This window comes from Ovis aries, chromosome 10, assembly GCF_016772045.2.
Source record: "Ovis aries strain OAR_USU_Benz2616 breed Rambouillet chromosome 10, ARS-UI_Ramb_v3.0, whole genome shotgun sequence".
Lineage (NCBI taxonomy): Eukaryota > Metazoa > Chordata > Mammalia > Artiodactyla > Bovidae > Ovis > Ovis aries.
In genome coordinates, this window is record NC_056063.1 from 60,355,855 (window position 1) to 60,644,212 (window position 288,358).

Consider the following 288,358-nt stretch of genomic DNA (forward strand, 5'->3'; position numbering starts at 1 on the left):
TTTCCCTGGCATCTTATTTTTAAATTAGTGGGCAAATGAAATTAAAATTCTGGACTGATTCTAAAATATAAAATCAGTATACTGTTTGAATATCTTTTTACTGGATCAAGAAATGATTTTAATTGACCCATTCTTTCTAGGACTATTTTTGCATGATTCAGGATATTAAAAAATTTACCATCAACTAATTTTTTGCCAGAGCTCTCAGGGAATGTAAACTCATTGGTCCTGAATTATTAATTGATAATAACTTCAGTTTGGACTTCAGTGGTAATAGTTTGGTCTGGAAATTATCTGCAAAACATAATCTCCTTAGGGATTTGTGCTAGATTCACTGGGCATAAACTACACATTACATTTGCAACTAGCTCAGTTATTCATTCAATCACACCCAGATATATTTATTGAAAGGTTGAATCAGGTAATGTGTTTCTGGTAAACTTTTCTAAACTAAATTTCACTTAAGGTTTATTGTCCTCCTTGTCATTTCAGTGATGCCTCTCTGCTTTTATGTTTTAATGATGTACAATGTGAATAAATTCATGAGACCTTTTAATGTTCAGATTGTTTGAAAGCTGCTCAAAGTTCTTTTATATAAAATGCCTTTCCCATTCTTAGCAAAGCACAGAAATAGCACACACATTTTTAAAAAATTTAAACTACTGAACAGAAGTTTATATTGCCAATTGAATTGCAGAAAAAGTTAAATTTGTATTGAAATAATTCTGATTCAGAGACAAAACTTGCAGTTACAAAATAAATTAGTCATGGGGATGAAATATACAGAATGGGAAATGTAGTCTATAATAACGTAATATTTTTGTATGATAACAGATGGTAACTAGATTTTGGTAATCATTTTTGTGATATATAAAAAACATCTTGTCACTATGTCATGAGGAGTAACTAACACAGTATTGTAGGTCAATTGTACTTCAACAAACAAACACATAGAAAATGAGATCAGATTTGTGATTTCCAGAGGTGGGAGTCAGGGGAGGGGGAATTGGATGCAGGGAGTATAAAGATATCTGCTTTCAGTTATAAGACAAATATATACTAGATATGTAAGGTACAACAACTATTTATATAATTAACATAGCTATATGTTATACACGAAAACTGTTGAGACTTAATCCTAAATTCCCATCACAAGGAAAAAATATTCACTGTTGAATTATTTAACACTTGCTTACACAAATTGTATTTCCTATAAATTTTCAATATACTGAGGACAACACAGCTTTTAATATGTTCTCATATCTTTAAAAGTATATATGGAAGTGAAAGTGTTAGTCACTCAGTTGTGTCTGACTCTTTGTGACCCCATGGACTGTAGCCCACCAGGCTCTTCTGTCCATGGGATTTCCCATGCAAGAATACTGGGCTCGGTTGTCATTTCCTTCCTTCTCCAGTACATCTTCCCAACCCAGGGACTGAATCCAGGTCTTCCACATTGTAGGCAGATTCTTTAGCATTGAGTCATCGGGAAGCCTCACCCTCACACCCAATAAGCTAATTAAATGAATAGAAAAATGTTACTAATAATTGTTTGGAAAAATTATTTCAAACTTAAGTAACCTGTTAAGTATGAGTATGTTGACTTAGAAATTTGTTTATGTTCATGCAAACACTGAATTTTAATTCCCCTTTTTTACATTGCACCAGTTAATATTCTTTATGCAGTGTTAGTCAAAGGGATAAAAATGTTACTTTCTATGAATCTTAAAATTATTTATAGATGATTATCTCAATGTATTTTTACTAGAAGATATCTCTGAGATTAAATTATACTTAATTTTGAGAATATATTGTCTTTAGTGTGACTCAACCAAATAGCCACATAGGGGAGCTCTAACCTAACAAAAGAATAAATCACCTGCTAAACAGGACATCCTAAGAGTACTTTTGCTTTTTCACAGTAAAATCCAAGATTTTAACCATTTGTATAATTTTCCAAAAATATTTTCTTTGCTTCTCATAAATATGTTTGTCTGAATATTATGTGACATTCAAAACAAATTACAGCAAAAAGTAAAGATTTTTTTTGGCTGACTAACCAGTTTTACATTCTGTATTAGCATGGAATTATATTACAATAGCTAGAGAGTCTACTTCAAAGCAATTACAGTTAATGAAAATGAACAAATTCTAGCAGCTGCTTTGATAGGTTTCAGTAACTGATGAAAGGAAGTGTCTTTAAATTATGTAAAGATGAAAGAAACAGAGCATATCTTTAATAGTTAAATATTTAATTGCCTTGGTGAGAATGATTAAAAAAAAACTGTCTTATATGGAGTATATATTTTAACATTTTCTTCTGGTGTGGTAATTTTAAGCAAATTGTAACATTTGACTTTATATTATAAAACGAAATGCAAAGCTAGAGACAACATCATTACATAATTTATTTTAAATGATTAAAACCACCTTTTGCACAAAACTCTGAACAATTTAAAGTTTCTTTGAAGTCATTTCATTTCATAAGCATTTCTAAATGCTAAATGATTTCAGCAAAAAGTATGTAAAGATATACTATTGGGGATTACTTTCTGATTGATAGTGTGAGAAACTCCATAGATCCCACAATCAATGAAATCAAATATAAACTGGTGGAAACTATTAAAACAAATCTCTTAAAAATATATTTTAAGCTTTTGAGATTATCTTAAGAAGATGCACAAAGGAAGACATGCTTACTCAACACAAATAAAATAAATTTTGATAAGAACAATGAGAGTCTGTGGCTCTTAGGCTATAGTTCAACTCCTGCTTCAGGACCAGCATGAATGAAACCTCACTCTGGTTGAATGGAGTAAGAAAATGTGGCTTCTTCTCCCTACCTCAGATCCTATTCAAGAGCTACAGTATCCCAATGGACAGGGGAGTGGCCATCCTGATTTCTTATAACCCCAACACTATATTTCTGAGGCATAGTGAGTGCAGCCAAAGTGCTGATGATTTCCTTCTTTTACCCAGCTCCCATTTGAAGGACTGAGGCTTTAACCTAAGGTGCGGCAAATTTAAAATATCAGGGCCCCAATTCTAACTGCCTCAGCTCACTTACATGATGGCAGTTCAATGTGGAAAGAGACAAGTCAAGAAGAACAAAAGGTACAAACAAACAAGCAAACAACAACAGCAAGAAAAAGCCCTAGAGAGAGGGGGAGATTAGTATATGTTTGATTATTTTCTAACTCATCCAGTTTTCAACAAAAATATTATGAGACTTGCAAAGATAAGGGAAAGTGAATATGCGCAGAGAAAAGCAGGCTAAAGAAACTCTAAGAGGGCTGCCATATAGGACTTGAAAGCAATTATTATAAATATGTTCAAAGAACTAAAGGAAGTCATGCATAAAGAAGTAGATAAAGTTGTGGTAACAATATAATACCTAATATTTAATATCAATAAAGGAAAATCATTTTAAAACAAAAGGTCTGATGTTTAACAGTACAACAAATGAAAAACTATTAGAAGGTGTCAAAAGCAGATTTGAAAGAGAAAAAAGAGTCTGTAAATTTGATGATTGATTATTAATGATTATGCAATCTGAATAACAAATAGGCAAAAAAAAAAAAGACAAAAATGAACAGACCTTCACAGTAATGAAGGGCATTGTTAATTACACCAACATGTGAATAAAGTGAGTACCAGAAGGAGAAAGAATATTTTAAAAATTGCAGAGTACTTCTTAATCTGGATGAATGACATTAATATTTCAAGAAGCTCAGTAATCTAAAAGTTAGATAAATGCACAGAGATCCACAGCCAACATATTATATTAAAAATTATCAAGGACAAAGACAACGAAAGAGAAAGAGGAAGAGCAAAAGAAACATGACTCATCAAATACAATGTAACCCTAATAAGATAAACAGGTGACTTATTGTCAGAAACAAATGAGGCCTGAAAACAGTGGGATGACATATTCAAAGTGCTAAAAGGAGAAAAGAAACACAAAAAAGCTGTCAACCTAGAATCTTATATCTAGCAATATATCTTTCACAAAAGAAGATAAAAAGATAAAGGCATTCACAAACAGACTACTGCTGGCAGAAATAAGTTCATCCAATGAAAATAAGTGAATCAAGATAGAAATTTGAAAACACAATGTAATCCAGAAGAAAAATATTTACCAGTAAAAGATAATACAAATGCATATTTTCTTCTGACTTCTGTTATCCAAGGCAAAAAATAATTTTATAAACAATATTAATACAGTTGAATTTTTCATTCATTAACATATAGAGACATAATATCTTTGAATAAAAGAGGCACAAAGAAGACAAGTGAGTGCAAAGCTTATGTTGAGTATGTAATTAATATTAGATAGCAACTCAAATCACACAGTATCAAATGTTGAGAAATAGAAATGTAAACAAGAAAATTAACATACATGTCAAATTCTATAAAATACATATCTTCCATTTCTTCTTTCACTTTAGCTAAAACATAGAAAATTATATGAAGTAATAATTATAACAAAGTACTGGTGGGCATATTATATTCAGATATTTTAAAATGTTCATTAAAAGAACAGAATTTAGCAATATAAGTAATATTTATCTATCTACTAAAATACAGTTAGTATATATTTGAAGTGGATTATAGTGAAGTTAAGAGGTTTGTTGGGACCTAGAACAATGATTTAAAAAAATAACTTACAAATATAGTAAAAATATTTAAGAGAAATAAAATGTTAAGGTAGAAAATACTCATGCAAAAGAAAGCAGTGAAGTGAGTAGAAGATTAAAAGACAAGTATATATAAAATCAAAAGTAAACTGACAGATATAAATTCAAATATATTAATGATGACATGCAATGTGAATGTATAAAAGAATTTGAATGAATAATGGAATTAGTGTCAGAATATTTTTTATGTAATAGTAATATGTTCTCTACTGGTGATATGTCTTAAATTCAAAGAAACAAATAGTTTGAAAGCAAAAGGATGGAAAATATGTGTCATGCAATAGTAACCATAATAAAGCTGGAGTAGCTATATTAATATTAGACCAAAAAAGATTTAGAACAAAAAATTTTCTAGAGGTAAAGAAACATAATAGTAAAAGAGTAAATACATAAAATCATTCCAGCAATTTTTGCCAACAAAATTGGCAATTGAAAAGTAACATTTGGGAAAATGAGGCAAAAAGTGACACCAAAATAGAGATCAAAACAACACGGAACACCAGTGAGAACTAACAAACATGTCTAAAATATGTTATTTGACAACACTGAAGGCAGATTTTTATCACTGAGTCATCTGGGAAGTCCCACTTTGTACACTAAACAGAGAAAATTCTGTCAATTTACTTCAGTAAAGCTGGTGGGTGGGGGAAGATCTCAAATCAATAACCAATCTTCCACTAGAAACAACTAGAAACAGCAGAGCAAAATAAACTCAACATAGGCCGAGGAACAAAGTAATAAATAGAAGAGTAGAAATTTAAATAATAGAAAACAAAGCCAATAAAATCGAGTTGGTTCTATGAAAAAATAGGAGAAAAATGATAAAATTTAAGTTATTCATATTTAAAAAAGCAAGAAGATTCAAATTATTGTAATCATACAAGACCATTTATAGGAAATATCCCCAAAAGGTAAACTGTTGTCAAATATATAAAGCTGATTATTTTGTGTGTATGTATATATATTTGTATATATAGATAAACTATGTATATATATTTATAGATATAGACCATAGACTGAATGACTAACACTACCACTAATTAACATAATGAATATATGTTTATGTATATATATACACATATGTGTATATATATATATATGATATGAAGGTGTTTTTAATGGGAAATTGTGTTAGATTTTGAAATTAAATCTCTTTCAGAGATATAAATACTCTTCCTAAAAACAGAAACAAGCCTCTGCAGCCAAGAGAAAGATATTCCTATGTTATTCTTCATGAAGTCAAACCATGTTTGTTAAAGATCTTTGTTCATTTTAGGGAGCACTAAAAACCCTATTCTCTTCACATTAAGTAACTGAACATTGGGTTTGCTAAGGTACTTAGTGAATTAGGAAAACCTTTTATCTACAACGTTGTTTTATGAGTCACGGGCTCCATCACTCTCACGTAATGACAGAAAATAATTGAAACAAATATGCTTACTATCCTACAATAGTGATAGAAAGCACATTTTCCCTAACCAATACATCCATTATCTTGTAACCTTAGTAAGTGAAGTCACTCAGTTGTGTCCGACTCTTTGCAACTTCATGGACTGTAGCCCACCAGGCTCCTCCATCCATAGAATTTTCTAAGCAAGAGTACTAGAGTGGGTTGCCATTTCCTTCTCCAGGGGATCTTCCCGACCCAGGGATCGAACCCAGGTGTCCTGCATTGCGGGTAGACACTTAACCGTCTGAGCCACTAGGGAATCCCTAAGGGATGTAAAGTGAAGTTACTCAGTCATGTCCGACTCTTTGCGATCCCGTGGACTGTAGCCCTCCAGGCTCCTCCATCCATGGGATTCTCCAGGCAAGAATACTGGAGTGGGTTACCATTTTCTTCTCCGGAGGATCTTCCCGACAGAGGGATCGAACCCAGGTCTCCCGCATTGCAGTCAGACGCTTTAACCTCTGAGCCACCAGGGAAGCCCATTGAGACTACAAGATTCCTTAGTCAAAATTATTGGTTTAATATTTTCCATTGGCATAATTTCAAATAAGCAAAAGACAAAATGGGATTTAAACTTTGTTATTCAAAATTCCAGTATAGTTTTTCAAAATTTACCTTGCTGCTGCTACTGCTGCTAAGTCACTTCAGTCATGTCTAACTCTGTGTGACCCCATAGATGGCAGCCCACCAGGCTCCCCCGTCCCTGGGATTCTCCAGGCAAGAACACTGGAGTGGTTTGCCATTTCCTTCTCCAATGCAGGAAAGTGAAAAGTGAAAGGGAAGTTGCTCAGCCATGTCTGACTCTTAGTGACCCCATGGACTGCAGCCTACTAGGAAAAACATATGTGACATAGTACATGCCACATGCTAGACATATATCATAATCTACCATCTAGTCAAGGCTATGGTTTTTCCAGTAGTCATGTATGGATGTGAGAGTTGGACTGTAAAGAAGGCTAAGTGCTGAAGAATTGATGCTTTTGAACTGCGGTGTTGGAGAAGACTCTTGAGAGTCCCTTTGACTGCAAGGAGATCCAACCAGTCCATTCTGAAAGAGATCAGCCCTGGGATTTCTTTGGAAGGAATGATGCTAAAGCTGAAACTCCAGTACTTTGGCCACCTCATGTGAAGAGTTGACTCATTGGGAAAGACTTTGATGCTGGGAGGGATTGGGGGCAGGAGAAGGGGATGACAGAGGATGAGATGGCTGGATGGCATCACGGACTTGATGAACGCGAGTCTGAGTGAACTCTGGGAGTTGGTGATGGACAGGGAGGATTGGCGTGCTGCGATTCATGGGGTTGCAAAGAGTCAGACACGACTGAGCGACTGAACTGAAACATGAAAATGATTTTTAAAGTATTTCTTCAACCTGAAGAGAAAATACAAATGTTTATTCAAAGATCACTCAGTTCAATTCAGTTCATTCACTCAGTCACATCCGACTCTTTATGACCCAATGAATCACAGCAGGCCAGGCCTCCCCGTCCATCAGCAACTCTCGGAGTTTACCTTAAGTCATGTCCATCGAGTTGGTAATGCCATCCAGCCATCTCATCTTCTGTCGTCCTCTTCTCCTCCTGCCCCCAATCCCTCCCAGCATCAGGGTCTTTTCCAATGAGTCAACTCTTCACATGAGTTGGCCAAAGTATTGGAGTTTCAGCTTCAGCATCAGTACTTCCAATGAACAGCCAGGACTGATCTCCTTTAGGATGGACTGGTTGGACCTCCTTGCAGTCCAAGGGACTCTCAAGAGTCTTCTCCAGCACCACAGTTCAAAAGCATCAATTTATCGGCACTCAGCTTTCTTCACAGTCCAACTTTCACATCCATACATGACCATTGGAAAAACCATAGCCTTGACTAGACAGACCTTTGTTGGCAAAGTAATATCTCTGCTTTAGAATATGCTATCTAGGTTGGTCATAACTTTCCTTCCAAGGTCACTAACATTGGTATAATACATGACAATAACAGAGGCATAAAAATAATGTTGTCTTCACAGTAAGTTTAATATTTGCTAATCGAGGTTTAAATTTTAAGTCAGAGCATCACCATCAGTTCAGTTCAGTTCAGTCACTCAGTCGTGTCTGACTTTTTGCAACCCCATGGATTACAGCACACCAAGTTTCCCTCCATCACCGACTTGTGGAGCTTACTCAAACTGATGTCCATTGAATCGGTGATGCTATCCAACTATTTCATCTTCTGGTTTTCCCTTCTCCTCACAACTTTAAACTTTTCCATCATCAGAGCCTTTTCTATTGAGTCAGTTCTTTGCATCAGGTGGCTAAAGTATTGGAGTTTCAGGTTCAGCATCAGTCCTTCCAAAAAATATTCAGGGCCAATTTCCTTTAGGATTGGCTGGTTGGATCTCCTTTCAGTCCAGGGACTCTCAAAAGGCTTCTTCAACATCACAGTTCAAAGTATCAATTTTTCAGTGCTCAGGTTTCTTTATAGTCCAACTCTCACATCCATACATGACCACTGGGGGAAAAAAAAAAAAAAAAAAAACCATAGCCTTGACTAGATGGACCTTTGTTGGCAAAGTAATGTCTCTGCTTTTGAATATGCTATCTAGGTTGGTCATAACTTTCCTTCCAAGGAGTAAGCATTTTTTAATTCCATGGCTGCAGTTACCATCTGCAGTGATTTTTGAGTCCCCTAAAATGAAGTCAGTCACTGGTTTCACTGTTTCCCCATCTATTTGCCATGAATTGATGGGACCGGATGCCATGATCTTCATTTTCTGAATGTTCAGCTTTAAGCCAACTTTTCCACTCTCCTTTTTCACTTTTTTTCAAGAGGCTCTTTAGTTCTTCTTCACTTTCTGCCATATGGGTGGTGTCTGCATGTTTGAGGTTATTGATATTTCTGCCAGCAATCTTGATTCCAGCTTGTGCTTCATCCAGCCCAGTGTTTCTCATGATGTACTCTACATATAAGTTAAAAAATCATGGTGACAATATACAGACTTGACCTACTCCTTTCCCTATTTAGAACCAGTCAGTTCCATGTCCAGTTCTAACTGTTGCTTCCTGACCTGCATACAGATTTCTCAGGAAGCAGGTCAGGTGGTCTGGTATTCCCATCTCATTAAGAATTTTCCAGAGTTTGTTGTGATCCACATAGTCAAAGGCTTTGGCGTAGTCAATAAAGCAGAACTGGAATTTTTTCTGGAACTCTCTTGCTTTTTCAATGATCCAACAGATGTTGGCAATTTGATCTCTGGTTCCTCTGCCTTTTCTAAATCCAGCTTGAACATCTGGAATTTCATGGTTCATGTACTGTTGAAGCCTGGCTTGGAGAATTTTGACCATCATCATAGTGTGTTCATAAACCAAGAATAGATTGAACTTGGCTTAGGGTGAAATTCTGCTTTCAATTCAGCTCTTACTGAAATCTGAGAACAAAATCTAGTTTATATTGAACATTTTAGAATGTTATCAATTGGCATATAAATATGTATCTATTTTTGCAATGAGAAATTTGTAATAGTTAATGACTAAGAAAACATGTTATGATTAAATATGTATGATTAACATTAAGAACTTTTAAAATAGCTAAGTAAATAAGAAAATAGATTGCTACTCCAGGGCTTCCCTGCTGACTCAGACAGTAAAGAAACTGCCTGCAATGCAGGAAACCTGGGTTCAATACACGGGTCAGGAAAAACCCCTGGAGAAAGGAATGGCAACCCACTCCAATAAGTATTCTTGCCTGGAGAAGTCCATGGAAAGAGGAACCTGGAGGGCTACAGTCCATAAGATTGCAAACAGTTGGACACAACTAAGTGACTAACATAATTACTAACAGTATACTCAGCAAATTATCTCTAAAAAGGAAGTACCCTTTTATAGTCTTTCTTCCCTGAAAACAGAAAGGAGGCCAGGATTGGGTGCTGGTACTTTATATGGATCATGATCTCAGGAAGCAAGATGGAGGATGCAGGAAGAAAGAGGTAGGTAGATGAAAAAATAATTCAAAAGCTGTTATTAAAGCTGCTGCTTTATTAATGGCAGCTCATTTGTGAGGACATCACTCAAAAATTGTGCCACTCCAAATTGTGTACCTGAGATACTGTAGCCAAAGCATTAATCCTAACTCAATTTGTTGGATATTTTCCACCTCCACTGATGTCAATTGGCTTTTAGTTCAGGTAAAGCATATTTAGTGAGTTTTTTGTTATGGTTTCAATTAGAAAGATATATTGTGGGATATTGCTGGTTGACTCCAAACTGGAAATTGTATAGAAATGAGCACTGAAACTGAGGTTGAAGTCAGAAATATCGTGGGGTACTGTTGGTTGAATCAAACTGTAAATTGCATAGCAATGCCCACTAGAGCTGAGGGCGAAGTTAGAGGGAACCTCATATAATACCATATAATCACCAAAAGTACCCACTACATTTTTGTTTCTTTGAACTAATAGATATTTATAACATTTAAATGGTAGCTATTTTTATTAATGTTTCTATGTATTGATCTTTGTACTTTCAACCTACCTTATATGTATATTTGTAGTAAACTTTTTGGTAGATAATATAGAGTTGGATCTTTTTTTAAAATCCACTTTTTCAATCTCTTTCAATAGCTTAAGTCATACATATTTAGAATAATTATTGATAGGCTATGGCAAAGTTTGTTATTTTGTTTTGTATTTTGTATTATCTCTGGTTTTCATATTTTTGTTTTATTTATTCTACATTAATGTGGGCTACTTTAACATTTAAATAATTTCCCTTTGAATATGCTTATTGGTATTTTGCATGTATTGTTTTACAGTGTTTAGTGGTTGCTCCAGAGATTACATTATACATACAAAACTTACCACCATCTGCTGGTGTTCATATTTTACCAGTTTGAAAAAAACTACAAAATTCTTAGCAAATTTGTCTCTTTGATTCTCCTATTTATAATTGACTTTAAAATTTTTCTCTCCATATATTTGAATCCAGCATTTTAATTTCGGTTTCAATGCTCAACCATAATCAAGAAAACTTATCAGAAGAAAGAAAATGGATTGTGTTCAGTCACATTTCACTGTTTACATTATTCTTTCTTCTTTACCAATGCTCTCAACTTTCTTCTTTTATCGTTTCCTTTATTTTCACAGAACTTGCTTTTGGCCACTATTTTTGGGTAGGTTGACTGTTGAAAAATTCCTAGGTTTTTTTCATGTGTGACTGTAATGAGTTTCTCTTCATACCTGATGGGTATTTTCACTCGGTATAAAATTATTGTGTCCTTTTCTCCAGCTGTTTAAAATATTTTACACTTCCCTTTGGTTTCCATTGTGTTGGATAAGAAATTGACCATTATTCAAATTGTTCACGCCACCACCACTAAAGTTCCATTTCTATCTGTATGCTTTCAATATTTTTTATCTGTTTAGTTTTCAGAAGTTTGATTATGATCTAGATAGGTATAGATTTAAGTATATCCTATATGAGATTGGTTCAGTTATTTGGGTCTATAGGGTTATGGCTTGTGTCAAATTTAGGGAGAAGAATCAGTCATTATTCCAGTACTTTGCAGCAAAACTATTTTTATCCTCTGTCCTCAGGACTCTAAAAACAATGACATTAGATTTTTGGTTTATAGTCCAACAGTTTCCAGGATCCTGCCCATATTTTCTTCACTTTCTTTTTTCTATGGTGTTCATATTTTATTTTTGTTTTGTCTTCAAGTACATTGATTCTTTTATCTGTTTCCACCATTGGTTGTTGAGCTCATTTGTTGAGATTGTATGTTATTATAATTTTTTTTTACTTAAAAATTTCCATTCAGTTCTTCAGTGGGTTTATTCCAGATGTAACATGAAGGATCCTTGTGGGGTTAAAATGGTCTTTATATTAATGTTGCATTATAGTTTTAAAATATAATTACTGAGCAAAACTAGGTAGAAGGTTTATGGGAGTTCTCTGTATTTTTTAAACTATATGTGCATCTACAGCCATCTCAAAAATAAAAATGATAATAAAAAATAAGTAAAAAAGAAAAAAATCTGCCCTTACTCTAAAAATTTCAACATAACAATACTCAAAAACAGATTTTACATTTTCATGAAGCTGATTAATATTTGTTCTAATTAGTAATACCACATTACATTTAACACTGAATTTAATAACTTTTCAAATTAATGGTTTATTGCATCTCATGCACTTTTGGGTCCATGGTAAGTGTTCAGCTTCAAATATCTTACTGGGAATCTTTCATGAATTTGTAATCAGATGACAGCTGGGACCATAGTCATTTGAGGACCTGAATGGAGACTGGAGGTTCAGTCACATAGTTGGCAAACTGGTATTGATTGTTAACTAAGGATATTAGTTTTTCTCTATTTGTACCTTTCCTTTGGTGTTTTTATTTTTTTATTTGTTTTAATTGCATGGTGGTGAGAAGGAAATGGCAACCCACCCCAGTACTCTTGCCTGGAGAATTTGATGGAGGGTGGAGCCTGGTAGGCTACAGTCCATGGGGTCGCAAAGAGTCGGACATGACTGAGCGAATTCACTCACTTTAAACTTTCTTCAGAGCAAGTCATCCAAGAGAACAGCTTGGAAATGAGGATGCCTTTTATGACATAGACTAAGAAGTTATAGATAGTCACTTCTTCAGCACATTTTTACCATATGAAGACAGGCCTGTATTGTTTATGAGAAGACTACATAAGTTCATGGATATTAGGAGCCTAGAACCATTATGGCCAATATGATCCCTGGCTAAGTGGAAAATACGGTAATTTTATTAAAATATAAAATAATTATATATCTGTAACAATATATGCTTTAAAGCTCTAGCTCTGGTATAACTCTAGAGGATACAGGTTATAAAATCATACTTCTGATGCTAAAATAATTTGAGCAGATATATACACTATAAAGGTCATTAGCTCACTCAACAAGTCTCCTAGGTTTCTTAGTTTACATTTAGGAAATCCACTAACAGTAGTGAATCTACATATATTCCAAATTTCAAAAACATATTTTTGAGTACCTAACCTCTCCACAGTGGAAACAGTGTTCAGACTTTATTTTGGGGGGCTCAAAAATCACTGCAGATGGTGATTGCAGCCATGAAATTAAAAGAGGTTTATTCCTTGGAAGGAAAGTTATGACCAACCTAGATAGCATATTCAAAAGCAGAGACATTACTTAGCCAACAAAGGTCCATCTAGTCAAGGCTATGGTTTTTCCAGTGGTCATGTATGGATGTGAGAGTTGGACTGTGAAGAAAGCTGAGTGCCAAAGAATTGATGTTTTTGAACTGTGGTGTTGGAGAAGACTCTTGAGAATCCCTTGGACTGCAAGGAGATCCAACCAGTCCATCCTAAAGGAGATCAGTCCTGGGTGTTCATTGGAAGGACTGATGCTGAAGCTGAAACTCCAATACTTTGGCCACTTCATGCGAAGAGTTGACTCATTGGAAAAGACCTTGATGCTGGGAGGGATTGGGGGCAGGAGGAGAAGGGGATGACAGAGGATGAGATGGCTGGATGGCATCACCGACTCAATGGACATGAGTCTGAGTTAACTCCGGGAGTTGGTGATGGACAGGGAAGCCTGGTGTGCTGTGATTCATGTGGTCGCAAAGAATCGGACACTACTGAGCGACTGAAATGAACTGAACTGAACTGAACCTCTCTACTGGCTGAGTTACATTTTTAAGGGAAAAAAATAAATGTCTTTACTTGTTAAAATTACTAATTATGTGCAAGTGTGCCAAATTGAAGATAGAGTACCCATACTACATCATTATTAACCCCATCTAAAATTTTATGCTGCTTATTAAAGAGTAAAAGGACATAATTTCCCTGAAATTACCATATATTCATATGTACAAAGATAAAAAGTAAATAGAGGTTATGTTTTATCAGAAAATTTGGTCCTTGATGTCCAAAAATTCCTTTGGGATATGGTTATGAATCAGTAATTCAGATCTTTATACAGTGTCCACTATATTAAAATATTTATTTAAAATAAGTGTGGCCAAATATTATAATAGCATCTTGTTTAGAATTCTGAAAACTAGATGCAAGACAGTGTTGACGATAAAATACAAATATTATTTATTAAGTATATAGAAATGTGTATTTAAAGTTACAGGTGCACATATATAGCACATTTAAATAGTAATGACTGTAGCAAAGAATCATAATTATGTAACTGTTGTATGAAGAAAATTTCAGTAAGTTCTTTCTTTAGCCATAATCTATGTAGAGTCCCCTCTAGGGAGGATCAGCTTCTGTTCTGAAAGTTTAATTGTTAATTATCATATACAATCCTCTGTAATAATACTAATTAGTTTCTAAGTGGCTGTACAACTATTCTCAGAGCTATCATCTTGCCAGTTGACAAGAAATATTGTGATATTTTAATGTTCTATGAGTGCAATACGGTAGAAGACATAGTGAAGACAAAAACTGTTGAACGGCAATTGGCAATTCTGAACCAGTCTCTTGTCTACTGTTCCATTAAAATCCTCAATGTTATTTGAGGAAGACTATAATAAGAACTTTGGAAATGCCTCCATAGAAAACCATTCAGTACTCTATGAAAATTTTACACTTGATTTTTTAAACTGCTTTCTTTTCCTAATATTAGGAAGAGTTGCACTTATTTTTAAGAAGCTTATTTAGAAAACAACTTAGCCTATATATTTTCATATTCTAATGTGCCTAACTACTTTCCAATTAAAACATTATGCATATAATTATAAATATTCTGTAATTAATATTAGATTAGATCACAGGCATCATTTAAAAGCAAGTAATATAATCAATGAAAGTGATATAATTTTCGGACTTACATATTATTAGCAGTTTTATGCATTTAATAGCTATAATTTATAAACATGATTATGGTGATGATAAAGAATGGAATAAATATCTAAATGCCAGACTCTACAGTAAGGATTAAGTTGAAATCTAATTTATTTTGTCTTTGTTGATAGCCCCTTCCATCTCTAACATTACATTTTTCAATGTATCATAATGTGCATGCTATTTATTTTTAATATATGTGTGTAAGTTAAAATCGCTCAGTCATGTGAGACTCTGCAGACCCATGAACTTATCTAGGCCAGAAAACTGGAGTGGGTAGCCTTTCCTGTCTCCAAGGGATCTTCCTAACCCAGGTCTTCCACATTGCAGGTGGATTCTTTACCAGCTGAGCCATCAGGGAAGCCCAAGAATAATGGAGTGAGTAGCTTTTCTCTTCTCCATAGGATCTTCCTGACCTAGATATGGAACCAGGGTCTCCTGCATTGCAGGCAGATTCTTTACCAACTGAGCTATAAGGGAATCCCCAATATATGTGTCAGTATATTTCTTTGGTATATTCACACATGTAATATCCAATCTGAATTTTAATATTTTATATTAAGACAGAAATAAAAAGCCGTGATCATCAGAATAATACCTGTGTGTGTGTGTTAGTTGCTTAGTCTTGTCTGACTCTTTGCAACCCAGTTGACTGTAGCCCACCAGGCCCCTCTGTCCATGGGAATCTCCAGGCAAGAGTACTGGAGTGGGTTGCCATTTCCTTCTCTGGAATAATACTTAGATATGCCTAACCTGCTAAATGGACTACAGATTGCAAAATTACAGGTTTTTCTTTAAATGATGAAAGATATGGTTTATTTTTATTTCCAAATTAATTGCTTTTAAAATATTCACCAAATAAATGTATCTTGAATTATTTTTAACAATAATAGTTTTCTGATTTCATATGTATGACATCTATCTTCTATTTTCCATTTATTTTGTTAAATATAAAACAACTAGTTTATGTAAAAGATAATTCTAGTTTTCTTACAAAATTTCTATAAATGAATAACAGTTTTTATTTTGTTATATACATACTTCAAAATATCAAAGAATCTGTTAGCAAACATGATATTTTAACGTACAAAATAGCATGTTTGTATATACAAATGTGTATATACCATAAAATCCTACTATGGATTCCCATAACCCTGGAAAGTTCTCTCATGCCCTACTGACAATTTTCTTTTGCCACCCTCCAGCCTAGGGCATCCATTGATCTTCTAACTATCACAATATTTCTATCATTTCTAGAATTTAATGTAGACTTTACGGTATATAATCTCTTTTGTCTAGTTTTTCATTTTACATAATAAATTCGAGATTTATTCATGCTGAAATTATTATATCTATTGGCTTATTGGTTTTTATTACTTCTGGAAGTCTTTTAGCCATGATTTTCCTGTTTAATTTTTTGCCTCCTCCTCTTGCTTCAATTTAAACATACGAGAGCCTGTATGATATTGTCCCACAAGTCACTGAAGTTCAATTTTCTTTTTGTTTTTACTCTTAGATCTGTGCCTATTTTCTATAATTATTTTCCTTCTGTAATATCTAATCTGACATTCATTTCATCTATCGTATTTTTACTTTGGATACTTTCTCATCCCCAGAACTTCTATTTGTGTGTGTTTTATATATTTCTTCTTGGTAAGCCTATTTTTCTAAATTATTCAACAAATGTATATTTACAATATCTGTTATAGTACATTTGAGAATTCCACGGACAGAGGAGCCTGGCAGGCTACATTCTATGGGGTTCCAAAGAGTTCGACACAGATAAGTCTAACACTTTCACTTTTCAATCTCTCCATTTTTTATCTTTTTAAGCAAATACTTAAAACTAATTGGATAGTGTGCCAATCTTACTTACAATTATGTTCATTATATAGTAGGACAATTACCAACTATATGCAATGGAAGAAGTCCATACGTATGTAACAGTCATGCATTTTATTTAATCTTGCTACCTCCTTTGCAACAGAATTATTTCATAATATTACTCATTTTACCATATTCAGATTAATTATCATTCTTCTTAGAACAAAGATATAATCAACATAAACAATGCATAATTCCCTATTCTTAATGTTGCCTACTAATATAATAGGACTTCCCTGGTAGCTCAGACGGTAAAGCGTCTGTCTACAATTCGGGAGACCTGGGTTCGATCCCTGGGTCGGGAAGATCCGCTGGAGAAGGAAATGGCAATCCACTCCAGTGCTAGTGCCTGGAAAATCCCATGGACAGAGGAGCCTGATAGGTCGCAAAGAGTCGGACACAACTGACCGACTTCACTTTCACTTTTCACTTTCACTAATATAACTGCTCAAAGAAGGTGATTCCTTTTTTAAACAAAATATTTTTCTCTAAAAATACATTTTTAACTAAAATTTTAGACATCTGATGTAAAGTTTAATTAACCTTACTATTAAGAACATAGTGATGCCAAAGATTCATGGAAAATCCTTTATGATTTTAATTTTTCATTGAAAACTGATTTCCCACTCATTTTCCTCTCATCGTTCCAGCACTGCTATATAAACATACTCTGATATTTTTGAACGGAAACCCTTAAGTGTTCATGAGTGTGCAAAAAATGCACACTTGTGGTTTTGTTTTGTAGTTTTGCTTTCACATAACTGAAATTGTGCTATGAAATTTAAACATGTTTCCATGTTTTTGTAGGGAAGTAATTGATATTTTCCTAGATGTTGATTATTTCTTCCTGATGGTCACTAAGTTATGACTTTGCTTACATAAATAACATGGACATCTCCATAATAACTTTATCCATATTTATACTAAGTTTGGCTCATCAGGACAAAAGGCATATCCATATTTAATGTTCAGTTCAGTAGCTCAGTCCTGTCTGACCCTTTGCGACCTCATGAATCGCAGCACACCAGGCCTCCCTGTTCATCACCAACTCCTGGAGTTCACTCAGACTCGCGTCCATCGAGTCAGTGATGCCATCCAGCCATCTCATCCTCTGTCATCCCCTTCTCCTCCTGCCCCCAATCCCTCCCAGCATAAGAGTCTTTTCCAATGAGTCAACTCCTTGCATGAAGTGGCCAAAGTACTGGAGTTTCAGCTTTAGCATCATTCCCTCCAAAGAACTCCCAGGGCTGATCTCCTTCAGAATGGACTGGTTGGATCTCCTTGCAGTCCAAGGGATTCTCAAGAGTCTTCTCCAACACCACAGTTCAAAAGCATCAATTCTTTGGTGCTCAGCTTTCTTCACAGTCCAACTCTCACATCCATACATGACTACTGGAAAAACTATAGCCTTGACTAGATGGACCTTTGTTGGCAAAGTAATGTCTCTGCTTTTGAATATGCTATCTAGGTTGGTCATAATTTTTCTTCCAAGGAGGAAGCGTCTTTTAATTTCATGGCTGCAATCACCATCTGCAGTGATTTTGGAGCCCCAAAAAATAAAGTCTGACACTGTTTCATGGTTTCCCCATCTATTTCCCATTAAGTGATGGGACCAGATGCCATGATCTTCGTTTTCTGAATGTTGAGCTTTAAGCCAACTTTTCACTCTCCATTTTCACTTTCATCAAGAGGCTTTTAGCTCCTCTTCACTTTCTGCCATAAGGGTGGTGGTCATCGGCATATGTGAGGTTATTGATATTTCTCCTGGCAATCTTGATTCCACCTTGTGCTTCTTCCAGCCCAGCGTTTCTCATGATGTACTCTGCATATAAGTTAAATAAGCAGGGTGACAATATACAGCCTTGACCTACTCCTTTTCCTATTTGTTGTTCCATGTCCAGTTCTAACTGCTGCTTCCTGACTTGCATATAGGTTTCTCAAGAGGCAGGTCAGGTGGTCTGGTATTCTAAACTCTTTCAGAATTTTCCACAGTTTATTGTGATCCACACAGTCAAAGTCTTTGGCATAGTCAATAAAGCAGAAATAGATGTTTTTCTGGAACTCTCTTGCTTTTTCCATGATCCAGCAGATGTTGGCAATTTGATCTCTGGTTGCTCTGCCTTTTCTAAAACCAGCTTGAGCATCTGGAATTTCACGGTTCACATATTGCTGAAGCCTGCTTGGAGAATTTTGAACATTACTTTACTAGCGTGTGAGATGAGTACCATTGTGTGGTAGTTTGAACATTCTTTGGCATTGCCTTTCTTTGGGATTGGAATGAAAATTGACCTTTTCCAGTCCTGTGGCCACTGCTGAGTTTTCCAAATTTGCTGGCATATTGAGTGCAGCACTTTCACAGCATCATCTTTCAGGATTTGAAATAGCTCAACTGGAATTCCATCCCCTCCACTTTGTTCGTAGTGATGCTTTCTAAGGCCCACTTGACTTTAATGTAAATATTGCAAAATTCCCTTTCAGAATGACTATTTCAACTTACTAACTTCAAAACAATGCTCTCTTTCCAAAAAATACTGTATTTCCAAATTGTCCATATCTAAAACAATGCTTTGATAATCTAGGTGTGTGATTATCTTTATTTGGATGGATACAATTTTGTATGTCATCACTAATTAAATTTTTATTCTGTATTACTGTGACTTGGACTATTTCTTGCAGTCTTTCAGACTTCACATTCTGTGACATGAATCTACATATATTCAAATATATACATATGTGTGTGTGTGTGTGTGTGTGTGTGTGTGTGTTTATGGGGCTTCCTAGGTGACTCAAGTGGTAAACAATCCTGCCAATGCAGGAGATGCAAGTTTAATCTCTGGGTAGGGAAGATACAATGGAGAGGAAATGGCAACCCACTCATGTATTCTTGCTTGGATAATCCCATGGACAGAGGAGACTGACAGGCTACAGTCCATGGGATTGCAAAGAATTGGACATGACTTAGCAACTGAATATACACTCACAGTCTGTGTATATATATTTAAGATATATATTAGATATTGGAGATATATATATATATATATATATATATATATATATCCTGTGGGGTTTCCTGAATTATCCAATTTGATTTATATTTTATATTCAGTTTATACACTGGATTATCATTTCCATGGTCAATACTATTGTTCTCCCTTCTTGTTCCCATTTTAAATATCTTTTTAGATTTTAATTTTTATTTCTTAATTTTAATTATTTTAATTTTTCCCATGTGAATACATTTTGATTTCCTTTATATTCTCCATTCCTAGGCTAGTTATATCTCCTTGTAGCCAAAAATCTAAATTATTTTCTACAATGAGTTCATCACATGAGTGGAGGAGGGGTGTACATTTAAGATTGCTATGTAAACCTCATCATTCCATGTGAACTCTGCCTCAAGTTATGTCCAAATCATAGTATTATAGACTTTACCCTTGCTTTTAAGTGTAGCTTTCCTTTTCATTGTTCCCTATTCCAAGGATTATGTAAAAGAGTGTTCAGAGGTCTACAGTCCAGTCATCTTCAAGGTTTTGGCTCCTTAAACTAGTAATAAAAGTCTATCATCTTCTTAATATTACTCTACCTATTGGTTTGATTGCTGTGCCACCTTTTTGGTATGAGTGGGTCTGGCAGGAATCTAGGATTACAAGGTCTGAACACTCGGTGCATAATAATGAAATCATTTCTTATGTTTTGTGTTATTTTAGAGAGTTTGCAGCATCACGAACATCCCAGTCCATTCTGAAGGAGATCAGCCCTGGGATTTCTTTGGAAGGAATGATGCTAAAGCTGAAACTCCAATACTTTGGCCAACTCATGCGAAGAACTGACTCATTGGAAAAGACTTTGATGCTGGGAGGGATTGGGGGCAGGAGGAGAAGGGGACGACAGAGGATGAGATGGCTGGATGGCATCATTGACTCGATGAATGTGAGTCTGAGTGAACTCTGGGAGTTGGTGATGGGCAGGGAGGCCTGGTGTGCTGCGATTCATGGGGTCGCAAAGAGTTGGACACGACTGAGCGACTGAACTGAGCTGAACTGAACTGAACATCCCTACTGCCTCAAAAGTATGAATTGATATTTGTGAGTACAACCTTGGTCAGGTTTTCAACTTTGACCTCAATATCACGTTATGTTACCTCTAGTTTCAAGCCCTCTGACTTACAATATGAAGGTAAAGGGGAAAACTCTAGCCTTTTCTCCTCTGGAATATTCCTACAATTTGATTCCTTAGTCCTCTCCAACCAAAAGCTTCCATTTCTCACAATAATTGTAACCTGGCTACTACCTAATTCTTCAGGTTTCTTTCCTTTTCTTTTTTTTCCCCATTAGCTTCTCATTATTGGGGTTTGAATTTTATCAGTGCTGAAATTTAAAAATATATATATATATATATATTAGAGGGTAACTGCTTAACAATATTCTGCCAGTTTCTGTCATACATAAACATGAATCAGCCACAGGCATACGTAGGTTCCCCTCCTTCCTGAACCTCTCTCCTATCCCTCACCCCTCCCACCCATCTAGTTTGTCACAGAGCAGTGGGCTGAACTGATACAACCACTATGGAGAACTGTAAAGAGATTCTTTAAGAAACTAGGAATAGAACTATCATATGACCCAACAATCTCACTACTGGGTACATACACTGAGAAAACCATAGTTGAGAAAGATACATGTGCTCCAATGTTTGTTGCAGCACTTTTTACAATAGCTAGGACATGGAGGCAACTTAGATGTCCACTGATAGAAGAATGGATACAAAATTTTTATTTTATTTTATTTATTCAACAATTAGAGCCACTCGCTGATTCTTATTTGTCTTCTTACTCCACTAAACATTTCAATTCTGAGTCAATCAAGAAATAACTAAAAAATTCTGCCTTTGTCAGGCTTCCCTGGAATACAGGAGACCTGGGTTTGTTCCCTGGGCTGGGAAGATCCTCTGAAGAATGGAATGACAACCCCTTCCAATTAGCTCATGTTAAGTCACAGTCTAAAAACTACATCAAATGACTTATGGCCATTACATTTCTCATAAATTTTAATTTCTTCCACTCAAATTCAGAAACTGAGTTGTGGCATTTGAAGCTGTTATGCAGTATCAGGACATACTTAAATTTTCTCAAAGACAAATTTCTCATATTTTCCTTCTCTCTTGACTAAATGAATAGGACTGAATGTTTTGTCCTGACTTTCAATTTCTCTCTTGTTATCACTTCTTGAAAACAGTAGTTCACTCAGCACAAAGCTTCTTTTCCTCAAGTTAACAAAACTGATTCTTAGAGAATATCTTTACATTCTCCACCATGTGAAAGTTAAAAAAAAAATACATGTTTTACAGTTTACTTGATTTAAATTTATTTTTAACTTTTCTCAACATCCTTGTCTTATTTTTGATCAAAGTTTGGATTCCCTTCTGGCTTTCCTGTCCTAGTAGCTCAGACGGTAAAGCGGCTGCCTACAATGCAGGAGAACCGGGTTCGTTTCCCTGGGTCAGAAAGGTCCTCTGGAGAAGGAAATGTCAACCCACTCCAGTATTCTTGCCTGGAAAATCCCATGGACCGAGGAACCTGGTAGGCTACAGTCCATGGGGTCGCAAAGAGTTGGACACGACTAAGCGACTTCACTTTCACTTCACTCTGGCTTTCCAGAATTCAGTTCTTTGAAAAAGAGACGTAAGGGAAGTAACAGGAGGCTGAAAACTTGTACTGATTTTAAGGCTATTATTAAAAACACACCATAAAATTTCTATATCTTTTTGAAACAGTAATCAGATGATTCTACCACACTCATGGCTGCTCTTCTAAATTAGTTTAGGTTCCTGAATGATACTCATTCTGATCAACTAACCTGCCACCATCCTTCATGATGTCAAGAGCTATTAAACCTGGCCTTAAACCCATCCACTGAAGCAATTTTCATTTCATTCCACTTTAACTTTATATCCCACTGCCACACCAATACATCATAATCAGAAATACACAGTCTCTGAACTCTTAAAATGAAATATTCTACTTGGCATAATATTAATTCTTTCTCATCTAAGTCTCCTAAACTCACTCTTGCACTGCACTACACTTACTCTTTTAATGCTCTTAGTGAACTATACCATTTATAAAAATATGTGTAATATAAATAAACAATATAAACAGTAATAACAAGAGAACTCAAACACACAAGAAATAGTGTATGTGTGTAGACTTGTATGTATCTCTAGTTTTCTATATATAGAAATATGCATATTTCTTTTATATAAATAAATGTATTTCATACTTTTATTGTATACTGACATATAATGTATGTATATGAACTCCAAAGTATGTATGTATGTATATTATATACATGCACACACATACACACATTTATGTGTATCTCCAGTGTTTGGGAAATAAGCATTACACCTGCCTTATCAAATACCCGCCCAGTGACAACTGTTAATTTACACAGTATTTTATATATTCCAAGCACTATTTTAGACCTAAAGGAAAGAATAAATATCAGTTGAAAAATTGAAGAAATATATTACCTTTGTTGATCTCACATTCAAATATTTACCTTTCAGAGTATGGGAAAGCATGCAACAATTATAACTTTGTTTTCTAAATGGTAATAAATACTATGCAGAAAACAAAGCCAACAGTATCATAAGGGTTGTTGATTGTGAGAACTTGCAACTTTTAAGCCTGTCCTTCAGTCTTCACTAAGAAGGTACAACATGCACTTTCACTCACATTTCACGGCCAAAGCAAAATCTTGGCTACACCTAACTTCATAATGATCCTCTCCTATGCAAAAAATTGGAAGAGAACTGTTCACTGGTGACTAATGATACTTTCACATCGAGTTATTATTGTTGGAAGGCATGGTAATGAATTTAGCATTGCAGAGTACCTACTGCTGCTGCTGCTAAGTCACTTCAGTCGTGTCCAACTCTGTGTGACCCCATAGATGGCAGCCCACCAGGCTCCCCCGTCCCTGGGATTCTCCAGGCAAGAACAGTGCAGTGGGTTGCCATTTCTTTCTCCAATGCATGAAAGTGAAAAATAAAAGTGAAGTCGCTCAGTTGTGTCCGACTCTTCACGACCTGATGGACTTGCAGCCTACCAGGCTCCTCCGCCCATGGGATTTTCCAGGCAAGAGTACTGGAGTGGGGTGCCATCGCCTTCTCCGCAGAGTAACTACAGGCATATAGAAAAAATAAAATAGCATTAGTACTATGAATTATGCTGTATATAGTAAGAAATTATCAATTAACAAGATTAGGAAGAAAATTCTTTGCAATATTGGATGCTAGGCACTAGATAAATACACTCTGAAGAGATTCCTTCTCTATAAGAGATTAAAATTTAGATTGACATACTTACAAAACAAAAGCACTTGTACATGGAACTTTAACCCAACCAAACTTTGATGTTTTAGCATACCATATTCAACTGTCTGTTTACCAGTTTCTCTTATTTAGGAGATTATAAATTTATTTTAGGCACAGAATCTAGCATCATTCCTGAAATGTAGCAAGCAATAAATAATAACTTATAAAGAGAGTAACAAATTTACATTGATGAGATCATAAAACTCAGGTTTTAAAGTAGCATCTTTTTCACATTTTATTTTGAAATGATGAAACAAAGAAAAGTTATTCATTTTCAGTTATGAGTATGTGTGAGAAGGAGATAATGTCAAAACTATTTTTATTTTTTTCTCTAGACTTCAATTCAGGAAAAATTTTACTTCTTAGGTATGTGTTATGTGAATTCTTAAATGAATTTTTCCAGTAGTAGAGTAATAATCTTTGTTTGGAATTCAAGCTTTCTTCAGCTATAATCAAACACCTTTCAGTATTCTGGGGTTAAGGTTTTAAGATAAAAGTATTTGCCACAATTCACTATTTTTAAAAAAGTGAAGAAAAAATTGAAAATTAAAAAAAGAGAATAATTGCCTAGTTTTGACTTGTGAGTGAAAATTGCTCTGAGCACTCAGTGACACAGAATGCAACTGCTGAAACATTAACAATAAAAAAGGTAGCCAAGAAAATTACTAGAGTGGACAAAATGCCTTTCCAGTCCATTAGATCACAGCATATCCAGCTATATTTTTAACATATGTTCTGAGATTCCTATAAAATATGAAAATGATCTCTAATTCAATCATAGGGTTTCAGCTAAAGAAACAGCCCAATTTATCGAACCTTTGTCAGCTAATACCAAAGGTCCATTGAAGGAGCAGTGAAAGCACAAGGAAGTCCAGGGCAGCCTGCTTCTCTGGCTCCAGGTCAGGGCTCTCTAGCTTGCCACTGGGTGTTATTGCGATGCAAATGACTGGAAGCCAGGCGTCCACTGCATATGAATTGATAGAGAAGGAAACAAAAATAACAAAAAACAAAACAAGCAGAATCACAGTTTAGAAAACAAATCTTGGCATGTTCGGTGGCATTTTGAGCCTCTAAATAAGACATTTAAATCGATTCTTTCAGCAGGATTAAGGAAAAACAACAGAGAATATCGAATTTACCTGCAGGGTTTTATGAGGTGGTAATGGTTGACATGGATGTGAGAGTTGGACTGTGAAGAAAGCTGAGCACCAAAGAATTGATGCTTTTGAACTGTGGTGTTGGAGAAGACTCTTGAGAATCCCTTGGACTGCAAGGAGATCCAACCAGTCCATTCTGAAGGAGATCAGCCCTGGGATTTCTTTGGAAGGAATGATGCTAAATCTGAAACTCCAGTACTTTGGCCACCTCATGGGAAGAGTTGACTCATTGGAAAAGACTCTGATGCTGGGAGGGATTGGGGGCAGGACGAGAAGGGGACGACCGAGGATGAGATGGCTGGATGGCATCACGGACTCGATGGACATGAGTCTGAGTGAACTCCAGGAAATGGTGATGGACAGGGAGGCTTGGCGTGCTGCGATTCATGGGCTCGCAAAGAGTTGGACATGACTGAGTGACTGAACTGAACTGAACTGAATGGTTGACAAAATTTATAAGAATAAAAAGAATGTTCATCTTCCTCTAATCAATTAGCTTACCATACAGACATTAAAAAGCAATTTTAAACTTCTTTTTTAAATTAAAAGTTTGAAAAAGTATATTGGTGTAATGCATTTCAAGAAGAAAAAAAGATACACAAATGAAAATCAGAATATATCGTTATTCCAAAAAAAAGTGCAATCACTACATTCTAGACAAAACAGATGATATTATTATAAAATGATACAATTAATCAGAATTAACTCTATATCTCAAGAGAACATATAATTAATTATTCATTATTTTTTGTTCTAAGGATATGGGTTCTGAGCTCTATGATCTGTGAGCAAAACAAAACCCCTATTGAAGTGTAATTCCTATATCTTCAACTGTTTGCTAAATGTTCAAAATCATAAAATTAAATTAAAAAAAGATCTATTCCAACATTTGCAATGAAAGAGAATATTTATTATTAAAAAATGATGCTGGGTAAGTTCTAAACTTCCCTTCACTCTCTGTATAGATCTTTTTTACTTCCCTTTGTGTCATTGGTATACAGACATTGTGTTAGATTTCAGGGCTATTCTCCAAAGACTTCTGGGCTGTTTTGATAAAGAAGCATATGATAGTGTTAGGGAAAGCACACTGATTGAAACCACCCACCCTGGCCAGGCACCATAGTAATCATTTGCATGAGTTGTTTTATGACAGGAGATCCTGATAAGGAATATGGAACTAATAAGCCACCACCAACAGGAAGAGTTCGGGAAAGGTTAAAAGGAGACGCCACGTGTCCATCCACTTCCCAGAATCCCTCTTGCTAGCATCCATCCTGGCTGAACCATGCATGCGCCACCAGGAAAGACTCTGAATTAGAATGATGGCCAAAGACCACCCGGAAACTAATCCCATCACCATGAAACCCAAGACTGCGAGCCATGCAGCAGAGCACTTCTCCTGGGTTCCCTTACCCTACTGCTGTCCACCCGGGTGCCCTTTCCCAAAAAAATCTCTTGCCTTGTCAGCACATGTGTCTCCTGGGACAATTCATTTCCGAGTGTTAGACAAGAGCCCAGTTTCTAGCCCTGGAAGGGGTCCCCCTTCCTGCAACAATAGGAGTGTGTTTCTCTTACCTGTTAAAATTAGAAATGGACCTATGACTTGATTTGGCCAGTGGAGTAGTAATTTAAGTGACAGGAGACATTTCTGGCAGAAGTATTGCAAGTCACAATGCTATTTATATTGTTTGTTTCTACTGCATCTTGAAAGCAAAGTCTAAATGAAATGAAAATGATCTGTGTTTTCTAGAAGGGCTAATATTAAGCTAACCAACTTATGTTGGGAAAAGTAGAATAAAATTTTGTTCTACTAAGCCACTGGAAAGCCACTATAAAGAAAAATTTATTGATGAACTGATGCTTTTGAATTGCGGTATTGGAGAAGACTCTTGAGAGTCCCTTGGACTGCAAGGAGATCAAACCAGTCAATCCTAAAGGAAATCAGCACTGAATAATCATTGGAAGGACTGATGCTGAAGATGCGAAGAAATGATTAATTGGAAAAGACCTCGATGCTGGGAAAGATTGCAGGCAGAAAGAGAAGGGGATGACAGGATGAGATGATTGGATGGTATCACGTAGTTCTGGGAGTCGGTGATGGACAGGGAAGCCTGGTGTGCTGTAATCCATGGGGTCATAAAGAGTTGGACATGACTGAGTGACTGAACTGAAGCCACTGGACTTTAAAATAGTTTGCTATTACCTTAGTGTAGATGACCCCATTTTGCTATAAACAGAAATAGGCAGTCACAGAGAAGATGCTGCTTTAACAAATAACTGCAATATGTGGCACATTTCATAAGTCCTGTAGAGAGCAGAAAAAGGGAGAAATTCTTATTGCAGCACGGGAAAAATAATGATTCAGGTAATAGAGTGATAAAAAGAACTGGTGAACTGGATACTTTTGTTAATGAGAAGACATCATGGATGTAATGACCTTATAACTCTTGGACAAAAAGTTGGAAAAAATATTAGAAGCATGTGTGATTGGCTATTGACAGAAAAAACAAATCAGGTATCATATATAAATTTTCATGTTTGGTAAAAGGAATGAAAAGATATAAAGAGTACAAATTATTGGCCATTTTAAGAAACAGCTGCTTCTCACACACAATTTCTAGTTCTACACTCTCATTAATTCATTAATCAGATAACAAAATTGCATTAGCTAGCTTGCTTTCTCTTGGACTTTTACTTTAGATCAGGAAGAAAAGGAATGCAAAACACAGTTAACAAATAGCAAGAATGTACCATGATAAAGGTCTACAGAAAAGCTGTTGTGATGAGGAGGGGCTCTACTCCTGTTTTTAACAACGTAACAAATTAACTAATCTGAATTTTTTCTTGCTATAAAACACCTCCTCCAGTTAAAAGGATACATGAAACAACAACATGTTAATTTCAAAATAGAGATAAAGTTTAGCATTGGTAGACCCTCATTTAAGAACTAGTGAAAGGTGTGCATGCAAAAAAATAAAAGACTGCCTTTATGACTACTACATAATAAATGCTTCCCTCATGTAGTAAGAGTTGAGGAATGTATGAATAAAAGATAAGGTTAGCCAAGTGGAAAGAAAATGAGGAATAGAGTAGGCATGAAAAGAAATGCATTGCAGATATATGAGAGGTCATCCTGAGGTACAGGAATGGGATCAGAGGACAGACCCAGAGGATATATGTAGATTTCAGTATCAAAAGCTAGTAATTTCCATTTTACAATGTCTTACTATATCAGGAAGATGTTGTATTAACCAGGCAATGGGGAGATAGGGAAAGGTCTTAAGTAGCTGGTTGATATTCAGATTGTATTTCCAAAACACAGATATTATAACAGTTTTGGGGATAGATTGTAATCAGAGGCAAATAAGCATGTTAAAAAAAGAATGAATCCTAAAGAATAATATGGGACATGTGAATGAAAATTTTATGAAGCTAGAAGAGCTTCTGAGAATGAATGTGTGAGAAAGGAGAGAAGGAAGAATTTACTTTTTTTCCTAAGTGTCTGGGAAGATATTGATCCCATTTATTGAGGTAAGAATTAACCAGAAGGGAAAAATATGGGGTGATAAGTAGGAATGAGAAAAATGTTTACCTGTTTTCAGTAGGGAGTGACTTAGAAGGTATGAATGGTGCAATCCTAGTGTTTTTGATAATAACTGAGGGCTCAAGGCTTCCTTTACTGCCATACATACAATCTTGGCCAAATATAAAAATAGTTATGTTATTTTCATGATTTATTATTGAGCTTAACATGTTAACTATAGCAAAATATTACACAGAATAATATTCATATGTGCAGGATACAATCAAATAATAAAAAATAGCATTTTCCTCTATATAGTTGAGCCATGGGAACAATAGATTAAAAAAAAAACAACTGTTATATTTAAGAGTAGTCCAAAGAATTCAAACACACAGAAGCTACCAAGAGAGAATAACTTAGTGTTTTGGTGACTGTGTATGTACCTTGGTTACCATTTCTTAGTGATTCAAAGTGCTAAATCCATGTCCTAGTTAGTGACAGCAGAAATCAAACATTAAATCTGACATCTTCCTAAGATGCAATCTGTATTTGATATGCATTGAGATATGCTCAAGTGTTTCCAAATTTCATGTGATGCAGGACTCCAGACCTTGTGGACTCAGTTTTACTGGATTCACTCTTACTAAGGAGTACTGACTGCTAAGCAAAAGATGGTCTGATGGGGGCGGGGGTGGGGGGAGTGGGGGGGGTGTATCCAAAGTGAAAAAGCTCAGAAGCATCTCTCTGTAGGGAATCTTGGTCTAAAAGAAGCTGTTTTAGTATCAGTTCTAAGAGTAGATGCTGCTATGTTCAATCCCCAGCCCTTTCCTGGCCTGCTTTCCATCCTCCAGCTCTGTTATTGTTGCCTCCCTCTTTTCTTAAGAATTGAGCATGGCCAAATGGGTTACTTGGGGCTTCCCTTGTGGCTCAGCTGATAAAGAATCTGCCTGGAATGCAGGAGACCTGATTTCGATCCCTGGGTTGGGAAGATATTTTGGAGAAGGGAAAAGCTACCCACTCCAGTCTTCTGGCCTGGAGAATTCCATGGAATATACAGTCCATGGGCTGCAAAGAAGACACGAGGTTGCCTAATGCCTGACTGGCATGGGGATACAAAGACAAGCCTGTTATCTCAAGGTGAAAAAAAAAAAAAAAAAAGTTCTAAGATGTGCTCCAGGACTTGTCTGAGTTTCTAAAAGCTAAGGATATATTCTTGCTTAACTTTCTTTTTATATCCCTTCTTGCTTTCTCAATTCCCCTCCATCTGAAAGCATTCCCCAAATAATACTTGAACAAGAAACCCCACTTCAGGATTTACTTCTAGAGAATAACTGACCTAAGTCACCTATTATTTTTCCAAAGTGAGTAGTTCCATTAACATTATTGCATTACATTAAAAGTCCTTTCAGCTGACTACACCAGAGTTAAAGCTCTTGAATTTTCTCACTCATTCCTTTATATTTAGATCTCTCCAGATTGCTATTACTCTCTCTCTGTGTGTATAGATATGAGGCTAAAGAACTCTTCTGGTATAGCTAGTGCAATGGAGGACTGAGTAGGACCATCATATTTTTTTTTTCTGTTGCAGAAAGAAAATTCTCTTAAGTAAATTTTATGATAGAAATAAAATCCATTATGGATAACAAACCTAAAAGTTAATCATTGATGCAGAAAATGCATTTGAAAAACTCTAACACTTATTCATGACAAAAACTCTCAGTAAACTCTTTCTTGAAGTTGAAAAATGATACCTACAAATAATTTACAGCTAATATCAAACTTAGAAACTCAAAGTGAGAAACTCTAAGTTATCTTACTAAAATCAGGAATAAAGCAAGGATGTACCCTCTCACCATTGTTTTTTAATATCTTACTAGAAGTCTTAACTAATACATTAAGAAAAGGAAGGAAAAATAGGAAGGAGGAAATAATAACTGTGTTGGTTCTCAAATAACATGATCAGTTCAGTTCAGTTCAGTCACTCAGCTGTGTCTGACTCTTTGCGACTCCATGAATCGCAGGACGCCAGGCCTCCCTGTCCATCAGCAACTCCAGGAGTTCTCTCAAATTCACGTACGTTGAGTCCGTGATGCCATCTAGCCATCTCATCCTCTGTCGTCCCCTTCTCCTCCTGCCCCCAATCCCTCCCAGCATCAGAGTCTTTTCCAATGAGTCAACTCTTCGCATGAGGTGGCCAAAGTACTGGAGTTTCAGCTTCAGCATCATTCCTTCCATGGAACACCCAGGACTTTAAATGATTTCCTTTAAATGGACTGGTTGGATCTCCTTGCAGTCCAAGGGACTCTCAAGAGTCTTCTCCAACACCACAGTTCAAAAGCATCAATTCTTCAGCACTCAGCTTTCTTCACAGTCCAACACTCACATCCATACATGACCACTGGAAAAATCATAGCCTTGACTACACAGACCTTTGTTGGCAAAGTAATGTTTCTGCTTTTGAATATGCTATCTAGGTTGGTAATAACTTTCCTTCCAAGGAGTAAGCGTATTTTTATTTCAAGGCTGCAATCACCATCTGTAGTGATCTTGGAGCCCCCAAAAATAAAGTCTGACACTGTTTCTACTGTTTCCCATCTATTTCCCATGAAGTGATGGTACCAGATGCCATGATCTTCGTTTTCTAAATGTTGAGCTTTAAGCCAACTTTTTCACTCTCCTCTTTCATTTTCATCAAGAGGCTTTTTAGCTCATTTTCACTTTCTGCCATAAGGGTGGTGTCATCTGCATATCTGAGGTTACTGATATTTCTCCCGGCAATCTTGATTCCAGCTTGTGCTTCTTCCAGTCCAGCATTTCTCATGATGTACTCTGCATATAAGTTAAATAAGCAGGATGACAATATACAGCCTTGACCTACTCCTTTTCTTATTTGGAACCAGTCTGTTGTTCCATTTCCAGTTCTAACTGTTGCTTCCTGACCTGCATATAGGTTTCTCAAGAGGCAGGTCAGGTGGTCTGGTATTCCCATCTCTCTCAGGATTTTCCACAGTTTATTGTGCTCCACACAGTAAAAGGCATAGTCAATAAAGCAGAAATAGATGTTTTCTGGAACTCTCTTGCTTTTTCCATGATCCAGCAGATGTTGGCAATTTGATCTCTGGTTCCTCTGCCTTTTCTAAAACCAGCTTGAACATCTGGGAGTTCATGGCTCATGTACTGCTGAAGCCTTGTTTGGAGAATTTGAGCATTACTTTACTAGCATGTGAGATGTGTGCAATTGTATGGTAGTTTGAGCACTCTTTGGCATTGCCTTTCTTTGCGATTGGAATGAAAACTGAGCTTTTCCAGTCCTGTGGCCACTGCTGAGTTTTCCAAATTTGCTGACATATTGAGTGCAGCACTTTCACAGCATCATCTTTCAGGATTTGAAATAGCTCTACTGGAATTCCATCACCTCCACTAGCTTTGTTCAGAGTGATGTTTTCTAAGGCCCACTTGACTTCACATTCCAGGATGTCTGGCTCTAGGTGAGTGATCATACCATCGTGATTATCAGGGTCATGAAGATATTTTTTGTACAGTTCTTCTGTGTATTCTTGCCACCTCGTCTTAATATCTTCTGCTTCTGTTAGGTCCATACCATCTCTGCTTTATTGAGCCCATCTTTGCGTGAAATGTTCCCTTGGTATCTCTAATTTTCTTGAAGAGATCTCTAGTATTTCCCATTCTGTTGTTTTCCTCTAATTCTTTGCATTGATCACTGAGGAAGGCTTTCTTATCTCTTCTTGCCATTCTTTGGAACTCTGTATTCAGATGCTTATATCTTTTCTTTTCTCCTTTGCATTTCACTTCTCTTCTTTTCACAGCTATTTGTAAGGCCTCCCCAGACAGCCATTTTGCTTTTTTGCATTTTTTTTTTCCATGGGGATGGTCTTGATCCCTGTCTCCTGTACAATGTCATGAACCTCAGTTCATAGTTCATCAGAGACTCTATCTATCTGATCTAGTCCCTTAAATCAATTTCTCATGATAGTCTATTGGAAAATCCAAAAGAATCTATGAATCCTGGAACTAACATTTTATAAGGAAGTCACAGGATATAAGGTTCATATAAAAAAGTCAATTTTCTCCTATAGGCGATCAGTAAATGAGTCAAATTAGAAATTAAGAACAAAATATTATTTATATTCACACCCCCAAAATTGAGTACTTAAATATAAATCTAGCAAAATTTGGACAGGTTCTATATGTGAAAAACTGTAAAACTTTAATAGATCTTAGAAAATATATATAAGTGGAGATACATTCCACGTTCACATATAGAAAGAGTCAATATTGTCAATATGTCAATAGATTCAATGCACTCCTGATCAAAGTCCTAGCAATTTGTTTTGAAGATATAAAAAGAAATTCTAACCTTTATATAGGAGAGGCAAACTCCCAGAGTACCCACACAAAACTTGAAGAAGAGTTGAAGAAGCAATACTGCCAGAATCCAAAACTTTATTATAAAGGTAAGTAATCAGGACTGTGTGATGTTGGCAAGATAATAGATGTATAGGTAAATGGAACATAGTAGACAGCTCAGAAATAAACTCACAAAAATATGGTCAACTGATCTTCAACAAAGGAATGAAGGTAATAGAAGAAAGATAGTCTTTCAACAAATGTCACTGGAACTGTAAGGCATCCACATGCAAAAATCGAAACAGGATATAGACTTTATACCCTTTACAAAACTTAACTCCAAATGGCTCACAGATCTAAATTAAAAACACAAAACTACACAATTTCTAAGAGTATGATGACTGAGTATACTGAATATACTGAGTATGATGATGAGCCTTTAGATACTAATTTAAAGACATGATCCATAAAAGAAAGAAATGAAAACCTGGACTTTCTTAAAATTAAAACCTCTCCTCTGTGAAACACAATGTCAAGAGAATGAGAAGACAAGTCACTGACTGGAAGAAAATGTTTTCAAGAGACATATCTGATAAATGATTGTTATTCAAAATATACAAATAAATCTTAAAATTCAACAGACATAAAACAACCTGATTAAAATGGCCAAGATCTTAAAAGTCACCTTACCAAAGAAGATATACATATGGTAAGTAAGCACATGCAAAGATGTTCCACATCATACACTGTCACAGAAATAGTAATTAAAGTAAGATACTGCTACCTGACTACTAGAATAGGAGAAATCTGTAACACCAATAACACCAAATGCTGTCAAGGATGTGCAGCCATGTGAATGCTTTTATTTCTAGTGGGAATGCAAAATAATAAAACAACTTTGGAAGACTGTTTGGTGGTTTCTTACAGAACTAAATATACTCTTACTATACAATCCACCAATTCAACTTATTAAACATAGTTACCCAAAGATGTTGAAAACTTATATTCATGCAATTACTTGCACATGGATATTTTAGAGCAGTTTGATCTATTAATGCCAAAATTTGGAAGTAACCCATAGGTGAATGGCTAAATTGTAGTATTCTAGACATTGGAATACAATCCAGAACTAAAAATAAATGAGCTATCAAGTCATGAAAGAGGTGGAAGAACTTTAAATGCATATTAATAAGTGGGAGAAACCAATCTGAAAAGGCTAATGCTATGATTCCAACTATGTGACATTCTGGAAAAAACAAAATTATAGAAATAATAAAATGATCACTGAGTTCTAGGTATTGGGTAGGGATGAGTGGTGAATAGTTGGAACACAGAGGATTTTTACAGATGTGAATAAACTCTATATGATATTAAAATAAAGAATATATATCATCTCCATACAAATCAAATGTACAAAAGCAAGAGTGGATTTTAGGTGATATTGATGTCTCAATATATGTTCAGCAATTATAACAAATGTTCCACTCTGGTGAACACTGGTAATAGAGGAGTTGATGTATGTGTGAAGACAGGATGTTTATGGAAAATCTCTGTGCCTTCCTCTTAATTTTGCTGTGAATCTAAAACTGCTGTAAAAAATATCTATTAAACAAATATGTCAGTGGAGAATCACTTACAAAGAAGAGGCTCAGACTTTTTGAGTTATTATAGAGTACAGATTTTGGAAAGACACAAAAGAAAAATATGCAATCATATCTATCAATCTAGCTACCAATCTACCTAGAGAAAAAGTTTTTAAATGATCATAGTGGTAAGTTGATATCCAAAATAAACTGGTTGTCATAGAAAACCAATCTATGTCAAATGCAGTTAATATATTGAATTAGTTGTAGAATGATAATTGCCATTATATTGGCATAGTGGTGATCACTGGGCTTTTCTTTTGTGTAGTGGGGACAAAGATCTGACTGACCTGGATTCCAGAGAATTTAATAGGTGAGAATGGAGAATAATGAAAATAGAGCACTCCTTGATGATTTGAACACTCCTCAAAACAGGAGCATGCAAGATATTGGTAACTGGAGGAGGATATTGGATTAAGGATGCTGTTTTTTGTTGTTGTTGTTGTTGTTTTACTTGTTTTGCAGCAAAAAAATATTAAAGAATTTCCTTATTTTAATAAGAATTATTCTTGAGGAGGCTTTAAAATAGAAATTCTTTGTAGAGATGCACCAGTGGGATTCAATACACACATGGAGATTTTGGCCTTGGATGGGAATATTTCTAATTCATTCATTTTAAAAGGAAAACAAAGGAAAAATTTGATAATTTTAACAGTGAGTTAAAATGAGAGATCTCTTCTGATTGTGTACATTAGCTCAGTGACTTTAGAAGCAAAACTGACTGAGGACTGAAAAGAAGGCTTAGAAAATTAGTTGCATAGAAAAATAGGAAAAATGAATTGATATAAATATAGGAGAACTTCCTTGAGGGTTATATTGATTACTGAGAGGTGAGAATGTGCACCTTGTGTATATGTGTCCCTAGATATATTCACAAGCTGCCTTACAGGCAGAATGTAAAATTCGGATGTGGTTTTAAACCACACACCTCCACCAATCTCAGAAATTTAATCAAGGGAGAGAGCAAGTTTGAAGATATATGCAAGGAGATGAATGTTGACAACTGGTTCTGTATGCAGAAAAGTCAGGCAGTGAGGGGCTGATGAAAAGTAAAAGTTTCAGTAACTTGTAGGTTATGGAAATGTCTATAAAAATTTTAGAATTAGGGTATTTGTGTGATTGCATTATGAACATAGAAGGAGGTAGTTATTAACAGAAAGACAGAAGATATCGAAATTCAGCAGGTGGTTCAATTATTTCTCACTGAAAATCTAAGTGTGACAGTTAGTATGTCTGAGGTCTGATGGAAGAAAAATTAGAGGAGAAAACATCAAGAAACTATGGAGAATAGACCATACATTTACATTGAATGAAATAACTGGTAAAATACAAGGAAGCACACTAAAATTTTTGCTGAATGAGATTACAGAAGGATAGATGACTGCAAAACAGGTTAGATCATATTATAATACATAAACACAAGCAAATCAAAGTAGTGGTCTTTTGAGAGTGTAGATATTAAAGAATTTGGGGGAGGTTGACTAACTACTGGGAACTGAGATAACCTAGAATAAAGGGCACGATGAGTCTAACTCTCATCTAAATTAAGGAGTTAGTCATGATGATCATGGAAATGTAGTTAGCTATGCTAATTATAGTCTCTCTCTTTTTTTAATTGGGATATAGCTGCTTTACCATGTTGTTTTAGTTTCTGCAGTGCAATGAAGTGAATCAGCTATATGAATGCATATAGCCCCGCCCTCCCCATCATCCCACTCTGGGTCAACACAGAGCACTGGATTGAGCTCTCTGTGCTATACAGCATGTTCCCACTACATGCCAATACTACATGTGTGTGTGTATATATATATACATATATATATATATACACACACGTATATGCCAATGCTAATCCAATTCATTCCCTCCCTCCCCAGCCTGGTGTCCACATGCCCATTCTCTATGTCTTTGTCTCTATCTCTACCCTGTAAATAGGTTCATCAGTACCATTTTTCTAGATTCCACATATAAGTGTTAATGTACAGTGTTTGCTTTTCTCTTTCTGACTTCAGTTCAGCTCAGTTCAGTAGCTCAGTTGTGTCCGACTCTTTGGGACCCCATGAATCGCAGCACCCCAGACCTCCCTGTCCACCACTAACTCCCGGAGTTTATCCAAACTCATGTCCATCGAGTCGGTGATGCCATCCAGCCATCACATCCTCTGTCGTCCCCTTTTCCTCCTGCCCCCAATCCCTCTCAGCATCAGGGTCTTTACCAATGAGTCAGCTCTTCACATGAGGTGGCCAAAGTACTGGAGTTTCAGCTTTAGCATCAGTCCTCCCAATGAACACCTAGGACTGATCTCCTTTAGGATGGACTGGTTGGATCTCCTTGCAGTCCAAGGGACTCTCAAGAGTTTTCTCCAACACCACAGTTCAAAAGCATCAATTCTTCGGCACTCAGCTTTCTTCACAGTCCAACTCTCACATCCATACACACACTTTCTGACCTACTTCACTCTGATTGATAGACTAGGTCATCCACATCTCTTTTTTAATAGGACTGGATACTTAAGATATTTGTGAATGGAAGTAAAGAAAAATGGCAGGCTCAGAGAGAACATAAGGAGCTGTCTAGGTCTTTCTTCAACCCTGCTATTTTGCTATGTGTGGGGAAATATATAGTCTTACAGTTAGTGCTAGAACCTGGATGACAGCAGTATTAAAGTTAAGGGACCACTCTTGGCTTATTCTGACAATTACTTAACAGAGCAAAGCCAAATCTTGTATAAGACAGCATAGTATAAGGCATGGTATCGGACAGTGTATTACCTTATTAATATCTTTGACTATTATAATAACTGAATATTTACCAATGTATTATTTAAAGAATAATCTGATGGTATAAATGTGTCCTCAGTGAGGGGAATCAAGAAATTAAAATGCAAAAAAAATTCAAAATTATTGAATATGCATAAATGAAGAACTGAAACTATCAAATAGCTTTCAATATTTTAGAAATCATTTTTTACAGTAACTTTTACTTTTAATTTTTCTCAATCACTTGGACAATTTTTAAAATAAGCATAGATATGTTTTATTTGTTTTCAGAGGAACCCAAATAATTGTAAAGATTATTGTTTTCTAGTGGAAATAAAAAGGAATTTTATTTATCAAATAGAAGTCAGTTATTTTTTTTAATTCATGGGACTATTGTATAATTTAGTAAAAGAGAGATAGATATGAAAGAATGAAAAAGAAAAAGTGATAGAAATTTGACCAAATCATGATTTACCTGAGAGCCATTCAGATACTTTGCTGTATAAATAATTGAGTTGGAAATCCTACAACAGACTGTTCTCACCACAAGAAAAGTTACTTTGACCTACTTTGATCATGCTAGGAATGTGACATTTTCATCTATTTTCACATATTAGAGCTCTTCCATTCCCAGTTTTCTTTTAGAAATAGAAGAGAAGAGATGTGTAAAAAATTTACAAGGTGAAAAAATATAAAATAGAACTTCAAAGACATATGAGTCAAAATGAACTTTCAATGTAATATTAATTCAAGTAATATTAAAATCATCCTTTATTGCATTAGCATCATTGCTATTGCTACTTAAAAATTAAGTATAAAACAGGAAGATTTTAACATGACTAGCAAAAGATCATGTACCAAGGGTCAAATAAATATGATTCAATATGATAAGAATAATGAAAATCATGTTTACCAAAATTAAAATATTTTTGATTATATACTTTTTCACAGACATTGTAATTTTAAGGTAGAAAAAACAAAATATACTCATCTTAAATCAATTTGGTGTGTGTGCATGTGTGTGGGGGGTCAATTCAGGTATTTTGAGTATAGGCAAGTTTATTGATCAAGAAGAAAAGTTGATTTTCAATATATATATATTATTTTTCAATATACATATAGTTGTTTTTCTATATATATATTTGTTTACAATATATATTTCATATATATATGCTTACACTATGATAAGCATACAAAATAATATTATTTTATTCTACTATTAGAATAGTAAAGCGCTCTTGAAAAGATAAAATCTTTGGTTACTGCAGTTTAATAAAATTTGGGTTATTAGGTTGCTTAAAAAATCATTTCATGGGCTGACTTCAAATTTTAAAGTCAATTTACTGGGAATTTCAGGGACTCATGAAGCTGTTAAACACACACATGCATATTCAAACACACATACACACATCACAGACACACACATGCAGACTCTTGGGTAGGTTTTTACTGTAAACTCTGAGTTCTCATGCTTTCAGAAAGTTGTTTGTAAGGTTCTATTTGTATAAAACATACAGTACCAGATTGCAACGTGGAGACTTGGGTCCTGTTTTTTGCTCTGCTAGTTATCAAGTTGATCACCTTAGACAGATCATCACCCTCAGAATATCCTTTTCTATAGCAGGGATAATGCCATTTCCTTCTCCAGGGGATCTTCCCAACCCAAGAATCAAACCCAGGTCTCCCGCATTGCAGGCAGACGCTTTACCGTCTGAGCCAGAGGGAAGCCCCTAACAAGTCCTACATCACATGCATATTGTGCATGCATAATTTAAAAAGAGCTTGGGAAAGGCCTACAGTATAAAAACAGGATCAAATATCTTAATAATTATGAAAAGCAAGAGAAGTTCCCAAAATAGGATTTTTCACCTTCTCCTGAATTTCCTGGATGCCTCTTGAAAGCTTTATTAAATGCCCACAAGACTTAGGCATTTAAGTTTTATGTAAGCTCTGAGGAAACCACAAAACAATAAACTATAAGAGATATACGCAGGGTCCCCATTAAGTTTCTCTGGATTCCCATACTAAATTAAAGGGAAGGTTTACGACGTCCAACCCACTCCAATACTCTTGCCTGGAGAATCCCGTGGATGGAGGAGCATGGTAGGCTGAAGTTCATGGGGTCGCTAAGAGTCGGATATGACTGAGCGACTTCACTTTCACTTTTCACTTTCATGCACTGGAGGAGGAAATGGCAACCCATTTCCAATGGAGCCTGTTGGGTGCCGTCTATGGGGTCACACGGAGTCGGACACGACTGACGTGATTTAGCAGCAGCAGCAGCAGTACGTCCAAGGAAATTAATATCCTGTAAATAAAGGATAAGGATGTTCTCAAATTCTGTGGGGGCAGGAATCTGCTTAGGACACACCAACCTTGGCTTCCCAGTGGAACAGTACATCCACTAAAGAGAAAATGATGGCGTCTAATTCATAAACCTGAGAAAAACACCAGAGACGCTATTGCCAGCAGTTTGCGCCACTGTTGTCATTGACAACCTGGATGACGTGAGTCATATCCTCCAGGATTACTGACCAGGGAGCTGTGCTGACGTTTGCTGGGGCCACTGGAGCCACTGGTATTGCTGCGGCTTGGCTTCTGAACTGCACTCCTCTCCCGGGCCTCCATTCACCAGATCCAGGCAGCCTTCCAGGAGCCGCAACTTTGGTTACTGATCCCAGGGCTTCCCACTATCTCTCACAGAGGTGTCTGGTGTCAGTCTGTCTACCACTGGTCCGAGTATCAGGCTCTCTTCTCTGCTAAGCTGACACTGCCATCTGAGCTACAAGGGAGCTAGCCCTCTCAGTCCTTCTAACCGGAAGCAGTCCGGCTCTGGAGTTATGTGCTTGCCAGGCACTTTTTGGCGGGAAAACTTAAAAGGCTTTCGCTCCTGTTCTCCACAGATCCTGCAGAGATTGAAAACGAGGGCTGGGGGCTGCCATAAAGGCCATAAATGGAAAGGAATTTCAAAGTGAATAGCCTGCTTTTTTCCCCAAGGTTCAGTTCAGTTCAGTTGCTCAGTCGTGTCCGACTCTTTGCGACCCCATGAATCGCAGCACGCCAGGCTTCCCTGTCCGTCACCAACTCCCGGAGTTCACTCAGACTCATGTCCATCGAGTACTGTTCTTGAACCAGCTGTTGCGGAAGGCACTGAAACTACTGAGGACTGACTGGGCCTCAGGCCACTGCTGGAGTCACTGCTGCCGCTCTCACTGCTCAGGCCTCTGAATGGTGAGAAGGACCGCTGAGTGGTTTTACTTTTTCTTCCAGAGGTTTATACAGGAAATTGAAATAAGATTGACAGAAAATACATCGTTTCTAAGTTTCTATGGGGCGGCGGGGGTGCGCAAAAAAACCTGCTTCTTTGTTTGTGGGACTCTTCCTTGTTCTGGGCCCGTCCACTCATGGTAGTCTCACAAATCTGGGCACTAAATGTGAAGTACAAGCCCTTCGCTCCAAAGGGAGAAGCCCCTCAGGGTGCCTACCTGATTGGAGGGTACTGTGTGGGCCTGGGGTTTATAGCGGGAGTGTGACTCAGCATTTCCTACCTGTTTTGATGCGGCAATTTTCTCATTGGTTCAACCTGTAGGGTTCACTCAGCCAATTTCTGCATTTCTCTCAGGGGTAAATGGCTCTATGTGTGGCCGTACATTCCATACACCTATGTGAGGAGGGACGTTCAGGGCGTTTTATGTCATTATCTCTCTGTCTCTAAGAGAGAATTCTCCTGCTTTTTGAGAAATAATTCACCAATCTTGATTTTTATTTCCAAAATGTTAGATGTTCACTTATTAAAAAAAAAAGTTATGCTGGTTAATCAGGATATCTGACAAACAGTTTAAATATTCTTAAAACTCCTAGAATAAACTGTTTGGAAAAGTAATAGCAAGTCTAAAGGTTACGTGAATATTATAAATTGTGTTAAGTCCGTGGCTGTAACTTTTCCCTAGGACTATAATTGCATTTTGGTTTTGCTCTCCATCCTTGATAAAGGATTCCCTGATAGTTCATAACTGTCTGTTTAGCAATGTCTTATCCACAAGTTGGAGAAGGAAATGGCAATCCACTCCAGGACTATTGCCTGGAAAATCCCATGGACAGAGGAGCCTGGTAGGCTACAGCCCATGGGGTGGCAACGAGTCGGACACGACTGAGCGACTTCACTTTCACTTTATCCACAAATAAAATTATTTTAGACTACTCTGCTTTCACATGTTTTCCGAGAGTAAAAGAGCAAAGAGAAAACCTAGGTAAGTGTTTGATCTACAAAGATAACTTAAGTTTTTAGCTATAATTAAAAAAATATTACATGTAAATTAATTAATCAAGTACCAAATCACCTACAAAGTGATATTGTCAAACTCAAATGCCTCACTGAGCCCCAGAAATTCAAGGCTGCACATTTATTTTTACATTTCTTCCAATTTTCAAAACTACTTTTTTTAAAATTTTTATTTTTACTTTATTTTACTTTACAGTACTGTATTTGTTTTGTCATACATCGACATGAATCCACCACAGATGTACATGAGTTCCCAATCCTGAACCCCCCTTCTACCTCCCACACCATATCATCTCTCTGGATCATCCCTGTGCACCAGCCCCAAGCATCCTGTATCCTATATTGAACATAGACTGGCTATTCATTTCTTATATGATAGTATACATGTTTCAGTGCCATTTTCCCAAATCATCCCACCCTCTTCTTCTCCCTCAGAGTCCAAAAGTCCGTTCTACACATCTGTGTCTCTTTTGCTGTCTTGCATACAGGGTTATTGTTGCCATCTTTCTAAATTCCATATATATGTGTTAGTATACTATATTGGTGTTTTTCTTTCTGGCTTACTTCACTCTGTATAATCGGCTCCAGTTTCATCCATCTCATTAGAACTGATTCAAATGTATTCTTTTTAACGGCTGAGTAATACTCCTTATACATTCATCTGCTGATGGACATCTACGTTGTTCCCATGTCCTGGCTATTATAAACAGTGCTGCGATGAACATTGGGGTACATGTGTCTCTTTCAATTCTGGTTTCCTCGGTGTGTATGCCCAGCAGTGGGATTGCTGAGTCATAAGGCAGTTCTATTTGCAATTTTTTAAGGAATCTCCACACTGTTCTTCATAGTGGCTGTACTAGTTTGCATTCCCACCAACAGTGTAAGAGGGTTCCCTTTTTTCCACACCCTCTCCAGCATTTATTGCTTGCAGATTTTTGGATTGCAGCCATTCTGACTGGTGTGAAATGGTATCTCATTGTGGTCTTGATTTGCATTTCTCTGATAATGAGTGATGTTGAGCATCTTTTCATGCGTTTGTTAGCCATCCGTATGTCTTCTTTGGAGAAATATCTATTTAGTTCTTTGGCCCGTTTTTTGATTGGGTCGTTTATTTTTCTGGAATTGAGCTGCATAAGTTGCTTGTATATTTTTGAGATCACAGACTGTTGGAACTTCCTATTTCAAGCTTCCACAGAGGGCCCTGGGTGATGAGGGAATACAGAAGACTCTGGTAATTTAAAAATTCCTTTAAATAACCTTGTATATCTTAAATGCGCTTAAAAGATAATCTGAATATGCATCAAATTATTTATTATACTGAAAAGAAGAACATAGAACTCTGTGAGAAAGTAAGTAAACTTCCAAGACTTGCCAAGAACACTAAAATCTTAAGAAAAAAAATTGAAGACTGGGATGGTCTACTAGAAATCAAAATATACATATGTGGATTTTAGAGCTAAGAAAACCCGTATTCAGATATCAGCTTTGACATTAGATAGGTGTATGGGCTTCTCAAGTAGCTCAGACAGTAAGGAATCTGCCTGCAGTGCAGGAGACCAGGATTCAGTCCCTGAGTTGGGAGGATCTCCTGGAGAAGGAAATGGCAACCCACTCCAGTATTCTTGCCTGGAGATATAGGTGTATACTTAACTTCATTTTTTGAATGTTTATTTTTTTAGTAGTGAATTGAGTAAAGTAGAAACCAAATCAAAGAATTATTACTTTAATTTATATTAAATTTTATTGTTCTTTTACATTATAGAAGGAATCATAGCTCTTTAGGATTATTTATTTATAAAACTCTATTGCCTAACAAATAAAACTTGACTAAGATCAGTTCATCACTTGACCTAATATTACTGGTTTTTAGAGCCTACTGAGGTAAGCAAATTGAAAGATTTTCTTTTTTAAAGCGGTTTACCAGTTTTTCATTTAACTACAAATTTGCAACTTAACTTTGTTTATTTACTATATAAATAAATTGGATTGTTTTATAATATATATCATTTGTCTTAAAAACAATTCTATTACTACCAGCCTAAGTATCATCTTCACTTTATAGAGGAGAAGCTTAATATCCTGCTTTTTATAAAGTCAAGATATTGCCAAAACAAAACTCAAAGAACACTGGATTCCAAAATAAAACAAAGGACACTTCTCAACTATCATTTGTTAATGTTGTTCAGTTGCTAAGTTGTGTCCAGCTCTGTGCAAGCCTGTGAATTGTAGCCTGCCAGGCTCCTCTGTCCATGGGATTTCCCAGGCAAGAATATTTAAGCAGGTTGCCATTTCCTTCTGCAGGGGATCTTCCCAGATCAGGGACTGAACCAGAGTCTCCTGCAGGTGAATTCTTTACCACTGAGCCACCAAGGAAGCCCCAGTCATGACCATTACCTATTCACAATTTAGATTTGATAAGAAAAGAAACAATGTGCCATCAAATCTCCTTCATTTATCTGAGTATATGATAATTATTTCAGATTTAAAAAGAAAATAAGAAAATACAATTATTTTATTATTTCAAAACCTTACTTGTTCACAGTGCCTTTGTTTAAATATGATGTGAATTCTTGCCTTTCATTAACTGAGGCATTTCCTATTAGCATTCTAATTACATCAACCACACATACTGGGTCTGTTATTTTGTACTTATTATTTCTATGTAGACTTCTTTGAAAATTAGGATCTAACTTACATTATCTCAAAGGAGTTCCAGACATGACAAGTAGTACTTTAGAAATCAAAGTTGCTTGCTTTCTTATGCTGTAACCATATCGGATATATGCATGCCTCTTGTCTTTCAAGCCTGAAATTAATTTCCTGAAATGTGCATTTTAACTATAAGATAAGCATTGAGTCCCCAAAAAGAGTTTGCTTCAGTGAAGAATAACTAAGCCATAGGCATTGCTTTCAATCTTTAATAGAATGCAGATTATCCATTAAAAAGCAAAGCCTTCATTTAATAAATTGAATAGAAAGATGATTGGAAGTAATTACAACTGCTTAAAAAGTAGGTCACTTGGAAAAGTCAAATCTAAGAATCTCTCCTGAGGGACTGTAGTGTTTTTATTTAATTTTAAATAGAAATATTTTCATTTATTTTAAGCAGCTAATGTTTTCTTTTATTCTCTTAAAACTAGAATTGTTTGGTATGAATAAGTAAGTATTATTAGTAGTAAGTATCAGCAGTAAGTATTCTTTTATTTAGAAATAAATCCTGAAATCTGTATTAATGTTAGGTAAAGAGGCACATTTTCAATGTTCATTGAAATTAAAACTCATACATGAAACATTTATTCTTCTACTTTGCTATCAAGTCAACCTTATTATAAGTGGTATGGTCTATTATAAGCTCACTCAAAGTAAGAATGTAGTAAAATACTTGAAATGTTCAAAGAAAAAAGACACACAGTTAAAATTATGTATCTAGTGAAATTATCCTTCAAAAATGAAGAAGATATACTAAGGCAACAGTTGAAGAAATTTTTGCCAGTGAGCCTGTCTTGAAGTAACTGTTATAAGAAATTCTTCACAGAAAACAAAAATGCTATAATTCAAAAATTTTAATACATATAAAGAAAGCAAGAACATTAGATAAGGAATATCTACTGGTAAAAAAAAATATTTTCTAACTTAACTTATCTAACAGATAAGGTTTTGTTTCAAACAATAATAGCAGCAATGTATCAGATGATTATAGCATGTGAATAAATGAAGTAAATTATGGCAATGTTATAAGAGAGAGGTGGGGAAAATTATGAATCATTCGTTGTGAGGTGTGTGCACTATGATTGAAATGGTATAGTTCTATTGGAAAATAAATTTATATTAGTTATAAATTATATTACAGACTAGGCAACCACTAGTAAGTGAAAAAAGGGAAATATAATTAATATGCTGAGAGAATATAAATTGGAATGATCAATTAATTTCAGAGAAAGAAAGCAATAAATGAATGGAGTTGAAGGAACGAAGAGCAAGGACACTGATAGAAAAAGATTACAAATATGGTACGTATTAATCCAAATACATAAATAACACAAATTATATTGGATTATTTTAGTAATCTTCATTTTAGCTTAATTGCCTTTTCAAAAACTTTAAATCCAAATATAGTTACATTATAATGTACTAGGGCCTATGACTTAAACATGAGTTTGAGGGGAACACAATTTGTGTCATAAGAGGTAGCCATATTAATTTTGGACAAACTAGACTTTAGAGCTGGAGAAGGCAACGGCACCCCACTCCAGTACTCTTGCCTTTTGGGCTGCAGTCCATGGGGTGGCTAAGAGTTGGACACGACTGAGTGACTTCACTTTCACTTTTCACTTTCACGCATTGGAGAAGGAAATGGCAACCCACTCCAGTGTTCTTGCCTGGAGAATCCCAGGGATGGGAGAACCTGGTGGGCTGCCATTTATGGGGTCTCACAGAGTCAGACATGACTGAAGCGACTTAGCAGCAGCAGCAGCAGACTTTAGAGCAAAGAAAATTATCAGAGATATAGAGATACATTATACGAATAAAAAGGGGTCAGTTCTCCAAGATGATATATTAATCCTTAATGGGTATGTGTAAGGCAAAAACTGATAGAACTGTGCAAGGATATAGACAAAGCTACTATTATAGTTGGAGACATCAATGTTTCCCTATCATATCTGACAGATCCAGCAGGCAGAAAATCGACGAGGATAACACTGACTGAACAACACTGTCTATCAAGTGGACGTACTTGACATTTAAGGAATATTTTATCCAGCAACAGCAGAATATACATTTTTCTCAAGCTAGCATGGAATATTTGATTGTTAGGGCAATGAATGTTTTCTGTATGAGACTGTAATGCTGGAAAGTGACATCATGCACCTGTCAGAACAGAACTGTACAACATGAATGAACACTAATGAAAACTATGAATTTTAGTTAATAATAAAATAGCAATATTGGTTCATCAGTTATAATAAATATAGGCAAAAAAGGTAGGGAACACTATATGCCACCACCAGAGAGCTTCAGTCACGTCTGATTCTCGGTGACCCCGTGGACTATAGCCCCCTAGGCTCCTTTGTCCATGGGATTCTCCAGGCAAGAATACTGGAGTGGGTTGCCATTTCCTTCTCCAACTATGTGCCGAGGGTTGTGATAAAGAGGGGTAGATAAGAAATTTCTGCACTTTCAGCTGCTCTTAATTTTTGGTTACTTGTTGACTTATTTTAATATTGCTAAATCCATTTTGAGGTTTTCGCTAAAAAAAAAAAAAAATCTGTTCCATCTACAAATAAGGAAAATAAGGAAAGTTTATCCCTTCTTTTCCCCATCTGCATAAATTTTCCTTTTATGGTCTTATTTGACTGGTTCAACTCAACCTCCAGTGTATTTGTTTATTGTGGCTCAGTTGGTAAAGAATCTGCCTGCAATGCAGGAGATCTGGGTTTGATCCATGGGTCAAGAAGATCCCCTGGAGAAGGAAATGACAGCTCATTCCAGTACTCTTGCCTGGAGAATTCAATGGACAGAGGAGCTGGGCAGGTTTCAGTCTGCAAAGAGTTGGACATGACTGTGCTACTTTCACTTTTTCTTTCAAGGAAAAAGCAGTCTTTATATTATTTTCTGTTTTGGGTGGAAAGCTTTTACTCCACTAACTATGATGTTAGCTGTAGGTTTTCCATAGTAGTCTTTTAGCTGTTTGAGGAAGTTCAATTCTATTAGTTTCCAGAAACTACTACTTTTTACAGATACAGATGTTGCATTTTTTCAGGTGCTTTTTCGGCACTTGCACAGATATGTGAGTGTTTAACTCCTTTGCTTGTATTGTCATTGTCATTTGTCTTTTAATTTACAATTGTGTATATTCATTGATTTTTGTATTTAAATTGCCAAACTTTCCTTGGACAAAACTTCACTTGATCATGATGTACATAGATTTTTATATGTTGCCAGATTCACTTGTTCATGTTTTTAAGGAATTTCATGTGTATATTCATAATGTAAATGAATGTGTGGCTTTGATTTCTTTTGATGCCCTTATCTTGCATCCATGTTGAGGTAATCCTGGCCCAGTGAAATGAGTTATAAACCTGGTGTAGAACTGGGATATCTTTTCTACCTTAAAAATTTGATAGAATTAATTCAGCTTCTTTTGTGAGAAATTCTTAATTATTAATTCAATGTTATTACCTCATATGTTTACTTACACATTCTATTGTTCTTGCTTTAATTTTGGCAAATTCTAGCTTTCTAGAAATTTTTCAGTTTTACCAAATTTCTCTTATTTGTTAGCATAAAGTTGTTCATAATATTTTCTTATAATTCTTTTAATATCTGTAGGGTCTATAGAGATGTTTCTCCTTAATTCTCATAAGCTGAATTTTGATACTCATATAGATTGACTGGGGTTTAATTCCTGGGTTGGGAAGATCTCCTGGAGAAGGAAATTGCAACCCACTACAGTGTTCTTGCCTGGAAAAAATCCATGGACAGAAGAGCCTGGTGGGCTACAGTGCATGGGGTTTCAAAATAGTCAGATACAACTTAGCAACTAAACAACAACAAATTGAATATATGCTATTACAAAAACTTGGCTATTAGAAAACTCAGCATGAAATGAAAATAAACTTCTAATACCATGGCTGCAGTCCATCGGGTCACAAAGAGTCAGACATGACTGAGTGACTAAGCACAGCACAGCAATACCATGCATGCAAATTCTTTATTTTCAAATAATTCAAGTAAGATTTCCTCTCTTTTTAAAAATTCTATTTACTTTTCTTTATTTATGAAGGAATATGAGTAACCTGTTTACTCATTCAGTTGCATTCATACTTTTATTCCATTGAAAGTAAGCTAGTTGAATAATTAGAAAAATAAGAAAAAAAACATTTTCTCACTACAGAAATGATTCTCAAAAATTTTAATGGCATCATCATGATTTTAATGACAATTCTCACTCCATTTTTAACATCCTTCTACTCTCCCATATGATATATGGATAGAATATGACATACTAACACGTGACATAACAAGTATTTCTCAAGCTGCAGATTCTTGAGGACCCCAGGCTCCACACAGATTTGGAGTCAATCCTTGCTTAGTATTTTCTGGTAATGCTGACGTAGGAAGTCCTGAATACATTTACAGAACACTGATCTAAAAGGGCCATGTCTATGCAAATCAGCTCTGTGTTTCCTTTTATTATTTCCCAAAAGGAAAATCTGTCTATATAACCCTTACTTTGCACCATCAAGCAAATGTTTGATAAACACTGTTTGACATAATATGAAAATTAGGTTGGATTTAATTTTTGTCTTCATATGGTATACATTTTATTGTTGTATAATTCTTAAAAATAACATTAAAAAAGAAGCACAGAGAAGTTTCCAATGTAATCTGACCTTTAAAACTAGTAGTATAGTATAATTTTCAAGATAAAACACCATTTTGGCTTGATATATTTATTTTTTTTTATGTTTAATCTTTATTAACTGCCAGATGCACCTCATACACCTCAAAGCAGACTTTGTTTCATTCAGTCTTTGGACTGTATAATACACAAATATATGTTTCAATTTAAGATTATCATTTCTGTAAATTGATGTTCAAACATGATGCTTCCTTTTTGTGTATTTTTGTTTGGTCTCGGACCAGAAAATATAAACACATTTTTCATCACATTTCTAGCCAAAAATTAATTATAGAAGTAATAATGAAAACTCTCGTGTGATTTCTATGGAAACAGTAATGACTCAACATTTCAAGGTTGTGAAATATATATCAAAACAAAGCTACTTTTTAAAAAAAACTGCTAAGGCACTTGATCCCATTTGAAAAATGTGGTAGTCAGAATAATGTCCCCAAATATGCCCATGTCCTAACTCCCAGAATTTGTGAACAGCACCTTACATAGTACAAGGGACTTTACAGGTGTGATTAACCTAAAGGGATAATCTAGGGTACCCAATGCAATCACAAGAATCCTAAGAGGTGGAAGTTTAAAGCAGAGTAATAAAAGTGACCTTTCAGAAGGATGATTGGTCAGAAAGATGCAGTGCCCTTGGCTCTGAAGATAGCAAGGCCACAAATAAGAAATCAAAAAGCCTGTGGAAGCTGTAAAAAACTAAGAAAGGGAGCTCTCTTCTCTAAGCCTCCTGAGATGAACACAGTCCTGCAAACACCTTGATTTAACTCAGAAAGATTTATATTGAACTTCTGGCTTATAAATGGAGAGGGAAATGGCAACCCACTCCAGTACTCTTGCCTGGAAAATTCCATGGATAGAGGAGCCTGGTAAGCTACAGTCCATGGGGTCGCAAAGATTCAGACATGACTGAGCGACTTCACTTCACTTCACTTCTGGCTTATAAAATTGCAAGACAGTATGTTTGTGTTGTATTAACAACTAAGTTTGAGATAATCTATTCATCAGCAACCACAAGCTAATGTAATATAAGTAAATATGATACAAATGAACCACTAGTGAACTATAGGCCAAATTTTGTGAAACATTTGGACAGATTTTAACTTTTGTTAGCAATCAGAACCATTAGAAATGGCAATTTTCTGCTGGTCAAATGAAATAGAAGTGGAAAAATTACTAAAATTCAAAAGTATTTGAATAATCTACTCAGTTCTATAAATTCAAGCATATATTTACTTATCACCATTATTGAAGTCAGGCAAATGTAAGCACTACTTAAAAACAGTTTGTTTTTTTTAATTTTAATTTTTGCTAGTGACACATTCTAGTTAGAATACTAAAAGGTTATTGATCTCTGATATAAATATGTCAATCAAAAAAATCTATAATTAATTGTGTTATTTATTTTATATTTTAGAAGTACTATTAAACATGTTACAGTGCTTTTACTATCCAAGATATCTTACTCTTAGATTTTTTTTATGCTTTTCATATCATATGCAAGACTAATGTGGAAATACTTGTTGGATACCTCATATAATGTTCTCGAAAGCCTGGTGTTATAATTTATGATTCCCATTTTTAAGTACAAAGAATCTGAGATAGAATGCTTTAGTGATTTTCACAAATTAATATTTTTTCAGCCTCCTAACTGCAATAAAATCTAAGTGAATTCTGCACGTATGTCCTAAATCAATGTATTGTGATTTTGTTGTTTAGTCTCTAAGTCTGGTCTGACTCTTTTGTGACCCCATGGACTGTAGCCCTCCATGGTCCTCTGTCTATGGGATTTCCCAGGTTGGAGTGGTTTGCCATTTCCTTCTCCAGTACGCCTCAATTCCACTTTTTCGTATTGAATTACTTTATTTCTCCTCCTGAAAACTATTTTTTTGGTCTCCATTTACGTACTCAGGTGTGTTTAAAGATTATCTTTTGATTTACTACATTAACTATTTAAGACCTTTTGTATTACTTTTTAGTTAAAATCAAATTGTAATTACCCACATAAATGTTTTTTTAAAAATGAAATTAAACAGGTCATGGATAGGATAGTGGATAAGAATGCATAAATCAGATTTACTCACAATTAAAGAGAACATCACCATACATTGGCACATAGCTTTGCATGTTGTGATACCCTTTTAATAGAAAAATATCCTAAACATCACGAGTTTTCTTATTTAGTGCAGTGCACATCACCATCAGTCCATTATTTAAAACAGATAGTTTTCCATACCTTCCAGAAGGTGGCAGCACAATGTTACTATTTGAATCTCAGTTTGCACTTTTTAACAGGCAAAACTAAATGATAAAACCGCAAGAACGCAAAGAATTTTCGAAACATTTTTAGGGAGTGTAAAACATAATTTTTCATGAAAAAATATGTATTAACTATAGCAAAAATTTGTATTCATTTATGATTCTAAGTTATTTTTAAGTGTAGGAAAAGTAAAATTCAAAATAGTTGTTAGTTTCTGTCCAAATTATTTTTTCTCAGAATCATTTCCAGTACATTAAGTGATGTTATCTTTGAGAGAATATTACAGTTTAACGAATTTAAATAAAATGAGACATTCTTTAAAAATCTGTTTGCCATTAGTGGGATACATTATTTGTTGCCTACAATCTTAAAACTATATACTTAATGAAGTTAAAAACAAAACAAAGCATTAGAACTCTTTTTAGAATGCTTAATTCTGTGCAGCATAGGGCAGAAAAAATTTTTCCCATTATCCAAGCTAACTTTGTCCTCTGTTCTCTATCTCAATGACATCACTGTCCAACTGATTTTATCAATCCAGTAACTCAATTTTTTCAAGCTGGCCATCTCCCTTTACCTTATTCTACACATCAACTCTTGTTCTGTCTTATCAATTTTACCACTTAAATATTTATGGGATCTGTCTAGTCCTTTCCATTCCCCTGTCACTTCACTGGTTGGAGCTACCATATCACCTAGCTAACCTCACCAGCCTCATAAAATATCTACTAGCCTCAAGATTCTCACTGTTAGTTTGTGTCAATGTGAGAGAAAGTTCTAAAATACAAATTGTGTCCTACCAATTTATTTTTAAAAATTCATTTAAAAGTTTCTCCTTGCTTTTGGTATATATTTAACATTTACACAAAAATTAAGAAAATTTTGTTAGGTGTTTTATAAGTAATTAATAAATGAGAAATTGGATCCAACTATAGAATTTAAATATTTGAGAAAAGAAAAAAAAAACTAAATATAACAGTATTATGATTTGATAGTACTGGAAAAATTCAGGATATTATAGGAGCATAACATAAAAGGAGATGTTCACAAAAATTTTCCCTGAGAAACAACATTTATGTTGAGGAAGATGATGAGACTGGGGAGAGAGAATAAAGCATGGGGTATAATAGTTGCAGGCAATAGTACTGGCTAGGGGTTCTATATCCTCCCATGCAATTCCAGTGGAATACTCAAGTCTCAAGAGTGTATTTGAAATTTGTAGTCATGAGGAATTGATGCAGTTCCTGATCAGATTTGTGTTTTAGAAACTCAAATTGCATGAGAAAAATTATTTGTGGTGCAGCCTGAGGAAAATGAAAGATAAAGCAAGGAAATGAATGAATAGTATGAGAATGTAGTTTTTAAAACTTAATAGCTTTATTTAATCTTCATATTCATTATTGATCTATACAGATTTTTGTTGTGATCCTGTACTTACAGGTTGTTTGTTTCTAGGAATTTGTCCATTTCTTCTAGATTATACAGTTTATTGGCATATAATTGTTCATATTAATCTTCTATGATCCTTTATATTTCTGCAATATCAGTAGTAATATATTCTCTTTATTTATTTTTAATATAAATTTTCTCTATGCTTCATATAACAAAATGTAAAAATTTCTGATACTTGCTATTTCAGCCTCCTTTCAATAAATATCTCGGTCCATGATCTAGGCCTCACCCACACACCTATCATAGACTCAAATTAATGTCTAATTAAAGTGAGGAATCAAGGGCCACTGTGGAGTAGCTGCAGCTATTAATATATCTACTATCTAAGGCTACAGTTTTGGGGCTTCCCAGGTAGCCCTAGTAGTGGTTAAGAACTTGCTTGCCAGTGCAGCAGACTTAAGAGATGTGGGTTCCATCCCTGGGTTGGGAAGACCTCCTGGAGGAGGAAATGGCAACCCACTTCAGTATTCTTGCCTGGAAAATCCCATTGACAGAGGATTCTGGTGGGCTACAGTCCATGGGATCGCAGAGTTGTATACCACTGAGCACACACAGCACAGATAAAGCTATAGCTGTAGCTGTTTGAATGATAGCATCAACACCTTATGTTCATGGAGTCAGTAATGTAATTTTTGTTGTCTGTTCCTGTGGAAAGAAAAAGGGAAGTAATTTAAACCCAGGAGAAACCCTGGAAATGTAGGAGAGTTTAGCATACACTGGCCTGTTCTACCCATATCTCTTGGACTTTTTATGTGCTACAGGTGATTTCCAACAGCCAATATCTGCATCTCTTTTACCTTGGATTTTTGCAAAGGCTAGCCACCTACACAGCTTTGGCAGCAGACTGAGCATGCCACAGATTTATAGTGTCCAGGAGCAGCTCTCAATCAATGATGTTTATCCCATGGGTATAGTAAAATGGAAATGTGCATTTTCACTGTTTCCACAATTTCCCCAGTAGATTCATCTGATTAATACTTTATGGTAGCTTTGCTAATATCATGCCCATTATTAAAAATTACTGCTTCATATATTAATTATTTAATAATATCATTTTATAACTAAAGAATTTCTCGTGAATTCTGAACTTGGTTTTTGTACATTAAGACACTAAATTTATATTTATGATGCTAAGTAATACATATTAAGACACTAGATTTATATTTGTGATGCTAAGTCAAATGATATAAGTTGAAAAATGCTACCACTTTATATAGGTAAAACCAATAAGGACCCAGGTCCTTTAAGAATAAAGATATGTTTTATCTCAAAGCAGGGAAAAAAACTCTTTTAACAGCAGAGCTCCTGGCTAAAAACGGGTAAGTGATATAATTAATGAAGTAGAAAAGTAATGAAAACCAGTTATCACCTATTGACAAGCTGGGAAATGAATACTATAGTAGCTATTCATATTTTTTTTGTTGTTCTGAAATATACATGTGCATATAGTATAAATAATTTTCCTCTTCTGCGCATCTCTTTTACCATAGATTCTTTTTTATTTCCTATTATTTCATGAAGGGTATAAGTTGTTGGTAATATCAAAATAAAAAATTTGACTAAATAATATTATTCATTACTGAATGACTATAGTACTAAATTTGTATTTAGTGATTCATATTAAGCTTTTCAATGGGAAGGTTAAGTGTATGTATCTGTGTAATTTACAATTATATTATTTTGGAAAATAGTTAATTTTTTATGTTTATTTTAGAGTTAAAATAAGGAGCATATAATGATACTGATATTATACAGACAAGGGTAGTGATGTTAAATATTTATTATTATTAATTTTTGTTCTTCAGCAAATTAATCTTTAGAGAATCTTTACTGCTATGAGAAAGGTCCTGCTTCAAGCAAGTGAATTAGAAAGTTTCAGAATATTGCTTTCCAAGTCTTTTTGGCAGATAGGGTGTTTTGGGAAACTAGACTCTATTAATCACATGCATTTACCCCAGACATTGACCTAGAACAAAATAAAATAAATGGGAATGGACACGTGGAATTTATGGTGGGTTTGGTGGACTCAGCAGTATCCATGTTCAGTTTACAGGATTAGCAGTGGCAATAGTTCTCATGAGGGCATTCTGAGTCAATACACAAACAGGTCAGTATAGCCCAGGGTCTGGGCTGTTTGATGATAGCAGCAGAGCTTTCATTAATGAGTCCTGTACTTGACTGTGGTCACTTTTTCTGGCTATAAAAGGAGTGTCTAAACCAGCTTCTTCAGCCTTCTTGGAGATTCTGCGAGCTAAACAATAAACTAACTAATATCATTACTCATTTATATTTTACCAGACAGAATTGTGTTTATTTTAACAGATATTCTATGCCAATGGGGCAGTGTTTCATTGTCATGAACTTAGTCTACATCACTCAAAGATAGATCTATTTTAAAAGAAAGTAACTAAAAAATGTGATTACATATAATAGTGACAATTTATCCTGATTTCTAATGGAATCTTAACATTTGCTAATGTGACAGATGTGAGAAATATTTTCACCAGAGTTTTATTTTTAGTTTCATTAAGCTATATTATGAAGATGGTGGTCTCTGGCTACTTATAAATAAGTGGGTTTATGTGTACTCAAATTTTTTTAACATATATAAATGATTTTTTCTAACAGTAAAGCCTTATCAAAAGTATTTGCAGTTTTAGAGTATGAATTCTTACCATCTATCAGATAGCAATACAAATTTAAGAAGTAAGTAGGCCTTCATTATGATAATAATGTTTTTTACTTCACGAAGAGTCTATCTTTCCCTGGCTCCTTCCCTTTGTCCCAACAATTCCATGTCAGAATTGTCTGTCTAAAGTCAAAACAAGAGAAACTATATGAAACTAACATACCTATTAATGAGCATTTTTTATCCATAATGAAAATGAATGCTATCATTCATTATTTAGGACATTGATTAATAATAATGACATTGATTAAATAATGACATTGATTAAAAACTATTCTGCTATTTAATCTTTAAAGATTCTTCTACTTTCTCTGACTGGAAAATGTGTGAAAATGGGTCAAGAATAATCTAGATGAGAATAGATATTTTCACTCAACACTGATATCCTTTAGACTCAGAGGCAGATTCTTGCCAACAATATAATGGCATTACAATAGTAAAAATAAAAACAAATTATATTAATAATACAGCATTTCTACAGTCAGTGTCAAAAAAAAGAAGTCAGTGTCCCCAAACCTATTCCACTGACTTCCATAAAAATTGCTTTCATTATTACTGGAGTATTTATCTTTTCTCAGAAGAGAAGGGTCTCTGAGATATTTCTTAGTAATAATTATATTTTTATGTTTATTAGCATTATTATATGTATATATTATACAGGATATTAATGTATTTTTTATTTTTATTAGTTTCCAGTTCTGCCGTTGAAAATTTCTCTATCATTCTGATATTTGACCATGTATAGCTGTTTTTGCCTACTTTTCTCTGTTGTTTTAGAAACTTCTCTTTATCTTGGATAGACAAAATTTTGTGGTGATATTTGTTGATGGGAGTATTTTTTATTCATTTTTATTTGGCATTTAGTTTGAAAACTAAGAAGGAATAAAATCCATGTTAGTAGATGACCATAATCAAGATATATATTGTATAGTATAAAATCTGAAGACATGAGATTCAAATTCTTGAGCATTTATGGAAGAAGAGTTGAATTTATTTTGAATTCAGGACAGAAGTATTTTTGCCATATTTTTGGGCCTTGTGTGAAGGCTCAGCAAAAAAAGCTGCCACAGTACAATTTAGAAATATCATTGTCCTTGGGGCAGACTCAGGAATGTTCAGAGAAGGGGTTTATGATTTAGGAATTTTGTTTTTTTATTTTTATTTTTATTTTTTTGTCTGTACTATGCAGCATATGAGATCTTAGTTCCCTGGGTCAGGGATTGAACTCATGCCTCCTGCAGTGGAAGCACAAGTCTCACCCACTGGACTGCCAGGGAAGTCCCTAGGAATTTTCTTGATGATGGATGTTGTATTCTTTATTTGAATTCTTATAACAATTTAAGAATTTTAAGAGTTAATAAACATAAGCTATGAGGAAATTAAATATGTGCAGAGAAATATTAAACATGTATAAAATTATGAGGAATAACTGTAAAAGTAAGAGAGAGAACCTAGAATTCTGAGATCTTTCAGAGTGATTTGCATTAACAGAGATAAAGAGCATAGTGATATGAGTTCTGGTGTCCTTAAGAATTATAATAGTGATAACATTTACTGCTAGTGTTGTTTTCTTCTATTTTATAATTTTGTTTCCATCAACCAAAATTTAATTCATTATGATGGAGGAAAAGTAACTTTATTAAATTATTAACTGTAATACATAAAAAATATACTTTCTTCATACATTTCCCTGCAAGATAAATGACTGTGCTAGGTACTACTTTAGGTAAACATTCAGGTTTAAAAGTGGGTACAATAATCTCTGCCTGTTTTCAATAGGCTTAGAATTGTATAAGGGAGACTGGAAATAAATAACTTTAAAGCAAGTGTGAAATTTGTCAGAAAATGAGTAATGTGTCTTATTTAATATCACAGGCTGCATCAATTTACTGTAGGAAAAAATATATATATAAAGCTTCCTAATTCAAGGATATGATGAGCTTCCCAGGTGGCTCACTGCTGAAGAATCTGCCTGCCAATGCAGGAGATGTGGGTTCAACTTCTGTGATGGGAAGATCCCCTGAAGAAGGAAATGACAACCCACTCTAGTATTCTGCCTGGAGAAATACCATGGACAGAAGAGATGGGGGACTATAGTCTATTGGAATGTAAAAGAGTGGAACATGATTTAACAACTAAACAAACAGCAAAAACAAAATCAAAGATATATTTAGTTAATATATAACGTCCAGAAATATATATGCACAACATTTTATTTTGCATTCATTTGCTAAGAAACAGACTCATAATTCAAAATACTCATGGTATGGATGCCCCAGGTTTCTTCTTTTGTATTCCAACGAAAGGCCACCCATTTAACCTTTCTAGGGTAGTATATCTTGCCCTACATTCCTAGGTGTGGTGCTAGGCTAAGAAAATGGCTGTTTCATTATGGGAGACACAGATTTCTTCTTTAGCTCACCTATGAGAACAACAAAATATACATTCATAAGGTCCAAATATCTAAATTACCATACAAATTAAAGGATTTTGATCTGTGGTTCTTGGCAAACTCTCTAGTGATGAAAGTGGCATACAATAGATATGGAAATCATGATTTCTCTTGTCTGAGACAATACTTTAGTAGTGCCCTCTATTAAAGTTTATGTTTATCTTCCAGAAGTTGCTAAGAAAATAGAATCAGCACTCTGAACATAAGTCAAATCAAAAAGATCCAATATGCTAGCTTGTGCAATAGAGGCTGTCTAGATGTATGGTTTTATCCACATCAATTTTCAGTGCAGGAAAATTGTTTCTACTTCATTATTCCCCAAAGTATAAAATCCCCAACCTCACCATAGAGGACACACTTTGGCAGTACCAACAAATGCCTTTAGGTCGTTTAAATATTTCCCCAAAGTTTGTCTGTCTGAGTCAACCACTGCTCTACATCCTTGCTACCCTCCTTTGCACATTACTTTCAGAAGTGTCAGATATGACTTCATGTTTCTAACGACAGTAAATGGAGACACATTCTTCTCTCTTAAGTTCCTAAATTATATTGGCTTTTAAGCCATGCATGCATGCTAAGTCATGTTAGTCATGTCTGACTCTTTGCTATCCTGTGGATTGTAGCCCGCCAGGCTCCTCTGTCCATTGGATTATCCAGGCAAGAATACTGGAGTGGGTTGCCATGCCCTTCTCCAGGGGATATTCCTGACCTAGCAATGGAATCTGTCTCTTACATTTCCTTCATTGACAGGCAGGCTAAAACCACCTGGGAAGCCATAGTGTTTAATAAAACAACGAAAGGAATACTGATTATGGTCTTCCCTGTCTTCTGAAGCCTATCACTCTGTAGCAGAAAGCAGGCACAATACCTTCTGTCCGTCATAGGTTTGCCTTAACCAGGCCTCATCTTGTGCAGGCCAGATGCCACGCATCTAGATAGAACTTCCTGTTCCTAGTATCCTTATATACTTTAAAGTGTATACATTTTAGCTAATTGTTTTATATTTTCCCAATTTTATTAGATAGGGGCTTGCCTTGTATATTTAAACTGTTCACGAAAATGTACCATACCAGAGAAAGTGCCATGAGTATGAACTGTAATTTCTACACTATGAAATTTATTACCCAGACTTTTATGAAAATTTACTTTCACTTGTAAATATTTTTCAAACAAAAGAGGACAATCTGTGTTTCAAAAAAAAAAAGCTGTCCAGATGATATTTCAAATTTATGCCCAGTACATAATATCCCCTTTATTTACAAGTATATAATTTACTTTCTGTGACCATAAGCACTTTCTGAGCAGGTCTCCTAATTTAAACTTTTTTGGGGCTTCTTTCCATGTTTCTTTGAGCTGTAACTTGGGAAACTAATTTTCTTTTCTGTTTGGCCTATCCTATAAAGATCAGAGACATTACTTTGCCAACAAAGGTCCATCTAGTCAAGGCTATGGTTTTTCCAATGGTCATGTATGGATGTGAGAGTTGGACTGTGAAGAAAGATGGGCACCGAAGAGTTGATGCTTTTGAGCTGTGGTGTTGGAGAAGACTCTTGAGAGTCCCTTGAACTTCAAGGAGATCCAACCAGTCCATCCTAAAGGAGATCAGTCCTGAATGTTAATTGGAAGGACTGATGCTAAAGCTGAAACTCCAGTACTTTGGCCACCTCATGTGAAGAGTTGACTCATTAGAAAAGACCCTGATGCTGGGAGGGATTGGAGGTGGGAGGAGAAGGGGATGACAGGATGAGATGGCTGGATAGCATCACCGACTCATTGGACGTGAGTTTGGGTTAACTCTGGGAGTTGGTGACGGACAGGGAGGCCTGGCATGCTGTGATTCATGGGGTCACAAAGAGTTGGACATAACAGCAACTGAACCAAACTGAACTGATGCCCTGTAAACAAAAGCACTCAGTTTGTCTCTTTTGTGTTATACCTTATAGGATAAGTTTTTGTTTTTGTTTCTCTCTCTCTCTCTCTCTCTCTCTCTCTCTCTCTCTCTCTCTCTCTCTCTCTTTTTAATTTTAGTCTTTTTAAAGGCAGGGAGAGTTTTGATTCAGAGATAGAAGGGATTTCTTCCTACAAAGTTACTGGTTGTAGATCAGCAAAAACAACTAATTTAGTATACTTATTAATCCCTAACCTATTGCAATCTAAATGTCTTGAGCTATTTCACTTTATAGTGTCAGAATTAAACATTTAAGGATTTTATGAGAGAAAAGGTCATACTGCACCTGAGAGGAACTAGACAGGAGACTGCTAAAGTGGGAAGATCCATCATGTTGCCATGCAAGTTTGATTCTAAGTCAAGGAGAGAAAAAAGGAGTTTATATGTAAGAGTCCTAGACTCTTTAAGAAAAGTTCAACAGGGAGACCAGAGAATTCTGGAACCAAGGGCAGCTCTAATCTCCTTGCCACTCTTAGTCATTAGCCAAGAACATTTAGTAAGAAACTTATCATTATAAGTGTGGCTGATGGATTTCAGCACAGCAGCTTGAGCCCTTGGTCAATTATACTCCTATTCCCAAGGCTACTAGTTCTAGTACTTGTGTTGTACAGACAAGCTCCTCCACGGCCCATTTTCTTGAGAAAAACTTTGAAAAGTATTATTACTTTGAACTTTAGTTCTAACTGATGGAATTGATCTTGAAGTTACAGCTGATACACTGTCCCAGCACTACTGTCCATTCTAAATCACTCCCAGTCTCAGTTATCTCTTCAGAGGTCATGCTGGCCTACTTAGTAGTGTGACCAAAACTTCATTCCTGATATCTCTGACCCTAATAGTCACACCTTGTTTCTCAGTCCAGGGTAGGTACGTGTATCTGGTCACAGTTTAAATAGAGCAATGAAGGACTAATGAGGCAGAGGCAAGCCAAGTGGATCATCTGGATTCTATATTTACTTGCCCCATTTTCTAAGTACAGTTATTCTTTCCCCTACTGATCAAGGTTAATTATCTCTGACATTAAATGAGACGTTAAATATCTCTTTGCTTATCTTCTGATCCCTGGGCATATTAATTCTAAGGCCACCTGTTGGTGGCCATAACTTACATCTGAACGGGACCCTTGTTGTCCCCTACTCAGATCCTATTCTGTGTGGGATTCCAAGCTTTGGATCAAGTTCTCTATAAGCTACCATGTGGGAATGTTGGCTAAGCATATCACAAATATTGGTTTGCTTTCATTGTACACAAAGTTTAGCCAACACTACTACATGGAAGCTTATAGAGAACTTGATCCATCTATTATTCTGGGGCTTCCCTGATAGCTCAGTTGGTAAAGAATCCACCTGCAATGCAGGAAACCCTGGTTGGATTCCTGGGTGGGGGAGATCCGTTGGAGAAGGGATAGGATACCAACTGCAGTATTCTGGCCTAGAAAATTCCATGGGCTATATGGTCCATGGACTCTCGAAGAGTCGGACATGACTGAGCAACTTTCACTTTCTATTACTCTGAGGTAATTCTGGAGCTTCTAGACCTCATTTTGAAATTCTCCAAGAAGTAGATGCTAAGTGGGGTTAAATGTGTGGGCATTTTATTAGGAAAAATGCCCATGAGGGAAGAAAAAAGGAGTGAGGTTGGGAAGCTAAAAGAATTTGGGAGAATCTTCAAATTGCAATCCAAGTCAGACCCTGGCAAAGGAAAGAGGGAAAGAAAGCTGGTGGACACTGTCTAGATAGCAGCACAATCTAAGAAAAGTTCATCTGAGCTACAGAGTAGTTCTTGAGTCAGAGATGGCTGTCGAAAGACTATCATGCAGCTCAGGGATGGGCCTGACTTTGTATCCATACCATACTTAGTCATTGATTGGGAAGAAATCGTGGAAATCATGGCTGTGAAGTAAACATGGACATGGATTTCATGGATAGCAACTAGAGCTTCTGGTCAATTATGCCGTCATAGTTGGGAAGTCAGCCAGTGTATTCTTATCACTGACACACTTTTTGTGTGACCTGGGTTAGATCCCTGGGTTGGGAAGGTCCCCTGGAGAAAGGAATGGCTCACCACTCCAGTATTCTTGCCCAGATAATTCTATAATATTTAATTTATCTTTTGAAAAATTTCCAGGAGAAATTTAAATGATACATTAATGCATAAGAACTAATCTCCAATTATTTCCAAAGTTGTCTGCATCATATTCAGTATATTACACATTTCCCTAAAATTTCACTAGATGGTGCTATGTATTAAATATAGTAAATTTAGTAATGGATACTTCATCTTAATGGACTATCTCTTTTATTATCATTTTATTTTATTTATGACTATCAAACAGGAAACTGGCATTAGATGACTCTGTTTTTAACAACATTTATGGACCTCATTTATGGAAGGACATAATTGGCACAAGTTATAAGAAGGCAAAATGAGAAAGTGCAAAAGCCTTCCACTTAACATGACTGCTGAGGCTGTTTAATGATGTGTGAGAGTTTATCTGATTTGTCATGGTTCATACTCACCTTCTGTGTTATCACATCTCTTCTGAGATGGCTAATTGAGTTATAATTTATAAATTCTATAGAATCGTCTTTTCTAGAATGTGCAGTAATTATTGATACACATTAATTGACCATTCAAGATGGATCTGATGAACCATAAAAAACACAGGCACTTACTTTGAAATTACATATCACAGGTGTTATCAGGCAGAGTTTATTGAGCTCTCTGTCAAAGAAGGTCAATGAAAACTCTTGGAAAATGATATAAGCATAATCATTACACCCTGAGAATAATTGTCTATTTTAGGCCTATATCAGCAAACCATTCTTTTCTGATAAATCCAAATTAGAAACTCTTTAGGATTCTGGCTAATATGTTATTATATAGTAACAAGTTTATTTTACTCAGTATTTAAAAACCATTAGTAACTGAACTGCTATATCTCCTGAAAAATAAAGACCTATGGTTATAGAAGAAAAGCAGGCCACTTGTTTCTTTCTCTTTTTTTCCTCTTAAGGATTTAGCTGTGGAAGCTATTTTTTAAAATAATGTATGAAGAAAGCTGGCTTTACCCTTCATAATATATAGTATTTTATTATGATTCAGTGACCATAAATCTTTCCCACAAGGCCCTATTCTCCCTGGACTTGCCAACCACTCTTAACTAACCTGCAAGCACATCTGTATGCTCCACGGCACAGTGTCCCAATTGTGTACAGTTCTAGAACCACACAGTGTCATATATGTTTTTTCTCATTTGTACCAGCTCTTCTCTCTCCCAGGAAACTTTTCCCTCAGATGATGCCATAACTGTTCTATTCATTTGTTTTTTATTGTCCGTCACATCCTACTGGGATTTAAGCTCCAAAGAGGAGGAGCCTTATATGTCTTATACAAGGACATGTTTCCTGAACTTGGGATATAGGAAAAATGGAATGGTTGTTTGTGGTTGAAGGAATCATCATATTAGCTGAAAAGAAGGAATCTTGACACACAAAGTATGTTTTAATTAGAGTAAGCACATCCAAATGAAAAAATAGTGTTGAAAAGTACATTTTTGTATGTTTATATAGAGTGCTGTTTTTCCCAAGCAGGTTTTTGAAAATCATTTTTTTTCCTACGATGGAGCCAGGATATTTCAATATCTATGCTTTCATACTCAACTGAGTTTCAATAGCAGCCTTACTTTAATATCCTTTTTTCTAGTTTTACCTGTGTGTATATTTCTGTGTGCGTGTGTGTGTGTGTGTGTGTGTGTGTGTGAGAGAGAGAGAGAGAGAGAAGAAAGTAAAAAAAAAGATAAAAGCTTTCATTTCATGTTTTAAACGTGAAATTATATCACATTTTTTGTTGTTTTTTTGAGCCTGTTTTATTCATTATTATCCCTAATTTTTCCAGCATATTTATTTTAAACCATGGTACATACAAAAATATATCATTTTTTATTTAAATTATTTGAGCACCAGTACTGCTAGTAATGATAGGGTAAAATGTGGCTTTTACAAAGTATAAGTAAAGAATTGGTAAAATGCCAGGGCAAAATATGGCTTCTGAAAATACAAACAGACAAAGGATTATGAGAATGCCAGTATCTGAATAGATAATATCAAATTTCTTGGTCTACTGATTCAGATGTGATTATAATTATGAATATAAATGCAGTCTAATTCAACTCTAACCTGATTAGGTCTGCATAAACTTTCAAAAGTTAATCAACCAAGTAGGTCATCACATGTGTAGGTCATTGCTCTTAGTAGCCTTTGATATAAAGTATGGTTGCACTTCTTTTTTTTTTTTTTTCTTCCTAAAGCAAAATTGTTAATGTGTGAGCCCTTATACCACTTACAGTACATAGTTAGTTCCACTCCAACTGCCTGCTATGTTATTCTGCAAATGACATTGGTAAAGTTAACCTCTGATTGGATTGTTTATTGTATCCTGGTGACTTTGCTAAATGATAACTTCCGACATTGGGAAGGTGCTCATTCCTCTTCATGCTTGCTGATGAGAGAAGATTTTGATATAACTCTTTACAATTATTATTTATAATTTCTGCCTGGGGATTCACTTCTGAAATTTGTGTTGATAGTAATGAGAATGTTGCTGATTTACTTTTGCAAATGTGAAGTGATTTGACATTGCTATTTATTTACAGTATTTTGCCATGAGAATTTATAGCACCTCCACTATTGTCGGTATTAAAATAATTTTTCAAAACTCCTTACTTATCAGGATCTGGTTTCCAAAGAAAGGAGGAAATTCTTTCTTATCAACAATATTTTCAGATTAGCTTTTTACTTTGATATTTGAAAGTAGGAAAATCCATATATGCTTGAGGAATCACAAGGTCATGAGGAAGGAAGCTGACATACATTTCAGGACTCTGGAAAATTCCTATGTACTGATGGCTTTCTAGCCTGCCTGCAGGACTCGTACAGCTGCTCGTGTGATTGTTTGAGGCCTCCTGACTATTTCCAAATTTTCACATCCTTTAGTTGTAGATATAGTTAGAAAACAAGTAGTAGACCTTGTGTTAGCAACATTAGATCTTTGAGTTAAGTACCTTCTATATCTTTGCAAGACAGTAGAAGATAATGTAAAATCACCTGAGACCTGTATACCAAATGATGTATAGAACCTGCCGCTACAATCTTGTGTTTTCTCCTGGTACTCTGGCTCTTTACTTTAATTTTGGGTTGAATTTCCACCTGGTCACCAGGTTTACTTGGTGGCCCAACGTAGATGGTGCAAATTCCTTGTCTGAATTTTATTGGCCTTCATATATATATCCATTATATAATACATGGATTCATTATATATAATAGGTTTAAGATACATTATGTAATATATAAAGATTAATCAAATATGAAAAATTTACTGTAATTCAATCTAATTACAAAATATAGAAGTTCAGTAAAGTTTCTGGACACATGGTCAGTGTACAGATATCGAGCATATTCTAATGACTGGCAATGAATAATACTAAAATTTATGTAAATACAATGCAATATTATTCAGCTATGAAAAATTAAAATTTACCACTTATGAGAACATGGGAGGATCTAGAGGACATTACGCTCAGTGAAATAAATCAGGCAGAGAAAGACAATCACCTTATGTTTTCAACTTACATTCGGAATCAAAAAAATAAAACAAATGGATGATTATAACAAAAGGGAACATATTCACAGGTATGGGGAACAAACTAGTTGTTTCAAGTGGGACGATGGCTGGGAGAGAAGGAAGAAGGAAAAGGTGCTTAAGAGATGCAAGCTATTAAGTATTAAATAAATAAGATAATAGGATGTAATATACATTTCAGGGTATATATTCAATATTTATAGTAACTTTTATATAGTCTGTAAATATTGAATCATTATATTGTATACTTGAAACTAATATGTCAACTATACATCAAAAGAAATTTAAAAAGATAAATTTGTGTAAAAATTCAAAGGAACTAGAATATCCAAAATGGTTTTGAATAAGAGGAACAAAGTTCTCATTCTACCTGATTTTTAGACTTACTATGCATGAGAAAAGAAGAAAAGCTAAAGACAAAAGAGAAAAGGAAAGATATACCCATTTGAATGCAGAGGTCCAAAGAATAGCAAGGTGAGATAAGAAAGCCTTCCTCAGTGATCAGTGCAAAGAAATAGAGGAAAACAATAAAATGGGAAAAGACTAGAGATCTCTTCATGAAACTTAGAGATACCAAGGGAACTTTTCATGCAAAGATGGGCACAATAAAGGAGAGAAATTTCAGATTAGCTTTTTACTTTGATATTTGAAAGTAGGAAAATCCACATATATACATCCATTATATAATACATGGATTATACAGACCTAACAGAAGCAGAAGATATAAAGAAGAGGTGGCAATAATATATAGAAGAACTATACAAAAAAGATCTTAATAACCCAGAAAACCGCTATGGTGTGATCACTCACCTAGAGCCAGACATGCTGGAATGTGAAATCAAGTGGGCCTTAGAAAACATCACTATGAACAAAGCTAGTGTAAGTGATGGAATTCCAGTTGAACTATGTCAAATCCTAAAAGATGATACTGTGAAAGTGCTGCACTCAATATGCCAGCAAATTTGGAAAACTCAGCAGTGGCCATAGGACTGGAAAAGGTTAGTTTTCATTCCAATCCCAAAGAAAGGAAATGCCAAAGAATTTTCAAACTACCACTCAATTGCACTCATCTCACACTCTTATCAAGATAATGCTCAAAAATCTCCAAGCAAGCCTTCAACAGTATGTGAACTAAGAACTTCCAGATGTTTAAGCTTAGAAAATACAAAGGAACTGGAGATCAAATTGCCAATATCCATTGAATCATAGAAAAAGCAAGAGAGTTCAGGAAAAAAAAAAAAAAAAAAAAAAACAACCTACTTTTGTTTTATTGATTACACCAAAGTCTTTGACTATGTGGATCACAACAGACTGTGGAAAATTCTTCAAGATATTGAAATACCGGACCACCTTACCTGCCTCCTGAGAAATCTGTATGCAGGTCAAGAAGCAACAGTTGGGACCAGGCATGGAACTGACTGGTTCCAAATTGGGAAATGAGTACATAAGGCTGCTTATTGTCACCTTGCTGATTTAACTTTTATGCAGAGTACATCATGTGAAACGCTGGGCTGTATGAAGCACAAGCTGGAATCAAGATTGCTGAAAGAAATATCAATAATCTCAGATATGCAGATGATACTACCCTTACGGCAGAAAGCGCACAGGAACTAAAGAGCCTCTTGGTTAAAGTGAAAGGGGAGAATGAAAATGATGGCTTAAAACTCAGTATTAAAAACAAAAACAAAAACTAAGATTATTGTATCCAGTCCTATCACTTCATGCAATAGATGTGGAAACAATGGAAAAGGTGAGAGCCTTTATCTTCTTGAGACCCAAAAGAAGTGCAGATGGCGACTGCAGCCATGAAATTAAAAGGCTCTTGCTCCTTGGAAGAAAATATATGACAAACCTAGACAGCATATTAAAAAGTAGAGCCATCACTTTGCCAACAAAGTTCCATCTAGTCAAAGCTATGGTTCTTCTAGTCATCATGTATGGATGTGAGAGTTGGACTGTAAAGAAAACTGAGCACCAAAGGATTGATGCTTTTGAACTGTGTTGTTGGAAAAGACTCTTGAGAGTTTCCTGTACTGCATTAGATCAAACCAGTCAATCCTAAAGAAAATCAGTCCTGAATATCTGTTGGAAGAACTGATGGTAAAGCTGAAACTCCAATACTTTGACCACCTGATGGGAAGAACTGACTCATTGGAAAAGACCCTGATACTGGGAAAGATTGAAGGCAGAAGGAGAAGGGGAAGACAGGGGATGAGATGGTTGGATGACATCACCAACTCAATGGACATGAGTTTGAGCAAGCTCCGGGAGTTGACAGTGGACAGGGAAGCCTGATGTGCTGCAGTCCATGGGGTCGCAAAGAGTCAGACATGACTGAGTGACTGAACTGATGCATGCATGCATGCTGTCACTTCAGTTATTTCTGACTCTTTGCGACCTTATGAACTGTAACCTGCCAGGTTCTTGTGTCCATGGAATTCTCCAGGGAAGAATATTGGATTGGGTTGCCATGCCATTCTCCAAGGGATCTTCCCAACTCAAGGATCAAACCCATGTCTCCTGAGGCTCCTCCATTGCAGGCAGATTCTTTGCTGCTAAGCCATCAGGTCATCCCCTCAGATTTACTATAAAGTTATGATAATCAAGACAGTGTAATATTAGTGAACAAAATAGACAAAGAGATCTGTACATTTTGAAAAAAAAAAAAAAAAAGTCCTGAAATCAATACAAACAAATGTGATCAACTGATCTTTTTGAAAAAAGGGCTAAGGCAGTTCAGTAAAGATAGGTTGCCAGGGTCCAGCCTCAGCAGAGTCCAGGGATACCCTCAGGATGCACGATGTTGGCAAATGAATGAATGAATGACATGGGGTGACCACACTTCAGTGAGCAAGGCCCATCACTTTATTTTCAGAGAGGGCTTTTATACCTTAGTTGCACATTGAGCAAAGTGAAAAATGCAGAGTCAACTCAACATTCCATCAGTATTAACTTTTATTGATACCAGGTTTTTTCCTGCAAGAGTCTTATTTTTTGTACATTATCTTCTGTCCCAGAGGCTTGTTGATATTTTATGACCTCTTTTTGATAAAGGTTGGTCAGCCAGAACAATAATTTTATCTTGAAGTGTTTCTTCTTAAATTCCTAGCCTGCATCACCCTTAAAGTACAGAGTTACATTTTTATGGAGCAAAGATTTAGTGGGTTATACCAAAGAAAGAAGTTATTAACTCAAAGTCTAACGTTGCTAATGCTAAGGCTACTGCTTGTTTCTTCTACACCTTAACTATATGCACTCCCAGGAGCACAATGGATAAGGGATGTGGGAACTTGGCAGCAAGCATTGGCTCAACAATGTTGCAAGAGTCTGGATAAACCTGCCAAGTAAGCTTGAATGCTAACTGCTGCTGCTGCTAAGTTCCTTCAGTTGTGTCCGACTCTGTGCGACCCCATAGACGGCAGCCCACTAGGCTCCCCCGTCTCTGGGATTCTCTAGGCAAGAACACTGGAGTGGGTTGCCAAACAGGGGGTTTGAAATACTACTTTCATGCCCTGGAGATTTATCAACTAGAGCCCTAAGTTGATTTTTTTCCAGAGAAAGGTGGTCAGGGATAGCCCCCTGTTAATGTCAGAAGAGTTGGTGAAAGGCATAAAAATAGTAAGACAGAGGGATTCTGGTTTTGGGGTAGATGCCCGAGCAGGTCCAGGGGGTCTCCCAAGTCCTGAAGCCTTGCTTATCAAGTCTCTTCCACATGGCCTTGTCATGGGTGGGATCTCCTGTGCTGGCTCCTGGCAATAGGTATTTTAATAAATAGCACTGGAAAAGTGACCTTATATTTTAGAAAATACCTGAACTCATACTTGATTGTTCTTCATTCAGTGGCTAAATCATGTCCAACTCTTTGTGACTCCATGGACTCTATCCTGCCAATCTCTTCTGTTTTACACTATCTCCTGGAGCTTGCTCAAATTCACGTTCACTGAGTCGGTGATGCTATCTGATCATCTCATCCTCTGCCACCCCCTTCTCCTTTTGCCTTCAATGTTTCCCAGCATCAGGGTCTTTTCAAATGAGTTGACTTTTTGCATCAAAATATTAGAGCTTATAAGCTTCAGCATCAGTTCTTTCAATGAAAATTCAGAGTTGATTTATTTAGGACTGACCGGTTTGATCACTTTGCTGTACTTGATACCTTTTATGAAAATTATATCAAAATGGTTAACAGATCTAAATGTAAACCTTAGAATAATTTAAAAACAGAAAAAAATTTAGAGGACTTTTTGTTAAAACATTTATTGGGTTGTAATATTAAGTTTATTTCTTTACATGTGGCAAGACATTCTGGTTTTTTTTTTGTTGTTGTTGCTTTTTAAATCAGTGCTATTTCATAAAATGCTGCTTTTGAATATTTCTGTACAAATTTTGGTGTGAAGTTAGTTTCCTTTCTTTAGGATAAATGCCCAGGAGTATAGTTACCCTGTAATTAGAGAAGTGGAGTTTAATTTTATATATCCAACTTTTTTTTTCCCCTCTAAAATGGCTTTATTATTTTGCTTTTCCGCCAGCAAAGTATGACAATTTAAGTTGAGGGCTTCCCTGGTGGCTCAGATGGTAAAGCGTCTGCCTACAATGTTGGAGACCCGGGTTCAATCCCTGGTCGGGAAGATCCCCTGGAGAAGGAAATGGCAATCCACTCTAGTATTCTTGTCTGGTAAATCCCATGGACAGAGCAGTCTGGTAGGCTACAGTCCATGGGGTCACAAAGAGTCAGTCACAATGACAATTTAAGTTGGCTTGCAATAACTCCAGGATTTCACATTTTAATTTTTTTTTTAACTTAGCTGTTTAAACAGGTACATCAGTTCAGTTCAGTTCAGTTGCTCAGTCATGTCCGACTCTTTGCGACCCCATGAATCGCAGCACGCCAGGCCTCCCTGTCCATCACCAGCTCCCAGAGTTCACTCAAACTCATGTCCATCGAGTTGGTGATGCCATCCAGCCATCTCATCCTCGGTCGTCCCCTTCTCCTCCTGCCCGCAATCCTTCCCAGCATCAGAGTCTTTTCCAATGAATCAACTTTTTGCATGAGGTGGCCAAAGTATTGGAGTTTCAGCTTTAGCATCAGTCCTTCCAATGAACACCCAGGACTGATCTTTACATAGTGGTAACTTATTGTGGTTTTATTTTATCAAAAAGGTAACTATATTGAACATCTTTTGAAGTACTCATTTGCCATCTTTATAACTTCTGTAATCAATGTCTATTCATATCCTGATCATCTTATAATTATGTTGCTTTTGACTGTTTATTTTGACTATCAAGGTCCATCTAATTACAGCTAAGATTTTTCCAGTAATCATGTATGGATATGAGAGTTGGGTCAAAAAGAAAGCTGAACACCAAAGGATTGATGGTTTTGAACTTGGTGTTGGAGAAGACTCTTGAGAGTCCCTCTCAAGATCAAACCAGTTGATCCTAATGGAAATCTGTCCTGAATATTCACTGGAAGGACTGATGCTAAAACTGAAGCTCCAATACTTTGGCCAGCTGATGAGAAGAGCTGACTTATTTTTAGAAAAGACCCTGATGCTGAGAAAGACTGAAGGCAGGAGGAGAAGGGGACAACAGAGGATGAGGTGGCTGGATGGCATCACCGACTCAATGGACATGAGTTTGAGCAAGCTCCAGGAGATGGTGAAAGTATGGAAGCCAGGCATGCTCCCATCCATGGTGTTGCAAAGTGTTGGATATGATTGAGTGACTGAACAGCAACAACTATTGATTCTATAATTTATATAATAAGGACACATGACAAATATGAGATGCTAAAAATATTGTCTACAAGCCTATTCCTTGCATTTTGTCTCCATCGTAGAAACTTTCCCTGAGCAAGTTTTAATATTGATAAATTTAAATTTATCAACTTTTTTTTTTTTGGTGGACTATTGCTTTTCCTTTTGTATCATGTTAACAAAATCTTTGTTAATCTTTGTTAAAGTTCATGAAGTACTTTTCATATTTTCTGTTTTTAAATGTGCTATGTATTTGAATATCATAGGCATCTGTATTTTTTTTAATTTATTTTTGTCAGAACTTTATAGTTTTCAGCATACAAAGCCTCTGCATTTTTGCAGAGTATGTTAAATTTTTTTTTAATTTTTATTTTTACTTTATTTTACTTTTACAATACTGTATTGGTTTTGCCATACATTGACATGAATCCACCACGAGTGTACATGCGATCCCAAACATGAACCCCCCTCCCACCTCCCTCCCCACAACATCCCTCTGGGTCACCCCCGTGAACCAGCCCCAGGCATGCTGTATCCTGCATCGGACATAGACTGGTGATTCGATTCTTACATGATAGTATACATGTTTCAATGCCATTCTCCCAAATCATCCCACCCTCTCCCTCTCCCTCTGAGTCCAAAAGTCCGCTATACACATCTGTGTCTTTTTTGCTGTCTTGCATACAGGGTCATCATTGCCATCTTTCTAAATTCCATATATATGTGTTAATATATTGTATTGGTATTTTTCTTTCTGGCTTACTTCACTCTGTATAATCGGCTCCAGTTTCATCCATCTCATCAGAACTGATTCAAATGTATTCTTTTTAATGGCTGAGTAATACTCCATTGTGTATATGCACCACAGCTTTCTTATACATTCATCTGCTGATGGACATCTAGGTTGTTTCCATGTCCTGGCTATTATAAACAGTGCTGCGATGAACATTGGGGTACATGTGTCTCTTTCAATTCTGGTTTCCTCGGTGTGTATGCCCAGCAGTGGGATTGCTGGGTCATATGGCAGTTCTATTTGCAAATTTTTAAGGAATCTCCACACTGTTTTCCATAGTGGTTGTACTAGTTTGCATTCCCACCAACAGTGTAGGAGGGTTCCCTCTTCTCCACACCCTCTCCAGCATTTATTGCTTGAAGATTTTTGGATCACAGCCATTCTGACTGGTGTGAAGTGGTACCTCATTGTGGTTTTGATCTGCATTTCTCTAATAATGAGTGTCTGCGATCCAAAGTATGTTAAATTTTTAGAGCCATTATTAATGGTATTTTACTGGTTGTTATTAAAAAATTGACCCTCAGTTTTACATTGCCCTTATCAATAAATATAATTATTTGCATGCTGGCTTTTTATCCTATAACTATATTAAACTCACTTATTTGAAAAGACCTTGATGCTGGGAAAGATTGGGTCAGGAGGAGAAGGGGACAAAAGAGGATAAGATAGTTGGATGGCATCACTGACTCAATGGACATGGGTTTAGGTGGACTCCCGCAGTTGGTGATGGACAGGGAGGCCTGGCATGCTGAGGTTCATAGGGTCGCAAAGAGTCAGACACGACTGAGCAACTGAACTGAACTGAACTGAACCATAAAATTAAGGAAGTTTGACTCTTAATAACAAAAGTAAAGTTGAGTGATACTTTCAATCATAAAGTGGATAGTAGATTTAGTTTGGAATCAGTGGCTTCCCTCATATCTCATTATTGACTTTTGTTAAAAATGGTGGTATGCATTACTTCAGTCTTTAAAACAAAAGAATAAAATCACACTGAATGATTGAGAAATCAGTTAATGTAATATTGATTGCTTATTTTTAAAATTCTTGTTTGATTTCTGTACCTTGTAATTATACATATTTAATCTCATAAGTTAGTTGAGGATATCAATTAACTTAAGCCTAGTGATAAAGGTTTTTCCTGACCTTTGGCTAGTAATTGCTGCTGCTGCTGCTGCTGCTAAGTTGCTTCAGTCGTGTCCAACTCTGTGTGACCCCATAGATGGCAGCTCACCAGGTTCCCCTGTCCCTGGGATTCTCCAGGCAAGAACACAGGAGTGGGTTGCCATTTCCGTCTCCAATGCATGAAAGTGAAAAGTGAAAGTGAAGTCGCTCAGTTGTGTCTGACTGTTAGTGCCCAGTGTAAAAGCAATTGTTTCCCTTTGTATTTTTTTTTACTGTTATGACTTATTTTGAGGATGAACTTAAAATCCAAATTCAATTTTATAAAAAGTAACAAAGTACACAGGATATATTTATCAAGGGAAAAAACATAATGTGAAGATAAGAAGTGCATACTTTTTAAAGAGTTTGGAACTTTCATCTCAATGAAGATCAAGTAACACAGGAAAAGAAGATATCTAGTCACTTATCACTGTTGTCCCTTAGATTTCTTTTACAATGATTATATGGTGTGAAATAGCAGGTTGTTGAAGAAAGAAATGGCCACCCACCCCAGTGTTCTTGCCTGGAGAGTCTCAGGTATGGGGGAGCCTGGTGGGCTGCCGTCTATGTGGTCGTTCAGAGTCGGACACGACTGGAGCGACTTGGCAGCAGCAGCAGCAGCAGGTTATTTCAAAGTTATTTTATGGATTTTGAGTAATTCTTAGAAACAGAGGAATTTTCAGAGATCTGAGCAATTCTTTCAATTTTAATGCATTTTCATGAACCCTACTCCTACTCATCAACACACAGCACAACATTACATATCACAGAACCCCAGAGTCTAATAGTATCCTAGCCTCCAGCCTATACACGGTAAATTTAAGTTGAACCTTTAAAAGGGACAAGCAAAATAGTCAATATATATCACAAACTCCATAGATTTAGTATTTCCTGATTTCTTTTTGTATGACACTGAGCTAATGCATTGTTTATGAACATCTTACAAATCTCTGAAACATGCTGTTCTGTTTTCTATGGAAAAGCTACAAAACCTGAGATTTTTCTTAATATTCTAGACATAAGACTAATAGACTCTAGCAGAATTATTTTCAGAGAGTTCACAAAATTCTAGGGACTGTGGTAAAAATTAAAGATTTATTCATTTGAGAATGAATAATAATTGCTGTATAAGAATTTATTAATAATACTAGTTTCTAATATTCATGTCAAAGCAAAATTCCCAGTTGTCAATCAAAGGAGCACTGTGGGTTAATGGTATACTATGAAATGTTCCATAATCTCATACATACATTATGATAATATTTGATCCTGGAAAGCAACAATTGTTAATTTATGCATATATTTCCCATTTTGGTTAAAAGCTTCTTGGAACAAGGACTGTGACTTTACATATTTGCATATTTGGGTCTCTAGCAGGTATCATGTATATTGCATATAACATATTTAATACATAACATAACAAGAGTCATATTAGGTAAACAATAACTACTTCAATTGGGAGCTAATAACTTAAAGAAAATGTAACTGTCACATTGTACCTAATTTTACTGAGTACTTTAACATAGACTTGATGAATTAAAGTTCTTGTAGTTGCTCATATCTGAATATTTGACATTTTTCATGCTTATTTTCTTATTTGAATTATAGATTACCAAACACAAATATATCAATTCTGTATTAATAATATTGGGTTTATTTTACCAGAGAAAAAAATGACCATTCTAAAAAGAGTAAAAATGAACCTGATAATGCACGGAGGTTAAGGAGAATTGTCTATTACTGACAAAAATGTACTTGCCTCATTTTTTTTCTTCTAAAGTTTAAGGAGATTTATGAAGATTGGTATAAAGCAATTTCTGACCTCTTATAGATCACAGAACTCTTGTTTTTCTTCCTCATCCTATTATTGCTGTTGCTGCTGCTGTTTAGTTGCTAAGTTGTATCAGACTCTTTGCAAGCCCATAGACTATAGCCTGTCAGGCTCCTTTCTACATAGGATTTTCCAGGCGAGAAGACTGGAGTGGGTTGTCACTTCCTTCTCCAGGGGATCTTCCTGACTGAGGGATCAAACCTGGGTCTCCTGTATTGGCAGGTGGATTCTTTTTACCACTGAGCCACTTAGAACACCTGATGGCTAAACTAGTTCTATGTATGTGTTAACTTATGATTAAAATATATTTAATGGTTTATACATTGTTATTAAGTTGCAATGTATTTTAAAAATTTATCACTCTTATCAGTCAAGATAATCATTCAGTTCAGTTCAGTTCAGTCACTCAGTCGTGTCCGACTCTTTGCTACCCCATGAATCGCAGCACGCCAGGCCTTCCTGTCCATCACCAACTCCCAGAGTTCACCCAAACTCATGTCCACCGAGTTGGTGATGCCATCCAGCCATCTCATCCTCTGCTGTCCCCTTCTCCTCCTGCCCCCAATCCCTCCCAGCATCAGAGTCTTTTCCAATGAGTCAACTCTTTGCATGAGGTGGCCAAAGTATTGTAGTTTCAGCTTTAGCATCAGTCCTTCCAATGAACACCCAGGACTTATCTCCTTTAGGATGGACTGGTTGGATCTCCTTGAAGTCCAAGGGACTCTCAAGAGCCTTCTCCAACACCACAGTTCAAAAGCATCAGTTCTTCGGTGTTCAGGTTCTTCACATTCCAACTTTCACATCCATACATGACCACTGGAAAAACCATAGCCTTGACTAGATGGACAGTTGTTGGCAAAGTAGTGTCTCTGCTTTTGAATATTAAAAATATCTATTTGGCATTAGTAAAATTAAAATATTATCATTTTGATGATTTTTTTTCCCCTCCGAAGTACCCATCTTTAATAGACAGTAACAATCTAATGAAATTTAAAATTTAATTTGTGTATATAAGCACAGGGCTTCCCAGGTGTCAATAGTGGTAAAGAACAGCCAGTTTGGGAGACAGAAAAGACAGGGATTCGATCCTTGGGTCAGGAAGATCCCCTGAACATGGGTATGGCAACCCAATCCAGTATTCTTAACTGGAGAATCCATGGACAGAGGAGCCTGGTGGGCTGCAGTCCATAGAATCATAGAGTTGGACATGAGTGAAACAACTTAAGACACAGGGACACACACATGTAAACAAAAGTAACTGAATCTATGTGAGTTATTTAATGCCATATTATTAAAGTATAGTTTCTTCTAAATGGGAATTAATTCTACCTTCAAATGGATTATAAGATCTAGTATTTTCTGCAAAAAAAAAAAAAAAAATGCTCAGTCTGCTTTAGTTTGCATTAATAGAGAATTGACCTATAGTATTGAAACCTTAAGTTAAAATCTTCTCAATTCTAAAAAGGCTAGAATTAATCAATGATTATTGTTGTGGATCAGTTGGTAAAGAATCCATCTGCAATGCGGGAAACCTGGGTTTGAGCCCTAGGTTGAGAAGATCCGCTGGAGAAGGAAAAGGCCACCCATCCCAAGATTCTGGTCTGGAGAATCCCAATCATGGGATCACAAACAGTTGGGCACAACTGAGCTACTTTCACTTCACTACTGTACTTTTTAATCAACGGATTTATGTAGTTCTGAATTTTGTTGTTTCAGTTCAGCTCAGTCTCAGTCATGTCCGACTCTTTGTGACCCCATGAGCTGTCCATCTCCAACTCCCAGGGCTTACTCAGACTCATGTCAGTTGAATCAGTGATGCCATCCAACCATCTCATCCTCTGTCGTCCCTTGTCCTCCTGCCTTCAATCTTTCCCAGCATTGGGGTCTTTTCAAATGAGTCAGTTCTTTGAATCAGGTTTTGTTTACTATCATGAAAAAATAAAATTATAGAGATATCTGAAAAGATTTATTATGGTAACAAAAATGTGAACAGAAATGACGAAAAGGACAAACTATCTGGGAATAGAATCATAATATTAATCAGCTGTTGATCCCACCCATTCAAATGGCAGGAACATGAATGTCTGATGAACAGCTAAAGAGTAACTCAGAAAATTGCTTTCTTCTGTTAAAATGTCAGTTACAAAACAAACATAAGATCCACTTGTAACTGGTGAATTATAATGTTAAAAGTCTGATTTGTTTTAAAGTTTTTTGAAAATCTGGCATCTGAGTCACCACTTACATGATTTTTTGTATACAACAGCCTGAAAGCATGTTTATTCAATGAATTATCAGTGGAGACTAGAAATGGCTTATAAATCTGTTCCATTCACATTGCAGAAAGATAAATAACATGGAAGTTTTTAAGGCTGTAAAATGTTACATTGTTTACTTTTTATTCTAAAAGCTTTTTGTTGACATCACTGTTAGGAAATATGCCATGTCAGCTATTTTATCAGTTAGAACACGCCCATTACTTTTCTATGGAATTTACTGTCAATAGAAATACCTGAAATACCTTACCTCTGATTACAATAGCAGTAACTATTTTTTTGTTGTTAAAGAAACAATTGGTTTGTTCTTAAAATTGTGACAAAATAATACACTGCCACTGATGAGCTGGCAGCTTACTTTTTAATTATTTACCATTTAAACTGCACACTTTCACCTAAATCTGGGTTAGTTTTGTGGTAAAAGGTAAGTAAAAGAAAGACAAAGGTTAGTTGATGGGCAGTAATGGCAGGGTATAAAATGAGTAACAAAGCTCTTTAGAGATCAACTTGACAGACTTCAAAGATATTGTATTCCTAAGTACTTATTATTTAGATGACTGTAATTTGTGTGGAATTAAGTTTAAAGAAATTGAAAGTTACTGACATCATGTTTATAGAATTTTCCAACATTTGGGAAAGTGTTTAAGAAATTAAAAATTTCTCTTTCTCATGCTTGCTTTGACTTGTTTATTGGAGGAAAAAAAAAAAGAAAGAAAGACAAAGAAAGCTGAGGTCACTTTCTCCTTGTATATCCATCCCTTTATTTCATTCGTGTACATTGCTTAATTGCTTGCCTGAAACGGAAAGTGTCATCTAGTAATTAAAATAATCTTGGACTGAAAGAAATAATATATTTATATCCTCTTGATATAAGTAATAAAAGGAAAGGAACAAAAGTATCTGCTGATTCTCCAAAAGTAAATTCAATGGTTTAAGAAACTACTATAAGATCCATAGCCTAGGGTGAATAAGATAACTGGGAAATTATGTTGAATATAAATAAGCAAGATATGACTAAAAGATATATGCAAAGTGTATATTTTAATAAATATTAAAACCATGATTATCTGAAGTCAACATAAAAATTGAAAATATTTATTATCAATAAAACTTCAGTGAAAATCTATATAGTTAGTACTGTCTTAATGAGGCATAACAAAGGCAAAGTCTCTTAATGTAGACATATAGTCATATAAAAAACATGGGAAGAAATGATTAAAAATTATAAATTGTATCATTAGCATCTTCAGAATAATAGAAGTATTAATATATTTATGTTTGATCTTTGTAAAACCTTCATTATTGAGATAACTCTCATGTCATAAAATTCACCCTTTAAAAATAATTTAGTGATATTTAGTATATTCTCAGAGTTGTGCAGTTATCACCACTGTCTAATTTTAAGATATTTCATCATACCAAAAAACAAACAAACAAACACACAAGAAACACCTGCACACATTAGCAGGCAATCTCCATTCATTAACCCTTCCCTCCCAGCACTGAGTAACCATTAATCTACTTTACATCTTTACAAATTTGATATGTATATTTCATATAACTGGAATTATAAGGTTTGTGGCCTTATATCTAGCTTCTGTCACTTAGTATAAGGTTTTCAGTGTCCATGTTGTAACTGCAGCAGGACATCATTCTTGGTATTAACAAACAATATCTCATTATATGAATGAAAAACATTTTATTTATTTATTTATCCAATGAACAACTGTGGGGCCCTAAATAGGAAACCTTGAAAAAGAAGGGCTAGCTTTGCAGTTTAGAGCTAAGATGGTGCCTGGCGGAAGAGATGAGGGCGTGGCCTAAGTTGTCTGTTAAAACTTTTGATTGGCTTTCTTGATTTCCATGCACGTGGACAGGGCGTGATCACCATAGACTCTTGTTACAATGAAGGGCATGATGACTTGACCTTTAACGTGATTGGTGCAACTATGGTATATTAAGATTTGACCTTTAACGTGATTGGTACAACTATGGCATATTACAATTTGACCTTTAACGTGATTGGTCCAACCCTCGCAAAACCCCCTTGCTTGCCTATATAAACCAAGAGTTTGTGGCAATAAAGTGGAACTGCTTAGATGGAACCCCTGTCACGTCTGGTTGTCTCTCGCTCACGGAGGGGCTGGGTTGGCGGACAGCAGACTCACCTCTCTTTGGGACCCCTCAGCTTTGCTGAGGGAAGTTCCACTGCCTCTCTCTTTCTGCGGAGCGCCCCAGCAAACAACATGTGAATTATTTCCAATTTTTGGCTATAAGGAATAAAACTACTATGATTGTTTATGTACGTGTTCTCATTGAGACATACATTTGCACTTCTCTTGGGTATATAACAAGGATAAAATTACTTGATCATAAGAGACTTCTGTTTAATATTTGAGGGAACTGCCTAACAGTATTTTTAAAGTAGCTACAATTACGTAGAGTTCTGATAAAAGACCAAAGCAAGTTTGGTCTTTTCTTTATCTCAAGATTTATTTTGGCTAATCTGGATACCTTACATTTCCATAGTAATTTTAGAAATCTGATTTCAATTTCTGCTAAAATATTATGCAGCTAAGTTTTTCATAGGGATTGTGTTGCACTTGTAAGTCAGTTTGTGGAACACTGACATTGTCAGGAGCAGCGTTAGGCATTACTGACAAAATGGAGGCATGGCCTCCAGCCCCCTCTCCTCATTCCGCAGGCACAGACCCGGGATGAAGGAGTTAGGCCTTGTAATTCTGACTTGTCTTTTCCTCTCCTCAGCTGAGTTGACTGAAAAAGAATATTAAGGTGCTTATTGTTCTTGAGAGGAGCATGAGAAGTCACAAAGCCCTCTGCAGCTGTGCTCAGAAAATAATTCATAAAGTTAATCATTGACATTTGTTCAAGGACTTTTACAAAAGAGTGCTCCAGGATGAGCACATAGGCCGTAGCTTGAGGCCATGGGAGGGATTGATATCTGAAGCCTATTTGTGAGGAGAATGTTTATGGCAAATGAGTTTACTGACTTTAGGGCTTAGAAATAATTAAAATAATTAGAAGTTAAAGATTTAAGGAATGTTGTAAAGTTAGCATATTTTATATGCTATAACTTATAGAAGTTAGGAATTTTTAGAGACACTATAGCTAGAAGCCTTTTTAAGAGATAGTGAGCTCAGGATGTTAGGGACAAACAGGGTTTAGGAAGATAAGTAGTAAACTGAGGAATGTAGCATGAGTTACAATGTAATCACAAGTTAACTATAGGACACATTAGAAGAGGTTGATAATAGATGATAAGGCTGATTCAGAGAGAATCACTGAAGCAGGAACTCTGTTTGAAGAGCAACAATGATTTATGGAGATAATAAATCTGGGAGAGGGGGAACTGAAAATGTCAAACCTCTGGCCTAATGTTTTTGTAAAAGTATAAAAGAGAATCTTAAACTTGAAATAAACAGGCAGTCTAAAAGAAAACTGAGAGGCTGCCTCATTGCTGACACCGTTCATCTCTTCATGTTGAATCCCTGGCTGCTGGAGCTGAACTCCAGCAGACATCTTGATGTTGTCTTCTGTTCCATGAAGACAGATGTCTTTCCATTCATGTAGCTTTTCTTTATTTTCATTCAACAATGTTTTATAGCTTTCAGTGTACAAGTCTTGCACTTCTTCCTAGTTAATTTTTTCCTGAATAGTCCATTGTTTCTGTTATTGCAAGTGGAATTTTTACTTAATTTCATTGCTAGTGTACAGAAATAGTGTTGTTATATTGATTTTATGTTTTGTAAACTTGCTGAGTATTTGTTAATTCAGATAGTTTTAGTGGATTCTTAAGATTATCTACATACAAGATTATATAATCCTTGAATAGATGTAATTCTACTTTTTGTTTTCCAACCTATGCGCTTTACATTTATGAATATTTATAGCTAAACTGACTCGGGTGGAACATCTAGTACAATGCTGAATAGAAGTGTATATAGTAAGAGTCTTTTCTTAATCATAAAGTGTTTTCTTGATCTTTATACTTAGCAATGATCCTTAGCAAAATTAACACGCACTTTCAGAATCAAACATAATTATTTACCTAACTTTCTCAAAAAATATAAACATTACTAAATAAAATGATTTGAACAACTATAAGTTCTTAATTTTACTTGTTCACACATCATTACTTAAAGAAATTGCAAGTGTACATTATGTTAATTATTTCTGTGAAAAGAATATGTGACAGAAAAAAAAGTAATGAAGTTTGCAACCTATTATTTTTAGTGATTTTAACTGTTTGCAACTAATCTCATTGATTGTTTTGGAAATCACTATTAACTATATAGGAAAGGAGTATGTCAAGGCTGTATATTGTCACCCTGCTTGTTTAACTTCTATGTAGAGTACATCATGTAAAATCCTGGACTGGGGCTGGATGAAGCACAAGCTGGAATCAAGATTGCTCGGAGAAATATCAATAACCTCAGATATGCAGATGACACCACCCTCATGGCGGAAAATGAAGAGGAACTAAGAGCTTCTTGATGAAAGTGAAAGAGGTGAGTGAAAATGCTGGCTTAAAAATCAACATTCAAAAACAAACAAACAAAAAAAGATCATGGCAGCTGGTCCCATTACTTCATGGCAAATAGATGGGAAAACAATGGAAACAGTGAGAGACTTTATTTTCTTGGGTTCCAAAATCACTGTGTACAATGACTACATCCATGAAATTAAAAAGCTCTTGCTCCTTGGAAGAAAAGCTATGATGAACCTAGCCAGTGTATTAAAAAGCAGGGGTATCACTTTGCCAACAAAGGTCCATCTACTCAAAGCTTTTTCCAGTAGTCAAGTATGGATGTGAGAGTTGGACCATAAAAGCACCAAAGAATTGTTGCTTTTGAACAGTGGTGCTGGAAAATATTCTTGAGAGTCCCTTGGACAGCAAGGAGATCAAACTAGTCAATCCTAAAGGAAATCAACTCTGAATATTCATTGTAAGGCCTGATCCTACAGCTGAAACTCCAATAGTTTGGCCGCCTGATGCCAAGAACAAACTTATTAGGAAAGACCCTGATGCTAGAAAAGATTGAGGGCAGGAGGTAAAGGGGATGACAGAAGATGAGATGGTTGGATTGGGTGCCATCACCAATTTGATGGACATGAGTTTGAGCAAGCTCCAGGAGATGGTGAAGGACAGGGAAGCCTGGCATGCTGCAGTTCATGAGGTCACAAGTGAGTAAGCACGCGCACACACACACACACACACACACACACACACACATGCATGTCAGTTGTAGGTCAGCCTGCATACAAATACTTCAGTTTGCCTATGGTAGACAAGAGTGTTTAGAGTTATTTTCAGACTAATCAAAATATATGTTGAAAAGGAAAAAAAAAAATGTAACTGTAATGTTTGTCTATATTTAGAAACATACCAAAAGTTATTAAATAACTCACTGAAACTTTGCATTGGTTTTAACCATACAAGAGGAAAATGGTTAAAATATTCTTGTATATAAAATTTAGGAAATATATTAAATGTTCTTTGAATTGATTTTTACCACTGAAGTATCTGGGTCCCAATGTATGAAGGACAGCTAAATTGTCAAAAAGTTTTAAATAATGTTACTTTTCAAGGCACCTATCATCACATTCTGGCTAAAATTTGATTAGTTTAAAGCATGTGTGACTTTATTATAACATTTTACTGTTACCATTATATACTAATGAGAGGGTAACAGGCAGGAAGGGCAGGGGTCTCCAAATGGGGGAAATAGCCTGCAAGTGTCAGACATTTTTATCTCCCTTAAGCAGCAGGAAGAAACAAACTAGGGATATATATATTTTTTTCCTTCTCTATACAAATTTAAAAGGAGGTTTCTCTTAAAATTCTGTGTTGCCATAACACCTGGTTTCACCTGAAGTTAACTAATGCCTTTTTCTTATGGAAATGTTTATCTTAAGCTATGCTAATGTACTATGCATTTACCCCATGCTCTGTCTTCAAGTCCCTTCAAGTCCCTTCAAGTCTGAGCCTTTTGGCTCAGAACCTACTTGATAAACCAGTGATTGTTCCTCTAATCTATGTAAATAACATTGTTTGTATGGTGCTCTGCCCTTCTTCAAGATTCAAGTTAATCCTTTTATGGCCCAAGATGAACCATTTGGAGCCAAGATTATCCCAAAATACATCCTATGGGTGAGGGGCCTGGTGCCATTCTAAGTTTTGAGACATTCCTTTCTTTCATTAACAGACTGCTGATGACTATATACTTTGCAGCCAAAGATGGAGAAGCTCTATACAGTCAACAAAAACCAGACCAGGAGCTGACTGTGGCTCAGATCATGAACTCCTTATTGCCAAATTCAGACTTAAATTGAAGAAAGTAGGGAAAACCGCTAGACCATTCAGGTATGACCTAAATCAAATCCCTTATGATTATACAGTGGAAGTGAGAAATAGACTGAAGGGCCTAGATCTGATAGAGTGCCTGATGAACTATGGAATGAGGTTCGTGACATTGTACAGGAGACAGGGATCAAGACCATCCCCATGGAAAAGAAATGCAAAAAAGCAAAATGGCTGTCTGGGGAGGCCTTACAAATAGCTGTGAAAAGAAGAGAAGCGAAAAACAAAGAAGAAAAGGAAAGATATAAGCATCTGAATGCAGAGTTCCAAAGAATAGCAAGAAGAGATAAGAAAGCCTTCTTCAGTGATCAATGCAAAGAAATAGAGGAAAACAACAGAATGGGAAAGACTAGAGATTGAAGGCCCTAAGCTACTCCATTTTGTTAAAGAAGACTCAATTTTGTAAAAATTCCCAGAAAAGAGCTTTTTGGAAGTCCCTTAACCTCACCCCACCACCCTGGGACCAATCAGAACCCGTGGCAAGCCCCGGAAATGAAAACCAATCAGAACCCAACACCTAACCCTTCCACAGAAGGTAACGAATTAGACATCTCCCAACCTGGAAACTCCCGTTTTTCAAATTTTTCATGCGAGAATACCCTATATAAGCAATGAAAACCAGAGCTCAGGGCTCCTCCCTATAGTCGCTGCATCAATATCGGTGGGAGCCCCAGCTCAAGCTTGGTAATAAAAACTCTCTTGCTTTTGCATCGGATATCGGCTCCCTGATGGTCATTGGGAGATTTCCTGACTTGGGCATAACAAGATCTCTTCAAGAAAATTAGAGATACCAAGGGAACATTTCATGCAAAGATGGTCTCGACAAAGGACAGAATTAGTCTGGACTTAACAGAAGCAGAAGATAGTAAGAAGAGGTGGCAAGAATACATGGAAGAACTGTACAGAAAAGATCTTCACGACCGAGATAATCATGATGATGTGATCACTAATCTAAAGCCAGACATCTTGGAATGTGAAGTTAAGTGGGCCTTATAAAACATCACTACAAACAAAGCTAGTGGAGGTGATGGAATTCCAGTAGAGCTATTTCAAATCCTGAAAGATGATGCTGTGAAAGTGCTGCACTCAATATGACAGCAAATTTGGAAAACTCAGCAGTGGCCACAGGACTGGAAAAGGTCCGTTTTCATTCCAATCCCAAAGAAGGGCAATGCCAAAGAATGCTCAAACTACCGCACAATTGCCCTCATCTCACACACTAGTAAAGTAATGCTCAAAATTCTCCAAGCCAGGCTTCAGCAATACGTGAACCGTGAACTCCCTGATGTTCAAGCTGGTTTTAGAAAAGGCAGAGGAACCAGAGATCAAATTGCCAACATCGCTGGATCATCAAAAAAGCAAGAAAGTTCCAGAAAAACATCTATTTCTGCTTTATTGACTATGCCAAAGCCTTTGACTGTGTGGATCACAATAAACTGTGGAAAATTCTGAGAGAGATGGGAATACCAGACCACCTAACCTGCCTCTTGAGCAATCTGTATGCAGGTCAGGAAGCAACAGTTAGAATTGGACATGGAAGCACAGACTGGTTCCAAATAGGAAAAGGAGTACGTCAAGGCTGTATATTGTCACCCTGCTTATTTAACTTCTATGCAGAGTACATCATGAGAAATGCTGGGCTGGAAGAAACACAAGCTGGAATCAAGATTGCTGGGAGAAATATCAATAATCTCAGATATGCAGATGACACCACCCTTATGGCAGAAAGTGAAGAGGAACTAAAAAACCTCTTGATGAAAGTGAAAGAGGAGAGTGAAAAAAGTTGGCTGGAAGCTCAACATTCAGACAACGAAGATCATGGCATCTGATCCCATCACTTCATGGGAAATAGATGGGGAAACAGTAGAAACAGTGTCAGACTTTATTTTGGGGGGCTCCAAAATCACTGCAGATGGTGACTGCAGCCATGAAATTAAAAGACACTCCTTGGAAGAAAAGTTATGACCAACCTAAATAGTATATTCAAAATCAGAGACATTACTTTGCTGACTAAGGTCTGTCTAGTCAAGGCTATGGTTTTTCCTGTGGTCATGTATGGATGTGAGAATTGGACTGTGAAGAAGGCTGAGCACCGAAGAATTGATGCTTTTGAACTGTGGTGTTGCAGAAGACTCTTGAGAGTTCCTTGGACTGCAAGAAAATCCAACCTTTCTGAAGGAGATCCATTCTGAAGGAGATTTCTTTGGAAGGAATGATGCTAAAGCTGAAACTCCAGTACTTTGGCCACCTCATGCGAAGAGTTGACTCATTGGAAAAGACTCTGATGCTGGGAGGGGTTGGGGGCAGGAGGAGAAGGGGACGACAGAGGATGAAATGGCTGGATGGCATCACCGACTTGATGGACGTGAGTCTGAGTGAAGTACAGGAGTTGGTGATGGACAGGGAGGCCTGGCATGCTGTGATTCATAGAGTCGCAAAGAGTCAGACACGACTGAGCGACTGAACTGAACTGGTGACTATATAACATCCAGCTAAAGACTAGCAGGGGGTACTCTTTCTGCCCTCTTCTGATGCCTATGTCAGAAGCTTTCTCTATCTCCTTTATTCTTTAATAAAACTTTGTTACACAAAAGCTCTGAGCGATCAAGCCTCGTCTCTGGCCCCGGATTGAATTCTTCTCCTCAGGGGGCCAAGAATCCCGGCGTCATAATTCAACAACAACCTTTCATTAATATTTAATTTTTATTTGTTTATTGTCACATTTTCTTCTGTGATCCATCTTTTCTTCTCTTTGTATTTTCTCCATCTACATTCTATTAGTTTCTCATGTCTACATATCTTAGATTTTTATTGCCTATATGAAGAATTTATATTCTTCATCACTTCCAGTGTAGATTTTATTGTGGTGAGTTTCAGAATAGTTTTTCAAAATTGTATACCTCTGCTTCTTCTTAACTGCATTCAATAATGTCTTCTATCCCAGGTCCTTAGAAACACTTTTGTGTCCTGTTGAAGAAGGCAACTTATTTCATGTCATTATACAGTGTAATATTCAGTGTGATGGTTTTTCTGTCATTATGCAAGATGAGTATACATTTGCTCTTTTAAGAATTACATTTTTATGATCAACTAAGTCTCTACTTTCATTATCCTTATAATGATATATGAACCCAGCTGTTTAAATATCCTTTATGTCATGACTTATTACATATGCATCTCTAACTGTGATTTTTCTTTTGACTTGGCTGTTAGTTCAGATTCTGTAAAAGTGAGTCTGAGAAGTGAATTTACATTTAATAAATTTATTTTAAAAGGGAATACTACTGTGGATAATTAAAAATAACTTTAAACAAGTCTAGCCTTTAGAGAAGGCAATGGCACCCCACTCCAGTACTCTTGCCTGGAAAATCCCATGTACGGAGGAGCCTGGAAGGCTGCAGTCCATGGGGTCGCTGAGGGTCGGACACGACTAAGTGACTTCACTTTCACTTTTCACTTTCACGCATTGGAGAAGTAAATGGCAACCCACTCCAGTGTTCTTGCCTGGAGAATCCCAGTGATCTGGGAGCCTGGTGGGCTGCCGTCTGTGAAGTGACTGAACAGCAGCAGCAACAGCAGCCCTTGGATAATGGTGTATATTGAGCCATAGAGTTTATTCCCCATGGAGGAAAAACACTTGAGCATACCTCTGAGATATCACAACTTTTATTCCAGACCACCACAGTAGAGTGAATATTTCAGTAAAACAAATCACGTGCACTTTTTGTTTCCCAGTGAATATAAAAGTTATGTTTGTAATATACTGTAGCCTATGTAAGTGTTTAATAATGTATCTATTAAAATTTTGTACACAATTTTAAAGAGCTTTATTGGTATAAAAAGTGCTACTCTCTGAGACTTCAGCAAGTCATAATAATTTTGAAATTGTAACATCAAAGATAACTAATCACAGGCCATCATAACAAATATAACAGTGATGAAAAACTTTAAAATATTGTGAGGATTACCAAAATTAAGCCAGAGACGTGAAGTGAGCAAATCTTGTTGGGAAAATGGTGCCAATAGACTTGTTTCACACATTGTTGCCACAAACATTCAATTTGTAAAAAATGCAATCTTTACAAAGCTCCGTGAAGTGAAGCACAATAAGAGGTGTGTCTCTATTGGTTTTTGCTCTCCATTCACTATTGCCTTGCAATAAATTGGTTAATGCAAGGTGATGCTAATAGTGCAAGAGCAATATTTGAGCAGGTATGGCAGAAGTGAAGGCAGTGCCTGTGTTTGGTGGGTAAATGGTGGCCCCAAAGTGATAAATGAGACCTAGGGTGCACCCACTGTGTATGCTCCAGTATCAAACTCCCTACTTGGTATCTTCACTATAATCTCCAAGAGTCACCTAACTCAAACAGTTTTAAAACAGAATCTTATTCTTTCTAATTCAGTCTTCTAGTCTCTTGATTGCTCAGTTTTTCCCAACTCATAACTGGCACAACCTTTCAGTCCATCACCCAGACCAAAAACCTAGAAGACCTCTTTTGTTCATTTGCTTTGATCATATTCTATATTCTAGGTTATTGAAAACCTGCCATTCCATATTCAAAACTTTTCATGGTTGTCATAGTACTTTATAACCTTAAGGGGTAGTGGGGCTAAAAATATATATTTTCTGTCATTCCAGGAAACTATATTGTCACCTAATTTTTATAATTATGCATTGCAAAAGTAATTAATCATGGGAAATAGAGACATTTCAAAACAGAGTGCTAAGTTGAGAATAAATGTTTACTAGGTAGGCTAACTTGTTAACTATGTCTATTCTATCTAGTCATTGTCTTGTTCCTGCTTTAAAAAATAGAATTCTCATTTGCATATCAAAGAAAAGCACCAACAGGAAAGTCCAGGCACTTAGTGGATCAATTTAGCTCTTATGATAAATTAGCTTGCTTGTATTTTATGGTCTCTGTTGCCTCTTTTTCCTAATTGCTTCATCATATTCAGACAAATCTGATAAAGAGGAAAGGAAAGGTTTCCAATCAAAATCTATAGTTTTGGTTAATTTAGACCCTATGATTACACTATAATCAATGAATTAAATTGCTACAAGTGAAAGGTTGCTTTTCAATCTTTAAAATGCTTAAATGAATTTTCATTGTTCTTCCTACATTTGAGTGAAATGTTGTAGCTCCCCTGACTTGTTCCAGTTCTTTATATGACCGTCATTGCTGGAACACCAAATTAATCCAAACATTATTCAGTGAACCAAACACTACATAATAAAATAATGGGGTGTGTGCTTACACATGTGTACGGAAATGTGAGAGAATCGTAAACACATCACAAATTTGAACAATCATAAATTCTGACATGCAATTCAGGTAACATATTATATCCTAAACATGCATTTTTATTCAAAGAGGGAAAAAGATAGACATTCAGTCAATCTTATTCTTGGCTGAGTCATAACTTTCTTTGGAAGTAGGACATCATAACAGTTTTTCCTTCCTAGGACTTTTTCTCAGTTGGATATTTCAAAGTAGCCTATTTATTTTTAATGATTTGATAGTCTGTCTTCAGTGCTTTTTACAAGATTAAGTTACATTTACTTTTATAATACTAAAAATACTGTTCAACCTAAAGTACTAAAGTCTCAAAAGCTGCACATATAGGCAGAATTAATGACTAGCTGACTGTGTTCTTCATTTGGTCATCCAAAATGCAGAGTGCTACTTTAGCTTTTAACTGTCTTAACTACTGTTGCTATCATAGGGTCTTTGCATGTATCTGTCACTTACTAGATCTCAGCAGGATGATAAAATACATGCTCTTTGTTAGGAATCAAGGTTTTTAAAACCTTTAAAACCAAGGCCTATTGATGAACAATTTTTTCCAGTATCTGTGGTTGGTGAAATTCTGTTTTTTAGAAAATATATAAAAAGAGCAATATTTTACAAGTAGAAAACCTACTTCCAAGCTACATTTTGTCAAATAAACATAGTAAAGAATTAGCTAGTCATGCTATTGTTTCCACAGGAGACATCAACAATTGTACAAAACTAGTATCCTGACTTGCCTCATTTTATACATAAGGATCAAGTTGAAAATTTAACTGAAAAATCAAATTGTCATTAAAATTTACTTTTCTCTCTTTTCAGAAGCATAAAGAAATGTGTTAGAGATTATTGAAGGCAACATATTTCCAAAAATAAAATGAATAATGCTGATTGATTTTACTTTTGATAGTGTTAGAAATCAATAATGTAGGTATGGCTATGGCTAATCTTAGCTTTATTCACGATTATAAATCCATTTCCCTGGCTAAGTTCTAAAGACTATGTGTCTGACCCTAGTCCTTTAATTTAATTTGATATACATGTCAAATACCCATTTACCATTTAGAGCATTGTGTGTGAGTTATTTCATGTGAATATTTAACAACAAAATGTACAATCCACATCTTCACTTTATTGTCTACTTGTAACTACATTTTATGATCTAGTTTTATTTTCATGTAAGTTTCAACTGCAAAGTTTTCAGCTGCTGACAATTGCTCTCAAAATAGTAGTAACAATTCACTCCCTCAGAATCATTTAAGAAGAATAATTGTATCTATATTCTTGTCAATATCTGAATCTATATACTTCTTTATTTTTTCCTAGAATTGTGGTTTGAAATAATAGCTTTTAATTGCTTTAGTTCATATTTTGCTGGTAGCTTGTAAGCTTGAGCTCCCTTTCAGATCTTCAGTTTCTCTAAAGACATTTAATTCTGGGAATCCTTCATTCTATTTGTGAACTTTGTTCTAAATCCTATAGATTTTTAATCTTTTTCTTTATATACTTTGAATGCTAAATATCTTCTATTATATTGAATTATATTTTCTGTCAGTTGTTTGCATCTGTTGCTTGTAAAAGATTATTATCAGAATCCAATAGTCTAAAATCAGTCATGGGAAATATTAATTACTTTAAAATAAATTAACTATACAGAAAAAAATGGATGGTTTGTTGCTTTGGTATGGAAAAATATGTGACTTGGTTGATCATTTCTGTATTTATTATTTCTTAGGGTAGTTTGCTCAAATGCATTTTTAGAAAAAGTAATGGTTTACATTTATTAGTTTTATAGATACCAAGGATAAGTATTGTTTTGATAAAGTAAACTGTTTTTTATTTTACTTGCTCAAAGATTTTAAGTTTTTTTTCTGTTCTTTATTAAAACTATTTTTGTCTAATGCATGGATAAGGAGAAAGAACATATTTTAAGAAATAGAAAACAATTATAGAGAAAAGGATTTATTATGAGGTAGAGTTTTCCAAATTATAATTTTAAAGCAAGACATACTTCATTTTACCACTGTCCCTGTCTTTTCAGAGAGGTATATAACTTTAGTTATAATTTGATTTAGACCTAAATTGTCTACAACAAAATTTGTGATTTTTAATGTATAGGTGTGGGAGATTTTTAACAATACGTGGAATTGTGTATCTACAGCCAGAGTCAAGATAAAATACTACATGCTTCAGATTCCCTCGTACATTTCTTGTAAATGACCTTTGCCTTCACTTGATCTCCTGGAAACCAATGCCCTGACTTCTCTCAGTGTAACGTTTGCTTAACTCCGAAATTCATTAAAATGAACTCTAACAGTACATAGACTTTTGGCTCTGTCTTTGTTCACTTAGCATTATGAATGTGACATTATTCCACATTGAGCCTGTGTCAGTAATTTGTTGTTTCCTTTAGTTCAGTAGTGCCTCAATTGTACTGATGTACTTTTGAGTTTTTATCGTTTCATCAGCTGAAGGACATTTTGGCTGTTTTCAGATTTTGGTAGTTTTGAATAAAGTTGAATACAATACTCGTACCTTTGAGTAAATACCTTAAATTTCTGGTTCTTATGTTAAGTTTACACTAGCTTTGTAGGGAACAATTTGTTCTCCAAATTGACTATACAGAATCTTCTAACAGAAATGTATGTGACTTCCACTTCCTTCATACCCTCAGCAGCACTTAGTACAAATAAGATTGGGATCTTAGCCATTCTAAGAAGTGTTTAGTGGTATCTCACTGTGGTTTCAAATTGATTTTTACTAAGTAATAATCTATTGAACTATATTTTTAAATGTTTAAATGTTTGCTGTCTCCAATGAGAAGAAAATTGAAAGTACAAGTATAAAATAGAAGTTATTTATCACATTTAAAATGTTGACTAAATAAATTTTCATTTCCTAAGTATGACTTCATGCTCTTTATTCATTTTCCCATTTATATTTTTCCCTAATGTCATTATATTTAAACAATAGGAAGTATACTTGTCATTCTTTAGAAGTAACAAGAATTATGAATATAGTTAAGGTCTTGATATAATTTATTTTAGTCTTGCTAAAAAAGTGATCATACTAGGACTTCTACTTCTAAAGCAGGTATAAGGATGTATCCAAAGTAAACTTTTAGTGGTCATCTATTTATTTATGATTTACATTTTCTTCATAGGCTTGTTAAAACTGGGGATTGTAAATAATGCAAACTATGACACATTGTGGATAATACTCTTAAAATAAGGGAAAGATTGTCAAGGTTGAGTACATGGAATTAAAAGCAGGGTCACTTTTCAACAGTCAGTGAGATAAAAAGAAAAAAAATCTTGTGGAAATATGTTCCAATATATCATCCTAGCTGTAAGTGCCCTATTTCCTATTAAAGTGAAAGGAAAAGCTCAGTACTTTCAGTGCTTTTGTCTGTAAGAGCAATGATACCTGAATGTTAAAAATTGCACTTGTTATTTCCAACCTAAGAAAAAATACGAAATATCAAGAAATAAAAATGTTTTTTAAAGTTCCAATGCATGATAAAAATAGATGCTGACTTAGAATTAGCCCATAGTCCTACCCATGTGAATAACCTAGCTCTTTCATTTATATGACATATGATGACCTAACTACATGTTTAATTTCTTTTCCAATTTACTGGTTACCAGGAACATTATAATAAATAGTAATTTTATTAGTTATCTTAGATTCAGCTGTCTGCACCTGTGTTAGTAATTATAAACAAATGATTAATGTGATAGAAGCAGCTCATTTCATCAGAGAATGGCATTTTCCCTTGCTCTGACACTTCATTGTGCCAGTCATCTCCAAACATAAGGTCACAGCTGTTCTGTGACATTTTTACACAATGGAAAATCAGCCTGTTCCACAGAGAAATAAAAAAGAAATTTAATAACCTGACATTTGATAGTAGAAAAAATTATTTCAAATACAAGTAATTTTACATGCATCTTATGTGAAAACAACATCAGTGTTAAAGAAATAGAAAGAAATATTTTGAGATTTAATATGTGGACATAACAAGGCCATCATCCTGAGTCATTTACCCAATGAGCAAGACTGACAATCTCATGAAAACTTTCCAGCAACCTACATGCATGCAATGCAAAAAACTCCCAAGTTTTTACTATTTATGAAAAAAAAATCACTGTTCACTTATATTCATACATGTTTATTTTGATGTAGAGCTACCAGAAGTAGATGCGTCACTTTCTTAAAGTGACATGCTATAATTACAATGAAATTTAAGGTCTATTTAAGACAATAATAGAATATTCTGTCCTTTCTTTTCAGTCCATGAATTTGTCTATTCTGCTGCCAATGCCATGCTATTTTTGTTATTTTTAATTAAATAATAATGCTTTAAAATATTGTATTGGTTTCTGCCATACATCAACATGATTCATCCACAGGTATGCATATGTGCCCTTCCTCTTGAATCTTCCGAACTCCCACCCCAGCGCATCCCTCTAGGTTGTTACAGAGCCCTGGTTTGAGTTTCCTGAGTCACACAGCAAATTCCCACTGCTATTTTACATATGGTAGTGTATGTTTCCATGTTGTTCTCTCCATTTGTCCTACCCTCCCCTTCCAGCCCCCAACCCCATGTCCAAAATTCTTTTCTCTATGTCTGTATCTCCCTTTCTGCCCTGCAAATAGGTTCATCAGTACCATCTTTCTAGATTCCATATTTGTGCATTAATATTTAAATATTTGTTTTTCTTTTCCTGACTTCACTCTGTATGATAGGCTCTAGGTTCATCCACCTCATTATAACTGACTCAAATGCATTCCTTTTTGTGGTTGAGTAACATTCCATTGTATATATGTACCACAGCTTCTTTATCCATTCGTCAATGGACATCTAGGTTGCTTCCATGTCCTAGCTATTGTAAATAGTGCTGCAAAGAACATTAGGTTACATGTATCATTTTCATTTATGGTTTCCTTAAGGCATAAGCCCAGTGGTGGGATTTTTGGGTCACATAGTATTTTTATTCTTAGTTTTATAGGGAATCTCTATACTGTCTTCCATAGTGATGTTATGCTGCAATTATTTGAATTAGCATACTTGTTATATTTATGTTTGTTTTTACTGACATTTTAAGAATTGCTTACTAAACTGTATGTCTGTATATTTAGACACTTTATATAGAATATTGACATTGTTCTTCCTTTGAGAAATATTAATTTATCTAACTTAAAAACTATAGTTCTTATTATAGTAATGAAGTATTTGGGCTAGTACCTTTGATAGAACTTGAACATCATAATTCATCTGTCAAGTATGACTTTCAATAAAGGAAATGTTAATGACCTTTATTAATAATTAGAGTTTTGATATTTTAAATGTTTATGCATATTTCACTACCTGTCCTATAAAACAATTGAAAAAAGTGAATATTTCTATGATTTTAATGTTTTTTTCTTGCTCTTTGGTCATTCCCCAAATTTCAAAGTGTATTTATCTACTAACATATGTATTCTTTTCCATGATTTCACTCAACTCACCATCTTTAAAATGTTTATATATACTGATGATTTGAATTTGTAGACTTACCCTTCACCACAATAGACTATTATATATGATTGCAGACATGAAATTAAAAGACACTTACTTGTTAGAAGGAAACCTAGCCAGCCTATTAAACAACTTTATGAACAACCTAGACAGCCTATTAAATAGCAGAGACATTACTTTGTCAACAAAGGTCAGTCTAGTCAAGGCTATGGTTTTTCCAGTGGTCATGTATGGATGACTATAAAGAAAGCTGAGCGCAGAAGAATTGATGCTTTTGAACTGTGGTGTTGGAGAAGACTCTTGAGAGTCCCTTGGACTGCAAGGAGATCCAGCCAGTCCATCCTAAAAGAGATCAGTCCTGGGTGTTCATTGGAAAGACTGGTGTTGAAGCTGAAACTCCAATACTTTGGCCACCTGGTGCAAAGAGCTGACTCATTTGAAAAGACCCTGATGCTGGGAAAGATTGAGGGCAGGAGGAGAAGGGGACGTTAGAGGATGAGATGGTTGGATGGCTTCACCGACACAATGGACATGGGTTTGGGTGAACTCCGGGAGTTGATGATGGACAGGGAGGCCTGGCGTGCTGTGGTTCATGGGGTTGCAAAGAGTCGGACATGACTGAATGACTGAACTGAAGTGAACTATATATTTATGTCTTGTGTTTGGATTTGTATTGTGTATCTAAGCCTATAAAATTGAAATACATGTTTTTAACCACACAAAATCTATGCCCTGCCATCAAGCACCTTCCTTCTCTACATCACCCAGCAGATACTTGTTCAGAGATATAGGAGTCATTCTTGATTCTTTGTATTTCCTTCCATGCCCCCACAACCAATCACCAGCAAGCTGTTTATCTGTACATGGGACATTCTGTTCATCTTTCCTAATCTCCCCTACTTTAAGCTATTTGTTCAGACTGCTATAATGTTCTGAATTGATTGGTTCTTTATTGATTGGTCTTTATTTTGTTCTTTCATATAGTTCATTTTAGATAGCAGCCTGGGGCCATTTCTAGAGTATCAAACAAATTACATAATTCCTCTCAGTAAGAGAACCCAATAACTTCCCATTTCAACCAGATTAAAATTCTAACTTCTTACAATGACTTAGATTCTACCTGATCTGGCTCAAAAATACGCCACTCTAATTTCATCTCTCACAGAAGATGACATATATCCATAACTGCAATTCAGAATTCCCTAGTCTTCTTTCATTCCTTTGAACATATCAAGCTTCTTTCCATTTCAGAGCCTTTGGAAAAGTTTTGGCATCCAGTTAGAATTATAATACTCCATATCTTCAAGTAGCTATTTACTTTTTTTTGTACAGTTTTGAATTCAAATGTCACTTTATCAGAGAACCCAAGAGATACTTGTCATTAAAGTCAAACATCAATTTATTTCTATGATAATACCAAGTTTATTTTATTTATATTATTGACTATAATCTAAAAAATATTTTAATTGCTTCTTTACCTGTCTTTTAAATAACATAGTATTTTATTTGAGGTCAAGGATTCAAATTATTCAGTATAATGTATCCTTAGAAACCAATATAATTCCAGGATTATAGCAGTCATTCAATAAATGTTGTTGACTTAACAAAAGAGGCTTCCCAAGTGATGCTGGTAGTAAAGAACCCGCCTGCCAAGGCAGGTAAACTTAAGAGACGCGGCTTTGATCCCTGGGTCGGGAAGATCCCCTGGAGAAGGAAATGGCAACCCACTCCAGTATTCTTGCATAGAGAATCCCATGGACAGAGGAGCCTTGCATGTTGCAGTTCATAGGATCACAAAGAGTCGGACATGACTGAAGCAACTTAGTACACACATGCATGACTTACCCATATGTCTGAATGTTTGTATCCCCACAGAATTCATATGTTGATAACATAATCTCCATTTGATTGTATTTGAAGATGAGGCCTTCCAGATGTAATTAGATCATGAATGTGATGGAATTAGTGCTCTTTTTGTATCAGACTGAAGAGAGCTTGCTCTCTCTCAGACATTTAAAGAAGTCAAGAATAGGGTCCTCATTATACCCAGCCATGCTGGCACCCTCATTTACGACTTCCAGCCTTCAGAGCTGTGAGACATAAATATTCATCGTTTAGGCAACCCAGTCTATGGTATTTGTTGCGGCAGTCTAAGGAGACTAAGACATTTACCAAGTTCTGTTGTTATTAGAGCCAAGAATACTTTTTAAAACATATTTCAGAAGACTTGTAAGTATTGTGGCATTTAACAATTGTGGATTCAATTTATCAAGTGTTATATATTTTTTTCTGATATATTTGTCTTCTTACTTATTTTTATTTCCATGGAACTTTTCTTAATATATTTAATAGGTATCATTATTTTCTGTGGACTAGCAGAATTAGCAGATGAAAGAACCACTTATTTGTCCATCTATTCATTTAGCATTGTTTATGAGATGCCCACTGTGAGCTAGGTATCAGGGTATCCAGAGTGCTACTTCCTGAATCTACTATTCTAATCAGGAGAGAATTTCAATAAATAAATAAATAAACATATTAATACAGCAAAGAAGGTAAAGTGCTATGAGGGTAATTAAGTAAGGTAAACAATATGTTGTGTTCTAAGGAAATGTTTACATAGTGCATTTAGGGAAGTATTTGCTAATAAGATGAAAGTTTGGTAGTGATATCAGTGAACCATGAATCAGGATATCTACAGAGGAAGCATTCATGGCATAGAGAAAAGCAAAGAACTGAAGAGAAAAGATAGTTGTTCCCCATCAGAAGAGCAAAGAGTCCAGTGTTGCTGTGGCTGACTGAGTAAACAGAAGAGCTAGTAGAGGTGAAGAAGATCTAACTCAAGCTGAGTTTTATGATCCAAAGAAAGGACTTTGTTGTTGTTGTTAGTAAGATGGGCAATTATTTAGAGGAGTTCATGCAGAGAACTGATAAAATCTGACATGTTCTTCGAGTGGCCCATTTTCACTGCTTTTTATACAGAACAGAAGCAGAAGGATCAATTGGATGACTGTTGTGATTATTTAGGTGGGGGATATTGTGTGGGTTTGACAAAGGACGGATGGTAATAGTGAAAGTGGCTAGTTTTGAGTTTTTTTGCTTTGCTGTGTTTTACTTTGTCAGAGGTGATTAGGAAACACTGGATTTCTAATGTTAATTTTTATGTTTATTAGCTAGTCCACAGAAATCAATAGGTCCATAGGTTTATATACAAGCCTGAGATTTAGAGTTCTGGACAGTTGGTATATGAATACAAATTGATGAAATTAGTGAGACACTAAATGATTTTATATTTAGAGCTAATAGAAAATATTACAGTGGTGAGCCCTGGGGCATGTTGTAATTTAGAAGTGGTCAGCTGTCAAGGAACCATAGAGAGAAACTCATATAAGAAAAAAAAAAAAAAAAAACAAGGCCAGGAGCTGGGACTGTTTAAGCAGGCTGGTTGAAGTATTTCATGACTTAAGGGTGTAGAAATGACTTTTGCTAACAACATTTCAAAGAGTCCCTGGAAGCCATTTTCATGAATGTTGCATTACATGAGTTGTTGTATCATGAGTAATGATGCAGCCAGCAATATACAGTAAAAGGTGTTTTGAAGCAGAAGAGGCAATATCTCTATTAGTCAATGCATATTTGTCTATAGGACTAAAGCATTGGGTAAAAACAGAGTCAGTACCCCATTCTTTTATATTGGAAGACAATATGAGCCAGGGGTAACATTTTTGACAAAAAAGGTGAAGCAATGTTTCCTAGACCTGACCAGGAAGAGATGGTATTTTGACACTATAAAAAATCTCCACATGCACATTTTGGACAGTAGTAAATAAATACTCGTCTCTCCCTATGATTCCAAGTCACCATTAAATCATCACGTGCTAAGTCCCTTCAGTCATGTCTGACTCTTTGCAACCCTCTGGACTGTAGCCCTCCAGGCTCCTCTGTCTATGGGATCCTCCGGACAAGAATATGAGCCCATATTTTTTAAATACATTTTAAAATAAATTGTATGTATAGGAAGGGGTATCATAAAAATATTTCCCTTGGGTCGTAATGCGACTTAAGGATAGCTCTGGTTTTAATTTTGTGTTCTGATTTTGAAACTGTATTGTTATATAAGAAAATTCTCTAATCTAAGGAACATATACAGGAAACATTTAGAAATAAATGGCTCAGTGTCTGAAATTTACTTTTAAATGATTCAGAAAAATATTATACAAGTGAATATTTGCTTTGTAAATTAAAAAATATTTTAGCTCTTTATTTGAATTTTTAAAGATATAAGGTAAATTAAAGAGCTACTTATTGAAATTGTTACAGTTATTTTGAATCTTAGATATGTGTACTATTCTATCTTATGTTATTCTGTTTTACTTTAGTATACTTGATTGTAAATTAACTTTATTTCCCAAAATATAATGCTATTAATCAGGAAAATGTAGCAAATCCTGGCTATGTGAAACTATAAATAGGTCCTGTGCCAATCAGAATAATATATATTCTAAATGTTCATGAATCAAATAAACAAAGATGAGTTGCTATCTTTTTGATATATTTTGTCATTTTTATGCTCTATTTTTTCAACTACATTTTTAAAGAAATTTATTTATATCATATAAAAAGGAACCAATTTATAGGCACACTGCTAAAAAACTTGACTATTGGTGTAAAAGAATATAATGATTGTACATAACTTAAACAGGTCTCTTATTTTATTATTTTAACATACTCTGATTTGAAAAAATACTAATATAATGTTATATCTTAATTTTATTTATAGTTATAGACTAATGATCATTCAATCACTAAGAGGCCCTTTGGTACTTGGGAAGAGATGGCACTGAAAATAATTTGCAAGATAGAAATTTTATAATGAGATGAATCTGAAGCAAAGCAGGCTAAAAGGCTGAGAGGAAGTGACCCTACTTCTGATCTCACTTTTCTGCAAATATAATATGATCATTGACATGAACAAAATAAGTATTGAACTACTCAGAAGTAAGTAATTCAAATCCAATAGGATTTTTGCTTCTAAATTTCTAAAAAAAAGAAATCGTGTTTCTGATGATCTTGGCAAATGCTAGTTAATCATACTGGTAATAAGGATGTTTACAGTGGATGCTATTCATCACAATGTCAGGACTTAATAGACTTATGGATGGACCTACAGGGCCTTATGCTGAGTGAGTTAAATCAGAGAGAGAAAGACAAATACTGTGTTATCATTTATATGTGGAATATAAAAAATAAAACAATCGCATGTATACGACAAAACAGAAACAGACTCATAGATACAGAAAACAACCTAATGGTTAGCAGTGGGAAGAGGGAAGGAGGGAGGGGTGAAATAGTGCCATGGGATTAAGAAAAAAAACCTACTGTGAATAAAATAGGTAAGCAAAATGGTATTGTACAGTGCAGAGAAATATAGTCACTTTTATGATAACTTTAGATAGAGTTAATCTTTTAAAATATTGAATCAAGGACTTCCCTGAAAGTTCAGTGGTTAGGACTTTGCTGTCCAGGGCAGGTGGTGGGGATTTGATCCCTGATTAGGGAGCTAAGATCTCACTTGCCTTGTGGCCAAAAAAAAAAATGAAAGTATTAAAAAAAAAGTGATACTGTAACAAATTCAATAAAGACTTTTAAAATGGTCCAAAAATATTGAATCACTGTTGTATATCTGAAACTAATATAATATTGTAAATCAGCTTTATTTCAATATATACATATATATAGAGAAAGAAACATTTTCAAAAGGACAACAGACTAATTAGTAACAAATTGGTTCATTGCAGTATCTTCAGTATTTCTTTATGGGCTTCTTAAATTTCCATGTCAGTAACTACAAAACAAGCCTAGAAAATGGGAAATTAAAATGTACATACATTTTGCATTTGGAGTTTATCCTTTTGCTCTTTTCTTTCTTTTTTTTTTCATTTTTATTGGACAGAAAATATTCCCTAAGGTAAAAAGGGACAGTTTAAGCATACTGCGGTTTTTTTCCTTATAGTCAAAAGGAAAATCAGAGTTTTGATAAAGCCTAGTAATTTAAATTTTCTTTGGTCTCTGAAACTTTCTGCATGGTCAGTTTTCAGGCAAGGCATACTGTGAATCTGTCACATTTGTATTTCAGGAAAAAAACAGAGTAAAAGTGAATACCATTTGTCCACAATGCAACTATTTTGTTCTTAAATATTTTGAGATATTTGAATTTGGATCTTTCTTCCATTTCCTTTCTTATAATATGTATTTTTGAATTTATGAAAATTGTAGTAGGACTTTTATTTTTCTGTGTTCCAGCTATTCAGTCATTTTGGTGTTATCAGAGGCAAAGGATTTCAGACTATGATCTCTGAACTCCAGTATACTACCTATTCTTCCTCTGATGGTCCCACTGTCTAGGTTCAGGGTTCAGTTCTTACTGATTGAATGAAACCTCAATATACACATTATATTTCTTCAGTTTTAATGATGAAATGTATATTGTGTCTTTAAAATAACTCTCTGATAGTCTTATGGAGATCTTACACATTTTAAAACTAATACAGCTTTTGTAATTTTTGTTTTATGTCTTTCTATTTATTTAAAAGATCTAAGCTATATCTTGAAAAATGAAGTGAGAACAAACCTGATTCATGTTCACAAATGTTTTTTCTTCTTTCTACTGTGCCCTTCTCTTAGGCTTTTGTCCTGTTTCTGGCCTTTTCAGAATCCAACTTTTATAAAAGCTCTTTAGCTTTGCTTATAAGTTGCAGTGATTTTACTCAAGCTTAGCTTTTCAATTGCCATAGGTAGAATTTTAGTAAAAGTTAAACTTTGTTTTTTTTTATTTGGTATCAATATCTGTGTACCTTTGTGCTATAATTTTGAATAATTCATTTGAAGTAAAACTAGCTATCAGGTATAAAAGTGATTAAGCCTTAAATGAACATTCTTGCTCAAAGAGCACTTTTCCTCACCACAGTTATTTGGATTAGAGAGATCTGGTAGACCTCCTCTAAACCCCAGCTTACACATAAGAGCACATACATATTTTGTTATATTGAAAACTACAATGCAAAAAAAGAAAAAAAAATCAAAAGTATCTATTTGAATTTGTCATGTTGTCAGTTTTACATATTGGCTTATATTTCTGGAGAGATGCCACATTTACAGAAAGAAATAAGGGACTCATCAGCATGTGTTTGAGTTGGTATTTAAAGAATAAATTCTGGATGAGGTTGAATAGGAAAAACATAGATAATTAGTAAAATGGACCTTAGGATGATACCTATTATCAGGCCAATAGTTAGATTTTAGAAGAGGAATAGAAGTAGAAAGGAGAAAAATGAACAGCCAGTAATGGAAGAGAATTATTTCAGCAAACCAAGAGCAGTTGTGTCAAAGATGTGTCGTGTAAATGACAAATCAGAGGAAGGGTGACTAGATACTGAGAAATGTTCACTGGAGGTGGCAACACAAAGGAAATAGTGACATTGATAAACAGCAGTTACAATGAATGTTGGAAGGAAAATGTTATTGTGAAGGGATACAGTTTTGTAAGCAAGTGGAGACAGAGCTGATACAAATGAAGTATTCCTAGACAGAAAGTAGAGAAATTAAATATAGCTCTGGGACAGTGATATTTTTAAGTGGCTCATTTTATGAATTTATTGTAGTCAATCAGTGTGTAATAACTATATTTTTGTCTATTTATTGAGATGGTCTAAAGACTATCTCAGTTCAGTTCAGTGGCCCAGTTTTGTCCATCCGTTTGCGACCCCATGGATTGCAGCACGCCAGGCATCCCTGTCCATCCCCAACTCCCAGAGTTACTCAAACTCAAGTCCATTGAGTCAGTGATCTCATCAAACCATCTCATCCTCTAACGTCCACTCCTCCTACTGCCTTCAATCATTCCAAGCATCAGGGTCTTTTCAAATGAGTCAGTTCTTCACATCAGGAGGCCAAAGTATTGGAATTTCAGCTTCAGCATCAGTCCTTCTATTGAATATTCAGGACTTATTTCCCTTAGGATGGACTGGTTGGATCTTCTTGCAGTCCAAGGGACTCTCAAGAGTCTTCTCCAACACCACAGTTCAAAAGCATCAATTCTTCGGTGCTCAGTTTTCTTTATAGTCCCTCTCACGTCAATACATGACCACTGGAAAAACCATAGGCTTTGACTAGATGGACCTTTGTTGGCAAAGTAATGTCTCTGCTATTAATATGCTGTCTACGTTGGTCATAACTTTTCTTCCAAGGAGCAAGCATCTTTTAATTTCATGGGTCCAGTCACCATCTGCAGTGATTTTGGAGCCCCCCAAAATAAAGTCTCTCACTGTTTCCACTGTTTCCCCATCTCTTTGCCATGAAGTGATGGGACCGGATGCCATGATCTTAGTTTTCTGGATGTTGAGTTTTAAGCCAACTTTTTCACTCTCCTCTTTCACTTTCATCAAGAGGCTTCTTAGTTCTTCTTTTTCTGCCATAAGGGTGGTGTCATCTGTGTATCTGAAGTTATTGATATTTCTCCCGGCAATCTTGATTCCAGCTTGTGCTTCTTCCAGCCCAGTGTTTTTCATGATGTACTCTGCATAGAAGTTAAATAAGCAGGGTGACAATATACAGCCTTGATGTAACCCTTTCCCTATTTGGAACCAGTCTGTTGTTCCATGTCCAGTTCTAACTGTTGCTTCCTGACCTGCATACAGATTTCTCAGGAGGCAGGTCAGGTCGTCTGGTATTCCCATCTCTTTAAGAATTTTCTACAGTTTGTTATAGTCCACATAGTCAAAGGATTTGGTATAGTCAATAGAGCAGAAGTTGATATTTTTCTGGAACTCTCACTTTTTTGATGATCCAATGGATGTTGGCAATTTGATCTCTGGTTTCTCTGCCTTTTTAAAATGCAGCTTGAACATCTGGAATTTCTGGTTCATGTACTGCTGAAGCCTGGCTTGGAGAATTTTGAGCATTACTCTAATAACATGTGATATGAGTGCAATTGTATGGTAGTTTGAGCATTCTTTGACATTGCCTTTCTTTGGGATTGGAGTGAAAACTGACCTTTTCCAGTCCTGTGGCCACTTCTGAGTTTTCCAATTTTGCTGGCATATTGAGTGCAGCACTTTCATAGCATCATCTATTAGGATTTGAAATAGCTCAACTAGAATTCCATCACCTTACTAGCTTTGTTTGTAGTGATGCTTCCTAGGGTCTGCTTGTCTTTGCATTCCAGAATGTCTGTTTCTAGGTGAGTGATCACATCATCATGTTATCTGGGTCGTAGAGATCTATTTTGTATGTTTTGTATATATTTTCTGTCTATTCTTGCACCTCTTCTTAATATCTCCTGCTTCTGTTAAATCCATACCATTTCTGTCCTTTAATTGTGCTCATCTTTGCATGAAATGTTCCCTCAAATTTATCTAATAAGTTCTAAGGGATTTCTTTGGAAGGAATGATGCTAAAGCTGAAACTCCAGTACTTTGGCCACCTCATGAGAAGAGTTGACTCGTCGGAAAAGACTCTGATGCTGGGAGGGGTTGGGGGCAGGAGGAGAAGGGAACGACAGAGGATGAGATGGCTGGATGGCATCACTGACTCGTTGGACACGAGTCTGAGTGAACTCTGGGAGTTGGTGATGGACAGGGAGCCCTGGTGTGCTGCGATTCATGGGGTCACAAAGAGTCAGACACGACTGAGCGATTGAACTGAACTGAACTGAATCATGTCAAAACTTTTTGTCAATATATTTACAAACTATATAAATATATGTTTTCTTACTGAGTTATGTTATCTTTCTGTATTTATTTGTAGTGTCATATTTTCTGTAATATATTATTTTCAATAACTCAACTTAATTTATTTCAATGTTATTTTTTGTCTTTTTTCTGAGGTATTACTTGAACAGCTTTCTAAGTAATTTTCTTTCAGTTATTCATTTTAAAAGAGCTTATCAATTCTTCATTTTACAAAAGATGATTTTTTTGTGTATTTTTCATCCTTTATAGGGTGTAAATATTTGGTTCTTTTTAGCCTTTTATCTGGTGCAGTAAGAGGTTGGGGATTATAGAACTGGGAACAGTTAAAATTACTGGATATCATTTGACTAACTTATGGTTGGGTCACTGTCAAACATTTAATTCTTCTGATCATGCATACATCTCTTTATGTTTCTTTCTATGGAGCAAAACATGCCTATGTTTATTCTTTATGGCTGCTCTTGGGTCACCTTCATCTCAACCTTTTCTTTCTAGCATCCTTTTCTTCCTAGCTTCCTTTTCTTCCACCTTCTTTGGTTTTATTGGTATTTCTGTTCACAAATATTGCTTAGTTATCTATAGAGCTCTGGATTAGGGAAGGAAAAACCAAGGCTTGATATTTTTTCCAGCTTTTGTTGAGCCTGTATGTATTCAATGTAACAGAAATATATTAGCTTTGGTTTTCAAACTTTAGCAACATCAAAATCATCTGGAGACTCTGACAAACACAAGTTTCCAGGACTCATTAACAACATATCTTCTGATTCAGTTGATTTGAGGAGAGACTTGATAATTTACTTCTCTAACAAGTTCCCCAGTGATACTGATGCTGCTTTTCCAGGGATCATAGCTTGAGAAACACTGGTCTAGATTGAAAGACTGTCTCACATCACCATTATTAACTAGAAATATTGCTTCTTTTCCGTCATAAGCATAAAAGAGCTAGTGAAAGATCTTTGTCCTCTGGTATTGATGTACCTTGCCTCAAAAATTTTGGATCAAGGCTTCTAATCATTAGTTATGCAAAATCTAATTTAAAAACTGGGAAAGTTTGGCCCTAACAACAGTATTACTGTCCATTCCATGAGCTATCTTGTAGCTAACTTTAGACTCCTGAACTACTTCTGTACTTTCTCTTTTTTTACATTAGATCTACAGCTTTTGATATCTCCTCAGGGAATCCTTCCTATCGAATACCTGAGTGATACACCTCTCCTTACCAGGCAAGCAATGATGTCAGCTTTTTCTAGAAACATATTTGTTGTTTTTATTTTAGACCAACTATGTTAGTTTTACTTACTGAAAATCTTAGTAACTTAAAACAATTCACATTCATTATTTCACAGTTACTACAGTAATGAATCCAAGGGTGGATGAGATGGGTCAGTGTGACTCTCACAAGGCTGAAATCAAGGTGCTTTTGAGGGTTGGGTTATGATATGGTGATTCAATCAGGAAAGAATCTATATCTCCATTCTCTTAGAGAAAGGAAATGGAAGAATTCATATTTTTATGGGTGTAGGAATCCTGGCCGGAGAAGGCAATGGCACACCACTCCAGTACTCTTGACTGGAAAATCCCATGAACGGAGGAGCCTGGTGGGCTGCAGTCCATGGGGTTGCTAAGAGTCGGACACGATTGAAGCGACTTAGCAGCAGCAGCAGGAATCCTGGCAGCGTGCTTCTTTAAACCCACCCATGCAAAGTAGAAATTAGAACGAGTCAGCTAGAAAACAGAGTCATGTATAAGGCAATCACATAGGTGGCCTACCTTTGCCATATTCTTTTGGTTAGAAGTAAGTCACAGATCTTTCTCACAGTGGAGGGAAAGGGATTACATAAAAGCCTAAAAGCAAAAGGCTGGTAATATGAGGGCCTTTGAAGTCTGTCCACCACACCATTGAATATCTTATAGTGCTAAGTAACAATAGAATTTCTTTGTTGATTTTTGGAAACTTCTTTTAATTTTTCCCTCTAAATAATGTTAAATCTTAAAGTATAATGATGAGGTCACACTTCATAGAATAGCTATAGCTGAAGTATAATGATAATACTAATCACTGCTATTGGTATTTTTTGTTTAATAAATATTTATTTTTATTATGATAAATCTATCTACTTCTGCTTTGTAAAAGAATGCATTTGGCTGTTCTTTGCTATGCTACAAATTATTGACATTCTTAACATGAAGACATTTGGTTTTAAGTATAAAAATGAAATTAATAGTTAATGGTGAAAAGTTCAAAACAGGTATCATGTCATTTATTTTTTTAAAATGCCAGTACAGAATTCTTCCTGCCTCATAGAAAGTTAGCTTAGTAATGGAACTTGTTACAAACAAAATCTTTAATCTATATCCTAAAAATGTACATTCATTTTAGAATAATATATCTCATAGGCCATTAAATATGAAGTGTTTTGAATATTTTCTAATCTCTAACTGATATTCCACAATACATTCTAATTTCAGTATTCAGTGTAGTCTTTGAGCAATATGTCTCTATAAATCATAAAGAGTTGTATAAAGGTTTATACAGCTATTTTCTTTTAAAAATATAACTGTTCATTGATTTCCCGTATATCTTCTGTATTTTTCATAAATAATTCATTTTTATAATAGCTAGATATATAATAGTTAAATTAAAATTCTCACCCAAGATCATAATTTTGAGAAGGTATTTCTATAGTTTTACTCTCTGCAAAGCTCATAAATGTTGATACAATTATTAGTACTCTTTTATGTGTTTATTTGATGAAAGTGAAAACATTGGGTTAAAACTCAGCATTCAGAAAACTTAGATCATGGCATCTGGTCCAATCACTTCACGGCAAATAGATAAGGAAACAGTGATGGACTTTATCTTTTTGGGCTCCAAAATCACTGCAGATGGTGATTACACTCATGAAATTAAAAGACACTTGCTCCTTGGAAGAAAAGTTATGACCAAACTAGACAGCATATTAAAAAGCAGAGACATTACTTTGCCAACAAAGGTCCATCTAGTCAAAGCTATGGTTTTCCCAGTAGTCATGTGTGGATGTAAGAGTTGGACTATAAAGAAAGCTGAGCACTGAATAATTAATGCTTTTGAACTGTGGTGTTGGACAAGCCTCTTGAAAGTCCCTTGGACAGCAAGGAGATCCAATAAGTCCATTGTAAATGAAATCAGTCCTGAGTTTTCATTGGAAGGACTGATGCTGAAGCTGAAATTCCAATACTTTGGCCACCTGATGTGAAGAACTGACTCATTTTAAAAGACTCTGATTCTGGGAAAAATTGAAGGCAAGAGGAGAAGACGACAACAGTAGATGAGATGGTTGGATGGCATCACTGACTCAGTGGACATGAGTTTAGGTAAACTCTAGGGGTTTTAAATAAATAGTTTTTGAAATAAATATTCAGAAATCAAAAATGTTGCAAATATTTAAAAATTGAAAGGGTTTTTTTTTACTATTTTCACTACAAAATATGTTAACTCACACTTATGCATGTATTACAGAGAAGGCAATGACACCCGGCTCCAGTACTCTTGCCTAGAAAATCCCATGGACGGAGGAGCCTGGTAGGCTGCAGTCCATGGGATCGCTAAGAGTCGGCCACGACTGAGCAACTTCACTTTCACGCATTGGAGAAGGAAATGGCAACCCACTCCAGTGTTCTTGCCTGGAGAATCCCAGGGATGGGGGAGCCTGGTGGGCTGCCGTCTATGGGGTCGCACAGAGTCAGACACAACTGAAGCTACTTAGCAGCAGCAGCAGCAGCATGCATGTATTAGGAATTAGGGAATCAATCATTCAGTGTCTTGCAAGGATTGCTGTTCCCATTTTTAGCAACATGGGTTCTTTATTTATTTGGTTAAGTTGAATTTTGGCAATTTTATATTTTTAGTATTTTTCAAATAGTATTTCAGCACAAACTTTTTCATTTTGTTTGTTTGATAGGAACAAATTTCATCTTCCAACTTGCACCTAATTGTGGATTTTGCTTTAATATTATCTTGAAAATAAATTAAAGTGACCTTATTTCACTCTTTAAAAGATGTTCATTAAGGTGGCCAAATAATATATCATGTATATTACTGTAGTTGTCTTAAAGACTACTACTTAAATTTAATATTACTAGGTTGCAAGTTATAGCTCTCTAGAATTATTCGGCAGAGCAATTAATACTTGGCTTCTTTTTTTCTATAAAGATCTGGTAATGAATTTTGCCTGTAAAAGAAAAACAATGCAGATTTTATGTATAGATATTTGTATAGATGTGTATATGTTACTTACTTAAATACGTAAGTGAGATTATGTAGTATTTGTCTTTATGCACCTTGCTTATTTTAATTAAGCTAAGATCCTTCAAGTTCATCCATGTATCACAAATGGTGGAATTCCCTTATTTAAAGGTTAATGATATTTTATTATAAATGTAATGAAATATTATATCTATTATTATATATATATATATGTATATATCAATATAAAGGATTTCCTGGTGGCTCAGTGGTAAATAACCTGCCTGTCAATGCAGGAGATGGGTGTTTGACCCCTCAGTCAGGAAGATAACCTAGAGAAGGAAATAGCAACTCATGCCAGTATTGTTGCCTGGGAATCCCCATGGACAGAAGAGCCTGCAGGGCTACAGTCCATGGGGTTGCAAAATAGTATGAACATGACTTAGTGTTTAAAGATTAAACAACAACAATATATTATTATATATATATATTATATATAATATAATATATATATAATAATATAATATATATACACACACATATATACCATTCATCTGTTGAGATATTTAGGTTAAAAAAATGACCTTGTTGATATTGCTTTGAAAGTAAAATTTAGCTCATAAATTAAAGTTTATGATATGAAAATACTTCCACATTTTGGAAGGAGTATCCCCTAATGCTAATCACTGTGCAGTTTAAACATTTTTAAAGATCTACCTTTCAGGGCACCATGGAATATATTTTATTTTTATTTGACAAGAAATTTTAGTACTGTAATTAAAATGGTAAATTACATGTAAAAGTCTTTATTTAAACTTTAAAAGTTATAGTAATGTAGGCTGCAATATTAATTCACTGTAAAACATAGTTGGGCATAGTTTTCAAATTCGTATTCTTGTTTAAGAAAACAAAAAAACAACCTGGAGTAGTTTACTTAATTAAAATAGAAGTATTTCATTTGAAACAATGTTACTACATTCTCAAACTATTCTGGGAAATAACTAAAATATCTCATCAAAAGAAAGAAAACATCTCATCAAAAGTTAGTTGAACGAATTTTTTAAATTCCTTGTTTACAGAGATTTTTATTCACTTGAATTTCTTATGACAAAAGTAGAAAAGGATTTAATTTCCAGAGGGATGCTCATGGAAAGCAGCATCAGTTTAAAAGTGTGTACTTCCTTTGAACGCAGCTTGTACCCAGAACAGAAGAAAGAGGATAAGAGAAGAGTGACGTTAAAAGTGCCCTGTGGAATAAAAGAGGAGAACATATTTGTATCAACTCATGGCTATGATACTCTAAGAAAAAAAAAGAAGAGGTTCAGGAGGAATGTTATGAAAGGGAACTAGATGATGACCTGTTTCTCTCTGTGCCTGCCATCATTACAAAACTCAGCACTAATAATCTGCAATAGTTATCTAGACTTTACCGACAGGATTTTCTATTTAATTTCATGCAATGCTGAGGAAAGTCAGCTTCAAAGGAGTAACAGTTGGAGTAACATCATCTTGAACATTAAAATGAATGTGTTGTAATCACTTAGAGTTTTATCATATTTAGGATCTGTAGTGAGTGATATGTCAATCACTAGTCACATGCTTTTCAGGCATTTGAAATGTGAGTATTCTAAATTGAGATGTACTTAAATATAAATCTCACATTGGATTTTGAAGACAGGACAAAAAATTAGCAATGTAAATGCTCATGAATAAAATTAATTATTTTATATTGATTACATTTTGAAAAGATAGTATTTTGAATAATGAGTTTAAATAAAATATATACCTAAAATAAATTTCATTTATTTCTCTTTAGCTTTTTAACATCACTACTAGCAAATTTAAAATTACATATTTGAATCTGTTATATTTCTATTTGATTGCACTGATCAGTATTTTAGCCAGAAGTAGCTTCCCCAACGTGCTCTGATTACTGGGTATATAAAATACAAATAATAGTTTATAATGAGACAAGATACTATCATTTATACAGTAATTGAGTTCTCAAACAAAAACAACAAAAAAGATAAAGCTTATTCTGAAACTGAGTGTAATTTAGTAAACATAGGAAGTTGGATTCTGAATACAACAAACTGAGAAACCAATAAATGCACTTTAAGAGCATACACTAAAAAGAGGAAGACTAAGAAACAGTCAAATCAAACTGCTAATGGGAAAGTAATTAGTAAGTTCAGCTTCCTTAGATAACTTCTTAAAAAAGTAAATTCATTTATTATAAAGAGGCCTGTTCAATAGTATCTGTCCCTACTCAATAATTAATTAGATAACCTAGACTTGATAACTGTTATTGTGGAATAAACAATCCTGATGCTTTTGAAACAGTCATTTATGACTAATTGTTACCATAAACATGTGATACAGGTAAGACTGAGTCAAGAAATGTTGTATTTTTCTTACTATATGCCACTAACATGTTGCAAGACTAGTGATTTGAGACACATTACTTGTATGAGATTGTCAATGGCATCCTTCATACAAACTTAGAACCACCAGAACTTTTACTATCCTGCCTTCGTAACTGTTAAGGAAGTTTGAGAATCTAATTCTTTGCACTCAAGATTTAAGGCTTAATTGTCAAATATTGTGTTCTATAACTTTTGTAAAACATTTCTCTCTTTTTTCTCTCACCAGTTTCTTTCCTTCCTTAAGAAGACAGAAGCAAAAATATAATTTTTTGTTATAATGTTCTTTGGGATAGAAAAATTTGCTCAATATTGTAAAAGTGCTTTTTCACTCATTGTTTAAAAGCAAACTCAAATGAAAATACTGTACAGCATAAAAATCATGAAGCTAAAAATCCAGTGACTTCATTTATGTCCTTGGCTTGACCACAGGCCAGCATGTGATGTTTTTGATACCAAACATATCTCCACAAAACACTAAAAACAAAAGGGAAATACTATAAGTATAAATTTATTCTACTTTTATAGTAAAGGAGGAGAGATATTTAGAAAAATATACAGTTCTTTCAAGCCAAAATAACACAATCTGTAAAGAATTGACCATTGAACCAATTATTCAGGAGGAAATTTTAAAAAAATACAAGATTGTTTATCTTTATAACTTATCATAATATTTTAGTAACATGAAATATAAAACCCAAAGATGTAGTTGTTGAATCAACTTGACTTTCATATTGAAAATATCTGTAAAAATATAAAACGGAAAATAAACAAAAATAAACAATGGCAAAAGTGATAAAAATAAACCAAAGCAAAAGCAAATTATTAAGAACTAGACTGTATTAATCAATAGCTTTTCTTGAAGTGTCTGGGCTAAAACAAGATACCAAATCCATATTTCCAAGGATATATCAATCTAATTTCCTAAAGCTTTAGGTAACAAGTCAATTTAAAATGTGTGTGTAACTTTCCCCATCAGATCATCATATTCAAAAATCCTTTGCATCATACATATATTTTATTTGTATAATTTTAAAATTGGTATGGAAAAGGAAATAATGCATAATAGGAAATGATTTTTTAAGTAAGGTAATTAATTCAAGTTAAATTTTAGAGGACAAACTTGAATTCTATTGCTGTGCTAATTGGTTATTTATCAGATGTTAGTGTGCGTTAGTGGCTGAGTCACATCTGACTCTTTGCAATCCCATGAATGGTAGCCCACAAGTCTCCTCTGTCCATAGAATTCTCCAGGCAAGAATACTGGAGTGGGTAGTTATTTCATTTTCCAGGGGATCTTCCTGACCCTGGGATTGAACCCTGGTATTCTGCATTACAGACAGATTCTTTACTCTCTGAGCCACCATTTATCAGATAGTATTCATTAAATGATATTTTAAAAACATAGGGACATTTTCAGATGAAAAGTCGTTTAGTATAAATTATGTATATTAAAGTTTTAGGGATAAGGACACTAATGACCATAAGGATGAATATTTTGCCTGAGGTTTTACACTATATTGTTGTTACAAAATATTAACATAATGCATTCCATATATGGGATAATTTCCTCTACATTAAATCTTAAAAATTTATATGGAGGCAAAAAAGAACCCAAATAGCCAAAGCAATCTTGAGAAAGAAAAACCAAGCCAGAGGAATCATGTTTCCTGACTTCAGACTTTACAACAAAGATAGCGTCATCAAAAGACTATGGTAATGGCACAAAAACAGAAATATATATCAATGGAACAGGATAGAAAGCCAAGAAATAACTGATGTAGTTATGATCAATTAATCCATGACAAAGGAGGCAAGAATACACAAAAGAAGAAAGACAGTCTCTTCAATATGGTGATGGGTAAACTGGACAGCTACACACACACACACACACACACACACAAATAGAATATTCTTTAACACCATATACGAAAGTAAACTCAAAATACCTAAATGTAGGACTGGATACTATAAAATTCTAAGAAGAAAACATGAGCAGAACACTCTGATATAAATTACAGCAAAGAATAATGGAAATAAAAACAAAAATTAACAAATGGGACCTAAATAAACACAAAGCTCTTCTACAGTAAAGGAAATCATAAGCCAGATCAAAAGACAACCCACACAATGGCGGAAGATTTGCAAATGATGTGACTGACAGGGGATTAGTCTTCAAACTGCTCATGGGACTCATTATCAAAAAGTAAACAACCCAATCAAAAAAGTGGACAGAAGATCTAATTAGACATTTCTCCAGAGAAGACATACAGATTGTCAAGAAGCACAAGAAAAGATAATCAACATTGTTTATTATTAGAGAAATGCAAATCAAAAACATAATATCACCTCACACTAGTCAGAATGGCCATCATAAAAAGCCTGCAAACAATAAATGTGAGGGAGAGTATGGAGAAAAGGGAACCCTCCTACGCTGTTGGTGGCAATGTAAATTGGTACAGCCACATGGAGAGCAATGTGGAATTTCCTTAAAATCTACAATTAGAGCTATCATGCTGCTGCTACTGCTGCTAAGTAGCTTCAGTCGTGTCCGACTCTGTGCAACCCCAGAGATGGCAGCTCACTAGGCTCCCCCATCCCTGGGATTCTCCAGGCAAGAACACTGGAGTGGGTTGCCATTTCCTTCTCCAATTCATGAACGTGAAAAGTGAAAGTGAAGTCACTCAGTCGTGTCTGACTCCTAGCGACCCCATGGACTGGAGCCTACCAGGCTCCTCCGTCCATGGGATTTTCCAGGCAAGAGTACTGGAGTGGGTTGCCATTGCCTTCTCTGAGAGCTATCATATGATCTACTAATCCCACTTCTGGGCATATTTCCAGAGAAACACATAGTTTGAGAGGATATATACACCCAAAGTCATTGCAGTACTGTTTGCAATAACCAAGACATGGAAGCAACCTAAATATCCATCAAACGATAAATGCATGAAGAAGATATGGTGCATGTATATGATGGAATATTACTTAGCTATTAAAAATGAAATAATGCCATTTGCAGCAACATAGATAGCCCTGGAGATTGTCATATTAAGTAAAGTCAAACAAAAAAAAAGACAAATGTCATATCACTTGTATGTGGAATCTAATAAAAATAAAAAATATACAAATGAACATATGAACAACCAGAAATAGCTCACATACTTAGAGAACAAACTTAGAGTTTACAGGGTGGAAGGGTTGGTCAAAGGAAGGGGTAGATAGTTTGGGATTGACTTGCACACACTGCTATATTTAAAATTCAGCAGTGACCTACTGTACAGCACAGAGAATGCAGTTCAATACTCTATAAAACCTAAATAGGAAAAGAGTTTGAAAAAAACTAGATATATTTTATGTATAACTGAATCATTTTGCTATACATGTGAAAATAACACAACATTGTTAATCAACTATGTTTTTATATAAACAAAATTATAAGAAAAAGAAAGCCCATTCTCATTTTAAAAGAATAAGTGAATTTAACATGGTGACTAGAAGATCAATATGTGAAAATCAATCGTATTTCTAAATGTTGAAACTGACGGAAAAAAAATACGACTCACTTGCAATGGAACAATGACAGAAAAATCAACAGCCTAGAAGCAAAATTAACACAAAAATGTTTAAGACCTCTATGGTGAAAATTTGAAAACACCACTGAGAGAAATTCGGAACTTTAATAAAGTGTAGAAAACATGCGTAGATAGAGAAACTCAATAGTCCTACTTCATCAGTTGTCCCCAAATTAAAATATCTGTTGTTGTTTGTGTTGTTCAGTCACTAAATCATGTACAACTCTTTGTGACACCGTGGACTGCAGCATGCCAGGCTCCTCTGTCTTCCACTGTCTCCTGGAGTTTGCTCAAATTCATGTCCATTGAGTTGGTGATGCTATCAAACCATCTCATCCTCTGCTGCCCACTTCTCCTTTTGCTTCCAATCTTTCCCAGCATCAGGGTCTTTTCTAATGAGCTGACTTTTCACATCAGATAGCCAAAGTATTGGAGCTTCAGCTTCAGCATCAGTCCTTCAAATGAATATTCATGGCTGATTTCCTTTAGGATTGACTGTTTTGATCTCCTTGCACTCCAAAGGACTCTCAAGAGTCTTCTCCAGCACCACAATTTGAAAGCATCAGTTCTTTGGCCCTCAGATTTCTTTATGGTCTAACTCTCATATCTCTACATGACTACTGAAAAAAATCATAACTTTGACTATACAGACCTTTGTCAGCAAAGTAATGTCTCTGCTTTGTAATATACTATCTAGGATTAAACTATAGATTTATGCAATTACAATAAAGATCCCAGTAGGGATTTTGTCTGAATGGGAGGGCAAGGGTATTGACCACCTAGTTGTAAATGCGAAAAACCTAAAATAATTGAAACAAACTTGAAGAAAAACAAAAATGTGGAGATTTTAATATTACCCCCACACATCAAAACTAATTATAAAGCTATAAGCAAGAATAAACAGACAAAATAAGATAATAAAACTAAAAACATAGGGACATTTACAGCTGCAAAGTTATTCCATATAAATTATGTCTATTGTCTAATTGCATAGGTGATGGAGATTAATGCCCATCAGTGAGTTCTGTTTAGTCACTCAGTCATGTCCAACTCTGCATCCCCATGGACTGCAGCAGGCCAGGCTTCCATGTCCATCACCAACTCCCAGAACTTGCTCAAACTCAAGTCCATTGAGTCAGTGATGCCATTCAACTATCTCATCTTCTATCATCTCCTTCTCCTCCTGCCTTCAATCTTTCCCAGCATCAGGGTCTTTTCCAGTGAGTCAGTTGCTCACATCAGGTGGCCAAAGTATTGGAGTTTCAGCTTCAGCATCAATCCTTCCATTGAATATTCAGAACTGATTTCCTTTAGGATGGACTGATTGTATCTGCTTGCTGTCCAAGAGACTCTCAAGAGGCTTGTCCAACACCACAGTTCAAAAGCATCAATTCTTTGGTGCTCAGCTTTCTTTATAGTCCAACTCTCACATCCATACATGACTACTGGAAAAACCATAGCTTTGACTAGATGGGCCTTTGTTGGCAAAGTAATATCTCTGCTTTTTAATATGCTAGGTTGGTCATAGCTTTTCTTCCAAGGAGCAGGTGGCTTTTAATTTCAAGGCTGAAGTCAACATCTACAGTGATTTTGGATCCCCAAAATAAGTCTGTCACTGTTTCCACCATTTCTCCATCTATTTGCCGTGAACTGATGGGACCAAATGTCATGATCTTGGTTTTCTGAATGTTGAGTTTTAAGCCAATTTTTTCACTCTTCTCTTTCACTTTCATCAAGAGGCTCTTTGGTTCCTCTTCACTTTCTACCATAAGAGTGATATCATCTGCGTATCTGAGGTTTTCGATATTTCTCCCTGCAGTTTTGATTCTAGCTTGGACTTTATCCAGCCTGTCATTTAGCATGATGTACTCTACATAAAATATCCATAAGGATAAATATTTGCCTGATGTTTTGGAGTATATTGCTGTTACAAAATATTAAATAATTCTACACATTCCATACATAGAATAATTTACAATAATTAAAAATAGTCAAGATATAGAAATAATCTAAATATTTTTCAGTGGATGAGTGAATAAAGAAAAATCAGTATACATACAATAGAATATTATTCAGCCTTACAAAAGGAGGTAAGGTCTCATTTACAACATGAATGGATCTGAAGAACATTGTGCCAAGTGAAATATGTTAGATATAGAAAGACAGATACTGAATTATCTGTCACTTCTTCCTGGAATCTCAAATATTTGACTATTTCTATTTAAGAAAATAGAATGGTCTATCATGCCCCCAGGAGGCAAAATAGTGTGGTCATAGTCAGTAGTACAAAGTTTTAGTTATGCAAGACAAACAAGTTCTTAGAAAATGATGCACAGCGTGGTGACTTTTGTTAAAAAGATATTATACTGAGATTTGGACACTTAAAATATTTGTTTTCTTGTTTTTGTTTGGTGCTATAAACCAGATTACGGCCGAGAGGAGCTTCCCCAAGTCTGAGGTCAGGAGCAAAAGCCGGGAGGACCCCATCCAGGAGGGGTGGTGGCCAAGAGGAGCTACCCTGTGTCTGAGGCCAGGGGTGGTGGTCTGGTGGAGCAACCCCACGTCCAAGGAATGGTGGCTGCGTGGGCACAGGAGGGCCTAGAGGAGCTACTCCACATTCAAGGTCAGGAGGGGTGGCAGTGAGGAGATACCCCCTCGTCCAAGGTAAGGAGCAGTGGCTGCGCTTTGCTGGAGCAGCAATGAAGAGATACGCCACGTCCAAGTTAAGAGAAACCCAAGTAAGATGGTAGGTATTGCAAGACAGCATCAGAGGGAGACACACTGAAACCATAATCACATAAGACTAGTCCATCTAATCACACTAGGACCACAGCCTTGTCTAACTCAATGAAACTAAGCCATGCCCTGTGGGGTCACCGAAGATGGGCAGGTCATGGTGGAGAGGTCTGACAGAATGTGGTCCACAGGAGAAGGGAATGGCAAACCACTTCAGTATTCTTCCCTTGAGAACCCCAGGAACAGTATGAAAAGGCAAAATGATAGGATACTGAAAGAGGAACTCCCCAGGTCAGTAGGTGCCCAATATGCTACTGAAGATCAGTGGAGAAATAACTCCAGAAAGAATGAAGGGATGGAGCTAAAGCAAAAACAATACCCAGTCGTGGATGTGACTTGTGATAGAAGCAAGGTCCGATGCTGTAAAGAGCAATATTGCATAGGAACCTGGAATGTTAGGTCCAGGAATTAAGGCAAATTGGAAGTGGTCAAACAGGAGATGGCAAGAGTGAACGTCGACATTCTAGGAATCAGCGAACTAAAATGGACTGGAATTGGGGAATTTAACTGAGATGACAATCATCTCTACTACTGCGGGCAGGAATCCCTTAGAAGAAATGCAATAGCCATCATGGTCAACAAAAGAGTCTGAAATGCAGTACTTGGATGCAATCTCAAAAATGACAGAATGATTTCTGTTCGTTTCCAAGGCAAACCATTCAATATCACAGTTATCCAAGTCTATGTCCCAACCAGTAATGCTGAAGAAGCTGAAGTTGAATGGTTCTATGAAGACCTATAAGACCTTTTAGAACTAAAACCCAAAATGATGTCCTTTTCATTATAGGGGACTGGAATGCAAAAGTAGGAAGTCAAGAAACACCTGGAGTCACAGGCAAATTTGGCCTTGGAATACAGAATGAAGCAGGGCAAAGGCTAATTGAGTTTTGCCAAGAGAACACACTGGTCATAGCAAACACCCTCTTCCAATAACACAAGAGAAGATTCTACACATGGACATCACCAGATGGTCAACACCGAAATCAGATTGATTATATTCTTTGCAGCCAAAGATGGAGAAGCTCTATACAGTCAGCAAAAAAAGACCAGGAGCTGACTGTGGCTCAGATCATGAGCTCCTTATTGCCAAATTCAAACTTAAATTGAAGAAAGTAGGAAAAACCACCATACCATTCAGGTATGACCTAAATCAAATTCCTTGTGATTATATAGTGGAAGTGAGAAATAGATTGAAGGGACTAGATCAGATAGATAGAGTGCATGATGAACTATGGACGGAGGTTCCTGACATTGTACAGCAGACAGGGATCAAGACCATCCCCATGGAAAAGAAATGAAAAAAAGCAAATGGCTGTCTGGGGAGGCCTTAGAAATACCTGTGAAAAGAAGAGAAGTGAAAAACAAAGGAGAAAAGGAAAGATATAAGCATCTGAATGCAGAGTTCCAAAGAATAGCAAGGAGAGATAAGAAAGCCTTCTTCAGTGATCAATGCAAAGAAATGGAGGAAAACAACAAAATGGGAAAGACTAGAGATGTCTTCAAGAAAATTAGAGATACCAAGGGAACATTTCATGCAAAGATGGGCTCGATAAAGGACAGAAACTGTATGGACCTAACAGAAGCAGAAGATATTAAGACGAGGTGGCAAGAATACACAGAAGAACTGTACAAAAAAGATCTTCATGACCAAGATAATCATAATGGTTATCACCTAGAGCCAGACATCCTGGAATGTTAAGTCAAGTGGGCCTTAGAAAGCATCACTACAAACAAACTAGTGGAAGTGATGGAATTCCAGTGAGCTATTTCAAATCCTGAAAGATGATGCTGTGAAAGTGCTGCACTCAATATGCCAGCAGATTTGGAAAACTCAGCAGTGGCCACAGGACTGGAAAAGGTCAGTTTTCATTCCAATCCCAAAGAAAGGCAATGTCAAAGAATGCTTAAACTACTGCACAATGGTACTCATCTCACATGCTAGTAAAGGAATGCTCAAAATTCTCCAAGCCAGGCTTTAACAATACGTGACCCGTGAACTTCCAAGTGCTCAAGCTGATTTTAGAAAAGGCAGAGGAACCAGAGATCAAATTCCCAACATCTGCTGGATCATCAAAAAAGCAAGAGAGTTCCAGAAAAACATCTATTTCTGCATTATTGACTACGCCAAAGCCTTTGACTGTGTGGATCACAATAAACTGTGGAAACTTCTGAAAGAGATGGGAATGCCTGAACACCTGACCTGCCTCTTGAGAAGCCTATATGCAGGTCAGGAAGCAACAGTTAGAACTGGACATGGAACAACCGACTGGTACCAAATAGGAAAAGGAGTATGTCAAGGCTTTATATTGTCACCAGGATTATTTAACTTATATGCAGGGTACATCATGAGAAACGCTGGGCTTGAAGAAGCACAAGCTGGAATCAAGATTACCTGGAGAAATGTCGATAACCTCAGATATGCAGATGATACCACCCTTATGGCAGAAAGTGAAGAGGAACTAAAAAGCCACTTGATGAAAGTGAAAGAGGAGAGTGAAAAAGTTGGCTTAAAGCTCAACATTCAGAAAACGAAGATCATGGCCTCCGGTCCCATCACTTCATGGGAAATAGATGGGAAAACAGTGGAAACAGTGTCAGACTTTATTTTTGGGGGCTCCAAAATCACTTCAGATGGTGATTGCAGCCATGAAATTAAAAGATGCTTACTCTTTGGAAGGAAAGTTATGACCAACCTAGATAGCATATTCAAAAGCAGAGACATAACTTTGCCGACCTAGGTCCGTCTAGTCAAGGCTATGGTTTTCCAGTGGTCATGTATGGATGCGAGAGTTGGACTGTGAAGAAAGCTGAGCACTGAATATTTGATGCTTTTGAACTGTGGTGTTGGAGAAGACTCTTGAGAGTCCCTTGGAATGCAAGGAGATCCAACCAGTCCATTCTAAAGGAGATCAGCCCTGGGTGTTCTTTTGGAAGGAATGATGCTAAAGCTGAAACTCCAATAGTTTGGCCACCTCATGCGAAGAGTTGACTCATTGGAAAAGATTCTGAATCTGGAAGGGATTGGGGGCAGGAGGAAAAGGAGATGACAGAGGATGAGATGGCTCTATGGCATCACTGACTCAATGGACGTGAGTCTGAGTGAACTCCGGGAGTTGGTGATGGACAGGGAGGCCTGGCATGCTGCGATTCATGGGGTTGCAAAGAGTCGTACACTACTGAGCCACTGAACTGAAATGATAGACCAGATGTTTTTTTCTCCTCGGAATTTACACATTGTGACCTATTCCTTAATGTGATGGTATTAGGAGGTGAGAACTTTGGTTGGTTTTCAGATCATGAATGTGGAACCTTTATGAATGAGATTAATGCTATTATAAATATAACCATAGAGTGCTCCCCTGACTTAGCTGGAACACATGTGTGGACTCACGGAAAAAACAATCCTCTATGAACCAGGGAGAAGACTGTTACCAGATATCAAAAGCGGCAATGCCTTGATCTTGACATAAGCCTCTTCATGAACTGTGAAAAATATGTTTTTGTTTATAAATCATCCAGCCTACAGTATATTCCTATAGCTACCTGAATGAATTTAGACTTTTTTTCTTTTTATCATATGCTTGCTTCTTATTGTTCTCTAAGAGTGTTTATGAATCTAAATTTTCAGTGAAACGGCTCTACAAATTTGAAAACTGTGAGAGGAACATAATTTCATAATATGTCTCTTCATACAGACTGAATTCAGTGAACATGACACAAGCATATGATAGAGTCTGGTTTGTAAGTTTGTGACATGTTTAAAATAACATTTTTACTGATATTTTGAGTGTTTATGTGATTATTTTAGCATCCTATATATCTTGTCGAAATTTTAGATCATTTTGATATATCCTAATTCAGGATATCTCAAGTAGATTAAAACTGTGAGGCACCCACCATACTGATATTCATACAGTGAGATTTGTGCCCCTTTATATTATTTTTTAAGAATACCTTCAACACCTATAAGAAGATAAAAAATAAAGAACTAACTTTGTCAGCTTGACATTTCAGAAATCCATCATCTGACTACTGCAAAGTAACCTTATACAAAAGAGTGAGCCAATTAGCCCTGTCACTCACAGACAGCTAAGTACAAAATGGATTTCAGGTTAGAGTTCTGAGATATCAGATTTAAGATGTGACTTAAACAGTATGTCCTGTGGTGCAGTGTTACATGACTGGCTCTGGAGTCTTTCGCACATTTCTGAAAATGTGACTGATGATTGACAGTGCAGTGTTAGGGGAATTATGGGCATGATGGAAATGGGTCAATGTTCAGTTTTGTTCCTCCACTCAAAAAGGAAGGAACTAGCTTTCCTCCAGAGTGTTTAGGAATCTGACACCTGCATTTGGGGTAGGGGTCAGGTTGCTTAGGAGGAAAAAAGTGAGACAAGGAGAGGGTAATATAGACTTTACTTAGGAAAAGTATACAAATTAGGTTATTTTATACAATTATGGTTTACTGTGGGAGATGGCAATGGCAACCCACTCCAGTACTCTTGCCTGGAAAATCCCATGGACGGAGGAGCCTGGTAGGCTGCAGTCCATGGGGTCGTTAGGAGTCGGACACGACTGAGCTACTTCACTTTCACTTTCATGCATTGGAGAAGGAAATGGCAACCCACTCCAGTATTCTTTCCTGGAGAATCCCAGGGATGGAGGAGCCTGGTGGCCTGCCGTCTGTGGGGTCGCACAGAGTTGGACACGACTGAAGCAACTTAGCACCAGCAGCAGCAGCAGAAAAACATTAGAATTTAATTTTAATCTAGTTATCTTTTATAACTCTTAGTTCAACTACAGTGTAGTAATTTGATAGTGACAAGGCTGGAAGAATGTAATATTCTAGGTAAAATGTGAAGAAACAACTTTTCTTAAAAACTATAATGAGACAAAGGGTTGAACACATCAAAATACCTGGATTGCAATCATAACTATTATATAAACTGCTTGTGTGTTATAAAATGAGCAATGGAGTCATTTTGTTTCACACTTACAGAAATAGAAAAACGGAAATGACTGAATAACCTCAATTTCTTCCAGTTAAACAAACAAACAAAAAATTTAAAAAACCCAAAACTATGCAGCACCTTAACTACCTACTTCAGCAACTCCTGTTGCTAAATTACAGTGAATTTTCAACAAAATATTTCCTTCAATTAAGCTTTAATTTTATTTTAAGCCCATTAACGGATGAGAAGGGATTATACAAGCAATGAAAATATAGCAAATTAAAGTGTTTGCTTCCTTCAAGAACATAATAAATATTTTTTTCGACAATGAAGATAATTCATTATAAGTTTACGTGAGCTATTGAATTCACAGGACTGTTTCAGTTCTGAAGAATATTTTCAATTATAATAGGAACTGTCCTTATAGAATAAAGACTAAAATATAGTGCTAGAATATGTTTGCTTTCCATTCACATAGAGTTTTACATAGTTGACTGTATATTCAAAAGCAGCCATCACAATATGCCAAAGCATTAATTCACTTCGAGTTAAAGTTTAAATATTTTCTTTATTCACAAGGGGTCTGAGAAGTTATTTATAAAACCTAATGGATTGCAAAACTTTTTCAGGTGAGGATGTTTAGATATCTCTTTCCTCATTAAAATGAAAATAATATTTTTGAAACTTAGAGGTTCAGATTAATCAAGGCTTTAAATGAAGTATGACATAAAATTTTGGAAAAAAAATGAAATAGAATGGTATCATCTAGTTATGCTACATGATTGAGCAGAACATATTATAATAATGATCAAATACAAAATCTATGTTTCAAGCAATAAGATACAAGCTCTTGAGATAAGAAACAATAAATTTTTACAAAGGATGGCAATCAAATATCTGTATATCTATATCTACATCTATGTCTCTATCTATCTATCTGTGCATGCATGTAACCCTATGGACTGTAGCCTGCCAGGCTCCTCTGTCCATGGGATTCTCAAGGAGAGAATACTGGAGTGGGTTCTGGTGGTATCCTCCAGGGAATCTTCCTGATGTAAGGATGGAAACTGTCTCCCTTATGTCTCCTGCATTGGCAGGCAGTTTCTTTACCACTAGCACCACCCAGGAAGCCCCATTTGTCTATCTATATATAAAAAAGAAAGCAATTCCCTTAAGTCACATTAAGTGAAAACTTGAAAAGATGTTCAAGTATAACACAAGAAGGATTACTAATGATGAAGTAATAAGTGGAATGTGTTCACTTTGCTATTTTATTATAAATTAGCCACCACTTATATCTTAATTTCTCTTGAAGTCCTTTCTCAAATCTCCATTGTCTTTATTCTATAAACTTTATTACCAGGTTCATCAACTCAGCTGTTATCTGAATGGGAGTTTGACTATTTTTTAGATTGTCATTAAATTGAGAGCATGCTTACCTCTCTTTTCCCATTATCTATCCTAGTGTTTAAGTCAAAATAGGTGCTAAATATCAGTTACACACATACTAATATAGGTCATTTAATTTCTTCTGATATCAGTGCACTTCAGTGTCATCATGCATGAAATTAATAGGAAATGAAGCAATGATGGTTACAAAATAGATAATATATAAGAGAAGGTTTTTCTGCTATAGAGCAATACACACTTTGTTAGATTAATTGATCAAGATGAACATAAATATAAATATAGATATATGACACACAGACATTTTTGTGTGTATTTAGTACGTTAGATTGCTTACATTCAAAGATGATTGAAACATATCCATGTTTCAATATGTAGGGAAGGAACTCTAAATTCCTTCCCTACGTATTACCAAAAATGAAGGTTCCTGATACTGAAACATTTTCCAAGCCTTATTTTAGTGACTCTGTACCCTCATTTTATTAGGTGTCCAGAACAACAAGCCATGTTAATATATAATCTAACAGCTAAATGGATTTCACATAATAATGTTCATTCTAACATTTCTATTTCCCTGAGCTTTCAAATTCCATCCCATATGGTATGCCAAGGAAGTTCCAGCATTTCAACTTTCTAGTCTCTAGACCATCACTGAGTCTCATTAACCAAGTTAGCAGAATATTAATATTCTTCCCAATCACATATATATCTGGGTAATTTCTCCATCAGTACAGTTATGGCAATCAAGTCTAATCTATTTCATCTTCCTTGATATAACATTCTCAGCATGTATTTGCATATTGTATACATACTTACCCACATAAATTGGTGACACCTTGTTAAATGTTTTCTGTCACGCTATGCCCTCCTGGATAAGGCCTTACACTTCTCCATCTGGGCTATGCTATAATGTTACTTTTGTTACACTTATGGAGAACATGAGGAGTGATCTGTTATGGGTTCTTAAGACAAACATTATTTCTTAGTCATACATTTGGTGGAGTCATTCTAAAGAGTTTATACAAGAGAAGGCAAGTCCTTTAAGCTGAGATAGATGGTTGCCTCTGTTAGCAAAGGAGAGGAATTTGGAGATTTGAAGTTCTCAAATTCATCCATAAGTGCAAAAGTCTACAAATATTATTCTGGATTTTGTGTCTAGATTTCTGCCTTGAATGCCTTTACCTGATACTGAAACTCTGAATTCAATCATGTTGTGGGCTCAGTGTTCAGCTTTTCTTTTTTTATAATTATGATATGAGAGCTGGAAGAGGAAATGACAACCTACTCTACTATTCTTGCCAGGAAAATCAGTGGACAGAGGAACCTGGCAGGCAACAGTCCAAGGGGTTGCAGAGTTGAACATGCCTGGCTTCCCTCATAGCTCAGTTGGCAAATCATGTGCCTGCAATGCAGGAGACCCAAGTTCGATTCCTGGGTCAGGAGGATCCCTGGAGAAGGAAATGACAATCCACTCCAGTATTCTTGCCTAGAGAATCCCATGGACAGAGGAGCATGACAGGCTACAGTCCATGGGATCCTAAGAGTCAGACACGACTTGGCAACTAAACCAGCACCACCACCAAGCTACTGAGCATAAGCATAAGCATGAGATGAGGAACTTACTATAAAGTTGCCAAAAAGAATTTCTGATTTCCCAGTTGTACTCTCTATTGGACATGCAAGCCCTTCAAATTACTCTTTTGTTCTATAAACAGTGAGATTTGTCAGAAGCAATTTAGTAATCAGATAAGCTTAAAGTCACTATGATAACCTTTGCACTTATGTTCTACAACTATGAGAGACACAATGCCTTGCCCTAGACCTGCTCTTCATCCCTTGTGTGAAGAACTGTACATTGATACCCTATTATTCTGTCTTTCTTAGAATTCCAGTATTTCATTTCCTTCAACAAGAAAGCAATCTTTCTTTGCCTTAAATATGTGAATAACCTGAGCTCAGAATCCCATGTTCAGTGGCTGTTTCTGAGCTACATTATAAATTAGTGTGGTGTTTTTTGTTTGTTTGTTTGTTTTGGCTGTAAACAGGTGGCATACTCACATAAGGGGAATTGAATGGAAAGGCTATATCAAAATTTGCAGCAATGGTTAGGAATAATGTTAATGCTTCTCTGAGCTAGTTGCACGGAGGGGCAAAGAGAAGGAACATTTACTGGAACACAAAGATAGCAGTAGCATTTGCAAGAGACATTTCCTGACAAGAACTATAACCTTTAGTAGAGGGAGACAACTAACTTGCAGAAGTAAGGAAGGGAGGGAGTTAGAAGAAAAAATTTTTAAGCATAATTACTTTCCTTATGTTTTCTAATTTCCACCCAGATGCAAACACTTTGAGGCAATACAGACAGGTTAGACTACCAGAGGATTTAGCAGGTTACTAAAGCATAAAGAGGAACTATGGAATGAAAAATAAAAAAAATACAGCATATTTACCATCATCTTCTATTACCAATCACTAGAACAATGTAAGACAGATGTGTTATTTCTAGTTGATTAAGATACTCTGAGGGGCTTCCATGGTGGCTCAGTGGTAAAGAATCCACCTGCCAATGCAGAAGACACAGAAGACAAAGAGGGTTTGACCCCTGGGTTGGGAAGATCTCCTGGAGGAGGGCATGGCAACCTGCTCCAGTATTCTTGCATGGAAAAATCCCATGGACAGAGGAGGCTTGCGGATTATACAGTCCATGGGGTCGTAAAGAGTCTGATGCAACTGAAGTGGGCAAGATAATTTGAATATGAAATAACACTGTAAATTATATTAGAAAATTTAGCCTATAATCCAGTTTCAGTTATAATTGCTAGAGTGCAAGCATGATTTCATTAATTGTAATATACAAATAAATTGGAAAGCAAGTAGTGAACTTTGATAATAAGATCATTTAGCATGTACCCAATTAGGATATTTTTAGATTTTGAATTTTAAGTTATAAAATTGTTTGCTAACATAACTTAATCTAATGAGATGTGTTGTACATCGTCTGTTTCCAATCATTTAAATGCTAAACATTCCCATTGATTCTCTCCTTCTGTACAAATTTCTTTTATGCATCCATGAAATTTTGTTTGACCTTTATATGCATCAACTAAGTAATTTTATGCCAATATTTCAGGTAGATGTCTTGATATATTAAGTCTAGTTTGGCTATGTTTATTCATGCTAGCTTGTTAATCAACATGCCTCCAAATGTGTATTCCCACGATGTAAGAGAAGATGACATAGATGTCATCAAACTGAGTCATGACTGAAAGTGAAAGATTGCTCTAATGCATTTAAAAAGTGATATCCAAAATATACAGTATTCATCCCTCACCCTGTGTAGATTTAATTATATATTTTGATTCAACATTTCAAATGGATTAAAGTGGAACGCTCTTTCTTAAGTATGGGATTTAGGCCTGAAAATCCTGATGCGATGAACTCATTTCATTATTTGTGAACACGTACTTAATGCATAATCCCCAATTCTCCTGTTTAAAAACAAAATGAAAAAAGTCTGAAACACCCTTTGAAAATCCACATCAATACTAAATATATTTGTTATTGTGTTAGTATGTAAGTTCAGGCAGTTTATATTGCCTTTTATTTTAAGCTGATAGATGAAGAGCTGTATTTTCATTACCAGTGTGCATCTCTGAATTTAACTTTATAATCTTGACATTTAAGTTGTTAAATATACCAGCATATCTAAAAATAGAAAATTCTTTCAGAATGTGAGAAATTTTATTGGAAAAATTTTCTCTTTTTGAATAAATAGCATTATAGAAATCAAGATTTTCTATCACTGTCCCAATTGATGTCTTCTTCATTCTCTTCTTAAGAAACACAATTTGAGTTTTTAAAAAATTTAACATGAATGCACACAGTCTAACCAGATTTCATTAAAAAAATCAGAAAAACTACCTGTAAATTTGGAATTCAGTTATTTGATTGACATTTTAAAATAATATAAACCTTGTTGTAGGGTGGAAATACAACAGCTGGAGAAAAGCGCTCAAATATTTTTTGTTAAACAATTAGCAATTTTCCCACTCTACTATAAACCCACATGGAAAACTCCCTGAAGGCATACATACCACCATTCTTCATTACTAGAGCTGTACTTAAAATTTTTGTGTCATAACTTAGACTGTGTTTTCCACATTATGATTTAATAATTTTATTTAATACTCAGTATATATTATTATTCTATTATTATATTATTAATGATGTTATTTTACTAATAATGCATGGAGTTTTATAGTCTTTGTAATGTTTGTAATATCCTCTTCATTATCAGTATTTTAAAGATAAGACTATAAGTTTAGTGCAAATTATGTTGCAAACTAATTACAAATGTATAAGTAAATGGGATAATATACGTATACATGCACACATTTTCTTTGCATCATATATCATGAATTATTATAAGAAAGTTTTAAAATAAATTTATATAAATCCCATGGATGAGGAGCCTGGCGAGTTACAGTTCATAGGGTCACAAAGAGTCAGACACAACTTAGCAACTAAACAACTGCTAATTAAGAGTACACCATTTTCTGGGCTTCACACATGGTGCCAGTGGTAAAGAACCCATTTGCCAGTTTTGAAGACATGAGATGAGAGTTTGATTCTTAAATCAGAAAGATCTCCTCATGAAGGAGGCAATCCACTTCAATATTCTTGCCTGAAGAATCGCATAGAAAGAAGAGCCTAGCGGGTTACAGTCCATAGGATAGCACAGTCACACACCACTGAAGTGCCTTAGGACGCATGCACACAATTTTCCATTACAACTTTTAAAATATTTTACACATTTGCTCATTTATTTAAAATACTTTTTTTTCAGAAAAAATGTACCATATTTATTCAATACTATATGTTTTAAAATAATATTACTTTTGTTTATGTTTTAAATCTTTCAAGTTTTCTAATCCCACAGTTCCTTTTTGTAACCAACATTGTTGTACCAGTGTTGACAGAAGCACAGTTAGTGATATGGAGAATAAATTCTGGAGGAAAACATGATTCAATTTCATGCCTGAGTGTCTACCTGAAAACTAACATATTAAAAATACATTCTAAAAGTGGTTCAAATGTTGAAAAAAGAAAAATATTCAAGAGCAAAAGTAAGATGAATGGCAAATATCATCTCCTTAATCAGATATTGGTGACATGAATTAATCCCTTTGCCAAAATAATTTCAGTGAATGTAATTCTAAATATTTAAGTATTTTGGTCCAGAGTATCATTTTCCTTTTCTATATTTTCTAGTAAAAAAATAATAGTTTGTGTGATTTTGTTGGTTGGTGGTTATACTAGATTTGTATTTTGATAAGATTTAATTACTTGCACCCTGTTCATTGCAATCACAATGAACAAAGCAAAGCCTCTCATATTTCCCATCCCTGGGCAATTTTTCTGCTGATGGGTTTACACATTTTTGTGTTTTAATTGTCTTTGCATATATATTCATTTTAAAGAATATATTTATGTATGTATTATTAATTTATAAATTTTATTTAAGATTTCATTCTGTTTCTTACTTTTACATCAAGCACCATATATTGTAAGACACATCCAAGTTCCTATATGTTTACTTCATTAATTCTACAGCCACAAGTTATTCTAGTGTATGAGGTAGCCTTATTCCTCTTACCTATTTTCCTAGTAATGACATATACATTGCCTCTAGCTCTGTATAAATATAATATGAGAAGAATCTTTCTACATATCTGCTTATGAACTTTATATGAGTTTTTCTGGGAATACATATCCAGAAATGGTTTTATAGAATAATAAATAAAAGTTTTCACAAACCAGAATATTATTTTTTTAGAATTGTGATTATGCCTTCCATATTTCTTGAGCTGTATTTAAATATACCATCTTTCCCCAATACTTCCTTACTTGGACTTATTTTCATATATTTTAGATATTAATTACCATCTTTATGACTTGGCATCAATCAATCCAACACTGAAAATGTCTCTCAGTTTATTTATGACTTCTCTGATACAACTGATTAAATTTTAAAAAATTTTATGAAAAATATCTGGAGTATTCAGGAATTGGTTATTGATGCCTTCTAGATTTTTATGGCACTAACAAATAACTTTACTTAATATTATCATTCCCAGTTTTTTGTTGCTAGAAAAGAGCTCCAATGTGTAAGTTGGTACTTCCTGCAGGTTAAGATCTCTGGAAATAGTTACTTCATAGGGAGATGGAAGATGTTTGCTCAATATCCACACCTGTGAAAGGAAAAAGGAGAAAGCAGAAATGGGCAGGGAAAGAAGCGAAAGTATGATCCAGGCCCCAAAAAGGCTTAGCCAACTTGATGGAAAGCTACAGTTTGAGTGTGCCCATGGGAGCCATCAGAGTAGGACCAAACATCTAAGACTTTACATCCCTGCCTCCCTCAGTCAGCAAACTTGAACTATCCTGGGAAAGAAGTGATTCTGTACCAGTTTCCAAGCTCAGGATTTAACAGAGCAATAATTATTGAAATACTCTCTTTGGGAGCCCTGGGCAACCGTGTAAGATCTTGCATTTACCATGCTGAAAATTTCGCATGTAAGCACTCTGATAGGAGAATACTAACTAATTGAACTTTCCTCTCTTCTCTGATAAGGTTTCAGAGAAGTAAGGCTAGCAGTTTTGAACTTATCAGGCTAGTCCATCTGCCAGCTGATTACCAGTGAATGTCTTTAGTCAATGCCACACAGAGCAAAAAAAAAAATCTCACAACCGACCCCTGCTGAGTTTAGCCATCAGTTCAATTCAGTTGCTCAGTGGTGTCTGGCACTTTGTGACCTCATGGACTGCAGCAGGCGATGCTTCCCTGTTCATCACCAACTTCTGAAACTTTGCTCAAACTCATGTCCATTGAGTCGGTGATGCCATCCAACTATCTCATCCTCTGTTGTCCCCTTCTCTCCTGCCTTCAATCTTTCTCAGCATCAAGGTCTTTTCTAATTAGTCAGTTCTTTACATCAGGTGGCCAAAAGCATTGGAGCTTCAGCATCAGTCCTTCCAATGAAAATGAGTCTAGCTGTAATCAGCATTAAATATAATAAAATTGTTGCTTTAGCCTCTAAATTTGGGGGTGATTTATGTAACAATATATATGTAGGCCATATCCACTCTATTAACACACACTAACTATTCATGCTTTCTGTTGCTGTACTTAATGTTTCACTGTAAGTGGCACCTGTTCCATTTTCAGTGAAATGCAAAGCTTTTGCACATGATTTGTATATATATGAGTATCTTGCTAACATTTTCAAGCACAAAATTCAACTGTGTTTTATAGTAAGAGAAATAATGATACGTAGAATGCCATATAAAGTATAAAAATATCCTGAATTTAAAGGAATTAAAAATAAAAATTATGTTGCTAGCATTTAAAAAAATGAGGGATAAAATGTAGATTTAAATTTAATATTTTTATATTTAAATAAATCACAAGTCACTGCATCTCTTGGGAAATTTTATGAAAAATAATGATTCTGGTGTCAACAGACTGGGGTCCCCTGATGGCTCAGAGGTAAGAATCTATCTACCAGTGCAGGAGACATGAGTTTGATCCCTTGGTTGGGAAGATCCCCTAGAGAATGGAATGGCTACCTACTATAGTATTCTTGCCTGGAGAATTCAGACAGATAAGCCTCGTGGGGTACAGTCCATGGGGTCACAAAGAGTCTGACATGACTGAGCAATGAACACACACACACAGACACACACACAAAGTGAACAGACCAAAGATAGGTATGTCAAAATATCTCTGACAAATAAACCTGTGCCAAAACAGATCAAGTTGCTTTGATATCAGGACATTTCTGACCAAAACAGAAACAGATGCTTTATCAATTTTGGTAGAACTATAGCAGTGTCAATATAGAATTATCTAATCTAACATCAATATGCTTTGACACATTAAAAATAAATCTTCAATTCTATAATATTATGCATGCACTCTACAGAGATGTGCTCTGTGAGTGCATGGGTGTGTGTACACTCATGTGTGCATGCAGTGATATGAGTATAATACAAATGGGAAACTTTCTCTACTATACATTTCTTTTCCCCAGAACTAGATAACTGATTACCATATAAGGAGTGTCACTAGTCTTTGCATTTTGAATGAAAAAAATAACTTCATGTCCCTATGTCTATGGATATCCTGGATTCATGTATATGTAAAAATGTCTCTTTGTAGTCCTCACTAATGAAGACATGGATTGGATTAGGATAATCAAGCGGCCCTCCACTGGAGCATGAAACTCTACACTCAGTTCCAGAATCTGAACAGCAAGTAGTTTGGGTTCGAGGCTCTTTTGCCTAGAATCGGGTTGGAAGAACATATGGATAACACAGAATAGACTCTGAGGGCTTCTGTTTTAAGGATATGAAGTGTCTTCTTGGCTTATGTATTCAAATGATCTGAGCTTACAGGGTCTCCTTTCTTACTAAATCACAATGGAAAAGCGAGAAGAAAGATCTTCATCTTCTCTAAGAAGTATGTGTATGTGTGATTTTTCTGTTTCTTCTTTTTACATTTCCTATTTCTTCATTTCTCATTCTAACTCCTGGACCAGCAAAATATACCATGTAGCTTCAGGTAATAATGATAAAGTGGCCATTATAAAGCTGTGTCTTATACATGTGATGTTCACACATACTAACAAATTCATTTACGGTGTTAGTGAAATTGCAAAGAATATTTATTCTTTTGTAAAATTAACTTGTACCTGTGATGAAAAACATTCAAATAGTAATACAATACATAAAATTTAAATCTTTATAACATTTCATATTCAATACTAAATCTATACATGCACTACTTTATTCCTTCACTTTTTCTTTCTCTCTCTCTTGCCCAACACCCCTTCCTGCACAGAATGTTAGCATTTCTCTATAACACATGGTAAAATTCTTGATGAATTGGTGTTTTCTCCATAACTTCTTTTAAAATTCTATTTAAAACAGTTGCAAACCATACATAAATTAGTGAACCTGTGCATGATGTTAAAATTTGAAAGATAAAACTCAAATATAATAGGCTAGTGACTGGAAATTATTCTAATCAACTTTTGATTTCTAAGAAGCATAATATTTAAAATATACTGCCATCAATGGAAATTGAAATACAAATCTGAGATACTTATTTACCAGCATATGGTTCCTTTTTGGGCCTTCAGTGAATATGCATATAATAATTTTAGCATAACTTAGGACCACAAAACGTCAGACTGGCCTGATGGTTCCATTTTAAATTGCATTTTAATAATGGCACTCTAATTAGAGTAAAATGTTGCTGAACATGTTATAAGTATTATATATAATAAATTATATGTGTTGCTGCTGCAACTGCTGCTAAGTCCCTTCAGTCGTGTCCGACTCTGTGTGACCCCAGAAAAGGCAGCCCAAGGGGCTCCTCTGTCCCTGGGATTCTCTAGGCAAGAACACTGGAATAGGCTGCAATTTCCTTCTCCAATGCATCAAAGTGAAAAGTGAAAGTGAAGACGCGCAGTTGTATCCGGCTCTTAGTGATCTCATGGACTGCAGCCTACCAGGCTCCTCCATCCATGGGATTTTCCAGGCAAGAGTACTGGAGTGGGTTGCCATTGCCTTGTCCAAAATTATATGTGTTAAAATTTGTCATATAAGGAAATACTTGTTTTTACATAGCAAAACAAACTTTAAAAAGAAATCCATGCTTAGCCATTATTGTAATGACTATAATTTGTCATAGGGAAATAAAAGGAATAAATATGCTTTGTAATGACTATAATGTGATACAGTCAAAATAAATTAAGCACGTATACAAAGCAGTTGAATATAGTAATACAAGGCTCTTAATTTAGAATCAAGCAGAGCTTGATTAGAGCTTCTCAGGTGGCTCAGTGGTAGAGAATCTGCCTCCAACACAGGAGACTCGGGTTTAATCCCTGAGTTGGGAAGATCTCCCGGAGAAGGAAATGGCAACCCACTGCAGTATTCCTGCCTGGAGAATTCCATGGAGAGAGGAGCCTGGCAGGCTACGGTCTATAGGGTTGCAACAGAGTTGAACATGACTGGGCTACTAATACTTCATTTCAGAGCTTAGGTAAATGTAAGATCTAGAGCCATACATGAGCCATATGATTTTGGGAAATAATATCTTGTATACCAGTACTAGCCAGGATTGAGAGTATAGGAAATAACATTCTATAGTTAAAAGGTAATTTGCATTCTTTTTTTAGTAAAATTACATCTAAAAAGAGTTTTTTAATTCTTAAAATTTGAAGTTATATTTTCCACCATAGAATAAAAAATATATATACTATGCAGTTTCAAACAAAGCCTTTCAGAATACTTCATGGAGGATTTCTATCTTTATATGTGTTTTGAGAGAAAAGTAAATCCTTTCTTAGTAGGAAAATACTGCCTAATGTGCAAAAATAATCATAGATTTAGGCTGCATACCATAGTTTATTCAGTTTAATGATATAAAATTTCAGTTCACTTTAATCGCTCAGTTGTGTCCAACTCTTTCCAGCCTCATGGACTGCAGCACGCCAGGCTTCCCTGTCCATCATCAACTCCCAGAGCCTGTTTAAATTCATGTTCATCAAGACGGTGATGCCATCCAACCATCTCATCCTCTGCCATCCCCTTCTCCTCCTGCCTTCAATCTTGCCCAGCCTCAGGGTCTTTTCCAATGAGTCAGTTCTTTGCATCAGGTGACCAAAATATTGCAGTTTCAGTTTCAGCATCAGTCCTTCAAATGAATATTCAGGACTGATTTCCTTTAGGATTGACTGATTTGATTTCCTTTCAGTCCAAGGGACTCTCAACAGTCTTCTCCAACAAGACAGTTCAAAAGCATCAAAGAAATAAATTTATGACAAAGCTAATCCATCTCACTCAAATCAATTGGTCAATTGTAAGGATATTTCAAACTATTGTCTCTAACATTGTGAGTCACAACCTTTTCTTAATAGTTATACTTTGAGCTTCTCAGGTGGTGCTGTGGTAAAGAACCCACCTGACAATGCAGCAGACGTGAGGGAAAAGGGTTTAATCCCTGGCTCAGGAAGAACCCCTAGAGGTAGAGACTGGCAACCCACTCCACTATTCCTGCCTGAAGAATCACAAGAATAGAGTCTGGCTAGCTATGGTCGATGGGGTTGCAAAGAGTGGGACACGAAAGAAGCGACTTAGCATGCACTCACGCATACTTTGGCTTTACAGAGTTAATACTTCTGTTATCTTTAATAGTTACAGATCGGACTTATTTCCAATAAGTGTGTTGCTTTTTTGTAGATTTTCTGTAAATTTCCAGTTAACTAAAATGTGAAAATTAAGTATAAAATTGTTTTTTTTTAATTATCCCACCCACTTAATGAGATTGTGATGTTTTCCTCGTCTGTGTACATATTATGACAGATTGTTTATATTCCTAAATGTAAAGAAAATGTAGACTAATAAGCTGTTAAAGAAGTGTAGTTAAAATAAAACTCGTATCTAAAGGAAGAATATTTTTTGGAAATTTTCATTGCAGTTTCCTTTTTCTAAGAAATAAAAAAGCTCAGCAATGAATCCTCTCAGTTTTGTTATGTCCCTTCCAAATCTTATTTCTATATATTTTGTCTGTCAGGCTATATTTGACTTTTACTGATTTTTACCTTAACTCTTCCCAATTGTTTGAGACCTAGAATAATTTTGGAAACATTTCATTTCTGTATGATTCTGCACAGTAAAATTGTTGGAACACTGGCAAACTTGTCTGACTGCTAAAGCTGAAAACTGTCACCTAAAATTGACATCCAGACAAGATTTTGCAAGTACTTATAGTATAGGGAAGGTTTTTAAAGTCTGCATAATAATATGGTACATTTCTTAAAATCAGCCCTGAATTCAGAACATTTTTTTTGTGTGAATAATTTAATAAGTTTGGATGACAATTATTCTTAAATTTGTTCCTGAATCTACCTTCACATTGCTGACTTCCACATTCATAGCTACAACATCTATTTATAATATGAGTCTTCCTATAAACAGTTTATTAGTTATAAAGTGTCTATATAATTCTGTAGTTATTGAATAAATAAATTATAGCATTCTATGCACATATAGATATTTATTTTTCAAAATACTGATAGCTAATTAACTCCAGAAGAAAAAAACTTTAATAATAATATCAGATTCTGTTCACTTATTACTTTTTTTATAATCAGAAACTATGCTTATCAATCTTTATATACAGTTAATAAATTTTGGTTGTAATATAACAAATATTAAAAATATTTATTGTAATTATTGCTCATTATTTTAAAGAAATATATTCACTATTAAAGTTAAAGTAATTTTAATTATAAAAAATGTATAAAAGTGAGTTTAAAATTAATGCTTATACAACTTAGCTGGTGAATCAGTTCAGTTCAGTTGCTCAGTCATGTCCAATTCTTTGTAACCCCATGGACTGCAGCACTCCAGGCTTCCCTGTCCATCACCAAATCAAGGAGTTTACTCAAACTCATGTCTATTGAGTCAGTGGTGCCATCCAACCATCTCATCCTCTGTCATCCCCGTCTCCTCCTGCCTTCAATCTATCCCAGCTTCAGGGACTTTTCCAGTGAGTCAGTTCTTCACATCAGGTGGCCAAAGTATTGGAGTTTCAGCTTTATCATCAGTCCTTCCAATGAATATCAGGACTGATTTCCTTTAGGATGGACTGGTTGGATCTCCTTGCAATCCAAGGGACTCTCAAGAGTCTTATCCAACACCACAGTTCAAAAGCATCAATTCTTAGTAACTCAGCTTTCTTTATAGTGCATGTCTCACATCCATACCTGACTCTTGGAAAAACCATAGCTCTGGCTAGACTAACATTTGTTGGCAAAGTAATGTCTCTGCTTTTTAATATGCTGTCTAAGTTTATCATAGCTTTTCATTCAAGGAGCAAGGGTCTTTTAATTTTATGGCTTCAATCACCATCTGCAGTGATTTTGGAGCCCCCCCTCCCAAATAAAGTCTGTCACTGCTTCCATTGTTTCCCCATCTATTTGCCATGAAGTGTTTGGACCAGATGCCATGATCTTCAGTTCAGTTCAGTTCAGTCACTCAGTTGTGTCTGACTCTTTGTGACCCCATGAATCACAGCACACCGAGCCTCCCTGTCCATCACCATCTCCCGGAGCTCACTCAGACTCACATCCATCGAGTCCGTGATGCCATCCAGCCATCTCATCCTCGGTCGTCCCCTTCTCCTCCTGCCCCCAATCCCTTCCAGCATCAGAGTCTTTTCCAATGAGTCAACTCTTCTCATGAGGTGGCCAAAGTACTGGAATTTCAGCTTTAGCATCATTCCTTCCAAAGAAATCCCAGGGCTGATCTCCTTCAGAATGGACTGGTTGGATCTCCTTGAGGTCCAAGGGACTCTCAAGAGTCTTCTCCAATAACACAGTTCAAAAGCATCAATTCTTCGGTGCTCAGCTTTCTTCACAGTCCAACTCTCACATCCATGCATGACCACTGGAAAAACCATAGCCTTGACTAGATGGATCTTAGTCGGCAAAGTAATGTCTCTGCTTTTGAATATACTATTTAGGTTGGTCATAACTTTTCTTCCAAGGAGTAAGCATCTTTTAATTTCATGGCTGCAGTCACCATCTGCAGTGATTTTGGAGCCCAAAAAATTTAAGTCTGACACTGTTTCTACTGTTTCCCCATCTATTTCCCATGAAGTGATGGGACCGGATGCCATGATCTTCGTTTTCTGAATGTTGAGCTTTAAGCCAACTTTTTTGCTCTCCTCTTTCACTTTCATCAAGAGGCTTTTAGCTCCTCTTCACTTTCAGCCATAAGGGTTGTGTCATCTGCATATCTGAGGTTATTGATATTTGTCCCGGCAATCTTGATTCCAGCTTGTGTTTCTTCCAGTCCAGCGTTTCTCATGATGTACTCTGCATAGAAGTTAAATAAGCAGGGTGACAATAGACAGCCTTGACGTACTCCTTTTCCTATTTGGAACCAGTCTGTGGTTCCATGTCCAGTTCTAACTATTGCTTCCTGACCTGCATACAGATTGCTCAAAAGGCAGGTTAGGTGGTGTGGTATTCCCATCTCTTTCAGAATTTTCCACAGTTTATTGTGATCCACACAGTCAAAGGCTTTGGCATAGTCAATAAAGCAGAAATAGATGTTTTTCTGGAACTCTTGCTTTTCGATGATCCAGCAGATGTTGGGAATTTGATCTCTGGTTCCTCTGCCTTTTCTAAAACCAGCTTGAACATCAGGGAGTTCACGGTTCAGGTATTGCTGAAGCCTGGCTTGGAAAATTTTGAGCATTACTTTACTAGCATGTGAGATGAGTGCAATTGTGCAGTAGTTTGAGCATTCTTTTGCATTGCCTTTCTTTGGAATTGGAATGAAAACAGACCTTTTCGAGTCCTGTGGCCACTGCTGAGTTTTCCAAATTTGCGGACATGATCTTAGTTTTCTGAATGTTGAGTTTTAAGACAGCATTTTTACTCTCCTCTTTCACTTTCATCAAGTGGCTTTTTAGTTCTTCATTTTCTGCCGCAATGGTGGTGTCATCTGTGTATCTGAGGTTATTGATATTTCTCTAGGCAATCTTGTTTCCAGTTTGTGTTTCTTCCAGCCCGGCATTTTGCATGATGTACTCTGCATATAAGTTTAATAGGCAAGGTGACAATATACAGCCTTGATGTACTCCTATCCTGATTTGGAACCAGTCTGTTGTTCCATGTCCAGTTCTGACTTGCTTCTTGACCTGCATACAGATTTCTCAGAGGCAGGTAAGGTGGTCTGGTTTCCCATCTCTTGAGTAATTTTCCATAGTTTGTTATGGTCCACACAATCAAAGGCTTTGGCATAGTCAATAAAGCAGAAATAGATGTTCTTATGGAACTCTTGCTTTTTTGATGATCCAACAGATGTTGGCAATTTGATCTCTTGTTCCTCTGCCTCTTCTAAATTCAGCCTGAACATCTGTAAGTTCACAGTTAATGAACTGTTGAAGCCTAGCTTGGAGAAATTGGAGCATTACTTTGATAGCTTGTGAGATGAGTGCAATTGTGTAGCAGTTTGAACTTTCTTTGGCATTGCTTTTCTTTGGGATTGAAATATGAACTGACCTTTTCCAGTCCTGTGGCCACTGCTGAATTTTCCAAATTTCTTGACATATTGAGTGCAGCACTATTACAACATCATCTTTTAGGATTTGAAATAGCTCAACAGGAATTCCATCACCTCCATTTGTTTTGTTCATAGTGATGCTTCCTATGGCCTACTTGACTTCACATTCCAGGATGTCTGGCTCTAGGTGAGTGACCACACCATCTTGATTATTTGGGTCATGAAGATCTTTTTGTATAATTTCCTATGTATTTTTGCCACCTCTTCTTAATATCTTCTTCTTCGGTTAGGTCCATATGATTTCTGTCCTTTATCGAGCCCATCTTTGCATGACATGTTCCTTTGGTATCTCTAATTTTCTTGAAGAGACCTCTAGTTTTTCCCATTCTTTTGTTTTCCTCTATTTCTTTGCATTGATCACTGAGGAAAGCTCTCTTATCTCTCTGTGCTATTCTTTGGAACTCTGGATTCAAATGGGTGTATTTTTCCTTTTCTCATTTGCCTTTAGCTTCTCTTCTTTTCTCAACTATTTGTAAGGCTTCCTCAGACAATCATTCACCTTTTTGCATTTCTTTTTCTTGAGAATGATACTGATCACTGCCTCCTGTTCAGTGTCACAGAGTTCCATCCATAGTTCTTCAGGCACTCTATCTGATCTAATCCCTTGAATCTATTTGTCACTTCTACTGTTTAATTGTTAGGGATTTGATTTAGGTCGTACCTGAATGGTCTAGTGGTTTTCCTCACTGTCTTCAATTTCAATCTGAATTTGACAATAAGGAGTACATCATCTGAGCCACAGTCAGTGCTCCATCTTGTTTCTTCTGACTGTATAGAGCTTCTCCATCTTTGCCTGCAAAGAATATAATAAATCTGATTTTGGTATTGACCATCTGGTGATCTCCATGTATACAGTCTTCTCTTGTGTTGTTGGAAGAGGGTGTTTGCTATGACCCATGCGCTCTGTTGGCAAAACTCTGGTAGCCCTGCCCTGCTTCATTTTATACTCAAAGGCCAAATTTCCCTGTTTCTCCAGATACCTCTTGACTCCCCACTTTTGCATTCCAGTCCCCTATAAGGACATCTTTTGAATGTTAGATCTAGAAGGTCTTGTATGTCTTCATAGAACCATTCAATTTCAGCGTCTCCAGCATTACTGGTCAGGTCTTCGATTATTGTGATTTGAATGGTTTTCCTTGGAAATGTACAAAGATCATTCTGTCATTTGTGAGATTGCATCCAAGTACTTCATTACGGACTCTTTTGTTGACTATAATGGATACTCCATTTCTTCTAAGGGATTCCAGCCCACAGTAGTAGATATAATGGTCATCTGAGTTAAATTCACCCATTCCAGTCCATTTTAGTTCACTGATCCCGAAAATGTCAATGTTCATTCTTGCCATCTCATATTTCACCACTTCTAATTTACCTTGATTCATGGACCTAACATTCCAGGTTCTTATGCAAAATTGCTCTTTACAGCATCAGACTTTATTTTGATCAGCAGTCACATCCACAACTGGGAGTTGTGTTTGCTTTGGCTCCGTCTCTTCATTCTTTCTGGAGTTATTTCTCCACCCATCTCCAGTAGCATATTGGGAACCTACTGACCTGGGGAGTTCATCTTTCAGTGTCCTATCTTTTTGCTTTTTCATATTGTTCATGGGGTTCTCAAGGCAATACTGAACTGGTTTTCTATTCCCTTCTCCAGTGGACTAAGTTCTGTCAGATCTCTCCACCATGTCCTGTCCATCTTAGGTGGACCTACACAGCATGGCTCATAATTTCATTGAGTTAGACAAGGCTGTGGTCCATGTGATTAGTTTGGTTAGTTCTGTAATTGTGGTTTTCATTCTGTCTGCCCTCTGATAGATAAGGATAAGAGGGCTATGAAAGCTTCCTGATGGGAGAGACTGACTGAAGGGGAAACTGGGTCTTGTTTTGATGGGCAGGGCCATGCTCAATAAATCTTTTTTTTTTTTTTATTTTTTTTCAATTTTAGGTTTTATTTTTTAAATTTTAAAATCTTTAATTCTTACATGCATTCCCAAACATGATCCCCCCCTCCCACCTCCCTCCCCATAACATCTTTCTGGGTCATCCCCATGCACCAGCCCCAAGCATGCTGCATCCTGCGTCAGACATAGACTGGCGATTCAATTCACATGATAGTATACATGTTAGAATGTCATTCTCCCAAATCATCCCACCCTCTCCCTCTCCCTCTGAGTCCAAAAGTCCGTTATACACATCTGTGTCTCTTTCCCTGTCTTGCATACAGGGTCGCCTTTGCCATCTTCCTAAATTCCATATATATGTGTTAGTATACTGTATTGGTGTTTTTCTGGCTTACTTCACTCTGTATAATCGGCTCCAGTTTCATCCATCTCATCAGAACTGATTCAAATGAATTCTTTTTAACGGCTGAGTAATACTCCATTGTGTATATGTACCACAGCTTTCTTATCCATTCATCTGCTGATGGACATCTAGGTTGTTTCCATGTCCTGGCTATTATAAACAGTGCTGCGATGAACATTGGGGTACATGTGTCTCTTTCCATTCTGGTTTCCTCGGTGTGTATGCCCAGAAGTGGGATTGCTGGGTCATAAGGTAGTTCTATTTGCAATTTTTAAGGAATCTCCACACTGTTCTCCATAGTGGCTGTACTAGTTTGCATTCCCACCAACAGTGTAGGAGGGTTCCTTTCTCCACACCCTCCAGCATTTATTGCTTGCAGATTTTTGGATCGCAGCCATTCTGACTGGTGTGAAGCGGTACCTCATTGTGGTTTTGATTTGCATTTCTCTAATAATGAGTGAAGTTGAGCATCTTTTCATGTGTTTGTTAGCCATCCGTATGTCTTCTTTGGAGAAATGTCTATTTAGTTCTTTGGCCCATTTTTGATTGGGTCATTTATTTTTCTGGAATTGAGCTGCATAAGTTGCTTGTATATTTTTGAGATTAGTTGTTTGTCAGTTGCTTCATTTGCTATTATTTTCTCCCATTCAGAAGGCTGTCTTTTCACCTTGCTTTTCCCCTAAAGTCAGGAACAAGACAAGGGTGTCCACTTTCACCGCTACTATTCAACATAGTTCTGGAAGTTTTGGCCACAGCAATCAGAGCAGAAAAAGAAATAAAAGGAATCCAAATTGGAAAACAAGAAGTAAACTCTCACTGTTTGCAGATGACATGATCCTCTACATGGAAAACCCTAAAGACTCCACCAGAAAATTACTAGAGCTAATCAATGAATATAGTAAAGTTGCAGGATATAAAATCAACACACAGAAATCCCTTGCATTCCTATACACGAATAATGAGAAAGTAGAAAAAGAAATTAAGGAAACAATTCCATTCACCATTGCAATGAAAAGAATAAAATACCTAGGAATATATCTACCTAAAGAAACTAAAGACCTATATATAGAAAACTATAAAACACTGATGAAAGAAATCAAAGAGGACACTAATAGATGGAGAAATATACCATGTTCATGGATCGGAAGAATCAATATAGTGAAAATGAGTATACTACCCAAAGCAATTTACAAATTCAATGCAATCCCTATCAAACTACCAGCCACATTTTCACAGAACTAGAACAAATAATTTCAAGATTTGTATGGAAATACAAAAACCTCGAATAGCCAAAAGCAATCTTGAGAAAGAAGAATGGAACGGGAGGAATCAACTTGCCTGACTTCAGGCTCTACTACAAAGCCACAGTCATCAAGACAGTATGGTACTGGCACAAAGACAGACATATAGATCAATGGAACAAAATAGAAAGCCCAGAGATAAATCCACACATATGGACACCTTATCTTTGACAAAGGAGGCAAGAATATACAATGGAGTAAAGACAATCTCTTTAACAAGTGGTGCTGGGAAAACTGGGCAACCACTTGTAAAAGAATGAAACTAGATCACTTTCTAACACCGCACACAAAATAAACTCAAAATGGATTAAAGATCTAAATGTAAGATCAGAAACTATAAAACTCCTAGAGGAGAACATAGGCAAAACACTCTCAGACATAAATCACAGCAGAATCCTCTATGATCCACCTCCCAGAATTCTGGAAATAAAAGCAAAAATAAACAAATGGGATCTAATTAAAATTAAAGCTTCTGCACAACAAAGGAAAATAAAAGCTCAATAAATCTTTAATCCAATTTTCTGTTGTTATGTAGTGCTGTGTTCCCTCCCTGTCGTTTGACCTGAGGCCAAACTATGGTGGAGGTATTGAAGATAATAGCACAGGTGATATCCCTTTAAGGATAATAATATCCATGGATATTTCCATTTGACTGTTACTGGATTCTAATGCTATTCTACTGTTTACCTGCCCGTATGATCTTATGATTTCACTTTTGTGTCATAGCCCTGCCAATGGGAATTGGAAGTGAAGAGAAATTGATCAGTGTGTCTGAGTTTGTGAGTCCATGGTCTATAGAGCCCATGGTATTCTCTCCAGAATACTGGAGTAGGCAGCTATTCCCTTCTCCAGGGGATCTTCCCAATTCAGGGATCAAACCCAGGTCTTCCACAATACAGGCAGATTCTTTACCAGCTGAGCTACCAGGGAAACTATGGAATTGTAAGCTGACTTTTTACTTGGCTTCTGGCATACGCTTGGCTGGAAAGGACATAGTATTCTAATTCTACCTACTTAATTTGTTTCTGTTAATCATCCTATCAAATCAAGCTTTCGTTCAGAGACTCAGTTTCGTATAATCCCACTCAACCAGTATTACCATGCTATAAGAGTGAATCAAAAGTATTCTATTTTGGTGAAAGGCTACTTTGAGTTCTTGTATCACTAACATAATAATCATTAAACTGGTAATTATAATCTGTATTGAGGAAAACTGAATTTTAGTTTCTTTACGATATATAACTTGATAGATATAAGTATAATAAGAAGTATTCAAAATATGTGACAAATTAAAAATTAATTAGTTTGTTCACCTGGCTAGAGATGTACCTATAAAATGTGCTCCTCTCTCAATAGTAGTACTACCAATAATAATGATAACATTCATTTACATAGAGTTGTTTATAAAATATTTCACTAACATTGGAATTTTTATTTTCCTGTCAAGAAACTGATAATCAAAGAAGTTATGTGGTAATTTAAAATCCCTTGGAAACAAACATGACCTGGTAATCTACACTGAGGAAGTAATTTGGAAGAAATTAAAACATTTATTAAATGTATTATTAAGGGACACTTTATTATGCCACATAACCATAACCATATTTGGAAATATGACCAATTAAATGAATTAAAATTAGATGTAGCCTTTGAGTAATTAAAAAGAAAATATTCAAGTTCTTGGTGACTGAACATGTGTGGACAGGTGCATGCATTGCTAGTTTCTCTGAATCTTTATAGGTATGTTCAGTCCAGAACTTTTGCCTGGATCTTCACCTTCTTAATTTGCTCTCAGAGTCAGCAAATGCCCTATGGGAAAAGGCCACTGAAGAATGTCAACTCATTTTTCTGTGGTGCCACTTTCTCCAGAATTTTGTCCCATTAAATTCAGGTTGCTTCAGTGGTTCCTTCATGACAGGAAACAGTACATTTTCCATCAAGCTTTCTTAGTTGTTTTCTGTGTAGATAGAAATCTGCTCAATTCAAGAAAATTGAAAAAAATTTTTTTTAGTTAAGCGGTAAACTGAAATGCTAGTGTGAAACTCTCAGTGATCAGAGAATTACGACGGGCATTGTCTCTAAAAAGTAACAACTAGGAATATAAGAAGAATATAAGGTTTAAATATAGACAGAAGGTCATTTAAGTTTACGGTAATTACAAACGTTGTTGTTGTTCTGTCCTGTTCGAATCTTTGTGACCCCACAGACTGCAGCACACCAGGCTTCTCTGTCCTTCACTATAGCCCGGAGTTTGCTCAAACTCATGTCCTTTGAGCCCATGATGATGCCATTCAACTACATTAGCAATACAAATGTTAGCAATCGGAAAGATTAGCAATACAAACATTAGCAATAAAAATTTGGTAAATTCCACTTTTTATCATTCAACATTTTCTTCTAAAATACACATTTATAAAAATTAGAGCATGCTGTGTATGTTCCCAAACATACATTTCAACATATTTATAACTCAGACAATATGACTATATAATTTTGATGAATGAACAGTTTAACATGAATTATATAGAATATCACACAATAAATAATTAAAAAAAAATAATTATGGTCTCTCTAGCTTCCCTGTTGCCTCAGTGGTAAAGAATCCGCCTGCCAATGCGGGAGACAAGAGTTTGATCCCCAGATCAGGAAAACCCTCTGGAGAAGGAAATGACAACCCACTCCAGTATTCTTGCCTGGGAAATCCCATAGACAGAGGAAACTGGTGGGCTACAGTACAGGGGGTTGTAAAAAAGTAGGACAGAATTTAGTGACTAAACAACAAACAACCAACATCTTTTTGCATGACCCCAGCTGGGAAGACTGTGTTAGCAAATATTCTAATTAGAGTTAGAAAAGAATTAGAACATTCTTCTTCTTGTTTTTAATAACAAAGGAGACTAGAACACTAAGCAAATATCTCATTCAGAATATTTAGTGCTCCTCCTCATTTCTTTTTCTCCATCTCTCTCTCTCTCTCTTTGCTATTTGACTCAGTGAAATGAAATCTGATACAATAGCTAAGATATTTAGCAATAAGTTTTACTAATAATATTTTGTGAAAAGATTCCCTAAGAATGCTTTTAAAATACTTGATATAGGTAGATGACTTCTGAATATCAAAATAAGTTTTTATTACTAGCATTTAGGAAAAAATATTTTTATTCACTGTAAATTGTTTCCTTGATATATAAATAAAATGAATTTATTATAATTAAGAACATTACGACTCATATACTCTTCAGTAGTACAAAGTTTGTTTGTATTGAGAAACAGATTTGGCTGACAAAGTCTCTGGAATGGATATATATACTTATCCTTGTTCACTGAATGTAAATATGTGCTCCCATTAGGATAGCATTTTTTGGTAAAAAAGAAAAAAAGGACATAATTTTGATATGTTCAACTTCAAATTTCTGGGTGTTTGACTAGTTGAACAATCTTAAAAAGTACAGAACCCAAGAGTTCCAAAGTTTTTACAACAAAAATAATAAGATCTAAATTATTTAATAGACACTATAGTCAAAATTCTATTTAATATTAGCACCAAGAATTTATGAAATACTTTTCTATGCAGTTGAAAGGAAACTAAAGTAAAAAAAATTCATTTTTAAGAAAAAAAGTCATATTGATTTAAAAGTCTAATGCATTTTCTCTCTGTTCTCTACCTCTGTTTGAAATCATTTTTATATTAAGAAGAAACTATGAAGACAATGCTTTAAGATGGAATAGTTTGAAATCCACACTTTTACTGATGAAATATATCATATTTTATTGTGATAGTAAAAGAATTTGTATTTTTGCCAATGGTATTTTAAAGAAGCTAAGTAGATATGCTTAGCACATTTCAAAAGGTATTTAATAAAAAAAAGTTTATGTTGTACTGTGGCTTGATTTGAATCCAATTAAATTAATTTATATTTTCAGGCATGGAGTCCAACCATTCAGGTTTTAGGATGTTCTATTCCCTGTGTTCCTTCAGTAACTGTATTTTCAGAACTTCTAAACTCTGTAAAACATCATTTGGTAGGAAGCACAAGTGAAGATATCCAAAGGCAAGTTAAATACCTATGATTTTTTTTCCGTTTATATAGATCAAATATCAGACCACCTGACCTGCCTCTTGAGAAACCTATATGCAGGTCAGGAAGCAACAGTTAGAACTGGACATGGAACCACAGACTGGTTCCAAATAGGAAAAGGAGTATGTCAAGGCTGTATATTGTCACCCTGCTTAGAGTACATCATGAGAAATGCTGGGCTGGAAAAAGCACAAGCTGGAGTCAAGATTGCCGAGGGAAATATCAATAACCTCAGATATGCAGATGACACCACCCTTATGGCTGAAAGTGAAGAGGAACTAAAAAGCTTCTTGATGAAAGTGAAAGAAGAGAGTGAAAAAGTTGGCTTAAAGCTCAACATTCAGAAAACGAAGATCATGGCATCTGGTCCCTTCAGTTCATGGGAAATAGATGGGGAAACAGTGGAAACGGTGTCAGACTTTAATTTGGGGGGCTCCAAAATCACTGCAGATGGTGACTGCAGCCATGAAATTAAAAGACGCTTACTCCTTGGAAGGAAAGTTATGACCAACCTAGATAGCATATTGAAAAGCAGAGACATTATTTTGCCAACAGAGGTCTGTCTAGTCAAGGCTTTTGTTTTTCCAGTGGTCATGTATGGATGTGAGAGTTGGGCTGTGAAGAAAGCTGAGCACCGAAGAATTGATGCTTTTGAACTGTCGTGTTGGAGGAGACTCTTGAGGGTCCCTTGGACTACAAGGAGATCCAACCAATCCATTCTGAAGGAGATAAGTCCTGGGTGTTCTTTGGAAGGAATGATGCTAAAGCTGAAACTCCAGTACTTTGGCTACTTCATGTGAAGAAAAAACTCTTCATTGGAAAAGACTCTGATACTGGGAGGGATTGGGGGCAAGAGGAGAAGGGGAGGACCGAGGATGAGATGGCTGGATGGCATCACCGACTCAATGGACATGAGTTTCGGTGAACTCCAGGAGTTGGTGATGGACAGGGAGGCCTGGAGCGCCACAATTCATGGGGTCGCAAAGAGTCGGACATGACAGAGAAAGAACTGAACTGAACTGAATCTTTCTTTAAAACATTTTATAAAGTTTTCTTAATTATTCAAAGAATTAGTAACCTAGCACATTTTAAAACAGTAAGCCAATACTAATTCTCTTATTTTTAGAGAGAAAACATGTCTTGATTAGAATTCAAAGAAATCAAGCATTGAAATATACATTTCCAAGGAAGCTATATATTAAACATTGTCTTATTTGAAAAAATTAAAAAAATTCTAACGTTCTGAAAATCACGGAAGATAATTTAGAAACTAAATAATAAAAGATAAATTATTTTTATAATTTATAAAATTATATTTCAAGTGAGTTATGTTGAAAATATTTCCTCAAATGCAAATAAATAGTATATGCTCAACTATAGAAAAAATATATTTTGTTTTTTCACATATATCACCACTTTAGCTATTACAGTAATATGTATCTATGATAGAAGCTGGGTTGCTCACTCATTATGTCCATTATTTTTATGGTGGACATAGTGTATGCATTACTCATGCTGATATGACACCATGGACAGGTAATACAGTCATTTCTTTACATTGTCCAACTTTCAAACATGATACACTGCTGGCTACCTCCCAGAATTGGGGAAAGAATGTGAAACAAAGTATTTGGAGTATCTCTCAAAATATTTGGTATTTCTAGCAGTATTGCTTAAGTTTTCTGGACAGAAATCATTTTATTTTTGTCTTTTTAACACAAAAACTCTGTAACATACAATTTTCTCAATAAACACTTGTTAAATTAACATCCAAATGTGTAAAATAATGTTATTCCATGGGCATTACAGAGATTGTGATTTATATAGTCCTGGTCAGCCATGGTTTACAGTTATGGTGAAAAAAGACTGATACAAACATAACCAAGACAAGATATATTATATGAATAGAGAATGAGCGATACTATCCAAAAATGGCATCTGTATTTAGGTGAACAAGAGAGCCCAGTGCATTAACCAAGTTAGAGGATATTTTAAATATGAAGAGACATTCAAATTTAGAAACTCTGGATTTTGATGGGTAGAAAATTCAAGATAGGTAATTGGGAATTTGTGTGAACAAAAGAAAGGAAACAGAGTTCATAAGCTGACTTTCCTGACCAGCAAAATACTTTTCACACATTCCCCTCTATAGATTATAAAATTATTTTCAGCAATAATTATGAAATAAAATGATTGATAATAATGTCAGAAAAGAAATGGAAGCAATGAAAAATTTCACTGATATTATTTTGAATTGCTGATGCATAGAATAATAAGCAGGGGGCTGAATTTTAGTCTGTTTCATTATCACTTATACATTCTGGAGAGCGAACCTCTTCCTGACCAATCTTGAGGCAAATCACTGTTGCAGTTTGCCCCTTGGCACACGACTGGCCTCAAGGATTCATAAATTCAAGAAGCAGGTTTTCATTTAATTTAATCCAGTGAATATATTCCATTCTATTTTCCCTAAGCACATGTTTGACATCTCAATAAAAATCATGCTTAGTTCTCAGACTTCTCCAGGGAACCTTACCAACCCAGAGATTGAACCCAGGTCTCCCTTATTGCAGGCAGGTTCTTTACCACCTGAGTCACCAGGGAAGCCCAAGATTTACTGAAGAGAGAGCTTTTGTTCTCTAAGAATGGAAAACTAGAAGGAGTTGAAATCATTATTAAGCTGGATGGATGATTGATTTTACACTTAGGACAATATTTTTGTTCATATTTTGTTTTGTATGTTTGCCGCATATATTTGTATGGATTGATATTTAAGAGTAAATGAAAGAACTATAATCTGGGATGAACAATAGTAACAGTACATTTTTGTAGTCAACCTAAAATTTAAACTTTAAAAAGTAGATATGTGAATGCTGTATAAATAAAGTATATGGATTAAAAGTTAAGAAAGTAAAGTAAATTCACATACACATACATACCCTCTCAATTATCTGGACAAGAAAACTTCATACTGTTTCATAGATAAAAGGAAGCAATGAGAAGTAAAGTTTAAAAAGCACTCAATTTATCTAGTATGCCTTCAGCACTAGATGGAGTAAACAAATTGATATCTTTAAAATTAAATCTGAAATTCTAACTTATAGTTGAATCAAGGAATAGAAGTATTTCAAAGATTAAAGGTCTTAAAATAAATTGTGGAATAAAATTAACATACTTTTTTAATATAGCCAGCAATTAAGTGGTTATATACTATTACATTTCTCTAGGTTAAGTCACAATTTTTTACAAAAAAAATCTTTATAATTATGACACATGACATAAACATTGTAAAATGTTTTGTAGATTTTGACACTAAAGAAAGCAACATTGAATTTTTTAAACTAAGTTTCAAAAAATATATTATTTTCTTGGTATAGTAACTCAAACAATAAGTTGTATTGATATATTTTGGCCACTCTTTATAATTCACTGGCAATATTGAGGAATGCTTTTTGAAAAATTATAAAAGTAGTTGTAATTTTTAAAACCCTCAATTGTGTGATGTACAAGCAAAATTGAAAAATATTACCCTTAAAGCTGTGAAGTATTGGGAACGTTCAGGTATCCATAATGCTGGGCAGGATTGCCTCGCTACAAAAGTGAGTTGACTACTCTCTTTCTCTACTTCATACCATACCTGGTCATTCTCCCTTCATCTTAGAGAAAGGCGTGAAATTCCAGCATTCAATATAGCTTCTATTGACCTAACCTCCTTTTTGTATCTCATACCTCCGACTCTCATGTAAACATTTTGGGGAAATAGGTTATCAGCTCTCTTAAAAATATATCTAACTCAATATTTACTAGAATAAACAAATAATATTAGTATATAGACTCAGCTTAGCATGGCTATATATTTTTTACAGATATTTCATTTAAAATAAATATATATTGTTATTAAATGGGGAGAGTTGAAGTATTTCTTCTGAAAACTAGTAAGATAAAATAAGGAGAGCAGAAAGCTGTGTGTCAGTATGTTTGCTTTAAATGGGACTCTTCATGTAGCTTCATGTGACTCAGAATAATTCATATAATATTTATAAAGACATTTTTAAATTTGCAGAGCATTGTTAAAATTTCTATTGGGTTTACTTGATATACATATATTCTGAGCTTTAAATATTTAAATTGCTGTTCTATCCAAATCTTCTCTCTCATATTGTATAAATGGTGTACATATCTTGAGTATAGAGCCTCTTCAAAACTTTTTAGTTTTTTATTTTTTTCGCCTTTGCACAAATATTCAGTCCTCGTGAACCGAAGCACGCCAGGCCTCCCTGTCCATCACCAACTCCCAGAGCCTACCCAAACTCATGTGCATTGAATCGGTGATGCCATCCAACCATCTCATCCTCTGTCATCCGCTTCTCTTCCGGCCTGCAATCTTTCCCAGCATAATGGTCTTTTCAAATGAGTCAGCTCTTCGCATCAGGTGGACAAAGTATTGGAGTTTCAGCTTTAGTATCAGTCCTTCCAATGAATACCCAGGACTGATCTCCTTTAGGATGGGCTAGTTGGATCTCCTTGCAGTCCAAGGGACTCTCAAGAGTCTTCTTCAACACCACAATTCAAAAGCATCAATTCTTTGCTGCTCCGCTTTCTTCACAGTCTAACTCTCACATCCATACATGACCACTGGAAAACCATAGCCTTGACTAGATGGACCTTTGTTGGCAAAGTAATGTCTCTGCTTTTTAATATGCTGTCTAGGTTGTTCATAACTTTCCTTTCAAGAAGTAAGCGTCTTTTAATTTCATGGCTGTAATCACCATCTGCAGTGATTTTGGAGCCCCCCAAAAAATAAAGTCTGACACTGTTTCCACTTTTTCCCCATCTATTTGCCGTGAAGTAATGGGACCAGATGCCATGATCTTAGTTTTCTGCATGTTGAGCTTTAAGCTAACTTTTTCACTCCCCTCTTTCACTTTTATCAAGAGGCTCATTAGTTCTTCTTCAGTTTCTGCCATAAGGGTGGTGTCATCTGCATATCTGATGTTACAGACATTTCTCCTGGCAATCTTGAGTCCAGCTTGTGCTTCCTCCAGCCCAGCGTTTCTCATGATGTACTCTGCATATAAGTTTAAAATGCAGGGTGACAATATACAGCCTTGACATACTCCTTTTCCCACTTGGAACCAGTCTGTTGTTCCATGGCCAGTTCTAACTGTTGCTTGCTGACCTGCATACAGGCTTCTCAAGAGGCAGGTCAGGTGGTCTGGTATTCCCAACTCTTTAAGAATTTTCCACAGTTTGTTGTGATCCACACAAAGTCAAAGGCTTTGGCATAGTCAATAAAGCAGAAATAGATGTTTTTCTGTATCTCTCTTGCTTTTTTTAAATCACCAGCTAATAATTTGTACTCATTACATAGGTTATGTGTGTGTGTGTGTGTTTGTGTGCTTTAAGGTATTCTGAAGACCTGTCTCTCAAACCATAATTATACCTATTAGAGCAGAATCTTATTGACTGTGATAAATGATAGATAGTAGATGTGAAAATGAAATTGTTAGACTTTCAGTCCTCTCCAACTCTTTGGGACCGCATGGACTGTAGCCCGCCAGGCTCCTCTGTCCATGGCAATTATCCAGGCAAGAATACTGAAGTAGGTTGCCATTCTCTTCTCCAGGGGATCTTCCCAACTCAGAGATTGAACCTAAGCCTCCCACATTGCAGGCATATTCTTTGCCATTTGAGCCACCAGCTAGATAGTAGATACACAGAAGTAAATATGTGTATATTTGTGTGTGTGTGTGTGTGTGTGTGTGTGTGTGTGTGTGTGTGTGTGTGTGTGTGTTTAAGCTAGGAGGTACCAAAAGATACTGGGGAAAACTATTAATTTTGAGTTTCCTTTTATGAGACCCTGGGTTTTCAGATCAGTTGGCTTCGAGAAACTACCTAAGTTTGCATTCTTGAAAAGTCAGAATACAAATACTAGGATCACATAAGGAGGGAAGAGCATGAGGTTTTTACAGTAAGCCATAGGTGTAGCATGTTTGAATTGGAATGACAACAGTACAATGACAGAAGAATAGCACCTGTGAAAAAGGGTTTGGTTAAAATATCTGATTTTAATTGCACATTACTGGAAGCAACTGGTAAAATTTTGAAACTATTTTGCTACAAGTCTTCTAAGAATTGTTTTCTTAAGTATCTGTATATTGTATGAGTTTCCATATAATCAAATGCAAATGTTTGCTTACAACATAGAAATTAAGCAGCTGTTAAATTCCATTGTATAGTTCTGAAATAAAAGGTCCGAAGTTATATAGAGTTTGTGATTTTCTAAATCAAAGGTTGATTTTTCTTTTGGAAATATTTTTCTAGCTTATTTTTCTTTTTTCATTAATACCTAGCTTTTTTGCATTCACCAGGAAATCTTATACATTTATAATTCTGGTATTAAAAATGATTTCCCTTCATAACTTCTGTTAGTAAAAATAAATATATGAAATATTATGTATAGAAAATTCATTCTGTAAAATGTTTAACTTCAAAAAACAGATATTATTAAGCCTAAAATATCAATTTCAGTAAAAAGCTATAAAATGCTATTAAATATAAGGGTTTCCTAATAACATATAATTTTATCTTCCATTCTAATAATTGAAATGAAATTAACATCCCTTGCCCTATATATTTTCAGTAGAATGTGTTTAAACATATACAAAAGACTTAAAAATCAGTTTGAAATCAATCAATTGAGATTAATTATCTCTAAGACCTGAAAACAAGACAAGAAAATACTACTTTTTTCCTTCATCTTTCAGTTTCATGAAGTAAAGCTGTTCTCACTCAGTGAAAGGTTCAGATACCTTCTTTTATTTCAAGAAGAAAAAAAAAAAGTGAATAGGGTTGGAAGCATGACACTGAAACTGAGAGACAGGGATCTCTAAAGTTGAGAAATTCAGGTGGCATAATGTCTCTATGCATTAACTTCAAAATAATCCAGCCTACATAATTGTAGCTGTGAAGAATGTATGCATCCACAAAGAAGAAAGGTATGCTAGAAAAATGAAGATCTCTAAGAGGAATGATTTTATTTTCTATATTAAGTCATGAAAATATTTAATCAAATAGGTTCTTAGTATACATTTAAGTGTCAATGAACTACATTGAAAATTATACTCTAAAAGGTCATCTCAAGTAAATTGAATCCAGCACAAAGCAGTTTTCACACCCACACACAAACACTCCTTGTTACACTCATATATACATGCACACACACAAACACATCCAGTTCATCAGATGACTATTCAACACACAGGAACATGCACATAAATTCGAGCACAAACACACAAAATTCTGAAGAATTTTGGTTTTTTATAAATAAACACATGGAATATTAATAAGATATAGAAAAATCTCATATTTGATAGTATAATTTATTTATTAGCAAATAACTTATGAATACTAGTATCTAAGATGTTTAAAAGTCTTATTTAAAAGTATTCCTTTATATTAAAGTTTAGGTTCCTAAAGCTTAATATATAAAAATAACTAATTTAGTAGAATGTACTTTATAATTGAATAAAGATATAAATATACAGTGTTTATTTATTTTTCAAAAGCTACTTAATACATTTAAAAATAATTTTAAGTAATATTAAAGCTATATAATTAAATCTATTTGGGTGGATATAGTTAGCGCTTTTATCTTTATGCTCACCAGGAGTTTATTGTTATTATTCATATTTAGCAAATGTTGCCTTACATTTTCTTGAAGAGAGAGTATACCTGCTTCTGATTGCAGCCACTTAAATCTAAGTCAAGTTTTGAAAAGTATAAATATTGCTATAATTAATTACTTAGGTATAGTGTATGACAAATATTTTATCTACCTATTGTCATAAGGAATTATTCAGTGACTTCAAAACTGTGTGTAAGAAAGAATATTTTTTTATTTATGATATTTATTTTGTGTCATTGCATATGCCCATTTTTTAGTATGATATTTTAGCATTTGTCAGCCATTAGTTAAATGTTGATAGATCGTTAGTCTACGGAAATGATAGTTACATAGATTTGAAACCAAAATACTATATTTGGTTCAACACTTCTCTTTTCTATTAATATCAGTTTAGAGTTGTCTACAATATTCAACTGAAATGCATTTAGTAAGTTTTTGATCTCTATATTGTCAATTCCACACATTTTACATTCTCTCAGTTTCATCATTTATTTAAATTAGTATTTTTCCAGGAACACAAAATAAGTATCTCTGTTTTAAATAATGAGTATTAAATAAATTTAGTTACAGCAACTATCAAGTATCAATACATTTTATAAAGAGCAATTATAAATTTTGAAGTGAATTTAATATTATCCATAAATTAGCTCAGGACAGGGAAATGCATCGTTAAAATCACTCTTTCCTTAATCACCAAGTTTGATTTAAGGAGAAAAGCTGGCTCCCTCTTTTTTTAAACAAGGAGTGGTATACTCAGTTGCAATTGCTGCTTACATTTGCTTAGACCATGATTTATCAGTCTCAGCACTGTTGAACTTTTACGTCAATTAGTTCTTTGATTGTGAAGTTGTTCTGAGCATTGTTGGATACTGAGCAGTATCCCTGGCCTCAACCCACTAGAGGAAGTCATGACAACCAAAATGTCTCCAAACATTTTTTAGATCCCCTGGGGACAAAATCACCCGTTTAATTTAAAACCACTGGCTTAGACTCTTCAGTTTACAAATAAATACAGAACCTTGTTAATAAAAACCCTGTAATGTAATTATCCTACTGCTGTATCTTACCAGATTCTGAACCTATTAAAAATTCACTTACTGCATGAATATAAAATAGTGTAAAACAGAGTGTCATTTTAATAAGATGGAATGTAGTCTAGCAATAGTCTGATTTTTATCTTTACTCTGAAGATCCAAGTAAATTTAAAAAAAAAAGGAGGGAATTTAAAAGTATATATTTTCTTTTTTTGCTGTAAATGTTTATACTGTGCTAAAAAATAAGGATAATTTATATACTTTCGGAAGTTTGTTATTTAGAATGATCAACATTTTCATATACTATTAATTACAAAGATTTCCATTCTTTCTAAACTACTTTTGATTAGTTTAGCTTGATAAGTCAGAGTAGTTGATATTCCCAAATCATAAGACATATTCTCTGGGAATAGGGTTAACTACCTTTAAAGTTTTAAGCTTTTAATGCTTTTTTGTAATGTATTATCTATTCTCAAATTATTTTTGATAGTAAACAGATGATTGGTCACTACGATTATTGTAGTTTGATTAAGTGTGAAGATGGCTGACAAATATATTTGCCTTTTCAGAATCTTGTTCTGTATTTCATCCACGTTATGGACAGACATGGAGGATAGAAGAACCTGATAAACAGACGATAGATCTATCAAGGCTAATAAAATCTTTCAATTAATTCCAAATTCAGATTTTTTTTTTTTTCCTGAGAAACTGACTATATCTTATCCAGCATAGCTGACTCCTCTAACCTAAAATGTTTAAACTAGCAGTAGTTCCTTGGTCAATATAAAAGATTCATTCTACCTGCTCTCTCTTTATAGACAAACACACACACACACACACACACACACACACACACACACACATTTCTATGATTACTTATATACATGTAATACACTCATGGATATATTAATATATATTGTAGATACTATATTATTAGTGTGTTCATGTTCATGTGCATGTGTGATCAGTTGTGTCCAACTCCATGTGATATCATGGACTAGGCCCCGCCAGGCTCTTCTGTCCATGAAATTTTCTAGTCAAGAATATTGAAATGGGTTGCCATTTTCTACTCCAGGTGATCTTCTGAACTTGCATCTCCTGTGTGGGCAGAAGGAATCTTTACCATTGCATCACATAGGAAGCTGAAAATATTGATATATGTATATAAATACATACTTAAACATATATGCATATCAGTTCAGCTCAGTTCAGTCACTCAGTGGTGTCCGACTCTGTAACCCCATGAATCACAGCATGTCAGGCCTCCCTGTCCATCACCAACTCCCGGAGTTAACTCAGACTCACATCCATTGAGTCAGTGATGCCATACAGCCATCTCATCCTCTGTCGTCTCCTTTTCCTCCTGCCCCCAATCCCTCCCAGCATCAGAGTCTTGCCAATGAGTCAACACTTCACATGAGGTAGCCAAAGTACTGGAGTTTCAGCTTTAGCATCACTCCTTCCAAAGAAAACCCAGGAGTAATCTCCTTTAGAATGGATTGGTTGGATCTCCTTGCAGTCCAAGGGACTCTCAAGAGTCTTCTACAACACCACAGTTCAATAGCATCAATTCTTCGGTGCTCAGCTTTCTTCACAACCCAACCTTCACATGCATACATGATCACTGGAAAAACATGACTAGATGGACCTTTGTTGGCAAAGTAATGTCTCCGCTTTTCAATATGCTATCTAGGTTGGTCATAACTTTTCTTCCAAGGAGTAAGCGTCTTTTAATTTCATGGCTGCAGTCACCATCTGCAGTGATTTTGGAGCCCCAAAATATAAAGTCTGCCACTGTTTCCACTGTGTCCCCATCTATTTCCCATGAAGTGATGGGACCAGATGCCATGATCTTTGTCTTCTGAATGTTGAGCTTTAAGCCAACTTTTTCACTCTCCACTTTCACTTTCATCAAGAGACTTTTTAGTTCCTCTTCACTTTCAGCCATAAGGGTGGTGTCATCTGCATATTTGAGGTTATTGATACTTCTCCTGGAAATCTTGATTCCAGCTTGTGCTTCTTCCAGCCCAGGGTTTCTCATGATGTACTCTGAATAGACTTTAAATAAGCAGGGTGACAATATACAGCCTTGACAGACATACTCCTTTTCCTATTTGGAATCAGTCTGTTGTTCCATGTCCAGTTCTAACTGTTGCTTCCTGACCTGCATATAGGTTTCTCAAGAGGCAGGTCAGGTGGTCTGTATTCCCATCTCTCTCAGAATTTTCCACAGTTTATTGTGATCCACACAGTCAAAGGCTTTGGCATAGTCAATAAAGCAGAAGTAGATGTTTTTCTGGAACTCTCTTGCTTTTTCCATGATCCAGCAGATGTTGGCAATTTGATCTCTGTTTCTTCTGCCTTTTCTAAAACCAGCTTGAGCATCTAGCAGTTCACAGTTCATGTATTGCTGAAGCCTGGCTTGGAGAATTTTGAGCATTACTTTACTAGTGTGTGAGATGAGGGCAATTGTGTGGTAGTTTGAGCATTCTTTGCCATTGCCTTTCTTATAGATTTGAATGAAAACTGATCTTTTCCAGTCCTGCGGCCACTGCTGAGTTTCCAAATTTGCTGGCATATTGAGTGCAGTACTTTCACAGCATCACCTTTCAGGATTTGAAATAGCTCTACTGGAGTTTCATCACCTCCACTAGCTTTGTTCATAGTGATGCTTTCTAAGGCCCACTTAACTTCACATTCTAGGATGTTTGGCTCTAGGTAAGTGATCACACCATCGTGATTATCTTGGTCATGAAGATCTTTTTTGTATAGTTCTTCTGTGTATACTTGCCACCTCTTCTTAATATATTTTGCTTCTGTTAGGTCCATACCATTTCTGTCCTTTGTTGAGCCCATCTTTGCATGAAATGTTCCCTTGGTATCTCTAATTTTCTTGAAGAGATCTCTAGTCTTTCCCATCCTGTTGTTTTCCTCTATTCCTTTGCATTGATCCCTGAGGAAGGCTTTTTTATCTCTTCTTTCTGTTCTTTGGAACTCTGCATTCAGATGCTTGTGTCTTTCCTTTTCTCCTTTGCTTTTCACTTCTCTTCTTTTCTCAGCTATTTGTAAGGTCTCCTCAGGCAGCCATTTAGCTTTTTTGCATTTCTTTTCCATGGGGATGGTCTTGATCCCTGTCTCCTGTACAATGCCACAAGCCTCCATCCATAGTTTATGAGGCACTCTCTCTATCAGATCTAGGCCCTTAAATCTATTTCTCACTTCCACTGTATAATCATAAGGGATTTGATTTAGGTCATACCTGAATGGTCTATTGGTTTTCCCTACTTTCTTCAATCTTCAATGTTCAATCTTCCCTACTTTCTTAAGTCTGAATTTGGCAATAAGGAGTTCATGATCTGAGCCACAGTCAGCTCCTGGTCTTGTTTTTGCTGACTGTATAGAGCTTCTCCATCTTTGGCTGCAAAGAATATAATCAATCTGATTTCATGTTGACCATCTGGTGATTTCCATGTGTAGAATCTTCTCTTGTATTGTTGGAAGAGGATGTTTGCTATGACCAGTGCATTTTCTTGCAAAACTCTATTAGTCTTTGCCCTGTTTCATTCCACATTCCAAGGCCAAATTTGCCTGTGACTCCAGGTGTTTCTTGACTTCCTACTTTTGCATTCCAGTCCCCTATAATGAAAAGGACATCTTTTTTGGGTGTTAGTTCTAAAAGGTCTTTAGGTCTTCATAGAACCGTTCATCTTCAGCTTCTTCAGCATTACTGGTTGGGGCATAGACTTGGATTACTGTGATATTGAATGGTTTGCCTTGGAAACCAACAGCGACCCCATGTCCAAGGAGCAGTGGCTGCATGGGCGCCAGAGGCCTAGAGGAGCTATTCTATGTTCAAGGTCGGGAGGGGTGGCAGTGAGGAGATACCCCTCATCCAAGGTAAAGAGCAGTGGCTGTGCTTTGCTGGAGCAGCCGTGAAGAGATAACCCATGTCCAAGGTAAGAGAAACCCAAGTTAGACGGTAGGTGTTGCAAGAGGGCAGACACACTGAAACCATAATCACAGAAAACTAGTCAATCTAATCACCCTAGGACCACAGCCTTGTCTAACTTAATGAAACTAAGCCATGCCCTGGGGGGCTACCCAAAATGGGTGGGCATGGTGGAGAGGTCTGACAGAATGTGGTCCACTGGAGAAGGGAATGGCAAACCACTTCAGTATTCTTGCCTTGAGAACCCCATGAACAGTATGAAAAGGCAAAATGATAGGATACTGAAAGAGGAACTCCCCAGGTCAGTAGGTGCCCAACATGCTACTGGAGATCAGTGGAGAAATAACTCCAGAAAGAATGAAGGGATGCAGTCAAAGCAAAAACAATACCCAGTTGTGGATGTGATTGGTGATAGAAGCAAGGTCCAATGCTATAAAGAGCAGTATTGCATAGGAACCTGGAATGTCAGGTCCATGAATCAAGGCAAATTGGAAGTGGTCAAACAGGAGATGGCAAGAGTGAATGCTGACATTCTAGGAATCAGTGAACTAAAATGGACTGGAATTGGGGAATTTAACTCAGATGACCATCATCTCTACTACTGCAGGCAGGAGTCCCTTAGAAGAAATGGAGTAGCCACCATGGTCAACAAAACAGTCCGAAATGCAGTACTTGGATACAGTCTCAAAAACGACAGAATGATCTCTGTTGGTTTCCAAGGCAAACCATTCAATATATGCATATACATATATATATATATATATATGAAATGAGTCCATTCACAATTGTGCGTATGGTAATTATGAAGTCCACTAGGAATGACCTAAGTGTCTGAGCACAAACAGCTTTGAGGAAGTGTCTTATGATACCTATAGAACTCCTTCCTTTTGCATCTTTTATTTTAATGCCTACAATTCTAACAAGAGATTTCAACCTGAGTAAGAAGAGGAATCTTATAAGACCTTTAGCAATGGGATATAATCTGTACATTTAATATTTAAATCTCATTTTTATGAACGAGTCATACTCTCTCCATTTATTAAATTTGTCAAAATATATTGCGTTTTCAAGGGAAAATCAGACATAAATCTTGCCTGCTTTATTTAACAAATATTCTTCAGACTACTTCGGAAATGAGGGTGAGATACTACACTAATATTTCTAAACTAAGTATGCCAGTCAGTTCAGCAAAAGGAAATGATGGATTCTGCTGAAAGTCATATAATGAGCATATGTTCTAGCCCTGAAAATATGTGTATGTATACACCCATTTTTTTAAAGTTAAATAAGATTATAGACAGTCACTGAAACTTTTACCAGAGTATATTTATGTGGTACTCGTGTATTATACAAAGAAATATTGTTATATATATATATATATATATATATATATATATATGGTTTGAATAGAGAATGATTTTCCTGCTGGATATACTTCTCTTTTTCCTCCTGTCTCCTTCTAAGCCTGAAGAAGCTAATGCCATTCAAAATTCAGGGTTTTGAATCAAGAAAATCCTAGTATAATATTGATGTACAGAAAGCACAATTAAATCCTTAAACTTTAACATATATTAGATTATTTGGACTAAAGTAGAATATAACTTAGAAAGGTCCTATGTTAAAGAACATAGAAGATCCCAACAGGGCGAGATGTGGTGGGGAGAAGGGCCAGTAGAACCATAGCATCCCCTAGAGGGCACTGAAGTTTGTGGTATCAGTGGGAGACTGGTGACTGGGTGTAACAGGGAAGTAAATAAATGCCTTTGATTCTGGTAATAGATGGTAATGCAGGAAATCTTCAAGCTAGGCTTCAATAGTACTTGAAAAGAAAACTTCCAGATGTACAAGCTGGGCTTAGAAAGGCAGAGGAAACAGAGATGAAGTTGCCAACATCTGTTGGATCATAGAAAAAGCAAGAAATTTCCAGAAAAATATCTACTTTTTCTTCACTGACTATGCTAAAGTCTTCGACTGTATGGATCACAACAAACTGGAAAATTCTTAAAGAGATGGGAATATCAGACTACCTTACTGGCCTCCTGAGAAACCTGTATGCATGTCAAGAAACAATAGTTAGAACAAGACATGGTACAACAAACTGGTTCAAAATTGGGAAAGGAGTATACATCAAGGCTGTAAATTGTCACCTTGCTTAGTTAACCAATATGCAGAGTTCAGTTCAGTTCAGTTCAGTTCAGTCACTCAGTCATGTCCGACTCTGCAACCCCATGGACTGCAGCACGCCAGGACTCCCTGTCCATCACCAACTCCCGGGATTTACTCAAAGTCATGTCCATTGCATCAGTGATATCATCCAACCATCTCATCCCCTGTAGTCCCCTTCTGCTCCTGCCTTCAATCTTTCCCAGCATCAGGCTCTTTTCAAATGAATCAGTTCTTCACATCAGGTGACCAAAGTATTGGATTTTCATCATCAGTCCTTCCAATGAATATTCAGGACTGATTTCCTTTAGGATGGACTGTTTGGATCTCCTTTCTATGCAAGGAACTCTCAAGAGTCTTCTCCAACACCACAGTTCAAAAGCATCAATTCTTCAGCGCTCAGCTTTCTTTATAGTCCAACTTTCACATCCATACATATGCAGATTGCATCTTGTGAAATGCCAGGCTGGATGAAAAACAAACTGGAACTACGATTGGTGAGAGAAATATCAATAACCTAAAAAATGCAAACATATCCTAATGGTAGAAAATAAGGAGGAACTAAAGAGCTTCTTGCTGAAGTTGAAAGAGGAGAGTGAAAAAGCTGGCCCAAGACTCAGCATTCAAAAAGTAATTCATGGTGTCTTATCCCAATGCTTCATGGCAAAAAGATGGGGAAAAAATGGAAATGGTGAGAGAATTTATTTTCTTGGGCTCCAGAATCATTGCAGATGGTGACTGCAGCTATGAAATTAAAAGATGCTTATTCCTTGGAAGAGTAGACATGACAAACCTAGACAGTGTATTAAAAAGCAGATGCATAACTTTGCCAACAAGCATCCCTATGGTCAAAACTATTATTTTTCCAGTTTTCATGTACAGATGTGAGAATTGGACCATAAAGAAGGCTGAGAACTGAAGAATTAATGCTTTGAAACTGTGATGCTGGATGGAGAAGACTCTTGAGAGTCCTTTGGACAGCAAGGAGATCAAACCAGTCAATCTTGAAATAAATCTTCCCTGAATATTGTTTGGAACGACTGATGTTGAAACTGAAGCTCCAATATTTTGGTCACCAGCTATAAAGGGCCAATTCATTGGAAAAGACCCTGATGCTGGGAAAAAATTGAAGGCTAGAGTAGTGGGCAACAGAAGGTGAGATGGTTGGGTGGCATCACTGGTTCAATGTTAATGAATTTGAACAAACTCTAGGAGATAGTGAAGAACAGGGAAGCCTGCTGTGCTGCAGTTCATGGGATAGCAAAGAGTCAGACAGAACAGAGCTCCTGAACAAAAACAAAACAACAATGCAGGGGAAATTTATGAACAATACTGGAGAGAAGCCAATTATTATTCAAAAGTGTAATTAAGTTGACTGGCTCTTCTGCAGGAACAAATACCAAATACATATATCAGTTCAGTTCAGTTCAGTCACTCAGTCGTATCCGAAACTTTGCAACCCCATGAATCACAGCACACCAGCTCTCCCTGTCCATCACCAACTCCCAGAGTTCACTCAGACTCACATCCATTGAGTCAGTGATGCCATCCAGCCATCTCATCCTCTGCCTTCCCCTTCTCCTCCTGCCCCCAATCCCTCCCAGCATCACAGTCTTTTCCAATGAGTCAACTCTTCTCATGAGGTGGCCAAAGTACTGGAGTTTCAGCTCTAGCATCATTCCTTCCAAAGAAATCCCAGGGCTGATCTCCTTCAGATTGGACTGGTTGGATCTCCTTGCAGTCCAAAGGACTCTCAAGAGTCTTCTCCAACACCACAGTTCAAAAGCATCAATTCTTCGGCTCTCAGCTTTCTTTATAATACAACTCTCACATGCATACATGACCACAGGAAAAACCATAGCCTTGCCTAGACAGACCTTTGTTGACAAAATAATGTCTCTGCTTTTGAATATGCTATCTAGGTTGGTCATAACTTTCCTTCCAAGGAGTAAGTGTCTTAATTTCATGGCTGCAATCACCATCTGCAGTGATTTTGGAGCCCCTAAAAATAAAGTCTGACATTGTTTCCACTGTTTCCCCATCTATTTCCCATGAAGTGATGGGACCAGTTGCCATGATCTTCATTTTCTGAATGTTGAGCTTTAAGCCAACTTTTTCACTCTCCACTTTCACTTTCATCAAGAGGCTTTTTAGTTCCTCTTCACTTTCTGCCATAAGGGCAGTGCATAAGTAATAGTTGACTCTTCAAAACTCATTCCTCAAATCCAAATTGGGTCCTATTTTTCAAACAAAAACCATATTCTGTATTCAGCAAATACTTGAAACTTAGTTGGAATGCATTTTTCATGTAGTGAGAAATCAAAGTCATGGTAAACAACTAAAATTCAGTGCAGAAAATTCTTTGTTTATGTGACATCAATAGCATTGGTCTCATAGTTTGTTCTTTATAGAAGCATTGCTTCTGGCACAGTACAAAAATTAAGTTTAGTGGCAAAACATTTACTTTCTAAAGTTTTACTTGGATATTTATTTCTGAAATTCCCATTCCTCATTAAAATAGCAGCAAATACTTATAAGCTAAAACCATGCTTTTACAATATTAGTGTCAGGAAGATTATACATAAGATCTGTCAAGTAAGGAAAAGATAATATATATTAGAAAATATTTCAGAAACATTTCCTTTACAAATCTGGTACTCCCCATTTTTAAAATTTAAATTTATTCACTTTAATTAGGGGCTAATTACTTTACAATATTGTATTGGTTTTGCCATACATCAACATGAATCTGCTACAGGTGTACATGCGTTCCCAAACATGAACCCCCCTCCCACCTCCCTCCCCATAACATCTCTCTGGGTCATCCCCATGCACCAGCCCCAAGCATGCTGCATCCTACGTCAGACATAGACTGGCGATTCAATTCTTACATGATAGTATACATGTTAGAATGTCATTCTCCCAAATCATCCCACCCTCTCCCTCTCCCTCTGAGTCCAAAAGTCCATTATACACATCTGTGTCTCTTTCCCTGTCTTGCATACAGGGTCGTCATTGCCATCTTCCTAAATTCCATATATATGTGTTAGTATACTGTATTGGTGTTTTTCTTTCTGGCTTACTTCACTCTGTATAATCGGCTCCAGTTTCATCCATCTCATCAGAACTGATTCAAATGAATTCTTTTTTACGGCTGAGTAATACTCCATTGTGTATATGTACCACAGCTTTCTTATCCATTCATCTGCTGATGGACATCTAGGTTGTTTCCATGTCCTGGCTATTATAAACAGTGCTGCGATGAACATTGGGATACATGTGTCTCTTTCAATTCTGTTTTCCTCGGTGTGTATGCCCAGCAGTGGGATTGCTGGGTCATATGGCAGTTCTATTTGCAATTTTTTAAGGAATCTCCACACTGTTCTCCATAGTGGCTGTACTAGTTTGCATTCCCACCAACAGTGTAAGAGGATACTTCCCATTTTATAAGTGGTATATTTCATTATGCAAACAAGTTAATAACCAGTATAGAAATAAATAGGACCAATATATTAAGAATGTTGTTCAAGAATTAAAAAACATAATATTTCACCCAGATAAGTATAATTTGGATGTTTTTAAGCTAGTTAAAATACACATTCATTCGCTGAATAAATACCTTTGCCCATTACTATGTACCAGGTAGTTTTCTAGGTACCGAGCAAACAATAATAAACATAACATACCAAAAAATTACCCCATGAAGTTTGAACCTAAGTTTGCAATGACTATCAGATATATGGTTGGAAATGTCAGGTAGGCATAGGATATTTGGACTTGGAGATCATGAGAGAACTAGACTGAGGATGCAAAATCCAGGATTTAGCATTTATATATTTAAATAATCAGGCTACATGAGATAGTTTAGAAACTTAGGTTAAGTAATAAAAAATAATAATGTTGAAAAGTCCAGAGGCACTCCCAAATTTAAGGCTGAGAATGGTGTTTAAGAATTTAGGTGAAAGAAGCATTTCAAAAAAAATAGGGTATTATACTATATGTAATAATCCTAAGTAGATAAAGTATGATTGCTGCAATTTGATCATTGAAATTGCCAACACAAAATTTGCTGGTAACTTTGGAAAGAGATATTTTAGTAGAGTTTGTGGACAAAAACCAGTGGAAGTGGAGAACATGAAACCAGCAATTCTCTTCTACTCTTTCAAGAAAAACTTCTGTAAAGAGGAGATGAATGGAACAGAAGCTAGGATAAAAGCAGAGATTCTTTTAAGATGGAAGAAGCAGTTTATTTCTATGATGGTATGAATAATAAAAAAGAAAGTTGGTAGCTGCAAAACAGGAGAATCGATATATTAGTAGCAGTGTCCTTGAGAATGTATGAGGGAATTAGATTCAGGGAGAGGGTTCAGCCTTAGCTAGGAACATGGCAGTCCATCTATTGCTTATGCATAAAGAGTAAATTGTTGTTTAGTCACCAAGTTGTGCCCAACTCCATGCACTGCAGTAAATGGTAACAGTAAATTAATATAATAAATAATTAATTTGATTTCCCCAAAGAACTCAATAGATTAAAACTAAAAGAATTTTACTTCATATTCTTCATATCTTGAGTCCATAAATACCTCTGGGCACTGAAATAGTTATGAATAGATGTATATTTCATTCTACCTAATCTACCTGATCATTGTGGTGATTCTATGGGGAAATAAAGCAGATAGATATACACATACATATATAATAATGATTATATTAAAATATATTTTATTTATTCATTATAACTGAAACTGAATAAGGGTAAAGAGTGAATGATTTAAAATACATTTTTCTTTATTTTGTGAGATGATCTAAAAGTAAAACAGAATTCAAACTGGCATGACAACATGATACACTGTGACACTGAAAACTTATACTGAACTTCCAACAAAGTGCATATTTCTTTTTGGTTATAGATGTGAAATATTTCTGGTATAGCATTTTTGTGTGTGTCTACCTACAAGATAAATACCAGTCCCTTTATTTTCTGACTCAATTCTTTAGGAGCATAGGTATAACCATAAAATTTAGAATTTTTCTATTACAGCATGATTTTTTAAGTAAATGACTAAGATGTCAATAAAAATGGAAAACTATATAATTTAGAAAAAGTTAAAACTTTGCAATTTCTGTCTCATTAAGTATTTCATTATGTTACTAATATTGAATTCTATTCAAATAGACATAAACTATCAGAAGGTTTTAAAACTCTGCAATCTAACAACAGCAATCAACTTTGTTTACATATGTATACAAGTGACAATAATACCTCAAACACTAAAAACACTAAATTCAAAATTTAAGATTGGTAAGTGGCTGCTGACCCCTGCATAGAGTTTGAATTTTATATTTCTTTCTTTTTTTTTTTTTTTTGCATTGCTGTTAAAATCCAGCCAACTGTAAGCAAATATATTGCTTTATTTTTTTTTTTAATTTTTACTTTATTTTACTTTACAATACTGTATTAGTTATGCCATACATTGACATGAATCCACCACGGGTGTACTTGCGTTCCCAAACATAAAGCCCCTCCCATCTCCCTCCCCATAACATCTCTCTGGGTCATCCCCGAGCACCAGCCCCAAGCATCCTGTATCCTGCATCGGACATAGACTGGTGATTCATTTCTTACATGATAGTATACATGTTTCAAAGCCATAATCCCAAATCATCCCAAATATATTACTTTTGCCTGCGATTCTACGTACACACACACATATATATGTATATGTACACAAACACATATGTGAAATAAATTTTAAACGTAAGAATATATCCTCTATATATAGCTCATAGCATTATAATTGATTTCTTTCTGCTAGTGTGTAAAATAGGAACTATAAAACTGCATTTAAATTTTAATAAAATGACAGTGAAAGTCGCTCAGTTGTGTCCTACTCTTTGTGACCCCATGGAATTCTCCAGGCCAGAATACTGGAGTGGGTAGCCGTTCCCTTCTCCAGGGGATCTTCTCAACCCGGGGGTAGAATCCAGGTCTTCCGGATTGCAGGTGGATTCTTTACCAGCTGAGCCACCAGGGAAGTTTTAATAAGACATCTAAATGTATTGCTATTTTTACCAAAATGAGTCTATTCATGAATAATTATGGTTATAGACATATTTTGTCTGTATTTCTATGAGTGTTCACTTATTTCATGATCTAAGCTTTGAGTTTGTGAGTGCAAAGACTTAGACTGTCCCTTTGGAATTTGGATACAGATCATAAGAAAATTGGAGGAATACTAGTAGAAATCATTTTGATTATAGTCTTGCACACAGAATTAGGTAAAAGTCCCTTTCCTACCCACCTACCCCCAGCAAATGCAAGGAATAAGCAAATTATTTGAAGATATGGCTGTATTTCAAACTGGAAATAACATAAGGACTCAAAAAAAAAAGATAAAAGCAAGATTAAATGAAAAGCTGTGATACAGAGGAAAATAGTATTATTAATGATGAGTCTGTAAAGGTCAGAAAGAAATAGAATTTAAATTAATGACAGAAGTATAGTATAAGAAAAGCCCAAATCTGATTCCTTTGTTCTGTATTCACTCTTAATTTTCAATTCCTCTCACTAAAGAGGCAAAGATGATTTTCCTAATCCTTGACTCATAGGCAGTTTTAAGCATGTTTTCACTTGCTTTTCATGTTTACGGATTGTTGCATGTTTCCACTTTCCTTCTTTGGCTTCTTGCCATCACCACTAGACACGAGGAATATTTTCTATGTGCCACTAGTCTCAGGAGCAGGATAAGGTCACTTAACCTGAACCACTCAACCAGCAGCCAACTCAAAGAACTTTAACCTAAAACACACTGATTACTTTAAATTTAATTTTTATAGGTCTTTTTATGTAAAATAGATAACAAATAATACAAATTGAAATGCAAATAATATTTAGTATAGTCATGATAATATTTAGTATAGTTATGATAATAATATTTAGCATATTTGCATGTACTATGTGAAAAAATACAGTCATGAAAAGAAATGACCATGTGAAGAAAAATACAGTCAAGGATAAAAATAACTGGTATACCTGAATTCAGTTCAGTTCAGTCGCTCAGTCGTGTCTGATGCTTTGCGACTCCATGAATCACAGCACACCAGGCCTCTCTGTCCATCACCAACTCCCGAGTTCACTCAGACTCACGTCTGTCGAGTCAGTGATGCCATCCAGCCATTTCATCCTCTGTTGTCCCCTTCTCCTCCTGCCCCCAGTCCCTCCCAGTATCAGGGTCTTTTCCAATGAGTCAACTCTTTGCATGAGGTGGTCAAAGTACTGGAGTTTCAGCTTTATCATCATTCCTTCCAAAGAAATCCCAGGGCTGATCTCCTTTAGGATGGACTGGTTGGATCTCCTTGCAGTCCAAGGGACTCTCAAGAGTCTTCTCCAACACCACAGTTCAAAAGCATCAATTCTTCAGCACTCAGCCTTCTTCAGTCCAACTCTCACATGCATACGTGACCACAGGAAAAACCATAGCCTTGACTAGATGGACATTTTTTGGCAAAGTAATGTCTCTGCTTTTGAATATGCTATATAGGTTGGTCATAACTTTTCTTCCAAGGAGTAAGTGCCTTTTAATTTCATGGCTACAGTCACCATCTGCAGTGATTTTAGAGCCCCCAAAAATAAAGTCTGACACTGTTTCCACTGTTTCCCCATCTGAATTAGACAATGATAAATAGAACAGAAACAATTTTTAAGTTACAGCATAAGAATATCATCTTGAAATTAGCAGTGAATCTAAAGATAGTGTGTGGATATATCAAATAATAAATAAAATGGTGACGTGAAAGAATGAAGGAAGTAGTATGAGAGCCCTATATCAAATTAACTACAAGTATCATAAAAATTATATTTAATATGGAATATGCAACAACATGGCATTCCTAGCTAAATTAATGATATTAAAGAATGAAGAAACTATTTTTCAGTCATCCAGGGAATATAATGCAAATAGCATGAGAAGAAGGGAAATCAGATTGACAGTACATTTCTTGAAAGTAAATTGAGTGCCAAAACCACAGAGCAATGCTTATGAAGTGCTAAACAAAAAAAATTGATTATACGGAAATGTAATATAAACCCTCCAGAATATTAGGCATTATGTCAAGGGACAAGCATAAGAAAATATGATTAAACTTAAGAACATATCACTTATAAACACTTCTTGAAAAAATCTAGGTAAAATGATAGGTTATAAGGCAATACCACTAATGTAAATAAATATATTGAACAATTGGCATACTAGAACAGAAATGTTACAAATTGGGTAGTAAAGTAATATTAATATAATTAACAATATTGAAAGTGGGAAGAGGGGACTTAGCAAAATCAGGAAGAAATATGAGAGCATTAATGACCTCATCTTTTATATCATGTTTATATTTGAAACTGACAATTATTTATAAAATATAATGACTTTAGTCCTAATATTATTTTTGCAAGTTTCAAATATGCAATATTTTAGTATTATTCTTTGTCATTATTATTACTCTTGTTTATCTTATTCTTTTCTAGTTGGAGGACAATTTCTTTACAATGCTTCTCTAGCTTCTGCCATATGATAGCATGAATCAGTCATAATCATATATATATCCCCTCCCTCTTGAGTCCCCTGCCCAATCTCCCCCTTCTAGATTGTCATTGAGTACCAGGAAGGGTTCCCTGTGTTATATATAACAGCTTCCTATTTTACACATGATACTGTATATGTATATATATCAATGCTACTTTCTCAATCTGTCCTACCCTCTACTCCTTCCATAGTGTCCGCAAGTTGTTCTCTATGTTTATGTCTCCATTCCTTCTCTGAAAATAAGTTCATCAGTACTACTTTTCTAGATTCCATATATATTTGTATTAATATACAGCATTTGTTTTTCTCTTTCTGACTTACTTCACTCTGTATAATAGGCTCTAGGTTCATCTACCCACTACATCTCAAATTCATTCCTTTTCATGACTGAGTAATATTCCATTGTACATACGTACCACATCTTCTTTTCCATATTAAAATAATGATTACATATTAATGCATAATATTAATACATATTAAATACATATACAAATATTTTCATATTCCAAAGGAACCTTAGTGGGAGGTGGGCCTGATGTCCCCTTGTTTTCCCAGCTGCTTGGAGTGTTGCTTGCTGAGACCTTGCAGATGAATTTGCCTGGTGGGCAGTCTGTGTCTATTAATAATAAGAGCCCCTCGCCTTCTTGCTTCAATGCAGGATAACCTTCACAGATGTGAGATCACAGAACATTCCCCCAATAAACCTCCTGCATGCAAACACCTTTCCCATAGCATGCCTCCTGAGGTCACTGGCCAATGAAATTTGGTACCAGGAGTTATTCAGAAATCTGACTCTAAAATACAATCTCACAACTGGATAACCAATTACCTGGGAGGCAAAGTAAACCCTGCAATGTCAGTTCATGTACTCAGCTTCTGGCATCCTGTCCCGGTTCAACTGTTAAAATTTTCATGAGATAAAGTATGAAAGTCTAACAATGATTAATCACCAACTAAAGGAAATGCAGGGGCTTTAATGTTCAGTGGTAAAGAATCTGCCTGCAATGCAGGAGACGCGAGTTTGATCTTTGGTCCAGGAAGATACCTTGGAGAAGAAAATGGCAACCCACTCCAATATTGTCACCTGGGAAATCCCATGGACAGAGGAGCCTGGTGGGCTACAGTCTATGGAGTTACAAAAGAGTCAGACATAGCTTAGCGACTAAACAACAAAGGCAATAGGTTAAACCCCCATGAAAATATAATTATTTCCTGAAGCCAGAGGGTAGAAACAACTGAGAATCAGTCCCATGACTTAATTATCAGGGTGGCAGAGCTCCAGAAAAGATTGACTTTTTTAACTCTAGCAAGTATTTATACCAAGGTCAGTGCCATTCTTGAGATGGAGTAGAACCCTGAGATTTGGGATAGGGCACTGAGTTGACACATTTGGAAAATCTGAATCCCAATACTCTCCTAAACCCTCTGGATCTACAGAAGGATCTGCTCCTTTCTGTTAGCATTTAGAAACCACCTCTTCCCTCATGCTTGAAAACAATACGGTGGTCTTTGCTTGACATGAAAGCATGCAGCCTCCAATTCTGCCTCCAGCCTCAGGGTTTGCTTTTGTCATTCCTCCTGGACAGTAGGTTATATCAAAACATAATCAAGCTTTGGAAGAGCTCACTCTTGTAAAAGAAGATGTAGCTATCAATATTAGAGGAGGAAATGGCAACCCACTCCAGTATTCTTGCCTGGAGAATTCCGTGGACAGAGGAGCCTGGTGGGGTACAGTCCATGGGGTCGCAAAAAGTCAGACACAACTAAGTGACTGAGCACAGAACTATCGATATATGTCAAAGAAGCTGTGTGATTTATGAAACAAATGAACTTGCAAAAAGCCAAGGAACTGGAATTTAAAGATTTTAGATCAAGAAGGACAGGACACAAAGCTGAGTAAGGCAGTTTACTATATGGGAACATTCTCCATTGATATATGATTAAAAACCCTGGCAAAGTCCTGGGAGGCAGGGCTAACCTTGAGTGGCTTTTGAAATATTGAAAAAAATCATGGCCCACATGAAATAAAGTAGACAGGACAGGATTTAAATGAAAAATATTGAAGAAAGAGATAATAAATCTTGGAAAACTGGGCATGTTATGATTATATACATTCAGAAAATCCACTTGCTAATTATACTCTGTGGGAAAGTACATTTACAAAAACAAATTTGGAATGTACCAATGCAGCATCTTTGAGAAGTTCAGAAGTAGGCTGATGGCAAGAGATGCTTTGATAGTACTGAGTATCTTGTTACTATTGGGGTTAAGGGGATATTACAAAATATAGAAAACAAGTAGCATTTAAATATCAAAATAAAATTGTATGTCGTCATCATTGTGGGCAGCAAATTGCCGTGACATCCAGAAACAGTCTGAAATGCCCAAAACCAAGTGATAGGACAGATATGTGTGGTGCCAATAAAGTACTGCTATATTTACACAATTAAACAAAATCCATGATGAATGATGAGAAGGCTGAGAGAAGTCAATTTAAGAAAAACTGGCAATTTGCAGTTTAATTTCTAATTGTAAACCAGTTCTCAAATCTGGATCTCATACACTAAAGGAGGGGCTGATTTTGCAAGAAAGTATTAAAAGTAAAAACGTTTACTATCAAAAAAGCATTTAAAAAGATGAATAGATACATATAGGTGAATTATTGTCCAACAATTACTCCATACCAAGAAAATGAACAGGGTACCTTTTGAGGAGAAATATAGAATCACTTGTGAGACCTTGATTCTGTTAATATATGTCTTAGACTGTCTTTAGCTTATAAACAACAGAAATGTATTTATCACCATTCTGGAGACTGAAATTCTGAGATCAGGATGCTAGCATTTGTTGAGTGAAGATTCTTTTCATGGTTGAGGACTTTTTGTTGTGTTCTCACATGGCAGAAAGGGCTAAAGAGCTCTCGGGGCCTTGTGTAAGGGCATTAATCTTATTCATAGAAGTTCTACTGTTATGACATAATCACTTCTCCAAACCCTTATCTTCTAATACCATCTCAATGAACTATAGAATTTCAACAGAAGAATTCTGAGGGACACAAATATTCACACTGTAACAATGCTCCTTTTGAGAGAATCAATTCCTAGGCAGGTTGATAAGAAGTCCGGGGGTCCCCAAGGAGAGCTGTTGCTGCTGCTCCTGCTAAGTCACTTCACTCGTGTCCGACTCTGTGTGACCCCATAGACGGCAGCCCACCAGGCTCCGCCATCCCTGGTTTTCTCCAGGCAAGAACACTGGAGTGGGTTGCAATTTCCTTCTCCAATATATGAAAGTGAAAAGTGAAAGTGAAGTCGCTCTGTCGTGTCCGACTCTTCGCGACCCCATGGACTGTAGCCTAACAGGATCTTCTGTCCATGGGATATTCCAGGTGAGATTACTGGAGTGGGGTGCCATAGAGGGGTCTGGAATTCTCAAGGAGGAAGAAAGGACAATTTTTTTTTTTTCCTCTACATTCCTTGGGATTACATAACAATAATGTATCCTGCTTGAGGACAATCTCTGGAAAAAAACCATCTGGCTAATCTTGTTATACTGAAATCTAAATTATGGGAGTGGGTCTCAGTTCAGTTCAGTTCATTTCAGTCACTCAGTCACGGCCAACTCTTTGCGACCCCATGAATCGCAGCACGCCAGGCCTCCCTGTCCATCACCAACTCCCGGAGTTCACTCAGACTCACGTCCATTGAGTCAGTGATGCCATCAAGCCATCTCATCCTCTGTCGTCCCCTTCTCCTCCTGCCCCCAATCCTTCCCAGTATCAGAGTCTTTTCCAATGAATCAACTATTCGCATGAGATGGCTAAAGTACTGGAGTTTCAGCTTTAGCATCATTCCTTCCAAAGAAATCCCAGGGCTGATCTCCTTCAGAATGGACTGGTTGGATCTCCTTGTAGTCCAAGGGACTCCCAAGAGTCTTCTCCAACACCACAGTTCCAAAGCATTAATTATTTGGCGCTCAGCTTTCTTCACAGTCCAACTCTCACATCCATACATGACCACTGGAAAACAATAGCCTTGACTAGATGGAACTTTGTTGGCAAAGTAATGTCTCTGCTTTTCAATATGCTATCTAGGTTGGTCATAACTTTTCTTCCAAAGAATAAGCGTCTTTTAATTTCATGGCTGCAGTCACCATCTGCAGTGATTCTGGAGCCTAAAAAAAATAAGTCTGACACTGTTTCTACTGTTTCCCCATCTATTTCCCATGAAGTGATGGGACCAGATGCCATGGTCTTTGTCTTCTGAATGTTGAGCTTTAAGCCAACTTTTTCACTCTCCTCTTTCACTTTCATCAAGAGGCTTTTGAGTTCCTCTTCACTTTCTGCCATAAGGGTGGTGTCATCTGTATATCTTAGGTTATTGATATTTCTCCCAACAATCTTGATTCCAGCTTGTAATTCTTCCAGTCCAGTGTTTCTCATGATGTTCTCTGCATATAAGTAAAATAAGCAGGGTGACAATATACAGCCTTGACATACTCCTTTTCCTTTTTAGAACCAGTCTGTTGTTCCGTGTCCAGTTCTAACTGTTGCTTCCTGACCTGCATATAGGTTTGTCAAGAGGCAGGTCAGGTGGTCTGGTATTCCCATCTCTCTCAGAATTTTCTGCAGTTTATTGTGATCCACACAGTCAAAGGCTTTGGCATAGTCAATAAAGCAGAAATAGATGTTTTCCTGTATCTCTCTTACTTTTCCATGATCCAGCAGATGTTGGCAATTTGATCTCTGGTTCCTCTTCCTTTTCAAAAGCCAGCTTGAACATCTGGGAGTTCACAGTTCACATATTGCTGAAGCCTGGCTTGGAGAATTTTGAGCATTACTTTACAAGTGTGTGAGATAAGTGCAATTGTGCAGTAGTTTGAAAATTCTTTGTCATTGCCTTTCTTTGGGATTGGAATGAAAACTGACCTTTTCCAGTCCTGTGGCCTCTGCTGAGTTTTCCAAATTTGCTGGCACGTTGAGTGCAGCACTTTCACAGCATCATCTTCCAGGATTTGAAATAGCTCAACTGGAATGCCATCACCTCCACTAGCTGTGTTTGTAGTGATGCTTTCTAAGGCCCACTTGACTTCACATTCCAGGATGTCTGGCTCTAGGTGAGTGATCACACCATCGTGATTATCTTGGTCATGAAGATCTTCTTTGCATAGTTCTTCTGTGTATTTTTGCCACCTCTTCTTAATATATTTTGCTTCTGTTAGGTCCATATCATTTCTGTCCTTTGTTGAGCCCATCTTTGCATGAAATGTTCCCTTGGTGTCTCTAATTTACAAAAATAAATATCTGTAATGGGCAGTTTTGAATTCCTATGGACCATTCAGTTACTCTTACCACTTTTCTAACCAAACTTCAGGTTGTGTCTTCAATACCAAAACCATGGTCAATAAAGGCAACTTGCTCATTCTCACCCCCAAGGTAATACAGATTATTGTAAAGCATAATCTGTATTGTAAAGGCTTTGCTGACTAAGGTCCGTCTAGTCAAGGCTATGGTTTTTCATGTATGCATGTGAGAGTTGGACTGTGAAGAAGGCTGAGTGCTGAAGAACTGATGCTTTTGAACTGCAGCGTTGGAGAAGACTCTTGAGAGTCCCTTGGACTGCAAGGAGATCCAACCAGTCCATTCTGAAGGAGATCAACCCTGGGATTTCTTTGGAAGGAATGATGCTAAAGCTGAAACTCCAATACTTTGGCCTACTCACAGGAAGAGTTGACTCATTGGAAAAGACTCTGATGCTGGGAGAGATTGGGGGCAGGAGGAGAAGGGGAAGACAGAGGATGAGATGGCTGGATCGCATCACTGACTCAATGGACGCGAGTCTGAGTGAACTCCGGGAGTTGGTGATGGACAGGGAGGCCTGGCGTGCTGCGATTCATGGGGTCGCAAAGAGTCCGACACGACTGAGCAACTGAACTGAACTGAACTGAACTGAAAGGATAATCTGATGATCTCCCTTGTTAATCTCATGATCTCCGTTAGTTGAAAATGGAGCATCTAATACAGTTTAAGTGAAGAAATCAAACTGAGAATATTGTTGATTATTCCAGAATGAGAAAGAACCTTCTGCAGCTTCTTGGAAAGCTCTCCACCAAAGTCTGCTTTTCCTCTTCTCTTTAGGAGATGTGATACTAGGTTCACCAGTAAATATTTTGATATCCAGCTGATGTGGAAAAGGACAAAATACACTCAATTTTAAATAGAGTTGAGAGCCTGGATTATGCCAAATCTGAAGTATCTGGATTTTCAGGTTTGTGATGAAATCAATTTTATTCTTGTTTAAGCCAGTTTGAAGTTTGTTTTCCTTCTCATTTTTCCTATTGCCAGCAGCTAAAAATATCCTAAGGTAGCTTACAGAGTTATGAGCAAAAAAATGTGTTAATGAATGTAAAAGAGTTAGTGCCAAACACATACTTGCACTTGATACTGGGAACAATGTGTATGTGTGTTCCATCTCAGTCGAATAACTAATCATGATACTGGATTTTTACTTAACTCTAATTAAACTAGCTACATTCATATTAAACATCCATGGTTATTTTTTGTTCATATTACCTTCAGATTTTATCTTCCTATTGATTATTTTTTATTGCTGCATACATACGTATAATTCTAATATGGCTCACAGAGTTATGAAGATCAAATATTAAAATAATTTTAATTTAATTTAATTTAAATAATTTTAACAGTACCTGGTACTCACTGAGTTCACAAGAAATTGAACATTATATAAATTAATGAATATATCCTTTGATTTTTTTCTCTCAAAATTATTTAAAATTTTAATTTTATTTTACACTAATATTTTGATGGACAGTCTGTAGTTTTGATTTCTAATTAATATATTTATAATTAGGACAGTGTTGTTTAGTGATATATTTAATTTTTGTTGCAAAGTTGGGAATTGCTGTGTGGTTTGGAAAAGTGTCTCTTCATAACTGTTTCATTGATTTTTCAAAAACTGAGTATTTTAAAGGGTTATTAGGTTGTAATGTATTTGTTGTCTCACTAGGCCTTAAATAATTTGTAATACTTATTTTATATTATGGTATGTGCCTCCAGATTCTATAGTGTGAAAATTTCCTGATTGTTACATTTGTCATTCTCATTTTAAGTCGTATGAGTTTTCTGATGTATTTTATAATATTGACTGATGCTGCTGCTGCTGCTAAGTCGCTTCAGTCGTGTCCGACTCTGTGCAACCCCGTAGATGGCAGCCCATCAGGCTCCTCGGTCCCTGGGATTCTCAAGGCAAGAACACTGGAGTGGGTTGCCATTTCCTTCTCAAATGCATGAAAGTGAAGAGTGAAAGTGAAGGCTCCTCCGTCCATGGGATTTTCCAGGCAAGAGTACTGGAGAGAGGTGCCATTGACTAGTATCCTTAATTTTGCTGAAAATTTCTATTTGGGAACACCATTCAGCCTAATGTTAGGGTACATCCCTCCAGAATTTAAATACAGTGTACATTTAGCACTCTTTGAGAATGAAGAGTGAATTGGCACTTGATGATCTTGTCATAGATACACCTACAAGTGGACTGAAATAGGAAATCCAATCCCAGGTAATGTAAGAAAACTTCCTTTTAAAGATGGTATCACCAGAAAAAAAGATGCTGAATGGCTCTTGCGGTATGTTAGGAAACAGTAGGAGTAGTTCATCTACTAACACCAGGGAAAGTGAGTTAAAAGGAAGTTTCCTCAGATAAATGAACTTCTCTCTTTCTTCATTAAATTGCCATTTTATGATAGAAATATGTGATTGGATAAATATCTGATTTCAATTATCTTGGGTATATACTTCAGAGTGGAAATACTGTGTCATACAGTAACACAAAACTTACTGATGAATTACCAAACTGTCTACTAAAGTAACTGCATAAATTTACATTTTCACCAGTATTTATGAGTATTCAAATACCTATATCATTTTAATTTTTAATTTCTTTTTATTTTTGAGATACAAGAGTTCTTTGTGCAGTCTGTATACAAGTCCCTTCTCAGACATAGGACTTACAAATACTTTCTCCCATTCTGCGGTTTGTCCTTTAACTTTTTTTAAATGATATCCTTTAAAACATAAAATAATTTCATTCTGATGAACCCTAACTGGTCTATTGTGTGTGTGTGTGTGTATGCGTGCACATACATTACTTGTGTTTTTGATGCCCTATCTAAGAAAGCATTGTGAAACCTAAGATCATGAAAATATATCTGTAAGTTTTATTCTATAAGATTTAAAGTTTTAACTCTAAAATCTTTATTCCCTTTTAAGATAATTTTAGCATATGGTGTTAGGCAGAATCAATTTCATTATTTTCATAGTGGAAATGAAGTTGTCCCTGAGCAGTTTTTGAAAAGATTATGCTTCCCTAATGAGTTGTCTTGACATCTTTGATACAATCAATCAATCATAAATGTAAAGATTTGTTTTTGAACTCTCAGCCCTATTCCACTGATTTATATATGTTAATATATTATCAATATATAGTATGCCAATACTACATTTTTTCTGATTGCTGTAACTTTGTGATATATTTTGAAATAACAGAGTATGTATGAGTCATTCAACTCTGTGTTTTTGTTTTTTTCAAACTGCTTTGATATTCTACGTGCCTTGAATTTAAGTTAAATTTTAAGATTAGTTTACTAATTTCTGCAAAATCAGCTGCTGAGTTTTTAAAAGGAATTGTGTTGCTTCTGTAAATTTATTTGTGGAATATTGCAAACATAGTAATGCTAAATCTTTTGATCCACTAACACAAATTCTATTTATTTAGTTTTGTAATTTCTTACAAAAATGGTTCCAACTTTTTGGTGTATAACAAGTCTTATATAGCTTGTTAAATTTATTCCTAGCATTTTAATATGATTGACCTTATTATAAATGAACTGTTTTCTTTATTTTGTTTTCAACATGTTTATTACCAATAGATAGAAAAAATTATATTTATATATTAACATTGTGACCAACTGTGGTGAACTTGTTCACTAATTCTGAAAGTTTTCCTGTGAATTCCTTCCAATTTTCTACATACATGATTATGTCATCTAAAATTAGAGATAGATTTACTTCTTCCTAATAAGGCTCTTATTCCTCTATCTTTCCCAGCTGCTCTAGCTAGTACCTTAGGTACAATGTTGAATAGAAATGTCAAGAGTAGATGACTCTGCTTGTTTCTGATATCGAGGGGAACATTTTCAGTTTATCACCATTAAGTATATGTTGACTGTGGATTTTGAAAGATACCTTTTAGCCAGTTAATAAAAATCCCTTATATTCCTAGTTTGTTAAATTACTTTTCATAATAATTTGATATTGTCAAATGTTTTTGCATGCATTGAAATGATCATGTGTTTGCATTTATTCTATTAATTGACTGATTTTCATATGCTAAATTAACTTTTAATTCCTAGAAGAGATACAAATTGGTCATGAGATATAATTGTTTTCATATGTTTCTGGAATTGCTTTGCTGGTAGTTTGTTAAGAAGTTACTTTTTCACCTGTTCATTGGTGGCATTTTTTTCTGTGGTTTTCTTTTCTTGTCATTGTCTGGTGCTGGTATCCAGATAATTCTGGCTCATAGGATGAGTCAGAAAATACACTCTCCTGTTATATTATTGGGGAAATTTTATAAAGTATTGGCAGTATTTCCAAGTCATCTTGTAGAAATTACCATTGAAACAATATAACCCTGGACTCTTCTTTCAGAAAGTTTTAAATTATTCTTTCATCTTCTTTATTAGTTACAAATCTATCCAAATGGTATATTACTTCTTGAATCAGTATCAGTAGTTTTTGTCTTTCTAGGAATTTAATCTGGATTTTTCTCATTTATTGCTCTAAAATTATTCTTTTCCATTGTAAAATTAGAACTAGATCACTTTGATAATCATATTCCCTTCAGGGCTTGTTTTTGCCATTTGTTATTATTTTTTTGTTATTATTGTTGCTACCATTGCTCTTTGCTTATTTAGTGACTTTTCAGGACTAATTCTATAAAGTCTGTATTCTTTGTCATGTGTAGCTAGTAGCCTCTAACTCACCTGGTGATTGGTCACAGGTTTCTTTGAAGCTTGGAATCAGTAAGTATTCCACCCTTTGCCAAGAAACACTGGGTGTGTGCTGGGGCACATAGAGCACAGCAAATGGTTTCCAAGCTTTCCATAAAAGCTGGGAAGCAATATAAAATTTTCTAACAGAAAATAACTACTTCATTTTATTGCTCTACCAGAGACCCTAAACATGCATATACACAAAAATGCATTTACAATAGGTTTCTTTTAAAACAATTAATACTCATGAACCATTTTCATTGTCAGATTACCAAAGTAGGACATATGTTAATAATACTTTGCTAGGTATGATGGTTTCTAAGAATAACTGTGACTTAAGTGTGGTATGAAATGAAGAAGCTGTTTGTTTTTCTATTAATGGTATGATATTTTCTTGATGTTTTAAAAAAATAATTTATATATTGCATTTAAAAATATAATGTTCTAATAAGAAAGCAAATATATGTGTTTGTTAAAATTAGTAGAAAGTAATATTTATGGATGAATTGGCAGCATCTATCTCTTTTGTCTGTAAATTATTTTCTGATCAATATTGTATTTATTTTTTGTATCTTCTTACAATTAATATATCTATGCATATAATTTATATTCAATGACTGATGACATTTTCACTGAAAATATAATTTTGAATTCTGTGGTACAGAAAACTAAATATTGGATCAGTTCAGTTCAGTTCAGTCGCTCAGTCATGTCCAACTCTTTGCGACCCCATGAATCGCAGCACGGCAGCTCTCCCTGTCCATCACCAACTCCTGGACTTCACTCAGACTCACGTCCATCAAGTGGTGGATGCCATCCTGCCATCTCATCCTCTGTCATCCCCTTCTCCTTCTGCCTCCAATCCCTCCCAGCATCAGAGACTTTTCAATGAGTCAACTCTTCGCATGAGGTGGCCAAAGTACTGGAGTTTCAGCTTTAGCATCATTCCTTCCAAAGAAATCCCAGGGTTGATCTCCTTCAGAATGGACTGGTTGGATCTCCTTGCAGTCCAAGGGACTCTCAAGAGTCTTCTCCAACACCACAGTTCAAAAGCATCAATTCTTCAGCTCTCAGCCCTCTTCACAGTCCAACTCTCACATCCATACATGACCACAGGGAAAACCATAGCCTTGACTAGACAGAACTTTGTCGGCAATGTAATGTCTCTGCTTTTGAATATGCTATCTAGGTTGCTCATAGCTTTTCTCCCAAGGAGTAAGCGTCTTTTAATTTCATGGCTGCAATCACCATCTGCAGTGATTTTGGAGCCCCCAAAATTAAAGTCTGACACTGTTTCCACTGTTTCCCCATCTATTTCCCATGAAGTGATGGGACCAGATGCCATGATCCTCATTTTCTGAATGTTGAGCTTTAAGCCAACTTTTGCACTCCCCTCTCTCACTTTCATCAGGAGGCTTTTGAGTTCCTCTTCACTTTCTGCCATAAGGGTGGTGTCATCTGCATATCTGAGGTTATTGATATTTCTCCCAGCAATCTTGATTCCAGCTTGTGTTTCTTCCAGTCCAATGTTTCTCATGATGTACTCTGCATATAAGTAAAATAAGCAAGGTGACAATAGATAGCCTTGACGTATTCCTTTTCCTATTTGGAACCAGTCTGTTGTTTCATGTCCAGTTCTAACTGTTGCTTCCTGACCTGCATACAGATTTCTCAAGAGGCAGGTCAGGTGGTCTGTATTCCCATCTCTCTCAGAATTTTCCGCAGTTAATTGTGATGCACACAGTCAAAGGTTTTGGCACAGTCAATAAAGCAGAAATAGATGTTTTTCTGGAACTCTGTTACTTTTTTGATGATCCAGCAGATGTTGGCAATTTGATCTCTGGTTCCTCTGCCTTTTCAAAAATCAGCTTGAACATCAGGAAGTTCATGGTTCACATATTACTAAAGCCTGGCTTGGAGAATTTTGAGCATTACTTTACTAGCATGTGAGATTAGTGCAATTGTGCAGTAGTTTGAGCATTTTTGGCATTGCCTTTCTTTGGGATTGTAATGAAAACTGACCTTTTCCAGTCTGTGGCCACTGCTGAGTTTTCCAAATTTGCTGGCATATTGAGTGCAGCACTTTCACAGCATCATCTTTCAGGATTTGAAATAGCTCAACAGGAATTCCATCACCTCCACTAGCTTTGTTCGTAGTGATGCTTTCTAAGGCCCGCTTGACTTCACATTCCAGGATGTCTGGCTCTAGGTAAGTGATCACACCGTCATGATTATCCAAGTCGTGAAGATCTTTTTTGTATAGTTCTTCTGTGTATACTTGCCACCTTTTCTTAATATCTTCTGCTTCTGTTAGGTCCATACCATTTCTGTCCTTTATCGAGCCCATCTTTGCATGAAGTGTTCCCTTGGTATCTCTAATTTTCTTGAAGAGATCTCTAGTTCTGTTCTTTCTGTTCATTCTGTTCTTTCCTCTATTTCTCTGCATTGATCGCTGAGAAGGCTTTCTTAGCTCTTCTTGCTATTCTTTGGAACTCTGCATTCAGATGCTTATATCTTTCCTTTTTCCTTTGCTTTTCACTTCTCTTCTTTTCACAGCTATTTGTAAGGCCTCCCCAGATAGCCATTTTGCTTTTTGTGTTTCTTTTCCATGGGGATGGTCTTGATCCCTGTCTCCAGTACAATGTCATGAACCTCATTCCATAGTTCATCAGGCACTCTCTCTATCAGATCTAGGCTCTTAAATCTATTTCTCACTTCCACTGGATAATCATAAGGGATTTGATTTAGGTCATACCTGAATGGTCTAGCGGTTTTCCCTACTTTCTTCAATTTAAGTCTGAATCTGGTAATAAGGAGTTCATGATCTGAGCCACAGTCAGCACCTGGTCTTATTTTTGTTGATTGTATAGAGCTTCTCCATATTTGGCGGCAAAGAATATAATGAACCTGATTTTGGTGTTGACCATCTGGTGATGTCCATGTGTAGTCTTCTCTCGTGTTGTTGGAAGAGGGTGTTTGCTATGACCAGTGCATTTTCTTGGCAAAATTCTATTAGCCTTTGTCCTGCTTCATTCTGCATTCCAAGGCCAAATTTGCCTGTTACTCCAGGTGTTTCTTGACTTCCTACTTTTGCATTCCAGTCCCCTATAATGAAAAGGATATCTTTTTTGGGTGTTAGTTCTACAAGGTCTTGTAGTTCTTCATAGAACCGTTCAACTTCAGCTTCTTCACTGTTACTGTTTGGGGCATAGACTTGCATTACCATGATATTGAGTGATTTGCCTTGGAGACGAACAGAGATCTTTCTGTTGTTTTTGAGACTGCATCCAAGTACTGCATTTCGGACTCTTTTGTTGACCATGATGGCTAGTCCATTTCTTTTGAGGGATTCCTGCCCGCAGTAGTAGATATAATGGTCATTTGAGTTAAATTCACCCATTCCAGTCCATCTTAGTTCGCTGATTCCTAGAATGTCGACATTCACTCTTGCCATCTCCTGTTTGACCACTTCCAATTTGCCTTGATTCATGGACCTGACATTCCAGGTTCCTATGCAATATTGCTCTTTACAGCATCGGACCTTGCTTCTATCACCAGTCACATCCACAACTGGGTATTGTTTTTGCTTTGGCTGCATCCCTTCACTCTTTCTGGAGTTATTTCTCCACTGATCTCTAGTTGCGTGTTGGGCACCTACTGACCTGGGGCGTTCCTCTTTCAGTATCCTATCATTTTGCCTTTTCATACTGTTTATGGGGTTCTCAAGGCAAGAATACTGAAGTGGTTTGCCATTCCCTTCTCCAGTGGACCACGTTCTGTCAGACTGCTCCACCATGACCTGCCCATCTTGGGTTGCCCCACAGGCATGGCTTAGTTTCATTGAGTTAGACAAGTCTGTGGTCCTAGTGTGATTAGATTAACTAGTTTTCTCTGACTGTAGTTTTAATGTGTTTGCCCTCTGATGCCCTCTTGCAATACCTACCATCTTACTTGGGTTTCTCTTACCTTGGGCATGGGTTATCTCTTCACAGCTGCTCCAGCAAAGCACAGTCACTGCTCCTTAACTTGGATGGGGGTATCTCCTCACTGCCGTCCTTCCTGACCTTCAAGGGGGGATGGCTCCTCTAGGCCCTCCTGCACTCACGCAGCCACCGCTCCTTGGATAAGGGGTGGCTTCTCTCAGCCACCGTCCCTGGCCTTGGATGTGGGGTGGCTCCTCTCGGCCATCGCCCCTCACCTCGCCCCTCACCTCGGACTCGGGGTAGCTCCTCTCGGCCATTCCTGCACCGTCTCAGCCTGGCACTCTTGGTTGCTGCCCCTGACCTCAGGCAGGCGTTTACTCCTCTTGGCCACCGCCCTTTGGACATGGGATCCTCCCAGCTTCTGCCCCTGACCTCGGATGTGGGGCAACTCTTCTCAGCCGTGCTTAGTGCGCCGGTTGCAGGTTAAATGATTAAATTTACATAAATTCATGCATATAGTTACTATTTAAACAATCCTAAATCAGTTGAAAACAAAATTTGTATCAGATATACTCAGTATTTATCTATGTGTATAAGACAGAAATCATCTGGGATACTGACATAGCGTGGATAAACAATCACATTTTCAGTTCTCATCCAGATGCTTGTGATAGTAAATGCACAACCTATGTTTGTTTGGCAAGTTATAGTTATAGAAATAGTGTTTGTTATAGTCTGCTGAATAAATTTACCCATCTTTTGTCTGCTTACATGATATGTCAGAATGTGTAAAATCCTTTAAAATTATTTTAAAGAAAGCTATGAACCAGCCAAACTTATATTCACATCCTGCATGGCAATTACCATATTTGATGGTTGTCAATTCCTACTGGTAGAAATTAACACTCTAAAGTTGTAGTTTTATTGCAGATTCCCCATTTGCAGTTAATTTTCAACATGACAAACCGAGACATAGCTAGTCAGATCCGACTGTGTTCATTATTCATTTTGTTCAGCAGCCCTGCAAGACTGATCTGAACATAAAGATCACACTGGCTTTAAATAGAATTCCACAGAAGGCAAAACAAAGTGAAAGAAAAGATCCTTGCATATCCTATGTGTGTTGCTCAAAGGAAAAAATATATATTGTAACAAATTATTGTTTCTATTGCAGTATCTTAAGTGCATATTTTCCCAGGCTTAAATTAACAACTGAATTACTAAATTTGAAATTGCACCTATTTTATGCAGTTTAACTTGCAGTTTGGGGGGAGGGGGCAAGGTTAGGAATTTATACAAATAAATTTTAAAACTTTATTTTTAAAAAAACATTATTATGGAAAAATTTTAGAATACTAGAAAAGACTTTAAAAATAAACATATCTGATCTTGACATTTAGAAGAAAAGTTTGATACTCTTATTTTAAATAACTTTTTTATGACAACATTTTCACTAGATATTTCATTTATACTCCTCTGAAACAAAACATTTTATATCATAGTTCTATGAATAATATTATGTTCATTTTATATAGACCTAAACAACTGGCTAATCTATAATACATTTTAACTTTTGGCCCTCTTTGCAAAAAAGAGAACATTTTTCCATTTGATTCCCCTATTATTTATCTGATATTTTCCATTAGGAAAACAAAATCATTTCAATGTTGAGGTTGAACTAATACAAATGCAAGTTAGGTGTGAAAATCTATTTCAAGGATTTCCAAGTAAAAATGATATGTACATAAAACTTAATAATCCAAAATAACACAAAATCACTCCCTTTCCCTCAACTGTCCTATTGCAGTTCTTATAATAACTTTTCAATTCATGCTACCATTTTTGGATAGTTTTTCATAAATGTCCACTATTGTACTTTTCACTTTTTTCTTTATAATATGTATTTATAAAACTATACTGTGATAACGTGCAATGAAAGTTGAGCATTGTAACACACAATGTAGACTGATGGATTTTATATTAACTTGCAGAACCAAAAAGGAAGTAGATGCTTACTGATATTTTAGATAAGTCACAGCATACCTCGAAATGTAAAAAATGCTTCCTCATTCATAGACACACTCTGTTTTAGTAAACAAGCTTAAAGTGCCATAATAGGATACCAAAAACTGATGACTTAGACAACAGAATCTTATTTTCTCACAGTTGTGGAAGATGGAAGTTCAAGATGGGAATAATGGCAGTTGCTGGTGAGGGATTGCCATAGCTTAGGTAGATATCTACACTTGTGTTCTCACATGTCTTTTTCCTGTATATATCTGTGTGTGTGTGTGTGTGTGTGTGTGTGTGTGAGTGCCCTTGGTGTCTCTTCCTTTTCCTGAAAGGACATCGGTCCTATTAGATTACGTAGATTATGGCTTCTCACTTATGACCTCATTTAACCTTGCACGCATGATCAGTTGCTCAGTCGTGTCCAAAGCTTTGTGACCCCTCACAGTAGCCTGCCAGGCTCCTCTGTCCATGAAATTTTTCAGGCAAGAATACCAGCGCGTGTTGCCAGTTTCCTCCTCCAGGGACTCCCCTAGTAGTTCAGTGGTAAAGAATCCACTTGTGGTGCACGATACTTGGATTAAATCCCTGGGTTGGGAATATCCCCTGGAAAAGGAAATGGCAACCCATTCCAGTATTCTGGCCTGGGAAACCCCATGGGCAAGGAAACCTGGCAGGCTATGGTCCATGTGGTCTCAACAGAGCTGGACACAACTTAGTGACTAAACAAGAAGAAAATACTTTTCATGGATAATGTAGTATAGAGTGGGTCCTTTAAAACGATGATAGGTAACAAGCATATTAAACAATACAACTATTTACAAATCAGTGTGAATTGATCTATCAACTTTTATTAACACTAAATAAAAGATTGTGAATAAGTAAAAAAGAAATGGATGTGTACTAAGGACACTGATACCTCAGAAGAAGAAAGTGTCAAACAATGAGAGAACTATCGAAAATGAAGCAGGGGGGCTGGAACGAAGACAAAAAAATCACAGTCATGCCTAAGTCTAGAGTCAAATCTGATGACAATACATTCATTAAAATGTTATTTATGCTAAATCTACTATAGGTTGTATTGTCTCTAAAAAAGTTAGTAAGGAAGGTAGTTAACTGTAGTTTTCAAAAGTTCTAAAATAAAATTTGGAGATGAAAAAGGCCTTAAAAACAGAGAAATATTATGCTGTGTTTTGCCATCAGCCAGATTATTTAGACCATAGCATTAGATAATGTTAATAGGAAAAAAATATTGTTTTGCAGAAATGAAGTGATTAACAGATTATGAAAAAATCAAATATTCCAAGTAATATCTTCATAAATAAAATGCTATTTAGAATAAATATATACTTGTGCATGCTCAGTTGCTCCAGTCGTGTCCTATTCTTTGCGACCCTATATGTAGCCAGACATGGGATTCTCCAGGCAAGAATACCAGAGTGGTTTAAATATATATTTATTTACTTGTACTATGCATTGTATTTATTATAAGGGGAAAATTGGGTCCTGTTGTCAAACAAACAAAACAAAACCCTTAAATTAAGGTGTTAGGACTCTTTCCTATTAAACTGTTTAAAGAACCCCCACAACATATTACATTTCAAACATGACTTACTATTCAATTGATTAATGAGGAGATTAATTTAGTGGTTTATCATATTGTCAGAAATGTGAGCAAGATAAATTAGTTTATTTCAAGTCACTGTGTTGTATAGTAGTTTGTTGTATATCAATACACAACCAAAAGAGTGAAATAATCATTTTTCATATCTATTTACTATTTTATATTCTATCAAAGTGACTATGAAGTTAATTTAATGAATCATATAACATTATATTTTCCAGTGCTCCTAGTTGACAGTTATATTTACAGTGAAAAGATGTTGATGTAAATAAGCCCACAATTTTTTCCTTAATGTCTATTATTTATATCTGTATTTAATATAATCTCTTACTACCATTGACATCTCTCTCCATCTTCAATCTTTTACTTTAATGGGTAGGAAAAAATTGTTAAGTAATACAAAAATATACAAAGGAGCACTGGTTGGGGGATTCTCTGAAACATTTGGTCTTTGGAAGATCCAGGGTGAACATGAGGTGGAGGCAGATTTTATGGAAAACATGTAGAAAATACAGTGATTTCAAGTAGAGGAAAAGGAAACATCTTGGATGTGTGGCTTGGATGGTTACCCAGAAAGGAGGAACTGAAAATATCCCATACTGCTCCTACAGTATTGCATTGGAGGTGATGGAAGTGCTAAAGGGCTCACATTAGCCATGAAACAGAATGTTTTTCTGGACATTAATAAAGACCTTTATAGTGAAGACAATGGAAGTCTAAACTGAAAAAGGTTTACAGAGAAGTCTTATTGAGGAGTAAAGAGAATGAAACCGTGATTCCAAATGAGGTGAATTTGTTTGGCATATTGAAAGTATTCAGACTCAGTAGGCAGAAGAACCTCGTAATATACAATTTGTGTTTTATATGATCTCTTGGAATATTTAAATGACTTTGTACTAGTACACCTTGTTTTTTGGTTTACATGTCCATTGAAAGTCTGGGAATTTAATGTTATACAAAGTAGGTGAAGTAAAAAGTAACAGGAAAAGTAGAACATTTTATTTTAATAGCAAGTGATGCTTTTCAAGGAATTTTATGTAAAGGTTAATTTTATCACCCACATTTCATATAGAGGAAATTGACGCTTAGAGATATCAAATTATTTGAGTGCTGCGACTTTTTATTTGTTTAGTGTTCTTTGTTTACCTTATGTGGAGAATATCAGATTTACTCATTCAGTAATTTTTTAATTAAGGTTTTACTTAAAAGTTTAAGTAAAAACTATTTATTTGAAAAGTTTACCTTTATTTTACTTCTTTAAAAATTTACTTGGTATTTCCTCCTATTAAATAATTAGCACACTAATTTTTTATAGATGAAAAATGCAACAAATTTTCTTTGATATTTTATCTTAATCTTGGCCTCTGCTATATAGGTTATTTTACTTTGTTTTAAGCACTTTAAATTTCTCTATAAACACTTTAACATGATTATTTAAATGACTACTCTTTGAAATGTCCCAATATTTAGTTACCTACTCAAAGACTTGTCATATACCTTCTAAATGTTAGACAAATAATAGTGTCCTTTACACAAATAATATGTTTTTACATCTGATTTGGCAATATGAAAAGAGGAAATGTTGTAATAAAGATGGGTTTATATCATAAAAACAAGCACTTCACAGTTCAAACAATTTTGTTACTTTAATAACTAATGCATTATTATTATTATTACTATACTTCTAAAAATGATGATGGAAGAATATAATTACGAGTACCATGAAATTGATGCAGTGGCTCCTGAGATTATGTGAGGAAGAAATATTGAAGATTTTCCCTTCTCCATGGAATGATGAAATTCAATTATCTCTATTACCCAACTACAAATTGTGTAAGAATATGCTCTATCACTATGTCATATTATCTTGTTACCATTATTAGAATTCTATCTCATGCCTTCTCTTCTAAATTCCTCATCCTCTTATTTAAAAATATTTATGATAATAAAATGGAGAACAAAGGAAATTCATAATAGCATATCAAGTTGTTTTACTCTGATATAAATCTACCATGTTCCTTCTATGCCAAATGAAACTAGGTCAAGTTTGGATATGTGATATATGTTAGCATTAGAAATTAAGATAATCAACTAAGAAAATCAGGTCAGTGTGCATTCCTAAGCAGGATTGACAGAAGATAAAATAGTTGTAAAGATCAAGAGATTATAGATTTAGACTTTAGCTTTTCTATGAAAATAGATGCATAGATTGCAACTCCACTTTCTCTATGATTTAGATGTAATTTTCACGGCAAAAAGTCAGTTTGGCAACATTTTTCTTTTAACATAAATTGAGGAAGTCTAGCTCTCCAACTTTATGTGCTAGATAAGATTAAATAAAATATAGAAAACACACTGCTTGTTTACTAACTGGCAACAAGAAAGATTTCTTATTGAACCAAGAAAGTAATTTACCTATAAAAAAGAAAAAAAAAACGAAAGGATTTTATTTTTAAGAAAATATTGTTTAGCATATTTTCAATATTGAAGAATATGTTTTATTATAGGAAATTTTAATACATTTTTTCAAGCTACTGAAACACTGCATAAGAGAAACCAACTTTATTCAGATGTTATAAGTGTTAATCCTTATCCTCGTCTAATACTTTAAGCAAGGAAAGCTAATCTGGATTTATGTCCTCTGAATAATGTCCTATATTTAAATATGATGTAATCTCTTATTTCTTCCACTTGAAATTTCTATTTTCTTTTTCATTTGCATGCAGCTGTCTTCTATTGTCTTTATATAAATTCCATTATCTGCATCCAAGTAACCAGAAAATCAAGGAAAGAGGTTAAAATCTAACAGAAGAGCAAATGAAATCATAGTGGTTTCATCACAGAATATTCATCAGAAAGTCCCTCCTATTGAATTTTTACAGCTTTATTATTTATGAATTTTATCTAAGAAGTTATGCAAGCATAATGAACCAAATGCTTTCTTCTTTTCATGTAACAGATAGAAATTCAAAAACACAGTTCAGTTCAGTTCAGTTGCTAAATTGTGGCTGACTCTGCAACTCCATGGACTGCAGCATGCTGGCCTTCCTGTCCATAACCAACTCCCAGAGTTTACTCAAAACTCATGTCCATTGAGTCGGTGATGCCATCCAACCATCTCATCCTCTGTCGTCCCCTTCTCCCACCTTCAAACTTTCCCAGCATCAGGGTGTTTTCAAATGAGTCAGTTCTTCACATCAGTGGCCAAAGTATTAGAGTTTGAGCTTCAGCATCAGTCCTTTCAATGAATATTCAGGACTGATTTCCTTTAGGATGGACTGGTTGGATCTCCTTGCAGTCCAAGGAGCTCTCCAAAATCTTCTCCAACACCACAGTTCAAAAGCATCAAATCTTCAGTGCTCAGCTTTCTTTATAGTCCAACTCTCACATCCATACATGACTACTGGAAAAACCATAGCTTTGACTAGATGGATCTTTGTTGGCAAAGTAATATCTCTGATATTTAATATCAGTCTTTTTTTTGCTGACTGTATAGAGCTTCTCCATCTTTGACTGCAAAGAATACAATCAATCTGATTTCGGTGTTGGCCATCTGGTGACATCCATGTATAAAGTCTTCCCTTGTGTTGTTGGAAACTCTGGGATTTGGTGATGGACAGGGAGGCCTGGCATACTGTGGGTCATGGGGTTGCAAAGAGTCAGACATGACTGAGTGACTGAACTTAACTGAAGGTTGGTTATAACTTTTCTTCCAAGGAGTAAGCATCTTTTAATTTCATGGCTGCAGTCACCATCTGCAGTCATTTTGGAGCCCAAACAATAAAGTCTGACACTCTTTCCACTGTTTCCCCATCTAATTGCCTTGAGGTGACGGGACTAGATGCCATGATCTTAGTTTCCTGAATGTTGAGTTTTAAGCCAAATTTTTCACTCTCCTCTTTCAATTTCATCAAGAGGCTCTTTAGTTCTTCACTTTCTGCCATAAGGGTGGTGTCATCTGCATATCTGAAGTTACTGATATTTCTCTCAGGAATCTTGATTCCAGCTTGTGCTTCCTCCAGTCCAGCGTTTCTCATGATGTACTCTGCATATAAGTTAAATAAGCAGGGTGACAGTCTACAGCCTTGACATACTCCTTTCCCGATTTGGAACCAGTCTGTTGTTCCATGTCCAGTTCTAACTGTTGCTTCCTGACTTGCATATAGATTTCTCAAGAGGCAGGTCAGGTGATCTGAAATTCCCATCTCTTTAAGAATTTTCCACAGTTTGTTATGGTCCACATAGTCAAAGGCTTTGGCATAGTCAATAAAGCAGAAGTAGATGTTTTTCTGGAACTCTCTTGCTTTTTCAATGATCCAGCAGATATTGGAAATTTGATCCCTGATTCTTCTCTCTTTCCTAAACCCAGCTTGAACATTGTTGGGACCTAACAAATGCCATGATAGGCTTCAGGGACTAAGGTAGGACTCACGGGAAAGGCTGAGTCGTTGCCCAGTGAGGTCATCCCCGCAGATGCCAGGACTTGTCTAATCAGCATACTCCCCATAACCTGGTTTGAGTTTATCAGGACGTAAAAGACATCCCCCTGCAGCCAATAGCCAATTAGTAAATACCAGGAAACCCCTGCAGCCAATAAAGATTAGCCAATTATTAAATACTAGGAAACTCCTGCAGCCAATTAGCCCTTGCCAACTCTCTGTTCTAAAACCTATAAATACTGCTGTAAATCTGGGCTCGGGGCTCCTTGCTCCACTCCACTGCATTGGATGTGGCGGGAGGCCTAGATTGAGCTAGAAATAAAACCCCTTCATGCTTTTGCATTGCTGTGGACGTCTTATTCTCTCAGTTTTGGGGACTCGGACTCTGGGCATAACAAACATCTGGATGTTCACAGTTAATGTTCTGTTGAAGCCTGGCTTGGAGAATTTTGAGCATTACTTTACTTGCCTATGAGATGAGAGCAATTGTACTGAAGTTTAGGCATTCTTTGGCATTGCCTTTCTTTGGGATTGGAATGAAAACTGACATTTTCCAGTCCTGTGGCCACTGCTGAGTTTTCCAATTTGCTGCCTTATTGAATGTAGCACTTTCACAGAGTCATCTTTTAGGATTTTAAATAGCTCAACTGGAATTCCATCACCTCCACTAGCTTTGATGGTAGTGATGCTTCCTAAGGCCCATTTGACTTCACATTCCAGGATGTATGGCTCTAAGTTGGTGATCACACCATCGTGATTATCTGGGTCATGAAGATCTTTTTTTGTATAGTTCTTCTGTGTATTCTTGCCACCTCTTCTTAATATCTTCTGCTTCTGTTAGGTCCATACCATTTCTGTCCTTTATTGATCCCATCTTTGCATGAAATGTTCCCTTTGTATCTCTAATTTTCTTAAAGAGATCACTAGGCTTTCCCATTCTATTGTTTTCCTTTATTTCTTTACATTGATCGTTGAGGAAGGTTTTCTTATCTCTCCTTGCTATTCTTTAGAACTCTGCATTCAAATGGGTTCATATTTCCTTTTCTCCTTTTCTATGAACCTTAGTCCATAATTCTTTAGGCACTCTATCAGATCTAGTCCCTTGAATCTATTTGTCACTCCCACTGTATAATCATAAGGGATTTGATAAAATCATCTTAAATAATATAAATCAGTACCATGTTTTGAGTCACTATTTTGCATAAATTCTGAGTTATGCATTTTCATGTTGTTGTTCAGTTGCTAAGTTTTGTCTGACTTTTTGCAACCCTATGAACTGCAGCAAGCCAGGCTTCCCTGTCTTTTAGTACCTACCAGTTTGCTCAAACTCATGTCCATTGAAGCGGTGATGCTATCCAACCATCGCATCCTCTGTTAACCCCTTCTCCTCCAGCCCTCAATCCTTCTCAGCATCAGGGTATTTCCAGTGAGTTGGCTCTTTGCATCAAGTGGCCAAAGTATTAAATTTTTAGCTTCAGCAGCAGTCCTTACAACGAATATTCTGGGTTGATTTCTTTTAAGATAGACTGTTTTGATCTCCTTGCTGTCCAAGGGACTCTTAAGAGTCTTCTCCAGCACTGTCATAGGATTTAGCTATTTAGCCATTGGTGGTAAGAGGGGATAAATGTTTGAGGCATTATTATTAATATTAACTTGGCTTAATTTGAACAGAGCTGTAGAAACATCACAATATGATATCTTACTGCTTTTCATTAAAATTTCACGTATTTTCTGACCCACATTTAATGGCAGATGTGGGAGCATTTTCTGTGTTCTTCTAAACACTATGCAAATCTGTCATCAACGTTTCTTCATTTGAAAATTCTTGAACTTATAATTATAAATCATTCTTCTTTTTTTTATCTTTCTATAACCCCTTGTATGCTGCTGCTGCTAAGTCACTTCAGTTGTGTCCGAGTCTGTGCAACCCCATAGACAGCAGCCCACCAAGCTCCCCCATCCCTGGGATTCTCCAGGCAAGAACAATGAAGTGGGTTGCCATTTCCTTCTCCAATGCATGAAAGTGAAGAGTAAAAGTGAAATCGCTCAGTCGTGTCTGACTCTTAGCAACCCCATGGACTGGCGCTTACCAGGCTCCCTCGTCCATGGAATTTTCCAGGCAAGAGTGCTGGAGTGGGGTGCCATTGCCTTCTCTGATAACCCTTTGTATAGAGTATAACAAATTTAGAATATGTCAAATGTGCATATAAGATATGCTTAAATGCGTATGATTGAAGTAATAATGTTAAATAATTATTCAAATATGGGGCTGCTGCTAAGTCACTTCAGTCGTGTCTGACTCTGTGCGACCCCATAGACGGCAGCCCACCAGGCTCCCCCATCCCTGGGATTCTCCAGGCAAGAACACTGGAGTGGGTTGCCATTTCCTTCTCCAATGCATGAAAGTGAAAAGTGAAAGTGAAGTCGCTCAGTCTTGTCTGACTCTTCGCGACCCCTTGGACTGCAGCCTACCAGGCTCCTCCACCCATGGGATTTTCCATGCAAGAGTACTGGAGTGGGGTGCCATTGCCTTTTCCGTCAAATATGCTACTGGTCCCTTAAGCATATTTTTCCTGTTAATACTTTTTTATCAACTAAAATGTATAATTTTTTTTCATATTTTCTGAAAATATACATTGGCTTACACATTATGTGTGTGTGTGTGTGTGTGTGTGTGTGTGTGTGTGTGTGTGTGTGTGTGTTAGTCACTCAGTCATGTCTGACTCTTTGCCACCCCATGGACTGTAGCCTGCCAAGCTCCTCTGTCCATGGAATTATCCAAGAAAGAATACTGCAGTAGGTAACCATTCTCTCCTTTAGGAGATCTTCCTATCTTCCTGACTCAGGGATACAAGCTGGGTCTCCTGCTTTCTTCTTTTAATTATAACTTTATAATTTTAATTTATTATTATAACTTTTATAATTATAATTTTAATTCCTTCTTATAATTTTAAGTCTGCAGACAGATTCTTTCCAGTTTTTTTATTATTATTCTGAAGTTTTGGTAGATACAATAAGGATTTTGTTAATATCAGAAGGCTAATAATACTACTTTATAATCAACAAGCCTATGCTATTTTTCAAAAGATTCCATAGAAGTGTTGCTGTCTGGGTCACAAACTGTATTAGCCTATTTCAAAATAGCACTATTAATTTCTATAAAGTCAAAGAGATCTGTGTTCTGTGTAGTTAACTATGAATTTTTGTTTCATGTGTGGTTAACTATGAATTTTTGCTTCATTCCTTTTCAGTGAATATATGTTTATTTTAAACATTCTGTATATCCTGATTTTCTGGGTATAGAAAGGGAAAATTACCTTTGAAAAATATATAATCTCAATTTCTTTCTTGTAAGAATTTTCATCTAGTACTCATGCAATCAAAAAATATTTTCATGCTTATACCACACAATTATTGTAATCTACCCTTTTCAGGGTGATAGGATTAAATGTCATGGTCTAGGAGTTTCTTGTTTATCTGGAGACACTTATAATAGGACCTTAAGTGTTAGAAGAGACTAGTGAAGCTAAATAAGGGACAGAGTTAAAATAAAATGAAATAAAATTGTCTCCAGTAAATTGCCTCACTCAACATATATTAAACCTATGAAGTATTAAATCATCAAAGTGCATATATTAAATCTGTGCAATTTTTGTTATGTCACGTATACCTCCACAAAGCTAAAATATAAAAATAAACTAGCATAAAATAAATTCTACATTGAAATAAAAGAGATTCTAATAATTTCTCTGAATGCAATTATATATGTGGCTGGCTTATTGTCAATGTTTTTAAAATGAAAGTTTTTATGACTTATTAACTTATATTTAAATATATGAATCTTTAAAGTGAAAATTTTCATAATGCAGTTTTCTAAAGTTTCAAAGCATGTGAGGAACTTTCATCTTCAAGTGCAACAAAAAGTCAGTTTTGGTTGTACAGTGTGTTCTTTATAAATATGAAATTAATCTTTGTCATGTATACTCTCAATAACACATTACATTGCATTGTACTACTTATATATTATATTTTCTTTTAAGTCAGAATGTTGACTCTATGCAGGTAAATTCCTAAAATTTCAAGTAAAATATCTATGTAGTTTTTACTTTTAATGCTTCTGTGTTTGAAAATTCCTCATTTTCTATAATATGCATTCTCTTAGAATATTTTTGCATACATAGCACAGAACTACGTTGAAACTACTTTAGGCTATATTTTCCCTCATTTGACTACATATAATCGTTTATTTAGATCAATTTTTCTAAGAATAGAAAATTTTTCTCCTGTTTCTGATTACTCATATGTTAATGACTTGTTTGCTTTATCTTAGTTAATTTTGCAAATTTCTTAATGCCACTCTGAAATTTTGTTTGCCATTTCCACTCTATTGAAATAATAATTTGTAACCTTTTAAACCCCAGGCCTGTGTAGAAATGACTTAAGTTTATTTTTAGGGAATGCCCTGTGAAAATTAAGGAAACCTCAACAATTGGGACTTGTGAAGACCTGTAGAGGGAGCTCTTATGCCCTACCACACATGGTCAATTACTGGAACAGGAAAATGTCAATTTCCTCAACAGGAAGACATCAGTTACTGACCCCAACAGAAAGAGATGTACCTCCTACTATAATACAGGAAGGTGAGGTGAAGTCGCTCAGTCGTGTCCGACGTGGGATTCTCCAGGCAAGAATACTGGAGTGGGTTGCCATTTCCTTCTCCAGGGGATCTTCCCGTCCCAGGGATCGAACCCAGGTCTCCCGCATTGGAGGCAGACGCTTTAACCTCTGAGCCACCAGGGAAGTCCATAAAACAGGAAGTACAACTATTATCCCTCCCCCGCAGGAGGAAAGAAGACTTCCTTCTTGCCCAATAACAAGCCAGGCCAATGTAAAACATCATCACTCAGCTACAGAAAATCCGTTGTTACCAGAACTTTTACTTTCTTCCAATAAATGTTCATTTTCTCTTTCATGATGACTTTTTTCCCTGTCCTGACTTCCATGTTGTGTAAAAGCCTTCCATGTTGTGTAACACACACACACACACTCACAAACACACAATGAGTTTAGACAAAATAAATTTGAACTGTCCAAAACAGAGATAAGTTAAAAGTGGTAAACTCAATGATAGAAAATTTTAAATGTGCCATTAAGTAACACAAAACTGTAAGTTGACACATTTTATAACTTCCCGTTACAACATATTAATCTGCTAATACATTTGGATTTTTTGTTAATATTACACCTATGTTTATTTACCTAAACACATGTTATAAAAAAATAGGTTGTATATCTAACTGAAGAAGAAACTGCAAGGTAAGGACAGAGTATCTTTATTTTAAACAAAAATATCATTAATGATTAAAAGAAATGGAAGAGTTTAAAAATACATGAATCAATCTCAACTCTTTTGATGGAAAGCTGTGTGTGTGTGTTTTCAGCAGAATGGCTATTTCTTCTGATATTTCTCTGAGAAGTAAGATTTGTCACATAGAATTTTATCAAAAAGATATGACAAATACAGACAAGGAAAGCCAAATTCTGTTCTATTTTTTGTCACATGTTCAGCATCCTGATACATCATAGAAGATAGATTTGACATTTTTTCTACTTATTAATCTGCTTTTAAGTATCATGCTATTTTTCTGTAGCATAGATAAATTTCTTCATAAAGTGAGTTACATTCTGTATAGTTAACAGATATATAATTGACATGTTTATATAGCCATTTTTAAAAATTATGCATTCTCATTCATCTCCTTTTGTATTATTAGCATAAAAGAAAATTTTGTCAACTAAAGCCTCTTCTGTGTTCAGAACATAGACAAAATATTTTCTGGGTCACTTTGTCTTTGATTTAAAAAACTTTAATGATATGTTAAATTTTCCTTAAGAATATTTTTGGTTTTGACTCTGTGTACCATGTCTAAGTGACTCTATTATTAAGTTCCATATGGTTAATTTAGAAAACATTTGTTTTCTTCTTGGTAAACATATTAAGGGAGAAATTATTGTTAAGATATATTAAATTGACACTGAAATGTCACTTTTATTGTCACAATATGTCACAATTATATTTCAAATGCAGATATAGAATTTCTTATATGGTTTTGACATTTGGAATAATCAGCAATATTTTTGCAAAAATTAGTATTTATTTTGTATCCCCCTCCAAATACACTTTGTTTCTCATTTTATGTCACTAGCATTAGGTCACAGTTTGCAGCAAGCAAGTTTGATTACAATATGTTACTGAAATCACAAGTAATATCTAGAAAAGAGGGTGCAAACCTGCACAACCTGATTCTGAAGTGTGTGGCCATAATAACTGTGTACTTTATACTGCCTCAATTTATATGCATATATTTTTGACTGACAAGAGAGAAGTTAGAGTGAATTGTCTCTGCTCAGTAAGTCATTTTAATGTCATGAAATTAAGAAGATGTAAATATAAGCACCACTGTATTCAAGTTTTATTTTTCATACATCTCTAATCATCCTTATAGGCTGACAAACAATGACTCTGCTAGCCAAGTCCTGCCTTCAACCAATTTTGGCATGAAAAAAGTGGGTGGTGAATGGGAGTCACATGAACTTATTTACTGTTATTTACTAATCTTGATGTCTGCTTTCACGCTTCAATGGCAGATTTGAGTGGTGGCCAAAAAAGGCAATATAGACCTCAAAAATTAACTTATTTACTACTGATCCTTTATTCAAAAAATTCACAAAGCTTTGAGTTGTAAATTAACTCATTTCCATTCTTTTTTTTTAAAAAAACAGCAGTATGCTAGGTTACTGAGGAAATGTCCATTCTCATTCTAGCCATAAATAGATTTTTGCTTCTATCTTGAATTATTTCATTAATTATATTACTTGTCAAAGTTTAATCGGTGTTGATGACCTAAAACAAATAGATGCCAGTTATTTCTCCAGGAAAAAAAAAAAAAAAAAGCTTTATTTGGGATCAGTAGAGAACTGTGATTGAGTGTCTGCAACCATGGCAATCCACATGCATGTCCTGCACAGCAGGTGAATGATAATTCTTTTATAGAGATGAAAAGGAGATTGGGAGGGCTTTAGTTAACAGAGTCCATGGCTTTCCATTGATTGAGTTGTGCCAGGAGAGGGCTCTTCCTGCTGGGCTCTACTGTCATCACAGGCATGAAAACTACTTCTTCTGGTCTCCTGATTAATTGAGGTGTTTTGTGTTTTTTTTCCTTATTGTTATAATTAACATTTTCACCTTTTGAACAAGATCTTTTTCTGAAAGCATTGCTGAGGGACAATAAGATTTTCAAATTTCAGTGGCTTTGATCCCTCAGGAAAAACTTTTTTGGGGGTAGTTCCTCACATCAGAGGGAAAGCGCAGAGATTGAAAGCCTATTGAAGTCACATGTAATTAAGTAGAAGGGAGAACACTCAGGCATTTTTTATCTAAAGTTCATATATTATCAAGATCATACACATTGGAGATCATCTGAAGTGTTATGTCATCATCAGAATTTTGTTGACAAACTTCCAATAGGCCAGTTCCAAATATCTTCTCATCAGGAATCTGTCTCAGCAGATGTCACATGCTTCAATTCTGAGAACTGCTTATTTTAGGGTCAACAAATGGTGTGCAAGTTCAGTCAAGCTTCAGTACTTTCTCTAGATCTGTCACATGAATCCAAGAGTCTATTCCTTGGAATTTCGTTTCACAAGAGTTGATTAGTAGTACCCGATGGAGGCCTTTCCTTTGAGGATCAGGAGAGTTCTGATCTTCTGTTAGAGCTCTTTTTCTAACAGACACAATCTCTAGGTTGCAAGATGCAATGCTTAGTATTTTTGTCTTCTGAGAGTACACTGTGAAAAGATGATTCTTCCAAAACATAATTATTTTTAAAAGAAACAGTTAGACTTTCACAATATTAGAATATCTGTCTTAGGAACCAAGTGCATTGGGCATGCTGTGACTATCTCAAATAGTAAAAGTTTACGAGTTCCAAAAATGATGGATCTGAATTTTAGAAGAACCCATGGCAATGACTTTGGCCAACGTATTTGGAGGTCTGCTACAAATTTTGTCAGTTGCATCTTAATGATGCCATTAGTGTGTTTAGCTAAACCAGAGAATTGAAAGTGGTAAGCACAGTCAAACTACTGCAAACCAGCAAAACAGTACAGGCTTTAAGTATTGGGCTAGTAAAATGGGTTCTTCAATTATTAATTTCAAGAAAATTTCCTCAGGTGAGATAATCTTTTACAAAAGGACTTTAACCACAAAAGAGGCAGTAAATTGTCTGCAATGGAAGGCTTTAGTCCAGTGTGAAAATATATAAGCCATGACCAGAACATATTCATACTGTTCATGGGGTTCTCAAGGCAAGAATACTAAAGTGGTTTGCCATTCCCTTCTCCAGTGGACCACATTCTGTCAGACATCTCCACCATGATCGGCCCATCTTGGGTGGCCCCACAGGCATGGCTTAGTTTCATTGAATTAGACAAGGCTGTGGTCCTGGTGTGATTAGACTGACTAGTTTTCTGTGAGTATGGTTTCAGTGTGTCTGCCCTCTGATGCCCTCTTGCAACACCTACCATCTTACTTGGGTTTCTCTTATCTTGGACATGGGGTATCTCTTCACGGCTGCTCCACCAAAGTGCAGCTGCTGCTCCTTACCTTGGACAAGGGGTATCTCCTCACCGCCGCCCCTCCTGACCTTTATCATCCACCTATCCCTGTGCTACAGTTGAAAAAAAGAGCCCAGGCAGGCCAATAACCTGATCTTGTTCACCAGGTGAGTCCTGGGTGGAGGTGGAAATTACGCTACCAGGAGCAAAACACCCTTGGGGATTTGCTGGAACCATCCGTGTGGGAAGAGTGTCTCCTGCCTCACTCAAGCTGAGGCTCAATCTGGACCTCAGCAGGTTCAGTTCTAACCGCTGGCCCCTGCCTCTCAGAGAAGCGCCCTGCACAGGGTGGCCATCTAATAAAGGCAGCCTGTATTGCATGGACAAAAGCTCTCCCTTAAGCGGGTTGAACTCCAGGCCCTCCTGGCACCACAGAGGTCGGCGCCGCCACCCAGATCCTTTGCCCTCTTCTTCCTCAAGTTCTGCGTGGGACAGCAGGGCTCACCAGCCTGGACTGCTGCGCCCAGGGATGATGCTAAGGCTGAAACTCCAGTACTTTGGCCACCTCATGCGAAGAGTTGACTTACTGGAAAAGGCTCTAATGCTGGGAGGGATTGGGAGCAGGAGGAGAAGGGGACGACAGAGGATGAAATGACTGGATGGTATCACTGACTCTATGGATGTGAGTCTGAGTGAAGTCTGGGAGTTGGTGATGGACAGGGAGGCCTGGCATGCTGCGATTCATGGGGTCGCAAAGAATCGGACACAACTGAGTGACTGAACTGAACTGAAATGAGAACATATTCATATCCATGAGACAGGAATTTGTGTGAAATTCATTTTCCAGACCTCAAATGGTCTATTAGTTAGCTTAAAATGTCTAGGAGCAGTACAGACCAGATTCATTGGACTGTACTTCTGACAATCAGGGCAAGTGAGGTAGGCACTTGTTGTGGCCTTGTTAATGCTTTCTTTTCAATACTGGTTTATGAATGCTGTAAGTTTGTCTGTAGATCAATGGTTTTAATGCATGTACAGTGGTGTGGAGTGGGAATTTTAGTCTCTGGTAGGTCTGGGTTGTTATATGATTAGAACTAGAGTATTCTCTTTTTATCAAACCAATAACTGTTGAATTCCGCCCCTCCCCCCTTTTTTTTTCCTCTGAGGCCAGTGTTACACTTTGCTAGACAGTTTTTCTAAGATTTCATGTGGGGAAATATCCCTTCGGACCATGACAGAGGATTGACTGTTGCAGGTTCCTTTAAGAGCAGCATTTCTTGTGGAAATCTCAGCAAAGTGATTTCCCTTAGTTTCCAAAAGTCAAGTTTAGAGTGCCTCATAATCTAAATGATAAAAGGGGCATGTCAATGTATTGCAGCCAATAATTCTTGAACATACAAGGCCTTTTTAATTTTATTTCCACTGGAAGTAAGAAAACCTTGTTTCATAATATTCCAAAATCATGAACTCTTCCAAAAGTGTTATCTATAGAGTATAAATATGGGCAGCTTTGCCTTTGGCTAAAGTCCAAACCTTTTTAACAGCATCTGCTTTAGTCTGTTGGGCTGAAGTAACCACAGGTAAGTATTCTGCCTTAACATCATCAAAATGAGTTGTAATAGCATACCCAACACACTATTTGCCATTGTCCACTTTTAAATAAGAACTGTTAGTAAACATTAAGAAGTCAGCCTTACCCAGTGGAATTTCCTGTAGATCATCGCAAGGAGTCAAAAGGTAATCTCTCAGTGGAAGGCAGTCTTGAGGGACTTCTTTAGTGCCAGGGAAGAAGAGTATCTGGGTCGAGTTTGTTACAGCATAGAAGAGTTATGTGAGAAGCAGTTAAAATGACTTCACAGGAGTGAGTTAGCTGACTAAGAAATGTTGAATATGATGAAATTAAGGAGAGCTTCTTCTGTATGAGGTATAAACAATGGTTGCAGGAGATCCTACAACAGTTTTTCTTTGTGGCTTTAACCACAAGGGCAGTAGCTGTAATGGCTCCAAGGAGAGGCGTATATTCCTGTGCTTTAGGGTTCACTTGTTGGGTTTAATATGCTATCAATTGCTAATGTTTTCTGTGTTTTGGTGCAAACTCCAAGGCATTCCCTTCCTTTGCAAATAAGGAAAAGGGGAATCTGATCATTGTGAATCCCAAGGGCAGTTGAGTTCATCAAAAGCACCTTTAAAGCCCTGAAGATTATGTTATTTGGTTCTTCCCATAAAGATGGGTCAGAGGGGTTATTGTTCAGTAAAACATAAAGAGGTTTGATTATAAGGGAGAAATTTGGAATCCAACTTAGGCAATAATCAACTATCCTAGAAACCTCACGGTTGGCACTTAGTTTTGAGTTTGGGGAAACTTAGGACACATTGATTTCGGTTTCAGTGTGATTATGGTTTCAGTATGTCACTACGAACAAAGCTAGTGGAGGTGAGGGAATTCCTATTGAGCTATTTCAATTCCTGAAAGATGATGCTGTGAAAGTGCTGCACTCAATATGCCAGCAAATTTGGAAAACTCAGTAGTGGCCACAGGACTGGAAAAGGTCAGTTTTCATTCCAATCCCAAAGAAAGGCAATGCCAAAGAATGCTCAAACTACCGCATAATTGCATTCATCTCACACGCTAGTAAAGTAATGCTCAAAAATCTCCAAGCCAGGCTTCAGCAATACGTGAACCATGAACTTCCTGATGTTCAAGCTGGTTTTCGAAAAAGCAGAGGAACCAGAGATCAAATTGCCAATGTCTGCTGGATCATGGAAAAAGCAAGAGAGTTCCAGAAAAAAACATCTATTTCTGCTTTATTGACTATGCCAAAGCCTTTGACTGTGTGGATCACAATAAACTGTGGAAAATTCTGTAAGAGATGGGAATACCAGACCACCTGACCTGCCTCTTGAGAAGCCTATATACAGGTCAGGAAGCAACAGTTAGAACTGGACATGGAAAACACACTGGTTCCAAATAGGAAAAGGAGTATGTCAAGGCTGTATATTGTCACCCTGCTTATTTAACTTCTATGCAGAGTACATCATGAGAAACCCTGGGCTGAAAGAAGAACAAACTGGAATCAAGATTGTTGGGAGAAATATCAATAACCTCAGATATGCAGATGACACCACCCTTATGGGAGAAAGTGAAGAAGACCTCAAAGAGAAGAAAGCCTCTTGATGAAAGTGAAAGAGGAGAGTGAAAAAGTTGGCTTAAAGCTCAACATTCAGAAAATGAAGATCATGATATCCGGTCCTATCACTTCATGGGAAATAGATGGGGAAATAGGGTCAGGCTTTATTTTGGGGGTCTCCAAAATCACTGCAGATGGTGATTGGCAGCCATGAAATTAAAAGGTGCTTACTCCTTGGAAGGAAAGTTATGATCAACCTAGGTAGCATATCCAAACGCAGAGACATTACTTTGCCAACAAAGGTCCATCTAGTCAAGGCTATGGTTTTCCATTGGTCATGTATGGATATGAGATTTTGACTGTGAAGAAAGCTGAGCACCAAAGTATTGATGCTTTTGAACTGTGGTATTGGAGAAGACTTGAGAATCCCTTGGACTGTAAGGAGATCCAACCAGTCCATCCTAAAGGAGATCAGTCCTGGGTGTTCATTGGAAGGACTGATGCTGAAGCTGAAACTCCAATACTTTGGCTACCTCATGTGAAGAGTTGACTCATTGACAAAGACCCTCATGCTGGGGAGGGATTGGGGGCAGGAGGAGAAGGAGACAATAGAGGATGAGATGGCTAGATGGCATTACCAACTCAATGGACATGAATTTGAAAAACCTCCTGGAGTTGGGATGGACAGGGAGACCTGGCATGCTGTGATTCATGGGGTCGCAAAGTGTCAGACACGACTGAGCAACTGAACTGTCTGAATGACTAAGGACACCTTGAAATCTATCTAGACCCAAGTGTAACTCTTGTTCTTATATCAAATGTTGTAAATATTAAACCTGGATTTGGGAAAACTATATTTTTTTCTTTTACAACCTTGTATCTCTTTAAGTTTAAAAGCTTTAACAAGTAAATACTGTCTTCCTGTAAAGAGTCTTAAGAAGGAGAGAGAAGCAAACCATCCGCATATTGCAATACAGTAGAACCGCTAGGGAACTTTATATTATCAAAGTCATCCTTGAGGATTTGTGAGGAATAAAAAGGACTCTCAGTAGAACCCTGAGAATTACTGTCCAGGTAGATAATTTTTCTTACCAAGTGAAGGCATCAAGGTATCAAGAAGAATGCTCTAAATAAACACTAGTTTCTCTCATTATGCAATAAGAAGTCAGTGCCAACAAGATGACTATTGAACGATCAAAAGAATCAATTACAGTAAAAAATCAATTACAGTAAAAAAAAATGTCCAAAGGAAATTAATGTTAGTAAGTGTGAGGCTTAGGAACAACTGTGTTTCCACTAGTAATAATGCTGTTTATTCCTGGGAGGTCCTGGCCACATCTCCACCCCTGGTCTTCAGGTTTTTCACCAGTAAAATGGGACTGTTACAAGGGCCAGTACAGTGGACAATTAGGCCTTTAGCCTGGTGAGCTTTCATTTTGGGCTTCATTCCTTGTAGAGCTTCTTATGGGATATTGATTAAATCTGGGAAGTGGTCCGTGGGGTCTATGTGAGTCTTAAAGAGAGGTGAGTTGTGAAAGGTTACCCTTACCACACTTTACCACTCAGAAAACAAATGGTACTTGTATGATACTTGTAAATTCTAACATTTACTTTCATTTGGCCAAGATAGCAAAAATAGCACACAGAAATTCATCAAATTACCAGGTCACAGAATTTGAAACCATTAGTCATTTCCATGATCACTATGGTTACAATAATGCAAAGATGCAATTCTTTTTAAAGAAAATGAAAAGACAACTATATAAAGTTAAAATGGCCAAAAAATAATTACGTGGTATGTAAAACTTGATCTTTCAATAGTCATCTTGTTGGCACTGACTTATAATTGCATAATGAGAGAAACTAGTGTTTATTTAGAGCATTCTTCTCTTAGAAATTTTCAGTTCAATAAAATTGAAGCTTTAGTTATTGTGACACACAAGAAATTAAGTTGTTTACTAAATTCATTAGAATAATTGCACAGATTATATTACATGCTTTAAAGGCAAATGCCTGTGTCTCATCCTACTTCTTTTAAATTACTATAGTTCCATACTACTTTTCTCCTTCATAAGCTTTAGTTCAGTTCAGGACATACAATCTTTTTCTAAATTCATAAAAGCAGCATGAAAGGACATCATTTTTGATTAAAATTTTTAAGGTAAAGTTATATATGTATAATTAACTTAATTTAAGTAAAAATTAAACTTCTTAAATTGGCTTTTTGCTGATTGCAATTGTTTTTGCCTAATGAAAATTAAATTATCTTAGTAGGAACATATTATTAGAGATGATTATGCAATTTTCCAGGATTCAGTGGTTCAAAGCTTTTCAGTAACACAAATATGTATCTGACAAATAGTAGAAAATCTAATATTATAATACTTGCAGATTTTTAATTTAATAATGAAGCTATCTATTGTTACTTGAATTTAAAAAAGGGAGAGAATAGTATTAAATATTGTTTCATTTCAAATGAGTTCATAATTTGGATTTCAATGGTTAAATCCGTATCAAAATAATAAGATAGATTAGTTTTACTAAACTTGATATCCCATCACTTAAATAAGTTAAACATCATGATATATATTATGAATAAATTATATATATTATGAATAAATGATGTACACTGAAATTCTAGTGAGTTTTAAAAACCAAATTTTTTATTTTAAAGCAATTGCAAATTAACATTGCAAAGTTAGAATAGTTTTTTATGCATTATAGCTATTTTACATTAGCTTAAAAGCAATTGTTTCTTTTAAGTGTTTCTATTTCTATGATATTTGGTCATGGCCTGGATGATGCCTCTTTGTAATAGTTTGAGATGTCAAGACACCATCTGGATTGCATTTCAAATGATATGTTTGTGGGTCTTGCATAGATTGTTTGGATTATAGAATAGCTGGAATCATAAACAGATATGGCATGTAGAATATACCATTCAACAAAAGCTGACTGTTTTTCCCAGAATATGGGAATAAATTACTAACTCCTTCAAGCTACTTAATTTTATAAATTTGTTTTACTCTATATGTATATAAAATGTTGCAACTGTAAAGAAGTTACCTTATGAAATAAAACCCAGTCAAAGCTCAAGAAAAATAATGAGTGGATTTACATAAGGAGCCAGCAGACTCTATGGGAGCTTTAGCATTTCCCACAGAATGGCTATGACCAAGATGCAAAAGCAGGAGAAAGAAATAAAAATACCCAAGAGGAACTCACAGGTGTGAGCTCTAGGGAGGATTGAATCTAGAAAGTTAACACAAGCTGTAGAAAAAGGCCAAGAGTGATCATGAAGAGTTCTAGTTCCTGCAGTATGTGAAGCTATATATGAGTCATCATTTAAGGCAACTTGGAGGAATTGAGATTAATCTGGTTTAATTTGTTCCCTTCAAGAGTTTACAGATCAGTACAGGAGAACAGTGTGCACGTGACTGAAGTGGATGAAGTAAAACAAAATGCTCTAAATAATATATAGATTAAGTGAAAGTGAGTGAAAGTGAAGTCACTCAATCGTATCCAACTCTTTGCGACCCGTGGACTGTAGCCCACCAAGTTCCCCTGTCGATGGGATTCTCCAGGCAAGAATACTGGAGTGGGTTGCCATCTCCAACTCCAATATAGGTAAAGGCCAGTGTAAATTCGAGTTTATCTGAAAGGCCATCTTGGAAGAGGCAACACTAAAGGATAGGTAAGTAAGTTTTAAAAATGCATGGACATGATTTAAAGTTATAATACTGATTTTACAATGGAAAATGTTCATAAGCTGCCAAGTTAAAAGGCAATATTTCTAGATTTAATAAGAAGTGTTTGTTTGCATGCATGCTAAGTTGCTTCAGTCATGCCCAACTCTTTGTGATCCAATGGACTGTAGCCCACCAGGCTCCTGCATCCATGGGGTTTTCCATGCAAGAATACTGGAGTGGGTTTTCATGCCCTCCTCCAAGAAGTGATTGCTTGTATCTTTTCAAACATTACTTTAAATCTGTTCAGTTCAGTTCAGTCGCTCAGTCGTGTCCGACTCTTTGCGACCCCATGAATCACAGCACACCAGGCCTCTCTGTCCATCACCCACTCCAGGAGTTCACTCAAATTCATGTCCATCTAGTCGGTGATGCCATCCAGCCATTTCATCCTCTGTCGTCCCTTTCTCCTCCTGCTCCCAATCCCTCCCAGCATCAGAGTCTTTTCCAATGAGTCAGCTCTTCTCATGAGGTGGCCAAAGTACTGGAGTTTCAGCTTCAGCATCATTCCTTCCGAAGAAATCCCAGGGCTGATCTCCTTCAGAATGGACTGGTTGGATCTCCTAGCAGTCCAAGGGACTCTCAAGAGTCTTCTCCAACATCACAGTTCAAAAGCATCAATTCTTCGGCTCTCAGTCTCCTTCACAGTCCAACTCTCACATCCATGCATGACCACAGGAAAAACCATAGCCTTGACTAGACGGACCTTAGTCAGCAAAGTAATGTCTCTGCTTTTGAATATGCTATCTAGGTTGGTCATAACTTTTCTTCCAAGGAGTAAGCATCTTTTAATTTCATGGCTGCAGTCACCATCTGTTAGGACTCTTTTTTTTTTCCCCTGTAACTCTTTTCTCCATTTAATAGATTATTATACAATTTTTATTTTCTTTTAGCATTTGCTTTTGGACCACATTGTAATTTTTTTTTAGAATGATTATATCTCATTTGGATTATTTTTTGGGGAAACTTTTGTCCAGATATTATTAATAGAATTTTTTTATTGAGGTTTACTTTAATATTATTTCCTCATTCTGTGACCTATAAGAGTAAGATTAATGATGAGGATTGACCTTAGTGGTCTCCCAACCTGTCCCAATCACTTTATTCAATTCCACATATTATCTAGAATTAAATTTCACAAAAAAAGAGAGTATAGATTCTTACACCTAATAGCTAAGATCATTGAGATTCAAAAAGTTTAAATATTTTTATAAATGTTTGAGCAAAGTCACTCGGATGCCAAAATTTACAGCTTCCCCATAGCCAAGTGCTATGTATATCTCCAGCAGATTCAGCAAACCTGTATTTTGAGACTACAGCTTAATTTTCTGTCCTTTCCAAGGTATGTATGCCTGACAGCATTTTAAAGTTGAATATACTCACAGTATATATTGAATACCTGGAGGAAGAAAAGAATCTATCTTTACATATTACTCCATGCACATCAGAAGATCAATCTGTCAAAGTATTATATTTATAAGATAAACAATGAGCTAACCTATTTAAACAAACAAACACTTTGCTCTGGAGAGGTCAAAATACTGAAACTGATGACCCAGTAGGCACTCTCTCTTCATTTCTTCATTTTTTAATTCCACAAAGCACTTTGTATTGTAATACATGTCCTTGGAGAAACTATGCGTTTAATACTTAGTCTATTTAATATTTTAACTCTGAGCTATTGTTCACTGAGGCAGAAATTTGGACACTGAAGTCATACAACTAAATCCTATTAGAAGTCTAGGGAATCTACTTAAAATTTCAGAATGTTGATCTGGGCCATTTGCAGTGAATTGCAATGAAGCAGAAAATACATTTTAGAGTTTGCTGTATTAGAGATAATGGAACAACTTTGCTCAAGAACAGAGATAATTTAAATATTTCTTTTGTTTCATATACAAGCCCCCTGTATGTTTCAGAGTAACTTTTATTGTACAGTGCTTATCTCTGAGATTTTAATGTGACTATGACATTTTACTAGCTTCAAATGCCTATTCCCGGTATTTATTATTATAAAACTCTTACCATTTCTATGAAACTAGTTTTCCTTTTTGTTGTTGTTTTCTTGACTTCCGTGTGCAAGACAGATCTTGACCTCTCACTGTGTCACTGCTCTGTTGAGATAGCTGTCAAATATTTGCAGCTGTGCTCTGAATGCTTCATTTATTCAGTATCTCTGCCTCACTGTTTTCCATGTTTTTAATGGCATTATCTCAGCTTAATCCATTGGCAGTGTGGATTAAATTAGTTCCATAGATGTGTGAAAGGAGAAGTGAAGGGAAAAGACGATAATCAAAAAATGAGAGAGGTTTTGGAGTTTTATTGGTTGTGGATTTCCAAAGTAAAAATTTGGGAATTCTTTCAGAATGGGTTAGATGGGATTTTTACATACCAATTATAGTGCCATTTAGCTTTGTCATACATCCAGGTCAAGGATAGTGCTATTGACCTGAAACAAATATACTGCCAATATTTGTTCAGCAAAGACAGATTTATTCAGGATCAGCAGATTACTGAAATTTGGAGTCTACAACCATTTTGAGTCAAATGCAAGTTCCCAGTGGGGCAAGGGAAGGAGAATGTTTTTACAGAGAGGAAAAGGAATTTGGGAGGGCCATATAAACAGAGAGTCTATGACTTTTCATTGGCTGAGTCCTCACCAGAAAAAAGGAGACTTTCTTTCTCCTTTGGGATTGGCTACTGTCAGAAGGCTTGAGACCTACCCCTCTGGTCTCCAAATTCTATTTAATTTAGGCTTCTGTTTATTAATGTTTTTACAGCAAAATAGTTTACCTATAAATTACAATTTGATTTTGAAGAATTTATAAATAGTAACGCAACTCTGGCTTCAATGCCTAAGGTGAAGAATTTATTGTTCTTATATTATAAACAGAAAACCTAGGAAGTATCCATAAAACATTCTAAGACACTTTCTAAGATGGGCATTTGTAGTTTGTCTTCAAGTTTTTATGTCATCCAATCAATACGTTTTTATGGAACTCACCTCATGACGACTTAAGTGGAGAATCTGCTTATTCAGTTTACTCTGTCACCAGGTACATCTCACATTCCTATGAAGTAAGCTAAGCTTTGTTTATCCAATGTGTTTATAATATGTGTATACTGTGTATGTGCTAAATGCAGTGAGTTTTCAAAGTTAACAAAAAGCCTCTAGTCTCAAAGATTCTATAATTTAGTGGAAAGTTTTGATAGAATTTACTCAACAGATTTATTTTCTACCTTACTTGATCATTCTTCTCAAAAATACCTGTATATTTATTATAGTCTGTGTTTCTTTATTTTAGCTTTCAGTTTTCCCAACTCTACTCTCTCTTTATATATAAATTGAAACTAGGTACTTTGCTCAGCCTACCTCTAATGATAACATGATTTATCCTCTAGCTATCCTTATAAATGTCATTCTGCTATCTTCATCAACATGATTTGTGACTCTACTATTCTGGAAATTCTTGTCCAGGTAGATAAAAATTTCTGACTTTATTGCTCATTTCAGAAACTTCCCCAAGCCTCGTTTACATAAGCATCAAGATGTTCAACTTTTCTATCTATAGTATCACATGTTAACTCCAAGATTGTTCAAACCTTGTCAAGTTGTGTAAGTATTTTTTGAAAGCCATGATTTAACAACCTTGGAGGCCCACAGAGACCTAATCAAGCTCTTTATCCTTGTTAAAGCCCAAGAACTTTAACACAGAAACTGTACTTCTCTTGGCTTTCTGGCTTGAGTGCCTCTTGAAACACTGTGATGACAGTTAATTAATTTTGTTGGGTCCAAGTTTCATTTTTTAGTAGTAAATCTCAAATACTAAATAAATTTTGTAATCTTGGGTCAAATAACAAACATATCTACATGAAAAGGAATTAAGTTAAACAAACAAAAAACTTTTACAATTCCTTTGATTATCAGATCAGATGTGAAAATCCCTTTGTGTTAGGACACTCTTATTGTTTCTCTCTGTCTTTGTCCTTTTTATTATTTGTTATAAGAGGAAAGTACGTACGAAGAAAGACGGACAAACACCAATAAGCCCACTCTTCAAGCCAAATTTAATGAATGAAAAATCTTACACCAGCATTCCTCAGTTAAGCTACCTCAGATCACTTAACAAAAATTTACAGACTGTCAGTAGTCATGTTTTGTTTTGTTGGTAAATATTTAAATCTAAGAGAGCTCTCTATTTTGCAATGCTCTCTTTCTGACACAAAGTGAAAATTATTTGGGCAAGAACTTGAAAATACCAAGAAGAGTTTCAAATAACCTAAATGTATCTATTTCAGTCTAAGTTTTAGTCCTAACCCTTTCCAGAACCAATTGTTAATTTATAAATGCATTTATACTTTAACCCACCCTGGATACCTGTTATTTAAATCACATAATCTCACTATTGACAATTTAGAATTATAGCTGCCAATTGGAGAAACTTGAAGAGACAAACTTTATTTCCTGAAGAGTATCTTAGAATTGAAAAGGATCAACAACATTTCAAATATTAAATATAAATGTTTAATTTTTTCAGAGAATAGTCTGTACTATTGGAAATGAAAGTTACATTTTTTAATTAAATTCACAAAGTTATAAAACCATTACCAGAAAATAAGTCTAGAATATTTTAATCAGCCTTCCAAAAACTTTATGTACTCCTGTTTTTCTTCCCCCCTAGCAATTGCACTCATCTCACATGTTAGTAAAGTAATGCTCAAAATTTTCCAAGCCAGGCTTCAGCATTACGTGAACCGAGAACTCCCTGATGTTCAAGCTGGTTTTAGAAAAGGAAGAGGAACCAGAGATCAAATTGCCAACATCCGCTGGATCATGAAAAAAGCAAGAGAGTTCCAGAAAAACATCTATTTCTGCTTTATTGACTATGCCAAAGCCTTTGACTGTGTGGATCACAATAAACTGTGGAAAATTCTGAAAGAGATGGGAATACCAGACCACCTAACCTGCCTCTTGAGAAATCTGTATGCAGGTCAGGAAGCAACAGTTAGAACTGGACGTGGAACAACAGACTGGTTCCAAATAGGAAAAGGAATGTGTCAAAGCTGTATATTGTCACCCTGCTTATTTAACTTACATGCAGAGTACATCATGAGAAATGCTGGACTGGAAGAAACACAAGCTGGAATCAAGATTGCCAGGAGAAATATCAATAACCTCAGATATGCAGATGACACCATCCTTATGGCAGAAAGTGAAGAGGAGCTAAAAAACCTCTTGATGAAAGTGAAAGAGGAGAGCGAAAAAGTTGGCTTAAAGCTCAACATTCGGAAACTAAGATCATGGCATCCGGTCCCATCACTTCATGGGAAATAGATGGGGAAACAGTGGAAACAGTGTCAGACTTTATCTTTTTGGGCTCCAAAATCACTGCAGATGGTCACTGCAGCCATGAAATTAAAAGACACTTACTCCTTGAAGAAAAGTTATGAGCAATCTAGATAGCATATTCAAAAACAGAGACATTACTTTGCCGACTAAGGTCCATCTAGTCAAGGCTATGGTTTTTCCTGTGGTCATGTATGCATGTGAGAGTTGGACTGTGAAGAAGGCTAAGTGCCAAAAAATTGATGCTTTTGAACCGTGGTGTTGGAGAAGACTCTTGAGAGTCCCTTGGACTGCAAGGAGATACAACCAATCCATTCTGAAGGAGATCAACCCTGGGATTTCTTTGGAAGGAATGATGCTAGAGCTGAAACTCCAGTACTTTGGCCACCTCATGAGAAGAGTTGACTCATTGGAAAATACTTTGATGCTGGGAGGGATTGGGGGCAGGAGGAGAAGGGGACGACAGAGGATGAGATGGTTGGATGGCATCACGGACTCGATGGACATGAGTCTGAGTGAACTCCGGGAGTTGGTGATGAACAGGGAGGCCTGGCGTGCTGCGATTCATGCGGTCACAAAGAGTCAGACACTACTGAGCGACTGAACTGAGCTGAACTGAACTGAGCTCCACCCCACCACTGACTTTCCCAGCCCTTAGGCAAACAATAATCTCCTTTCTATCTCAATATAGTTGAATGTTTTGGACATTTCATTAAAATTGAATCATGTAGTGTGTAATGTTTTGTTACTCTTTGCTCTCACGTTGCATGTTTTCAAGATTCATTTATGTTGAAGCATGTATCAGAAATTCATTTTTTCTTGCTGAGTAATATTTCATTGTATGGTGTGTTTATGCATTCAATGGTTTGGTGTTGCTTTCACTTTTAGTATATTAATACTATGAATATATGTATGCAATTATTTGCATAGACATATGCTTTAATATCTCTTTCATTTATACTTAAAAGAGTGAATTTTTTAGGTCATGTGGTAACACCATCTTTGCCATTTTGAGAAACTAAAAAACTATTTTCCAAGTAATTTGAAGCATTTTGCATCTTCAACAATAGTGCAGGAACATTCCTGTTTCTGCACACTCTCAGTAGCACTTGTATTGTCTGTCTTTTTTATTGCATATGAGCATGCTCATATCCACTAAATATATGTGAAATGTCATTTCATTGTTGCAAATCTACATTCTCTTTATGAAATAATCATGAACATCTTTTTTCCTTTTTTGTCTTTGTCCTATGTATATGACTTATTTGCCAAACTGAAGTCATCCATTTTTAATGAGGTTGTATATATTTTGTATTATTAGATTGCAAGAGTTCCTTATAAGGAACCTCTTAAGGGAGATATTTTAATATCTGTCTGTCTTCCTTACAGCTCTATACTCAAAAATAGAACCGTATATTTCACAATTGCAGGTCTGCTTTCTCCAGTGTTCTTTTGGATCACAATAACTATATCCATTTGCTTCTTCCTAAAGAAATCATCAATCTATATGGTTCAGGTGGTCTCTTGAGGTTCTCTCTTGAATTCACAAGTTTTCAAATGGGACCACCAGTACCTGAAATTTCCATATGTTTCTACTCTTATACAGCAGGTGGATGATCTTTGTTATATTCTAATAATGAGGTGAAATCTAAGACTGATTACATCTATCAGCTTAATGTTTTATCACCCATAAGGCATACGATTTTCAAAGAAAGCTATAATTTTGTCCCAATAAAATGGATTTCCTATGACAAGATTTATACTATGATGTTAAACTCCTACACTGTTAAAAGACCATACACTGATTAAAACTTTCCCAGGCCTGTAACTAAAAGACAATTAAGAGGATTCCGGTGCCTTAATGACAATTGCAGACAATTAATTACCAAATGATATTAAATTGTCACACCACTATATAAATTAACCATGTTGTTAGCAACTCCATCTCTTCCCAGAGAACCTCAATACAAATGTGTGCTCAGTTGCTCAGTTGTGTCCAACCTCTCGATGCCATGTACTGTGGCCTTCCAGTCTCCCTTGTCCATGGAATTTTCCAGGCAGGAATACTGGAGTGGGTTGCCATTTTCTACTCCAGGGGATCTTCCTTTAAAAGTTAAAATTGGCTCTTTAATCATTTTCTGCTCTCCTTACTGTGAACATTAAGTAATAACATCAGAAATACATCCACTGAGCCCAAATTTCATCTTATCCATCTTCCTAGATTATGTATGAGAACTGGTTAAGTATTTTAGTTACCATATGTTGATCTCACTTGCTCCTTACTTCACTGACCTCTGTAATAAGAGTACAAACATGAGTGTACACATTCTTCTGTTTCTTCCCTGCTTATATTCAAGCTGCTGAGTTCTATCAGAGTAAATCATAATGCATGACAGATAGGTACTACTATTAATTCATCACAGGAACATCAGAATGGTAAAAGGGCAAAGAAGGTTACCTGCCGTGTCAATACATTGTGGCCATCTAGTCATCAGCCATTGCAGTTGCTTCCTAAGGTGCCCCTGATGGAATTAAGAATGGAGAAATGCAGAATAATGGCCCTCTATAGTTAAGGTACATATCAAGTTAATAATTTCAATAAGCTCAGACTCTTACTTCTTCTCATAAATAGGAAAGCACTAAAATCATTAACTTGAGATGACTGAAGCTTTGTTTGTTTTTGTTTTGTTTTGTGACTAGCAGCAGTATTTTGATGTTCAACTACTGTTTTTTGTTTTTTCTAAAACTTCTTCATCTCCTGGCTCCTCCCTTATCTCTTGAGACTAGTCCTGCAAAACCAAAAAAAGACTGATTTCCCAGGCAATAGCCCACAATAAGGCTATAGGGGATTCCCAGGTAGTGCAGTGGTAAAGAATCTACCTGCCAACGCAGGCAACACAGGACATGCATGTTCAATCCCTGGCTTGGGAATAGCCTCTGGAGTAGGAAATGGCAACTCATTCCAGTATTCCACAGAAAATTCCATGGACAGAGAAGCCTGGGGGGCTATATTTCATGGGGTCGCAGAGTCAGATGTAACTGAGCAACTGAGCACAATAAAGCACAATTTCCAACTTTTAGGTTAGATCTTTTCATGTAACTTTAGTGTTTTCATTTGATAGCCTTCATGAATTTTTACTTTTATACTCCACAGAATTGTGAATAACAGTAAAATCCCTAACACATCTCAGAGTTGATGACTAAAATTTTCTACAATATAAAATTTCAAAGATGTAATTTCTGGAGTACTGTATATTATAAGCATTAAATAAATTTTAATTAAAATTTTAGAGTGGGGCTTCCTTGATAGCTCAGTTGGTAAACAATTAGCCTGCAATACAGGAAACCTGGGTTTAATCCCTGGGTTGGGAAGATTACCTGGAGAAGGGAGAGGCTACCCACTCTGGTATTCTGGCCTGGGGAATTCCATGGACTGTATAGTCCATGGGGTCGCAAAGAGTCAGACATGATTGAGCAGCATATTTATTTTGTTCAATATTAAGAAAATGTCCATCATAAGAACTAATTGACAAGGACTGCCTCCATAGTCAAAGAGATTATGTTTGAATCAGACTTATTTTCTGTCAGAAAATAACACTTCATTTTTCAACTCTCATACAAATTTTAATATGACCCTGAATAACAAGCACATTACTTCTGAACTCTGATTATAATATAGCTATCCACTAACTAACGCATAAAGTCTTATGTGATTTTCTCATTTTTATGTAATCAATTACTATCCCCTAAATATTTATTTCTTTATTATAATAGACATCTTATTGAGAAGCAAACTGGTGTTTTGTGCGTCATAGAAATCTCCAGAAATGCACTATGTTACCTTTGGTATGAGTATTGTGCTTTTTGTTTGTTTTGGTTTGGTTTTCAAAGAAAAAGGATGATTTTGAAAGAGATGTTGGGAAATAAGAATTAAAAAAGCAATACTCAAATTTGTTTTAGAAAAAATATAGAAAAAATTAAATGCTAAAAATCGATTCACTTGAAATTGTCTCTGGCAACTTATGATCACAGAAGTCTTGGATTTATCATGATATATATGCTTTGAAGATCACAGCAATCCTACAACATTAGTTAATAGTTTTGTTGATCCACTAACAATAATTTTTTTGACACTTTGCTATCCTTAAATCTTATTCCAATGGTGACTCTATTCTATGTAAAGTCTGTTAATTTCTTTTTGATACATTTATTTTTAATATAACATGTTTAGTGTAATATATTTCTTGGCTAGAAATGGTATTCTTTTAAAATTATCTTTGAATACTTCTTCTCTTACTTTTTACACATTATTTTGCAATTCAACATCTAGAATAAATCTTTATTTCCATATTTATAAATTTTAAGAATAATTTCACCACTATAAAAATAAAAACACTATTTTATTTTATACCTTTCAAAATGCCTAGGAGACTACCCTCTTCCTCTCAGGAAGTTATATCAAGAAATCCTTGCATTGTTTTGTTTTGCGAAAAGGAAAACAAACAAACAAACAAAAACAAGATACTAGATATTAAGTCACATATTTAACCATGTTTTCAGTGAAGTTGAAATTAAGTGCACACAGACAGATGACTCTTTCTGCTGCAGCACATTCAAGATGTTCATCCTTTAATAAAAGAGGAATTTTCATAATACATTTTCCAAACTTACTTAGTAGCATTAAGAATGAATGAAATTTATTGGCTAGAGTTGAAATTTTATTGACCTGCTAAATTGAGTTGATGAATTAGGAAATCACAAGATATTTAATAGAGCACATTAAATTTTTTGAAATGTTCATATTTGCAAAAGACCAACTTTAGTACTCTAGTGATCAATTATAGACATACAGAGATATTACTAAAGCCAAGCTTAGGATCATCTTAATTACTTTGAGGGAAATATGTAATAAAATATATACCTGTATTTTTAAAATGTACTGTCCTACTTCATTACGTATAACTTACCCAGCACCAAATCAGTATACCTTTATTGTTAAAATCCAAACATTGCAATTGGGAATGGATAAATTTAGATATGACATCAACTGAATGTGATAGAGACCAAATATAAGAGAAAAAGTTTTTAAAGGAAAATAAATTCTCTGACACATAAAAGTGTGAGCAGCTTCATGAAGTCATCTAGAATCCAGCTCTCTCTGTATCTGACTTCACCGTCTCTATGGAACGTCTCTTACTTACCTAGTACAAGATGGCTGACCACCTGGTTTTTATAGCACCAACAGGAAGGCAAGAAAGAGAAGTTAAAAGGCAGAATCCTACCTACTAAAGAAACAACCAGGAAATTGCACACATTAATTTCACTTGCATCTCTTGCCAGAATATAGACACAGGTTACAAAAAAAAAGAAAAAAGATAAGAGGCATGTCTTGTGTATTTTGAATAGCTTATGTACCAAATAAATGTAGTACTATGGAAAAAGGGAAAAACAGATTTGGGGATAAGACTAGCAGATTGTACAGTTTGGAGGATAGAAGGTTAGCTCTAGATGACAAATCTAACATGGCAGAAAAGCCATATGTTGAAAATTTTAAGTATATTTTCATATATTTATTTATATACTTTAATCTTTTAAAAGAATCAGTGTTTTGTAGTAGAATTTTTATAAACATGTTTTACAATAAATGTTCAGAAGCAAGAATGCTTTAAACTCATTGAAAATTTTCTGATGGATATCTGTTTTATTTTCTTTAAACACAGATAAAAGTCTAATCAAAACTCTAGATTGGATTTGCAAGGTTATATAAGAAATTAAATGAAATCACTTTTATTGAACAAATAATTGTACTCTAAAAAACTGGTATGTACTCTAAAAATCCATTACATATTTACTAAGTGTCACAATGCATCATGTATATTGAGATATATTAGGAAAGTTATGACCAACCTAGGTAGCATATTCAAAAACAGAGATATTACTTTGCCAACAAAGGTCTGTCTAGTCAAGGCTATGGTTTATCCAGTGGTCATGTATGGATGTGAGAGTTGGATTGTGAAGAAAGCTGAGCACCAAAGAATTGATGCTTTTGAACTGTGGTGTTGGAGAAGACTCTTGAGAGTCCCTTGGACTGCTAGGAGATTCAACCAGTCCATTCTAAAGGAGATCAGTCCTGGGTGTTCTTTGGAAGGAATGATGCTGAAGCTGAAACTCCAGTACTTTGGCCACCTGATGTGAAGAGTTGACTCATTGGAAAAGACTCTGATTCTGGGAGGGATTGGGGGCAGGAGAATGAGACGACAGAGGATGAGATGGCTGGATGGCATCACCGACTCAATGGACATGAGTTTGAGTGAACCCCGGGGGTTGGTGATGGACAGGGAGTCCTGGCGTGCTGCGATTCATGGGGTCGCAAAGTTGGACAGGACTGAGTGACTGAACTGAACTGAACTAAACTGAAGCAAAATTATTGCTTTCATAAAAATTACATTCTGTTAGGAGGCCTTTCAATGTAAATATTCAGTAATCATGTTAATAAATGCATCATTACAATTTAGGTTTGTACTATTATGTTATGGAAACTAAACTGTGCATTAAGTGGATAAAGAAAATCTTCATTAAGGTAATGTTCACAGCTTTTCTTGACAGGCTATTCTTTTATTATTATAATTATTTATGCTGTATCATGTCATCTGCTATAAGTGACAGTTTTACTTCTTCTCTTCCAATTTGGGTGTTTTTATATATTTTTCTTGTCTGATTGCTATGACTTAACTTCCAATATTATGTTAAAGAGAAGTGGCAAGTGTGGGCATCCTTGTCTTGTTCCTGATTTTAGAGGAATGATTCAGCTTTTCATGTGTTGATGTTAGCTATGGATTTGTAATAAATGACCTTTATTATATGGAGATATGTTTCTTCTATACCAACTTTGATTAGAGTTTTTGGCATGAATGAATGCTGATATTTGCCAAATGCTTTTTCTTCATCTATTGAGATGATCATATGATTTTCATCCTTCTTTTTGTTAATGTGGTGCATCACATTGATTATTATAAGAATATTGAGCTATTCTTGGATCCCTAGAATAAACCACATTTGATCATAGTGTATGAAACCTTTTTATATATTGTTGAATTTGGCTTGCTAACTTTGATGAGGGCTTTCGCATTTCTATTCATACAGGCTATTCTTTGAACGTGATTTTTAATCTTAGATTTAAAGACAGAGGAATAGAAAAAACCTATTACTTAAGGAGCTAAATATACTGTGCAGGCAAGAAGTGTTAGGTCAGAACTCCTCAACCTGACTCCAGAGACTCCTTCTCATTTCCAAGTGGTCAGAGCATTGCAGTGAGGTTGCCTCCCAGTCACTTTTGTCTCTATTCTCCACCCACAAGTGTGTGCTTGAGGTCATCCTTTATAGAACTGCATTGTACACTGGGTTGCACCCTATTGAATGGCAGAGGATGTCTTTTTTTTTTTTTCCTTTTAACTTTTATTTCATATTGGAGTTGTGTGTATGTGTGTATTCTCAGTCATGTCTGACTCTTTTGTGACCCTAGGGACTGTAGCCTGCCAGGCTCCTCTGTCCATGGGATTACCCAGGCAAGACTGCTGGAGTGGGTTGCCGTTTACTCCTCCATGGGATCTTCCTGATCTAGAAATCAAAACTACATCCTCTCTTGCATCTCCTGCACTGATGGATGGATTCTTTACCACTGGGCCACCTAGGAAGCCCTGTTGGTTAACAATATCATATTATTGATACATGTATAACAAAGTGATTCAGTTATACATGTATTTATTATTTGTCAAATTCTTTTCCCATTTAAGTTATTACAGAATTAAGTTATTACAGAATCCCTTACAATAGGTCCTTATTGGTTATCAATTTTAAATATAACAATGTTTATGGGTAAATTCCAAACTCCCAGTCTATCCCTCCCCCCTTCACCTTTCTCTCCTGATAACCATAATAAGCTTCTTCTCTAAATCTGTCTGTTTCTGTTTTGTAAAAAATTTATTTGTATCAATTTTTTTAGATTCCACATATAAGAGCTACATGTACTATTTGCTTTTCTCTGACTGAACTTTTCTGTAGATCATATTGTGATTATAAGTTGCCTGCAAAATTAAGTTGTAAACCAGAGTAAAACTTTGTGAAGAAGCATAATATTTAATGATTAGTAATATTTCTGTGATTATTAACTTTAAAGAACAACAGTATGATTGCTAAAACATACAGCAATGTTTTCTGGACAGCAAATAAAATCCTGCATATAATTAAAATTATTAAACTATTCAAAAGATGTTTCATTTGTTATATAAAATTTGTTCTACTTTTTACACTTTTAATTTTGCTAGCCTAGTGATAATTTCTGTCTTTATATATATAATCTGTAGGTAAATGTATATCTATTTGTCTATATAAATATGTATATATCTAAATTTATATATGTAATATATAGATAAAATAGTATATATTTCATCAACTCAGACTACTGAAAGATCAGAAGAAGTCATGTTAAGTACATTTTTTATTTTTTTTTAAAGATGAGCAATTTAAATTGTCTTATGTGTCATTTTATGCTATCTTTTCTCTGAAAATAATGCAAACTGATTAATTTGATTCAGTCTAGTTAGTATTCTCCCACACTTGTTTTTCATGTTCTACAGGAAGCCTTTTAAGCTTAATATACCTAATTATCTAGGCAGTCATTGAATTTGGCAGCAAAAATTTGTATTGGGATTTATTTAAAAAAAATCCTAAAGAATGGAGCTTGAGTTGATATGGAGAAAGAAAAGGATGTGATTTTTTGGACTATCTGATATATCCATTATCATGAGATTTCTCATATCTTTCAAAAATTTGATTTTCTTAGAGCAACTATAGAGAATTGGCAGTTTATTTTATCAAGAGCTAAAAGGCACTTCAGATTCTGAAGTAAATACATAAAGGTCATAAAGAATTTTCAAACAATGATTCGAAGAGACTTCAATGTGAAGAAGAAATTTTTTTTCTTCCTTTCCTCAGAGCTGAGAGCTATTTTTCATGAAATTGGAAGTATATAGTAGATAATAAATAAGTAAAACAGGAAAATATTATTTTCTCCAGTTATACTTGACTAGCAGTTGGTTGGTAAAAATAAATAATTACTCTGAAGTCAAAGTGAAGCTTGTATTGACATCCTTCCAAGACCCAGATTCTCTACCTAGATAAAAGTTGAATTTCTTTTAGGTCCTCTACAAAGTTGTGACAGTTGCATTTATCCATGTTAATTCATTTAATATAGAATTACAATAACCAAGATAGCTCAGAATCATGAGAGGATAAGGTGATTTTATCTATTTATTTATTTATGAGAAAACAGAGAAAAATAAGAGACTCTAGTAGCTAGCCAGCTTCCACTGAAACATAGAGTTTTTTTTTTTACAGCAAAGTGCATCAGCTATATGTATACATATATCCCCTTTTGGATTTCCTGCCCATTTAGGTCACCACAGTGCATTGAGTAGAATTCCTCTGCTATGCAGTAGGTTCTCACTAGTTACCTGCGTCAGACATAGACTGGCGATTCAATTCACATGATAGTATACATGTTAGAATGTCATTCTCTCCACTGAAACATAGAGTTTTAACAACCAAAAAATTTAAGCTAGTTGTACTTGGGTTAGCTGTTTTCCATGTGGATCAATGGTAAAGAATTCGCCTGCCAATGTAAAATATGTAGATTGTATCCCTGGGTCGGGAAGATTCCCTGGAAAAAGAAATGACAACTAACTTCAGTACTGTTGCCTGTGAAATTCCATGGACAGAGGAGCTTGGTGGGCTACAGTCCATGGGGTCACAAAGGAGTTGGAAATGACTTAGTGACTAAATAACAACATTTGAGTTAGTTATTGAGAATGAACGACATTTAGAAGCTAAATATGTCCTATTTTAATAGTTATTTTGGATAAAAATATGCATGAATGAAAGAAATAGGAGTTTGAATAAAATTGGGAGCATAACATTTTAGAGCATTCTATTTGAATAAAATTAAGAGTGCAACAATTATATAGGAAAATATTAAGTATGTTGTCATTCATGAATATCTTAAAAAAAAAAAAAAAGAACAGAGTCACATTTTTAGTCTCAGTCCCAGCATTCTCCCAGCAGTGTCTTACCTTCACATAAGCTGATTTTTCCTTCAGTTCCCAAATTGTCCCCACTGTTGTAGTTTTGAGGAACTTTCTGTATTCCTTGTGGCTAATCAAGTTCTCTTTGTTAAGAGTGAAGCTGCTTAGCTTTTCCAGCTTCTGCCAAAACAAACAGTATCTGGAATAGTCAAAATAGTTTTGAAAAATACAAATGAGAAGGGGTTGGGAAAAGGAAATTTAAAATAACTAAAATAATTACATAATTAAAAGGAAATTTAATATAACTCAGAACTAAGGGAAACAGAATCTTATAGAATGGTACATTTTAAAATTCTGTGTTTTAGTCTAGAACTCTGGATATCTAAGTTAGTCATAGTTTGCAGACTTTTGGGGAAATAAATTGAGAATTATAGTTTAAATAATCATAATCATAACTGATATAGAAAATAAATATAAACCTTTTAAAAGTAACATATGTGTATGCACATATATAGAACTGATGCAATTAAGGAGAAAAATATAATTTATATCAAGTGTATCAAGATGCTGCTACTGCTGCTGCTAAGTCACTTCAGTCATGTTCCACTCTGTGTGACCCCATAGACGGTAGCCCACCAGGCTCCTCCATCTCTGGGATTCTCCAGGCAAGAACACTGCAGTGGGTTGCCATTTCCTTCTCCAATGCATGAAAGTGAAAAGTGAACTTGAAGTCGCTCAGTCGTGTCCGACTCTTAGCGACCCCATGGACTGCAGCCTACCAGGGATTTCCCAGGCAGGAGTACTGGAGTGGGGTGCCATTGCCTTCTTCGTATCAAGATGAGTATTCCCAATTCCACTTAATGGTAGCAAACTGAAATGTTTATCTTAATAGTTAAAATGGTTTTTTCCTCAGAAATTGTCTTCACCTTTTTGTGGCCTCTTTATTTAGGCCTGATTTCAAATTTTCCCAAGTGGCATGCAGAAGCTCATGTGATGGTCATCCAAACATAGGTGAATTGAGGGCATATGTGATCTTTTGTAACGTCTATTTTGTTATGATGCCTAGGGCTGTTTGTTGTAGCTTGTGGACTGAGAAATCAGTTAAAATATTCCAACTGGTAGCACCATGTATTCCATTCTAAACATATTCACGTATGTTCACTCAACTAAATAGAATAAAAGCTCAATCACATAATTAGATAATTTTTAAAAATAGGGTCAATGTTTCCAGAATGTACTGAGACAATAAATGGCTAAACAAACAATAATAGAATCATAAGATTGATCCAACAATATTTACTGGCAATGGATATAGGCAAGTTTGGGCAAACTAAAACCAATAACACCACCAAAAACCCCACAGACAAACAAACAAACAAAAAAAATACAAACAAACAAAAAAAATATGCAAACACCATTGGTAGATTTTAGCATGTACATGTGGTTAAAGTGAAGTTGTTCAGTTGTGTCTGACTCTGTTTTTCCAGGCAAGAGTACTGGAGTGGGTTGCCATTTCCTTCTCCATGCATGTGGTTACTTATTATCTATAGGTTAAAACCATAGCATAGTCAGAAAGTCTTTGTTGTCCATCACTGGATCCACAAGTAAACAGTAGTGTAATTTAGGTGAGCAATAAGTGCTAAAAAAATTTGTTGAATGAATGAATGAATAAGTGAATGGATTCTTGTTCCTTGCTTTGTCTTTACATTTAGTATGTACTTAGTTGCTCAGTCATGTCTGACGCTTTACAACCCGGTGGACTTAGCCTGCCAGGCTCCTCTGTCCATGGGGATTCTCCAGGCAAGAATACGGGAATGAGTTGCCATGCCCTCCTCCAGGGGATCTTCCCAACCCAGGGATTGCATTGCAGGTGGATTGTTTACAGTCTGAGCCTCCAGGGAAGCCCAATCTACACAATAGGGAGGTTTTCTGTGAAAAACTTTGATCTGTTGCAGCAATTTTGTGATTCTACAAATTATTGCTAAAGTCAAGGAGATCATTGGTGCTCCTTTGTGATTTAGATTTACAAGTAGTAGCTTTCTGAGAAATTGCTGCTGCTGAAAATGCTATTCTAAGGCAAGAAACCATGGTTTGTTTGGCAGAGAGCATTTCTACTCTCTCTATAAACATGAAAAAATATTAAAAAGGTTCACCAGATATGAAGGCTATGAGTAATTTTTTATTAACTTGCTTAAAAGTATTTTTGTTTACATTTCTATATGAGAATTTCCTACTTAAAAGTTGTTAGACAAAATCAGATTTCATATTGATGCCCCTTAACTTTTCCTATAAAAATATTTTAAACTAGATAGTTCTTACTACACAAAGCTTGCGTGGTAAGCAAAATAATGACCTCTCAAATATATTCATGTCGTACATCCAGAATCTCTGGCAATCTTACATTACATGGCAGAGGGGGATTAAGGTTGCAGATGGCATTAAATTTGCTACTCTACAGATTTTTTTAAATTGGATTACCTTGGATTACCCCAGTGGTCTCAATATAATCACAAGGGATCATAAATTTGGAAAGAGGTAAAGTAGTCAGAATCAGAGAGAAGGCAGAAAAAATAACCCAGAGAAAATGATTCAGCCTGATCTTGCTGCTATTAAAGATGAAGGAATGGGGTGACAGTCAAGGAATGCAGGTGGCCTGTAGATGCTGAAAAAGACACGTCAACGAATTCTTCCCTAGAGCCTACTGAAAGAAGTATAGTAATACAGACCTTAGAGATGACTTTATATCAGTGAGACTCATTCTGGATTCGGACATGGGATTTGTAAAAAAATTAATTTGTGTTATTTTAAGCCATTATGTCTGTGGTAATTTTAAATAGTAGAAAAGAAGCTAATACATAGGTTATTCAATATTAAAATACTTTATAAATAGTACAGATCTCCTGCAACACAAGTGGATTCTTTACCATCTGAGCCACCAGGGAAGCCCAAATAATTTTAATAAATGTTAAATTTTAATATGAGCATACTGACACCTTTGAATTTTATTTCAATATTTTGAAGAGAAAACTGTGAATTAACATCAATGAATTGTTTGCTGATACATTCAAGAGGATATGGTGAATTTATGCTCTGGTAATAATCACCTCTGTTTCAACACATGCCATTAACTAAACAAATACAGTGGAGTAAAATCCCTAAGACAACTGAGCTATGCTGCTGCTGCTGCTAAGTTGCTTCAGTCGTGTCCGATTGTATGCGACCCCATAGACGGCAGCCCACCAGGCTCCCCCATCCCTGGGATTCTCCAGGCTAGAACACTAGAGTGGGTTGCCATTTCCTTCTCCAATGCATGAAAGTGAAAAGTGAAAGCAAAGTCGCTCAGTCGTGTCCAACTCTTAGCAACCCCATGGACTGAAGCCTACCAGGCTCCTCCGTCCATGGGATTTTCCAGGCAAAAGAGGACTGGAATAGGGTGCTGTTGCCTTCTCTGCAATTGAGCTACAGAAAAAGGAAAATATCTGGAGATGAGAGAACAATCCACTTCCTTCCTCACTGCCCAAAGGCGGAAATGATATTTTAAGCAAACAGATCAACGATCTAAGATTGTGTGGTATGGCACTGGTTTGCCTCCCATAGCAGAAAAGGAATTGAAGCCAGACTCACTGCTTGAAGCTTGAATCTGCTGGGGACTCCATAATAGGCTATATTGTAATAAGAGGCTGAAAAGCTCCTGCCACACTTCCCTCTTTTCAAATATCATGTGCCTTGGTGAGCTCTATGCCTAATGAAGAAGAAAGACACAGACACAAGATTTTCAAATCCAAATATCTCACTTGCACTGAGGATATATCTGCATTTCACCAGTCTCATGTTGGAGTAATGAACCTAAATCACAATTAATTATAAGTCCTATTTCTCAACTTGAGGCCTAGCATACTAAATGGAGGTAATAATGACTTCAACAAGAAAATAAAACTTCACACAGGAAGAGACAAACACAGTGGTGGAGAGAGAAAGACAAAGACAGAGAATAAGATGAAAATAAAAAGTTCTCTTCAAATAATCTTGCAAGCCAAAATTTTAGACCACTTGGGAGAACATAATTCTATGAAACTATTGAGAAAAGAAAGGATTGGAATAGAAATTCACTTTAAAATATAAATTTTCAAAAATAATCTAAATTACAAATACCAAGGATATTCAAAGGAAAAAAAGTGGAGAAACATCTGACAAATAAAAAAAGAAAAGCAAAAGAGAAATTATGAATTAAAAGTTTCAGGGTATTTAATGCCCTTGCTCCCTGTTTCCAGGATGTTCTATGAATTTACTGTGTTTACTGTCCAAGGCTAGCAAACAATGTTTTAGTTTCAATTGGGCAGGCCCATCTATACAGCTACTCGACCTAGCTCCCAGTAACTGCTCCCTTCTTTGCCCTAGTGGAAGCAAAGATGCCCTGCTCTTTCTGTGCATAGGGTACTACAAAATTCCTATATGGACCTTCCAAGCCCTGCCTTTGTAAATATTTTCTTAATTTTTACCTATTCTTACAGTTTGATTTTGACATCTGTTTCATACTGGGAAAGTTACCGATCGAAGAATTGTATTGAAATAGTTTCAGTAATAGTCCTTTTTTTCTTTTTTAAGAGAGCTTCTGAGTTCAGTTGCTTATATATTTGTGGGATGAATGAGTAAACCTTTTTATGTGGGAGATTAGGATACTGTTATCTTGTAACCATAGAAAACAGTTCATGAGCAAAGAAAAAATTGATGACTAAAAATATCTAATTTATAATACAAGTGAAAATTTTAAAGCCTTGTTGGTTGCTTTATCTTCTGTATTTAAAGAACAGAAAAAGTAAGAACCAATGTTAGGATCTTTGAGGATTTCTGAGTCATAACATCAATAATACGCCCCATTCCACCAGGACTCTTAAGTTCTTATAAGGCAGTGACAAGGAAGGAGGGCTTCTTGGAAACATGAAATGAGAACTATTGAAAAGAATCAGATGAGTCTGTGAACCTCAATGTGCCTCAAGCCTGAAATTCCCTTGCCAGACAAACTATTTTTCCTCTCTTTGAAGGAACTAATTTACCCTGAATAACAATTTCTGAGGACTGCCTATGGGGTAGCTGCCTTACAAACCAATGTTATTCAAGATCCAAATCCATGACCCTTCATTACTTCCATTCTTATAGTGATATAGATACCAAACTATCACAGTTACAGAAATATAAACAAAAATATTGAAGATAACCTATAAATGAAAACATATCCCCCAAAATGGGTGTTTGCTTTCATCAGTTTATATAAGTAGAAGTAAGTGTCTCAGCAGGAAATAAGTGGCACACTCAAAATAAAGAATTTGGTGACAATTTAGTAAAGTGAATATTTATAAAGGCTTTCAAGACTTTTTAAAAAGATGCACAGTTACCTCTGTGGTCACTGACTTTTGTTGACAATGGACAATGTTGGATGACAATGCAATGAATTAAGTTTGCTGTGATCAATGGAAATAAAGGGATACAGAGAAGTTGAGGCAAGGTAATAGCTGCTGACCATCAAAGGCAAAGATGATTCCAATGATCAAAATAAGCCATAGCTACAAACACATGAGCTTATCTAACCTATAAGGCATCTGTGAGTGTGGCTAATTAGTCACAGGGTCAAGAGATATATAAGGCATAGAAAAGCTTACCAAGTTGTTGCTTCACATACAAATTGGCAAATAATAAAATAATAATTATTAAAAATAATAAAAATAAAAATTAAAAATTATTATAATTAGAGTATGTTTAAGGAAGTGTTCTATAATACAGCTGCTGCTACACACAATACATTTGTCCTGCTACCATGTATATAGGTGACTAAACATTAGAGAAAGGAAAAGAACCCTTAGGGATTATGAGGTGCTGGCCCTAAAATGATATTAATCTTTAGAAATAAGTGGGCTCTTAATCAGATGAGAGATTTGTAAAGGTTAGATGACAGATGAAGTTCTGGCTTGAATCTGACTAGCAATGGATATAGTGGGACTGCAAATTGTCCCTGTGGTTAATTATCCAGCTTCAGATTACATGATAAATCTTAATATATTTTGCATGTGTCATATTCCCATATTGATTTCTGACCTAGGAAGCATATATATCATTATAGAGTGTGGTTATATGGCAGACAGGTAATAAATGAAGTATTGTGCTCATCTAGACCAGAGTACGTATATTGAATCTACAGACCACAGTCCCCAGAGTCATATTTACAATAAACACACCAGATAATTCACACATTGTGGTTTGGACCTTTGTTCTGTTGATTAAGAGCTAATGCTTTGAAATGGCTAAGTGAAGTTTTACAATGGATTCCCTCTCCTGATCATGATATTAAATAAAAACAACAGTACTTGCCTGAAGGAATGGCAGAAAATAGATCCTACCTTTAAATGATAAAGGATGCAAGAGTGGTTGAATCCATGATGTCTTAATTTCTGTCTCTGGTCCTTATCCTTGCAAAAACTAGAATGATCCTGAAGGATGAAGTGCACTCTGTATGTTCAAACAGATAATAAGCTAATTGCAGACCCTGTGTCCAAACTGGGTTATTTTCTATAGCTGATAAAGTCTGAGGTACATGGTATATGCCTACTGACTGAGTGAAGAATTTGTGTCTGCCCATATTGCAAAAGAAATGGAAAAACAATTCTCATTCTCTTAGAATGAACAGCAATTTGAAGGTGTACTTGTGACCTAGGGTATTATTAAAGCTTTCCCTCTCTGTCATAATATGATAAAGATCTGGATCCTCTGAACATCCTGAAGAACAGAGCATTGGTCTACCACATGACTGTCATCCTGCTAATCAGAACAGATGAACAGGGAATCCCTGGTATCCCAGTGGTTAGGACCCTGTGCTTCCACTGTAGGGGGGATGGGGGGTATGTGTGATCCTCACTTGGGGATCTTGCAAATTGCATGGCACAGCCCAATAACAAACAAAACAACGGATGAACAGTATTTGTATAGAATGTTAGAGATAAGACACTGGCATAGCAGAGGATGAAGATAAACTCCATAAGGACCCCAAAATTTTTCCATCAGTAGATTTTAGGTGTTAGGTTGATTAGACTATATGCTCTGGGGAAACTCTCATACATATGTACAATTAAAGAGAAAATAAAGCTTGTGCACAATTTTTAATAGTGCAAAGTAGGAAATATCAATGCTGATTTGCAGGAAAATTCACGATACAGTACTTTCGTACAATATTCTAATGGACATTAACCAGAGCACATTTAATTTAGCAGGGGTAAATTCAGCACATAAATTTGAATGAAAAAATCCTTCAGAACAATATATGCATAACCATATTTCACCTTTAAATATATGAGTTGAAAAAAGTTTTTATGGAACCAATGATACTAAATTATAAAAGAACATACAGTGGAATGATACATCTGAAATTGTGACAGTGGTTACATCTAGAATAAAAGGGAGATATATCAGAAAGTGTATAGGCCCATAGGGAACTTCAAATATATCTGTAAAATTTCATTTAGTTAAAACATTAAATCTTAAATACTTATGACATAGCGATAATATTTTATTAAGATAGATTGTTGGTATGCAAATGTCTGTTTCATTGTTTAACATGTTTACTTATATATTTGAAATATGTAATCATAGAAGTACTCTCCAGGTGTTCCAATGGTAAAAAATATGCTTGCTAGTTCAGGGGACACAGGAGACATATGTTCAGTCCCTGAGTTGACCTGATCCCCTGGGGCAGGAAATGGCAACCCACTCCAGTTTTCTTGCCTGGAAAATTCTGTGGAGAGAGGAGCCTGGTGGTCTACAGTCCATGGGGTTGCAGAGTCAGATATGACTGATTGATTGAGCGAGGACACATGCAATCATCTAAATAATAAAAATAAAATATCTTTTTTTAAATCTTTTTTTAAATTTTATTTTTTTTATTTTTTAAATTTTAATATCTTTAATTCTTACATGCGTTCCCAAACATGAACCCCCCTCCCACCTCCCTCCCTATAACATCTCTCTGGGTCATCCCCATGCACCAGCCCCAAGCATGCTGCATCCTACATCAGACATAGACTGGCGATTCAATTCTTACATGATAGTATACATGTTAGAATGTCATTCTCCCAAATCATCCCACCCTCTCCCTCTCCCTCTGAGTCCAAAAGTCCGTTATACACATCTGAGTCTCTTTCCCTGTCTTGCATACAGGGTCGTCATTGCCATCTTCCTAAATTCCATATATATGTGTTAGTATACTGTATTGGTGTTTTTCTTTCTGGCTTACTTCACTCTGTATAATCGGCTCCAGTTTCATCCATCTCATCAGAACTGATTCAAATGAATTCTTTTTACGGCTGAGTAATACTCCATTGTGTATATGTACCACAGCTTTCTTATCCATTCATCTGCTGATGGACATCTAGGTTGTTTCCATGTCCTGGCTATTATAAACAGTGCTCTGATGAACATTGGGGTACATGCGTCTCTTTCAATTCTGGTTTCCTCGGTGTGTATGCCCAGCAGTGGGATTTCTGGGTCATAAGGTAGTTCTATTTGCAATTTTTTAAGGAATCTCCACACTGTTCTCCATAGTGGCTGTACTAGTTTGCATTCCCACCAACAGTGTAGGAGGGTTCCCTTTTCTCCACACCCTCTCCAGCATTTATTGCTTGCAGATTTTTGGATCGCAGCCATTCTGAAGGAACCAGACAAGGGTGTCCACTTTCACCGCTACTATTCAACATAGTTCTGGAAGTTTTGGCCACAGCAATCAGAGCAGAAAAAGAAATAAAAGGAATCCAAATTGGAAAACAAGAAGTAAAACTCTCACTGTTTGCAGATGACATGATCCTCTACATGGAAAACCCTAAAGACTCCACCAGAAAATTACTAGAGCTCATCAATGAATATAGTAAAGTTGCAGGATATAAAATCAACACACAGAAATCCCTTGCATTCCTATACACGAATAATGAGAAAGTAGAAAAAGAAATTAAGGAAACAATTCCATTCACCATTGCAACAAAAAGAGTAAAATACTTAGGAATATATCTACCTAAAGAAACTAAAGACCTATATATAGAAAACTATAAAACACTGATGAAAGAAATCAAAGAGGACACTAATAGATGGAGAAATATACCATGTTCATGGATCAGAAGAATCAATATAGTGAAAATGAGTATACTACCCAAAGCAATTTACAAATTCAATGCAATCCCTATCAAGCTACCAGCCACATTTTTCACAGAACTAGAACAAATAATTTCAAGATTTGTATGGAAATACAAAAAACCTCGAATAGCCAAAGCATCTTGAGAATGAAGAATGGAACTGGAGCAATCAACTTGCCTGACTTCAGGCTCTACTACAAAGCCACAGTCATCAAAACAGTATGGCACTGACACAAAGACAGACATATAGATCAATGGAACAAAATAGAAAGCCCAGAGATAAATCCACACACATATGGACACTTTATCTTTGACAAAGGAGGCAAGAATATACAATGGAGTAAAGACAATCTCTTTAACAAGTGGTGCTGGGAAAACTGGTCAACCACTTGTAAAAGAATGAAACTAGATCACTTTCTAACACCGCACACAAAAATAAACTCAAAATGGATTAAAGATCTAAATGTAAGATCAGAAACTATAAAACTCCTCAAGGAGAACATAGGCAAAACACTCTCCAACATAAATCACAGCAGGATCCTCTATGATCCACCTCCCAGAATTCTGGAAATAAAAGCAAAAATAAACAAATGGGATCTAATTAAAATTAAAAGCTTCTGCACAACAGAGGAAAATATAAGCAAGGTGAAAAGACAGCCTTCTGAATGGGAGAAAATAATAGCAAATGAAGCAACTGACAAACAACTAATCTCAAAAATATACAAGCAACTTCTGCAGCTCAATTACAGAAAAATAAACGACCCAATCAAAAAATGGGCCAAAGAACTAAATAGACATTTCTCCAAAGAAGACATACGGATGGCTAACAAACACATGAAAAGATGCTCAACATCACTCATTATTAGAGAAATGTAAATAAAAATAAAATATCTTATATTAAAAAACATGTTTTAGATCAACTCTGTGAAACTCCATATCTGAGTGCAAAACAAGCCAGTTTTCAGTTCTTGATTCTGCAGCCTTCAGGTGTACACTGTACCTATGATATCCAGAGACATTTCCTTAGCCTATGGCAGTTTATGTCATTACTAGACTACTGGCACAATATCTTGATATTCTTTGACCTCCTGCATTCTCAGAACATTATAACATTCTAGAGTTGAAATAGACTATTAGTGACTCAGGTGGTAAAAAATCCATCTGCAACGCCAGAGACCTGGGTTCAGTTCCTGGGTTGGGAAGATCCCATGGAGAAAGGAACGGCTTCCCACTCCAGTACTCTGGCCTGGAGAATTCCATGGACTGTATAGTCCTTGGGGTTGTGAAGAGTTGGACAAGATTGAGTGACTTTCACTTCACATCATATTAACTAAATTATACAGGAGTTGAAACATTTTTAATAATATATTTGGTTATTCATTTTGTATCAAATGTCACAGGATATGGTAAATTAAAGTATTATCTTCACTACATAGTTTCATATCCCTTCAAACTAGTTTTGTAAACTGTCCAAATCAAACTGATTTTTTTTTAAATTTTATGCTTTGGTTTCAATTGTAGATATCTTTAATTCTTTTTGCATTATGAAGAATATAGGTATATAAAGATAGAGAGATAGATACATTCTGGTATCTGTTAAGTACCTTCATAAATCAACATAGTTATTTCCATATTCCAGTATTCTAGACTCAATTTTAAGCATGATAGATTTAAATAGATAAGAAAATTTACGTTCCTTATGGAGTTAGCATCTTAATGAAATGAAGCTAAACTAGTGTCTAAAGTGCTTCTCTCAGAATTAATTAACATGCAGATATATACAGTATGTGAAATGCCCTTCATGTAAGTCTAGTCACAAGGTAGCTATATTATATAGTAATATTTATGTATACAAGAGCAGAAAGGAAATGATAATTTATATTAAGTCAACAAAATTAGGACACAGCTATAATGACACACATATATATATTGATAGATATATAGATATATGATCTAGTGGAGGTTTTTAAATTATTTTTACTGATTTTATGCAAGTTATTTTTTAACTGAGATGTTCATTTGAAAGCAGATGGAAAGATCATTTCCTGGAGCTGAAAACAGTTCTGGATGATAATAGGAAGGCTTGTCATTTTCTAATATTAGTTTCCCAAGTGGCTAAGTGGTAAAGAATCTGCCTGCAATGCAGGAGATGCAGGTTTGATTCCTGGCTTGGGAAAATCCTTTGGAAAAGGAAATGGCAACCCATTCCAGCATTCTTGCTTGTGAAATTTCATGGACAGAGGAGGCTGGTGGGCTACAGTTCACGAGGTCACAAAAAGAGTCAAACAAGACTTAGCAAATAAACAACAATTAAGTCTCAAAGCATTGACTTGACTGAAATCATTTAGTTATGCTGCTCCAGCATTATAGGTCTTCTGTTTCTGACACCCTTAAACAAACTACCTTGTATGATTTCCTCCTCCACCAATTTCATCATATTTGACTGACTGCTATTCTAAGTCTTCCAAGTGATGCTCAGTAAAACTTGCCATTCCAGGAAGTGATAGATCTTAAAGCTTATTTACAACTTCAGAGAGTATCTGCTTTTGGTGCTATTTTCTTATTAAGTTATAGGTAACCTAATAGTGTGCAGGTCAGGAAGCAACAGTTAGAACTGGACACAGAACAACAGACTGTCCAATAGGAAAAGGAGTACCTCAAGGCTGTATATTGTCACCCTGCTTATTTAACTTATATGCAGAGTCATCATGAGAAATACTAGGCTGGAAGAAGCACAGGCTGGAATCAAGATTGCTGGGAGAAATATCAATAACCTCAGATATGCACCACCCTTATGGCAGAAAGTGAAGAGGAACTGAAAAGCCTCTTGATGAAAGTGAAAGAGGAGAGTGAAAAAGTTGGCTTAAAGCTCAACATTCAGAAAACTAAGATCATGGCATCTGGTCCCATCCCTTCATGGCAAATAGATGGGGAAACAGTGGCTGACTTTATTTTTGGGGCTCCAAAATCACTGCCAATGGTGATTGCAGCCATGAAATTAAAAGAGGCTTACTCCTTGGAAGGAAAGTTATTACCAACTTAGATAGCATATTAAAAGGCAGAGACATTACTTTGCCGACTAAGGTCCATGTAGTCAAGGCTATGGTTTTTCCAGTGGTCATGTATGGATGTGAAAGTTGGACTGTGAAGAAAGCTGAGCGCTGAAGAACTGATGCTTTTAAACTGTGGTGTTGGAGAAGACTCTTGAGAGTCCCTTGGACTGCAAGGAGATCCAACCAGTCCATCCTAAAGGAGATCAGTCCTGGGTTTTCATTGGAAGGACTGATGCTGAAGCTGAAACTCCAATACTTTGGCCACCTGATGAGAAGAGTTGACTCATTTTAAAAGACCCTGATGCTGGGAAGGATTGGGGGGCAGGAGGAGAAGGGGACAACAGAGGATGAGATGGCTGGATGGCATCACTGACTTGATGGACATGAGTTTGGGTAAACTCTGGGAGTTGGTGATGGACAGGGAGGCCTGGCATGCTGCGATTCATGGGGTCACAATGAGTTGGACACAACTGAGCGACTGAACTATACTGAATAGTATTGCTATAAATTATAAAATATTGAAATATTTTACAGAGAGCTTTTTGAATTTTCTCACCCTATAAACCATAATTCTGACAGTCATAGTCCAACAGGATTTCTTTAGTTGACAAAGAATAATAATAGGAAAGAATCTTTACCTAGGTCCTTTACTATGTATATTAGTAAAACTTGTAGCTTATAGGACATACTGAGATGGAAACACTATGTATCTTTTAATAAATGTGAAACAAAGTATAAATATTCATGATTCTCTTACTGTCTAAGAAGTTGGAAGAAGACCTCCTATTGTGTGTTAAGCCACTCAGTGTGTCCGACTCTTTGAGACCCTATGGACTGTAGCCCACCAGGCTCATCTGTTCATGGAATAATTCAGTTGGATGTAATTTATGGAAATGGTCATTATTTTAACTGATTATGAATGATAAAATTTCTTCAGTTCTCATCTCTGGAAACCACTCTCTGCTTATCTTAGGTCTGTCTCCAATGCTATTTTCTTGCGTCTGAACCCTTACTTGAAAAAAAAATTTATTTTTCATATTTACTCAAATTTGCTCAAATTTGACCCCAGTGGCTCAGTGGTAAAGAATTTGCCTGCAATGCATGAGATACAGGAGACCTGACTTCGATCCCTGGGTTGGGAAGATACCTTGGAGGAGGGCATCGCAGCCCACTCCAGTATTCTTGCCTGGAGAATCCCTTGCACAGAAAAGCCTGGCAGACTACAGTCCATAGGATTGCAAAGAGTTGGACATGACTGAACTGACTCAGCAAGCAAATTTGACTTTAATTACAAATGTTATAAACTTTTTTATAGAAAATTTATAATAAACCTTTCTAAGAGGTCTAAGTACCTCCGTTCACAAAGGCTGAAACCCTGTGATTTATTTGGATGCTATTTTTCTTTTAATCATTTCTACAAGCATTTCCATTGCAAGAAATCATCAAACTATTGCATAAACAAGTACTGAATCCGAATCAGTTTTCACGCAAGTCACAGTTCTGGTGATATAAGTATCAATAAAGACACACAGTTGCTTCTCCCTGTAACTCAGAATTTAGTTGTTGGCCTGTGTGTGTGTGTCTGTGCACGCATGTGGTGATAAAAATTCCATATCTTAAGTTCTTACTATGGATGCTAAGATTTTTAAAATGTACACACATATTTCTCATTTAATTTTTACAAAAAACTATAAAGTTGGTTTTATTACCTGCATTACACAAGTCAAGGATGCATAACACAATGAGATTAAGTGTACTAAATAGCTCTTGTTTTACTGATTCCCTTAATGAAAAACAGTATTAATTTGGAGAGAGATGGGGATTTATTTCTGTCCCTTGAGTGAAGTCCTCCAGGGTTTTATATTCAGCAGCTAGAGGTTTATTCATGAAAGACTGAAAGAGCTTTTTTTTGTTGTTCTTTGGAGGTTTTGAGTTCAACTGGTAAGATCTTGCCTCAGGCAGCTTCAAACTGTGGCAAATGCCTAGACAGGAAGACTGGTCATGTGCTTGTGGAAGATTTAAAGGACTATAAGACTGTGGGAAATACCACACCATCTCTTAGCTTCTAACCAGACTCTCTACCTTCAGGCTAAACAGAGCCCGGGTTTTCGGCAAAGGGAAATCTGATTATGAGTTTGACCGTGTGGTTTCCATTTTGAAATGACCGTTCTGAATGACTGCCAAAAGCTCTTCAGTTTTTCTTCTAAGTGGAGTCCATTTACCCGGGTCACAAGATCAACTCATGCCTAGAATGACAAAAGCTCCTAGGGAAGAAATTCATCCATTTTTTCAGATGCAGAAACAGAAGTGTTGCTCAACACTTAATTCCTTTATTTTGACCTGCAGTGACTTCTTTTATATTCTTTGGAGTTCTGTAACATATTAATTGATCCTGCATCTGGAAGGGCATGGTTTTTTTTTCCCCTCCGCATACTTGTTTTTCTGTATTTCTGAGTAAAAACATCTCTTTTCCTGCCTTTTCCCAATCTAACAACCTTTTAGTTCCTCCATTTTCTCTTCATTTTGTCTTAGATTATATCCTATTTCACTTTGCCTACTTTCTAGACCTTCAGTTCAGTTCAGTCGCTCAGTCATGTCTGACTCTTTGTGACCCTGTGAATCGCAACACGCCAGGCTTACCCCATACTTAAAACTAAAAGCTGTTCTACTTCATGACACACAAACTGAAACAATGCTTTTAAATCTAGGTCCTCAAAATGATTCAAGGAAACAAAAGCCATTCCATTGTATAAATTTGGGAGGTTTCAAGTGTCAATTTTCTCATCTTGCCTTACTTCATTTTAACTGCCAGTTTTTTGGCTTCTTTTGACCTTTATGCCCCATGTATCCGAGGTACAATTTTTCATTTTCTCTCACTTTCCTCAGGCCTTTATGCTAATTGTATACCTGCGATTTACAGGGAATGTAGGTTTCTGGTGTACTTTCTCAAGGTAGAGTCTTCACATAAATAATCTAATCTGGATCTACTTACATGTTTGTTCCTTTTCCTCACCTTCAGTGAAAGAAAATCCTTTTTTTCTGTATAAGCCTAATCTTTTTATTTCTTTATTGAATCAAAATTCTTACTCCTTCAGAGACCTAGCCCTGTCTATTTAATTTCTTCTCCAAGAGTAATTTTATTTTCTGGGCTTTTATTTTTAGCTTAAAACCATTTATAAATTTCTCATAGGAAAACAAATTTTACTTCAAGACATATTTGCTATTTATGTATGTGAATATACTATACATATATAGTATCTCATAATGTTAATTCTGTTAAATAATGAGGCAAATTTGCTAGTATGTACACCAAATATGTTCTTCAAACAGATTTATTTTAGTTATAACTGAAAAAAATTAAAAAGGAAGAAATAATAGAGCCATATTTAAAAAATCAAAATATATAGACTTAATCTGACAAATGTTAATGGATCCACAGTAACACATTAATGGATCCATTTTATCCAATGTGATAAAATGACTCCTGTTAAAATAATAATGTCCTCAAAACCTTGTAATTAACAGAAATATCTGATCTCATAGCAGAACATATACTAGGTTCCCATGAATGTATATCAGGAAAGGCATACATATGCAAATTATTAATATGGAATTAAGTAAATAATTTAAGGTAAAGTTTAATTCCTTTGTTCTAAATATCTAAAGTGACTATGAATTATTTGTTCAATTTTTATAAGTACTAAAATATGCCAAAGGATAATAAAGAAATGTAAGCAATTTCTCATTCAAACTCATATCCTCCTCAAATATAATTTGACTTTTTTTCTTTTCAGACTGATTTTTAATCATTTGCTTCTCAAATTGAAGTCTTTCCCCATCCACTACTCCTAACAAATTTATTCTTACTGATATTGAACTTTATCTTTCTAAATCTCCCAGTACTAAATAATATTTTATAAACTATCATTTGTTTTCTTCTTACTTTTACATCATTCAATTCTTACCACTCCACTGCTTTTTCCTTCCCAATTTTGTTTTTATTGAATCATCTTCCCCCATCTTTGTTTTCCTTGTGGTATCTTCCAGTTTTCTCCCTGAAAAGACTTTTTATCTCTCCTTGTAACCCTTTCTTTAACTCTTTGCTGTGTATATTCTCCTTAGGTGACATTACAGAATCTAATGAGTACTGAAGAAGTGAAGTGAAGTTGCTCAGTTGTGTCCGACTCTTTGTAACCCCACGGACTGCAGCCTACCAGGCTCCTCCGTCCATGGGATTTTCCAGGCAAGAATACTGGAGTAGGTTGTCATTTCCTTCTCCAGGGGAACTTCCGACCCAGAGATCAAACCCGGGTCTTCCTCAGCTCCCCCATCCCTGGGATTCTCTAGGCAAGAATACTGGAATGGGTTTCCATTTCCTTCTCCAATGCATGAAAGTGAAAAGTGAAAGTGAAGTCGCTCAGTCATGTCTGACTCTTCGCCACCCCATGGACTGCAGCCTACCAGGCTCCTCCGCCCATGGGATTTCCCAGGCAAGAGTACTGGAGTGGGGTGCCATGAGTACTAGTTCCATTTAATTATCTGCTGATCTCTCTATCACTTTCTCATTCATATTTTCTCTCCCTCTCTCTCATTCATTCTCAAATACCTCTCCCTGTCTCCCCTCTCTCTTTTTCAGCCACACAGGCACTGTTGAGTCTGAGAGAGTTATATATCATGGTCACATACGGTCTCTCTTGGAAATAGAGGCTCTCATAGGCTGTGCACTACTCATGATGTCATGCTGCTACTGCTGCTAAGTTGCATCAGTCGTGTCCGACTCTGTGTGACCCCATAGACGGTGGCCCACCAGGCTCCCCTGTCCCTGGGATTCTCCAAGCAAGAACACTGGAGTGGGTTGCCATTTCCTTCTCCAATGCATGAAAGTGAAAAGTGAAAGTGAAGTCACTCAGTCGTGTCTGACTCTTAGCAACGCCATGGACCACTGCTTACCAGGTTCCTCCGTCCATGGGATTTTCCAGGCAAGAGTACTGAAGTGGAGTGCCACTGTTTTCTCCGAGAACTCTTTATAAGGCTGAACAATTTTTCTTTAAGTTCGGGAAGATCCCCTGGATGAGGAAATAGCAATCCACTCCAGTACTATTGCCTGGAGAATCCCATGGACAGAGGAGGCTGGTAGGCTACAGTCCATGGGGTCACAGAGAGTCGGACACGACTGAGTGACTTCACTTTCACGTCTTCACTTCCAGCCCTCTCTTCCATCGAGGTCCCGAGACTTGCCCCAGTTTGTCCCTGTGCCATCTTGGCAAGATGCAGGGAGGGCCTCTGCTCCTGTGCCTCCTAGGGGCTCCGCCGCTTGATGCCCACCTTCTTGTCATTAAGGAAGCAGGACTGGGAGCGGCTGTGGGCCAGCCCACCCGAGCGCCTGGCCGGCTCTGGCGTCGAGGTGGGGTGCTGCTGGCAGAGGGTGGGCAGTAGTCCGCAAAGGAGAACTGATCGTGCGAGCAGGACAGGGAGCGCTGCATGTCCAGCCGGCCGCCACCCACGGGGCTTGCCGCGTGACCCCAGAGGTCGCCCACCTGTCCGCAGGTGGCTGGGCCCAGCACCCCCAGGCCGGGAGGGCCGATGGGCTGCGGGTGGAGTCCCGCCGGGTCACAGGGCGAGGAGACCGCGTTGGCGTGGGACGGGAGGCTGAAGCTGGAGCTCTGCTGCATGGTGCTGAACCCGTTGGAGTAGCGCTGCACGCTGCCCCCATTGTAGCAGCGTCTCTTCTTCACCGGCGCCCAGAATTTGGACCCCAAGGGCCTCCACGACGTCCGGCAGCTGGCCATCTCGTCCGAGAAGGACAGTGACCGGCACTGGCGCTTGCTGGGGGATGTGGACGGGTGCCCATTGTGGTTGCTGAGGCTGAGGTCTTTGATCAGGTTGGTGATCACGCAGGCGGTGGCCGCCTCCCGGTGCCACAGGGCGCCGTCCTGGCACTTGTCCGGCAGGCACTCCCAGATACTGGCGCTTGGCTGGTCGATCTGAAGGGGACACATTCTGTCCAGGTCTCACCATCTGTCATTTTCCATGGTTCCACAAGAGAAAAGTGTTGGTCCTTGACTCATCTTTTTTGGCGTGTGCGGCTCAGGGTTGAAGGTCCTGCAGGCCGCAGGGTTGGCTCCCTGCTTGTCGAGGCTTTGCCTCAGGATCATCACCATGATGTCACGGGTCAAGGAAATAGTGAAGTACAGATCTGACACAGCTGAATGGAGTTAACCCTGTGCCCTCTGGCATATTCATCCTATAGGACGAGAATGGCCTACCCTCATCTTTGTTCTTTGCCAGATTTCATAAGGGGTAATAAAAGTGAAAGTGGAGAGTGAAAAAGTTGGCCTGAAGCTCAATATTCAGAAAACGAAGATCATGGCATGCAGTCCCATCACTTCATGGGAAATAGATGGGGAAACTGTGAAAACAGTGTCAGACTTTATGTTTTGGGGCTCCAAAATCATTGTAGATGGTGATTGCAGTCATGAAATTAAAAGATGCTTACTCCTTGGAAGAAAAGTTATGACCAACCTAGATAGCATATTCAAAAGCAGAGACATTACTTTGCCAACTAAGGTCTGTCTAGTCAAGGCTATGGTTTTTCCAGTGGTCATGTATGGACGTCAGAATTGGACTGTGAAGAAGGCTGAGTGCCGAAGAATTGATGCGTTTGAACTGTGGTGTTGGAGAAGACTCTTGAGAGTCCCTTGGACTGCAGGGAGATCCAACCAGTACATTCTGAAAGAGACCAGCCCTGGGATTTCTTTGGAAGGAATGATGCTAAAGCTGAAACTCCAGTACTTTGGCCATCTCATGCGAAGAGTTGACTCATTGGAAAGACTCTGATGCTGGGAGAGATTGGGGGCAGGAGGAGGAGGGGACGACCCAGGATGAGATGGCTGGATGGCATCGCTGACTCAATGGACGTGAGTCTGAGTGAACTCCGGGAGTTGGTGATGGACAGGGAGGCCTGGCGTGCTGCGATTCATGGGGTCGCAAAGAGTCGAACACGACTGAGCAACAGAACTGAACTGAACTGAACTCTCTCCCAGACCTCTTAACTATCTCATCTGAGTGAACATTAATGTTCATACACTTAACCAACAGCACTGACAGCAGACATGTGATGAAGTTCAGGGGAGTGATTCTGTTTTACCAAGTATATATAATAAAAGATAGGACCCCAGGGAAACAAGTGGCCAAACTTAGCAATAGATTCCTTGGCCAACAGTTGACCCTATTTGCACTTAAAAATATATATATATTTTTGACTGTGCTAGGTCTTCATCTCTTGTGTGCTGGCTTTCTCTAGTTGTGGAGAGCAGGGACTACTCTCTATTTGTAGTGTGTGAGCTTCTAATTGCAGTGGTTTACCTTGTGAAGCATGGGCTCTAGGGCAAACTAGCTTCAGAAGTTGTAGCTTGTGGACTACAGAATGCAGAATCGGTATTTGAGGCTCATGGACTTAGTCTTATTTGCCCTGCAGCCTGTGAGATCTTCCTGACCAGAGATTGAACAAGTATATCCTGCATTGCAAGGTGGATTCTTAACCACTAGACCACCAGGGAAGTCCTATATGAATTCCTTTTAGCTCTGTCTCTTGTGCCCCACGTGGATACAAGCTGATAAGAAAGACACTATTTTCCATCCTCTGGCGCTAGTGGAAGGCTCAAACTATGCATCCCTCTGCCCATGTAGGGGAATTCTCATCCTCAGCCCAACATCCTAGCAATAATAAAAACACTGAAACTGTCTCTTCTCCCTGCTTTCTGAGGCCACTTTGGATCTGAATGAGAAAACTACCCTGCTCTCCCCAGAGACTTCAGTTACAGTTTTAATGACGTTTTTCGTATCCTTATAATATGCGTGTAGTGTCAACAGTGTCAACATCTGAACCATATTTTGGTTGTGTGGGAGGTCCACCCTGCTCTACAGGATGGTTACATCAGGATAATTACAGAACGGGAAGCATATTAGTTGAGCTAAAATATGTAAAGCATTTAGGACAGTGTGTGGCCCATAGTGAATATTCACCATGTTAGCTGTTAGTAAATGCTGTGTACCACTTCTCCCAGCATGCTGACATTTGAAATATTATGCTAAGGTGAATATAGTTTTTAGCCAAAAGTATAAGGAATGAAGGAGACTTAAGATTCAGTCTCTGGGTCAGGAAGATACCCCGAAGAAGGGCATGGAAACCCACTCCAGTACTGCCTGGAGATTCTTATGAACAGAGAGCCTGGCAGGCTACAGTCCATAGGGTTGCAAAGGGTCAGACACAACTGAAGTAACTTAGTACGCATGCTAAGCATTTAAAAAATTATTTCTTGAACTTAGACACAGAGAATCACTCCTGAGAGAATATCAAAATATATGGTGGTGCAATGGCAACCCGCTCCAGTACTCTTGCCTCGAAAATCCCATGGACGGAGGAGCCTGGTAGGCTGCAGTCCATGGGGTCGCTAAGAGTTGGACATGACTGATTGACTTCCCTTTCACTTTTCACTTTCATGCATTGGAGAAGGCAATGGCAACCCACTCCAGTGGTCTTGCCTGGAGAATCCCAGGGACGGGGGAGCCTGGTGGGCTGTCGTCTATGGGGTCGCATAGGGTCAGATATGACTGAAGTGACTTAGCAGCAGCAGCAGCAGTCACAGCACTAAGAATGCACCTTTCATGTAGTGTCCTGCTGCTGCTGCTACTAAGTCACTTCAGTCGTGTCCAACTCTGAGACCTCATAGATGGCAGCCCACCAGGCTCCCCGGTCCCTGGGATTCTCCAGGCAAGAACACTGGAGTGGGTTGCCATTTCCTTCTCCGATGTAGTGTCCTAATATGCTTTTAAAACCATTAACATGAATCATGCATATGTTCAGATTGTGTCTCATTCAGAAAGGTTACACCTCTTGCTTCCAGTTTTTCAAATTTCTATCATAAGGCCTGCCCATCATATTCAATACAGGAAGAGAGTGTTTATACCTTCAAGCATAAAAAATAAAATATAACTCTTCCTGCCACCTATTGTATCTTTCTTCCACATTCCTCACTTCCAGGGCTGTAACAACAGAGAAGCTCCCTTTGATGTGGTACTGACAAATCAAACTGAACCATTTGTAAACCAGACTCAATCGTCTGTCTTCTTTTAACTTTTTTTTCTAGATTCATTTTCCTTTAGGTATTAGATGAAGCAGATCACTTATACCATTTGCTCAAGATTCCTTTCAATTCCCATCCAGGATGCTAGGATTCTGGATATAATTTCTTTTCTATGGAGGAGGTTCTTTGGGGTGTGAAGCTGATTTGTAACTGATTCATGGAGGGAGTGAGGGAAGCAAAAGGTATCAGTTTTGCTGATGTGAATCAGGTTACAGAAGATATGATTTTGAGTGTAGGAGCTATAGTGGCATCTTCTTATCTCAACTGGTAGGTTTTATTTTTGTCAGCTTCTTACTCAATGCAAACTCCTCTGACTCTCAGCTCTTCTTCAGTTTGTCAATGGAAAAAAGTCCTGAATGTTCAATTCTGGGTCTGTTCCTATACTCAGATCTCTGATTTTTAGGTTAACTATTACACACATAATAAAAACCATTTGCCCCTTCAAAAAAGCATATTCTTTAATTCAATGGATTATACTGAACCACACATGATAGTGTAATTGTACAGAGCTACTGCAAGAAACAGACACTCAAGGAAATAATCTGAAATTGTTTCTCAGATTTGGGTGATTTTGAAAGCAGCAAGAACCTTCTTAACTTGGGTAAATGGCTACTGCTAGATGTTACTATGTGCTGATGTGTTAGGTATTGAATCACTTACATTTTCACCTGTGGTCACCTGATATGAAAAGTATAATAAAGCCAACACTTTGATACATTGTGTGGCTTTTGCAATAAACCATTTCTTCAAGAAAAGTTGGAATATGAAGTCTGTGGATATGGACTGTGATTTATAACACACAGGAGCTTTAAGGAAGAAAATTACAAACACACGATTTTAAATTTTCAGTTCAAGAATGGTCACTTAATCACAAAGTCTCTCTGACTTACCTTGATGGTTTAGCCATGAGGCTCACATGGCAAAAAATAAGATACAAAAGCTGATCCTTCAGATTGCTGATTTAAAGTCTAGATTGATTTTTCAGCTTCACCATAACAGTTATGTGGATATTATAGTATTAATTGGGAGATCATGTTACGTTGAGAATTAGAATGGAGTTGTCGGGTTAAATGAGAAAGATTGCATAAGTCTCTTTGAGCTTTCTGTTTGCCAGCAGAATCAGATCTATTTCCTGGTCTGATGCACCAGTTGTCTTGTTTTTGAGCAAACTCTGAGAGATAGTGAAGGACAGGGAAGCCTGGTGTGCTACAGTCTGTGGGGTTGCAAGGAGTTGGACATGACTTAGTGACTGTACAACAATAACAATGTCCTATTAATGTCTTTATCTGAAAGAATTGTCTTACAAGAGGAATTCTAACCCTTCACCACAGCTCCATTTCTATTGTCTTAGTCACATCTCAGAAAAACTAATGTAGCCACAATTGTGGCAGAAGCCAAATCAGTTAAGTTCAGTCGCTGAGTCGTGTCTGACTCTTTGGACCTCATGAATCACAGCACGCCAGGCCTCCCTATCCATCACCAACTCCTGGAGTTTACCCAAACTCATGTCCATTGAGTTGGTGATGCCATCCAACCATCTCATCCTCTGTCGTCCCCTTCTCCTCCTGCCTTCAACCTTTCCCAGCATCAGGATCTTTTCCAATGAGTTAGCTCTTCTCATCAGGTGGCTAAAGTATTGGAGTTTCAGCTTCAATATCAGTCCCTCCAATGAACACCCAGGACTGATGTCCTTTAGGAGGGACTTGTTTGATATCCTTGCAGTCCAAGGGACTCTCAAGAGTCTTCTCCAACACCACAGTTCAAAAACATCAAATCTTCGGCACTCAGCTTTCTTTGTAGTTCAACTCTTACATCCATACTGACTACTGGAAAAACTATATCCTTGACTAGATGGACCTTTGTTGGCAAAGTAATGTCTCTGCTTTTGAACATGCTATCTAGGTTGGTCATAGCTTTCCTTCCAAGGAGTAAGTGCCTTGTAATTTCATGACTGCAACCACCATCTGCAATGATTTTGGAGCAATCCCCCCCCCCCCAAAAAAAAACCAGTCAGCCATTGTTTCCACTGTTTCCCCATCTATTTGCCATGAAGTGATGGAACTAGATGCCATGTTTTCTGAATGTTGAGCTTTAAGCCAACTTTTTCACTCTCCTCTTTCACTTTCATCAAGAGGCTCTTTAGTTCTTCTTCACTTTCTGCCATAAAGGTGGTATCATCTGCATATCTGAGGTTATTGATGTTTCTTCTGGCAATCTTGATTCCAGCTTGTGCTTCTTCCAGCCCAGCATATAAGCAGGGTGACAATATACAGCCTTGACATACTCCTTTTCCTATTTGGAACCAGTCTGTTGATCCATGTCCAGTTCTAACTGTTGCTTCCTGACCTGCATACAGGTTTTTCAAGAGACAGATCATGTGGTCTGGTATTCCCATCTCTTTTAGAATTTTCCAGTTTATTGTGATCCTCACAGTCAAAGACTTTGGCATAGTCAATAAAGCAGAAATGGATGTTTTTCTGGAACTCTCTTGCTTTTTCGATGACCCAGTGGATGTTGAAAATTTGATATCTGGTTCCTCTGCCTTTTCTAAGGCCAGGTTGAACATCTGGAAGTTCATGGTTCATGTATTGCTGAAGCCTGGCTTGGAGAATTTAGAGCATTTCTTTACTAGCGTGTGAGATGAGTGTGATTGTATGGTAGTTTGAGCATTCTTTGTCATTGCTTTTCTTAGGGATTAGAATGAACAGTGACCTTTTCCAGTCCTATGGCCACTGATGAGTTTTCCAAATTTGCTGGCATATTGAGTGCAGCACTTTCACAGCATCATCATCTTGAAATAGCTCAACTGGAATTTCATCACCTCCTCTAGCTTTGTTTGTAGTGACACTTCCTAAGGCCCACTTGACTTCACATTCCAGGATGTCTGGCAGCACTTAAATATGAAAGACAAGGTGGCCTGCATACCACAGAAAGGGTGGTATGCATAAGCAGAAAGGTAAAGGGGTAATCAGAGTGATTTACGCAAACGTTTTCTTAGTCGTGACTGGGAATGGAATACATGACCTATTGATTGATACACTTCAGATGATGTGTTAATTCATCATGTAGCTACTTTTAAACTTCTTTATAAAACACAAATTATGGTATGGCATTTATATTAAAACTATAGTAAAAGAGAGAACAAGAGAGGGTATAATAGCAGGAAAATCTGAGTGAAGACAATAGATACACAGATGGTGGTGCTGGTTTAGTCTCTAAGTAGTGTGTGATTCTTCTGATCTCCATAGGGGTTAGCTTGCCAGGCTCCTCTGTCCATGGGATTTCCCAGGCAAGAATACTAGAGTGGATTGCCATTTCATTCTCCAGGGCATCCACCCAATCCAGGAATTAAACCAGTGTATCCTGCATTGCAGGTGGCTTCTTTGCAGACTGAGCCACCAGCTAAACCCAGATACACAGATAACTGAGTATTATGATAGTGGTGGACAAACCTGCACACCCAATTCACAATAAAGAATTCTCAGAAAGTTCCAGAATTTATATAATCAGCTATCGATTTTACTGGAGCTTAAGGGGAGGCAATTAAGGAAGGAGACTTTAGCTAAAGTTGTTTAAAAAGCAAATTCATATATTGCCTTCAGAGTCTATGACATTGGATGGCTATATCCTACTGCAACATTCTGGAAGTTTACTTTCTGAGAGGTTAACAGAGGATTCTTTGGAATGATTAAGACCCTGGACAACTGAGAGGAGTTACTCTATAGAAAACAAGTGATATTTTGGAAAATTGCATAAAAATATTGTAACCTGTATCCTTCTCCTTCCCAGTTCTCAGAGGGAAAGCATGCATATCCTCAACCTCACAAATAAAGTTGACTAGATAAGTTCAAGGTGAAAAAGCTAAAACTACTGATATTTTCATACTGATGTTATAATTTCATTTTAAATTAAGCACAATATCAGAGACTCCCTTTTCCAAACCCATACTTTCAGAATTTTCAGTCAAAATATCTCCCCCTACTAACTACAGCATATGTCTAAATGGTTATTAACAGATATGTGAAAAAAAATGGAAGGAGGAGTATGAAAACAAAGAAAGAGTGAGAGAGGAAAAACAATGCAGAAAAACCAATCTGGAGGAAAAACTATATAAAGAAAGAAAAATTTAAAAAAACACACACTTTTTACTATAAAATTCACTATTAATATACCTAGTTCTGAGAAAAGACTTTGTATCTTTATAACAAGAATGCAAGAAGGAGATGATATAAGAAAGATTATTCTGGGGGTGATCTCTTTGAGATTAAAACACTGTAGTAAAAGTGAAAAAAGAAAAGATAATTAGAAGCTTTGAAAGATAATGGAAGACACACTTAAAACATCTTCTAGAAAACAGAGCAAAAAATGATATGAATGAAAAATAAAGAGAAAATATAAAAATGGGAAGAGCTATGTAATAGATACAATTTTAAAGGAATATAGTAATTCCAGATAAAGAGAATACAGAAAATAAAAAAGAGGAAGGAGAGACAATAAGAGGCAAGATAGTATCTATGAATAAGAATTTCTTTTAAATATAATTAAAATAATAGGGCTTTTTTTAAGGCCCAAATCATTCAAGCACAATGGATAAAAAGTGACTAAGAGAAAAACATCTTACTTTAAAAAATAGTAAAAAACCTACAAAGAGAAAAAAGAAGTTACATTAGAAAAAAATATAACATGAATCAAGATGATTTCAGAGCTTTCCACAACAGTATGGAGAGCAAGAAAACATTGGAGCAACACCTTTAAAACCAAACCAAAGAGTGACACCAGCAAGATGGCTGACTAGGAATCTGTAGATTCCTCCTTTCTCTACAGAGACATTGAGTTAACAACAATATTATGGACCGGATACCTCTGTGAGAATTTTAGAGACTAGTTGAAAAGGTTCAATACTCAGGCTATTATGAAACCAAGAAAAGATTCTAGTAAAAAAGATAAGGAAATTCACGGCATTTAGCACACCTCTTCATAGCATAGTGCAAAACAACAGGTAACAAAATGCTCCCTCCTAGAGCTCCTCCACTGGGAAGAGAAAGGTGCATCATGACTCCAATATCCTGGTTTGTCTGGAGCTGGTGGGGGCACTTGTTTCTTTCTCACCAGACTCAGCGTTAATGGGATCAGGGTACTAGTAAGAAAGCTACTAGAAACAGAAATGATCAGCATATTAAAGCTGCAGTTGTGAAGGCAGACACTAGGGGGAGAAAGAGGTTAGAAAAGGTTTGAGAAACCCTAAAACCTTCAGCCCAGTGGTAAAAGTCTTGCCTTACCAGTGGGCTTCCCTGGTGGCCCAGATGGTAAAGAATCTGAGCTAGAAGTATGCAAATCCTGGGAAAGGTAGCTTTTTTTTTTTTTTCTTTAGTGCTCAAATTCTAGCAAAAAAGAAAAAATATTGTAAAATATGCAAAGAAACAGAAAATATGTCTTAGTCAAAGGAACAAAATAAAACTCCAGAAACTGACTTTTATACACAATTAGAGATGTCAGTTTAAGGTGGAATGCTATAATTTAAAATTATTTTATGTAATTGCAATAGTAACCACAGAGAAAATATTTATAGACTATACATAAAAGGAAATGAGAAGGAAATCAAAACACATAATTAGCAAATATCAAGAGAAAAAACAGAAGATAGTTAGAGGGGGAAAAAGAAACAGCTACAAGGCATACAGAAAACAATGCAATAACAATAGTAAGTCCTTCCTAAAGAGTTGTAATTTTAAATATTAATAGAATAGACCTTCCAAACTAAAGAACTAGACTGGATGGATAAAGCAAAACAAAATAACAAAATAACAACAAAAAATAGAATCTGTTTTCTATCTACAAGAGATTCATTTTTTTAAGAAAGATAATTTTGTGATAATTTTTGAGACATTAGGTCTAAATTATGCAGTAAGAAATGTGCCAATTAACCAAGAAGATATAAGAATTATACATATTTAGGTACCAATCCTCAGGGTTCCTAAATATTACATAAAGGAAAATTTACAGAATTGAAGGGAAAAAAAAAAAAACCCCAGAAACAATAGAAGGATAATTCAATACTGAATAAAAAAAGACAGAAAATTAAGAAAATAGGGAATTTGAATAACAAGCATTATATTAATAAAATATTGGACCTAGCCAGACACATAGAGAACACATAACCTCAAAACATTAGAATATACATTCTTCTCAAGTGAACATAGAATATTCTTCATGATAGATTACATTTTAGGCCACAAAAACATTCTTAACAAATTCCACAAGACTGAAATCATTAAAAATACCTTCTTTGATGACAATGGAATTAATCTAGATATCAATAACATGAGAAAAAGTGGAAAATCCATAAATAAATGGAAATTAAACTACATCAAAGCATCAAAGAAGTCACAATTAGAAAATACCAAAGCATCACGACATCAAAGAAAAGGCCATAATTAGAAAATACTTTGAGACAAATGAAAGGAAAAACAGAGCATGCCGAGATTCATGAGATTCAGCAACACAGTGCTAAAGGAAAGTTTGTAGCTATACATTCAAACACTAAAAATAGATGCAAAATTTCAAATCAACAACCTAACTTTACATTCTAGAAAATATAAAGAGAAATAATAAAGATTAGTGCAGAGGTAAAATTGAGATTAAAAAATGATTTAAAAAAACAAATAAAATTAAATGTATTTTTGAAAAGTTGGTAAACCCTTAGATAGATTAAGTAAGAAAAAAACAGAATAGATTACAATAGCAAAAATCAGAAATTAAAAAAGGGACATTACAACCAATGTCACAGAAATGAAAAGGATTACAACAGATACTACAAACAATTATACACCAATAAATTGAATACCCTACAAGAAATAGGTAAGTTCTTAAGAATACACAACCTATGCAGATTAAATCAGGAAAAGTTAGAAAATCTGAGCAGATCATTAATGAGTAAGAGGATTGAATCAGTCATCAAAAACATCTAACAAAATCTCAGGACGGAATGGCTTCACTGGAGAATTATATAATTTAAAGAAGAATTTATACCAATCCTCCTGAAACTCTTCCAAAATTTGAAGACATAATACTTTCACACTGATTTGCTGAGGTCAACATTAACCTCATACCAAGCCAAAGACACTGAAAGAGGAAACTATAGACAAATGTACCTGATGAATATTGATGAAAAAAATCTTTAATGCAATACTAGCAAATAGAATACAATAGCACATAAAAAGGATTGTATACCATTCCTAAGTATACAAGGATACAAATATAATTCAACATAAGCAAATCAATCAGTGTTATATATCACGTTAACAAAATCATTGCCAAAAGCATATGATCATCTCAAATGATGCAAAAAAATTGACAAGATTCAACAACTTTTTATGATTAAAATACCAAAAAAAGCAAAGCAAAACAAAAAATTAAGAATAGAGGGGCACTACTTCAGCATAATACAGACTTCTAAAGAGCCCACAGCTAACATCATACTTAATGATGAAAGAAAGCATTTTTCCTAAGTTAGGAACAAGGCAAGATGCCCATTCTCTTCATTTCTATTCAACATAATATTGGAAGGCCTAGCCAGAGTAATTAAGTAAGACAAATAAATAAAAGGCATTCAAATTAGAAAGAAAGGAGTAAAATTTTCTCTGCTCATAGGCTGTATGTTGAAAATTCTGAAGATTCCACAAACAGAGAAAAACTGTTAGAGCAATAAACAAATTGAGCAAAGTTGCATTGGAAAAGACTCTTGAGAGTCCCTTGGACTGCAAGGAGATCCAACCAGTCCATTCTAAAGGAGATCAGTCCTGGGTGTTCTTTGGAAGGAATAATGCTAAAGCTGAAACTCTAGTACTTTGGCCACCTCACGTGAAGAGTTGACTCATTGGGAAAGACTCTAATGCTGAGAGGGATTAGGGGCAGGAGGAGAAGGGGACGACAGACGATGAGATGGCTGGATGGCATCACTGACTCGATGGATGTGAGTTTGAGTGAACCCTGGGAGTTGGTGATGGACAGGGAAGCCTGGCGTGCTGCAATTCATGGGGTTGCAAAGAGTTGGACACAATGGAGCTACTGAACTGAACTGAACCAAATAAAAAATCAGCACATAAAAATTGGTTGCATTTCTGTACACTAACAATTAACAGTCTGAAAAGGAAATTAAGATAATTCCATTTAACATCAAAAGGAATAAAATACTTTGGGGAAAAAAACCTAACTAAGTAGGTGAAGGATTTGTACCCTTAAAGCTGCAAAATATCACTTAAGAAATACGAGAAGACAGAAATATATGGAAAGACAAGCTTTGTGCAGGGATAGAAGGACTTATTCTTAAGAAATCCATATACCTAAAAAAATCTACAGATTCAACACAAGCCCTATGAAACTTTCAATGCCATTTTTGCAAGAATAGAAAAAACAATATTAAACCTTGTGAAGAATTTCAAGAGACTCTAAAAAGCAGAGCAAATTTTGAAAAGAACCAAGTTGGCATACTAAAACTTCATAAATTCAAAACATATAACAAAGCTACAGTCATCAAAAGAATGTATTACTGGCATAAAGACAGACAAATAGTCCAACAGAATAGAATAGAGATTCCAGAAATATGTCTTTCCATATATGGTCAAATAATCTTTGACAAGAATGACAAGATCACTTAAGGGAAAAGTGAAAGTCTCTTCAACAAATACTGTTAGAAAAACTGGATATACACAAACAGAAGGCTGAAAGTAGATCCTTATCTTACACTATATACACAAAATTTAAATAGATTATGGACCTAAATATAAGACCTAAAATTATAAATCTATAAGAAAGCATAGGGAAAAGCTTAATGACACTGGACTTCGCAATGATTTCTTGGATATGATGGCAAAAGCAGAGCCCCATAAATCAATGGGACTACATTGAATTTTATTTATTTATTTTTTTACATTGAATTTTAAAACTTTATACTTCAAAGGACACAATCAACAGAGTGAAATGCAATGTAGGAACTGGAGAAAATATTTAACCCTTATATATCTACTAAAGGGTGCATAGCATATATATATATCTTACATCTCAACAACAAAATATCAAATGACCTGATTTTTTAAAATGGGCAGAAGACTTAAATAGATATTTTTCCAAAGGTAGTATGCAAATTGCCAACAAGTGCTTGAGAAGATGATCAGTATCACTAATTATCAGAGAAATACAAATTAAACACAGAACAAAACAGCACCTTACACACTTTTGAATGACTCCTATGGGGTGGGTGAGGCAAAGAGAGAAAACAACAAGCATTCTCTAGGATATGGAGAAACTAGAACCCTTGTTCACTGTGATGGGATTGTAAAAGAATGCAAAACAACATGGAGTTTTCCTCCCAAATTAAAAATAGAACTTCCAGTGATTCAGTAATTCCACTTCTGTATATATATCCAAAATAATTAAAACCAAGGTCCTGAAGAGATATTTGCATACCCCTTTTCTTAACAGCACTATTCACAGTAAGCAAGAGGTAAAAGCAATTCAAGAGTCTTTTGGTGGAAGAATGAATGAACAAAATGTAATATATATGATGAAATATAATTCAGCCTTAACAAGAAAGGAAATCCTGTCACAAGCAACAACATGGATGAATCTTGAGGACATTATACTAAGTTAAATAAGCCATTCATGGACAGACAAATACTTTATAACTGCATTTATATGAGTTATCTCATAATTAGCTAAAGCAGTTAAATTATGATAAGCAGAAAGTAGAATGTCATTGCCAGTAACTAGGAGAAAAGAGGAGTTATTCTTTAATAGTTTCCAATTTGCAAGATGAAAGAGTTCTGGAGATTGGTTTCACAATAATCTTGAATTTATTTAACACAAGAAAATTCTTAATTGTTAAGAACTGTACAATTGTTAAGAATTGTACACTACTACAATTGTTAAGAATTTACAGTAAAGTGTACACTTATAATGGATAATACAGTCAATTTTATATTATTTATTTTTAATCACAAAAAATCTGAAGGACATATATTTTACAATTTAAACTTGTAAACCCATCTATACTATGAGTCAGGTAGATGTATAGAATAAAGACATTTTTCAGACATGCATGATCACAATCAAACTACCTCAAACAGCTCCTGGCAGACTTATTTTCCAAGACTAGGGAATGAAGTATGTCATGAATGCAGAATACACAAGACCCAGGGAATGCACCCTCAAAAACACGATTTAGATCATAGGAATTCTCAATATGATAGAGAAGAGATAAGACCTTATTAAGGCTAACCACAAAGATTAAAGAGGCTGAAACTTTGTTGTCAAAGTGAATGCTCAGTTCACAGGATCTTGCTTCTATTAATATTTCCTCCAACAATAAGATATACACGATATATAAAATGGAGATTTGAGATGGTCCAGACTTGCGTGAACATCTGAAACATCCAAGAAATAGTAATGAATAAAATGTAATTGAATTTATTTTGAAGGACTATGTGCTGAACAAACAGGAAAGAAGAGCAAATGGAAGTAGTTGTGAACACTAACACTGAATTATAAGAAAGATATTGTTTGCATCCATTTTCCCCCCAATAAAATGCTATTAAAAGTGATAGAGGGAATTTAATGTAAACTCATGTGATCAAAATAAATATTTATTTAGTAAAAGAAAATATACTTTTTACAGTAACACTTTTGTATGACTAGAATACAGACACCTTGAATTAACAATGTATAATTGTTTAACTAACCATAATTTTCTGACCCTTGGACAAATAGGGCACAATATGTGAGTCCTTGATGAGCTCAGTACTGAAAATTGGTCCTTTCATCACGTTCAGGACAAGTCTATTTGCTGACTCCACAAACATCAGGAGATATTAAAGTTGTAACGTTTGGGTATTTCCCCTTAAATATGCAATCTATGGATTTTTGTTGTATTTGCTGTTGTCAGCCTGTGTGCTGTACTAAGTCGCCTCAGTCATGTCCAATTCTTTGTGACCCTATGGACTCTAACCCACCAGGCTTTTCTGTCCATGGGACTCTCCATGCAAGAACACTGGAGTGGATTGCCATGCCCTCCTCCAGGAAATCTTCCTGACCCAAGGATCAAACCCGTGTCTCATACATCACCTGCATTGGCAGGTAGGTTCTTTACCACTAGACAGTGCTTTGAAAAAATGCATAAGATGGCCAGTAAACACTCGACAAGATGCTCAACATCACTGGTTATTAGAGAAATGCAAATCAAAACTCTAATGAGGTATCACCTCACACCAGTCAGAATAGCCATCATCAAAAAAATCTACAAACAATAAATGCTGGAGAGGATGTGGAGAAAAGGGAACACTCCTGTGCTGTTGGTGGGAATGTAAACGGATGCAGCCATTATGTAGAACAGTATGGAGATTCCTTAAGAAACTAGGAATAAAACCACCATATGACCCAGCAATCCAACTACTGCATGTATACCCTGAGAAAACCAGAATTCTGAAAGACACATGTACCCCAATGTTCACTGCTGCATTATTTACAATAACCAGAACATGGAAGCAACCTAGAACTCCATCAACTGATGATGAATGTATATAGAAGATGTGGAAAATATCTGCAATGGAATATTACTCAGACATAAAAAGAATGAATTTGAGTCAGTTCTAGTGAAGTGGATGAACCTAGAGCCTGTTATACAGAGTGAAGTAAACCAGAAAGAAAAAAAAAACAACAACAAATGTATTAATACATATATATGGAATCTAGAAAAACTGTATTTATGAACCTATTTGCAGAGAAGAAACAAAGACACAAATGTAGAGAACTGACTTGTGGACATAGTGGCTGAGGAAGTGAGTGGGACAAATGGAGAAAGCCACATCAATATAAATGTACTATCATGTGTAAAATGGATAGTTGGTGAGAAGTTGCTGTATAACATAGGGAGTACAGTCTGTGATGACCTAGAAGGGTGGAATGGGAAGAAAACAGAGAGGCTCAAGAGGGAAGGGATATATGTATAATTATGGCTGATTTGTGTTGTTGTATGGCAGAAACCAACAAAACATTATGAAACTTTTAAAAAATGAATGCATATTTTAGACCTGTTTCCAAATACATAGCAAAATTATGGCAAACAGATAATTTTTTGAAAAAGAGAGAAAACATATTGATGAAGAGTAAAGATAGTCATTCCTGTTTGTTAGAAATTTGCCATATAAATATCATAGTAGCTAATACTAAATTCGACTGATTATGAAAATAATCTTATTTATTAGCTGTAAACAAGCTTTTGACACTCACCTCTCTTGCATTCTTCCCTCTCACAATTTCCTTCTTGGGCTTATTTTAACGAGATGGATGGCATATGGTGATCTCTTTCCAACCCTAAGCTTCAGCAGGAAACTGGCTTACAGCTGGAATTCATAATGTGCTGATGCATCCCAGGACTTTCTTTAGTTACATGTGGCACTTCAAAGAAGGTTCAAAGGGACCAATAGAGAGAATTCTGGGACAGACTCAGAATGACAAAAGGATCAACATGTGAGGTGCTGTCTTTGAAGAACCACATGTAGCAGTAGACGCAGAGCCTGGGTGCATGTTGTACATTTTACTTGAAGTGCCAACTTAATGTACAAAGTGGAACCTGGGAAGAATTAGAGCACCAATGAGCCTGCTTCCCTAAGATGGAAAATAACATTCTTTGTTATTTAAACATGCGGAAGAACTCTTTATGACATCTAAATTTAGGAAATATAGCAAAGAAAGAAGGAAAGAAAAAGAGAAGAAAATTCTGGAAAAATAGCTTTGGGCATATACTGTCCATTTTCTGATTTTTATGCTAAAATAAAATAATGCATATACTATCAAGAGTAATTTCCTTATTTACAAAAAAATATAATATCATAGTCTATTCTCTAATGCTCCTATTTGTCTGATAATTAACAATGAGGAAAAAGGTCAATAAATTCTTTCATGTCATTAACCAATCCCACCTATAAAGTGTAAATGTTGTTGATATGTTTGCACCTCATCCTCTATACATATTAATTATACTACATCTGCAGAGTAATGTAACAACCAATATCCTCAAGAAGAGGTGCTCTCAACCTGTTGTTGGGCTTTGATACCTGTTTCTGGGCTTTCAGATAAATGTTAAATTGTATAAGTGGACAGAGTACAACTCGAAAAACCAAACTTAATCTCTTTCACTGATCTCTGGAAATGCATTTAAAATTATCAGAAGACTCCATTTATCCAAAAAAAGAGTAAATATAATGCATTTATGAAAACTACATCACGATTGCAAAGCTATATAATGAAAATAATGATTTCATAGATAAAATGGCAACAAAGAAAGAAAAGCCTCAAGATAAAAATATCCCTGGTCTTCTCAGCACCATAAAAGTGGTGGGCATCATTGGAGAAACGCCTGTGTCAATGTTCAATATTTAGTATTCTGCTTGCATCAGGATTGACTCCTGTGCTGACCATATCAAAATCTTTACTTTTTTGTTTTTTAAAAATTTGAAATATATGGCACAAGCATGTATATCAATATACACTGTAATTGAGCTCTTGTGTGTGTGTGTGTGTGTGTGTGTGTGTGTGTGTGTGTGTGTGTTAGCCACTCAGTCATGTCTGACTCTTTGTGATCCCATAGACTATAGCCCACCAGGCTCCTCTGTCCATGGGGATTCTCCAGGCAACATTACTGGAGTAGGTTGTCATTCCCTCCTCCAGGGGATCTTCTGGACCCAGGGCTGAACCTGGATCTCCTTCCTTGCAGGTAGATTCTTTACCATCTGAGTTTGAACTATTTTCTGTCTTTGATTGTTCTTATTTTTTTCCTCTAATTATTTCTTCTCTACATTAATTATTTAATAAAATTGCATATATTTAGATGTACAACATGAATGATCATGTGTGTGTATGTGTGTGTGTGTGTGTGTAGTGAAATGATTTCTGTATTCAACCAAATTAATATAGCTGTCTCAAAGAGATAGTGATGCTTTTGAACTGTGGTGTTGGAAACAACTCTTGAGAGTTGCGTGGATTTCAAGGAGATCAAACCAGTGCATCTTAAAGGAAATCAGTCCTGAATATTCATTGGAAGGACTGATGCTGAAGCTGAAACTCCAATACTTTGTCTACCTGATATGAAACAGACTCATTTGAAAAGACCCTGATGCTGGGAAAGGTTGAAGGCAGGAGAAGGGGACGACAGAGGATGAGATGGTTGGATGGCATCACCAACTCAATGGAGATGAGTTTGGGTAAACTATGAGAGTTGGTGATGGACAGGGAGACCTGGCGTGCTGTAATCCATGGGGTCACAAATAATCGGACATGACTGAGCAACTGAACTAAACTGAGAGCACCTGAAATCTACTCCCTTAGCAAATTCCTGACATTATTAACTAGTCATCTTGCTGTGCATTGTATCTCCATTTCTTTTTTTATCCCCTACAACTGTAAGTTTTTACCCTCTAACCAATGGCTGGAAGAAGCACAAGCTGGACTCAAGATTGCCAGGAGAAATATCAATAGCCTCAGATATGTAGATGACACCATCCTTATGGCAGAAAGTGAAGGAACTAAAAAGCCTCTTGATGAAAGTGAAAGAGGAGAGTGAAGAAGTTGGCTTAAAGCTCAACATTCAGAAAACTAATGTCATGGCATCTGGTCCCATCACTTCATGGCAAATAGATGGGGAAACACTGGAAACAGTGTCAGACTTTATTTTGGGGGGCTCCAAAATCACTGCAGATGGTGATTGCAGCCATGAAATTAAGACACTTACTCCTTAAAGGAAAGTTATGACCAACCTAGATAGCATATTCAAAAGCAGAGACATTGCTTTGCCAACAAATATCCATCTAGTCAAGGCTATGGTTTTTCCAGTGGTCATGTATGGATGTGAGAGTTGGACTGTGAAGAAGGCTGAGCACCGAAGAATTGATGCTTTTGAACTGTGGTGTTGGAGAAGACTCATGAGCGTCCCTTGGACTGCAAGGAGATCCAACCAGTCCATTCTGAAGGAGATCAGCCCTGGGTGTTCTTTGGAAGGAATGATGCTGAAGCTGAAACTCCAATACTTTGGCCACCTCATGCAAAGAGTTGACTCATTGGAAAAGACTTTGATGCTGGGAGGGGTTGGGGGCAGGAGAAGGTGACAACAGAGGATGAAATGGCTAGATGGCATCACTGACTCGATGGATGTGAGTTTGAGTGAACTCCAGGAGTTGGAGATGGACAAGGACACGACTGAGCGACTGAAATGAACTGAACTGAACTGAACCAACATCTCCCCACTTTCCTTACCTCCCCACTGCTAGTAACCACTCGTCTACTCTCTGCTTCAGTATTTTTAGATTTCACATGAAAGTGAAATCACACAGTATTTTCCTTCTCTCTCCAGCTTATTTCACTTGCCATGATTCTCTCTAGTTTCATTCATGTTATTGCAAGCGATGAGTTTTTTCTTAAGGCTCAATATTATCCAATTGTACTCATACACCACAATTTCTTTATCCATTCATCTTTTGACATAAACTTAAGTTGTTTCCATATCTTATTTATTGTGAATAATTCTAAAATTGCATGGGAACACAGATATCTGTTCAAGATACTAATTTTACTTCTTCACTGGACAAAAGACATTAATAAACTTTTTTTTTTTTCAAATGTGACATACTAATGGCCAACAGATATATGAAAAGGTGCTCAAGATCACTAATCATCAGGAAAACACAAATTAAAACCACAATGATATATCACCTACATATATACACATGTAACATACAAATGTATGAATAACATATATAAAGAAATATGTATATATGTGTAATAAGTATATATTATATGTTTGTATACCATGATTATTCTAATCATTCTTATCACAATTATCCTAGTAGATTAATATGCTCACAAGCCCCCAATGAACAGACCAAACTTTAGTTTTCTACTTCTAATATACTTATTTACCTTTAGCATTTCTATACTTACTGATCTTTTGCACTAGCTCTCCCTTGTATCTATAATGTGCTTCTCTTCACTCATTTCATGGCTGGAAATGTTATATCCCTCAATTTTAATTTGGATATCATTTTTTCAGAGATGCATTCCCTGATCACCTTAAGTGTCTATGGTCATACAGAGCATTCCAGCAAATATCCATTATAGAATTATATTATTTGCACTATTTAGGTTTGGCTTCTTTAAATATTTTTATTCCCATGAGTTTATCTCTAGCAGATAAGTGATGTTTCACAAAATATATGTTAAATAATAAACAATTTAGTGGCTTCCTAACTAATGAACTATTTCAGAAAAAAGTACTTGTTTTTACAAACTCCTATAATATAGTCTACTTAGGTAATACTCTCATTGTTATTATAAAATTTAAGTAAATTTAGTAGTCTACTATAATGGTTTGTTGCATAAAATTTACCTTTTTTCATTGGTTCCTCACTTGCTATTTTTAAGATCACATAATTAATTTTATACTATTATAGCATTAAATTCCATATCTAATTGCAGCACCATGTCTTTTCATATTTTCTAGTTAATGGGAGCAACAATCTTCTACTAAAGCCTTCAAAGTGATTATATATAAATATATATATATACACACACATGTGTAATATACATATACAGTATCCATACAAAACATGTGCACACACAACTGATTGTATTTGTAAACATAAAATAGCACTAAATATGGCAATTTTTAGGGAAGATTTGATTGAAATATTCATTCATATGGAATTAAATAAGTATTTATAACAAAGGGAATGAAGAATAGAGGTTTTTCCAGTTACTCCCTATTCTAGAGAGAAGAGCATATATCAGTATCTTCAGTGTATTACAGACTTCCCTGGTGACTCAGCCGGTAAAGCGTCTGTCTAAAATGCAGGAGACCTGGGTTCAATCCCTGGGTCAGGAATGGCAATTCACTCCAGTACATGGACAGAGGAGCCTGCTAGGCTACAGTCCATGGGCTTCCAAAGAGTTGGACACAACTGAGCGACTTCACTTTCTTTCAGTGTATTACAGTAGATTTGTGAACTATATGTTTCCTCCACAAATGTTTTCTTACCATGTTTTTACTGACTATATTGAAAAAAGGGTCCAATTATAGAATAATTTAAAAGAAAAAAGTTTTCTTTCTTAATAAAGAAAGGAGCTATTTTTTATTTATTTGTAGTACTTATCTGCATGGAATTCCTAATGAAACTATCAAGTCAATTTAAATTCTGCATCTATTTCCAGAGAGAGAATGAGTGTGTGTGAGTGAAGAAAAGTACTGTGGTTAGATTCATGCTGCAAACAATCAAATGGCAAGCCATGATTCCTTAGGGCAATGGTCTGAGGTACTTAAATTCGATTCTTTTGTTTTAACCGAGCACTCTAGATAGACCTGTATTTACAAAGTGGTTAATTTTGCTCACTGATTTGCTTACAAGGTATTTTCTTAAATTTAGAATTCCTTTAAGAAGTTTCTCAAACATTTTTCATGGATGTATCCCAAATAGTAACAGAGAAGAAAAGTTAGGTGCAATTGAATATGGTCCATTTCATCTGCTTCCAGTACAAAGTCAAAACATACTCAAACATTTGGGGGTTCCCAGGTGGCCTTAATAGTAACGAACTCACCTGCCAAGGCAGGAGATGTTAGATACTCGGGTTTGATCCCTGGGTCAGGAAAATCCCCTGGAGAAGAACATGGCAAGCCACTCCAGTATCCTTGTCGGGAGAATCCCACGGACCGACGAGCCTGCAGGCTACAGTCAATAGACTCGGAAAGAGTTGGCCATGACTGAAGGGACTTACATGCACTAGAACATTCATGTTATTCTTAAAATTTATGCCAGTTGCAACCTCTATATCATTAGTTCAGTTGAGTCACTCAGTCATGTCCAACTCTTTGCGACCCCATGGACTGCAGCACACCAGGATTCCTTGTCCATCACCAACTCCAGGGCTTTCTCAAACTCATATCCATAGAGTCAGTGATGCCATCTGAACAACTCATCCTCTGTCATACGTGTCTACTCCTGCCTTCAATTATTTCCCAAAGCATCATGACTTTTCCAATGAGTCAATTTTTTGCATCAGGTAGCCAAAGCATTAGAGCTTCAGCTTTAGCGTCAGTTCTTCCAATGAATATTCAGGACAGATTTCCTTTATGATGAACTGGTGTGATCTCCTTGGAGTCCAAGGGACTCTCAATAGTCTCCTTCACCACAGTTCAAAAGTATTGATTCTTTGGTGCTCAGCTTTTTCTATAGTCCAAATCTCACTTCCATACATGACTACTGGAAAAACTATAGCTTTGATTTGAGGGACCTTTGTTGGCAAAGTAATGTCTCTGCTTTTTAATATGCTGTCTAGGTGGGTCACACCATTTCTTCTAAAAGAAGCAGGCATCTTTTAATTTCATTGCTGGAGTAACCATCTGCAGTGATGCTGAAGTCAAAGAAAATAAAGTCTGTCACTGTTTACCCAACTATTTGCCATGAAGTGATGGGACCAGATGCTATTTTCTTAATTTCCTGAATGTTGAGTTTTAAGCCAACTTTTTCACCCTCATGTTTCACTTTCCTCAAGTGGCTCTTTAGTTCTTCTTCACTTTCTGCCATAAGGGTGGTATCGTCTGCAAATCTGAGGTTATTGATATTTCTCCCAGCAATCTTGATTCCAGCTGGTGCTTCATCCAGCCTGGCATTTCGCATGATGTACTCTGCATACAAGTTAAATAAACAGGGTGACAATTTACAGGCTTGAGGTACTCCTTTCCCAATTTGGAACCAGTCTGTTGTTCCATGTCCAGTTCTAACTGATGCTTCTTGACCTACATACAGATTACTCAGGAGGCAGGTCAGGTGATCTGGTATTCCCATCTCTTGAAGAATTTTCCACAGTTTATTGTGATCCACACAGTCAAAGGCTTTGGCAAGTTAATAAAGAAGAGTTTTCTGGAACTCTCTTGCTTTTTTGATGATCCAACAGATGTTGGCAATTTGATCTCTGGCTCCTCTGGCTTTTCTAAATCCAGCTTGAACATCTGGAACTTCATGGCGAAGCCTGGCTTAGAGAATTTTGAGCATTACTTTGATAGAGTGTGAGATGAGTGCAATTGTGCCACAGTTTGAACAGTCTTTGGCATTGCCTTTCTTTGGGATTGAAATGAAAACTGACCATTTCCTGTCCTGTGGCCACTGCTGAGTTTTCCAAATTTGCTGGCATACTGAGTGCAGCACATTCACAGCGTCATCTTTTAGGATTTGAAACAGCTCAACTAGAATTTCATTACCTCCAGTAGCTTTGGTCATAGTGATGCTTCTAAGGCCCACTTGACCTCACATTCCAGGATATCTGGCTCTAGGTGAGTAACCATCACAATTATCTGGGTCATGAGTATCTTTTCTGTATAGTTCTTATGTGTATTCTTACCACCTCTTCTTAATATCTTCTACTTCTGTTAGGTCCATAACATTTCCTTCCTTTATTGTACCTATGTTTGCATGAAATATTCCCTTGGTAGCTTTAATTTTCTTGAAGAGATCTCTAATCTTTCCCATTCTATTGTTTTCTTCTATTTCTTTGCATTGATCACTGAGGAAGGCTTTCTTATTGCTCTTTGTTATTCTTTGGAACTGTGCATTCAGATGGGTATATTTTTCCTTTTTCCTTCGTTTTTAGCTTCTCTTCTTTTCTCAGCTATTTGTAAGGCCTCCTCAGACAACCATTTAACGTTTTTGCATTTGCTTTTCTTGGTAATATTCTTGATTACTGCCTCCTGTACAATGTCACAGACCTCTGCCCATGGTTCTTCAGGAACTCTGTTTATCCAGTCTAATCCCTTGAATCTATTTGTCACTTTACTGTACAATCATAAGGGATTTGATTTAGGTCATACCTGAAAGGTATAGTGGTTTTCCCTACTTTCTTTGGTTTAAGTCTGAATTCTTTCTTTATTTTAATATCCAATGTTTCTCCCCAAAATATTTAAGTAAACTTAATGTTCTAAAAATCTATGTCATAATACTGCTGCTGCTAAGTCGCGTCAGTCGTGTCCGACTCTGTGCGACCCCATAGATGGCAGCCCACCAGGCTCCTCTGTCCCTGGGATTCTCCAGGGAAGAATACTGGAGTGGGTTGCCGTTTCCTTCTCCAAAGCATGAAAGTGAAAAGTGAAAGTGAAGTCGCTCAGTCCTGTCCGACTCTTAGCGACCCCATGGACTGCAGCCTACCAGGCTCCTCCGTCCATGGGATTCTCCAGGCAAGAGTACTGGACTGGGTTGCCATTGCCTTCTCCGATGTCATAATAATTTGAGATAATTCCAATATGGTATTATTTACCTTTATTAATGTTTACAAGTGGCTGTGTAAACATTCCAGTGAAACATTTTAATAAAAATATGAAATCTTGATAGATTTTGTAATAGTGCCTTGTGATAGGTGCTTCCTTCCCCTCAGTTCACTTCAGTTCAGTTGCTCAGTCATTTCTGACTGTTTGCAACTCCATGAATTGCAGCATGCCAGGCCTCCCTGTCTATCACCAACTCGCAGAATTCACTCAAACTCACGTCCATCCAGTCGGTGGTGCCATCCATCCATCTCATCCTCTATCATCCCCTTCTCCTCCTGCCTCCAATCCCCCCCCCACCCCCGCTCCCCGACCCTCGCCAGCATCAGAGTCTTTTCCAAAGAGTCAACTCTTCGCATGAGGTGGCCAAAGTACCAGAGTTTCAGCTTTAGCATCATTCCTTCCAAAGAACACCCAGGACTGAAAAGTAAAAACACCACACATTAGTGTTAACAATTTCTTGTTGTCCTTCAAATGAATTAATGTACCTATCTTTAAGTGCTTTGTCTGAATATTTGAATCTCTCCAAAATTCTTGTTGAAATTTAATCTCCAAAATGATGATGTAAGGAGACCAAGCCTTTTGAAAATGATTAGATCATGAAGGTAGAGGCCACATGATCGGAAAATAGTGTGCTTATAATTGACTCTCCACATTGCTCTGTAGCCCTTCCATCTTGTGGAGACACAGAAAGAAGTAAGCAGTAAAGATAACCCAGAAAATGATCATCAGCAGAACTTGATCCTGCTGGTACCCTCTCTTGAAACTTCCAGCCTCCATAATTGTGTGAAATATACATCTTATGTGTATAAGCTACCCAGTCTGTGGTATTTTGTCATAGTAGCCCAAATGGACAAAGACAGGCAAGTAGCTGCTTCTGTGTTATATTTAATTCTGTCATTTACTTTAAGGTCCAAAATTTTTGAAGCAAGTTAAAATAGCACTCTATTTTATATATCCCAGTGCTTTTGTTAATAACCAGCTTTAATGTAGAATGTTAATATGCACTCTATCACGAAATGATGCAAATTGCCTAAGAGAAGACAGAGGAGTGATCTGGGCACAGGGAATGCTGTTACAAGGAGTGCTAAAATGTGCATAGATCATCACTCTCTGTGCAGCTATTACTTGAATTTATCTTTCAAGCAGGGTGGATTTTCACCCTGCCAGATTTGTTTGGCATGGAAAATATCTATTTTTTAATGGTACTGAATAAGTCACTGGGTGTTTACCCTGCTCAAACCAAAACAAACAAAACATAAACCTAATGGATCTGAATTACTTTTTTCTTTTAATCTCTGCTTTCATTCAGCTGCAGTCACTTACGATGTAAATTGCTTCATGATGTGTTTTGTCATTGCAAGGACACACCTTAATGCCTTCCAGCAGTAGTATTTAAAGTGCTACTATTATAACCTGAAAATATTGAGAAGCATGCAGATTAACTCATTCTCTTATACCAAGCTTAAAGAAAACATTTTCTGGAAAACAAACACAAAAAAATTCAGAGAGAACAATTATGGTATTCATTAAATCCTAATTTTCCCTTCTCTTATACATACCATATACACAGATATAAACACTTCCTATACACCCAGTTCTTAATAGTGGGAATAAATAAGATCATAAATATAAATTTAATGAGAGATTAATAAATTTATGCTGCTTCATGTTTGAGTGTTTAGACACCATTGACCAACCTAGATAGCATATTAAAAAGCAGAGACATTACTTTGCCAACAATGGTCCGTCTAGTCAAGGCTATGGTTTTTCCAGTGGTCAGGTATGGATGTGAGAATTGGACTGTGAAGAAAGCTGAGCACCAAAGAATTGATGCTTTTGAACCGTGGTGTTGGAAAAGACTCTTGTGAGTCCCATGGACTGCAAGTAGATCCAACAAGTTCATCCTAAAGGAGATCAGTCCTGGGTGTTCATTGGAAGGACTGATGCTGAAGCTGAAACTCCAATACCTTGGCCACCTCATGCGAAGAGTTGACTCATTGGAAAAGACCCTGATGCTGGGAGGGATTGGGGGCAGGAGGAGAAGGGCATGACAGAGGATGAGATGGCTAGATGGCATCACTGACTCGATGGACGTGAGTCTGAGTGAACTCTGGGAGTTGGTGATGGACAGGGAGGCCTGGCATGCTGCGATTCATGGGGTCGCAAGGAATCAGACACGACTGAGTGACTGAACTGGCTGAACTGACTGATAGCAAAAATAAGTAACTACATTTTTGAGGAATTGAGGAAGGTAAGGAAAGGACACTGCCTAGATTACATGATCAGGTTTGTATATTTAAACTATTATTCTAGCTTCAAAAGTTAGACTGGGGAAGATTATCAATCAATGTAATGCTTTGTTAAGACATTTACATAGTAATTAAACCAAAAATCAAGAACTGTGGCAGTAAAAATGGAGAAAAACTTGTGTGAGACCATTTTTGAGTCTGCTGCTGCTGCTGCTGCTGCTAAGTCGCTTCAGTCGTGTCCGACTCTGTGCGATCCCAGAGATGGCAGCCCACCAGGCTCCCTCGTCCCTGGGATTCTCCAGGCAAGAACACTGGAGTAGGTTGCCATTTCCTTCTCCAATGCATGAAAGTGAAAAGTGAAAGTGAAATCGCTTAGTCGGGTCCAACTCTTAGCAACCCCATGGACTGCAGCCCACCAGGCTCCTCTGTCCATGGGATTCTCCAGGCAAGAGCACTGGAGGGGGGTGCCATTGCCTTCTCCAGGGCATATAATTTTCTCTTCATTTGTCATGAGATTCTGACATAGACCAAATCTTACATAATAGAATAAATTATTTGGTAGAATATGCAATTGAATATGGGGGACACAGATCATCTTTAAACATAGATTTTAAAACTAGAACCCATGAATTCTCATGAAATCCATGAATAAAATTAAAAATACCCAAATTTTGGATATTAAATAAAGTAAAAACTTTATTTTTACTGACTTCAAACTGAAATTCAGCATTTCATTTATTATGTACTTGGAAAACTCACCACCTTAGTTTTAACTGTACCTGTGAATTTGTCAGCCATATAAATTGCATATATATTTATATTGCATTTCAGTTGTCACAACTTTGTCCAAATATTATTTAATCTCTTCTAATATGACTAAGGTCAATCTAGTCAAGGCTATGGTTTTTCCTGTGGTCATATATGGATGTGAGAGTTGGACTGTGAAGAAGGCTGAGCACTGAAGAATTGATGCTTTTGAACTGTGGTGTTGGAGAAGACTCTTGAGAATCCCTTGAACTACAAGGAGATCCAACCAGTCCATTCTGAAGGAGATCAGCCCTGGGATTTCTTTGGAAAGAATGATGCTAAAGCTGAAACTCCAGTACTTTGGCCACCTCATGCGAAGAGTTGACTTGTTGGAAAAGACTGATGCTGGGAGGGATTGGGGGCAGGAGGAGAAGGGGACGACAGAGGATGAGATGACTGGATGGCATCACGGACTCGATGGACATGAGTCTGAGTGAACCCCGGGAGATGGTGATGGACAGGGAGGCCTGGAATGCTGCGATTCATGGGGTCGCAAAGAGTCGGACATGACTGAGCGACTGAACTGAACTGTCTAATACTTCTACCCTTTGAAATTACAGTATTTATTAAATGTGCCATTAGATCATTCTTTGTCTATAAAAAAGAAATACGTACATTGCCATATCGCAAATGTTTAATATTTCATAACTGCATTGCAATATATTTTGTTCCTTTGAAATCTTAGATATTTTATATTATATATTAGAAAAACAATTTTCCATGACTTTCCACTGAACAATGAAATTTTTAGAAATTCTGCTTGCAATAATACAACTATGTATATTATCCTCGCTAACAGAGGCTGATCTTGACAATAAGACGTACTTGTATATTAGATAGTTCACCAAAAGCTGACAATGGTTGTTGAGCTTTTTTTCTACCTTTACAATTCCAGTTAAGGGCATGGGATTCCCAGGCAACAAGATGTAACAAAATTGTATGTCAGAATCAAAAGCATAAGCTTGAAGAAAGGTCTGACCAAAAAAGATAGAGGAAACAGGAAAGATGGATAGAATGTCTATAGAAAGTGTTTTCTTAATGACAGAAGAGGCACAGCTCTGTGAAACAGTTTGAGTCGAGATCAAAATCTCTAATTCTGTGGCAGGTGATGAAAGGGACTGTTGCCAAGAATAAAGTGAGAATTCAAATTGCCAGAATTCCGCATGGTAGCAATAGGATTGAATGCATCACTGACCTTGAAATCCTCTTTTTATATATTTCTAGATTTCTTGGTCATACCACCCTGTATATCCAATACAAGAGTCACTGCTCTATTGTCATCTTTCTGGTGAAAAAAGAATCTTGAGCTTTTAACCTTTGACAGTGTCAGCCTATACTTGAATCATAAAATTGAGTCATGAAATATTCCATACACCTACTGTATAGCACATGAAGCTCTGCTCAATATTATGTGGCAGCCTAGATGAGAGGCGAATTTGGGAGAGAATGGATGCATGTATATGTATTGCTGAGTCCCTTCACTGTTCACCTGAACCTTCACAACATTGTTTGTTAAACCACTATATCCCAAAGCAAAATAATTAAAAAAAAAAAAAAGTCATGAAAAATGCTCTGCACCGTACCATCAAAACTGTTGCCAGAATTTGTCCTAGCTCCTATAGGGGAACAAACACTAATGATGCTGGATGTAGGTAGGTAGAAATTTCAATCATTTTGGCACTAAAAGTTCTGAATGTTTACAATGTTCAGGAAAGTAAATTTCAAAGATACTTGGGGATAACACATCAGTGAAAAACAATCAAGCATGTTTATGATGGGGAGGATGTTTAAAAATTATTTGATTCTAAAAAGTTTCTGATGTCACAAATAAAAATATCATGAATGAGTGAGATAAGAGAATATTATCACTTATTTTTCTTTAGAATTCTTGATATCCCCTAGGTTATAGACAAGGACTGACCATAAAAATAGTTTGTCTTTTGTTCAAAGAATTAGTAAGTTGTATTTAGAGGACCTTGGTACACATAATAATTCTGATGGTAACCTGTAGTTAGTTGTGTTAAGTCTAATGAGTCAACTGGAAGTCACCTAGTAAGCTGCTGAATCAGGGAGGTCATGATTACTGTTTATTCTTTCTTATGTCAGCCTCCATTTAACCCTGTAAGAGGGAAGTCTAAAATATGTTTAATAATAAAGAAAATACTGCTGTTTGATGATAAATAGATCTTTTCTTTCTCTTTTCCCATTAAAAAAAAAGTATGTAAGATTCCAAGACCCCTGGGTTTGTCTCTTTTATTTTGGCTTCCATCTGATGCAATTTGTTTCTTATTGTGCTAACAAGACTTCCCTGATGAAAGGATTCAGTTAACCATTAGAAAGATTAGTCATATTGTCTATGATCAATTCTAGGGAAATTATTAGCAAAGAGACAGAAGTAGCCAAGGGGAGGGAGATCTCCAGTAGAACCCAGTCAGGCTTCACTGCTGTACTTCTGACAATGAGGGTTGTGGCCTCTGTGACTTGCCCTGAATGTGTGTCCCAGAGTCAACTTGCCTAGTTATTCTAGTCCTAGATTTTGTCATGATTCATCTGAGCATCAAGTAGCTGGGAGGGTCTACACATATGTTGAGATAAATCATCAAATGTGAAAAGAGAAAGACAGGACTAAACACTGACTAGAGTTTTCAAATGGAAATCCTTCATCTAGGATTTTATTTGCTGTAGTTCATGGAGAGGTGGCCTTTTGCCATAAGAACCTGATGGTTATATTTTTATGGAATTATTAAGAAGGGCTATTGGAATGTTCTATTGCAAAAGGAAATAAACAGTTGACTTTAAAAAAAGTAAGAATGCTTCTCTCCCCCAGAATTTCTTTATGACTATAATCTGTACTATAAACATGGGAAACCACTGCTAAATAGCAAAGTATGGAAAAATCTAAATAAAGCAAAGCTTGTGAAAGTATCTGGAATGTGTGTCTTGAAGAGAGAAATAAAATCATTATTGTAGGAGATAAGATGATAAATTATTAGAAAGTAAAGAAGTGAAATTTGAAAATTGTGTTTTCTTGATTGACCTGCCAGCATGACTAATGTGTAGTGAATAAGTTGTTTATGCTTCATTTTGCTCTTTTGTTCTCACTCCAACTGAAGATGCAACATACCATATTTGAAAATACTTTATAGTATTTCAAAAATGTTTCAATTATAATTAAATTCTATAATCATCTAATTGTTATTCTTTCTAAAACCTGCAATTAGTTAAGCAAAAACCTGGTTTTGAATCTGAATAAGCATTCTTTTTTTTTTTTTCATATTTATAATCTATTTTTATTTATTTTTATTTATTTTTTTTAAATTTTAGTTTTTTATTTTTTAAATTTTAAAATCTTTAATTCTTACATGCATTCCCAAACATGAACCCCCTCCCACCTCCCTCCCCATAACATCTTTCTGGGCCATCCCCATGCACCAGCCCCAAGCATGCTGCATCCTGCGTCAGACATAGACTGGGATTCAATTCACATGATAGTATACATGTTAGAATGTCATTCTCCCAAATCATCCCACCCTCTCCCTCTCCCTCTGAGTCCAAAAGTCCGTTATACACATCTGTGTCTCTTTCCCTGTCTTGCATACAGGGTCGTCATTGCCATCTTCCTAAATTCCATATATATGTGTTAGTATACTGTATTGGTGTTTTTCTTTCTGGCTTACTTCACTCTGTATAATCGGCTCCAGTTTCATCCATCTCATCAGAACTGATTCAAATGAATTCTTTTTAACGGCTGAGTAATACTCCATTGTGTATATGTACCACAGCTTTCTTATCCATTCATCTGCTGATGGACATCTAGGTTGTTTCCATCTCCTGGCTATTATAAACAGTGCTGCGATGAATCTTAAAAACTAGTTTATTTTCTTTTGCAAGGGAAAAATAGTAGCCAGACATTTTGATTACTCACTCTCTCATTCATTCCTATAACAAATATTTATTGAGCTCATAGCATGAGCCAGACATATTTCTGGTCATTTGGGAAAAAAACATTAATTAAAAAAAAAAAAGATTGAAGATAGCTGCCTTGTAAAGTTTATATTCTAATGTGAGAGACATAAATAACAAACATGCAGCTTAAGTGACCTGTTTTGTGAAGTAGTTTCAATTGAGAAGCTGAAAAACATTGGGGGTAGTGGGACAGAGAATCCAGGATGCACAGAGCATTATGGAGATAGCACTACAGTGGATGTGGGAGTTGGGGTTTCTCTGGCACCTGATATAACCTACAACAGAAACCATCAGTGAGTGCCAGTAACTTTCACTCTAATAGTGACAAGGTTTTGTGTGTTTGAAAGCAGAGAAGGTTGTTTCTTGGAAATCTTTCTTCTCATTTGATGATAGAGACAGAGGATCTATTAAAGGCCTTATCTCTGTGCACAGGCCTGCTCTTGACCCTGTGATGGTGAATGGCTTAGAGCTGTTTTCTATTCAGAGTAATGCTCAGATTCATTTTTCACTTCTGTTAGGAGGAAAAGTGACCTTAAAATGAGTGTGCTTTATTGAGACCATTTTTGATGGGTTAGAGGATTCTGTTGAAATGCTGTTTGTTACACCAAGAGAAAGGGCTCCACCTTCACCTGAGCTTCACTTCATTAATAAAACCTCATAGTGTCCAGAATACGTTTTATAATCTACCATGATGTTTTGGGGTTAGGTGGAATACTCTAATTAGACTACAAACTTTATAGCTCAGACTTGCACAGGTAATTTCCCTCTATTAGAGAACTTAGCAGAATATGCCTACTTTCTTTCTTAGTAAACATCCTTAGCCTCTAAAATCATGAGATGTTGTATTAGATTCCAAAAAGTGCTATAACAAGTGACCACGAATATGGCATTTTAAAGCAAAAGACATTCATTTTCTTATGGTTCTGGAGGCCAGATATCCAAAATCCAGCATGTCCATCCTCATGCTTTCTCTGGGATCTCATTTAGTCACTGTCTTGGAATTCTTGGGTTTGTAAACTCATCTCTCCAACCTCAACCTCCATATTCACAGTGAGTTTTCTTCTGTGTGTGTCTGTGTGAAATCTCTATTTGCATATCTCTTAAAAGCACACTTGTCATGGCATTTGGGACTCACTGGATAATCCAGGGTAAATTCTTTCTCTCAGGATTCCTAACCTAATCTCATTTTTTAGCACATAACATTCACAGATTCTAAGCATTTGACATTGTGAAAGTGTCTAAAATGGACTTGGAAAATATAAAATGAAAACTCTTATACATCTGTCTTCAGGAAAACAAAACTTAAGGATGAGAGACTGATTTCCCATGAATGGCTGATCTACAGAAAACTGACGGTGTTGGAATTTTCTTAAATAATGGTGAGTTTGTTGGGAGCTGCCCTCATATCAGCCTTGGAAATTTTGCTTACAGTCTCCAGAGATGAGAAAGAAATGACACAGGTCAGAGTGTTCTTGCAAAGTGAGCTGCATTATACTTTCTTTGTCTTCTTGAGTAATTTTCAAAGTTGATCTCCATTAGTTTTTATTTCAACAGGATCTTTCTCCCCTTCACATTCCTTGACAATAAATACAGCCTACCTCAAACCCTCAGTGTATTATCTGTAACTTGCTCCAGTTTGCATATTCCAAATTCTGATTTCTCTGCCATTCTTGAATAAATTCATATCTTTAATTTTGCCTGTTTACATCTTTACTTAGGTCAGCAACATGGATATCTTTGAGAAGCCATTTTTCTACCCACCAGACATATAATGAGATGAAAAAAAAAAAACTTACTGGTTGAAATATAGGAGATTTTATTGAAAGCATAGTGACCACCCTGAAAAGAAAGAAGGATATTGTCTTGAAAACTCTGATTTACCAAAACTCACTGTACCCCTAAATTTACTTCCTATACCTTCTCCCTATTCTAGGTCCCTCCTGGCATAGCACAAAGCAGTGGGTATTGAGGAACTATGCAGCAAAGAAGCAATCACTGTTCCTTCATCATCTATATTGAGTTTGATATTTTTGCTTTGCCAAAATTTCAAAATCTTTGAAATTTATAATATGTATAAGCATATATATATATATGAGTATTTCTGTGTGTGTGTATATGTGTGTCTGTGGTGAAAGAGATAGAGAGAGATTACGAGAAAGTTCGTATTATAAAGGCTGGAAAATTGAGCTTGTAGAGCAAAATCTGGCAGGTTGGATACTCTAAGTCAGCTGTTGTTATAGAATTTCTTCTTCTTCAGGAAAACCTCACTTTTGTTTTTAAAACTGATTGGATATCACACTATCCAGGTGATTTTCTGCACTTTAAGTCAACTGATTATAGATGTTAAACATATCTAAAAATATCCCATAGCAACATCTGATTTAGTATTTGAATAAGTGGATACTACAGCTTCACCTGGTGGCTCAGTGGTAATGCCAATGCAGGAGATGTTGGTTCAGTCCATCAGGTGGGAAGATGCCCTGGAGAAGGAAATGGAAACCCACTCCAGTATTCTTCAATGGGAAATCCCATGGACAGAGGAGCCTGACAGGCTACAGTCCATGGGGTTGCAAAAGAGTTGGATATGACATAGCTACTAAACAATATAGCTTCCCTCCTAAACTGACATGTTAAAAAAAAAAAAAATTCAAGTAACCACCACATCCATTTTTCTTTGTATGAAGGAAATAAAACAGGCGCTTAAAATTATGTGCTTCTTCTAGCATGGTAGTCTCCATCACACTTTTCCTAATCATTAAAAAAAAGAAATATGGCAGCATGCTTGTGTTAATTATTATGCCTTTCAATTTCATGCTATATTTTTTGGACTTTTTAAATGTCATTTCTTCTTTTTTTATTTTAATAACATTATCTAACAAATCAGAGCTTGCTTACTGACATTAGTTAATTAGATGAGTATATTAGGCTATGTAGAGAGAAAAGCTAAATTATTTTCAGTATTGTCTGTATGTTTAGTTGTACACGCACATAGCTTTAGAGTTTGCCACAACAGAAGACAAAAGAAGAAGCAACTTTCTAAATGTTATGAGTGAACTCGTTTATTTACAAGACAAATAAAGGAATTAAGCAGCAGTAATCCTTTTGTGATTCTATGAAAAAATGACAATAATCTGACAATTTTGAAAGCAATCTATTATATCTTGTTCTTGCATCTTTATTTTTTTCTACTTAGATAAATCATCATTGGGATTTTGTTGCTTTAAAACATACTTTTAACAAGTTCTTATAACATCCAGAACTTGCCTGCTGTGTTTGTTCAGCAAGCTTTAAACATGCAAAGATATGAGATGCAATCAGGTACCATAATGACTAATTTTAACAATGAACAGTAGGAGGGTTAAATATAGGCATAAGCATGCCATTATATATAACAGTGGTTACAGTAAGAGAATGGAAAATAGCTTGAGGATAGGTTTATTATAAGCATCATGGCTTGAACAAAGCAGAGGAAAAAATGTAATGTTTTGACTGATGGATTCTCTTTATAAGACACCTATGGAGAGAAAAAAGCTAAATTAGCTTTAATCTTGTTTATGTCTTTAGTTATACATGCACATAGCTTTAGAGTTTGCCACAATAGAAAACAAAAGAAGAAGCAACTTTCTAAATGTTATGAGTGAAATTATTTATTTACAAGACAAATAAATTAGTTATTAATGTCTTTGAAGCAGCCATGTCTGAATAATATTCAGCACCAAGAATAATAATTCCCAGGTTATGTTCATCTAAGTTACTCTGAGTTGTCTTTTCATTTGCCTCTTAAGGATAAGAAACTCTTTAAATCTTTCACGGGAAATTAATTGACTAGCATTTCTGAAAATGTTTAAGCATTCATTGTACATTTTATCTATTTTTGCCTCAGAAAAAGAAATAACAAAACTTGACCTCTAAGCTTAAGGTTATATGATTGAAGGAAAAGATACTTCTGGATTTCTCTCATCTACTGTCACCAGACCCATAGACTGTTTTGATGCCTCACAGAACAGTGAGGGATGCCTTCTTTTTCCTCTATTTAGTCTTACAGAGTGGTATTGAAGCCAGCGACTATTTCTCAACTGCTTTCAAAGTTATCCAGGAAAAGTTATAGAAAAATAGAAATAAATAAGCCAAGTTGCTGAGATTTATAATATCCCTTTTGAGTAGAAACTGTCAGCTTGCTGATCAGGGAAAAAAAAAAAAAACCTCTACCCAGAAACGTTAAAATTCATCACACTGAAAGGTAAGTGTTAGAAGGAAACTCAGAAATCATCCAACTCAACTATCCCTGGAAACTCAGAGAGGCAAAGAGATTGTCCAGAGCTACCCAGCTTATTTGTATCACAACCAGATCTAGAATCCTGGATGGGACTACATATGGTCTACCTCAGAGTTTGAACTGTAGCCTTCAGATAGATAAATCAGTCAGTTCAGTCACTCAGTTCTGTCCGAATTTTTATGACCCCATGGACTGCAGCATACCAGGCTTCCCTGTCCATCACCAACTCCCAGAGTTCATTCAAACTCATGTCCATCGAGTTGGTGATGCCATCCAACCATCTCATCCTCTGTTGTCCTCTTCTACTCCCACCTTCAATTTTCCCAGAATCAGTTCAGTTCAGTTCAGTTGCTCAGTTGTGTCTGACTCTGCGACCCCGTGAATCGCAGCACGCCAGGCCTCCCTGTCCATCACCAACTCCCGGAGTTCACTCAGACTCATGTCCATCGAGTCAGTGATGCCATCCAGCCATCTCATCCTCTGTCATGCCCTTCTCCTCCTGCCCCCAATCCCTCCCAGCATCAGGGTCTTATCAAATGAGTCAGTTCTTCACATCAAGTTACCTAAGTATTGGAGCTTCAGCTTCAATATCAGTCCTTTCAATGAATATTCGGGACTGATTTCCTTTAGGATTGAAGGGCTGAATCTCCTTGTAATCCAAGAGACTCTCAAGAGTCTTCTCCAACACCACAGTTCAAAAGCATTAATTCTTCTGCACTCATTTTTTTTTTACAGTCCAACTCTCACATCCATACATGACTACTGGAAAAACCATACCTTTGACTAGATGGACCTTTGTTAGCAAAGTGATGTCTCTGCTTTTTTAATATGCTGTCTAGATTGGTCATAGCTTTTCTTCCAAGGAACAAATGTCTTTTAATTTCATGGGTTCAGTCACCATCTGCAGTAATTTTGGAGCCCCCCAGAAAATAAAGTCAGCCACTGTTTCCACTGTTTCCCCATCTATTTGCCATGAAGTGATGGGACAGGATGCCGTGATCTTGGTTTTCTGAATGTTGAGTTTTAAGCCAGCTTTTTCACTCTCCTCTTTCACTTTCATCAAGAGTATCTTTTGTTCTTCTTCACTTTCTACCATAACAGTGATGTCATCTGCATATCTGAGGTTATTAATATTTTTCCTGGAAATCTTGATTCCAGTTTGTGCTTCCTCCAGCCTAGCATTTCACATGATGTACTCTGCATATAAGTTAAATAAACAGGGTGATAATATACAGCCTTGACATACTCCTTTCCCAATTTGGAACCAGTCTGTTATTCCATGTCTAGTTCTAACTGTTGCTTCTTGACCTGCATACAGATTTCTCAGGAGGCAGGTAAGGTGGTCTGGTATTCCCATCTCTTGAAGAATTTTCCAGTTCATTGTGATCCACACAGCCAAAGGGTTTGGCATAGTCTATAAAGCAGAAGTCGATGTTTCTCTGCAACTCTTGCTTTTTCGAAGATCCAGTGGATGTTGGCAATTTTATCTCTGGTTCTTCTGTTTTTTCTAAATCCAGCTTGAACATCTGGAATTTCTTGGTTCACATACTGCTGAATAAATCATTCAAACAAGGCTTCAACAGTACATAGATAAATAGATCCAGATTATAGAGCAAGATCAGGATCTGAACAAAGTTGCCATTCTAAGCTTTGTGATCTTTCTACTACTCCAAATGTCTCACAGAGCAACAGCATAAAAACTGGAGCTATAAAATCCAAAGCAAAAACCAAAAATGAAAAACAGTGAAAGCAAAGGAAACAGCTGTGTGATGTCCAATTTACCTCCCGTGTATACTGAATATTCTTTTCCCTTAAAAAATTTATCCTAAAATTATGCTTTCAGAAACTCAAACTAATTGGTATTCTTCTTTCAACATGTCCTAGTTATGAGCCAGGGAGGAAATTATTTAAAACCCTCTGCCTCAATGTTATAACCTATAAAATGGGAGAATTTATAAATTCTATTCAATTTTTCCAAAGGTCATGTCCTTCTTGCCTTAAGATTATTCTATTTTAAGTTTCTTTAGTGTAAAGAATAAAATATATTTGTTTTTATAAAAACTAAAATTTATTTATTTTTAAAGCAACCTTAATTTCTAAGAAATTTGGCAAAATGTAAGTTATTTATTCAGTTCAGTTCAGTCACTCAGTCCTGTCCAACTCTTTGTGACCCCCATGGACTGTAGCATACCAGGCTTCCCTGTCCATTATCAACTCCCAGAACTTGCTCAAACTCATGTCCATCTAGTTGGTGATGCTATCCAGCCATCTCATCCTCTGTTGTCCTCTTCTCCACCCACCTTCAATCTTTCCCAGCATCAGGGTCTTTTCCAATGAGTCAGTTGTTTGCATCTGGTGACCAAAGTATTAGAGTTTGACCTTCAGCATCAGCCCTTCCAATAAATATTCTGGACTGATTTCCTTTAGTATTGACAGGTTGGATCTCCTTGCAGTCCAAGGGACTCTCAAGGGTCTTCTTCAACACCATAGTTCAAAAGCATAGATTCTTTAGCACTCAGCTTTTTTTATTTTATTTTATTTTTTTTATTTTTTATTTTTTTTTAGTCAATGTAAACAATCTGATTTTTTTTTAATTTTAAAATCTTTAATTCTTACATGCGTTCCCAAACATGACCCCCCCTCCCACCTCCCTCCCCACAACATCTCTCTGGGTCATCCCCATGCACCAGCCCCAAGCATGCTGCACCCTACGTCAGACATGGACTGGCAATTCAATTCTTACATGATAGTATACATGTTAGAATTCCCATTCTCCCAAATCATCCCACCCTCTCCCTCTCCCTCTGAGTCCAAAAGTCCGTTATACACATCTGTGTCTTTTTTCCTGTCTTGCATACATGGTCGTCATTGCCATCTTCCTAAATTCCATATATATGTGTTAGTATACTGTATTGGTGTTTTTCTTTCTGGCTTACTTCACTCTGTATAATTGGCTCCAGTTTCATCCATCTCATCAGAACTGATTCAAATGAATTCTTTTTAACGGCTGAGTAATACTCCATTGTGTATATGTACCACAGCTTTCTGATCCATTCATCTGCTGATGGACATCTAGGTTGTTTCCATGTCCTGGCTATTATAAACAGTGCTGCGATGAACATTGGGGTACATGTGTCTCTTTCAATTCTGGTTTCCTTGGTGTGTATGCCCAGCAGTGGGATTGCTGGGTCATAAGGTAGTTCTATTTGCAATTTTTTAAGGAATCTCCACACTGTTCTCCATAGTGGCTGTACTAGTTTGCATTCCCACCAACAGTGTAGGAGGGTTCCCTTTCTCCACACCCTCTCCAGCATTTATTGCTTGCAGATTTTTGGATCACAGCCATTCTGACTGGTGTGAAGTGGTACCTCACTGTGGTTTTGCTTTGCATTTCTCTAATAATGAGTGATGTTGATCATCTTTTCATGTGTTTGTTAGCCATCCGTATGTCTTCTTTGGAGAAATGTCTATTTAGCCAATGGAATAGAGATGGCTTACTTAAGACTGGACTTCTCTCATGGCTCAGACAGTAAAGAATTTGCCTTTAGTGCACGAGCCCTGTGTTCAATCCCTGGATCAGAAAGATCCCCTGGAGAAGGGAATGAGTACCCACTCTAGTATCCTTACCTGAGGAATTCCATAGAGAGAGGAGCCTGGTGGGCTCCACAGGGTCACACAGAGTCAGACGAGACTGAGCAATTGACACTTATGTATAGCTCTTTATACGTTTATGGATTAGGCCATTTTAATTAGTCATAACAGATTTTTTTTTCTGTAGCCATGATAGCTGTTCTTTTTCACCATATTGTTAAAACAATGGCTCTTATTTGCTTACACTTAGTCTGTGATATATGCACTATTCCAAGAATTTATTTGACCCTTAGAATTACCATATGAGTAAATATCACTATTATGCCCATTTTACAGAAAAGAAAACTAATGCTAATATGTTATTTGTCTGAAGTCACATAGCTACAAACTGGAAGTAGCAGATTTTGTCCAAGCTAATCATGCTTCTCAACCTATTATTTTACATCTATTTTAAGAATGTCCTGTGCCTGTCTTTAGTTGTTTACCACAGTATACAGTGCCTCTTCTTAAATAATAAAACCCTTGATTTTTAACATTTGAGTTAACAAGCACATAAAGTAAGATAACCCTCTCCTTCCACCTTGTACATTGTAAGACCACATGACTCTTATACCATGGTGTGTGCTTGTGCTCAGGCATTTCAATCATGTCCCACTCTTTGTGACCTTATGGACTGTAGCTCATGAGGCTGCTCTGTCCTTGGATTCTCCTGGCAAGAATACTGAACTGGGTTGCCAAGTCCTCCAGGGGATCTTCCCAAGCTGGTGATCGAATTCACGTCTTTCTGTGTCTACTGCATTCCAGGTGGATTCTTTACCCACTGAGTCACCTTAAAGGAAAGCAAATGTAGCATGTGGTCCGTTCAAATTTCCCCAGAGAAGCATTAAAATCTACATACCTTTCTCTGACTCACTATCTGAAACTTCATGCAATGACTGGAGCTTTACTCTCATCTTGGGCCATGAGTGAGAGCCCCTTTTTGGGGATGTCAATGTAGAAAGTTAAAAGGAGACAATTATATGAAACCAATATCATCCCTTAATTGCCTATGTGAAGATTCTCTTTTTTATGAAAGAATTAAAACATTACAAATTAGTTTGCTAATAATTTCATTTATCCACTATATACCACATAATACACTCTTAACTGATAGAATATCTTAGATTTGTCTGAATAAAATTAGTTCTGATAAATAACACATGGACTGCAGATAAGCTTTACAGAGACTATACACTCTTTTTAAAATCAGATCATTTAACACAAACTTTTCCATTTTAGTTTCTCCTGGAAAATTATATCTGGAAACCCTGAGATAAGCATGCATTCTATTGTTTATCCTTGAACCACATCTCACAATGTTTTTCATTTACTTACTATACTGTTATGCTTTGACTGAGTCCATGAAACATAGCTGGGTAGAGATTCCCTCCTTGATAAAACTTGCTTTAAGAGTAGTAAGAGTTTTGTCTAACACAGTTTTTCATGCATAAACACATAAAAAGACCAGTAGCACAAGACATGTCACATTAGGTGCTACCATGCTATAGGAAGAAATTTGTTTATTTTAAAAAGAATCTAAATCGATACTTACAAGCATTGTGATATCTTAGTTCTGAAAAAAGGACAGAAGGTAGCTGTGACTCCTGAAATAAAATTCAATATAATTACTTCAGGACGAAAGCATAGTTGTATCTATTCTGTGTGTTCCCCGATATTCTTTAAAATATATATTAATTATCTGTATATTCTATTATTTAACTACACTTTATGGTTGTTGCTGCTGCTGCTGCTAAGTCGCTTCAGTCGTGTCCGAATCTGTGCGACCCCATAGATGGCAGCCCACCAGGCTCCACCGTCCCTGGGATTCTCCAGGCAAGAACACTGGAGTGGGTTGCCATTTCCTTCTCCACTGCATGAAAGTGAAAAGTGAAAGTGAAGTCGTTCAGTAGTGTCCAACTCTTAGCGACCCCGCAGACTGCAGCCTACCAGGCTCCTCCATCCATGGGATTTTCCAAGCAAGAGTACAGGAGTGGGCTGCCATCGCTTTATGGTAGATGTTACTAATTTGGCGATAGGACCTCTGCTGCTTCTGCTGCGGCTGCTGTTTCTAAGTCACTTCAGTCGTGTCCGACTCTATGCGACCCCATAGACGGCAACCCACCAGGCTCCCCCGTCCCTGGGATTCTCCAGGCAAGAACCCTAGAGTAGGTTGCCATTTCCTTCTCCAGTGCATGAAAGTGAAACGTGAAAGTGAAGTCGCTCAGTCGTGTCCAACCCTCAGCGACCCCCTGGACTCCAGCCTTCCAGGCTGCTCCGTCCATGGGATTTTCCAGGCAGGAGTAGTCCCTGCAAACCGTTTCCATATATATATATGGAAAATAAATGTAGAGGAAATGAATGTAGAAACTTTTTAAAATGTGCAATGTGCTTTTTACAATCACTTTATTTAGGGTAAACATAGTGAGTGGTTGGAAGACTATATATTTCTCATGATAAGAAAATAATCCCTTAAACATGTTTCCTTCTCAGCTGGTTTTGATTTACTCATCTACATGCTACACAAACATTTTCTTCAAATATCATTATCATATAACTTCCAATCTAGAGCGCTGCTGCTGCTAAGTCACTTCAATCGTGTCCGACTCTGTGCGACCCCATAGTCGGCAGCCCACCAGGCTCCTCTGTCCCTGGGATTCTCAAAGCAAGAATACTGGAGTGGGTTGCCATTTCCTTCTCCAATGCATGCATGCATTCGTGCTAAGTCACTTCAGTTGTGTCTGACTCTGTGCGACCCTATGGACAGCAGCCCACCAGGCTCCCCTGTCCATAGAATTCTCTAGGCAAGAGTACTGGAGTGGGTTGCAATTTCCTTCTCCACCGACCTGGAGTACTTCAGTGTAATTGAATCTCAAAAGTGAAGGACTTTTAGTGATTTCTGCTTTCAAGTTAACTCTGGGAAGATTTTTCTTATTAAAATGCATTAAAGCTAGGAAATATCTCCTCCCTTTGTAATCTGGCAGACTTTCCTGCAACCAACTAATGAGACACAGTTTTGGAAAAACCATGTCAATCTTTAGCGTAGTTAATCTTGATCTTAGAGGTTAAGATCAAAAGAAATAAAGGACTTGAACTAGCTTCATTGTTGTAGTACTAAATTTAATAAAATGCATGCTTTTATAAATAGAAATAAGGGAAATAACATAGTATTAAATATGTTGAATTCTTATGAAATAAGAACTCGGCTTTGATATGTTAATAGCATAAATAAGTAAAGATATTGTATTGATAATTGAAGCATGAAATTTCTATCTAGTATAAGCTTTATCATCAAATAAGATGAAAATACTCTAAAGCCCACTATTTGCAGTAATACATATTAGATTTTTGTGATAAATCCCAGTCTTCCAGGAAACAGACACACACACACACACACACACACACACACACAATAAATTGAGAGACCATAAAAATTGAAAAGACAGTTGAGACTTATTAAAACAAGCGGGGGGTAGCAGAAAAAAATCAGTGAAAATATATATAGTTGTTGTAGAGCAAGTGTCAGAAATTCATTGGAAAGAGCCACTGATGGCGGGACTATGTTGGCAGCTCATTACTTTTTAAAGTTTTTAAACTGTCAAATTTGGGAAATGTATATGTCCAAACAGTGTGAAATGTAAATAAAATTAAGTCATGAAAATATTTTCAAAAGCATGATTATTATAAGTATAATAAAAAACAGGACATTCCTGTCCATTTAATAGTTAATTTAATTAACTAAAATTATGTATTCCTACTCTTGTATTTATGTTTGGTAAATTTTTGTACATCTGAAAAACATTAAATAGTCCTAATTGAATTTGACATTTTATAAATAGCTATGCTTATAAGTTTACAGATAATTTCTATAATTCTAGCAAAGAGTGCTTACTGATTGCACATAAACTATGGCAATACCTGGAAGAAATCAGAGTAATTTGCTCTCAGTTTAGCTCTTTTTCTAGATGCTGTTTCATTAAATAAATACTAACAACAACTCTGTTGAGGTGGGGTCTGTAAGATTAACTCTATTTCCAAGTTGTAATTGAGACCCACCTGGTCAAATTAGGTCCTAAGTCAAAGATAGAGCTGGTAAAAGAAATAGAGATCTTCAATCTGATTTCATAGTCTTCACTTTCCTAACACAATTATAACTATTGAGTGACATTTTCAAGGTCTGTAAAGGACTTGCACATAGACAACAAAATATTTTTATAAGAAACAAAGAGCAAGGACAAACGTACATAATTTTTACACTGTCCACTAATTCAGTAGTTCTCAACATCTTCAATTATGGGAACCCCATCATGGCATGAGGACAGATGTTTTGTTAGAGAAAGTATAAATATGTAAAAATCTACTTTTATTCAGTTAAGTTTAGAATAGGTTTATATTTTATGAACTCAGAAAAAGAACAATAGTTTAGTAAAGAACAATAAAACATTCAATCTACTATTAAACATTTATTAATGTTACCATAGTGATAGAAAAATGAAAATATTGTTGTGAAAACACTAATCACTGCCCTTGTTTGAAACACATAAACAGCACACGCAAAAGTAAACCCAACTAATATTATGTGGTGTGAACTTTACCAGGCTTAGAAGTATGAAGGCGAGTTAAATCCAACCTCCTTTCCTCTCTCTTTCTTTCTTTAAGAAGGAAGATATTTCCCAAAAAATGCATTTGCTCCCATTTGTCACTTTTTAAAATGTTGTAACTTCCTAAAACATAAAATAAGCATTATTCTGTTTCTCATTGATTTATTTTCACGCATAGATTTTAATTAAAACAGAAGTAGAAAAAATTCAGCTATAATCCTAGAACCCATAGGTGAACATTTTATATGTATGCAAATAGAAAATAGATGGTTGTATATATACACTAGGTTAGTTCAGTTGCTCAGTCCTGTCTGACTGTTTGCGACCTCATGGACTGTAGCCCTTTAGGCTCCTCTGTCCATGGGCTTCTCCAGGCAAGAATACTGAAGAGGATTGTCATATCCTTCTCCAGCATAGATACATAGGCAGATGATAATGAAAACAGGGCCATACATCATGTAACTGCTTTGTCATTTGTTTTTATTCTTATATCATTAAATATTATTGCAAATATAATTTAAAATGGCAACAATAACTTATAGTGCATAATTATGATTTAATCAATAAATTTTTGTGAGAATTCAGGATATTTCTTTTTGTGAATCTTTAGAACATGTAATGGTCATTATTATAATTAGATATTTGTGCACACGCATTCTTATTTCTTTAGATTAGAGAAATTTTAGGTAGATTATAGAAAACATCATTTTCTACATCATACTTATATTGGCATTCTGAAAGTTTTACTATTTTATTTTCTCACTGTGCCATGCAGGACAATGTTTAACCAAAAATTGATTATAATTCTGTGTGGTATTATCAAGAATTCATTCTTACTAAACATGCTATTATGGTAACATATCCTCCAAGATGGCCCCTAGTGATTCTTCCCCTGCCACACACACACTAATATTCAGGCAGTTTGATAAGTCCTTCCCCTTGAGTTTGTGCATGTGTATGTGTGTATGTATTTGTTTGTGGAATTAAAAACTAACATGAGAAACCACTACACACCTGTTAGAATGGATCAAATACAAAAGTAAAACTAACTGACTATACCAGTTGTTGGTAAGAATTCAAATCAACAGGAACTCATATTCTTTACTAGTGGGAATGCACAATAGTATGGGCATTTTGGAAGACTATGTGTCAATTTCTTATAAATCTAATCATTACTTTTCCTCAAGAACCAGCAATTGTTTCCCTAGGTGTTTACCTAACTGATAGGAAAACTTGTGTTTGCACACACACACAAAAAAAAGCTGCACGAGTGTTTTTAGCAGCTCTATATTCTGCTGTTCATTGTGAATGTTCATAATTGCTAAATTGGGAATGAACAAAGTGAATGTATAAACTAGGTGAGGTATATCCATGCAATGGAGCATTACTCAGCCATGAAAAGAAAGAGCTAAAGATATGGATGAATGTTAAATAAATATTGCCAAGTGAAAGAATCCAGTCTGAAAAGCTACATAATGATTTATTCCAAGTAAACAAAATCTGAGAAAACATAAAAGAAAAAGTTTATCAAAAAGATGAGAGGTGTTGGAGAGTGCGTGGAGAAAAGGGAACCCTCTTGCACTGTTGATGAGTATGCAAATTGATATAGCTACTATGGAGAACAGGTATGAACATTCATTAAAACACTAAGAATAAAACTACCATATGACCCAGGAATCCCATTACTGGGCATATACCCTGAGGGTACTATAGTTGAAAATAACACACGCTATCCAATGTTCACTGCAGCACTATTTATAATAGCTAGGACACAGAAGCCACCTAGATGCCTATTGACAGATGAATAAATAAAGAAGTTGTGGTACATTTATACAATAGAATATTTGAATATTCTAATATTTGAATATTCTATTGTGAATAATAATATAATAATAATAGAATATTACTTATCTATAAAAAGAAATGCATTTTTGAGTCAGTTCTAATGAGGTGGATGAACCTAGAGCCTATTATACAGAGTGAAGTAAGTGAGAAAGAGAGAGACAAATATTATATATCAATGCATATGTATGGAATCTAGAAGGATAGTACTGATGATCTTACTTGAGGGCAACAAAGACACACACAGACACAAAGAACAGACTTTTGGACACAGTAGGGAAGGAGAGGGTGGAAGATTTGGGAGAGTAACATGGAAACATATACACTGCCATATGTAAAATGGGTGGCCAGTGGGAATTTGCTATATGATGTAGGGAACCCAAACCTGGTGCTTTGTGACAACCTAGAGAGGTGGGATGGGGAGGGAGGTGGGAGGGAGATTTGAGAGGGAGGGAACATATGTATACTTATGGCCAGTTCATGGTGATGTATGGCAGAAACTATCACAATATTGTAAAGTACTTACCTCTAATTTAAAATTAAAATTAAAAAAAATAATTTAAAAGATCAACTAAGAAAAAAGTTATTTTAATAAGAGCAACAAAAAAGATCAGAGGTTGCCAGGAGTTAAGTATGTGATGCATAGGCTTGTTTTAAACACAGAATAGTATTCTTTGTGATACTGTAATGGTGCATACCTAACGCTATTCACTGGACAAAATCCATAGAAATTTATAGCACACAGAATGACTTCAATGCATATAAATTTTAAAAAAATCCCAGAATGTAATGTAGAATGAGACAAAATAATAAAGTCATATTATAAATGTAGCAAATAGCCTCTTTGAAAAGTGTGTGGGAAAATATGTGAGTGAATTTTGAAATGAGTGGGTTTATGATACTAAATGCAAAAGGAACTGTAGAAAATCACTGTGCTCTATTTGGTAAAGTTATTTCATACAGGGAGAAGGAAATGGCAACCCACTCCAGTACTCTTGCCTAGAAAATCCCATGGACGGAGAAGCTTGGTAGGCTCCAGTCCGTGGGGTCACAAAGAATCGGACATGACTGAGTGACTTCACTTTCACTTTCAAGGCATAAACAATTCTGATAATATTTTCCATGTGTATTGGAATCCAACATTTAAGCAATGATGGGAACCAAGTTTATCTTTGTTGAAATAGATTACAGACAGGTAGGAAGAGAAGTCTAGAATGATCCATGTGATAATGAATGGAGGTATCCATACAAACTAAAGTTTAACTAAATATCTAAATACAGTATGTCCTTCATATATAATAGTGAACTTGTCTATTTCTCCTTGCAATTTTAACTGATTTTCCTTTATTCATTTTGGTGCACTATTGCTTATACACAATTGTTAGGTCTTCTTGGAGGGTTGAATCCTTTATCACTATGTAATGCCCTATTTCAGGGCTTCCCAGGTGGCTTAGTGGTAAAGAATCCACCTGGCAAGCATGAGGCTCAGGTTTGATCCCTAGATCAAGAAGATCCCCTAGAGAAGGAAATGGCAATCCACTCATGTATTCTTGCTTGGCAAATCCCGTGAATGGACGAGCCTGAGTACAAGCCGTGGGGCTACAATGCATGGGGTTACAAAGGGGTCAGACTCAACTGAGCAACTAAACAACAAACAAAATGCCTCATTTCATGATACAGCTTTCTGTGTCCCTTAATTTTAACCTGTCTTTATATATAAACGGGGTTCCTTTTAGACAACATAGAGTTTGTTCTTGTTTTTTATCCACTTTGAATATCTTTGTTTTTTAATTGGTGCATTTGGATGATTCACATTTAAATATTTATTTTTTAGTTGTGGGTTCACGTCTATCATGAACTGTTTTACATTCATTGCATTTCTTTTTTGTTTCTGTTTTTTAAATCTTCTTTCCACCTTCTCTTGTTTTAACTTAGCATTTTATATGATTTCATTTTATGTCCACTCTGCTAACAAGCCCATAAAAAGCTTTCTTCATTTCTCTTACAGTGTTTTTGATGTTTAGTCTTTCA

At 36.1% G+C, this 288,358-nt stretch overlaps 1 pseudogene; it reads right to left on the minus strand.

Moving 5' to 3' along the window:
• Positions 1-40,464: 40,464 nt before the first annotated feature.
• On the minus strand, positions 40,465-241,618 carry LOC105616265 (protein FAM53B-like; annotated as a pseudogene).
• Between the last annotated feature and the right edge of the window lie 46,740 nt (positions 241,619-288,358).